Source organism: Rhinopithecus roxellana, chromosome 4 (assembly GCF_007565055.1).
Source record: "Rhinopithecus roxellana isolate Shanxi Qingling chromosome 4, ASM756505v1, whole genome shotgun sequence".
Classification (NCBI taxonomy): domain Eukaryota; kingdom Metazoa; phylum Chordata; class Mammalia; order Primates; family Cercopithecidae; genus Rhinopithecus; species Rhinopithecus roxellana.
Window position 1 is genome coordinate 58,060,176 of NC_044552.1, and position 288,358 is coordinate 58,348,533.

General features: G+C 42.1%; 1 protein-coding gene and 1 non-coding gene across 4 annotated transcripts; one reads left to right on the plus strand and one right to left on the minus strand.

The window, feature by feature from the left end:
* Window positions 1–622: 622 nt before the first annotated feature.
* CLIC5 (chloride intracellular channel 5) lies at window positions 623–178,270 on the plus strand. Of its 3 annotated transcripts, none has more exons than XM_010372542.2 (6): window positions 623–1,153; window positions 124,063–124,172; window positions 129,892–130,017; window positions 137,599–137,705; window positions 163,413–163,594; window positions 173,811–178,270. In XM_010372542.2, the coding sequence occupies exons 1-6, from the start codon at window positions 623–625 to the stop codon at window positions 173,976–173,978; spliced, it is 1,224 nt and encodes a 407-aa protein (XP_010370844.2). In that variant the 3' UTR covers window positions 173,979–178,270. The 3 variants fall into 3 exon arrangements, with proteins under 3 accessions (XP_010370844.2, XP_030784749.1, XP_010370845.1); XM_030928889.1 differs by lacking the exon at window positions 623–1,153 and adding an exon at window positions 59,127–59,225; XM_010372543.2 differs by lacking the exon at window positions 623–1,153 and adding an exon at window positions 64,220–64,989.
* On the minus strand, window positions 61,749–61,855 carry LOC115897100. The gene has a single exon (XR_004057046.1). It is a non-coding gene; the product is annotated as a U6 spliceosomal RNA (small nuclear RNA).
* Window positions 178,271–288,358: the final 110,088 nt, after the last annotated feature.

Below are 288,358 nucleotides of genomic sequence, written 5' to 3' on the forward strand. Positions count from 1 at the left end.
TCTTCTTTTCCTTCTGCTGTTTAATCACCTAGTGGTGTTTCCAGATAAGAAATGTAAATGGAATTCATTACCTAAACAGGGCATGTAATTCATTTATCATAGGGTATCAATAGGCAAAGAATTGTTCTATGTGATAAATTCAGTAGTAAAGAGATGAGAGGCCATTGTGAAGAACTGTAGCTCTCCACTGAATTGCAAGGGTTCTTGAATGTTGTCAACATTTGGAGGCTGTTGGAGGAGGGAGCTCTATTGATGAAAAATGGCTACGTATTCAAAATTTCAGTGCATACCAGGAAGATAATTCAATTCAATCTCTGGCTTACCCAAACAATCTTGGAGTTACTGCCAACAAGGAAATCCCCAGGGTCTAATAAAAATATCTTTAGGAGTGAAGGAGTTAACTGAGTGTGTAAGCTTTATCTTTTGTCCAATGGACTTGTGGTTTGCTTATTAAAGTCTCCAGTAAATGATTGTTAGAGACCTGTCATTGATAGCAGTTGCTAGTTGCTGCCTTTTAAAAGGCCGTTGATTCCTCTGCAAGGTGGTGCAGCATCCTCTGTCCCTTCACTCATTTCAGATCTACTCAGGTCTGCCTGTAAAAGGTTCTTTCAGATCAACAAGCATGAATGACGAAGACTACAGCACCATCTATGACACAATCCAAAATGAGAGGACATATGAGGTTCCAGACCGGCCAGAAGAAAATGAAAGTCCCCATTATGATGATGTCCAGGAGTACTTAAGGCCAGAAAATGATTTATATGCCACTCAGCTGAATGCCTATGAGTATGATTTTGTGTCAGTCTATACCATTAATGGTGAAGAGACCAGCCTGGCCTCTGCCCAGTCAGAAGACAGAGGCTACCTCTTGCCTGATAAGATATACTCTGAGCCAGGTGAGCTCCAGGAGGACAGGGGCATCTCAATGGAAGGGTTATATTCACCAACCCAGGACCAGCAACCCTGCCCAGAAGAGCTCCAGGAGAATGGGAGTGTGATGAAGGAAGACCTGCCTCCTCCTTCAAGCTTCACCATTCAGCATAGTAAAGCCTTCTCTATCAGCAAGTATTCCTCCACCTGCTATTCTGATGCTGAAGGTTTGGAAGAAAAGGAAGGAGCTCGCATGAACCCTGAGATTTGCCTCTTCGTGAAGGTAAGGTCTGCCTCTGACAGGCACACCCTGTGCATGCAGATATTGTGACTGGTGTTTTATTTTGCTCTGAATGACCAGGGAAAGATTCATAATGTCATGGTCCTTGGATCTCGATACATATTCAAGAGCCGGAGTGACTAAATCAGTCATTAGAGTGTACTCAGCTCTTTTCAAAATTAGAGGAATTGGAAGGTGCATTTAAAGCATGTGTTTAATCGTTGACTTTTGCATACCATGAGCAAAGCATGTTGCAAAAGGGTTCACACGAGTGAGCCAAAATTGCTGCCCAAATCCTTGCCATTGTGACTGACATTAAGTACATTTTTCTGTCTAGTTACATTTCCTTTGTCAACATGTTTAAAAGTGAAACCAAAACTTGTGACAGAAAGACCTTCTTGTGTTTCTAAGGTCACAGATTTGTCAGATAGGTGGTCAATAAAGGCTATCACTGTCACTAGCTTGCCCCTTTGGCACCAATATAACTAAAAATCCGTTGAAGTAAAATGATTTCAGTAGTAGTAAGACACTAACTACCAGTGTTAATGTTTAATGCCTCTGATATCTAAACAGAACCTTGGCGATCTTTGTATTAGACAACAAAGTAATAAAGTTATGGTTATAAATATTATCAAAATGTTAAGTGTTTCAGACCTAAACAAATCATCTTTATTAAGTAAGATGGCAGGCCCTTTTTCCCCAACGTCTCCCCCACAATGTTCATATTTATGTGATTTTTAAAAACGTTTTCACATTTATTAGTATAAATATATTAGTAAATGCTACTTTTTCTTGCCAATAAAAATGATTATGAACCTACAAAAACCATAGTCCATACTCATTTCTCTCTCCGTCAGTTCCCAGTAACAGTTCTGATGAAACACACTTTACTCATTTTGCCTTTTGTTGTCTTCTACTTTGTTCTTTTCTCTAATTGTTTTCTGTGTAAATCATGGATCACTTATCCTACTACAAGGTCCTTTTAAAAATAATCTAGTATAGTAGTTGGTTCACACATATGTACCAGACACACATTGCCTTGTACTCCGCTGAGCATTTTGGGGGGAAAGGGCTGTGCAAGACAAGGCCCTTGCTCTTAAATAATGAATAATAGGGTGACAGAGACAGACTTGCACTCAATGCATTCTAATACAATACAGTAAGAGATGAAACAGAGGAGTGAGTGGAGTGTGTGGGTGTTCAGAGAAGGAGTGCCGAGGTGTGTACTGAGTTTGGAGCAGCTCCACGGAGGAGGTGATGTTAGAACAGGTGCATTCAAGCAGTTTTCTGGCCTCCATATCCACATCACCACTGTCACACCGTGCAAACAAACTTTTTTTTTTTTTTTTTTTTTTTTTTTTGTGAGATGGAGTCTCACTCTGTCACCCAGGCTGGAGTGTAATGGCATGATCTCAGCTCTCTGCAACTTCCACCTTCCAGGTTCAAGTGATTCTCCTGCTTCAGCCTCCCAAGTAGATGGGATTACAGGCGTGTGCCACCTGGTCTGGCTAATTTTTGAATTTTTAGTTCAGATGGGGTTTCACCATGTTGGCCAGGCTGGTCTCGAACTCCTGACCTCAAGTGATCTTCCCTTCTCAACCTCCCAAAGTGCTGGGATTACAGACATGAGCCATGGCTCCTGGCCACAGACTTTTTTAAAGTGAGGACTAGATGTATTTTTTTTTTTCTCTCATGACAGAAGCATCCATGCAAACTGCAACAGGCAAAGTGGGTCATCACCATGATCATCATCATTGTCGTCATCACCATGGACCCATCTGACATTATTTCTAAATTTGGCTAAGTGTTTATCTCACTAGAAATTAACCTATGGCTGGTATTGAGCAAAAACAAAAGTAGTAGGAAAAAGAAGTGTTGGTACTTCCTGGCAGTACTGGCAACAGGGAAAATTGATGAACTATAACATGTAATTCCTAAATTACTTAAAATTTCCTAAAGCAAATATTAGATTTAACTCTTTAAGTTTACATTATTTTTAGCATAACTGTGTGAACCGAAAGGCCAGAGAGTGTCCCACTGACCTCAGCTTCTATGCATAAACTCCTTTTTAAGAGTATTCAGTAATAAAACGAGTGGCAGTTATAATCCCTGCTTCCCAGTTCCACACTTGGCCCTATCTTCACTGAAGTTCCTTATCCAATGTTGAATGGAAGTGGAATATACAAAATTGGGTAAAACAGGGCCTTCTCTGCTTGAGTGAAACTATAGGGTCTGAGTGTGACCTCAGGCCTTTTCCTCCTCCCAGCGCTATGGAAGGGATGTTGGTTCCCGGCACTGGAGAAGGCTTTGTGGCTCAACATCTTCCTAGCAGGGCTTATGGCTTTGCAATTCTGGGTGTTCTTCTCCTGGGCTGTTTTAGTGTGGACCACTGGGCTGCATTTATACTTGTATTTGTTTGTGTATGTTTCCACCTGTTCTAGACATGTTGGTGAGAACGTCATGCAGGTTTGTAAGTATATGTTTAACCAACATTTTATTGAGGCTTAATCATTTCAAAGTGTGGACCAATTATTTAATTAAGTAACATGTCATTCATTTATTCATTCAACAGATCTGGTGCCAGGTGTTGGGTTTACACCAATGAAGAAAAAAAAAGTCTCGTCTCCCATGCACTTTTTTTTTTTTTTTTTTTTTTTTGAGATGGAGTTTCACTCTGTCACCCAGGCTGGAGTGCAACTCACTGCAACCTCCGCCTCCCGGGTAGCTTAGATTACAGGCATGTGCCACCACGCCCGGGTAATTTTTGTGTTTTTAGTAGAGACAGATTTTCACTATGCTGTTCAGGATGGTCTCGATCCCCTGACTTCAAGTGATCCACTCGCCTCAGCCTCCCAAAGTGCTGGGATTACAGGCATGAGCCATTGTGCCCGGCCATGTCTCCCGTGCACTTTGCATTGCAGTGAGAGAGACAACTGATAAACAAACAAATAAATACAAAATATGGCTAATGGTGAAAGTGCTGTAAAACAGGATATGGGTGTATTAATTTCTTATTTCTGCTCTAATGAATTACCTAAAACTTAGTGAATTAAAACAATACAAACAATCTCTTACAGTTCTGGGGGTCTGAAGTCTGAAATGAGTCTTCTGGGGCTAAACTCAAGGTGTCAGCAGAGTTGTGTTCCTAGGCTCTGGGGAGAATTTGTTTCTTTCTCTTTTCCATCTTCTAGAAGCAGATCTCATTCCTCGCGCATGGCCCACATCACATCACCTCTTCTCTCCCAGTTTCCATCATCCCATTGCCTTCTTCCGACTCCTTTTGCATTTCTCTTGTAAGGAACTCTGCGATTAGATTAGACCCACAACGATAATCCAGGATAATCTCCTCATTTTAAAATTCTTAGTTTAATCACATTTGCAAGTCCCTTTGTCATACAACATAATCTGCAACTTCTGGGAATTCGGACATGGCCATATTTGGCAGATGGGGAGTGATGGTGAGTAGGGGCGAATCGGTAGTGTGGCTGCAGTGGGTGAGTGAGGGAGACAAGGTGGGAGGAGATGAGGCTGGAGAGGTGCAGAGGCACAGACCATGATCACAGCAGCCCGTAGGGGCCACTGGGGGAAACTCACTCTGAGTAATAGGGGGAGTCATTGGGCAATTTTGGAAGGAATAGTATGGCCACCTTTTTGTAACAGGCTGTAGCTGGGAAGGTTAGACACAGTAGCAGGGAAAACAGTTTAGAGGCAACTGACCAACTTCAGGCAAGAGATGAGGGTGCATTACTACGACAGCAGTGGGGCATTGGGATTGTTTTGAAGAGAAAGCCCAAGCGTTTTGCTGAAGTATTTGATGTGGGTGAAAAGAAAAGTAAAGAGCCATGGTTGACTCTAGAGATTTTAGTGACCTGTGGACCCCTTCTCAGAAATTGTGTGATTGAGAAGCTGATATTCGCTAATGTTTCTGTGTGTATGTATGCCAAAGAGAGAGGAAGGGGTGGTGAGAGATGGAGAAAGAGAAAAGCATTCTAGTATTTTGTTTAATGCAAAGGAAGAAACTATTCTGATAATGGTTATTGCAAACAAAAATGGTACAAATAAACACCATTTGTCCTGTATATAATTTACGTCATTTATTATGGAAGCAGAATACGTTTTAGAGCAGGTTTTGGTTTTTGTTTTTGTCTTGAGACACGGTCTCACTCTGTTGCCCAAGCTGGAGGGCAATGGTGCAGACATGGTTCATTGCCACCTCAATCTCCTGGGCTCAAGCCATTCTCCCATCTCAGCCTCTAGAATAGCTGGGACCACAAGTGTGCACCACCATACCCAGCTATTTTTTTTTTTTTTTTGTAGAGACAGTGTCTTGCCATGTTGCCAGGGCTGTTCTTAAACTCCTGGGCTAAAGTGATTCTTCCACCTAAGGCTCCCAAAATGCTGAAGCCTCTGTGCCCAGCCCCTAGAGCAGATTTTGAAGTCTGGTTGCATGGATTTGAAACCTGGTTTAGCAGATTAATTTCTGTTAAATTATTGAGCTTCTCTCAGCCTCAATTTCCTCATTGATAAAATGGATGTTATGATACCTTCCTCATAGGGTTGTTATAAAGATTAAATAAGATAATGCTTATAAGTTGCTTAGTATAGTATCTGACATATGGTAAATGTCAATATATAGGAGCCTAAATTATTACTTATTGTGATGAATTGGAACCATTCAGGAAATAACGTTTTATTTTAAGCATAGTACTTTGCAGCAAGCATTCAATAAATATCCTATTGGGTTATTCTAACATGAGCAATATAATATTGTAGAAAGAGAAGTGGTCAGGGAATTCTAACACAACTTTGTCAATACTTTTGTATAAAATGTCCCTGAACCCAAGTTTCTTCATCCTTGAAAGGCAACCTTTCCTAACTCTTACAGTCTTAGATTCCAAGGTATATGGCCCCAGCTCCTGGTCAGTGTGTACATGTGTATATGGCACCACCTATTATCCACTCTAGGATACTGCTCAACACTGAGTATGGTCTCTAGATTTGGCTGTGGTTGGAAAAGTTGACGTGAGAACAACACTCCTGTCCACACTCAGCTCATGTGAAGCCTGTCCGTTGGAAAGCTCATGTGAAGCCTGTCCGTTGGAAAGAGCCTATCTCTGATAGAGCATTTATAGGGCCCTCATGCAGGGATGTAAAGGTTGTGCACTGAACAAGTTTAGGGGGCACTATTCACAGAGAATGTAAATGTTGTCCTGCTGAAGTCAGGCAACAGAATAACCCTGGTTAATATTTCTTAGACTCATAGCCCATAATTATTCTAAAGGAATTACTCACTATAATTTGGCTCAGCATAGTAAAGTGCCCCAGATTGTCAGCAATTGCTTTTATTGCCATACCAGAGGTGCCCGTTGTGGTTACAGGGGTCATGGTATTCAAAATGGGGCACTCAGCATAATCCATTCTAATGCTATAATTAGAATTAAAAAGTAATAAGCAGCATTTCTGTTGAACTTTAATCATCTTAAATGTTAATATTTTATATATTTTACAATGATCACAGTGCACTTTTAAGGTAGTGCATATATATATATATACACACATATAATTTGTAAGTGAGTAATTGTGCATCTATTGTGGGTAAATGTTTTATATTGATAGAGATATGCAATTTTTAAACACATTACTGATTTTTAGGCTTTCCTTCCTTTTCTGCTATGATCTGTGGGCCTGGACCTCTTTCCTTGGCCAAGATCTGATGAGAAGAGATCTCCTTACCTCCTAGGTTCTTCCTGGATGTTTTCATAAGCAACACATTTAGTCCATTTGCCTTGGAGGCAAACAAAGCTTTATAATAGCAGGTGAGAAACTTATAAAATCCCCTTGAGGAAATGAGATAAATGAAGCTGGATTGGGATGTTGAGATGTGGCTCAATGGACGTCCCAGGCAGTGGGCTCAGCAGAAGCAAAGACACAGCCAACACTCACATGTGTATGGCGAGGTCTATTTTGTTGGGTGGGTCAGAAGGCCCACATAAGTGAAGAGCAGATGGTGAAATTGAAGAACTAGGAGTGCTGCCTTTCACTGCAAACTAAGGGGCTTGGTTCTTATCCTAAAGCCACCAAGAGTAATAAAATGTTCTGAGGAAGATACCATGAGCAAAACAAGGTTTAGGATAACAAGCAAATTAAAAAGAATTTCCACCTGGCAGCTAGAACAGAACCAAACAGACATCATGCTTTGTTTCAAAGATTAGTTCAAGTATTTAGATGTAAATACATCATGTGTCATTAACACTGTCTATTTTCAACTGATCATCTGGATGTGTCCAAATATTTAAATCTGTGGCTTCATATAAACCAATTTTGGTGGAAAAAGCTAGCTGGTATGATGCTGATTTATATATTATCTATCTGTGTATCCAGCTATTTTATATTTTGTGAGGGTAAGGGGGAGATATCCGGATTCAGCACAAGGTTTTGATTGTTATTTTAGTATAGTTTCCAGTTTAAAAAGTGTGTTTGCGTGGCGTGGGATAGCCTGGCTGGACTTACTTAATTAGAGTGCTAGGAACACAATCAAGGCCCAGTTTTGTTCCAAATTATTTTCTAGGTGCCCATATGAACTGGTTTGCCTTGTGAATCAATGCCATTAATCAAAGAGTCGCAGAATCTTAGCACTGTGCCAAGAATGTGGAAAGTCAGAGGAATGAAGCAACCTTCCTAAGGCTGCCTGCAAATCACTGACAAGCTAGCACACCGGGCTGTCCATCCAGGGGATTTTTCTTTATATCGGCATTCCTAGCCTGGGAATATGTTCATATGTTCATGAATATGCTTTGGGAGGTTGAGGAACATTCTAGAACCCTATGCAAAAATATTTGTGCCAGATGATTTCAGGAGGGTCCATGAACTCTCAGAAATGTTAACTATCACTGTGATGCATTCCACTTTCACTGCCTGCGTACTCACTCCCATGTGGGAGGGGTAGAATATGCTGTGGGGTGACACAAATCTTTTTCTTTACTGTGGAGTCATCCACTTGCTCTAAGCCTTTCAGTGCCTTGAGGAACCATGGGAAGAAACCTTCACGAAAGAATAATAAAGAAGCATCACTAAATAATCATGTGAGAGTTATGTTAACTCTGAAAATGAAAGTGATGTGATACTCTGAAATACATACCCCCAAATTGGGGTCCATATTTTTTCTAAAGAAAGTTTTGCAATTTTTCCACCAAGAGACTGCAAACTCAATGCCAATGCATCCACTGCTAATCCCATCATCCTGGACAGCATCACCAATTGTACACATGAAAACTTCTGAATAACTTGGATTTCTGTTTCTCATTTACTTTCAATAATCCGATTGATTTCACCTCTCAAAATATTCTCTCCTCTTCATCTTGGTCACTAATGATCAGTGTCATCTTGACCACAGCTGTTTAACTGGTCACTCTGTCTCTAGAGTCATCCATCTCCCAAGGACCCCCCACCTAGCCACAAGAATGGTCCACATGTCTGTCTGTCTTTCTTTCTTTCTTTCTTTCTTTCTTTCTTTCTTTCTTTCTTTCTTTCTTTCTTTCTTTCTTTCTTTCTTTCTTTCCTTCCTTCCTTCTTTCTTTCTTTTTTCTTTCTTTCTTTCTTTCCCTCTTTCCCTTTTTCTTTCTTTCTTTCTTTCTTTCTTTCTTTCTTTCTTTCCTTTCTTTCTTTCTTTCTTTCTTTCTTTCTTTCTTTTTCTTTCTTTCTTTCTTTCTTTCTTTCTTTCTTTCTTTCTTTCTTTCTTTCTTTCTTTCTTTCTTTCTTTCTTTCTTTCTTTTGTTTTAAGTTCAGGGGTACATGAACAGGTTTGTTATATAGGTAAATTTGTGTTATGGGGGTTTGTTGTACAGATTATTTCGTCACATCATTATTTTGTTATTTTTCCTGATCCTCTCTCTCCTCCCTCCCTCTATCCTCCGATACGCCCCAGTGTGTGTTGTTCCCCTCTATTTGTCTGTGTGTTCTCATCATTTAGCTCCCGCTTATGAGTGAGAACATGCGGTGTTTGGTTTTCTGTTCCTGCATTAGTTTGCTAAGAATAATGGCCTCCAGCTCTACCCATGTTCCTCTGAAGAACATAATCTCATTCTTTTTTATGACTGCATAGTATATTCCATGGTATATATGTACCACATTTTCTTTATCCAGTCTACCATTGATAGGCATTCAGGTTGATTCCATGTCTTTGCTATTGCGAATAGTCCTGCAAAGAACATACACATCTGTTTGTCTCATAGAACAATTTATATTTCTTTGGGTATATACTCAGTAATGGGATTGCTGGGTAGAATGGCAGTTCTGTTTTTAGGTCTCTGAGGAATCACCACACTGCTTTCCACAATGGTTGAATTAATTTACACTCTGATCAGCAGTGTATAAGTGGCCATTTTTCTCTGCAACTTTGCCAGCACCTTTTTTTTTTTTTTTTTGACTTTTTAGTAATAGCCATTCTGACTGGTATGAGATGGTATTTCATTGTGATTTTGATTTATACTTCTCTAAAAATTAGTGATAAGCCTTTTTTCATATGGTTGTTGGCTGCATGTATGTCTTCTTTTGAAAAGTGTCTGTTCATGTCCTTTGCCCACTTTTTAACTTTTTAAAGTTTCTTTTAGATGCTGGATATTAGACCTTTGTCAGATACATAGTTTGCAAAATTTTTCTCCTCTTCTGTTGGTTGCTTACTCTGTTGATAGTTTCTTTTGCTGTTCAGAAGCTCTTTAGTTTAATTAGATCCCATTTGTTTCAACTGTTTTTGGCATCTTTGTCATGAAATCTTTGCCCGTTTCTATGCCCAGAATGGTATTGCCTGGGTTGTCTTCCAAGGTTTTTATAGCTCTGGGCTTTACGTTTAAGTCTTTAATCTATCTTGAGTTGATTTTTGTATATAATATAAAGAAGGGGTTCCAGTTTCAATCTTCTTCATATGGCTAGACAGTTATCCCAGCACAATTTATTGAATAGGGAGTCCTTTCCCCATTGCTTGTTTTTGTCAGCTTTGTCAAAGATCTGATGATTACAGGTGTGCGGTCTTATTTTGGAGCTCTCTATTCTGTACCATTGGTCAGTGTGTCTGTTTTTGTACCAATACCACGCTAGTTTGGTTACTGTAGCCTTATAGTATAGTTTGAAGTTGGGTAGAGTGATGCCTCCAGCTTTGTTCTTTTTGCTTAGGATTGCCTTGGCTATTTGGGTTCTTTTTTGGTTCCATATGAATTTTAAAATAGTTCTTTTTCTTTTTTTTTTTTTTTTTGTTTCTGTGAAGAATGTCTTTGGTAGTTTGACAGGAATAGCATTGAATCCATAAATTGCTTTGGGCAGTATGGCCGTTTTAATGATATTGATTCTCCCTATACACAAGCATGGAATGTTTTCCCATTTGTTTGTATCCTCTCTGATTTCTTTGAGTAGTGTTTTATAATTCTCATTGTAAAGATTTTTCAACTCCCTGGTTAGCTGTATTCCTAGGTATTTTATTCTTTTGTGGCAATCATGAAAGGGATTACATTCCTGATTTGGTGCTCAGCTTGACTGTTGTTGGTGTATAAGAATACTAGTGATTTTTGTACATTGATTTTATATCCTGAAACTTCACTGAAGTTGTTTACTAGCTTGAGCAGCTTTTGGGCCAAGACTATGGGGTTTTCTAGATATTAAATCATGTCATCTGCAAACAAGGATATTTTAAATTCTTCTATACCTATTTGGATGCCTTTTATTTCTTTCTCTTACCTGATTGTTCTGGCCAGAACTTCCAATACTACGTTGAATAGGAGTGGTGAGAGAGGGCCTTCTTGTCTTGTGCTGGTTTTCAAAAGGTATACTTACAGCTTTTGTTCATTCAGTATGATGTTGGCTGTCGGCTTGTCACAGATGGCTCTTATTATTTTGAGGTATGTTCCTTTGATACCTAGTTTATTGAGAGTTCTTAACATGAAGGGATGCTGAATTTTATCAAAAGCATTTTCTGCATCTATTGAGATAATGATTTTTTTTTTTTGTCTTTAGTTCTGTGTATGTGATGAGTCACATTTATTGATTTGCATATGTTGAACCAACCTTGCATCCCAGGGAAAAAACCTACTTGATTGTGGTGGATAAACTTTTTGATGTGCTGCTGAATTCAGTTTGTAAGTATTTTGTTGAAGATTTTTGCATTGATGTTCATCACAGATACTGGCCTGAAGTTTTCTTTTTTTGTTGTATCTTTGCCAGGTTTTGCTATTAGGATGATGTTGGCCTCATAGAATGAGTAAGGAAGGAGTCCCTCCTCTTCAATTTTTTTGGAATAGCTTTAGTAGAAAAGGTACCAGCTATTCTTTGTACATCCAGTGGGATTCAGCTATGAATCTGTCTGGTCGTGGGTATTTTTTTTTTTTTCTTTTTGGCAGACTATTTATTACAGATTCAATTCCGGAACTCATTATTGGTCTGTTCAGGGATTCAGTCTTGGGAGGATGTATGTATCCAGGAATGTATCAATTTTCTTCTAGATTTTCTCATTTGCATGCATAGAGGGGTTCATCATATTCTCTGATGGTTATTTGTATTCCTGTGGAGTCAGTGATAATATCCCTTTTGTTGTTTCGAATCGTGTTTATTTGGATCTTCTCTCTTACATGTGCTTTTTTAGAGCACATCAGACCATGCCATTCCCCTGCTTCTAGTTATGTAGTAGCTCCCTATTGCCCCAGGAAAAAGGCCAGGATGAAAGGGATGCATAAAAGTTTCTCATGATACATCAGGCTTTTAACTAAGACTTCATTACTTGCCACTCCTCATTCACCCTGTGTCTTAAAAACGTTCACTTGCCTGTACTTCCCTGCACACTTCATGATTCTGGGCCTGTGCTCAAGCTGCCCCCTTTCAATGCTTTTCCTTCCTCTCCTCTCAAATGCAGCCTAGAAGTCACCTCTTCAGGAGGGCTTTCCTTGTCCCTCCAGAAAATGCTGGGCTGTGTCGGCTCTGCACTCCTTCATTGTTCTTATCTTAATGTATTAGTTTGCTAGGACTTCTGCCGTAAAGTATCACAAACTAGATGACTTAAACAACAGAACTTCACTTTCTCACAATACTGGAGGCTAGAAGACCAAGATCAAAGTGTTGGCAGGGTTGGTTTCTTCTGAGTCATCTCTCCATGGCTCGTAGATCACCATCGTCTCTCTATGTCTTCACATGGTATTCCCCCTGTGCATGTCTGTGTCCTAATCTTCTCCTCTTATAAGAACACCAGTCATTTTGGATTAGGGCTTACCCTAATGACCTCATTTTAACTTAATCACCTCTTTAAAGACCCTATCTCTAAATGCAGCCATGTTCTGAGGGTTTAGGATTTCAACATACAAATTTGGGGGTACGTATACAATTCAGCCCATAACATATAATGATATGATTACTTGTTTATGTCTTTATATGTCCCTAGCTATGAACTATTGCCTCCATTCTCATATACTTGGTCCATGGCATACTTAAAATGATGGTCGAATGAAGGAAGGAGGGAGGAAATAAGTTACCCCCAGGAATCTCCAGGGTAATGAGGGAGGAGGAAGCCTTGGGCCAGTAGCTGGCAGCAGTAGTAAGAGTGGTAGTCCAAGCCCTCTGTGTCAGCTTTGTAGGGTTGCTGTAACAAATTACCACAAACACGGTGGTTTAAAACAACAGAAACTTATTCTCTCACAGTTATTGATGTCAGAGTCTAAAGATAGGGTATTGTCAGGGCCACACTCCCTCCGAAGGCTCTAGGGGAGAGTTCTTTCTTGTATTTTTTAGATTCTGTTGGCTTCTGGCAATCTTTGGCTTGTGGTTGCATCACGCCAATCTCTGCCTCCTTCATCACACGGCCTTCTCCCTGGTGTTCCTGTATCTGTTTCCCCTTATCTTCTCTGATAAAGACTTGGGATTGAATATAGGGCCACCTTAATTCAGGATGATTTCATCGCAAGACCCTTAGCTTAAATTACATCTACAAATACCCTTTTTCCAAATAAGGTCACATTTTCAGGTTCCAGGTGGACATAACTTTTTAAGGCCACTCTTCAACCCACTACCCTCCTGAAGGAAGAATGAGTTGGATTGAATGGGAACCCCCAGACATGGGCAACCAGTCTCAGAATCCGTATTTTCCCCTTGATGCAAGGGTCTCTGTAAGAACTTACTGGACTGTTTGTATCTTCATCTCTTTAGTTCTCAGGCATTCATTAGAATGCCTGGCACATTCCTAACATCATCCTGAAGTTGGACAGAAAGCCAATATTCTGAGTGCTTATTTGATCTGTTGAGCTCTAAAGGAACATTGGAGTCAAAGGACTTGAGGATTTGCACAGCAATTGGGGTTAGACACCGCAAGGAGCAGCCTGGGCTAGAGCTAATTCAATGCATCCTTGTTCCTGGGCCTGCCTTTGTGTTTCTGCATTAATATCATTTACTGAACACTGTTTTGTCAACAGACACAGAAGCCAAACTAGACGTGGTGATCAGGAGAAAAGGTGCAGTGTCAACCCTGCAGGAGAGAATATCAGCTGGCCAGGATGTGGCTTCCAATCAGAATATCAAGAGGGAGATAGTGTTAGATTAGTCAGTAGGGGTCATTTCTTTGGACTCCCATTTTTTAAAGGGCAGTTTACCAGACTATCAGCTCCTTGAGGAAGGAATCCTGTTTCTTATCTCTGTAGCTCTGTGTCCTGTGGGGGCACTGAGCTTGTTGCAGTGGGGAAACTCTGTAAATGTTGGTCAAAGTGAACTAAACAGTTACCCCTGAGACCCTCAGCTAGCCTTCATTCACCTAATGGAGTAAAGACCATCCCTTGGAACGAAATTGCAAACTGGATACTCAATTCCCCTGCTGTAAACTTTCCCTATTGCCAACATGATCAAGTTCACCTTTGAGCATCCCATTACGAAGCCTTTGCACGTTCTGCCCCAACAATCTAATGGCTTCTCTAATTCCATCTCCCACCATGCTCCGCCTCACTCACTGTGTCCCAGGAGTGCTGAGCTCTCCACAAATAGGATGCTGTTCTGCTCCATCCAGCTTTGCCCATGCTGATACCTCTGCCTACAGCACCTTCTCCTCTCCTTCATCTGGTCAAATCCTTGTCTTTCTGGACTCATATTCCCTGGAAAGCTGTTTCTGAACCTTCAGGTCATTCTAAGTACTCTCCCTCAGTGTCTGCCTTCATTTTAGCACCTCTTACCTCATTTTACAATTATCTGGTTAAGCATGTATCTCCCCCAGTCTGTTACAAGACTGAAAGCTCCACAAGGAAAGCACTTTCCAGCTACATCTTATTCACCCATGTACCCCCAAAGTTAGCACAAAGTCTGGTGCATAGTCAGGGCTCATAAATATGTATTGATTAAACCAAATTGGTTATGGGGGGGGATAGTTCAGTTTGCTTTTGGAGGGAAAGCTTCTCGGTGTGTTCTGGGAAATTTGGTCAGTATTCAAGCAAAGATCGTCGAGTACCTGCAGCTATTGATACTTGACTTTAGGGTAGAGTGAGGTGAATGGCAAGTCCTGGTGACAAACCAGCTAGTCAGGGAGAAAACAGAGAAGGGAAAATTCACACTCTTAGGCATCCTGTGCTTTTGTAAATGGGAAAAAGGGGAGATAGTGAGCAAAAAATAGAGATGCTCCCACATAGAAACAGGATTTTGACTCAAGTCCTGTTGAGCAGCAGCAGGTTTTGGAACCCAGCTGACATTGTACCCCTGCCCCCGCCCCTTGAACGGGTTGATTATTTGCCTGGTTCTAAGTATGAAAAGTACAAAAGATAGAGTTGCTCCCCAACCATACTCCTTCAAACACCTCATTTCCATTTTCAGAGGCAATCCCTTCTACACATTTCATTAATATGCCCCTTGAGACATTTTATGTGCATTCCAGCAAATATGTGTACAAGTTCGTACATTTGGAATTCTCTCCTTTTTTTCATTTTATTTGACACAAATGCATAATACCATATACCCTAGTATGTACCTTGCTTTATGGGGCCAGCTGTATGGAGATATAATTTACATACATTGAAAGTCCACAATTTTAAGTGCGTATTTGAGGGAGTTTTGACAAATGTGTGCAGTCATGTAACCACCACCACAATCATGATGTGGCACATTCCCATCACCTCAAAAGGCTGTGTCCTACCTTCTTTGCTGTGAGTCCCCTCCCAGACACCTCCTGCCTCCTAGAAGGATCTTTCTATTATGATAGTTTTCTCTTTTAAAACATATTGCATAAATAGACTTAAACTCTGTGTAACCTTGTGTGTGTGCTTTCTTTCATAATGCTTTTGAACTCATCTACGTTGGTACGTATGTCAGCAGTTGGTTCCTTTTTATTACTGAATTGTATTCCATTGTGTGAATGTCTTGTGCTACAATTTTTTTATGCATTCAGCAATTGAGGGCACCTGGATTCTTTTCCAGTTTTTGGCTATTAATATGAGGCTGCTATGAACATTTGTGTATAAGCTTTTGTGTTGATTATGTTTTGTATTTCTCTTGGGCAAATATTTATAAGTGTAATTATTTAGTTATAAGTTTAGTGAATGTTTAACCTTAAAAAAAAAAAAACCTTGCAAATTGTTTTCAAAGTCACTGTCAAAATTTGTATGAGATTTCTAGCTACTGCCTTTCCAGCATTCAGCATTGCCAGTTTTTTAAGTTTGAAGCATACTGATAAATATATCATGGTATTTCACTAAATTGTAGCTTTAATTTTTATTTTTCTGGTAACTAATTAGGCTGAGCATCTTTTCATGTACCTATTAGTCATCCTTTTGTCTTCTTCGGTGAAGCACCTATTCAAATATTTTGCTTATTATTTTAGTATTTGATCTTATTACTAAATTTATTAAATTTTAAAACCTCTTTATATAGTCAAGACAATTTCTTTATACGTGTTTTGCAAATAGTTTATAAATATGGCCTGACTTTTCATTTTCATAACAGTGTCTTTTGAAGAGCAGATGCTTTTTGTTTTGATGAAGCCCATTTATCAATTCTTTAATGCTGTGGTGTGTGTTTTTTGTGTGCTATCTAGGAAATGTTTGTCTAACCCAAGGTCATAAAGATTTTTTTGTTTTCTTCCAGAACTTTTATAGCTCTGGTTCTATTATCCACTTGAAGTTTATTTTGTATGTGGTACAACATATGGATTTATTTTCTTCCCTTTCCTACCTCCCTTCCTCCCTTCCTTCCTTCCTTCCTTCCCTTTAATGTCAAATACATTGATTAATTTTCAAATGTTAAACCAATCTTGTATTTCTGGGCTAAACCCCACTTAGTAATGATTTATTATTATTTTATAGACTTCTAAATTTGACTTGCTACAATTTTGTTGTTGAATTTACTGACAATGTTGTTGATATGTTGTTGATATGTAGAATGTTGTAGATATGTTTCTAGATTTGATTTGCTACAATTTTGCTAAATATTTTTGCATATTCATGAGAAATATTTGGGGGTAGTTTTATTTTAATTTATTCTTCTGGATTTAATATTAGGATAATGCCCACCTAGAATGAGTTGGGAATGTGTTTCCTCTTCTATTTTCTGAAAGAGTTTTTGTGCAAGTGATATTATTTCTTCCCTAATGGTTTGGCACAATTCACTAGTAAAACTATCTTTACCAGAGATTTCTTGGTGGGAAGGTTTTTCCCCTTGCAAATTCAGTGAATTTAATAGATATAGGGATATTCAGGTTACTGCTTTCTTTGTCACTGAGTTTGATAATTTGTTTCCTTCAAATTATTTGCTGTTTAAATTGTTGAATTTATTGTCAATTCTCTCTTCATATTTTCTTCTGCCTTCTTAAATGTATGATGTATGTTTATATGGCAGTTTTAATGTCCTTATATACTAATTTTGATCATTTTAGCCATGTATGTGTTTATATTTATTGATTGATTTTTTTCACGCTTGGTTGTGAGTCGCATTTTCTTAGTTATTTACATACACTAGTAATATATTTTGGCTGCCAGACGTACTGAATGTTATCTTGTTGGATACTGGATTTTGCTGTATTCCTTTAAAAAGTGTCAGGCCTCATTCTGGGATGTAGTTAAGTGACATAGAATGAATTTAATCCTTTTGTGGCTTGTTTTTAAGCTTTCTAGGAGTGTGTCCAGAAACACCTTAGTCTACAGCTCATGTGGTTTCATTACCAAAGCAATGGCCTTCCGAGGACTCTGCCCAATGCCCTATGTACTAGGAAGTCTTTCCACTCTTCCTACTGCGAGCACAAATTATTACTAGCCCTGTGTAAGATCCTGGGATTGTTTCTTTTATGCATCTCTAGTTCTTTCCCCATACTTGAGAGTTTTCTCACATGCACATGCAGATCAGGACTTAGTCAAAGATTTAAGGGGACCCCTCTGCAGATCTCGAGAGTGCTCTCTGAGTTCTCTCTCTGTGTCAGGAACTCCACCTCCTCTGGTATTTAGATCTGTAAATTCTATCTGCCTTGACCTTCCCAAACTCCAAACTCCAAACTTCATTGTCTGCTCAACTCAGAGAGACTGCCAGGCTGTGTTTGGGTCCTGTGTATCCTGTTCCTAATGTCTGAAAACCATCGTTTCATATACTTTGTCTGCTGGTACTGTTGTATTTGTTAAGGGTAAATCTTGTTTCTTTTACTCTGTCAGGCCAGAAGTGGAGGTTGTCGCAATTGACTCTAAGATTTCCATTTATCTTGAGTTGCTTCTCTGTTCTTCTGAAATATTGCCCTTTTGAGTTCAAGAATGAGTTGGAGTTTGGCATGTAGTCATAAAGTTCAACTGGACTAAAATCTAGTTATAATAACATTAATCATTAAAGTGACATTGTGAGATGACAGCTATAGCAACATATTTTGGCCTTCTGACAAAAAGTTCCTTTCTGACCCTTCTTTCCATTCTCTTTAAAGATATGCTGTCTTTTCCAAAGTCTTTATCTTCCACTTTAAGATAAAGATGCAAAATAAAGACTTTGCAAAAGGCAGCATACCATTTTTCAGCAATGAGAAAATAGGGAAACAGATGTCTCAGCCAGTCATTCACTGACACAGTCTAAGTGCAATGTCACCTCATCTTTTAACCTCTTACCATTCAAGCCTCTGATGATTCTATGAATTCCTTTAGAAAACGATAGGAAAATGGAATTTATTGTTGCCAAAATGGAGTCCCGTTCTCCAGCTGCCTTCCATACTCAAACCCAAGTGTTGGGAATCTGTGCATGAATTGTGATGCTTACCTAGGAAAATGTGCTGATCAGCAGCTCTGCTCCTAGATGGATAACACTCCCTCAAAAGTATGAGAGACTCTCCCTGTGCATGAAGCATGTGTTTCAGGCATGGAACCAAGTGATTTGTGCAATCTTGTGAGGACAAAGGTTAGAAAATTGGGCTTGAAGGCATGCCCCACTTTTATGCTTTACAAGCAGTGCCTTTCTGCCTTCCTTCACGAGCCTGGGGGTCAGCAGAAGGGCAGGGCCTGTCAGAGGCCATCAGCCTCCATGCACAGGGTACCATGAACAACAGTAGCATGGCAACAGTTTAAATAAATAAGACAGTACATTGTTTAAGAAACACTGATGTTCCGAGATTTCAGTGGTAACAACCGCAAAGTAAACATGCAAGGTGGTAAGAAATAACTGGCGTGAATGTCTTTTGTTAAAAGTTGGACCACGAGTGCATTTTTTTTACACCCTACTGGAGTATTTTTGTTATATTCTTCTGTGGTGGCAAGAAAGGAAAGAATATGGTGTGAGTAATCTTTAATATTTACAATAGCAACTTTCTATAAACTGGCTTGGTTCTTCTAGAACTACACTATTCAAAACTGGTAGCCATTAGCACATGTGGCTCTTTAAATTTAAATGGATTACAATGAAATAAAATTAGAAACGCAGCTCCTCAGTCACACCAGCCACATCTCAAGTGCTCTATAACTACAAGTGGTTAATGGCCACTGTGTTGGAAAAGGCAGCTTCTGTCATCACAGAACATTCTGTAGGACAGTGCTACTGCAGGGTAATCTGGGTTCAGATCTGGCTTGAAGACCAATCAGTTCTGTAGTCACAGGCTCTTCCCTGGGTCTTTATTCTTGTCTAAATATAAAAGGTGGATTGATGGGATTTAATGAGATAGAAGAGTTTTCATGTCCACAAAATAAAGAAACCACTGGAGAAAAGTATTCACACTGATAAAGAACATCTGTGATACAGGTTCGTATGAATCTACTGGTTTGAAATGATAACTATTTAGGCAAAACAATCAGCCATTACAAATCTCCATGAAGCTGTCAAAATCCAGTGACCACGTCCAGGCCCATTAAGAGTCTCTCTTTGGCCAAGAGAAACCATCAAAGCTGCAGAAACTTTGAGGATTGAGGATGTTGCCCCTCCAGTCTCTAAGGCCAAATGCAGCATTAAGCCTGGAACCAAGACACAGACGTCAGGACCCTGCACTTGACCACCCTTCTCAGTCAAAACAACTTGTCAGCCGGTGTGGTGGCTCACGCTTGTATTCCCAGCACTTTGGGAGGCCAAGGTGGGCAGATCACGAGGTCAGGTGATCGAGACCATCCTGGCCAACATGGTGAAACCCCGTCTCTACTAAAACAAAAACATCAGCTAGGCATGATGGGACATGCCTGTAGTCCCAGCTACTTGGGAGACTGAGGCAGGGGAATTGCTTGAACCTGGGAGGCAGAGGTTGCAGTGAGCTGAGATTGCGCTACTGCACTCCAGCCTGGTGACAGAGCATGACTCCATCTCAAAACAAAACAAAAACAAACAAACAAAACTATAAGGGTGAAGGTTAAGCAATTCTCTTGTGAATGTGTTGAGTTCTTATTCCATAATAAACATTTTATAGCTGCAATAATGAGCCTCTCGACAATTGCCTATTCCTTCCTATGTCTCTCTTTAGTATGTTAAATCAACAGGTTGATAAATCTTTATAGAACCCACAATCTGTACCTAATGTGCAGATACTGCAAGAGATAGGAAAACAGTCCAAGATGAGGGTTCACTTTTCTGTGGGGCTGTGACCAGGTGGTTCAGGAAGAAGCATTCACACCATGAAGGACTTAGGAATTAATGCTAGAGTTCTGGTGGAATCAGGTTCTAGAGAATATAATGCTCAGCACTGAATAAGCACTGAAGGCACGCAGAGATGGAACAGGACTGGATTTTTCAAGGAAGGCTTCATGAAGGAAGCAGGCTTTAAGCTCTGAAAAAAGATGCAGGCACCAGGGTGGCAGGTAGGATCAGGGAAGAGATTCCAGGCCTCAGCAATTACATTGTCCTACCCAATCCTGTGCTGTTTTGAGAGGAGGTTTAGCATAGTGGATCAAAGCATAGACTCTTGAGCAAGAGCGTGTGGGTTCAAATTCTGGTTTTGTCATTTATTAAGTCTGCGATCTTGGGCAATCTAGTTAACCCTTCACTAGATTGCTGTGAGGATTAAATGAGTTTATATATGTAAAATTCTAGGCACAAAATAAGCACCATACAACTATTAGCACCCCCACTCCCACTCCACTCTCTTTTTTGACAGAGTTTATTTTTACTTGTATTTACATTGAGAATCTCCTAAAATTAACCTCAATAATTTTACAATTAATTTCCATAATTGTCAGTTTGATTTCTTTAATTAAAAAATTTAATAAGTAATCACACTGTATTTAGGGCAAAGCAACTTGCATAATCATCCTGGTGGATGCCTCAGCTCTTCTTACCAAAATACTCATGTCATCAGGGCCCTGGACAGGATCTACTTCATCCCTGTATTTGAAACTGAAAGATACTGACTATGTCTCCTAAATTATACCACAGAAGCTATTTGGTTTGGAAAGATGTCTCTCTAGTGTCAGTGTTCTCCCCTCTTTTTAAATTTTTTTTTATTTTTAATTTTTGCTGGGAAAACTACATATCTATATGCCGAAGAATGAAACTAGATCCCTATCTCTCACCATATACAAAAATCAAATCAAAATGGATTAAAGATTGAAATCTAAGACCTCAAACTATGAAACTACTACAAGAAAACATTGAGGAAGATCTCTAGGACACTGGTCTGACCAAACATTTATTGAGCAATACCCCACAAGCTCAGGCAACCTGTATTCTTATGTGAGAGGGGTGAATATTACACTTTCACTTCCTCGCTCCCTCTGGGAGGCAGACAGGCAGCATGGGAAGGGTACGCAGCTCTGAGTGCAACCTGGCTTTAGTCTCAGTGGCTACATGCAATCCGGGCAAAGCTAGGCAGTGTATTAACCTTATGGAGCCTCCTTTTCCTCATCTAAAATATGGGACATTAATACCCACTTCACAGGCTCGTTTGGAACAGTGAAATAGAATTTTCCGACACAATACCTGGCATGTGTTCTGGCATGTGGAGGGAGCTCCCTTGAATGTCCCAACAGATTGAATTTGTTATCACTCTTTCTGAGAAGGAGCCGTATCACTGCTACTCAATTCTTCAGGCTATTTGTACATGAAAGAGGCAAGACTTCCTGCAGTCCAAATTGACTCTGCCTATAGCAACAATACCAGGCTTCCCAAATTTTAAATACAAAACTAAAGCAAAATAATAGGAATAGCATGAATACATGTCTGTTTCAAACCCTAATACATACACTCAAATTCCTAATTTGTGTACAACCATACACAGTGTGGGCTTGGTCTTGACAGTGCTAAGACACGCTACACACTCGTGTGATGATCTCTCTAGAAGGATAGAGGCAAGTGGATCATTCTCCACAAGTGTTTGCATTGGTAAGCGGACTTAGAGGCAGAGAAGAGAATCCACTCTAGTAAGTTTAAGCAGAGAGGGATTTATTACAGGTTTGAGAAACTCACAGGATTTCTAGTTAGGGGTAGACACCAACTAAGCCTAAGTGCTGCACATCCAGGTTGAGCCTGGAGAAACACTCAACCACACTCTGGGATTGTTCTAGAGAAAACCCCACAGCTTCCTGCCAACCTGTGGTCACACATTATACGTTTGTGTGTGTGTGTGTGTGTGTGTGTGTGTGTGTGTGTAATCTGGAACACCTAGACTCTAGCTGCAAGGGAATCTGGGATTTTTTTCTTCCACTGTTCAGCCTTTGTAGTACAAGAAGCCATACCAGGTAGGTTTGGAAAGGTTGTAGTGAGTCCCTCTGCAGTGTCTGTCAGAGAACACAAGTTCACCTCCACTATGAAAGACTTCTCTGGTCCCCAGTCACCCAGATTCAGCAGGTCCCTCCAGATTGTGCCCATGGCACTTTGCACATATTCCAGACATGGTCTCCATTACATTGAGTCAGCTATTTGTTCACACAAAGATTTTCTTTGTTAAACTGAATCATAGAGGAGTGGGAAAGGCACAAGCTTTGAAAGTACAATTGAATTCAAATCTCAAATTTGCTATTTACTAACTCTTTAGCCTTGGAGGAAATTCCTTAATATCTCTGTTTATTAATATCTCTATTTATAGAATGTGGTATGATACCCACCACAGACACTTGTCATGAAGAGTGAAGTGCTTAACTGAATCACTGATGCATTACATGTGCTCAGGAGATGGAAAATTCCCTCTAAATTTTCTTATCATTAAGAGCAAAAGTAATTTTAATTTCATCTTTGTATCTCTCTGCGTAGTTAAAATTCATGTCTGCTTTGTGTCAAATATTCTGCTAGGTACTGAAATTATAAAAATGAACAAGAGTCTTGTAAGTGTTCTTAATATAGGTGGGAAGAGACATATCCACACACACACACACAAACAATGGTTATACAAAGTGATAATGTGTGGAGAAGGAGTGATTGATCTTTCAGGGGCAGGGAGAAAGCCCAGAAAGATTTCACAACTCAACGTGTGAGCTGGGTTGTAAAGGTCATGTAGGAATTTAGGTGGAACAGGGGAGGGGGAAGCTGACCAGGCTGTAGCAGTAATGTGAGGGTATTTGAGATCAATAAGCAGTTCATAAAATAGAGTCAGTAGAACAGGGAGTTAGGAAGAGATGGGCACAGCTGGCTGTCATGAGCTGGGACAAGTTGCTCTACACACCACTAATTGTGTAGGTTATACCACATATGAGGGCACTTGGCTAGTTTGTGGGGGGTGCGGGATGGTTCTGGCATCCAGCCAGGTCAACCCAAAAAAACAGTTGTCTGCAGGGCTGTCTTTTGAAATCAAATTGGCACCCTGCTGTGAAAGGTTTTGTGTGCCAAACTAAGGAGTCTGAATTTTACCTTGTAGGTAATGGGGAGTCATCAAAAGTTAAGCAGAATAGACTTAAGTACATTTGTCCACAAAAGCAACTCTGGTTCAGTGAGAAGGATAGAAGCAAGTTGTATTAGTCTGTTTTCACGCTGCTGATAAACACAAACCTGAGACTGGGAAGAAAAAGAGGTTTAATTGGACTTATAGGTTCACATGACTGGGGAGGACTCAGAGTCATGGTGGGAGGCAAAAGGCACTTCTTACATGGCGGTGGCAAGAGAAAATGAGGAATAAGCAAAAGCGGAAACCCCTGATAAGCCCATCAGACTTTGTGAGACTTATTCACTACCATGAGAATAGCACAGGAAAGACCACTCCTCATGATTGAATTACCTCCCCCTGGGTCCTTCCCACAACACGTGGGAATTCTGTGAGACACAATTCAAGATTTGTGTGGGGACACAGCCAAACCATATCACAGGCAGACCAATTAGTGGGCTCAGATGGACAGAACATAACATCATACCACTGGGGAGAGATGATAAGAGTCTGAATCAACATGAGTAGCAGTGAGAAAATGCAATGAGGATCATTTTGAAAACCATTTAAAAGGTAGAACTTCTGAGACATGCATGGTACCCAGCTGGATGTACAAGACCATGTGGATTGTGACAGTAGAAATTAGGGAGGAGCAGGTTGGTCTTTTGGAGGGTGAGGGGTGTTTTCAACATTTTATTATTCCCTTGAATTATATAAACTGATTTGTGCAGTAGGCAGGAAGGCATATGAGTATGAAATTTAAAAGAGAAACAAGATCAGATATAGAGATCTCATTGACTTGTAGAGATAATAGCTGTAGTCACTGATGTAAACAGGGTTACCCCAAAAGACGTAGAGACCCCCAATAAGGCTTTCATGTACATTGTGCATAGTGGTATGCCAGTAAACGATTAACATTGGTCTCTGTGGTATGGGGGGACTCCTATCTTTAGCATGTACTGATTTCTGTAGTGTGAGTACTCCCACCATAGCTGATTTCAAGCTACCTATATGGCATCACTGAACAGGGAGTCAGAAAGAGATGGGCACAGCTGGCTGTCATGAGCTGGGACAAGCTGCTCAACACACCACTAATTGTGTAGGTTGTATCACATATGAGGGTACCTGGCCAGTTTCTTGGGGGTGCGGTGGTGGTGATGGTTCTGGTATCCAGCCAAGTCAACCCAAGAAGCCAGTTGCCTGCAGGGCTGCTCTGCAAGGAGGGGGAAATTTATTCTACATTATTTGTCCAGAAGGGGAACTTTTTCCCAATTCTGAACCCAGAATTCAAGAGGGCTAAGTGTGGAGCCCTGAGAAACACCAACATTTAAGTAACAGGGAAAGAAGATCCCCCCAAAACAAAACCATACAAGAGAGGTAGGCAGACAGGGCTCATATCTAAGCACTACCCCTTTCTAGTTTGATGATCTTAGTCAAATTACTTTCCTTCTCTGTGCCTCAGTTGTTAACATTTTTTATATTGAGGTAAAAATATACATAACATAAAATTTAACATCTGCACCATTTTTAAGTGTACAGTTCAGTGGCATCAAATGTACTCAGACTGTTATGCTACAATCACTACCATACACCGAGAGAACTCTTGTTTTGCACAACTCAAATGCTGTACCTATTAAACAGTCACTCCCCATTGATCTCTTCCCATAGCCCCAGCCAATAACCATTCTACTTTCTGTCTCTGTATTTGGCTACTCTAGGTACCTCATACAAAGGGCATCATACAGTGAGTTTCACCATGTTTTAAATGAGAAGACAACACCTTCCTTGTAAGTGTTGTAATTCGCAGATGGATTGTGAGGATTCCAGCTGAACATCTCACATCTCACACATGCCTAGCACAGAGAGGCACTCAGTAGAGGACAGCCACCAGCTCCCATGTATGAGAGATGCTGTGCATGATGCTTATGGGAGACATGAGGGGGAATAAGACACTGTTCTTGCCTTCATAGGTCTTCAGCTCAGAAAGATTTTGTATTTACAAGTAACTATTATTAAATCAAAAAGTGAAATTTTTCAAAAGAAAAGTACTGATGGCCTGGCGCAATGGCTTACGCCTGTAATCCCAGCACTTTGGGAGACCAAGGTGGGCAGATCACCTGAGGTCAGGAGTTCGAGACCAGCCTGGCCAACATGGCAAAATCCTGTCTCTACTAAAAGTACAAAAATTAGCCAGTCTTGGTGGTTCACCCCTGTTTTCCCAGCACTTTGGGAGGCCGTGGCAGGCAGATCACCTGAGGTCTAGAGTTCCAAACCAGCCTGGCCAACATAGTGAAACACCATCTCTACTAAAAATAGAAAAATTAACCAGGCATGTTGGTGGGCACCTGTAATTCCAGCTGCTCAGGGGGCTGAGGTGGGAGCATTGCTTGAACCTGGGAGGCAGAGGTTGCAGTGAGCCAAGATGGCACCCCTACACTCCAGCCTGGGTGACAAGGGCGAGACTCCATCTCAAAAAAAAAAAAAAAAGAAAGAAAAGGAAAGAAACAAGAAAGAAAAGAAAAGTACTGACAATGTTCTCTGGGAATTAAAAGATGAGGAGATTATCAATGGCTAAGAAAATCAGAGAAAAGTTTACAGAAAAGGAAACATTTCTTTGAAGGGTTTGGCCTGAATGGTAACAGCAAAAAGGACCCTTTGTGAAGACAGACTGCATATGCCAAGACATTGCACTGGTCATCTCAGGCTGCCATGACAAAGTCACACAGACTGCACGGCTGAAGCAACAGAAACTTATGTTTTCACAGTTCTGGCTAAAAGTTCACCATCAACGTGCCAGCATGATCAGTTTCCGGTGAGGACTTTCCTCCTGGCTTGCAGACAGGAAATGAAAGAGAAAGAGAAAGCTCTCTGGTTCTCTTCTTAAAAGGATAGTAAACCTATTGGATCAGGCTGCCACCCTACGGCCTCATTCAGCCTTAATTACTTCCTTAGAGGCCCCAACTCCAAATATAGTCACAATGGTGGTTAGGGATTCAACATATGAATCTCGTTTCAGGGGTGCGGGTGAGACACAAATAGTCTATAAAAGGCATGGAGGTGGGAAATCACCACTCGTTTATAGGGAACATCAATAATATTATTTGGGTGATGCATAAGGGGGTTGAAAGTGGAGGAGCTGGAGAAATAAAATTGCACCCAGGGATCAGCTTGGATCACAGGAGGCCTTTGAGTAGCAGCTAAGACTTTTAGAGTGTGTTTGGCCTATGGCAGGGAAAACCTGAAGGTTTTAAACAGGGACGTTGCAAGGTCAGAAGTATGCTTTGGGAACATGGTTTTGGCAGTGGTGGGCTTTATAGCCAGTCTTGTTCTTATTGCCTTGCAACAGAGAAAGAAGGCCAAGTGCTGGCAGATTAGATACCTGCCAGAGTCTCCCAACCAGATCTTTCAGGTTGATTTCCTGAATGCCAGTCGGTCCCTCGTTTGACTGGCCGTGAAGGAACACACACTTCTGGGGTACTCCTGTGAAAAATCATTTTGAGGGCAAACGTCCCCAGCCTACCCCCACCCGGAGCTTCCCAAGTATCAATTCCAAAGGAAAACAGGCTTCTTTATTTCAGTCAAAGGTTTTGAATAGGAACTGACCAAATGAATGATCCACTGGCCAAAATAACTTTGGACAGTTTCTTGCTGACTGCTGAGCACACGGCAAAGCTACCTGATCTTGCATTTCATGATATGGTATCTAGTTCTCAGAGGTTGTAAATGGTCAAATCTCAATTAGAGGGCTCTTCAGGGCAACACTGCAGAGTGGAATGCCTCTCCCCAGGGTAAAGTTCTCATCAGCCTCCTTAGGCAATTGGTCCCAGCAGCCACTGCGACAACAACTAAAAATAGGCATAGTATAAAACCTCAGCTCCGAGGAAAGCTGAGAGAAAATAGTTTGCTAAGAAGCACAGACTGTGATAAAGCATTGCCTAGTGTTTTCCAACACATCATGGGACGTGATGAGTTCCCAGAAATCATTAATACCGACCTCAGTGATTAAAGTACATTTACTGGATGGGAGGGAAAGCGACTTTCTAAATTATAAACAACTTCAGAGATCATCTAGCAGCACTATTTAGTACAGGCCTGAGCAATAGGAGGTTATGCACATCACTTCCACCTACATAGTTTCATCCTTTTATTCATTTAGCAAGTGTTAACTGGGCATGGCTCAATTCCTCACTCCATTCTGCTCAAACATCCTCCTCACCATCTAATATAGCACCTCTGTGTTTCTGTTTCCTTATTCTCCTGTTTTCTTTATATCACTGGCATTGTGCTTTATTTTTGGTTATCCATCTGCCCTACCAGCCTGTCACCTAGCTCCAGGGGCAGGACTTTGCCTGTTTGGGTCTGGCATGGAATGATTGTACTGAATGCATTTGTGTGTCAGTCCCTGTCCTCCAGTGTCTCTCCTCTCTCTCTCTCTCTCTGCAACTCCTGTTTGCTGGATGTTGACCCTTCTGTATTTGGCCTCCGTCCCTTGTCATTTCTCTCATATTTTCATTTGCTTTTTTGCTCAATGATCTCAGAGGCTTTCTTTATTTCCAGCTCTTGTATTAAATTTTTCATTTTTAGCAGTTATGTTCCTAATTTTTAATAACTCTGATCTTATTCTCTGATTGTTCCTTTTCCAAAGTTTCCTATACTACATCATAAGGACCGAGTGGCAGGGGAGGCCAAGTCAATCATCCTTCCTTTAGGGTGATCAGGGAATGGATCTCCAGATGCCAGAAGGAGAAAGGCTTTACCCTGGCACCTCCACACCAAGACTGGAAGCTCAAGCTCTCCCCACATCCTCAAATGGCTGCTTGTGGAGGGAACTTTCCACATAGAGGCCAGAGGTAAAAGGCTCCCAGTGCTCTGCACAGAGCTGGGATGTGGGTGTTGGCTGCTGTCTGGCATGGTTGTTCTAGGATAGAATTTCACTGAGTCCCTCCAGTGGAGCCCCATATCATACCTCCCACCCACTGTGGGATGAGCCAACTCCAAGCTGACAGCTTCCCTAGGGTCCTGGCAAAAAACAGGGCCCCCATCTCCTCTGTACCTACATTAGAGTTTATTCTGAGCTATAATATTTTCTGTCTTCTATTATCTCTCAACATCTTCTTACCTACCTTCTCTCTTCCAGAAATTTGTCAACATCCCGTGTCATTGGTGACCCTATTTTATTTTCTTAACTGTTGTGAGATTGTTCCTTTTCATACTTCTCTACTCTTATTTCAGCAGGATCTCAGGAAAATCTGCAGACAGTAATATTTCAATCATTGCGCATGAGCAAAGGGTACTAAATACAGCTTGGGAGCTGGTGAATGTGAAGCGTGTAAACAGGGCTCTTTACTGCAGGGCTCTTCAGCACCTTTAATTCGCAAACAAGAATAGGTACTGCACATCTCAAAGAGGGGGTGTGGTGCGAAGCATTTCTCAATTATTTGACCACAAGAATTTCTTTTTTTTTTTTTTTTTTCAGGGAAATCTCATCATTCTTGTGTTCCAAGAAATATACTATGGAAAATACTATATTAATTTATCAGGGTCATGCTAGCCCTGGGACTGCAAAACACTAGACATTAACAATGTTTGCTGAATGCAGGTGCAAAAGGAGCCTGAGTCAATGGGTCCTAAATACCACTCCCACCCAAGTAACAGATTTACTTTGTGGAGATGATGGTTTAGCTCAGGCACTCAGTGCAGTGGAAAGAGCATCCAGGCTGAATTCAGACTAACATAACAGCTGGGTGGCATTAGACAGATTGAATTATTTGAGCCCCAATTTCCATATCTGTGATATGGGAATAATATCTGCTTTTTTTATTTTATAAGGTAGGTGTGAGCATCCAAAGATAAAATATATGAGATGGCATTTTATAAAACGTAAAGCACTAAACAAATACAAGGAATTATCATTGTTGTGGAACCCAGTTGCCATGTCACAGCAGTGAGAACGTGAAAGGGAAAAGACATTTGAGCATTCTCTAACCATATCAACGTGGCTGGTTGCCCAGTCATCCTAAACTTAGAGATGGCCCCAACTGCAGAATCACAGGGAAAAACACAGAAAAAAAGGAGAGAAACGCTAATCCTCTTATGGATTGCACATAAAGCTAAATCAAGACTTTATCCTCACTTTGCAAGTAAGACTTGAGCTAGAGAAACAAGAGACTCAGCGATCTTTATCTGGAAAAGACCTTAGATATCATTTGAACCAACTTGCTTGTTTTAGACGCATAGAAACTGGCCCAGAGAGGTTAAGTAATTTGCCCCCCATCACACTGAGATAATTGTGCTAGTGAGAAGGTCTCCAAGTTCCTGACCAACATAACTCAACTCAACAAATGTTTATGGAGCGTGGCGTACCACTGCCCCAGGGGCCAGGGTGTACACAAGTGGGAGCCTCAATTTCTATCCTCAAGGAGCTTACAAGTGCAAGAGAGGAAAGAGTGACAGCAAACACTAGAGAAGGCTGATAATTCAAGACTGGGTTGTTCAGTTATATTCTAGGAGTTCAGAGATAGGGGCCACTGTTGATGACTGAGGCAGACAGAAAAATCTTTTTGTAGTTGGTATTCTCCATTTTCAGAAATTTTGACTCACATACAGTGACTCACACCCATAGTTCCTGCTACTCTGGAGGCAGAGGCAGGAGGATTTCTTGAGGCTAGAAGTTTGAGAAATTCTGTCCTTTCACCTCAAAGATTCCTTAGGGAAGAACACACACACACACACACACACACACACACACACACACACACACACACATTTATACCTCAAATACAAAGTTGAAGAACCTGCCATAAATCTCAAGGGTAGTTTCTTGACCTTAAAATCTCCAAGAAAAAAAAGGGGACCAGTAGAGTCCATTCTACCTGAAAAGTATTTGCTGCCACCTAAGCCGTCTCCAAAGTGTCTCAGAGCCCATGATTCCTTTGTGGCAAAGAAGACAAAACACCCGTTTCCCTGGCAACAACTTTTATTTACTATTCAAATAATATCCCTGTGTTTGGAAGGCCAGTTAATCTTTTAGCGTTTTAATTTCTAAAGTTTATAGAGCAGCAAATCGGTTTGGCATCTGTTGGTAACTCTGCCCTAAGATGGGATGATTCAAACTTGGCAACTAGCAGGCACTGTCTCCCATTAGTAGGAGTAATAATGAAGTTATGTGGTTGAACATCTCAGGATGCCAAGTTTATTTTGTGCTTGGACAAATGGTATATTGTGTTGGTTTTCATTTCTTAAAAGATCCTTATAAAAGCCTCCCCTTTTATTTATGTTAGAAAATTCAATTTAACCAAATAAGCAGAACCAGAGTGCAGGGCATCAACAGCGTTGGAGACTGGGTGTACTACGTGCAGGAACTGAACAGAATAACTTTGGTTGCTCTGCATAGGGATGTGGTCCAGGCACTCACAGGGACACGGGGGAACATGAAAAAGGATCAATGGACAACTGAATAAACAGCCCAGTGATATCCATTGGGCTTTAAAATGGTTTGCTGCTGAGGATATATATGGGCAACTGGTGTGATGGGACCTCCTAAGGCCACAGCTTATTTCTTTTTTTTTTTTTTTTTTTTTTGAGACGGAGTCTCGCTCTGTCGCCCAGGCTGGAGTGCAGTGGCCGGATCTCAGCTCACTGCAAGCTCTGCCTCCCGGGTTTATGCCATTCTCCTGCCTCAGCCTCCCGAGTAGCTGGGACTATAGGCGCCCGCCACCTCGCCCAGCTAGTTTTTTTGTATTTTCTAGTAGAGACGGGGTTTCACCATGTTAGCCAGGATGGTCTCAATATCCTGACCTCGTGATCCGCCCGTCTCGGCCTCCCAAAGTGCTGGGATTACAGGCTTGAGCCACCGCGCCCGGCCATCCCACAGAGCACACATTCCTTGAGCTACCCCACACAAAAGAAATGGCTAAAGAAACTTGAGAAACATCCCCTATTTCTCTTCCTGCAGATTCATGGTACACATTAGCCTATAAAAGGAGCAGAGATATCAGTCAAAAAAAACCTTGAATCTTGTTTAACTCAGCATTTCCTATTTTGGAAATAGTTAAGTATAACACACCAAACATTGAAATTGCTATGTCTTGAGCTTTCTGCCTGAGGCTATTTACACAGCCTGTCAAAAGCTGATGACAAAGAAGTGAAAATTTTACTCTATATGACATATCTGTTTTTGCTCCTGAGTTAATTTACCCAACCCAATGTTTTGTTGCTTGTTGATGTTTGTTCTGTCTAGTCCCACAGCCAGGTTGACCGCTCTTGCCTGGATCTGAAGGCTATATTGAAATGGGGACTCATACCTGAGTCTGTTGGTCCCCAAAGCCCATAGTTTTAACTGTGTGTTACTCTGCTTAATACTGCATTTAAATTCCCCTTTGAAGGTAATTCAATGGTTGGGTACTTTCATTGTCTCCTATATCAGTCAACTATTCCTATCTGCTAGAAATGAAAAAAGAAAAGAGAGGAAGGGGAGAAGGGAGATAGGGAGAGGGATTAATTTCTTGTAGAAGCAAGAAAACTTAATCACAGGGATATTTTTGAGCATTTGTAACTTTATCACAAGTTCTTGTTGTTTTCACAACTTCCTGGGAGATGCTATGCTTGGAGGTAAGTTAACAATAATATATAAGTTAAAAATATTATTTAAAGGGTGAAACCTATTCATCTTCCCAGGATAGGGAAAGAATTCCAAAGATGATTATGAAAGAGATAGTCTAGGATTACTCCCTAAATGTTTTCCTGTGGAGCAGCCCCTAAACCTCTCTTCTCAACCTTCATTTGCAAAGCAAAACAGCATTAGTATAATCAGTCCCCTATCTTTTCCAAATCTGCCTTACCCTAAGAGTTGCAGGGGATATTCAAACAGGAGGCCTGGAGAAAGTGCGTTTGAACAGCAAGCTCCTTTGTTTTCCTCCCTTGCCTCTGACCACTCTAGTTTTTAAATTCTCAAATTTGAATTCTCAAATTAAACTTTGTCTGACCTTTAGCATTGCTTGGCAACTCTGAAGAGTCCATTTTCCCTCCTGTGGCCACAGTCTGAACCATGCATTCTGATGCTGAGCCACTGCATGTACCTGACTGACATGATACTGCAGGCTCTTGGACCCCATTCTTCCCCCCGGGAGACAAGTGGCACCTCATGGCATTGCCAACTTCTCACTGGTTAAACTATATTGAATTGTGTCCATTGCCAACCTCAACTCCCTCCCAGGCAAGGAGGAAGACCAGAGCTCTGATCAGGGCTGAGGTTTCAGGAGCCGGACTAGTAATGGAGCTGGGGTTGATCTGGAGGTGAGAGGTGGGGTGACTGCTGGGTGGAGCAAAGCAAGAAGCAGCCAAGGTGAGTTTTGAGAAAAGGAGGCCATTTACCACTGGCAAAGAGACTGGGAAGAAAGATTCCTGTTGTGTGTGAGGCCAAGGAGCAAGCAGAGAGAGCGTTTGAAACTGGGAGGATGGAAAAGAGGCCTGCAAATCTTCCCACCCTAAGACTGGGTAAGGAGCAGAGGCAGCCCTAGAATTTGTAAACCTGAAGCTTATGCGTTCAAGGAGCCCTCCTTCAGAAGCAAAAATGAAATTCCAACTATAAAATATAATATGGGGCCGGGAGCAGTGGCTCATGCCTGTAATCCCCGCAATTTGGGAGGCCAAGGTGGGTGGATCACTTGAGGTCAGGAGTTCGAGACCAACTCGGTCAACATGGCAAAACCCTGTCTCTAGTAAAAATGCAAAACTGAGCCGGGCATGGTGGCATGCGACTGTAATCCCAGCTACTCAGGAGGCTGAGGCTCGAGAATCGCTTGAACCAGGGAGGTAGAGGTTGCAGTGAGCCAAGATTGTGCCACTGTACTCCAGACTAGGGGACAGAGCAAGACTCTATCTAAAAAAAAAAAAAAAAAAAATGGGTAGATATGGAAGTGAGTGTTTATTTAGAATATGAAAAGCAATGAAAACAAATTTGTAAACTTTTAGAAAACAATTATATGCCACAGATATCAAAAAATCCCAAAAAGTAACTTAATATTTTATTACATGCATAATGTATATCTATAATACTGTTTTTTCTCTAATTTTTTTGAAACATACACTTTGAATGCCTCTTCATTTGCCAATGATTTTGTAATATCCTGATCTGTGGGAGAGAAGACAGATAACACAATTCTTCCCCTAGCATGATCAATCAACATTGATTTTTAGTATTGATAGTTGGAATGTAAAACTGCAACTATTTATAGTAGTACTATAGGTTTGTATGCAATACATAAAAGTCTACTTTGGGTGCTTCCCACTGAAAAATATATGGTGCATTTGTTATTGTATATGTTGCATTATTGGGTATATTCCTGACAAGAGAATTTCTGTTTTGACAAGACATTGGTGAAAACTAGATCCTCTGTTTACAATTTTACATATCTGATAACTGGGAGAACTTCCCACAGTCTAGCTTCTAGCTCTATATGTTTCAAATCTCAGTCTTCATATCCTGCATATTTCTGGTGCTGTTGCCATAGGATACATTTATATTGTGACATGACCATCTTTGGGTCATGACCTGGGTGAAGTCAGCACGATTGGCTTCAAGAGTGTTACTGAAGGCCAGTTCTTCACCATGATGGTTAACAATAATATAACTATTACCAGAAATAAGTTAGGACCACACAAATATATCTCACTAAACCCAAACTAAATATATGCCTAATTTAACTTCCCACTTAGTGAAGTACCCAAGATGCCCATGGCAACTCTAATACCATCTGAGGCTAGAGGAAGTGTAACAGAGGGAAAGCTGTAATGAAAAGAGGCATTGGTCTGAAGCAGTTGCAGCTCAAATATCTCATGCTTGCAAATTTTGCAAAAACAAATCATCTTGTGAACACTATGGTAGGTCCCTTCCTGGTCATGGGAAAGGAGCAGTGCAAGTGAGGGGTCTTGGATTTTGAGTTTTCTGATTCTGACAATAAATCATCCTTGAGTTAGGTCAGAGGATTCCAAGCTTCTTCCTATACTAACCAGATAAATGGACACAGATTGTTTCCACCATCATTAGTACTAAATTGTCAAATCAATGATGGTTGAGCCATCTTGGGCACCACACTTTCTCCAGGCATGCAGTGAGGACTGGCCATCTCCGCTGGCCTCTGTGCATGTCTGTTAGGAACAAACACCTCCTGTGTAGTAAGACTTTGCTGACACAGGCTTCTATTTAAGGAGATGACTGTTATTAAAAGAAAGAATGCTAAAACTACTCTAAACAGAAATGGACACAGTTTCAAGTGGGCTTTATCAAAATCATCATGGTATGCACCGAACTGAAAGTAAAAAACAAGTTTCACATGAGTGATGGGGTCTCTTAAGTGACCACACTGAATTGACCATATAGGCTTCTCCAAGTAAAATGTCTAACCTCAGAAAAGGCAGTACCAGGTAGTCTGACGTTAAAGAGAATTTTGACCATTTCCCACTCTCTTCGCACTGTTAGTCAACAGTCACTGGTTGGTTTTGGGAAACGGTATTGACACTTCATTTAGTTTCTTTTTTTTTTCCATGGAGGTGGAATTGATGAGCTTGCCTTGCTGTTGATTTTACTGTGACTAGGGAGGTCTTTAAGTGAGGCAGATAAGATGGCAGCAGAGACTATCAGAGGAGGAGAAAGGAACCTTAGAGATTGTCTTCATTACATAGTGGAGGGAACTAAAGCCCCAAGAGGAGAAGTTCCACATCAGTTAAAAGAAGTGTTACTCAGGGCTAAGTGAGGCAAGATTCTTCTCTGGAATCTAGTCCACTTTGTTTCTGTACTTTCAATCCAAACTAATGCTTCATCAAAGTCCTAGTGGAGAAGATGGTTTGGGTAACTATGGAGTAATTCTGGCACCCTCTCCTCAGCCCCAGCTCCCCAATCCCATACCCAAAGTGATTGCACCTGCCTTGACACAGGTAAGGCAATTGTCAAAACTTGTATTTGAAAAATAATAATACCAAATGCTTACGTTCATTGTGCATTCCTTAGCCAGCGCTTCCAATGGCTGGAACATTTTCAAAATTGCATGAATACTACTTCATAGGAGAGAATAAGATGTGGAAGATAGTTGTATTTTGGTAAATATCAATTAGTAATATGGCATAATTTGTATTTTGTGAGATATAAAAATAAAAATATTTATAATTTATAATAATTTACTAAATTTAAAAAGTAAATATAGTTGTTTAAAGATAAAATTATCTTGAATTTGAATAATGATTAAATAAGTTCCTCTCTGGCTTACTGCTTTCTTATTCAGGCACCTTGTTTGATCAAACAGGGAGCCACAGATACACAGACACTAAGTAAACTTCCATGAATGACCCCAAAATTGTGAGTTTTGACAGGTAAACTATCTTGTTACCTAGAAGGCCAATGGTTTCTTGGCACCCAGCATCATGGAGAATGGGCCAGTGACTCTCTGTCCTCACTCTGTGAGTGTTTCATGAAGTCATATACACTTTGAGTCAATCTAGGGTGAGTCATATTCCCCTGGGCAGGCAGTTCCCACAATGCAAGAGGAAGGAAGGAAAGGAAGCAAGAAAAATAATAACAACTTGGTGTTTATTGTATTAATAAAGTACATTTCAATATGTTGTACCAGGTGGTAAAATTATAGAAGCCAATCTTTTCTGAAAATGCAAGATGCAGTATGTTGGATCAAGTGATCTAAAAAAAAAATGTAATTGTTTTCAAATTTGCTTATCTTCTGACCTCTTGGAACTGCCTATTAAAAGAGGAAGCTAATTCCTCTGGCAAACTTCGTGGAAACTTGACACAGAGTCTTGGGGTGGTATTAAAAATGCAACAGGGCATTTTACTCTCAGAGGAGAGCGGGTGCGGAGGGGGGCTGCGACCCACTCACTGCTCCAGGTCAGCAAGCTGAGAATGATTTATTTATGGCAAGCATGCTAGATGCCAGCCAGTTCTGGGGGAGCTGACTGCCCAAGAATGAAGTCCTCAAACACAGGAGATGAATCTCCTGTAATCTCTGATGACTTACGGGAGAGTTGTGAATTTGGTTCTCATTGTCAGGTGGTTGATCAAGATACATTTTGAATTTGAGCTGCCGTTCTTTCACTTTCTTTGTCTTCAATAGGATATAGTTTAGATTGTAGCTTTCATTAATTGTGTTATAATCCTATGAGTAGCTGAATATGCATTCTTTTACATCTTCAGTCGCTCTATGGCTCCCAAATCATATAAGAAAAATAGATGACTAAACAGTTAGATAATTAAGCTCCCAGAAGCATTTTCATCCAGGCTCCCCTCAAGAAACCTACATTCTTGCCACTGACAAGCGGGTCTGCTCTCCAGATGTGAAGCAAAACATCACCAAATCTCCATTTCCATTTTACCTTTGCCCTGAAGGTTTGTAACAATACTGAAAGCAAAGAACTCAAATCCACAGTGCAAAATTTCCAAATGTATGTGCATTTCTGGACAGGCCTGGTCGGTCTCAAACCAAGTGATGACACAGGTAAAATCTGTCTTTCCAAAGCCACCATTTCCCTCCATTACTTCCTGTTTTTTCCTTTCTTGTTCTCCTGTCTTTGTGTATCCTCTTTGGGCATTGCTCTTGGAAAAGAGTCTGCCAAGTGCAGTGATTCCAGGGAATAAATACTATTTGAGGTGGTTATTTTTATCAAGGTATTTCCTTTTTTATTAGTCAAAAAGCCTAAACTGAAGCAAGGAACCCTTTGTAAAACTTCAAACCCCAACAGATGGCATCTTCCAAGGAAAGAACCTGTGATGTACATTCACAGGTGACTACCACGGAGACCATCATGGGTGACTACTGTGCTAATGGCTACTTTTGAATTTGGGCAGCTCCACAGGTAGATACCAGGCACTATTTTGCTCCCGGCAGTGTAGTTGTTTCTTTTCTCCCACAAGCATATGGAAGCAGGCAATGGGTCTTATCCAACTTCGCCTACCCCACAACACATAGCAGGGGACATTGCACACAGCAGGCTGACTGGCATCCGATGAAACTGTGAACTGAAGGGTGGGTTGTCCCTCCTTGTAACCATGCAATGATAAACTCTGCTGCCCTCTGCAAGTTAGATACAGAGAGCTCCTAGCCATACCTCGGTGTAGTGCACCACCTCCCTCCTCATTTTTCGCATTGGTGAATGGAGACACAGCACAGTGTGTGAGCTGCCCTCAGGAAGTAAATGAAGCACAAGTGAAGGGATATTCCTTTCTTTCCATCTCCACAGTTCAGATTTTGTGTGTGTGTGTTGCCTGAACTGTACTCTGAAATGGCTCCTAACCTTAGCTTCTTCTAACTGCTACAATTACCTTCTGACTTTGAAGCAACTTTCTCTACCTCAATATAAAAAGTAAGCTTAGCACATTAGGAGTTTGCCTTATTTGATTTGGCAGCACAAAAGTTCCAAAATAAGTTGCACTCTTATACCTCCACCACCTCCAGCCTTTCTCTATCTTGACCAGCCCTATCATTTTTCCTATACTTTGCAAGTATTTGAGAACATGGTGGATAAGCAAATGAAGACATTAACCTGGTTTCACAATCTAGTTCCCTTCTTACCAGATGTGTAATTATAGGCCAGCTTCTTAAAACTTCTAATCTTCACTTTTCTCATCTATAAAATAAAAAAAAAGCACATGCTTTATAAGACTCTAGCAAAGAGTAAATGAACCAATGTATACAAAGTACCTAGCACAGTACATGGTACACAGAGGGTGTTCAATAACTGTACACAATTATCAGCACCGTTAGTAGTCTCATAATCACTTTTGCATCTAGTAGCTGCAACCAACTCTGTTGGTGTTAATGCTGCAAAGTCATTAGGAATGATTTATGGGTGGGGCTATGTAGAGTCAGAAGGTAAAAATCCCTGCAAATTATGCACTTCTGAAATATATCTTTGTTTTTCAGTCAGCAACCTTGCTCCTTGGAAACAAAATCACATAAGCAAGAGAGAATGTGCACCCAGAAGCATGCGTCTTAACCCTCCCACATGGTGGACGCTGTGTTTTACCTGTCGAGGGAGTCATGTGGTAGAGCACAGAAGGTCTGAGTGTCTGAGGTCTGAACTCTAGCTTTGTCTCTATTGCCAGTGGTTAGCAGGGTGACCTTGACTAAGTGCCCCATTTCTCTGAGGTTCTGCATCCTCACCTGGCAAATAGGAACCGAGACTCAATACTCTCATGTCATATTGGGCTTGGGTACACGTGATCCATGTTTTGTTTAAACACATAGTCTGTGTTTTGTTGCTGATGTATCTACTTCCCTCCTTTTTTGTTCTTTTGATTTTCTCATTGAGATGGCAAGGCAAGGATGAAAACAAACAGGAAAACAGCACCCTCTAGGGTTTTTCAGAGGCATGACTGTACTGATGATGTGTGACGTGCTGGAGTATGAAGGACACCCGGCTAAGCACCCCGAGTGGCCTCGGTGCCTCCCAAGGCCTGCCTGCCTCACCTCCTAGGTGGGCCATTCAGTGTTGTTTCTATCTTGAAGGCAATTTAAATAAATTTATTTAGAAAAAAGAAAAACTATGCAAAACAAAAACAAAAATCCTACAGAACTTGGGGAAATTATTGAAAAAAAATTAAGTTCAACTTCATGAGCCATTTTCTATTTCAAAGATAAGTTTGTTATTGGATGCAGAAATACAACCTTTGTAATGCTTTTACTGAAATAGTTAAGAAACTGTTCAGAATATTTAAGCAAGACAAGCTTGAGCATTTTATTAATTCAGTATTTTAATTTTAAAAAAGAGTGGTTTTGAAAGTCCATTTTAGTTTGGTTTTGGATTTATTATTCTCCTTCTTGACATGAGACAAAAATCAATAAAAGAGAACATTATTCTCTCCTAGATAACAGAGTCACAGAAATCTAATATTCCCATTATATAGGTAATGAAACTGGTAGTCCGGTGCCTTTGTTTCTTATTGAGAGCTCCTAATGCTTTTTGGTGGAGTAGACATAATAGTGATGGCAGTGACAAGACTCAAAACAAAAAATAATAAACATGAACAAATAATAATAAATATGAACACTGTGTCAGGCACTCTGCCATGTCTTGCCTGGAGCCCCTCATTTAATCTTTGCAACAACCCAACAAGTTAGCTGCTATTGTTATTCCCATTTTACAGTTGATGAAATGTAATCATAGAGAAGTTAGGTAACTGCTCTAAAATTCAAAACTTATCAATACTCGGGGCTTTAGGTATACAACCACAAACCTAACTCACATTCAAGTGAGCAGACATGTAATTACATTGATACCACTGGGCTTTTTATGAGCTCTAATTTTTTGGTTTTGAAATAACAACAACAAAGAAACCCTGTTTTCTTTTGAAACTTCTTCCTAAGCATTGTGAGGATAAAGCGAGGAACGAAGAACTGGGTTGAGCAATAAAAGGTAGGCTGGAAACAGACCCTAAGGAAAGGAGTGGGGAGGTGGCCTGTCTCAATATTAGTTACTTAGGAGCCAGTTATTTGGACTGAGGCATAGTTTGCAATTCAACCATGACCCTGATGAGTTAATGGGACCATTATTTATTTACAAAAGAATAATGGTAGCAATGGTGTTGGTTTTTCTTGCATGCAATGCAAGGTATAGCAGTTAAACTTATTTTGGAAGTATAAAGAAAAAGCTTAATTAATATGAAACCTTTATTAAACTCTGTGCACCTGCAATTATATTTTCTTCTGTTATTTGGTAAAAGCACACAGACGCACACTCTCTGAAAACATAGCTTTGTGTATTCTAACATAGTTTTTTCATATGCATATTTCCTCATATTTCACTTTTAATAGCTACATAATATTATTCCATCACATCTTGAGGTATCGCAATTTCCTTAGTCATTTCCCCATTGCTGAGGCTTTTGTATTGTTCCCAGTTATAAATAACACTGCTATACTATTTGCAGATCATTTTTAATTTGGGGGATTTTTTTATGTGTGTTCCCAAGAGCTTAATTTCTGTGTCAAAGTGTACAACAGATTATATCATTGGGTAGATCGCTTTCTAGAAAGACTAACAAATTGCAAGACCAATAGCATTGCATTTGTAGTATTCTATTTTTCTGATTTATCCACCACAACTGCCACAACTGCTATTTATAATTTTAGCTTTTTAGAAAAACCACAGTACTATCACCATTGTCCCCTGTACCACAACCACTACCATCACCATCTCCTTCATCAACACAAGAAACACCAACACCGTTACTATCATCAGCTACCATCAACATCAACATCACTACCAACAACATTATCATCCACCACTACCATCATCAACTTCACAAACACCACCACCACCCCACCATCAGCATCATTATCACCTTTCTCAATGCAACCTCTACCACATCACCATCATCATTCACCAGCATCACCATCATCAAGCCCACTACCAACAATGCCAGCACCATTACTTTCACCACCACCACTATTACTATGCTCCGCTACCATTGCCACCACCTATACTACTATCTGTACCACCACCAAGCTTCGTCCACCATCATCCCCATCGCCTCCACCAATGCCATCACTATGATCAGCCATTATCACCATTATCAACACTATGAGCAATAAATCCAATACCACCAATAGTGTTGCCTTCAACAACACCAACAAACAACATTGTCATCATATGCCACCATCACCATCACTTTCACCACCACCATTACCAGCACTAGTACCATCATCATAATCTTCCACCACCACTATTGCTGCCTACCATTAATGGGAACATTCAGTATGTGCCAGATACTGTACTGAATGGTTTACTTACATTAATCCTTTCATCCTCACACTAATCCTTTAAGTATAATAGCTATGCTACTGATTAGAAAATGGATGCTGAGAGGTGGGGACCCTGAATCAAAGACACAGCTAAAAAGTGGCAAGACAGGATCTATAGCTACATCTATCTGATTCCAAATCTCATTGTCTGAATTGCCAGGGTTTACAGTTACTTAACTGATATGCTGTGGTGTTTTAAAGGTTTTTTTGTTTACATCTCTTTAGTTGTTATTGAGACTGAACGTTTTTCCATGTGCTGATTTATTGTCTGCATTTCCTTATGTGTATGCCCTCCATTTATTTCCTATGATCTCATTTTTAAGAAAAGCTGAATATTGACCTTATATAATCACATGAATTCTCTGTTCATTTCTTAAGAGTAGAGCTTCCTCTTTAACTTTATAACTTATAATTTTTTAACTTCCTTACAATTCCTTTTGTTTTTATTCCAACATATCTGTTTGATTTCTAATTATATCTTAGCAAATCAGAAATATTTTTTCTTCTTTAATTGGAAATAATATGCTTATTTTATTCTAGTGTTCTTTTTATGTTTATTTTATGATTATTATGTTTATTTTGCTTTGACCAAAATTTATTATAATATTTAATATGAGGAATGAATCCAATGCAGTCTCTGCACCATGACCTGATTGTCCTCTATATTAAATAGTGATCACTTCTTGCCTTTGTATATCTGGTTTTTTTAATGTAGTAAGTTCTTATTATAGTCTAAATTACTTTGGAAATATCTATTGTCTCCCCCCACCTTTTTCCTGCTTTTAACTGAATATCATGATGTTTTGGTAATTGTCACATATTTTAAAATTCAGAAGGTAAATCCTTTACCAATTCCTTTAGAAAAAATAAATTTGGTATATTTTCCTTCTTGTTATTCTGGAAGAATCTTAAAATCAGTGTTTCAGATTTTATAGAATATACTGTGGAGGTTTTATTGTTATTGTAGGAACAGAGAGTTTTGCTGTCTTCAGAATATTTGGCTTTCTATGCATGAATGAGTTATAATTCTTCACTTACATATATTGTATTCTTTTATTCCTATAAGATTGTATCCTTTTAAAATAAGTTTCTTGTTGTGAGCTAAATTATTATATATGCATTTAATGATATTCTTATCTCCATAGTACATAGATGTTACATCATCATAAGTTATTCGTCACCTTAGTATCAGGACACAAGTAATTTTAGTGAATTTGTCTTTTCCCAACTCATCTGTTTTTGCTATAACTACAAAATCTAGGAAGATAAATAGTTCAGATGCTGTAGCAATTTTCTCTGTTACTTTAAAACAATATCTAAATTAGTATAAACTGGGAAATTGTCTGAAAGCCGTAATGTTTCGAAAGGCATGTCCCCAGATGAACCAATCTGGGAAAGAGAGTGCTAGAGAGAATCTCCAGACACATGGGTTTTCATTAATGTAGATTAAGTCTGGCTGAGCCCAGTAGAACTGACTGAATTTTTCTAAAACTGTGACATGAAGTAGGGTTTTTATGCCAGCAAACTTCCCTTTCTTTAAGCTCTCTCCTTTTCTTTTTCTCTCTCATTTCCATTGTTCATGGCTCTTATGTGTTGACTTTAGCAGAGTAACAGTGAAGTATGGTGTAAGCTGGAAAATCATCCCAGAGAAGGGCCTCTGGGAAGTCAACCTAATGCAGGCCTTGGTTGTCCCCTTTCTCCCAAGGACAGAGCACAACTAATGGCATCATGGGACATAAGGACCCACCTGGGTGGGAAGCACCTCTCTGAAAGGCAGGGCCATTCAGTCTGAAGCCTAGATTTTGTAGTTAGAGTTTAACATCCATTCATTTACACAACAAATATTATTGAGCCATGCAGTCTACTAACTGACTGGACAAAACATCTATCTGTGCTTCATGTTTTTTTTCATCTATGAAAGTCAAAGGAGGAAAAAATGAAGGCATAGGATCAAGTGAGCTCCTGGGTCCTTTTTACCTGATAATTAGTACATCTAATACTGAAGAATAGCTACCAGAGGGACTGGGCCAATGAGCTCTACCAGATAATACGCCAGTATTAGTGAGTCCTATGAATACAAAAAGTCCCAATGAGGCCAATCCCAGGCTGTGTCTGAAGGCCCAGGTCTCATTCTCTTTCCCTGAGGCTCATTGTCACTTACCTAATCTTCTCAACATAGTGTGTTATCTTCCACCCACACAGCAAAATATCTTTTGGTGAATCCCTACCTGTAACCAAATACCAGTCCTTCCTGTGATTTTCTAGTTATTCAGCTCCCTTGTACCTTCAGTTAATCAGCAATTAACCAATTCCCTGGTGCACACCCAAGATAGGTAAGGAATGAACATCATCCTTGGGCAAATCATTTAACTTCTCTAATTCATGGTTTCCTTATCAATGAATAGTGCTATTGATACTTAATGGGAATTATTGTCCTCAGCACTAAATGACACTTAATTCAAAATAGGGTGCCCAACACATCAAAAAATTTTACCCATATTATCTTACTTTATACCCAAATAATTCTGTAAGATAATTAGGACAGGTGATATTGCCATTATCTTGGGGCAAAAGGAAATCAGGAAGTTTAAGTGACATGTATCAAGTTTCAAGGTAACTTGGTTCAGCAAACCAAGGAAGTTCTCTGACATTGGTGCCATTCTTTAGGTGGTCCATTCACTTATTTATGTATTCATTCATTTGTTCTTCCATTAATTTATTACTGAGTGCAGTCTATTGGCCCCCTCTCTCAGGGCTTTCCACCCAACAATATAACTGAAGGAATCTGCTCCTTCCAGCTGACTGATCATGCCATTCAGTGGATTGTGACCAAAAGATTATAATTTTGACTTTGGAACCAAATCAAGGTTTGACGCACATATACAAAAGAACTCTTTAGCATGTTGTAAGTAAAGGGGGAAAAATGAATAATTATTTACCGGCCAGAATGATGGTGATTTCCTTCTTATGATGAAGGTCCTTGGATATGCATGAGGGACACAAAAGAAATGACACATGGGATCTGTATGAAAAATATGAAGACCTGAGGTTGAACATGGGTTGTTAAACTAAGGATGAAAAAAATGGGGGAAGGTGTTTTTTTCTTGCTTGTTCTTCTGGAAGAATCTCAAAATTAGTGTTTCAACTTTTATAGACTATATTATGCAGACTTTAATTATTATCTTATTTTAAATTTTTAAGTAAGGAGATAGAGATTTTGGAGGGCAGTGAACAAGACTTTCCTTATTCTTTTCGAAACAAGCTATCATAATTCTTATACTACAAAACATATAAAGTATGGAAACTACGAACCCTTAGGAATCTACCAGCAAAACATTTGATATTCTAAAATGCCACTGAATTCACTCAATAGCTATTCATTATTCCACAAGAACTGAGCGCATTTCTAGCACTATGTATACACTGTGAAGGAATACAAAGAACTGTAAGGTGTGGTCCTATTCTCAAAGACATTGCAGTCTAGGTGGGGAGACAAGACAAGAATGAAAGGAAAACAATAAAACACAATTTGGGATTAAGCAAAAAGGGTAAAATAAATAAACTGCCAAGTAATAAATAGTTGTCAAATGAAACAATAGGAGTGATCCTGAGTTTGAAAAATCATTAAGAGAAGGCCTCCCAGCTAGGTGGGATTTGAGCATTTGAGCACAAGGAAGGTGCAGCGGAGGCCCTTTGGGTGAGGAGGAGTCATTGAAAACCAACTCTGGGCCAGGCACGCTGGCTCACACCTGTAATCCCAGCACTTTGAGAGGCTGAGGCGGGCAGATCACAAGGTCAAGAGATCGAGACCATCCTGGCCAACATGGTGAAACCCCGTCTCTACTAAAAATACAAAAAAAGTTAGCTGGGTGTAGTAGCATGCACCTGTAGTCCCAGCTACTCGGGAGGCTGAGGCAGGAGAATCACTTGAACCCAGGAGGCGGAGGTTGCAGTGAGCTGATAATCGCATCACTGCACTCCAGCCTGGTGACAGAGCGAGACTCCATCTAAAAAAAAAAAAAAAAAAAAAAAAAAACACCAACTCCGGCTGCAACACAGCCCTGGGTCTGCTCAGTGTCCCAGTCAAACTATTGTTCTTTGGAGTGAGTTGAGCAATTGTACAAATCATTAATTATTCAGCCCAAATGACCAAAGTGAGAGCCCAGAGGAGATGCAGACTGTGGGCAGGCTTGATGCGAGTGTCTATTAGATTTTCAGACACAATTCTGCAAGATTCAATATCCAGAGGCAAACAAACCAAAACGATAGTAGAGATGGAGACAGTGATAGGGAAGTTCAGGCAGAGTTATATGTTTAAAAGGAATTGAGGCATCGGACAATAGCCAGGTAGTCATTAAACAACACATTTGTTTAAACATTACGCCCTGAAACAAATGACTCACTTTGTTACTTAGTCACAAAGCTATTTACTGAAAGAAAAATAGTTTTGGCTCTCTTAGCTCCTTTTTTTCCTCTAATATTACTCAGTGACTTGAAAATTTCTGCTATCTTCTAAGAAAGACAATATAAAATAGTGACTATTCAGAGGCAGGAAGCCTGAGTTCCTGGCCTGATTTTGCCGTTGATGCTTTGAAACTTGAGACATGTCACTTAAACTTTCCGATCTCCTTTTTCCCCAAGATGATGGCAGTATCACCTATCCTAATTATCTTACAGAATTATTTGGATATGAAGTAAGATAATACGGGTAAAAATTTTTCATGTGTCAGGCACATATTTTGAATCAGGTGCCATTTAATGCTGAGGACAATAATTCCAATTAAGTATTAGTAGCTCTATTTATCGATAAGGAAACTATGAATTGGAGAAGTGACTTGCCCAAGGCCATACAGCTATTACAATCCCAGTTCTCTGAACCTGAGTAGTCACCCTTCCCTTTAATGCCCAAATTACATAGTTTGAGTCTGTGCCCTGCATGCCTGCTCTAGCCTCTGCCAGCTGGAGGGTCCTTTTGCTATGAGAAGTTTTGAGATATGAAGTTGAAAGAGCACAGTGCATGAGTTGGGATGTTGCCAGTCTGTGTCAAGCTTACATGGAACTGTCCAATGAAGCTAAGGCAGAAAGAGATGGACTGAGGGGATTTGGCAGAGTGCCCAAAGCTTGAGCTGCCACCACCTTCTCCTTTTCTAATTTTTTTTTAAAAGAGACAGGGTCTGGTTCTGTCACCTAAGCTGGAGTGCAATGGTGCAATCATAGCTCACTGCAGCCTTGAACTCCTGGGCTGCTCAAGCAATCCTGCCCCCTCAGCCTCCCAAAGTGCTGATATTACAGGCATGGGCCACAGCACCAGTTTACCTTTCATTCTTAAATATAGTATGTTAAACAACTCAGCCTGAAGCACCGATATTGAGTTTACTTCCCAGCTCAGGGATACCCAGATAGTGGGGTTTGCCTTCCATCTCCAAGATTATAAAGGTTTTCTAATAAGCAGCTTGTCTCCACTTTGGTGCAATTTAGAATTACTTGAGGAGCTTCCAAGATAGTCCTGGTGTCCAGGCCACACGCCAGACCAATGAAATCAGAATATATGGTGATGAGAGGTGGGAATAAATACTTCGGTAGCTCCAACATGAAGCCAAGTTAGAGAACCATTGATTCCATAAAACAAAGAAAGGGTCTCCCCAAGGCAAATTTGAACTTCTGGTATTTTAAGATCCAGACACTGGTAACAGGAAGAAGCTACTCTGGCATCATTTCCAACAGTACCTTTGTGTTTGTTTTGTTTATGTTATACTAACATGTGGTAAGTTCCTGGATTTTACTCTAGGTCTTCTTATTCTAAGACACCATTGTTGCCTTTAAAAAATAATAACCTCTTGTATTGACACAGTATTTTTTGGCCATCTACTCTGCTTACTCTTAAAACCGGTCTCTAGATGTCATTTAAAGGTCAAATGGTGATTTTTAAAAATTGATTCTTATTTAATAGAGATATATTGAATGTTATCAGTCAAGTCAGCACAGGAGAGACAATGCAGGAAAGCCTCTCCCAAATACAAAGATACATCCAGAGATAAATTCCTCTATGAATAGAAACTTAGTTTAACAAAGTGATGTTAATTCCCACACCCTTTGGTGTTTCTTCTGTCTGCTCTGTCCAGGGTCTCTGTGAAGCTCTCAGAACCAGGAAGGGCTGGGCATGTGTGGGCCCATCAGGTGGCAAGGCTATGGAGACCTGCAGAACGGTGTCCAGCCCCCAGACTCTCTTCTCTTCACTTTTGCTGCAATGTCTTCAGTGGGCATAAGCCCGTGGAGCTTATCAAAAGTATAGATCTGGCCGGGTGCGGTGGCTCATGTCTTTAATCCCAGCACTTTGGGAGGCCGAGGTGGGCGGATCATGAGGTCAGGAGATCCAGACCATCCTGGCCAACATGGTGAAACCCCATCTCTACTAAAAATACAAAAATTAGCTGGGCATGGTGGCACGTGCCTGTAGTCCCAGCTACTCAGGAGGCTGAGGCAGGAAAATTGCTTGAACCCGGGAGGCGGAGATTGCAGTCAGCTGAGATCACGCCACAGAACTCCAGCCTGGGCGACAGAGCAAGACTCCATCTCAAAAAAAAAAAAAAAGTGTAGATTTCCAGGCTCTATCCTTAGATTCGATATTTGTGAGAGGAGCTCAGAGAAATCCATTTTAAATAGCTCCATAAGTGATTCCACTATAGATTGTCCTTGGAAACTCTGCTTCCCCTGCTCCCCTCATATGGAAATCAGGCATTTGTGTTATGTAATGTATTCTCTGAGAGCTGCTTTTAAGATGCAGGTGTGACCAGCCCTAAGTTCCTCTGCTTTGGCAGAGGTAAGAATAAGGGCAGGAAGAGGATTTCAATATGTGTTTATGGAAAGAATAAAAAGAGGTTTCTGAATCCAGGGACGAGTCTGTAGATGAGGAAATTCACTTCCCAAAGAGAAACGTGGTTGACTTCACACGGGGGGTTGGGGGCAGCATACATAGCCTGACGGATTCTGTGTGGGTTGGGCAGAGTTCAGCATGCTGGGATGCCTTGGCCTTTCCCCAAAACTTAATTAGAAGTAGCCCCTAACTTCTTGTAAAAAAGGAGAAAGTTGGATGACATAAAAATGCATAAAGTATGTAATCCCAGCACTTTGGGAGGCCGAGACGGGTGGATCACGAGGTCAGGAGATCGAGACTCTCCTGGCTAACACGGTGAAACCCCGTCTCTACTAAAAAAATACAAAAAAACTAGCCGGGCGAGGTGGCGGGCGCCTGTAGTCCCAGTTACTCGGGAGGCTGAGGCAGGAGAATGGCGTAAACCCAGGAGGCGGAGCTTGCAGTGAGCTGAGATCCGGCCACTGCACTCCAGTCTGGGAGACAGAGCAAGACTCCATCTCAAAAAAAAAAAAAAAAAATGCATAAAGTAAAAGCTGAAACGTTCTCCCTCCCCAATCTTACTGTCCTGAAATAACCACTTGATACGGTTTAGATTCGTGTCACCACCCAAATCTCATGAATTGCAATTCCCATTGTTGGAGGAGGAGGCTGATGGGAGGTGATTGGATCATGGGGATGGACTTCTTCCTTTTTGTTCTCATGGTAGTGAGTGAGTTCTCATGAGATCTGGTTGTTTAAAAATGTGTAGCACCTCCCCCCCTCTCTCTTCCTCCTGCTGTAGCTGTGTAAGACGTGCTTCCTTGCTCTTCCACTATGACTGTAAGTTTCCTCAGACCTCCCCAGCCATGCTTCCTGTACAGCCTATGGAACTGTGAGTCAATTAAACCTCTTTTCTTTATAAATTACTCAGTCTCAGATAGTTCTTGATAGCAATCCAAGAATGGACTAATACACCATTATTTACAATTTAGTGTGTAGCCTTCCAGGCTATTTACACACACACAAAGATGAAATGACTATATGCACTCTTTCGTAGTTGGATTTTTTTTCATTTAACAACATATCAAGGGCTTCTTTTCATGTCACTCCATATTTTTTTATGATATCCTTTCTTATATGGATGCACCAAAATGTACCTAATTGATCTCCTACTAAAAGGACATTTACTTTGGTACATACATCCTTTACTCACTGATGAGTTTCCTATCAGTGGACCTCCTGACCATTATAAGGCCCAAATTTGTCTTCAACTTGAATAGATAGTAGGCCCACCAAAAACATTGAACCAATACACACTTCTTACCCACATTCCAGACTTACCCACAATTTTTATTACGAATATTTTAAACATTTTACCAATTGAATAAATGAGAAAATCTCTTCCTGGCGCAACTTCATTTTCTTAGCTTAGTAGCATGCCTTTTCATATATTTATTTATCCCTGCATTCCTTTTTCAATGAACTAAGTGTTCATATCTTTTACCCAGAGTCAAGACTCACCTTGGTGTTTTTATATATTGTATTTTATTATTTTCATTATGGTACCCACTGGCACACAGCAAATAGTCATGTACTGAAGAGAGCATATTCTGCAGAAAGGGCGAGGGGAAAAGGATCCAGCAACTTGCTATTTTAAAAGCACTGTTTATATTATTTAGTACATAAGAACTTTAAGAACTGGAGCAACATCTCATATTCTGCAAAACACAGTGATGGTAATAAAATAGGATCTTAATAAATATTTGTTGAAAAAACAAGTAAATGTAGACAGAGACTGATACAGACATATGTTATGTTCCTGCATCTATGCTAGGTACAGGGAAACAGTACTTAGCACATAAGAAACACCATTTCTTCTTTCTAAAACTTGATGGTTTGTTAGGGCTTCAGATGTGTAAAATGAGAATTTCACTGCAAGAAGTGATGAGTAGAGGGATGATTAGATGTCTCCTGTACTTGAAGATCTTAGTTCTAAAAGGCAACAGATACATAAACAAATAATTTCCACGTAATAGAGCAAGAGTAGAGGTTTGCACAGGGTGCTGTGGGAACATGAGTTTTAAGGACGATGACAACTTTGGTGGATGAGGAAACATGAAGAAATTATTTCAAGCAACATGAGCAAAGGCATGGAGGTTTGGAACAGCAAGGTGTGCATGTAGGAAATCAAGCCATTTTAGGGTTTCCCAGAATCTATAGAGCCTGAAGGCACAGGAGGTCAGGTAGGCTGATGGGAAGAACACAGGGAGGAGGTCCCAACCTAGCACATCATGCTGGAGAGTGCAGTCGATGCAGAGACACCAAAGGATTTTGAGCAAGGGCGGGGAGTGACCTGACACAAATTGTAGATGGCATGCCCTGGCTACCAGGGGAAGGATGGATTTGAGGGATGAAATGGGTAGCCGAGAAAGAGAGAAAGCAAAAGAGCAGTTAGGAAGGTTCTATGTTTATTCAGGAATAAGGTAATGAGGCTGCAGTAATGAGGATGAAGGGTGGAGAGATCTCAGAGTAGATACTTGGTGGCTAATTGGACTTGAGACGATGGAGGGATTAAACAAAAATATGGGCTTGGTTTCTGGTTTTAGTGATAGGATCAATGACAGTGTCACTCACTGGTAAAGAAAATGCAGGATATGGAGAGGATTTGGGGAAGAAGATTGTTAGTGCACTATCTTGGAAATACTAACTTTGAGAAAACTGGGTCACTCAAGGGATGTACTTGGCAGGCATTTATATATAAGTATGAGGCTCTCAAGGAGGTTACAAAGGCTGAAAGTTAAAATTGGAGAAAGAGTGAATTCAGGACACTGGATTTCAAGGCAGGGGCCTTCGTGAGCCTCCCCTATAACTCACTTATAGCCAGGCATAACTCCCAGGGTAACTTCATTTCCCTTTGAGGGCCCATCACAACTGCAGATCTGGAATGAATTCTGGTCTGGACTCTTGAAACCCTTTTAATACCTAATGGAAGCAGGGGAAGCTCAGCAGTGCAGTTCTTTACTGCTGAATGGGAGCGAGCTACTTGTTGATCAGTTGTTAAACTTTCCTTTCCCAGAAAGATGTCAATTCTACAGCCCAAGAGTAGTTTGCTTGTGGTGAAAGGAAAATTGAGGTTCACTGGTGTGGACTGCACTGTCAACGCTAAGGATACACCTGTTTTTTTTTTTTTTTTTTTTTTTTTTTTTTTTTTTTTGTGAGAAGATGGGCTCCCCTAAGCAACAAGATTGGGAAGAGGGCCTCTTTCAGTCCTCACCTTTTGCTATGTCATCATGAATTAGTTTCTTGTTAAACATTTGTCAGTTTCGATGACCCACAGTCAGGTTTTAGGGGAGACAACATATAGGATAAGGCATAAAGGTACATTGGAGAGTCACAGAGGCTAGTCCTGGCTCTTCCACTTTCTAGTTCAGGGAACTTGGGCAAGTCACTTTACTTCTCTGCATCTGTTTTCTGATCTTGTTAAAATGGGGATAATAAGAAAAATATCTATTTTTCTACTTCTCAGGACTGCTGCTATGATAAGATAATAATTTTGAAAGTCCCATGCAAATATTATTATTGTTTGAAGATGTCTGGCTGACAGCCTGCACTTAGGAAGCCTCAGTAAACAGCTGTTGAGTGAACTCTGCCATGAAGAACACTCATTCCCTTGCCTATTTATTCAACAACTGCTTGTTAAGTGTATGCTCTATGTGAGGCACTGTGCTCATTGCTAGGGATATAAAGAAAGAACAGACTCCATGAAAGGCATGGAAGAACCGTAAATGTATATTACTAAGTTAAAGAAGTCAGTCTGAAAAGGTTCATTCTGTAGGATTTCAAATAAATGACATTCTGGGAAAGGGAAACTATGGAGTCAGTAAAAGATCAGTGGTTTGCAGGGGTTAATGGGGATGGGGGAGGAATGAATAGGCAGGGCACAGAGGATATTTAGGGCAGTGAAAATACTCCATAGGATACTATAATGATAGACATATGTCATTATAAATTTGTCCAAAACTATACAATGTATAATACCAAGAGTAAATGTAAACTATCTAATGAAACTATGGACTTTGGGTGATTATGATGTATCTATGTAGGTTTGTCAGTTTTAACAAATGTACCACTCTGGTGATGAATGTTGATAATGCGGGAGGCTGTGCATGTCTGGGGGCAGGGTGTATATGGGAAATCTATACCTTCAGCTCAATTTTGCTGTGAACCAAAACCGTTCTAAAAATAAAGTCTAATATGTATATAGAGAGAAAGAGAATAGAACATATATGCCTTAGAAGCATCTATAACCTATAGCTTACTGGAAGAGAAAGGAATGTAAACATTTTCAAGTACTGATAAATGGGAGGTATAATCATGTGTGCACAGTCTTAGTTAGCTTTTAATATTACAATATTTTATCCCCATTTGTGACCAATGCATGCAGAGGGTCAGTACTGTTCATTGTTTAGACAGGACCCCCTTATTTTTTATTCACTGCAGGCAAATGGCCACCCAGTGGTGAATGACTCCAACCACCTGGGGCTTCCCGAGAAGGGGTAAGTGATGCTGTATGGTCAGCATTCACATGGCCAGGCATGCAGCATCTCTATAACCAGCTGGAAGGGAGCAGAGGAGGCGTTGGTGTTGACCGGTGAACTCAACTAGACCACTTTGGCATGACTGTTTTGCATCCTTCTGCCTTTTAATTTGTTGACTTCCCACAAGGAGCCAGTGCCTATGAGTAAGGCAGAGCTTAGGTCAGCAATTTGACTCTTTGCACCTTAATGTTGGGAGGCTTCAGAAGGGCATTAAGTCTTGTGTCCGTTGATGCAGTGACTTTGTGCTGTGTTGATGGGACATAAATGACTGAGTCTATATTCTGCTTTATTCATCCTGGGACTTGATTTTATGAGAGAGAAAAAATAACAATGATTCAGTTCATGGGGTGACAAAAGAGCAAGGTAAAAAAGAATTAATTTCAGTGTAATGGATTGAACTTCAATGCATTTTTTTATTAAAAAAAAGTATAAAATCACTTAGCTAAAATATCAGCCTTTGGGAGAAGTTTCTCCCATCCTCCGCAAGTCCTGGCCTTCTGTAGTTGCAGCCAGTGAGCAAAACCAAGTGTGAGGAATTTTGAGATACAAAATTTATATTGCAAAGGTGTCCTAGAATAATATTTATCTTTTATACACAGGAGTGCACTGCAAACTTTTGCAAAGTGCATCTAATTGAAGAAATTATGAATAATTACAGAGAAATACAAAAATTGTTTCTTCTGAGTGAGTTTCTGCAAACTCAACGTATATTCATTAGAGCCAACATTATTGGTTATGCTGGAACTCTTTCACTGAATGAAAATTTCTGGGCAGATTTTATCCAGCGATGTATTGAAACCACAAAGGTTGAATAATATGATTACATAGGGAAAGGTGAAAATGTGATCACACAATGTAGACCCCATAGGGATATAACAGGGGAATTCAAGCTTGGACTTCAGCTCCTCCAGCATGAAATGCTTCCCACCTAAGGGCCCTCATACATGCTGTTCCCGTCTCTCTTCCCTTCAGTCTTCAAATGAACAGCTCGTTTTCATCTTTCAGGTCTGGGCTTAAATGTCATCACTTCAGAGAAGCCTTCCCAGTGGACCTCTGTGCAGGAGGCTTCCTTCCCCCCTCACTGTGATTCTCTACCCAGATTTCTTTGTTAGCTTTGATCATAATTTAATATTGTACATCTATTTGTTTGCTTATGTGTTTATTCTGTCTCCCACAATGGATTGCAAGACCTACCAGGCACAGGATGTTCACAACTGTTTTATTCCTTAAGGTATACTCAATGTCTCTAAGAGCACCTGAGATATAAATAGGTGGTCAGTAGATAAATTCATGTGAAAAATGATAATTATGGCATTGCCATCTCAGTGGAATCACAAATGAGACTGCTATCTCATTTGTGAGGCAGTTGGTGCTATCTCATCTGGTTATCTCATCTTCTGGTTATTCAGACTTAGGCAAGGAGCATCTTTTCTCAGTGCTGTTAGCTTTATTTCAATTGTATTTTCCTGAAAGCATATTGTATCTACTTAGCTGGAAATGGGGTGATGGGTGGGAGCACCCCACATGCATTTTGAGCATTATGATCTCATTGTGAGCAAGGCCTGGATTTTACCCATAAATTTATCCCCAGCATTGAGCACAACATCTGGCACAGAACAGTTTCCCAGGAAGTGTTTGTTGAATTTAATGAAATTGAGATATTTGAAGAACTTTCTGCCTCCTCCTTGGAAGAAGAAAATTGAAGCAATTAAAATAATGCTCTCTGATTTTCTGTCAACCAAGTTTTATGGGGGTAGGAGTAATCTTCCTGGCAGATCATAAAAGATTGAACAGTTGAGTAAAGTATATGACAAAAACAGAATCAAAGCTACCTCCCTGAATATAGATTAAAGATAAGTACTTATTACAGTGCTACAGAAGTGAATTTCCTCTGTGTCTGCCTCATTATGACCAGAAAATGTTTCATTTTATTTCTTTGAGATTCTAAATTGGAGAGCGATGTATATACAAGGATGTATATGGAAAGAGAAAAAAGCTTAAATACAGACGTGTTCCTAGAATTCTATGGGGGGACTTTTACATTGCTTCCCTACCTTTAGGATAGATTTTTCTTAAAAATAATAATAATAATTCAGGCTAGACCAACTCTGTTCATCTCCAAGAAAGCACTTGCAATTTTCTCCATAGTATTTAATCCCTTTCAGGAAATAATTTCTTATGTAGCTCAAAGAGCTCGTGCCATGCAAGGGAGAAACTGTGAAATAAAGATGAAGGTGTTATCAGTCCATTCTCATACTGCTATAAAGACATACCTGAGACTGGGTGATTTATAAAGAAAAGAGGTTTAATTCACTCACCATTCCACATGGCTGGGAGGCCTCAGGAAACTTACAATCATGGCAGAAGGCAGAGGGGAAGCAAGGAGTGTCTCACTTGGCGGAAGGAGAGAGAGAGAACAAAGGGGAAAGTGCCACAGACTTAAACCATCAGATCTCATGAGAACTCACTATCATGAGAACAGAAAGGGGGAAATCCATCCTCATGATCCAGTCACCTCCCACCAGGTCCCTCCCCTGACATGTGGTGATTACAATTCAACATGAGATTTGGGTGGGGACACAGAGCCAAACCATGTTAAAGGCCATCCAGCATTCCATTCTTTACCTGGGAGCATTTCTTTTATTGAATGATTCAGCAACTGATCTTCAGCCTTCATTTCCAGGCTGCGCCTTTACTATTTTTATTTCTTTAGTTCACTATTCACTTAAACACATTCATAATAAAATAATACTAACTAGCACTTATTTATTGAGGTCATTATAAGCAGATACTTGGGACTCTGACAACCTGGGATTCAGATCCTCAGCTCTAGTGCTTTCTAGCTTACTGACTAATTTGTGTATATAAGCTTCTTCATCTGCAAAATGAGGTAACAATAGCAGCTCCCGCATACTGAAGTTTGCAGTGAGGGATTAAGTGAGATGCTGCCTCTGAAATGCTTTGCTCAATGCCTGCCTTATACACATTTGGGGAAAAATAACTCTTTTGTTCTTTGTTTATGGGTCAGTCACTGTGTTGGGTGCATTATATCTATTTATAAATAATTTTAATCAAACTACACAAACTTCAGGGAAAGTATAGTTATTTTCGTCTTACAGATAAAGGAACTGAGGCTCTGAGAGGTTGAACAACCAGATTAGAGGGGTAGAAAGTCTTGAATTCAGAATTTTTGGATCTCAGTCTAGTGCTCTTTTTACTGTACTATAATACATTCTCTTTTGAAAAAATCAATTAATGGAGACATTATTTATTATTTTTTAAATTTTATTCTGTACCATGTATGATCACCTTAAATCTACGCATACAGCCTTTCTCTGGAATTCTGTCAATTCCTGAACATATTTTTGCTTTTGTATCTTAGCTCAGGAGACTGTTGTGTTTTTGTGAGGGTTTGGAACTTTAATACTTTTTATTCACCTCAGGATTGGCCTCATTCTTAAAGTGCATCACTGTGTTAATGCCTCATGTCCACCTTCTAATAGCCAGGAGGTCTTTTTTCTATCATATAGACCATCTCTTGCCTACAGCCCCCTATACAGATTCTAACTGATGTGGGTATAAATAAATGTCCAGTTGTAAACATTAGAAAACTCAATTCAAGATTGAGTCAAAAAAGAATTTTACTAACCATTTAGGACAGGAAAATCTAGTGGTATGAAGTTTCAGGCACTAAGACATCCAAGTCAGAACTTGGGCTTCCTCTCTACATATCTTGGCCCTTGTTTGCTCTCTGTTTGCTTTACTCTCAGTCAGGTTCTGTCTTAGTGGTGGTGGGATAGTTCAAAGAGCTCTAGGATCATAGCCTAGTCTGTTTGTAAGTTCAGCAGAAGGAAAAATGGTCTTCTAAATTTCCGAGAAAAGTCCCAGAATTGAATCTCATTGGATTCCAGTTGATCATGTGCCCATTTTGAACCAATCACTGTGACTAGAGGTTGCATTGCTCTAACTGGCCAACATGAGTCACCTGACCATTCTTAAGGCTTTACTTGAACCTAAGGTACTGTGAATGGAGGAAGGTAGATCCCCAAGGAAACTGGGTAACTCAGGGCAAATAGAACTTATTTGTCTATGATTACAACAACTGTTTATTTGCATTTTCAAAGCTTTAATCTGTGGGGTCATGGGTGTTTGCCCAATTCCCTCAAAATATTCTTCATTCTACTCCCACTGATGCAGCTGCTGGCTTCCAAGGTGACCCATGTCCCTCAGCTTGCTTTTCCCCCAACCCTTGCTCTGTTTAATGGTATTCCCTTTTTTGAGTTATTAAAGACCATTACTGGTCAATTAGCAAGATGGACTGTTCGCCAAAAGAAAATCAGATGTGTAGATCAGAGTAATACTGGGTGACAGTTGCGGGTGCATTTTTTTTTGGAATTTTGTTACATGTATTTATCTTGGACTCTGTCCAAGGTTTTTAAAAAGTATTTGTGTAATAGTTGTATTTTTAAGGTGGTCTTGCCAGAGCAAAGTAGGAGCTTGGCCATTAAGTGAGGACAATCACCAGAGCAGTAAATCCTGCCAAAAATGCATGATGATGCAACAGAAGATGACCTCAGATCACTTTTCTCCTGCCCTTTGGCTCCCATAACTTCCGTTTCCTAGGGCTGGGTATTTTTAAATTTTTGTGTGCCATCTCTTGGGCCCTATGTTTCCTTTTTAATTTCACCTCTGAGTGTCTCTTAGTTTAAGCAGAGTAAAGGAGAAATCTGGAATCCCTAACCCTAGCCATTTCTTATCCAAGACTAGTCATTTACTTATTCCACCAATTCAGTAAGCAATTTCTAAATTTCTAGTAGCATCATGACCTTCTCCAACCACATCCTGTGGTTAATAATATGGGTGTTAGCAATGGAGGGAGTCCCAACTCTGTTGTTTATAACTATCCACATGACCTTGGATACATTACTTACCCTTTTTAAGTTTTTGCTTCGTTATTTGTGAGATGGGATTAATAACACTACCTCATAGGATTATTATAGAAATGAAGTGAGCTAATAAGGACTTCAGAGCTCCCAACACATGGTGAGCGCTAAGCAAATGTTAAGTATTATTATTATGACCTAACTCTTTCATATGTTTCAGTTCAAATTAGAATCTTTATAAAAACTCCACACTGTAGTGTCCATTTCACTGATGGAAGGTCAAAATCCCAGTTGGAGGAGGCCGCAAATAGAAGTGCTGGTTATTCATTCATTGATTCCATCAACAATTATTTATTGAACATGTGCACTATATGGGGCATATTTGCCTGCTTATAAGTATATAGCAAGGGACCATTATATCCTGTGGGTCTTGCAAAAGAAACACAAAACTGGATTCCTGTCCTCAAGAAACTTCCACTCCAGTGGAAAAGCCCTAACAATCCAGGAAGGAATAATACAGAAACTAAGACTGCTCATCATCAGAAGGTGGTGTGCACACTGTATGTTCTCAGGGGGTTCTAGAATGAGTATGAGCAGTGTCTGGCACATAGTAGACACCCCCAAAACACTGGTTGAAGGAATGAGTAATGAGTGAATCAGTGGGATGAGTGATGGTTGTTGACAAGGACTCTTGACTTCAGTACAGTTCACTCCCAGGCCTCTGCCTTTGCTAAGCACCAATAGACAGACTGCAGTGAGAGCCAAGATCATTGATCATGTTGGCCATACACAAGGACACCTTAGGTTATAAAGAAATAGAACTACCAACTCACCTCAATCGCCCTCATAGCCCAATCTGTGACCTCATGCAGGTGTGATCCCTCTAGGACTCACCTCCCTTCGTCTACACCCATATGGTCCTCCCACAAAGACATAATGTCTTTCTGAAGCTGTCTTCGAAATCTTCCAGCTTAAACCTCAAGTCCTTGAGATTGTCTGGGAGATTCCCTGCAGAGAATGCAAATTGTTTAATTCCCATGGAAATAGCTGCTACCCTGGGTATAGTGAATGGGTTCAACTGAATACTGCTAGGTACCTGAGAAGCTGGAACTTGTGACTAATAATGTGATTGTACTCTGGCAGTGGGTAAGGTGAGCATTTTCTGAAAAATCTCCCCATAAACATCATCATTATTTTACAGTACATGTCATTTCGTAACACACACACAAATACACTCTCTAAATATGTTTATTTTGTTTTATTTGTTATTTCAATGAACGTTCACTTTATTTTATTGATCAACTTAATTAGAAGCACTACATCTCATAAAATACAAATCTGTTTTACATTTCTGAAATTAATGGTAAGACGAGGTCTGATGTTACAGATTTGAAGCAAAGACTGTGTGGAAAGTGTGTATGGCAATAGAATCTGATGACTTTACCTTTTTGGAAATTATTTAAGCATTTTGATCATTTTTAACATTTGCATACAGAAAATTCACCTTTTTGGTGTGTAGTTATGTATATTTTAACACATACAGAGATGTGTGTAACCACCGACACAAACAGGATGCAAAGCAGTTCCATCAGCTGAAAGCTGCCTCTTTGTAATCAAACCCTCCTCTATCCCCATCCCTGGCAGCCACTGATCTTCTCTCCATCCCTATAATTTTTTTATTTTACAGAATGGCATGTAAATGAAACCATACAGTAAGTAACATTTTGAGACTGTTTTTCTTTTTCGCTTAGTATGGGGCATTTGAAATTTACCTGTGTTTTGCACCAATTAATAGTTCATTCGTTTTTATCACTAAGTGATATACCATTGTATAAATGTTATCACCATTTATTTATTCATTTACCCATTGAGGAACATTTGGGGATGTTTCCAGTTTGGGGCAATTATGAATAATACTTTTGTAAAAACAATGCCAAGGTTTTATGTAAACATAAAGTTTCATTTCTCTTGGATAATACCAAGAGACGGTAAGTGAACCATATAGTAAGTGTACATTTGACTTTGTATGAAAATGCCAAACTGCTGTCCAGAATGACTGTGCAATTTTGCATTCCTACCGTCAATGTATGAGAGTTCCAGTTGCTCTGCATTCTTGCTCACACATGGGGTTGTCATGAATGCACATTTTAACCATTCTAATAGGTATATTGTGGTATCTCTTAATTTGCATTGCTCTACTGAAGAATGTTGAGCATATTTTCATGTGTTTGCCATTGGTAAGTCTTCTAGGATAAAATGTCTGCTCAGATATTTTGCCTGTTTTTTTAGTTGGGTTTTTTTTTTTTTTTTTTTTGAGTTGTAAAAAGTCCTTATAAATCCTGGATACAAGTCCTTTGCTTCCTCCTCTTCCCATTACTGGAAGAGATTGTATGGAATTGGTGTTATTCTTTCTACAATGTTTAGTAGAATTCATTAATGAAGATAGCTGGGACTGTAGTTTTCTTTTCTTGGAGGGCTTTCAACTATGAATTTAATATGTTTAATAAATATAGGACTATTCAGGTTATCTACTTCTCATTGAGTGAATTTTGTTAGTCTGTGTCTTTTATCCATTTTATCTAAAAGGTCTAATTTATGTTCAGAGAGTTGTTTGTAGTACTCCCTTATCTGTTTGTATCTGTGTAGTTTATAGTTGATATCCCATCTTTCATATCTAACATTGATCATGTATCTTCTCTCTCTAGTTTTTTGGTAAATCTAGTGAGAAATTTATCAACTATATTGATCTTTTATAAAAACCAGCCTCTAATATTATTGATCTTCTCTATTGTTTTATTTTTTCTTCAATTTCATTAATTTCTGTTTTTATATTTATCATTTTATTACTTGTGCTTGCTTTGGTTTTAGCTGGCTATTCTTTTTTCTCAATTCTTAAAGTGGAAGCTTAGATTACAGATTTCAGAACTTCATTATTTTCTAAAATAAGTGTTTTATGTATACATTTTCTACTAAGCACTGCTTTAGCTGCATCTCACAAATTTTGATATGTTGTATGCTCATTTGAATTCAATTCAAAATATTTTTAAATAATCCTTGAGACTTCCTTGTTGATCAAGGAATTTCTTAAAGTGTGTTGCTTAATTTCCAAATAACTGGAAGCATTTTGGATATCTTTCTGGATATTAATCTAATTGATTCCGTTATGGTCAGAGAACATACTTCGTATAATTTCATTATCTTAAACATAATGAAGTTTGTTCTGTGACCCAGAATGTGATCTGTTTTGGTAAATGTTCCATGTATACCTGAAAATAGTGTACATTATGTTGTTGTTTGGGTGGGATATTCCATAAATGTTCATAAGGTCAAGGTTTTTGATAGTGTTGTTTAGGTTTTCTATATTCCATATTCTTGTGGATTTTTTGTCTACTTGCGCTATAAATTACTAAAAGAAGAGAATTGAAGTCTCTAACTATAATTCTGTATTTCTCTTTATCCTTTCAATTCCATCAGCCATTGTTTCATCATTATTGAAGCTCTGTTATCAAGTATATACACATTTAAGGTTGTTATATCTTCTTGGTGAGCTGGCTCTTTTGTTATTATTATTATGTAATGTCTCTATTCCTGATAATTTCCTTTTTCTGAAGTCTATTTTTTCTAATAGACTTACATTAAGGTAAGTTTATATATTACTAATAATTATATTAATTTAGAGGCTAGCTTTCTTTTGATTAATCATTTTACGGCAGGGGCTTTCCCATCCTTTTACTTTTAATTTATCAATAACATTGCGTTTGAAGTGAATTCTGTAACAGCATGTAGTTGGGTCTTCTTGTTGCTTTTTTATCCAGTCCAACAATCTTCAGCTTTTAATTTATGTGTTTAGACCATTTATATTTAGCTTAAGTATTGATATGGTTATATTTAGGTATAACATTTTATTACCAGTTTTCTATTCTCTTCCTCTTTTCTGCCTTTCAGTTTATTTGAAAATTTCTTGTCATTCCATTTTAGCTTATCTGTTGGCTTTTTTTTTTTTTACTATACTTTTGTTTTATAATTCATATAGCTGTTTCTTTAGGGATTACAATACACACACCTAGGTTTTCTCAGGCTACTTAGAGTTTACTATATCAACTAAAGTATATATACCTTACAACTATATAAATTCCTTGCCCTTTACCCTTTATGCTGCAGTGGTCATATTATTGAATCTAAATATATTAAAAATGCTCTCAGATATGTTATAGTTTTCACTTTCAGCAGTCATACAAAAATATAAATGTTACACAGTTTTGCATGTCACCCTTTTATTGGGGCCATGCCAATCTTCTCTGTATGGTTTCTATTTTAGAATATGTGCTGCCAAAGTGAGCACTTAATATGTTTTTAGAGTACTTTCCTGGTAAAAATTTGTTCAAAACTTGCACCACATTTGTGAAACTATGGGCTGGAAGTAGACATATAGTGTTTTTCTCTGGACAAAGCTGGAATTGACTCTAACCAATTATTCTTTAACATTAAAGGGTACAAAATAAAGTCCTTTTATCTTGAGCTCTAAGGCATAATATGCAATTGAAAATAGAAAATATGCACAGAAATAGTTTATGGCCAAAGAAGAACTTTTTTTGCAGCATGAAGGTTTATAATATCAAAAGTATAAGTTATCTGCAGGGATGTCCAAATGGGAGATACTTCCTATAAAATGTTCTTGAAAGGAATCTGTCCAATTTTCCAATAGCAGTAGGTATTTGGAGAAGATAAAATGAAAGTTAACTCTGATAGGTTTGAGATTAAGGAAAGGGAAATCATACCACACCTTGTTTAGATCATAGTCAAGGAAATGATCTAAAATACGTGTAACACATTTTTCATTAAAACAAAAAACAAAAACCCTCAAGGCATTTTATGCATATAATTTTGTTTGCTACTACCACGTTGCCATTAAGAGTATTGCCCACACTTCAGTGCAGGGATGTTTTGAGTCTGTGCATCATGCAGTGAAGGCACCAGTCTCCCTCTGTAACCTTGGTCCTTCCCTAAAGTATGTAGTCATTGGCTCAGAATGTACAACTGTGAAGGTGACCGTTTCTCTAAAGGCTTTGGTGATGTAAGCCTGAAACCAAGCAGGAGGAAAGCAATTAAACATCACTTTCATTAAGCTGTAATGTACCAAGAGGGTTGCACATTAGGCTTGGTGACTGCTTTCTTCAGGAAGGAGGAATTTGCAACTAGAGTCTGTGGAGAAACAGCTGCAATAAAGGGTAGTGAGGGCGCCTTTCCCTGTTCTTTGCCTATCAGATGCCTGACCTTTCAGGAAGGTTCAGCTAAAATGCTCCATGAAGCCTTTTCCTCTCCTCACCCCAACCATGGTAAATAGTATCTTTACATGACAGCTTTGTATAGCTCCTTCATCTTCCCAATTCATGTGGCAGCCTTAGTTTTCCTTTCATATAACTATTATTCTGAAAGGGATTTTGATCTCTGTTAAGACCGTTAAAACTATGTCTTCATTTTCTCAAAGCAACTTCCATAGTGTGCACTAAGAAAAGCCGTTTACAGAGCAGTTGAGAGGACACGCTCAAGTCTGTCTGGGTTTAAATCCTGACTTCACCATTTCCTAGCTGAATGACTAGGGGTAAGTTACTTAAATAATTCATGTCTCAGTTTCCCCACTTGTAAAATTGAGATCATTATACTATTTGTAAATATTATACAAGTTCAGACATGTAAAGTGCTCAACATTTTTGCCTAGCACATAATAAGTATTATTACTTATTTTTTATTAAGCAATAAATTTTTTTATAAAGCTATGAAACAAATACATGCTTTTAGAAAGGCAAGACAGAGCACAAACAGGATTAATTAAAGAGAAACCAAAGAAGACAAAGAGAATTCCACCAGATTCTGGTGCAAAAGATTCAGTAACTATTTTTTAAAGAAATGAAGGGTGGGAATGTCTGTTGGTACAACCACTTTAGAAAACCTATGGCAGTGTATACATAAGGAGAGCATTCTCATACACTACAACTCAGCAAGTCCACTCCTAAGTATACATCCAAGAGAAAAGTGTCTGTGAATCCAACCGAAAGATGTTTGATAGAATGTTCATGACAGGATAGTCATGATATAGTCAACTGCACAAATGTCCATCGACAGAAAATGAATAAATAAGTGTGTCAGTGAAAACGGATGATACACAACTACACACAGCACAATGGATGACTCTCACAAACATAGTAATGAGTGAAAGAAGCAGGACACCAACATTCCAGACAAAATGATCCTATGCTGTCACAAGCCAGAATAATGGTTACCCTGGGACAGGGGAGAAGGGAGAAAAGATGTAGAGAAGAGAGAGCAGGAGGAGCTTCAAGGGGTGTTGCTAACATTTTATTCTTCATCTGGCGCTGGTTACATGGGTGGGTTCGATTGTGAAAATTCATTGAGGCATACACCTAAGGTATGTGCATCTTTCCTGTGTTTGCATCCTACTTCACTAAAACAACCAGAAGAGAACAAGAATGAAGTAAGATCAGAAAATAGAGGAAGAAATAGAAAGAAAATGAAGGAAGGGGGAAGAAAAATAAACAAACCCAGAAGGCTGAAAGGCATGAATCCTTTCCTGAGCCGAACCTGACCCGGTTGACTCACCCCTCTGCTCCAGGCGCCACCCCTGCCCTGCCCCTCCCCGGCAACCTACTCTCCTTTTGCTCAGGCCAAGGATGGCAAGTGCCCCTTTTGGTGGGGGTTCTGAGCATCGCTAAGACAGGAAGGGCTTTCCAAGTGGGTAACGCTGGTAGTGGAGTAACTCGAAGAAGCTGACGCTTTATTAAAGAAACAGAAGACTTGAGAGCCGTCTCCTCTCTTCCTTCCCCTTCCCTTTTCCCCTTCCTCTTCCCCTTCCCCTTCTCCGCGACTCTCTCTGCCTCCCCCTCTTTATCAGCCCCCAGGACATGTGGCTTTGCCAGGGCCAGCTCTGTCCCCGCCTCCTGCCCTGCGGGGTCTTGGGGCGGGGGCCGTGGCCCGGCCCAGGCCGGAGCTCCCGGGGTGTCCCCGCCGCGTCCCCGCCCGGCTGACCCCGCCCTGCAGCCGTCGGCTATTTTGGGCGCGTTGGCGGCGGCCGGATCGCTGACAGTCGCGGATCCTGTGACACCTCCGGGCAGCCCGGCACTTGTTGCTCCCAGGACCTGTTGTCATCCCCTTAACCCGGCTTTCACCGTGGCCCCCTGCCTCCTCCCGGCTTCTCTCCTTTTCTTGTAAGCACCTGGGACACTGATCTCTCAGACCCCGCTGCCAGGGCTGGAGAAATAGATGGTTTTATGAAAAATTAAACACCGCCCTGAAGAAGGGCCCCGCTGGGCAGCGGCAGGAGCGCAGAGTGCTGGCCCGGGCGCTGCAGAGGTGGCGCCTCCCCGGCCCGGGACGGTGGCCCCGGGCGCCAACAGCATGACAGACTCGGCGACAGCTAACGGGGACGACAGGGACCCCGAGATCGAGCTCTTCGTGAAGGTAGGTCGGAGTCCAGGCTTCCGCAGCACCTGCCGCACCTGCCGCGTCTCCCGCCGGGCTCACGCACCAGAGCGCGGGGTGCACTGGACTTCGGACCCTCCCAGGAGGGCGGCGCGGAGCCCTGCGCTCCCCCGTGGCCTTTGCGCAGGCCAGCGCCCCGCTGCGAGGCTCCTGGGGGGAATGGAGGAAGGCAGGTTCCGGCAGGTGGCTATCTTCTCGGAGAGTTGACCTGCAGTTTGTCAATCCCCGCCCCGGCCTCCGCTGTCACCGCTGCGAGTCCGAGTCCAGAGCCCTGCCCGGGCGCGATTCGGGCTGGTCCTGAAAGATGTCTCCAGGTGTCGGGATGCAGCAGAAACCTGGCTGGACCCGTGAACCTTTCCTCCAAAATGGGAGGAGGGGAGGGATGGGAGAGAAACGTTATTGACACAATTATCTTTGGCAAAGCGAAAATACATTTCGTAAAATTCCCTTTCTCTCTTTTGCTCAGAGATCCTAAAATAAAAGCCAAGGAGACAAAAGTGTTTCCTTGCTTGGTGACTTGCAAAGCAGAAAACAAGCTCTCCGTTCTCCGACGTTGTTATTTTTGTCATAATCATAATTTTTCAAGGCAGTATCGAGGAAATGTTAGGCGTTTGGTAGTACGGAGAGCCTATCCTTCAACCTGATGCAGACAGGGATGAAGGAGCACAATGCAAATTTAAATGAAGTCGCCTTGCTACCTGGACAGAAACTGCCTAATGTCAGAGCTGCTGTACTTTATTTGCAACCTGTAGGAGGAAGGATGGAGGGGAGGCCGCGGCACCGTTTCCTGGTCCGCCGGTGTAAGGAGAAAGAAACATTTGATCAGCCCTTGGTGCCGACGCTGCAGAAGTAGGGAAACCTGAGGCTGCGGGAGAGTAGCCTCCAGGGCTGAGCAGAAACAGTCGCCAGGACTTGGGGGAGGGGAAGTCGGGGACTGCCTGGGCGCCAAGACCTTTCACAAAGGGGGAAAACTCTCCCAGTGCAAAGTTTCCCGAGAAATATGCAGATCGCTGAGAAGGGAAGAGTCACTGGCGCCTGTCAGGGGCCTCCTGGCAGAATTTAAAAGGCATAAATATTCCCCGGAATTGGGAAAATGTTATTTTGCCCCAAAAACCCTTTCTACAAGCTAATTAAATAGATGTTTGTAGAAAGTATGAGATCTACGTATACCGTGATAACAATCCACGGTCCTTGGTACTTTCTGACTCCTAAAATATATAAAAATGAACTGTGACTTACTTTACACTTGGTACATGATCTGTCTCCATTGTCCCAGGCTACCACAAAGGTGTGTTAAATTTCTTCTGCTGAATTTTACATTCTTCGTGTTTATTTTTCAAACTTACACCTGACATTTAGTGACACTTGCTTTCTTCAGCCTGTTCTCTTCCCACTGTGGTCCCTGTCTGCTCCTTTGGTTTCTGGGACTCCCCCACCCCCGCCCCAGGAAGGATTTCCAGGTCTATTGGCAGACCCAGGTAATAAAGGAGATCATGTCTCATCTGATGCTGGGCAATGTTGGACCCTAGGGCAGCAGGGGGTGTTCTGAACCCCAGTGGCCAGGCCTGGGGCCTAGGGAGTGAACAGGGAGAGCTTTAACAGAGTCTTGCTGCTCTCCTTGAAGAAAGCGATTCTAGGACTTACTCAGATTCCCTGAGAGTAGGGAGTTTCAAGGTGTCAAGTTCCTGAAAGATATTTGAAACACAAATTGGTTCTTTAGAGCCAAAGGAGCCCTTTGCCCCACTCCTAGGTGTGGAGACCAATTCTACCTGCACCTTTGGAATTTTCTTGTTGGCAGTGTTGGAGAGTCTCTCCATTTATATAAAAACCTTACTGCACAATTTGCAGCATTCCCCAAAAAATTCTAAAATGATTGTGTTGTCATTTGTTTTTTCCCTAAAGGAAATCAATCCATGAGAACCAGGCAGGCCTTCATGGCTACCTCAAAAACCAGATTGATGGGGAGATCAAAACATCAGGTATGAAAGTTGTTTTGACCCCTCCCTCAACCTCATTTTTTTTTTTTTTTTTTTTTTTTTTGAGCTTCAGGTTAGCAATTCTCATTTACAAGTAAATGGGACAAATAAAGGCTAGAAATATTGTGAAAGAAAGATGCTGCCCAGGCCTTACTTGAACTGTGTCATTTGAGGGAAGTGATGTCATTGTGGACAGAATCACACTTTTCCAAAGTTTGGAGCTTCTCTGAAGTACATGATTCCCCATAAAAAAAAGGTCTTGTTGACGGTGTCAGGTAACTGAAGCGCTTTCTGCAGGGCGGAGTGGGTTGGTTTCTATGAAGACTTCCAAGCAGGGTGGGTTCCACTCAGTTATAGTCATGACTTGGCCATTTTCAACAACCCCTTGGAAGGACCTCCCAACCTCTTGTTTCCACTGGGTGTACCACTCTAAATCACAGTCACCCAGTGAGTTTCACAAGGACATGTAATTGTCTCCCATGTCAATTGATAGTCCTTATCTCTTACTACTACTGCTGATAACGATGATAAGAATAAGGAAAGATTGCAGCATATTAGGACATAAAAAGTATGTTCAAATACCTTATCTCATTTGATCCTCAGCAACTGTATAAGGTTTGATTCACTCATGTGAGAGATAAAGAAAACGAATAAACTGGATTCACGGGGACCTCATGAGACTCGCTGTCAGAGCACTTGATGAGCTGCAGTTTGCTCTTCTTGTAACAGCCCAGGGAACTAAGAATGATGATTTCCCCTGTTCTGTTGAACAATACATGTGCTCACAGAGAGTAGGTGAAATGCCTAAAGGTAGACAGCAGATAGCATTCAGATCCAGTCATCAAATCTAGCAGTTTAGACTCTGAATTTCTTGCTCTTTTCCTAACACCTTTATGTCAGGCCTAGTACCTTATTTTGCCAAGTTAGGCTTTCAAGTGCCATCATGATGACAATTATTTATGTTATTAATCCATTCCAATGTGTTCGCAGAATGCTTCCAAGGAGACTAACCCATTTCTGCTATGTACTCCAAGTATTCCCTTTCGGGGAACATTCTAACAGTGGCTTTTAAGAGATTATTTCCCCACATTTTTAGTTTCTACAATAAGAAATGTTAGATCACATCAACTCTGATTCTAATGTCCCATAATACCTGTGGATGGGGCAGGGATTTGGAGACACAGTACCTGAGTTCAAGTCTTGCCTCTGCTTCTAATTAGCTAAATGACCCTTAACAAATTATTTAACTTTCAGGAGACTCACTGGTCCCCTCTTAAAACAAGAGCATATTATAAATAAGGAGACCATATAATTTATTGTCCAAACCTAGACGTTTTTGAGAGTGAAAAGGGGACGATATCAATAATTAGGCTGGAGCCACAGGTATAACCCGGGATAGTTTGGGAGCAAATCAGGACATGTGGTCACTCTGGTTATGAATATACTGTCATTGTAGATTTGCTGTGAGGATTACAAGGGAGCATATAGGTGAAAACACGTTGTAAGTTGAAAATTGCTATAAACACACTGACTTGAATAATGTTATGAGTCCCATGGCAGACTGAACCTTTCTGGATGTGCACGTCTCTGATTTGCCTTGGGAAACAAAGGCTTGGCTCCTTCCTCATTTGCAGGGATATTTTGAGAGTAAATGAGATCATACGTAGCTTGGACTTTGATCATAAGGGGAGGACAACAGGCTAGAGATAATGGCAGTGAGTGTGGTTTATTGAAAGAAATAGAGCAAGGAAGTAAAAGCAAAACAGAAAGCAAATTGAAAAGACAAACACAGGATGTGCTGTGTAGGTTAGATCAAGGCATTCCACCCATTTTCATTGCTTCCTCCACTCCCAGTCTCACCCCAGGACCCCAGAAGTGACTATGATACAGGCAAACTCGCCACGAATGTCTCTTGCGCCAGGAACTGAGGTTTCAACAGAAACCAGTGGTTCTCAGCCTTCGCTACCTATTCAAACCATTGAGAGAGATTTTAAAACTTCTGATGGTAATTTGCTCCCCAAGGCGATTACATCAGTGTCTCTGTGCGTAGGACCCTGAAACAGTATTTTCATATCCACTCTCAGGTGACCCCAGTGTGCAGCCCTGGTGGAGAGTCACTGAGTCATAATCAGAGGCATGTCCAATAACAGGCAGCTTCTGCCACCGCTGACATAGGTGGCCTTGCTAATGCTGATTAAATGTCCAGAACTTCTAACAGCCTCAGGGCATCACAGTCAGGAGTGTTGTTGATAGAAATCTAGCATCCAATTGGTGCCCAGTTAACAGATGCTGACAAACTATTAAGCCCTATCCACAGGACTCCAGAACAATCGTGTATAGGGTTGGTCTAGTCAAATAATCATCAGTTCAGCATGCGGGAAATAAAACAGAGTCCTGCTAATTGTCTGATGGAAACGACTAGTTATTTCATTTATTGAGTGGCCCAAAAAGTTCTGAGTGGTGCAGGGTGCAATACAAGTTGTGGTGACTCGTGGTGTGGTCATCTGACGTCTAGAACAGATAGGATGAGATCTTGTGGTGTCGCCTCTAGGTCCCTGAGCTGCTGTGACTGCCTGGTCACCTTGGGCAGCTTGCCTAAGCATGAGCTCACTAGGTTTTTAAAGTTCCCTTCATCATGTTAAGCTACTGTGTTTTTCTTTCCCACTATCTCCAGGTTTTGATCTGTAGTCAATAATGCAATACACAAATTTGTCTGCCCTGCTATGGCAGTGAGTGCTTCTTCTCCTGGTAACATGTCCCTGGAGTGCTAGCCTCAAGGGTTATATGATGCATATCTGAAGTGCATCAAAGCGTGGTGGGAGTGAGAACTGGGTCTGCAGAGGCTGATGCCCACTGCCAGTGGTATCAGCTCCTGCCTCCCTGATGACTTGTGCTGTCTCTTTGGGCGTTTATTGGCCCCCTCCATGCAAGACAAAGTGTCTGTCAATTTAGACAGTCAGTTAGGTCAAAAACTTCTCATTCTTGGTTCCCTTTGAGTTGTCAGCTGCTGGGCCCATGTTAGTAGTGGCAAGAGATGTGGTGGAAGAGTGAGACTTTGGTGTCAGGCTGTGGTTCACCAGTGTGTTGGCCAGGATGGGCTGCTTGACCTCTTTGGACCACAGATTTTGTTTTTTTTTTAACCAGTGCAATGATAATAGCAGCAGCACATCTCTCACGGAGTTGGTGTGCGCATTTCGAGCTGGGTATGGATCTGGGCTATTAGTAAGACTTTCTCTGTAGACTCCATGTAGCCCAATAAGTAAAGGTAAAGCCCTTGGGCCTCCCTCCCTTGATGTTTGCAAGAAGTCAGAGGCTCAGTCCTACCGGTTGAATCTCACATCTCAGAACCAAGATACTTCTTGAAAGAAAATATAAGTTTCCAAAGCAGGTCAGTCAGGTAACTGGAAGATAAATGTTCCCGATTGTTGGAGCTGACCCCTGAGAACACAAGCAGTATGTCTCATTGCTGCAGACCAATGGCAGCTGAAATACAGTGCAGCCATCACTGGATCTGACTGCTTCGGACTGGACCGCTGCTCCACAAGCTGGAGCCCACTAGAGCCCATGTCTGGAGTAATGTGGTTGGCCTGACTGCGGGGTGGGTGCAGATCCCTGACCCATTGGGTTCTTCAAATTGAAGGGAAGTTGATTCCTCCTGTCAGTTGCTCCCTCATCTAAGAAAGCTCCTACATAACTGCTTCCCCAAAGCTCCTGGTAGCCGGGACAGGGTACAGGATCCTCTTTGTTTTCAAGAGGATCCCTGGTTCTCTTTGCAGATTTTCCTACCCCCTCCTCAACAACCTTCCAGCTATGCATAGCCATAGGTGCTCTCATCAAAAATACTCACACACGCACAAATATTATCTCTCAGTATTATGAGGAAAGCGTTGTAGGCTCTCGCTCTCTGGTATCTATTAAAAAGCTATTACCCAGAACACATCCTGAGTTGTATGTGTTGTCAAGACTGGAGGAACTAGAGAGAGTAAGGAAGTAAAGTGGTTAAGCATGAGTTTCCTAAGATGTAGGTCTGTAAAGGGCTCTCTCTACCGAGGGTGTCTTAAATCTAACACTGCTTGTGTTCTGAGGGGTCAGCTCCAACAGTCAGGGGCATTTCTCTTCCAGTTCCCTAAATGACAACCTGCTTTGGAAATGTGTCTTTCCTTTCAAGAAGTATCTTAGTTCTGAGATGTGAAATTCTTTAAGGACAAATAAGATAAATAGCCTACTGTCTGAACTGAAATGAGTTCTTCCTTGTAAAAAGAAATGGAGTTGTTAACTTCTAGAAGTTCTCTCTACCTCTGCTGGCATTGGAAGAGTCTTTGAAACCCCTTTATGGTAGCACTGGAGGTTAACCACGGGTAGGCTAGTGGTTCTCAGCCTTTGAGGCATGAAAGAGTCACTGCACATGCCTTCTTCACTTGTACCTGCCCAGGTCCTGCCTACAGAGATTCAGATTTAGGAGGGTGGGGTGAGGCCCAGGCATCTGTATGCTGGTGATTCTGAAGCTCATCAACGACTAAGAACCACTGGTGCAAACCATAAGTAAATAGGGCTGAACTACTCAGTGGAGCATCAAAAGGACAAAATATGGTCCAGCCCCTACTTGAAACAAGCATTTCACAGGATGGAGGAGGCCGAGACAATATGCTGGTTCACATGAATCACTCCAGATTGACCTCAGATAAACCAGAAAAGGGAGGAAAGTAATGATTTTGACCTTTCTTTTGTAATTTTTCTTTTCTTCCTTTGTATATTTTTTATTATATAGGAGTGACACATAATTTTAAAAGGCAATGCATGAAGGAGATAGTAAGATAAAGAATATAGGGAGTTAGGGGATAAAAGATAATCAATCAATCAATATATGAAAATACTTACAGAGCACCTACTCTGTGCCAGGCTCTGTGAAGGCTGGAGGGGGCTGGGGGAGATCAGAGAAGAAGACGGGCTCCCAGCAGCTCATGAGGGTGCCACTGAGGAGTGCAAGGCAAACAAGCAGCATTGGTACATGAGGGACAGGAATGAAATGAGTCATGCATATGGTGGGACCAGTGTGGCCCAAATGGTGCCTCCAGGCCCAGCTTTGGGTAGGGTGGGACCTGAGTTATGTCTTGAAGAATGATCAGGATTCAGAGGTGACCAAAAGTGAGCAACCACGTCAGGTCCAGCAAAGGTGTGGAGATGAGGATGCTCAGAGCTTATGGCTACGTGGGGTTGGCTGAAGCAAGTGGTGTATGGAAGGAGCAACTGGAAATAGGACAGCAAAAGAGCCAACAACAGCGGAAGGAGGGGGCCTTGAATGGGAGGTAAGTGGTATCTGCTCCCTTGTAAGTAGCGGGGAGTAACTGAAAGTGTCTACACACAATAGGAGATTGATTTGGGTTATTTTTAGAAAGATTCATAGCCGGACTTTGTGCTTTAGTGGGAAGATCAATGAACTCAAAGTATGATGGATACCCTAAAAGTCCTGACTTTACCACTACATAATCTATGCATGTAACAAAATTGCTCATATACCCCAGAAATTTGTGCAAATGAAAAAAAAAAAATACGGAAGAAAGAAGACCTGGATTCCAGGTCTGCCACACACTGGTTGCGTGACTTGCTTTAAGATTAAGTCTATTTTTCCATAAAATGAGATCAACATTCATAAAACCACAGAACTTATTATTTGGAAAAGCTTCTAGAAGTCATCCAGTCTGACCTTCTCTGATGAGATAAGTTCACAATCTTAACATTTTGGGGTACATGTTATGTGGGTTTACGGAAGAGTAGTGAGATAAAATGTGAGCTGCTGCTGTTTTTGCCATTGCTATTAGGGCTGCATTCACTGTGACCATGTTGGAATAAGGAGAGCCCTGAGGCAGAAGTCAGTGAGGAGGCTATCCCAGTGGTCCCATCATGAGGCCACATGAGTCCAAACAAGGGCCGAAAGACAGAGTGTGTTGTGGAATAGAGAAGTGAATACAAAATTAGGTGCATGCCTTGGAAGAAGCCTGTGCAAATACTGTGTATTAAGGGCACCAACACCGAAGACTCAGCAATTTCCTGGTACATTCACCCCTGGATAGATTACTGTCCACATCAAGAACGGTGATATCTTTGATGGGCTTGACCATTACTGTCTAAGATATTGTCAATTGAAGAGTACAGACAAACTGAGCTTTAAGTTTCCTTTTAACTCTGAAAGCCTATATATCCTGTGAGGAAGGGAGTTGCTGTTCATGAAAATCATTTGGATTTGGAATGGTTTAATTTGAAGTACTGGCAGGTCAGTCCCGTGCAGATGTTCCTTAGAATGCTGGAGAATCAGAGCTGAGGATCAGAGGGGGTCAGGACTAGGGATGTTTATCTGAACTTTTGCTCGGAGCTACAGTTGACAGAGGAAGTTCCCCAGAGGAGGGAGCATGGAGAAGAAGTACAGAAATAAGGCCATGCTTTAAGAAATGTCTTTGGGGGCTGGGCACGGTGGCTCACGACGACTGTAATCTCAGCACTTCGGGAGGCTGAGGCGGGCGGATCACGTCAGGAGATCGAGACCATCCTGGCCAACATGGTGAAACACCATCTCTACTAAAATACAAAAAATTAGCCAGGCATGGTGGCACGCACCTATAGTCCCAGCTACTCAGGAGACTGAGGCAGGGGAATCACTTGAACCCGGGAGGTGGAGGTTGCGGAGAGCTGAGTTTGCACCACTGCACTCCAGCCTGGTGACAGAGCAAGACTCTGTCTCAAAAAAAAAAAAAAATAAAAGTTAAAGAAAGAAATGTAATGTCATTTGAGAGGGAGGAATGAGACACATGAGGAGTTAGCCAAGGTGATCAAGCAATAAGAGGTAGGAAATAAATGCAATGTCCTAGGCGAAGGAAGTCATATGAACAATGGCTCAGAAGCAAGACAAGCCCAGATGTGTCCTGGAAAACTCAGAGCTCTGCTTGGTTGTGGTGAAGAGGGTGTGAATGGATATCAGGAAGGCAGATAAAAATATAAGTAAGGGGCCAGGCGCGGTGGCTCATGTCTGCCATCCCAGCATTTTGGGAGGCCGAGGTGTGCGGATCACGAGGTCAAGAGTTTGAGACCAGCCTGGCCAATATGGTGAAACCCCCGTCTCTACTAAAGATACAAAAAAATAAGCTGGGAATGGTGGCACACGCCTGTTTTCCCAACTACTTAGGAGGCTGAGGCAGGAGAATCACTTGAACCAGGGAGGTGGAAGCTGCAGTGGGCCGAGATCACGTCATTGCACTCCAGGCTGGACGACAGGGCAAGACTCTGTGTATGTGAGTGAAAATATATATATATATGGGCTCTGTCCTAATCTGTTTGAGCTGCTATGACAAAATACCATGAACTAGGTAGCTTATAAACAACAGAAATGTATTTCTCACAGTCCTGGAGGCTGGGGAGTATATCAGCACACCAGCAGATTTGGTGTCTGGTGAGGGCCACTATTTGGTTCATAGCTGGCACCTTCTCACTGGGTTCTCACATGGTGAAGGAGGAGAACTCTATTCTCTTCAGCCCCTCATGAGGACACTAATCCCATTTGCGAGGGCTCTGCCCTGGTGACCTAATCACCTCCAAAAGCCCACACCTGCTAATGCCATCACCTTAGAGATGAAATTTTAACATAAGAATTCTGGGGGGACACCAACATTCAGACTCTAACAGATCGTATCATGAAGCATCTCTGACGGCAGCTGGGGGATCCAGACTTTTGTTTATAAAGTGGAAGATTGCTGTGCCCCTACCTGCCTATGGAGCAACCGTAGTTTAAGAAGGAAGTGCTTAATTATCTAAACATGGTGTGCCTGGCCCTGCATCTGAGGAGGCGTGTTTTGGCGTGGGAGGCCTTTGCAGCACGTCTTGGGTTACCCACCGGCTTTGGTGTCGAAGTTTGGTGCTGGTTACCCGACATCCTATATCAACCTCTATGGACCTTGGGTTGATGGTTTCTTTTCCACTTTTGTTTAACATTAATCTATAGTAAGCGGGAAAAGAAACAAGTGTCCGACTGGAGGAGAAATAACACAAAAGGGGAAGGAGGGGAGGATGTGCAATGAATGGAGTCCAACTGGGAACCCATTACCTAGAATAGAGACGAAGTAAACACCATGTCCCAGTTACTCTCTTAAACATTCAATTTGGGAGGTTGTCATGGCAACAGATAGAGGTTTCTTGATCCAGCCCAAGGCTCCTCTCCTGTCAATGTCCACTTCTGCTTCCTAATGCTGTCAGAGTGCATGGGCCCCGTCAACACCGAGGGTGAAGGCGAGGGGCCGTCTCACCTGCCTTTTATTCATTTGCACATTTGCTCTCTGCGGCATTTTATAGTCATAGCATAAAATCTAGAGACAGCAGTGTCTTTGAAATTTGCCCCTGAAACCAAAGGAGCCATATGTCCGTGGCCCTTTGTCACAAATGCCTCAGGTTTTTCTTGTGGAATTGAGGGTTCTGGGCAGGCTCAGGGAGAGGGGAGCTGTGTGGGGAAAGTTATGTGGCCTTTCCTCATTCAGGTACTTTGTGACTATAACAGGGATCTGATCTGTGTGGCAGGATTATTATTATGAAGTCAAATAGGATAAGAAACATGAACTCCTTTTGCAAACTACAGTCTTCACTGTTCATATGTCAGGCACTGTCCTGGTCAGTATAGGCCAACTGCTGAAACAGCAACCTGCCAACTTGTTCACACAGTAGCTCAATGCAGTGTTTGGTGAGTGGCCTCCCTGCACACTGTAGTTCTGCCACCCTACGGGACTGCCAACTCCTCTACTGGGCTCTCTACCCTCAGCCAGCACAGGGAAGATTGAAGTTGGAGGACAGCATGGTAGGTTTGCGTTGTTGAATCACTTCCACCCACTTTCCATAGTCCAGAGCTCAATCCTGTGGCTATTCCTCTGTGTAGGAGAAGCTGGGGAGTGTCATCTAACTGTGTTCCAAGGAGAGAAAGGAAGCAGGTTTGGAGCTAGTCTCTACCATAGAAACTAAGTTATGTATTCTTGTTTCCTATTACAAGCTGGCATCCCACCTGCAGCCTCTCTCACCTCTTGTCCACCATGCTTAATACTGTCCACTTAATCTTCCTAAAGAAGAATCTTCCCCTTTATCACATCTATTCCCCATCTGCTAGATCAACTTCAATGGCTTCCACCTGATATTGAAGCTATTCTTGCATTCCTTTTCCCAACGTTATTTCCCATATTCTGTTAAAATGGTTCCTTCTGTGTGCATACAGTTTTTTGAAGCATTTCTGAGTCTCTTATCCTTTAAGGAAGGAAGATAGTTAATCCTCTCACATACCAGGTGACTTGTCAGGGGCTGCATGATGGGTTCCTCTGTACAAACTTAGAAACATGGAGATCCGGACTCCATACCTGACCACTCTCCACCAGAACAGGGTTTCCCAGTCTTGTACAAGCATAAGAAGCACCTGGGGCATTTTCTAAACTCCAGCCCAAATGTATGAATCAGTGTCTTCAGGGAAGGAGGTCCCAGATATCTGCAATTTAACAAGTGCTGCCAGTGATTCTTGTGCCCAGCCTAGTTAAGGGAACACTGTCCTTAACCTAACCAGGGCCCGTGGGAGTATCCAAAATCCACAAGGGTGAGTCTAACAGTGGAAATTTAAAGCCCTGTGACATTCAAATGTAGGAGAGATTTGGTAGGCAAGTGGTCTTCTGCTGCTTTCAGGTCACTCTGAGATATATCGCACCTCAGTCATTTTATATAGTGACCTTTAGCCTTAGGTTCTGCTCCATGGCCCGTGGAATTATACAAACAGTTGCAGCCTTGTTTACTGTTTTGTTGTTGGTGGTGGTGGTGTTTTTGCAAAGCTACTCATCCCCATCCTCAAAGTATAAGGTTCTTGAAGAGGAGAATGTTGGGAAAGAGATAGTGGGAATGGAAGAGGGCAAAGGGTAGGTGAGACAGAGGAATACTGAAGTGGTTTATGATACAGAAAAACCAGTCTTCAAACTCCAATCCTCTTTGATCCCATGAGTGGTGTCTCTGCATTTTCAGAAGTCAGAGAATCAGTTTGGAAACTGAATAACAGCAACAGTGGCTAACTGCTATTCTGAACACCTTAGTTACACCGATTCCTTGAATTCCATGGTCTTGGTACTATTCCCAATTTACAGATGAGGAAGCTGAAGGTCAGACTGAGTCCCCTCTGGATAAATGCACAGAGCTAGAACATTGTAGAACCTGGCTTCAAACTTCATCCCCTGGCATCAGAATCTGTGCTCTTTCCTGCCTCATTTTACCCAGCCCCTTGTAGCTTAATAAGGAGAAATTGCTGCACTAAATCAGAAGGCATTTTTCCAATGGTGAGTAAGAGTGAGATGACCAAGGTTTTGCCTTTCTTTAATTCTCCACAGATGGCAATGAATAGTCCAAGGTCAAGGTCAGATTCCAACACTTAAGCAAGCAGGGCAATTACCAGATAGGGTGAGTCAGAGCTGCCTAAAGACCCACCTGTTCTAGAGTCTCCTTCCCACTTCTCTGCCATAGTGACATGAACTCCCATTCTTTGATCAACGCCTTTGGATTAAGGAATGTTTCTTAGAGGTCCTTTAAACAATATACATATGCTACTCATAGTGGGCTACCTATGGATGCAGTAGCCCCAGCTGACACATTAGCTGGGATTACTTTATCAGGTCATTAGGCAGAAGGAAGAGGACCAGAAGGAAGCAGGTAAGAGAGATCAGGAGTATCGCATGCCACTGAGAAAAAAAAGTGTACCCATTGTGCATTGTGGGGGTGGCCACCAAGAGCAGATTTTGTCCCCTGGCCAGTTTGCCCAAGAGGTGGCATTGGCCCAAGTGCGTCAGTCGGGATTCTAGAGTAAGCTTTGAAAATCATCTTTGAAAGGATGAAGCCCTTGACTTGAGAGAAATCTTATGTCTATTCCAGTCGACTCTTCTTCCATTACTAAGACCTAGACTCATTTACAGATATGTATGGCAGAGTCCCACAATAAAAAAAAAAAAAAAAAAAAAAAAAAAAAAAATTACAGACTATTCGCCAGGCACTATAAAGGTGAGATATAGCAATAAATCTAAAAAATTTTATAATATTGTCCATGGAATTCGGTGGATTCCATCAAGTCCTCGCAGGATTCTAGCAGCTTCATTCCTTCTCAAGGCCCAGACAAGTTAGGCTGTTGTAGTACCACATAGACTGAAAGCAGGGGTGAGAATAAAGCTGCTGCTGAGTTGAGTTTACTCCTTGGCGGGGGAGGGGCGGAGTGTCCAGCCTCACTGCTAGGACTCTCCGAGTCATTCTGAGACACCTGGCATGCTCAAGGGTAGCAGGATCAGGGAAGGATTATAATAGATACAATTTGTAGAGCATCTCTCTTCCATGCACCAGACATCATGGTGACACTCTGTTTAATCTAGTATCCCTACTCCTTTAGATATATTGTGATTGTTTTACATGCAAAATCTGGCTTCTGAAAGGTTAGGTGTTTTGCTCAGGGTCCCATGGAAAGTGGCAGAGTTGGGGTTCAAAGCCAGGTCTGACTAACTCCAAAACCCTTTAATGTATGTTCATAATTAAAGACAATAATAACAAAGTCAAGGTGCTTGAAATGCACTTTCCCATGTGGCAACTGTTTACTGAAGTCTACCAGGTGCCAGGCCCTGGGTCTTGTGGGGGAAGTCAGTTGGGCCCTGGCAGACCTTGCAGCCTGGGGGTCTGGGAAAGTGGCAGCCACTGGGCATTTGGAAGGACTGTAAGGGGAGGGCAAGAATGAGGCTACGGGAGCTCTAAGCCAAGGGACATGGTATCAGGAAGACACTGAGCAGAGTTTGGCAGCACAGGCAGGGAAGAAGTTGGGGTTCAATTCAAGTGTGCAACATGAGGGGAGAGGCCCAGCTAAGCTCAGACAGAGAAAGGGGATAAAGCCATCCACCTCTTCTCTCTCTCCCATAGATCTGTTGCCAGGTCAGATTCCAGAGCAGGTGATAGAGGAACACCAGGCTCTCCACCCTGGCAAGACCCCAAGACCTTCTCTTGGTACCCACCTCCCCCAGGAGAGTAAGGACACTGCTGGAGAAAAACCATGGACTATCTCTTTTGGTTCCTCTCCCAGTTTAGGTCACCCTAAAGATTGATAAGAGGCTTATCTAGGCCTAACTCTCCTCAGAAAAAATTTTCCATCTGTGTGCCAATAATTGCTCTAACTAGGGCGAGGCACCTTTCATTCCAGAGTGGGAGAAAAATGCCTCTCTAAGGGAATGGCTTGTTGGTGAACACTGTGGAGTGAAGGAATACCCAGGCTTTATTTCAAAGAGTGGTTATCAGATGCACCTAGTTGATGAGAGGTTTGTGACATGGGGGATGGTCAATGAAGAGCTGGAAAAAGAGACCCTGTGATATGGTTTGGCTCTGTGTCCCCTCCCAAATCTCACCTCGAATTGTAATAATCCCCATGTGTCAAGGGAGAGATCCAGTGGGAGGTAATTGAATCTTGGGGGTGGTTTCCCCCATGCTGTTCTCGTGATAGTAATTGAGTCTCACAAGTCTGATGGTTTTATAAGCATCTGGCGTTTCTCCTGCTGTCACTCATACTCTCTCCTGCTGCCCTGTGAAGAGGTGTCTTCTGCCATGATTGAAAGTTTCCTGAGATCTCCCCAGCCATGCAGAACAGTGAGTCAATTAAACCTCTTTTCTTTGTAAATTACCCAGTCTTGGGTATTTCTTCATAGCAGCATGAGAACGAACCAATACACCGGGGATGGAAGACAAAGACAATCTGTGTCATGGCTCTGCTCCTTGGGATTGGTACTGACTTCCCATCAGCTGGGTTCAGATGAACAGGTGTTAACAACTGAAAACGGTTGATCCTGAAGTCACAAATCAGATGGATCCTCCCCTCATGGTGGCTGTCTCCTTCAAAGGAGCATGTGCACCATCTTATTATTACACAGACATACACAGTATGTGTGTGTATTATGTATATACAGTTAACCTCCAAACAACATAGGAGTTAGGGACACCAACCCCTCCATACAAGTTGAAAATCCATGCATAACTTTTGACTTCCTAAAATCTTGACTACTAATAGCCTACTACTGATGGGAAGCCTTACTGATAACATGAATGAGCAACACACATTTTGTAGGTTGTATGCATTATATATGGTATTCTTACAATACAGTAAGGGGATAAACAAAAATGTTATTAAGAAAACCATAAGGAAGAGAAAATAGATTTACTATTCATTAAATGGAAGTGGGTTATCATAAGTCTTCATCCTCCTCATCTTCACATTGAGTAGGCTGAGGAGGAGGAGGAGGAGGAGGAAGAGAAGGGGTTGGCCTTATTCTCTCAGGGGTGACAGAGGTGGAAGATTCACTTATACTTATCCATGTATAAGTGGGTCTGTGCAGTTCAAACTTGTGTTTTGCAAGAGTCAACTGTATACACACACATATAATATACAGGATACACATATACATTTTATGTATATATATAATATGCATTCATATAATTCATATTATATGAATACACTTTTCTCCTGAGATTTGAGTTCCAAAACTGAAATAGCCACATCCACATAGTATTTGGCACACACTATGTACCCAGCAAATGATATTGCTGTGTAAATCCATACCCATCTTTGCATTTATTTTATATTCACCAATTGTCAAGTAACAGAGCATTACCGTGGAGTTCAGGAAACTTGATTTTTGGTTCTGCTTTCTGCCATTCTGTTATTTTCGACTGGCAGCTTGGGTTTCTTCATCTCTAAAATAAAAGGATTGGATAAAATGATACCCGAGGTCCCTTTCAGCTCTAAAAGTTGATTCTTTGATTCTCCTGTGTACCTCACTGTGTAAGGTCCCATGGGAGGTTCCAAAAAGACTCTGCTCTCAGGGAGTTTACAGTATACTTGGTGAAGGGCCTTGGAGCTCCCGTAGCCTAGGTTGAGGTCAGCAAATGTTCTCTGTAAAGAGTCACAGGGTGAATGTCTTAGACCTTAAAGGCTATACAGTCTCTGTTGCAGCTACCCAACTATGCCATTGTAGTATAAAAGCAGCTGTAGACAATATGTAAACAAATGGACATACCTGTGTTCTAGTAACACCTCATCTACAAAAACAGGTGTGGGTTGACCCCTGACCTAGGTACCCCACTAAGAAGGAGTTGAACTGAATGTGGCATGATGCCTGGAGCTGTGGGTTTGGCCTTTGCTGTAAATGGTGATTAGGTTGGAGGAGCTGCCTTCAGTGAGAGTTGCCATATTCACCTGTCACTGTCCATTCCATGAAGCACTGAGATCTGGCAACCTCGGGGCTGAGTTGTAAAATGAAACACTCTGAATTACTTGGAGAACATTCTGATGTGAATCCAGGTTTTTAATATTCCTATCCTGCATGTGTTGAAATATTCACAGGGGCTGAGGCTTAGGACTTTGTTGCCAGGTCCATAGAAAGGTTTCTGTGGTTGCAGACCCAAGTCCTCATGTGGGAGATCTGGATGAAGGCAGAACTCATTCCCTGATTCTACCACTATGCCTTCTCTCACTTCCCCTGCACTTGGGGTGCTATTCTGACAAAACATTCCCTTAATATTTATTGCTTAGCCTCCTGGCTCCTGCCAAGCCACGTGCTGCTGACACATGCTGCTCCTCTGAGCAGCATCCTAACATCTGTGTGCTAGGACATAGCCACCTGCCTATGGGAAGGTAGCTAGTCTTCCCTAGTGGGAACTCACAGCAGGTCTTCCCAGGATGACACCATGTGAAAAATATAATGATTAGCTCATTTCCAAACCAATTTTGCACACCAGGTGAGACAGCCAAGCCACTCAAATAGGAAAGCCATTCTGTGAGGCCCCAGACAACCACTCCCAAGGACAGATTACCTGAAAAAGGAGAATACTGTCTTATGAGGTCACGCATTCCTAATGGTAAACACTCGGGGCAGTTTCTGCTCTTGACTCCCCTACACCCTTGATCAAGACACTTGGCCTCTCTGGGGAATTTTTCAACCATGAAACAGATGGAACCACATTCCTGGGCCTGCTGGGTCCTGGCCTTAATTCAGATTGTATAAACTCATGGAATCTACTTATAGTCTCTGGCTTTGGTTAAGTTACTTTGGTTAACTTTCACATTAGCCACTTTCATTGTGTGTGTGTGCGTGCCTAACTTCCTCATGTTCCAGGCCTTTTTCCATAGTCACAAATGCCACGATCTGGCAGGAAATTGGTTCTTTCTTATGCCAACAAGTAATAATAAAGGGCACTTTTGCCCACTATTCATATGTTTGTATTTGGGGAGTATTTTTTAATGGATTTTGTTGCTGACGTATGTAGTAGACGTTTGTCCTACTTCATTGCTACCCGGTGCCATTTGAACATGCTTCTTAGGCTCAGCATCTTCAAGGCAGAAGCCAAGAACTGGCTTTCTAACCCCATTTCTCTTTTGCTTAATTTAGCTAAAGTGTGAGTTCTGTGGTTTGCAACAAAGAGCCCAGATCATTATTTCTTTTCTTTTCTTTCTTTTTTTTAGTTCTGGGGTACATGTGCAGGATGTGCAGGTTTGTTACATAGGTAAACCTGTGCCATGGTGGTTTGCTGCACCTATCAACCCATCACCTGGGTATGAAGCCCAGCATGTGTTAGCTATTTTCCCTAATGCTCTCCCTCCGCCTACCCCAGCCCCCAACAGGCCCCAGTGTGTGTGTGTTGTTCCCCTTCCTGTGTCCATGTGTTCTCATTGTTCAGCTCCCACTTATAAGTGAGAACACATGGTGTTTGGTTTTCTGTTTCTGTGTTAGTTTGCTGAGGATAATGACTTTGAGCTTCCATGTACCTGCAAAGGACTTCATCTCATTCCTTTTTATGGCTGCATAGTATTCCATGGTGTATATGTACCACATTTTCTTTATCCAGTCTCAGATTATTATTTCTTTAGAAAAAAAATTATAAATGGAATTTTCTTTTGAGTCTTATAGATCCTATGATATTAATTGTAATACCTAATTTGAGGGCATCTAAATGTCTCATTAGGATATTTAGCACCAAAGATTTATTTTACAACTTCAGTAAATTATTTAGGATGCTTGTAATAGAGAAAACAGAAATGTCAATCCAGTATTGTAGGTAGGGCTTATATGAACACAGAATCATCTGGGTTGCTGGGCCAGCCTTGGGAGGCCTGTGTAAAGCAGATCACACTGTGAATTCTTTCTCCTCCCTCTCCATCCTCTCTTCTGTTACCCAAGTGAAGGCTTCTCACTGAGTGAAATCAAGTTATAAAAATTTCTGAAAGCCTCCTTCAAGGGAAAAGAACAGTAGTAATAACAGCTAACATTGACTAAATGCTTACTATGAGTGTTCTAATAGCTTTATGTGAATTTATCATTTAATCCCCACAACTCTATGTATTAAATACTATTATTAGGATTGTATAGATGAGGAAACTGAGGCACTAATGATTAAGTGGCTTGTTGAAGGCCACACAGCTTATACATGTTCCCAACCTATCATCTCTCCTAAAGAGTGACCAAAGGGGCCAATGTGGTCTGCCTGGTGTCTGGGGGTGAAGGAACAGTGTTCCCTGGCTACCTTGAGTTTTGTTTTTTTAAAATTCTTTCTTTAATTTCTTTCTTCCCATCCCTTTTCCTGAATACTATAGTAGGCTTGAATATTGAGAATATACTAACAGAACCTGTTCACTATACATGTCCCAAATTTATATGAAAATTTAAAAAGGAAAAGGGCTGATATATATATCATTATAGTTCTAATGTATATGATATATAATGTATATAATATACATAATATATTATATATATATTAGTTCCCTTTAATTATTTTCTGGTGAGAGAGTGAATGGGTGAGGGCAAGAGCAGACCTAATTGTGACCAAGTGTCGAGGATAGGAAGTGTGAAGGAAGCTTCAGCAGTGGTTGGAGGGAGGTCGAAGGTGTAGGCGCTGGGCACCCTCTGTGGGTCCATGGACACTATGCCCAGTTAACTTCCTTTACTTGCCCAGATTTATCTGCTTCTGTCACCACTCTTGAGACATGGCGTTGGGTAATACATGGCCAATTTTTTTTTAATTTTTATTTTTTACTTTAAGTCCCAGATACATGTGCAGAATGTGCAGGTTTGTTCCATAGGTATACGTATGCCATGGTGGTTTGCTGCAACTACTGACCCATCCTCTGAGTTCCCTCCCCTCACCCCTCACCCCGCAACAGGCCCTGGTGTGCGTTGTTCCCCTCCCTGTGTCCATGTGATCTCATTGCTCAGCTCCCACTTATGAGTGAGAACGTGCAGTGTTTGGTTTTCTGTTCCTGTGTTAGTTTGCTGAGGACAATGGCTTTCAGCTTCATCCATGTCCCTGCAAAAGACGCGATCTCATTCATTTTTATGACTGCATGGTATTCCATGGTGTATATGTACCACATTTTCTTTATCCAGTCTATCATCGATAGGCAAATAAATGCCCAGTTTAATACTCATGTCATTCACTACTTGAGTAACAACATGTAAGACAGTTAACTGTTATCCTTACCCTCAGCCTGTTGAATTCCCATTTGATCAGGCTTCACTGGAGATGTGGTCTTGGTGGGGATATCTGCTGACCATGAGCCCTGCCTTTAGTCAACCACATGGAGAAATGATTTGACTTATTTGTGTCAATCTCAAGAAAAAAGCTGAGGGTTGATTTTAAGATTTTAAGTGGAGAAGCCAACTTTAGCTTAACACATCAAAGAACTTTCTTAAAATAAAACTTTCCCAACAGAGCAATGGGATATCTTGAGAAAGGTGGTGAGTTTCCCATAAACGGATGTATTTTTTTTTTTTTTTTTTTTTTTTTTTTTTTTTTTTTGAGACGGAGTCTTGCTCTCTCGCCCAGGCTGGAGTGCAGTGGCCGGATCTCAGCTCACTGCAAGCTCCGCCCCCCCCCGGGTTAACACCGTTCTCCTGCCTCAGCCTCCTGAGTAGCTTGGACTACAGGCGCTCGCCACCTCGCCCGGCTAGTTTTTTTGTATTTTTTTTTTTTTTAGTAGAGACGGGGTTTCACCGTGTTAGCCAGGATGGTCTCGATCTCCTGACCTCGTGATCCGCCCGTCTCGGCCTCCCAAAGTGCTGGGATTACAGGCTTGAGCCACCGCGCCCGGCCAAACGGATGTATTTTAACAGAGGCTGAATGATTTCCACAGGGCTTGCTATAGAAAATATTCATGTATTTGGGCCCAACACATAGTACTGGGCACGTAGTAAGTGTACATTAACCAATAGCAATTGTTAGCAAGTTTGTTCCCACTCTAGTGGCCCGTGTTTTTACCTTCTCCTTAGTTTACAGTTTTATTTTAAAAGGAAAAGTGAAAGTGGTCAGTACCTCTGTTATGTGAAAGTTTGTCAGGGTTAGAAATGTGATTGAACGATGCTGTGCTTTTGTAGTGCTACAGTTACTCAGAGTAGCAAGAGAGGGATTTTCTCTCCTGTGTCCTGTAGTTGATATAACTCACACAAATTTGAGGTCCTCAGATATTTATCTGGTTTATGTTGTAACAAAATTGAATTGAAGATGTTTGAAAGCAGATGCATTGATCTTTACTTCCACATTCTCTACAAGTCTTTGTATAAAGCTAAGCATTTTGGCCGGGCCTGGTGGCTCACGCCTGTAATCCCAGCACTTTGGGAGGCCGAGACGGGCGGATCACGAGCTCAGGAGATGGAGACCATCCTGGCTAACACGGTGAAACCCCGTCTCTACTAAAAATATACAAAAAAAAAAAACTAGCCGGGCGAGGTGGTGGGCACCTGTAGTCCCAGCTACTCGGGAAGCTGAGGCAGGAGAATGGCGGGAACCCGGGAGACGGAGCTTGCAGTGAGCTGAGATCCGGCCACTGCACTCCAGCCTGGGCAACAGAGTGAGACTCCATCTCAAAAAAAAAAAAAAGCTAAGCATTTGGAGTTGCAAATGAGATTTTCAGAGTTTGATTGATTGTTGAATAAAGTCTTGCCCACCATGGTGATCATATTTATAAAATATTAAACATGCTAATGGTTCCCTTTTGTCCAAAATGTATTTTGCTCAGTTACTTTAAAATAGATGTAAGAACTTCATAGTTTGCAGTGGCAATGTAGACATTAGAATTTCAGACATTTTCCTTTTATGAACAATTAGATGTTTTCTTCTCATATGGCCTTATAAAATCTCCCCCATCTCTGAAGATTTGGAAACCAGGTCATTCTCAGTGAGCTTCAGGACTAACTGGAGTTTTCCGGTTTTCTAATTGCTAGCATCTGTTTCCTACAAGAATCACTGGACCAGAACTGCTCTTTTGGTTATTGATGGGAAACCTCTCCTCAAATATCTCAAAATGCTTTTCAGACCTCTGCCCAGTTAGCTTGTGTGTGTGTGTCTGTGTGTATGTGCACACACAGGCACACATATGCACAGATACACAGATGCACATATAGACCATGTATTCTCAAGGCAGAGGGGTAATTATCACCCCAAAGGGAATAGAATTGGTTTATATGGGGCAAAAATTACACTCCTTTTATATATAAAGCATAAATATATACATATAGCCCTTAAATAGATATACAGTGTATCTGTGGTATTACGTCTATATAAAGGGTAATTAAGGAAACGTGTTTACAAAGGTTCCTTGAGGGAGGTGATAATGAAAATAGGGTTGAGAAACACTGACTTACAGCAGATATGCTGACATGTAAATACACAGGCATTTCTGCATTCACATACACGCCACCCATGCATATGATGCGTATGTATCTGTTAGGCATAAACACACACTATGTAGGTTTACCCAGGGAATTGGATTGGTAGTGGGGCAGGACTGAATTCTGTGGTCCTTCTAAAATTCTCTTCAATAAAGAATCTCTCCATGAAGGATTTGTTTTCACTTTCAGGTCCCCCACTGAAATTTTTTTTTTTTTTTTAATAAACTGTCATTCTCGTTTTGACTTGCAGGCACTCTAATTAACATCACACAGCGTTCAAACACAGAGAGTACACATTCGCTGTCATTCTCTGGAAAAGTTGCCTGTTAGAAATGAGCTGGGTCAACAATTCATTTCACTAGACATCTGTTGAGTATCTCCTATGTGTGGGGCATCACAGTGTATCCCACAGGATGTGGAGAAATGGAGGACGAGGCCCCCAAGGCAGAGTCTGATTTAGAGGTGGACTTTATCGGTGTGAGCAGCTGATACCACTGAGAGTGGGGAAGGGGCTTGCCTCACAGCCTCTGGAACTCTTGATAAAACTTTCTCTTCTATCACTGCCCTTTATCAACCTTATTCTGATGCCCATCTTTCCTCTTGTTAATTATTTTTGCTATGATCATAAATTGTTTTGATTTTCAGTGCCCCTAAAACCTTTTAGGAAGTAGACGGTATACACAAATCCACAACATAACAATTAAAGTCTGACTTTTTAAAAATCTCGTTACAGATTCACACAGTTTCACCCAATAGCTGTGTTTGACAAGGCTGTCAAGTATCAGTGTTGAGTTCCTCACATTCTGTCTCATTAACCTCTCTTTCCACTGCTCACACATACCCACTCCCAGATGTGTCTGAAGAAGTTTTCTTTTCCTTCCCTCATCTCTACATTCATCAGTTCTGTAGATGGGACATGAGTAAACCCCATCTTCCTCCAGTACAAGCCTGTCTTTAGGAAATGATTTCTGGAAATAGTGGTGTATTAGTTTGCTATTGCTGTGTAACAACTTACCACAAATTTAGCGGTTTAAAACAAATACCTTTCTTATCTCACAGTTTCTATGGGTCAGGAATCTGACAATGGCTTAGCTAGGTCCTTTGCTCTGTATCTCAGAGGCTATAGTCAAGGTGTCAGCTAGGACTGCATCCTTGTCTGTAGTTCTGAGTCTTCTTCCAAGCTCTGGTGGGTGTTGGTAGGATTCAGTTTCTTGCAGTTGTAGGATTGAGGCCCTCAGCCCCTAGAGGCCACCTACAGTACAGTGCCACCTGGCCCTCTTCACAGGAAATTCACATGATAGTAGCTTACCTTTTTAGGGCGAGCAAGAATCTCTTTTCTAGCAGCTTTCACCCAGTAAGGCCACCCAGGATAGCTCTCTTTTGCTTAATTCAAAAGCAACTGATTTAAGGTCTTGATTACATCTGCAGAAAATCTTTCCTTTACTATATTCTGTTGGCTAGAAACAAGCCATAGATCCTATTCACACTCGAAGGGATTATATACAAGGCATGGATGCCAGAAGGCAAGGGGATCTGCGGATAACTTTAGGGTCTGTCTGCTGCGGGTGGCTTGAGCTAATGTTCCTCCACCCACACCCATATAATATAAAGGTTATCATTATATTGCAAACACAAGTTTTATTTTGACTTTTCTGGATGCTCATCAACTTTGTTTAATCTTCCTAAACTTAGATTAAGAGCACATTTCTGATCTTGGACTTGGCATCAGTATATTTTCTGAGGCAAGGTGAACACCCTTACTATGTAACAGGGGTTTTCAGAAGAATTCACCCATACTGTAGTGTGAACATTATTATTTAAATTTTCGCTATGAAGAAACTCACCTGCTGGCAGGCTCAAAGAGCTTGTGTGACACTACACATTTATGGTTAATGGGAGTGAGATGTGAAACCCACCATCCTTCTATCACACTTGGGCACTTGTTGGCCAACTCAAGTGGTTTTCTAAAACAAAAAGGAAAAAAAAAACAGTAAAAGTTGAGATGGAGGATTCTTTGTTTCATTTAGGCAGTTATATTTTTAGCTGTCCCTAACTCGCCGACCTATTGCTGGAATGGAAACTAGTGACTTAAACATGAATGGAAACCACTTTAAAAAGTAATAGCAGGGCACTGGTGCTGCCTACAGTGAAACAGGGTGAGGCATTCCAATGAGTGCAAAAAGTCTAGCCTTGTTTTATTTGAGCTTAACAATACCTTTCATTTGTAAAACACACAGTAGCCCAGAAAGAATATTTGAATAATAATATAATTTAATTGTCCTAACAGGTCTGTTCACATGACCCAACTTTCCAGATGAGGAGAAGAGTTGCAGGGAGAAACTCCATGTCTTCCCCAAGGTTGCCTGGTTCAGAGGAAAAGCAGGGTCTTGTGCATAGGGATTCACTTCCAAGCTCCTATTCTACACTTCTCTCTCAAGAACAAAGAGGCATATATGGATGGAGATGTCGCTGGAGAGAGTGCATGGATTTGCGATGAATCCAATTATAGATATACAGAAACACCCAGAGTTTACCCGTTATGTTGCAAACACAAGGTTTATTTTGACTTTTCTGGATGCTCATCAACTTTGTTTAATCGTCCTAAACTTAGATAGACCCAGAGTTTAGCCATCAATGTCCTGATGCTGAAGTTCCTCACATCGCTAGCCCAGGGCTGGTATTTCCGCTATTGCCTCCCATTGTAAAGCGCAGATATGACTTTCCCTGCAACTCTGTCCATTGGGGAATTTTGGTATCTTTAATGGGATGCCTACCTTGCTCCAGCTAATTTCTGACAAATTTTAATATACCCTATTTGCAAAACAGAACCACTGCAGAGATTGCTATAAAGAGCAAGGTGGGACTTTCTCATTTGACCATTCAAATTAAACCATATTACCTGACTTATATGCTTGTTAACGTCATGAGTACGATGTTGTGAAGGCAGCACTAGAGATACTGGTCAAACAGTAATATTAGGCACAGAAAAGTGGTGAATCTAGAAAACTACTTCTGTTGATCTACATTTCAATTTGGGGATTTTTCTTAATGTTTTTACCACAATTTCAAAGCAATTCTGAATTTTCCTAGCCAAAATGATATCACCTTTTTTTACAGAGATCATATCAGGAATTAGAATATTTATAGAGCTATACAGCTTCCACAGGATGCTGAGGCTAATTGTTGGAGAAGCTGGAAAAGGGTGTCTCAGGTCTTAGTGATGACAATCAGGAAAGGAGACGATGTTCTCCTAAAACACCACCTGGAAAGCATCAGTGGGGTGGGGAGAGTACTCAGTGTCAGAGTCAGTCCTGTTATGTGTCTCTTCCTCCTCCCAACATTTTGACAAGAGTGAAACAAGGTTCAAATGGATGTCAAATGCAGCCTAGATGGGCAGATGGAAACCCACACATTAGCACTTCCAGGCTGCAGAGCAGTTCTAGCCATGGGGGCAGGAGAGTCATGCTGCTGCCTGGGAAGGGGAGAGCCTTGGACCCTCGGTACTGACCCTCTGTACTCAGAACCCAGGCCTCATAGACTGAGACTGGCCTTTAGCTTTCTCCTCAGACATTCCCCCTCTGCCAGTGGCTGCAGCTGCACTGAGCCTGCCAGAGGTCAGAGTTTGGCGGGAACCCCGTTTGTCTTGACCTGGAAAGGATCTGCCCTCCTGTGCTCACACTATAAGCTGGGCCAGCACCACAAAGCACAAGGGAGGAACTTGAGAAGTCGGCAGTAGCCTTTCTTCTCAAAATGCTTATGGTGTGATTTCATACTCTTTCTAATTTTAATCTAAACGTAACCTTTGAAGGCAATTTAATAGAACCCTGCTAAAACAAGGATAATAGTTAAGCATGGCATGAATCTCCTCACGTTTTTTAATGACAAGTAGCCACAGGGATTCATGCTTTGGAAAGGTGGCTGGATCAGATGATTCCTAGAGCCCCTTGTGATGATTAATTCATTTGAACTTGACTGGGCCATGGGAGGCCCAGATAGTTGATCAAACATCCTGAATGTATCTGTGAGTTTAACATTTGAATTAGTGGACTGAGAAAAATAGATTGCCCTCCCTAACATGGCTGAGACTTAATCAGTTGAAACCTGACTTGGCAGAGTCATGGGGGCAGAACCACCACCCCAGCAGGGTAAGAAGGTGGGACATCAAACTAAAAAGGACTATTCTCAGACCTTAAGATGTAATAAATAAAATTTGCCTTGCTAGGTTTTGGACTTGCTTGGAACCCATCACCCCTCTCTTCTCTGTGATTTCTACTTTTTGTAATGTTTATCCTATGCCTATCCCAACATTACACTTTGGAAGCATATAATTTGTCTGATTTCACAGGTTTGCAGCTGGGAAGGAATTTTGCCTCAGGAATAGTTCACACCTCAGGTCTCACCCTTACCTGATGTAGATGATATTTAGATGGGACTTTGGACTTCAGACTTTAGAATTGGCACTGGAATGAGTTAAGACTTTTAGGGCTGTTGGGGTGGAATAAATGCATATTTCATGTGAGAAGGACATGAATTTGGGGAGGGGCAGGGACAGAATGCTATCAACTAAATTGTGCTCACCAATTCATATGTTGAAATCCTAATCCTCAATGTGACTGTATTTGGAGATAGTGCTTTTAGGAAATAATTAAGGTTAAATGAAGTCATACGAGTGTAGTCCTAATCCAATAGAGTTGGGGGATTTATAAGAAGAGGAAGAGAGACATTCTCTTTCTCTCTTCTCTCTCTCTCTCTCTCTCTCTCTCTCTCTCTCTCCCCCTTTCCCTCTCTCTACCAAGTGAGGACAGAGCTGGTAGGCAGCCATCTGCACACCAGGAAGAAGACCCCTATAGCAATCAAATTAGTCGGCATCTTGATCTTGGATTTCCCAGCTTCCAGAACTGTGAAAAAGAATTTTGTTGTTGTTGTTTAAGCCACCCAATCTGCAGGATTTTGTTATGGCAGCCTGAATAGGCTAAGACTTTAGCGTTGTGATTATAACAACAACACAAAATGTATCTTATATTTCCCTCACAGGTCAACCCTGACTGTCAGTTAACAAATCAATAAACATTTTCTGGATTTCATCTGTCTGCAAGGCACTATAGAGAATATAGACGTGTGAACAACATGTTTCTTTCTCCAATGGAGACCACAGTTTAGCAGAAGAGATAGAGCTTGAGTGTGTACACCAACAGGAATCTAACTTTAAAGGGCAACAGAAGATAGTGCTGAATGTTGAGTTCAGAAGGAGGGGCCATAACTTCTGGCAGGACAACTATCAGGAAAGGTTTTGTAGAGTGAGAAGTGATGTTAATAAACATCTCTAGGAAGCAGACATTTTGCAGAGCTTCCCACATACCAACTAAGTTAATGGGGTCAAATGCTTGGGTTAAGTCCACAGTGCTACTTATGTTGCTATTCTCAGCATCTTCCAGTGGCTGCCAATGAAAGAGTATCAGGTCTCCAGTTCCATGGGCAACACAAGAGACACACTGACTTTCAAGTGGACACACTGCCACTGATACATGTGAGTAGTTCATGGAAAATGACTCAGGTTAATGCTGTCCTGGAATTGTGTACAAACAATATGATCCCAGGGTCTTCTGTCCCTGCACAAGACTCCTTTATGTTGGGCAAGGTCACATTTACTGCCTCTTTATAATCGAAGCAATTAAGTGACCCCACAAGTGATTTAGCTACTAGTTGCTGTACTTGTGGAATGCAGTGGAGATTGTATCCTTACCAGGTTCTCCACCCAGTGAATGAGCGCAGAGGAAATCTCAGCTCTGGAAACCAAAAAGGACTTCATAATTTAATTGAGCCCAGTTGTTTTCAAGTGTTTCCTGGTGGCAAGGAATTCTTTTTTATGTCAACTAAGTCATGTGTGGAGCCTTACTATAGAAAAAAAGATTAAAGAAGGCCTTCTCTGGCTTATCCTGGCTGTGTCCTTCTTGACCCCAAAGTGGCCCTTAAGGCACCTTCACAAAAAGCTGGAGCAGACATTTCTACCCTTTCTATTTGCAGAAATCACTACCCTCTTAGGCTACAATGTCCTTTCATCAGAATGAATGCATGGCAGGATTTTTACCTGCCTGCAGTCACACAGCTAATCAGAGGCCAAGCTGGGAGCAGAACCTGGGTTTCCTGACCCCTATCCTAGTGCTCCTCACCATCTGGGTAGCCTTATTCAATGGTACCAAGGATTCTGACCAACCCGCATTCTTGTTACACCAAAGAATCCAGTGATGCTGGGGAAATCAATGATGGTGTGTCAGGATCTCAGGGTATGAGCAGGGTTAAAGGCACTGTGCTAGTCTGTTCTCATGCTGCTAATAAAGACATACCCAAGACTGAGTAATTTATAAAGGAAACGGGTGTAATTGACTCACACAGTTCCACATGGCTGGGGAGGCCTCACAATCACGGTGGAAGGTGAATGAGGAGCAAGGTCATATCTTACATGGTGGCAGGCAAGACATAACTTATGCAGGGGAACTCCCCTCTATAAAACTATCAGATCTCCTGAGACTTATTCACTAACATGGGAAAGACCTGCCCCCATGATTCAATTACCTCCCACTGGGTCCTTCCCATGACATGTGGGAATTATGAGCACTACAATTCAAGATGAGATTTGGTTGGATACACAGCCAACCTCCATCAGGCACCAAGAGATAATTGAGGCCTATACATGGGAGAACAACTACAAGGACCCTTTACTTAGATCTGACCCTTTACCCAAAGAGAGTCACTGGAAGGAGGATGACCTTTGGAAAAGGGATGCAGTCAACCTAGAGTGGCCTGGTAGGGATGGGGCCAAGGCAATAAATACCCAACTTCACATGCATTAGGACTTCTGATCCTAATGCAGCCAGAGGGCAGGGAGCCCCTTGATGCTATTCCCACTGCTGGCCTCCAGGCCCCAAGCAGAGTGGTGAGGCTAGAGAGTAGAGAGCAGATCTGGAGGGACACACAGGCATTTCCAACCCAGCTGCTAAGAAAGGAGTCACTTCACTGTTGTACTGCGTAGAGCTTATTGAAACAGTGTTTTAGGGATGAGCCTGCTTTTTACAGAAAGGTACCTATGGGAGGAAATTAGCAAGGAGGTCAAATACACATATTTCCTGCTCTGCTGTACTAACTGGCATAGCAACTTCTAGATTCTTCCCTGAAAATTGGAAAATGTGAGATTAAACCCTGAAGGTAGAGTGAATTGCTTCATGATGTGCTCTCTGTTATCTCTCAGACCACCTCTTACCACTCCCTACCTCACTGCCCAAGTGACAACCACACTGAGGGGCCACCCTCCCAGAGGGGCCAGGCTCTTTCTCCTCTCCCACAGGTTTCCCTCTCTATGTGGATGTTCCTTATCCTCTTTCCCAGGGCTTAGCTTCTGGAGGCCTTTTCAGGCCCTCCCTCCGGCATGACCAAGCTAATTTCGGTGTCTCTCTTGGGTGTTTCCCTTTCTCCCATGTACTTTGTCACTGCTCAGATTCCGTTGCCTTACAAGAGTATAAGAGTGTGCCGAATGTTCTGTGTCTTCCCCGTGAGGCAGCAATGAGGTCAAGGATGGCAGTTACTGACATTGTTTCCCTGGTATTAAGACAGTGCCAGCCATAGAGCTGCTCAATGGATGTCTTTGGAGGGAAAGAAATATTTCTTGAGCCCCAGTTGTCTCATCTTTGAAAAGAAAGAAAGCATCGTGGAAACCTCAATGAATTCTTCATGAGTGATTTTGAATGGAGGGCTGTAAACAAAGCTACTCGCTGAATGACTTATGTTTTTCCTTTAAAGTCCACCATCAGAACTCTATTTTGTGGGCAACTAGCCCCAGCGAAGTCAAGAAGACCATGAAAGAAGCCTTGCCCTGCAGTGAGCCAGGGGAGAGCATCCTGGTGACCTGTCATTTGCAAACGTCTGTATGTTGTTTCACAGTTTATGAAGCACACGTACTACGTTACCTAGGACCTCAAAACAAAACCGTGGGGGTGGGGCACTTAGTACAAGTGTCATTCTCCTTTTACTGGTAGAGAAGACCTGAAGCACCCAAAGTCAAGTGTCCTGTCCCAAAGTCACACAGCCAGGTAGAAGTCAATGTCAGGCTGGGCTCTGGAGCTCCTGCCATGTGTCTTTTCCACCCCCAGCATGGTGAGTCCAGGGATAGCACAGGTGACAGCACTGGCATTGTGGAACTGAAGACAGCAGACTCCCAGGCCAGGGGGCCTGGAAAGTACTCGAGAATTATTTCTACACACCCCTCTCATCTTGAGAACAAGGTACAAATGCACTGATGGCTCCTCTAATGTTTTATTTGTCTTTTAATCCCAAGTACTTTTTTAAATCTCTAGGGGAAAACCAATTCAATTTTTGTCCTGGTTTTCTCTTTCCTTTACTATGTTCCACTAAGTGCTTTCCCACACTCTCTTTGATGCTTTTCTTGAAGGGCCCAGCTTCTATTCATCTCTGTGATGATGTTTTCATTCAAAAAAATAGTTTTTCTGAGGCCCTACTGTGTACTGGACATTGTTCTTAGTGCTGGGACTACAACAGTGAACAAAAGAGATATAGTTCCTGACTGAAGGAGTCTTGTGTTCTAGTGGATGAGACAGAGAAGATATAAAGAAATGAGTCGAGTAATTTCAGGTGATAAAAAGTGCTATTAAGGAAATAACTGGAGGACTAATTTAAATGGGAGAAGGGTATAAAAGACTTATCTGAGAAAGGCATTATATTTTAGGCCCTAAGGCAGGTTCTTAGCCCTTATCAGGTGAGGAAATATTTAGTGAGTGAATGGGTGTATGCATACATTTGAATGAATGAATGAATGAAGGGTTGTCTATATTCTCTCTTTACACAGGCATTCCCCCAACCTACCTTGTGCTACCTGTTGCCTACATGCCGGCCAGTCCATACCTAACTCTTCTATGTGTCTCCTCAGAGGTCCCATGCATCTGTAACTCCTAAGGCCATGATATGCAGGAGCAGGGTAGCCAGAGCGGAGCTATAAGGAATGCCACATTCACTCTTCCAGCCGATTGTTACAAAACTATTCTCAATGGTGTGTCCTGTGCCAAGCACTCCTCTTCCTGTCCTGAAGGCTGTATATTAACATCACTCACCCAACCCCAACCCCCACTAGATAGTATAGGGACACTACTCGTTTGATGACACTTTGGTGACTCTGTGCATGACAGCACACACCCTGTCCTAGAATGTATGCATTTTTATGGCTTCCTAGTAAGAATGCTAACAAAGTCCTCCCTGGCATTCCTCTCACCCTCCCTCCCTCCCTTTGCTGATGCATGAAATTTAGATCGGGTGAGGTCAGGCTGTGAAAAAGTCCCTGTGTAGAGGTCTGAGGATTTAACAGATTTGTTGAGCATTATGGGCTCTCACTGAATGTATGTTACAAGGAAGCCCAGGTCCTTTATTTTATTGGCATTTCATTTTCTTCCATTTCCCTGACCTTGCAGGCTTTTCCCTGTGCAGCTCATAAAAGTAGGCAACCAGGCTCAGTAATGCACCTTGTGCTTGAATCGTTTCTCACCTTTTACCAAGACTTATTCCATTTCTGGATTTATCATTATTCTTTTCAGCTCTTACAAACTCCAAATGCATGTCATATAGACTGATTCCCAGACAAGAGATAAAAGTGTCAGTCAGTAATAAAAGCGAATCATTGACTTCTTAAATGTCCCTTATTAAAACCACTCATCTATGCAGCCATGCAATCTGAGACAAACAGAGTTGACCCAAGTCTTTATCTCCATGTGTAAAATGTCTCATGAGTTGCAGAGTCACATACCACATAATAACGTTTCAGCCAACGATGGACCCCATAGAAGACGGTGTCCCATAAAATTACAATACTGTATTTTTATTATGCGTTTTCTATATTCAGATACACAAACGCTTACCTTTGTGTTACAGTAGCCTACAGTGCTCAATAGAGCAACATGCTGCACAGGTTTATAGCCTAGGAACAATAGACTACACTGTATAACCTAGGTGCATAGTAGGCTGGAACTATCTAGGTTTGTGTAAGTATACCATATGATGTTCACTCAATGACAAAATCACCTAATGATCCCTTTCTCAGAATGCATCCCTATTATTAAGCAATTCATGACTGTATAAAAAATTTATATCATGAATTCATCCACTGAAAGGACTGGAAACGCCTTAGAGATGGACAAACTCGATTCCTGAAGATGCTGAGTCCCAAGCAGGAGCAGCAAGGACATGCCCCTAGAGACCCAAACTGATAAGATGGAGTCAGCACCAGAATCACAGCCACTGCATGGTTAGGTGTCCAGAGTTTGTTCACCTTTCTAACCTACAGGTTCCATAGCTACCTCTTCTTACACAGAAACCTTCCCCTAAAGCTGGGCTCCCTCACATTTACCGTTTCTCACATTGGTTTTGCCATCTTCCAACGTTCTGAGATCAAAACCTCAGTGTCATCCTTGACTGTCCCCTGTATTTCTTTCTTCTTTTCTTTTTTTTTGAGATGGAATCTCCTGCTATCACCCAGGCTGGAGTGCAATGGCACAATCTCGGCTCACTGCAACCTCTGCCTCCTGGGTTCAAGAGATTCTCCTGCCTCAGCCTCCCAAGTAGCTGGGATTACAGGCACCTGCCATCGTGCCTGGCTAATTTTTTGTATTTTTGTAGAGATGGGGTCTCACCATGTTGGCCAGGCTGATCTCGAACTCCTGACCTCAGGTGATCCACCCTCCTTGGCCTCCCAAAATGCGGGGATTATAGGCATGAACCTCTGCGCCTGGCCTGTCCCCTGTATTTTATCAGACATAGAGTCTTCCTCCAGAGTGGTTCCCTTGGTAGATGGCCACCAAAATCCAACAGCAATATGAAAGTGCAGGGTTTTCCTCCCACCTAGGCCAGCCACCCACAGAGGTGGTAACTAAGGGAGTCCACGTTGTATCTTTTTGAGGATCAACTGCTTACAGAAAAGGAATGTAATATCCATTATGGTCTTTGACAACTATATAATCAGATTTGCCCACTGCTTAAACTCCCTGGTTGCAAATCACAAGCCTTGAGAAACTACATTACTTTTTCAGGTATATTTAGAAGCTAATTGTTTAATTTTCTTGGAACTTACATATTACTTACTTCTGGCTCCTTAGTTAGTTTGTAAAAAGTTCAGGATGTTTCACAATTTCAGAAATTATATACTGTAAGAAGATACTACTCATCTAATAAGTAAATGTGTATAAAATGAAATAGCAGTAAGACAGAAAATAAGGCCAGCTGCAGTGGCTCGCACCTGTAATTCCAGCACTTTGGGAGGCTGAGGTGGGCAGATTGCTTGAGCTCAGGATTTCAAGATCAGCCTAGGAAACATGGAAAAACCACATCTCTACAAGAGATACAAAAATCAGCCAGACCTGGTGGGGCATACTTGTAGTCCTAGCTACTCAGGAGGCTGAGGTGGGCAGATCGCTTGAGCCCTGGAGATTGGGGCTGCAGTGAGCCGAGATCACACCACTGCGCTCCAGCCTGGGCTACATAGAGAGACCATGTCTCAAAACAAAACAAAACGGAACAGAAAATGAAAATAAGCACTAAATGAACCTGTGAAAAGGGTCAATGCATGCTTCAAATAATGATCTTTGAGCTTCTTAGAAGGCAAGGAGGGGGAAAAAAAACACAGTGAGTTATAGAATTCTCTTTTTGAGAGTGAAAGAAGACAATTTCTTGGAGAAGCTAAAATTCCCTGTCATTGAATTACTTCAAAAAGTATTTTTTTCTATTTATAAAAGTAATTAGATAACTTTTGATAATGTTTTGGTTTCTTTCCTAGTTTTTTTTTTAATTATTGGAATCATAACAACCTATACATTTTGCAGCATGCTCTATTCGCAACATGTTATCAGTAGCATTTTCCCTTAACATTAAGTATTCTTTTCTTTGTGGCGATAAATTCTAAAGCCATCTCTCTCCTTTTTCGACTTTTATTTTTGTTTTGGGGGTACACGTGCTGGTTTGCTACATGGGTAAATTCCACATCGCTGAGGTTTGGTATGTAAATGATCACCGTCACCTAGGTAGTGAGCGTAGTACCCAATAGGTAGGTTTCCAGTGCTCAGCCCCACTCCCATTCTGCCCCCTCTAGTAGTCCCTAGTGTCTATTGTTCTCATCTTCACGGCCATATGTATTCAATGATTGGTTCTCACTTATAAGTAAAGAACATGCAGTATTTGGTTTTATATTCCTGCCTTTATTTGCTATCTGAAACAGTATGGTACTGGCATAAAAACAGACACATAGACCAATGAAACAGGATAAGGAACCCAGAAATAAAGCCCCACACCTAAGGCCAGATCTTCAACAAGGCTGACAATAACAAGCAATGGAGAAAGAACTACCCGTTCGATAAATGGTGCTGGGATAACAAGCTGGCCATATGCAGAAGATTGAAACTCAATCCCTACTTTCACCATATACAAATATTAACTCAAGATGGATTAAAGACTTAACTGTTAGACCTAAAACTATAAAATTCCTACAAGAAAACCTAGGAAATACCATTCTAGACATCAACCTTGGCAAAAAGAAAAAAAAGTGTCTAAGTCCCCAAAAGCAATTGCAACAGAAATAAAAAATTGATAAGTGGAACCTGGTTAAACTAAAAAAGTCTGCACGGCAAAAGAAACTATCAACAGAGAGAGTAAACAGACAATCCTATAGAATGGGAGAAAATATTTGAATACTATGATGCATTTCACAACGGTCTAATACCTAAAATCTGTAAGGCCATTTCTCACGTGGTGGTTTATAAGTAGTGTGTGGCGATCACTCAAAAATATAATGAACAATGCCATCAACATTTTTAAATAGAAAATGCAGTAGAAATTTTTGGTGATTGTTTCATCTAGTGACTGTAAAAACTGAGGCCAGGGCATTAAAATGTGATTCATGGAGAATGATTTTTCACAGGTGCTAATCTTATGCAGTAGGAATATCTAATCTTGTCAGACCAATGTGATTCAGGACAAGGAAGAAGGCTGGAAGAGTGGGTGGAGCCCACATAGCCTTAGTGGACCTTTCCTAAATGTCACTTCTCAGAGACAGGCTCTTAATTCAAAGCTGCTTTAAGGTTTTGAGTTACCAGGGAATCTATTCAGCTAGTTCAGTCTTTAAGATATTGAACAATGCCTTAGCGAATGAGGAAAGAATGTGACTTGCTTAGAGGGTCTCTTGTCTATTCAAAGAGGTACTTTGGACTGGAAAAAAGGGAGGAAATGCTCCTTCCCCTGAACTCTGAAGATTGGTCTTCAGTCAGCACATATAATACATGTGTCCTGGGTCCTCATGGCACTGTGAGATATGAAGGGAAGATTCTTATTCTAACATTACGAATAAGGAAAACAAAGCTCAGAGGAGGTAAATGACTTGTCCAAGGTTATGTCTCAGTTAATAATGGAACCAGAGCTCCACTTAGTGTTGTCTAACCTGACCCGTAGCTGTTGTGTATCCCACCCTGTTGTGCATTTCTTTCAAACCCTTTCTGTTGAGCCCCTTTGGAAGGCTGATCCACAACTCTCTCATAATTATTATTATTATTTTTTTTGAGATGGAGTTTTGCTCTTGTTGCCCAGGTTGGAGTGCAATGGTGTGATCTTGGCTTACTGCAACCTCTGCCTCCTGAGTTCAAAACATTCTCCTATCTCAGCCTCCCATGTAGCTGGGATTACAGGCATGTGCCACCATGCCTGGCTAATTTTTGTATTTTTAGTAGAAATGGGGGTTCACTATGTGGGTCAGCTGGATTCGAACTCTTGACCTCAGGTGATCCACCCACCTCAGCCTCCCAAAATGCTGGGATTGCAAACATGAGCCACTGTGCCTGGCCTCATAATTATTTTCAATCCCAACTTCTAGCACAGTTTTTCTTCAAGTGTGGACCCTACACCAGAAGCCTCAGCATTACCTGGAAAAGTGTTAGAAATGCAAATTCTTGGGCCCCACCCTGGACCTACTGTGTTTCAACAAGGCTTTCAAATGGTTCTGATGTGTGCTAACATTGGAGAACCACTGTTCTGGAAGTTCTCAACAAATATTGTTGAATACTTCCTAGAATCCCCATAGACTTTCATTGAAATATATAAAATATTTAAGAATTCCTACATATATTTTTATTGGAATGCTTACGTTGCCTGCTCAGGAATCACTCATTGTTAGCCATCCCTAGTCAGAGAGAAGAGTATTTTATCACACAATGATGAGGAAGCCCAACACTACGTTCTTGGATGTGGAAAGCACTGAGGGAAAAAAAGGCACCATGTGCAGAGGCAATATGATGGATGGGTCAGACCAGGTACAAGATCATAATGTAGTGCTGTTTATTGAGCACTTATTTTGCACCACAAACTATCCCTAAATGCTTTACATGGACAATCTCTTTTAATTCTCACCACAACTTTTTAAGTACCACATCATATTTCTACTTTACTGATGAGCAAACTGAAGCCAGGAAACTTTCCCAAGATTACAACCCTAGTAAGTGGCAAAGTCTAGTCAGACCCAAAGCCCAGGAGCTTCCCTGCTATTGTCTTTTGTCGTCTTGCTCTGTTGCTTCCAGAGGGGAGCCCCACCACTGCAGCAAGCGACAGGGAAAGACACTGAGTGGAGACCCAATGGGCATCCCTTGCACCTAGAACAAACAGCACCCTATGCATTTTTGATGTTTAGTATTTGCCAAGTAAATGAATGAAATGAACTATACACAACATAATTCTAATAGAAGTAGTCTGAAGAGGCTTTCCAGAGAAGGTGGGGTCTGAGTTAGTATTTGAAAGTAGAGACAGATAATGCTGTCCAAAAGAGAGAAATGACATGAACAAAAGTGCAGACATAGCCAATCCGAGCCTAGTCAGAAGAGGTGGGCAAGCAGTTTGTGTAGAGGGGAGGGGAGGCAGGGGAAGAGGCCTTGAAAGGGGAGCATTTATAACCCTGGAAAAAGAAATTAAGGGTCCCTGAGAGGCAGCTCAAGGAGTTTGGATTTTATTATTAGTGCAAAGTCTTTGGAGGGTTCTGAGTATGGGCTCAAAAGGGCCAAAGAAATAATTTAGGATATTTTATTGTACGCATTTATTATTTTTAATTTACAAACGATGGAGGGAAGTTAGCTGGGCTCCGGATCTGGGAGGTTTGTTGAAATAGCAACTAGAAGATCATCTTTCAAAAAAAGTCACATACTATTTTTATTCCTTACAATTTGAATGTAGCAAGAATAATTACAATATGCTTGTCATTAAAGTTTGCACTGGAATTTGATAAAAAGAGGTTTATGGTTCACTATAAACAGCCTAAAGTAGTGACATAGGGAAAAGGATGTAAAATACAAAAGGCCACAAAATCAAAAATAAAGAATGAAAAAGTTAACATAGTCCTTGTTATATAAGGATGAAATAAAAATAATCACCCAATCTGTTTTTTTAAAATACATATTTATTGCAAATATGTATTATAAATCATCTGTATAGTTTAATCACATCTTTCTTGCAAAAGACAAAGCCCTGAAAGGAAATAATTTCCTCTTTTGATATATGGGCAGATCTGTATGAACTACATTACTCATTTAGCAATGAAAAGTCAAGCCAAACATGGGAAGACAATATGCACATTGCATACGTACAGCACACACGTAACGTCCAGCCCTGGAAAGAATCAACAATATCCCTTTGTAGTTGTTAGTGTTATTTTCCCGATAAGCTGCCTTTTGTCTATTCTAGTTAATGTTAGGAAACCTTGTTGGTCTATGCCATTACAATGTCCATCACCCATTTGAACATTTAGACAGAGTCTGGAGTGATTATTAATACTGAGAATCACTACATTTGATCCAGTGAAGGATAAAGTTGTAGTACGATGAACCGAAAGTACTAAGAAGAGGTTATTTGACATTTTTAATTGCTTTGAATTGAATAAACTCTGTCTGTGCATAGGCATTGTATGAATGAGTTTGCCATTGACAAAAATAGCAATTACATTTGCACCAACTTTTATTAAGTGTAAGCCTCTATGTTTAACCATGCCTTCAAATTCTTTTCTGAAAGTAGAAATGCACATACATAGAGTGAACAACTCATCCCAGTTTGCCAGGGACCTTCCCAGTTTTAAACCCTGAAAGTCCTGGAATCCCCCCGCCTCCAGTCCTAGGCAACCTGGGATGGTTACTCACCCTACACATTTAACAAAGAAATAAACAAGCAGACAAAAACCAAATCTACCAAGGAATTAATAAAAATGAAAGGACACTTTTCCAGTGTCCCACCCAGTAGTGAACACTGCTTCTCAAGACATGAGAAACATATTGTTGAGTCTTCTATTTACCATTTATTCCATTCTGCCCTACATATAATATAATTATTATATTAACCTTCATCTCTCCATAGGTGACTGAAAGCTATAATCACTTCCACTGGTCAGAGCTCTTCTATGCACATGGTCTCGTTTGACCCTTGCTATCACTCTGAGTGATAGGAAGGTGTCAGAGACCCAGAGATGAGCAGCCCCCACTTCTTAGGGGAGCAACAGGACAGGAATCCAGGATTTCTGATTCCAAGCCTGGTGGTTTCTTTCCACCACTGATCATTTACATTCCCTTTATGACATTCAGGCCCTGATCCTTTACCTATATAACATAGAGAAATAGGCTATTTATAATTTACAACATAAATTAAACCAAAGACTTTAAGCACGTTTTAATTACATTGTATACCTTTCAAGTGAAGGTGATGAATGGTACTGTACCCCTTTTTCATAGTAAGAGAAATGAAGGCTCCAACTAACTTGGCTCAGGATGTACAGCAGTTGCAGCTTAGAGATTGACAGGTAACATATTGTCTTGTTCTTTGTAATCTGAAATACTTGGATTTAAAGCACCTTTCAAGATTTTTTTTTGAGATTAGCAACACAACTGTATACATATACATATATATTTAAAAGAAATGTCTATATTGATAGAGACCTAGACAGAAACAAACACTTGCCTGCCCCAGTGAGAATCTGAGGGCAACACTGGTTCCTGGCACACTGGACTGGGGATGCCATCTATATGTGTGTTGGACAGTCCCTGTTGACCAAAGTTAAAATCCGCATTTTAACTTTGACAGAAATACTTTTGTTTCACTTTCATATTGAATGACAGGAGCCACATGGGTATCACTTTAGGATCTGGTTATTTCTTGGCACCTAAGTTACTTTCTATTTCATTGAAAGTCTTTCTTTCATCTTTATTTGCCATTCTCCTGTATCTACTACATGGCAGGCCAGTGGGCTTGAATTTGCTGGGTCTCCAGTCCCCAGGTCAGGACTGGAGAGGAGCTGTCCCCTGTGTGTGCCTCACCAAAGCTGCATCCTGCTCACTCTCCAGTTCTAAATCGGAGCCTTTGGAGGCAAAAGTAAAGGGACTCAAGGGCACATCAGAGGGGTTTTCCCCTTCATGTATTCTTTCCTTTTTTGTCACCTCCCTTTTAGTTTATTTGTTTTAAAATTGAAAATACAAGATGACTGTGACAACTCAAACCTTAAAGAAATATATGTCTACAATCCTTTATCTGTAATCCTGAAATTTAAAAAGCTCTGAAAACTGTAAGTTCTTTCATAAGTTTGTGGAAATTCACTTGGAGGCAAAACTGCCTTGAACTTTAGAGATTATTAGTAGTCTCTCTTTACCCTGCTTAGTGCTACAGAGATATGATTATATGAGACTTGATTACAGCAGTGTGGCGTCCTAGAGCCTGCAGGGGGTGGGGATGGGGTTACATGTATATCCACACATGTTACCTTTCTACATTCCAAAATACCTTGAATTTTGAAACATATCTGTTCCCAAGGGTTTGAAATATTTCTTTGCTTGAAACCACATAAAGAAAATATGAAGACTCTTCTTTCACACACCCCTTGAATGCACCCACCTGAAGAAACTGATGTTATCAGTATCAGGTCCTGCCCTCAACTCCTCTCTCTTTATGGCACACTCTCTCTCTCTCTCTCTCTCTCTCTCTCTCCATATATATATATATATGTATAAAATAGTAAACACTGCTTCCCAAGACGTGAAAAACATATTGTTGGGTCTGCTATTTACCATTTATTTCATTCTGCCCTATATATAATATAATTGTTATATTAACCTTCATCTCTCCATAGGTGCCTGGAAGCTATAATCACATAATCACTTCCACTGGTCAGATCCCTTCTATGCACTTGGTCTCTTTTGACCCTTGTTGTCACTCTGAGTGATAGGCAGAGAAGGTATCAGAGGCCCAGAGATGACCAGCTCCCACTCCTCAGGGGAGCATCAGGACAGGAACCCAGGATTTCTGATTACCAGCCTGGTGGTTTTATATATAAAACCATATATATCCTCTCTCTCTCTCACACACACACAATCATAAACACATACAGGGTTTTGTTTTTAAGTACAAAAAAGGATCACGCTGTTCATATTACTTTTTCACTTGCCTTTTTCTCCTACTGTGACACTCCCTCTAGAATAATACATAAGAATCCAACTCATGCTTTTTAATAGCTGCATACTATTCTATCATATGGTTGTATCACACTGAAATCAACTATTCTGCTTTTTATTTTTATTTTATTTGATTTGATTTTTGAGATGGAGTCTCGCTCTGTCGCCAGGTTGGAGTACAGTGGCACCATCTTGGCTCACTGCAAGCTCCGCCTCCTGGGTTCAAGCAATTCTCCTGCCTCAGCCTCCCAAGTAGCTGGGACTACAGGCACATGCCACCACCCCCAGCTACTTTTTGTATTTTTAGTAGAGATCAGGTTTAACCATGTTGTCCAGGATGGTCTCGATCCCTTGATCCCATGGGTGATCCGCCCACCTCAGCCTCCCAAAGTACTGGGATTACAGGCATGAGTCACTGTGCCTGGCCACCTATTCTGCTATTGATGAACATGTTTTCATAGTATTTTGCTTTTGAGGATCAAGTACTAGTGATTGTATTGTAAAAGGAATATATATCTACAGGATTTAGTTCATTTTATATATATTAGTATGTTGGTTGGCAAAAACAAACAAACAAAAAACACCCACAAAACACTTTTCTCTCTGCTATACAAATAGAAAGCCTGAGACAACGGGTGTTTATTTTAAACAATGAAAAGAAGGAGTTAGCTGCAAGCCAGTTATTTATCCTGCAACAGGGAGGCTTTCTAAGAACTAGACGTTGCACACAGGTAGACTGCTAAGCCACTGAACTGCTCAGTCATGGTCATCAGGAGCTCTCAGGACAGTACCTTCAAAGAGCCCAGTATACTAACCCAGACATGTCGTGTTTCCATAACTTAACGCCTGGAGGGAGGGTCCGACATCTGACTGGTCCCCCAGGCAAAGAGGCAGGTAACTTCAGGGGGTGCAGGATGGGGCCTGTTGGAGATGAGCATGCTCAGTGACTCTAGGTTCAGTTGGCTTCTAACAGACAAGCCAAGTCATGGAATTTCAATAAATAATTTAACCTCAGCTCCAGTTCCAGCTTCAGTGTTCACTTTCAGCACCTGGCTGCCATTGTTATTTGCAAGCTGGCTCCTCCTTTGCATGAGGTATGGAAATTTGGCTGAGATTCACCGACATTTTTAGAACCAGTAGGGCCAGATTACTATGAACAAGAGTGGAGTTTTGTTTTTGTTTTTCCTAACCAGGAATTATGTGAAATCTGGATGAGCAATGATGCACTTTTTAAATGAAAAAGAAAAGCTGACTATCACTGACCCAATGCATCGATTATAAAGGTCTTCTGATTGTTGCGGTATGAGGTCTTTATCTTGCAAAAGTTCTGAAGACCAGCCTTCTCAAATACTAAGAGGCATAAATCACCTAGAGGTCTTACTGAAAATGCAGGTTCTGATTCAGTAAGTACGGGGAGGGCCTGAGAATCTGCATTTCTAATGAGCTACCAGAGGATGCCGATGCTACTGGTCAGTGGACCTACTTTGAGCAACAAGGCTGTAGACAACCCAGAATTTCCTCCTAACAAGAAAACTATTCCTTTAGGGCCATTTCTGAGAGTTCCAGGGGAGAGAGAAAAAGCTCTTAATGAGACTTGATAGAGAGATAAACTTATGGGGGGCCGTAAAGCTGTAGGACATTGTGTTCTAGCTGGAATTTCAATCCACTAATGAAGAAGACTGGATATGGCAGTGGTAGGTTCCATTATTGTACATCATCCTTTCAGAGCATCTTTGATCCTCATAGAGAACTCGTGAAGCAGGTGGGCAGCTGTTACTATTCCCAATTACAGAGATGGAGACAGCTTTGAGGCCAATTCAAGCTATCTTTGTTTTTTAAATTATTTTCTGGGTGAAAAGATAGAGAGAAGACATGTCTTGCTCAAAGCTAGTCACATAATTGCAAGTGCTACAGAGTAAAAGTCCTTGATACCCATGCTTTACTTATGTTAAATTTGTTTCTAAGCCTTGTTTCTATTCCCGCCTTTGGTATGTCTCTGAGGTACTGGTCTTTGCATGCAGGCTACATTTTGAACAACTAGAGTAAATGTCTCTGGCCCTGAACTGTATCATAGGACTGAGAAGAGAAAAGTAAAACAGGATCTGTTTTACAACTTAGTAGAAAAACTCATGTTACAGAAAGGTTCATAAGAGCTAACTAGGAGGACATAGGGCAAAATTATGCTTCTCATTTTAATTTTGTTCATATCTTTTAATTCTTCAGTAGGCCTCTTCTCTGTGTATAAGAGTCAGCAGAATTGCATCTAAGGTTGACTTTATAAATAAAATATGTCATCATCAAATAATGCTTACATTCTGTCCTACTAATCCTAGTTGAGACCTCAGAATTTTCTATATTATGTTTCCAGCAGCCTCCTTCAATAATTGGAAGATGAAGCACAAGTTGCAATGCTTCTTTGACATTCCTGAGCCTCCAACAAAAAACAATTTGAAGTGGCTGATCCTAAACATTAGATAGGATCTGGAAGGCTATCTGTTATTAATGCTTGAAGTTCATCACGTAACATCATGTGTTCTAAACATAGTCCAACAATAGCAGGCTTCCTTCCTTAGATAGGTCTTGTACGTAAAGGAAAGGTTGGGACTTTGGCTTATCCTGGCTTAAGATGGTAGAAATAGTTTGGTGGACGTTGGGGTGGAGATGAGATGACCATAGTAAAGTTTTTTAAAAACATGTACAACACCCTGTTTGGCACCTTCAAACTAAATAAGATACAAGTGACATGCTCTGTTGATTGTCAACGATTACATATACTTCTACTCTAGACCTATGGATGGAACAATTTCTGCTAGAACTGGAGATGCATTTTCACATATTCTATATACAAGATGGCTGATTTGAGGAATCCACTCTGTGGATAGTGGTATTAGAATGTGGCACCCAAAATATAGTTCTTTTTGTGCTTGTGAATTTGAATGTCCCGAGAACATCATACCAAATTCTAGGACTTACAGAAAGGATCCAGTAGAGGAAAAGAACAATTTCTGTACCTCATTTATTTAGGAGTCCACCAATGGGGCAGTTTTGTATTTTTATAATGGCCACTTTCAGGTTTTTTTCTCCTAGACATAAAGTGGAGAATTTACATTAGAGCTTTTCATAAGCAGGGGTCACCTCTGACTCATTTGTGCCCAATGAACAAGTGAGCATAATGAGAATCAGAGAATTCAGATGTAGGCATTATCTAGGTGTCCCTTCATTTCATAGGTAAGGGTGCAGAATGCCAGACTGAGACAGTGACTTGCTCAAGGGCACATTCATCTTGCAGAACAACTGGGACCGGTATGCAGGTCGTCTGACTTCCACTGGTCAGGCAGAAAAGCAGAGTGGGCAATCTGTCTCTTGTAAATGCAAAGGAATTTGTGAAAGAAAATATGGTAGGGCTTGGAAACATTCCCTTTTTGAAAATAACCACTGACTCCTTCATTTCAGGTTGTGGCTTCCTGGGTGAGGGCCTGGACTATTGTGTGTGTGTGGTATAATTACTGGGTAGGTTTATGTTTTTATGGGAGTACAATAAAGAGAACATTTCCTGCCTTGCTCTGCCATTTAAAAAAGATTTTCATTTCCCCTTTTGGCCTGGGGATTACAAAAGACAGACTCCTTTCCAATTACAGCTCAGCCTGAGCTTGAACATGTAACTCAGCCAGCAGCAAGTTCAAACTGATTTTTTTCAAGGCTGAGAAAACGAAATTGGGTCTTCTTGACACAAAAACTGGCTTGGTTTTGTCTGTAACTGTGAGGCTGTTTTCAAAGCTCCCTTCTAAAGCAGAAGATGTAATCATCCAGGACTAACTACAGTCTTCACTGTAAGTTCTATAGGAGCTCAAAAGAAATCAGTTGGGTGGGCCCACGTGACAGAGGCACTTGGCTGGGAGAAACATTTCCCTATTGCATGGTGGCAGAGGACTTTCTCCAGACCTGTGACCTTTGTTTGCTGGTTGGGGGTGAGGAGAGGGAGGAAGGAGGAATTGGCCCAGAGGGCAGAGGGACCTTGAAGATGGCAGATGCACTGAGTGCTTTCTGCCAGGCACTGTGCCCCCACTTTACTTGTGTTATCTCTCCTAATCCTCCCAATCACCCTAGGCCAGAGAAGAAGGAACATAGTGAGAAGAGACAGCTATACAGCTTCCCTTCTATCCTTCCCGCAGGAGCTCAGGAGCTCCTGCAGAGCTGCAGTAGGAGTGTGGCTTGTTGTCTTTACCCTGAGTAAATCCTCCACAATTAAAACAAAGCAAAACAAACAAACAAACAAAAAACACACACATTGATGTGAATCCATATCCTTCAATAACCAGGCAGGATTTTTCTTCCTCTGTCTTCAGCTGCTTACTCTTTTAAGGGAATAAAATGAAAGATAAGCAAGGGTTAGCAGGAAAGTCTTTCTGAAGATGACTTTCCAAAAGATTCAGTTCTGTTTCTCCTACCTTCCATGATTATGTCTAAATTACATAAGTTCATGATTTTGACTGAGATTTCAGCCATCTCTATTCAATAGCAAACTCCATCCCTACCAATGGTCTATGTGGCCTTGGAAAAGTCATCTGAAGTCTTTGGACCTCAGCTGCCCTAGTCTGAAGGAGTTGGATAGAGCAGGAGGGGGTGGAGGGCGGAGACATGGGGTGGGGACAGCCTTCCAAAAAGGGTGCTTCTTCAACTGCTTTTTAAGGTAAGGTGCTGAGCATACTATTGAAAGATGCTACAGGAAAGTTGTGAGAAGGCAGAGCCCAGAAGCAGCTAGCAAAGGTGGTCACAGGTTGTTTATCCTTTGTGGCCTGATTTTCCTTGCAATCTACAGTGCTGGCCCCTCCCCTGCAGACCCAGCAGCCTGTGTTTTCAGGATAGAATGCTAGTCCACAAGCTTTTTCATCCTCTCAGCAAACATTTATTCAGCCCTGTGCTGTGAGCCACGCATGGTGCTGGGAGAGAGGACTGTAGTGGCTTGTGGAGTCTCTATTCCGCCATTGGAATTTTTAGGTGCAAATAAAAGATTTAGTGATTTTCACCTTCTCCTAGCCACGTTTTAGGAACAGAGTGTCTTTCAAGACCATCCTTTCTAATGTATCCACTTTAAAAATAACAAGGTTAAGGCCCAGAGAGGGAAAATTACTTGCCCTAGATCACACAACTCTTTGTGTCAAAACTAGGTCTGGAACGCAGGACTCTTAATCTTCTGCTTTTTATTACATTGCCCCATATTGCTTAAAGGGCTACCCAGGGAATTCAGTTCACCAGGGAACATCTTGCCTCTCCAAACATTCTTGCTAACAAAGATCTTACTGCACAAGTATAGGAAGATGTCACTATTGCAAATTCATAGCACTCATATTAACAGCAAAGCTAAAACATTGCTACCGTCACCCACCTCCAACTAATTAAAAAAGAATGTGTTGTTGTTTTTGAAGTCTTGCCCTTCCAACCAACCTTGAAGTAATTTTAAATAGAGAATTTTAAATGAAAATTAAGGCAGTTTTGTGATAAAGAGTGCCTGCCTTTTGGTCTGGGGCACTCGTTGTGTGAGCTAGTCTTTCAAAGCTGCAGAAGTAATAAGTTGGCAGGATCTCACATAGGAGATAATAGATAAAAACCTACATGTCTGGTTTCAGGACCTCCAGGAAGCTATTGTTGCCCTTCTTCCTTCTTTCCCAGCTCTTTAATCACTTTCTGGCAGACACCTGCGACCCCACTATTGAAGCTTCATCTCCTTGCTTACATCTGGGTCATGATAAATAAAAGTACCCCAGGAGGAATAAGTGCTTAGCAGTTATTAACAATTCATACTTAAATGCGAATGCTTTCAGAGTTGGCATTGAGAGATACAAGTGGGGAGAGGCATGCTGGCCAAGGGCGGCTGAGGGGTTTAGAGACATATGATGGTGGAAATAGCAGATCAGGAAGACACAGAGACCCCCGGAAGGTGAACATTTGACTGCCTTGTGGCTTTGCCTGTGACTGGGCTGGGGTCCTCAGAATGGAGGAAGAAAGGGAACTAGAGAATTCCTGCATGGGTTTTCCTGACAGAGCATGAACAAGATCTGCTTGAAATTCCTTGCACACCCGCTGATATGGTTTGAATGTGTGCTCCCGCCAAATCTCGTGTTGAAATGTGATTCACAATGTTGGAGGCAGGGCCTGGTGGGAGGTGTTTGGGTCATGTGGTTCGTTCCCTCCTGAATGACTTTGTGCCCTCCCCATAGTAATGAGTGAGTTCTCACTCTGTTAGTTCACAGGAGAGCTGTGGTTAAAAGGATGCTGGTTCCTCCTCTCTCTCTCTCTCTCTCTCTCTCTCTCTCTCTCTCTCTCGCTCCTGATTTTGCCATGGAAAGTGCCTGCTCCCATTTTGCTTTCCACTGTGATCATAAGCTTCCTGAGGCCCTAACCAGAAGCTGAGCAAATGCTGGCATGACACTTGTACAGCCTGCAGGACCATCAGCCAATTAAACCTCTTTTCAATATAAATTACCCAGTCTCAGGTATTTCTTTACAGTAATGCAAAAACAGCCTAATACACCTGCATTGTGCAATCCAGCCTCCAGGCATGTGCTTATGCCATCACTTCTGCCTGGATGGCCTTACCTACCACTTTGCATGAATAAACTCTCTTACCTTTGAGGCTCATACTAGGCATTGTTGCTGCCCCAAATCCTTCCCTGAATCCTTAGGTGGGCTCCTTCCTGTCCCCACTTCACCCATGCTCTACCACTACTGCACTTCAGTGGTGACCTGGCCATCATCTCTTTACCTTTTGCTGCCTTTGTTGTGTGACAGCTTCTCAAGAGAGGGACTATGTCTCATTCATCACCACATCACTACATCCCTAGTCTCTGGAACCAAGCAGGGTCTTGGTGAAGACGCATATCTGGCTGTGTGGATCCACCCTGCCCAAGTGTCCAAGTGCCTGCATATGGTTGAGAGTGGAGATAAAGGCTGCTGGTACTCCACATAGCCAAGAAAGCCCAAAACAGGACCTCATGAGGAACCTGCATTTTTTTAAAAGGCACACTTTTCACCATGGGTGACTAGAGGAAGGTGGCTGGAGAGAACAAATGTGATTGGGTATATACGGCCTGTGGTTGCCCACATGAGAACTTGAGCCCAGTGGCTAGGGTTTCTATACTCAGTCACAGCACTCTGTCACCCTCAGGGAAGACCCCCCTGGCAGAACTGAAGAGTTCTATGTGAAGATGCAACCATAAAAATATTAGCTGGCACGTGAAGTTCTTGGCGTTGTTTATGGCTGCATTGACTTGAGGTTCTCCAGGTGTCTTGATCCAAAATGGGCTCTCCCTTCCCTGAACAACTCAAAACGGTGCACTTCTTTCAGGGCCTGTGAAGGGATGGAAGGTAAAGAAGAACAGCATAGAAACGGAGTGGGAAGTAGGAGTGGGGCCAGGATGTGAAGGAGTTTCCAGTTTAGATAAGGAAAAAGGAAACAAAAAGAGGAGGGAGAAACAATGTCCAAGTGCTACGGTCGGTGCTTGGTCCAGCCCGTCACACACGTCCCGAGCCCAGAGACTGATTCTGCATGTCTACAGTGGGGTCGGGGAGCTCATTTGTTTCTTTGTTTGTTTAACAAGCTCCTTTGGTGATTCTACTGGACATCTCCCACTGTGGGCACCACCAGATCAGAAGTTGTCAGTCCTGACTGAACATTAGAATCACCTCGAGAACTTTGAGGGAAAAGAATTCTGATGTCTGAGCCCTACCCCCAGACTAATTAAATCAGAATATCTGACAGTGGGGTCTGGGCATTCCAGTTTTTAAAATGCTTAGTTGAGTGGAATTTTCAAGCTCTAAAAATATACTTTGTTGACATATTATAAACTAGTAATTTTGCAAAAACTTTTTGCATAAGTTCTCAGATATACATGACCTAATTAATAAACCTCAGGACTCAGATTTCATTTTAGTGTCATAAGCTTTTAATTTGTTATATTTGAGTGTGGGATTTGTGAGTGATTATTGAAACCAACAGAGAGCTAGGATGACAGATTTTGGGATGTCTCTAAAGTCTTTCCAGACCAGCTTATCCTATTAAGAGGCTATATTCAAAACTCAACATTCAGACAACCAGAACAGAAGGGCAAATGAGTAATAATTGAGGAATCTCAGCTATCTCAGGATCCCACACACCAACCTTTGTAGGAGTAGGAGAGCTCAATGTCAAGATATCCTTGTTTGGTATGAGGATTATAGGAATTGCAGGGTTATTCCTTAAATGTAGGGGGAATGGATTCATGATCAAGAGCTGCCATTAATTTTCATAGTATCTTGGATAACAAATAAAAAAAGTGTCAAGGGAGGAAAGCAAAATTTTGACAGTGGCCTCATTAAGTGGAAAACATATTTCCTCTATTAGGATAGGGATTCTCCAAGGAAGGCTTAAGTGAGGAGACCTCTTCTTCAAATTAAACAAATGTGGAAAGGAGTTGTGTTTATTTGAGGCTATAGATTTGTATCGCTCTTTGGTTTCCTGTGTTTTGGTACATTTCTGAGGTGGAAGAATTCCAGCTTTCAGCTTTCCTGATCCAAGCATTGAGAGCCATAATCAGGCCTAAAGAATAGGATGACAGTACCTTAAATAGCTGTGAAAATGTTTCCGGATGTTGAGAGAACACAAAGGCTTCCAATAAACTTCAATAGAAAACTTCCAGGAATCTATCCCAGACCTGATCCCTCAGCTTCAACCATCTATATTCCTTGGGTTCCAGCCCTTCTCATCTTTGACTCTTGAACGACTTGAAAAAGGTGTCTGGTTGGAGGGTGTTGCTTTTCACAGAAATTCAATGGTCTTGTAAAGAACATACATGCGTGTATCTATCATTGTACCAACAGTTAACCAAACATGAGTTACTTTTCCCTCTTTCCCTTCATAGTAAATGCATGACTGACCTAGTTTAGGAACACTCTCCTCTGGTCAATGAACTGTAGCTGTAGTTCTTCCTGTATTTGCTTTCTTTGTTGAATTTATTGCTTCATACACAAAACCCTAAACACTAGGTACTATTGAAGTTTTGTGCCATCAAAGAGAGGTCTATTGACTCTTTACCAAGGCATAGCATTTCATAAACAGAGTGTTTAACAAGCTCTTCCTAAACGTTGTTCTTCTGTGGCCATAATGACAATAATCATAAATGTATAAAGTAAATACTATATGTTTTATACATATTGTTATCCATTAAATAGCAACTCTGCCACCAATTTGAAGATAAGGGGCCTGAGGCTAAGTGTGTAGGTGAGTTGCCTGCTGAGTAACAAACCAGCCCAAAACTTAGTGGTTTTAAACAATGACAACACTTATTTTGCTCACAAACCTGCAGTTTGGCCAGGACTTGGTGAGAATGGCTAATTTTACTTCAGTAGATGTCACTTGGGACAAGTCAAAACCTGGGGGCTGCAATAATCTGAAATTACATTCATTCTCTTGTCTGGTTGTTGAGGCAACCTGTCATCTGAAGACTTAGCTGAGACTATTAGCTGGAACACTACAGAGAACCTCTTCATGTGCTCTGGGTTTCCTCACAACATGGTGGCTAGGTTCCAGGGGCAAGCATACCAAAAGATACAGAGAGAGAGAGATAGGCAGAAGCTGTATCACTCTCTATTACCTAATCTCCAAAGTCACACATTGTGTCACTTCTGCCATATTCCATTCACGCAGGCAGCCACAAAGGCCTGCCCTATTTTAAGAAGAAGGGAAATGTGGACTCCACCTCTAGCTGGGGCTGTAGAAAGGTTATGAAGGGCATACAGGATTGGAAATAGTGCTGCAGACATTTTTTCTGCTGGTTGGTGTCAAGGGAGGAATTTGAACCCAGGTCTGAATGGGTCTGTACAATGCCCCTAACACTGTACCACAGTGTTCTGTGAAGTTGAGGACTGAAATCTGCCTCTATTGCAATGGAATTTAGCTGTTAAATATTACACCTGGGCTAGTGAGCAGAAACAGCCAAACTTGGAGGCAGAGAGTGTGGACTCTGGGCTTTCCCAAGGCACGGTGCAGGTTTATAATATTAACATATGAGAGCCATTCTGCCTTCCCAAGATTGGTGGAATCACTTGAAGACATACCAAGGCCATCAAACTTATATTTCTTGAGTACTTACAAGTTTCTGAGAGTAGATAAATAAATCACTGAGTCACATTCATGCTAATGGAGCATAGCAACTAGATTACTGGAAGGGCAGACCATTTAGTTTTGAAAAATAGTAATAACAAGGCATATTGTCTGACTTATAAGAAAACCTCAAGTATCTAGTAACTGGTGAGATATTTAATTGAAATGAGGCAAATTCTAGAATAACATATGACATTGGAATGAGATAGGCTAGGAGGTGGAACCAACAAGGAGACTTGAGCCAGGCAAGCCCTACAGCCTTTCAACATTTTCCCTTGTTTTCTTTCCTTCTCTGACTCTCCTTTCTACTTTTTTTTAAAGCTTAGGGTAAGTAGCACGTTTATAGGCCTAGAAGCCAGAGTTATTGCTAACTTGGGAAGGACAATCATGTTTTCAAGAGTAGGTAAGTTCTCCAAAGAGCACCAAGCATGGAGGGGAAGAGTGGTGAGCTGAGAGGGCAAATACCAGAAAGAGGAGGATGTCAGCAAGAAGAATAAGGAAGAATAAGGGGGCCACAGGCAGGGCCAGTGCATAACGTGCAGTGCCTACCGCCAAATGAAAATGAGGGACCTAGGCTCCAAAATTATTAAGAATTTCAGGATAGCAAGAGTAGAGCATTAAACCAAGTGTGGGGTCCCATTATTCAACTGCACAGACTGCCTGCCTGTAAAGTCGGCCCCTGCCTCCTAAGAGGCACCAAGTGGCAAGGGAGGCTGCAGATGGCTGAGCTTTAAGAAGAAAGGATAATCAAAAGTTTTAGCTACAAGACAAATATCAGGTAGGATGAAGACACAAAGGAAAAAGTACTGATTAACCCAGAAAGAGATTAAAAGACAATTTCAGAAGTTGTTAAACAGAAGCAGGGCTGGCAAGAGGTGTAAAAGAAACCCATTCATTTATTCAAATAGTGGGACATGAAAGAATAGGAAAGAAGCCATGTGGGAGTACAAAGAAGGGGCTGGGAGAAGGGGCAGTGGTGTTGAGTTGGAAAGGGCAGTTCTTTCTTAGAGAGTGTGTGAAGCACGGGAGGGTGAACATACACTCAGTGGCGGATGGACATAAAGCTCAAGGCAGGCTAAAGGACAGACACCCCAACAGGCCACGAACACAGTGGCATTGTGCAACATACCAAGTTGTAGGCGGCCTTGGGCCCAAAGCCACCATCAGACCAGGCTAGTTATACATCAAAGGCACCACTGAACCCTGCTCACTTAGAGATGTAAACCAAGGAGCCTGGTTTACTCCTAGTAAGTCTGGAGCTTACTACAAGTTCTTTTGGAAGGGGACATGTACACAACTATGTTCAATTGTTTACAAAACCATCTGGTGAGCTAAGGTGCAGATGACAGATACTGAATTAAAGATTACCTGAATCAAGTAAAATGTTTATGCCAGGTGTAATGGTTAACTTTATGCATCAACTTGGCTGGGCCATAGTGCCCAGATATTGACCAGACATTATTCTGGATGCTTCTGTGAAGGTGCTTTTTTTTTTTTTTTTTTTTTGATGACATTAATATTTAAATTGGTGGATTGTGAGTAAAGCAGATTGCCCTCTATAGTGTGGGTGGGCCTCATAGAGAAAAAGACTGACCCCCTCCTCTGAAGAAGAGGGAATGCTGCCAGCAGACAATCTTCGGACTCGAACTGCGGCTCTTCCCTGGGGTTTCAGCCTGCTAGCCTACCCTGCAGATTCTGAACACACCAAGCCTCCAGAACTGTGTGAGCCTGTTCCTTAAAATAAATCTCTCCATCTTCACACTCCAACTGGTATGTATTTGTATTTATATACATATACATATATGTAATGTTATTATAATGTATTCTATAAAATAAGGTGTGTATATGTTTCTCCATATATAGTAGATATAACAGGATATGTGTGTGTGTGTATATATGTACATACATGTGAGTGTGTATATATATATAAATACACATGCACACACACACACACACACATATACATATTGTGCTGGTTCCATCTCTGGAGAACTCTGACCAGCATACCTAGAATTCTTCATACCACAATGTACAGGTAATGGTCTACACAGAGCTGATTCAGCCCATATGTTAAACTTTAGATAAATGTTGAGGATCTCTGTAGCCTCAAATGTATACCTGTTACCTGTTTCTTGAATGAAAAATGCCTGGGTGACCCCAGTGAATTAGGCCTTTTGTGGCTTCTGTGAAAGGGAATGTTGATTTCTTCAAGAGCAGACCTCTCTATTCTCATGTGGACCACGTACCACCAAGTCCCATCCCTGCTAATTGAAGTCTTACCAACCAAATTGTTGGAAGGATAGACCATTTGGTGTTAAAAAAAAAAAAAAAAAATAGTCACAACTAGAAATGTTGTCTGACTTACACTAACTAATTAAAAAATGGACAGCTGGAAATATTATGAAGAAAGCTTCTTTGTCTAAACAGTTTAGATGAGTTATTATGTTTAAAGAAAGTCCTCGTCATGTGGCCTTTGCCACTTTGCCACTCTTTTCTGAAGGACAACAGCCAACGTGGTCTGCTCAAAGCTGGAAGTCAAGAATTAGAGAGACCTGATTCTGCTATGGGAACCGGTTGTGCTACCATGGGCAACTCATTCAACCTTTCTGGGCCTATTTCTCTACCAGTAAAAAGAAAGAGCTGGAGTATAGCATTCCTGAGGTCAGATACAGCCCTACTGTTGTATAATTTTTATCTGTACACTTAACAAAATTATTTAATCACTTGAGTCCTCAGGGACAAGTTTCATGGGCTACAGCAACAAAAAGTGGGAATGTGACGTAAATGGTGACTTAATTATCTTTCTTGAGAAAACTGAGGTTTCCTTCCTAATACTTCATCCAGGACTTGACCTTGCCAGGTTTTTAAAGAAGTCAAAGGTCATAAAAATCTTACATTTTGAAATAACAGACATTTAAGCATCTGATGTAGTCTTGGTCCAATCAGGAGTGAGAAACTACATGGTAGGTTAAACAGGAGAAATTCAACATGAAGTATTACGTAAGATAAAAGAGTAACCATGACATATAAGGAAACTCTCTATGGTACCCTAGGGCTGTGGGAGAGGAGCCAGGGAAGGACAAACTTAGAAGCTGTTTGGAACCTGGCACAGAAGTTCACTGGTTTGGTCAGGCCAGAGCTGGTCTGGAGCTGCTGAGCAAACAATAGGCCATTCCCCAGAGTTCAGGCAGGGAACAAGCAATCGGCATCGGTACAGCGTGCAGCAGGATCCAGGTGTCAGTGGAGAAGAAGGCCTTCAGGACGCGTGGGGCTTGCAAAGGAAGTGACCAAGCTATGTGGACACCCTGGCCATAGGCCAGCTGGATACAGGATTAATGGGGGCTTTGGTTTCTGTGTCAAGAGTGCTGGAAAGGTTATTACCAGGCTGAAGCTACGAGGTGCCAGGTGGGTTGCATGCTGAGCCTATAGCTGGGGTGGCTCCACTGCGTGCTGTCACAGCTACATCGTCCACCCCCAGCCCACACCATAGTCAGCAAGAAAGCCTCTTCCTCCTGCAGTGCCCCTCTAGTTCTCCCTGGTAAGAAAGCCTAACTTTGTGCTCACTTTAAAGGAGAAATGTTTAAAGAAATTCCCCGTTCTCACAGAGCATATATTCAAGGGTGCATTGCAGCTGAAAGGCAATAAATTGGTAACTGACACATCTATCAAGCTTCAATGTCATCTGGTCACTTTCTACAATTCCTTCTTGGATCCTCTCTGAATGATTCCTCCCACTTCAGGACTTGGGTACCCTCGAGTGACTTTTGGCCAGTTATCAGTTTCCCCTTCATTATCTGTAGACCAAGAATTACATACCTGGTGTGTCCATGGAATGTCTTAAAACAATGGTTCTCCAATGTTGTTCATAGAGTTCTGGGGTCCCTCAAAGTCTTTCAGGGGTTTTAAGAGGTCACAACTATTTTTAGAGTTATATCAAGATGGTACGCTTCTCTCTCTGGGATTGGCATTTCGTGGGTAAATTTACTGGTGTTTCAGCACAAACCCAAGCAGTGATATAAGTGGTACTAGCCAGTCATGTATGTGCAGAAAAAAAAAAAAACAAAAACAAAAAACAGCGTCAATTATGAATGTCCTTGATGAAGCATTAAAAATTATATAATGTTTTTAAATCTCAATTTTTGCATACATGTCTTCTAAACATTCTGGTTGACGAAATGGGAAACGCACATAAGCTCTTTGGCTGCATTCCAAAGTCTGATGGTTGTGAAAGGAAAAGCACTTGTATGATTGAGTTGCCAGCTGAACCAGCTGCCTCCCTCACAAAGCAGTTTTTACTTGAAAAGGCAACTGGCTGACACACCGTGCTTACTCAGACTTAGTATTTGTCAGTATTTGCTTCAGCCTGGGAGGCAGAAGTTGCAATGAGCTGAGATCGCGCCGCTGCACTCCAGCCTGGATGACAGAGCAAGACTCTGTTTCAAAAACAACAACAACAACAACAAAAGCCCCATATACCCCAACTAAATACCAAGAGATTAAATGTGGAAGCCAGCTTCTATTAAGCCAGATGTTAAAGATTTTGTAAAAGTATAAAACATTGCCACTTTTACTAAATTTCTTGTATTTTTAGAAAATATAGTTATTTTATGTTTATGTTAATAGACACATTAATTATAGCATTTTTATAAATATTTAAATGTTTTTCAGCTTTAACTTACAACACAGTAAATATCAATAACTATCATCCACATAAACAAAACCTTTCTGGGATCGTCAACAATCTTTAAAAGCATAAAAGAGTTCTAAGACTACAATGTTTGAGAACCACATCTTAAACAAATCTCCATTTTCCACTTGAATTTACAAAATTGCAGGAAGTTATAGGTGCAATTGTTGAGGCCAAGAGGAGATAATTTACCTAAGGTCATTCACATGGTGAAGTAGAGGCAGAGATGGGTCTAGAACCACAGTCTCCGGCTAGTGTGCTACATAACTCAGGCTAGCCATGTATGTATGTATGTAGTATGCATGCATGTATTTTAGGATGCCTTTCAGAATGCCAGTGAGATAATTTTGAGATCCTCAAGCCACAAAAAGGGAGGGACATCACCCTCCCCTCAATATGCATCCTTTTAAATAGGCACTGAATATGAAGTAAGTTTCAGGTGCCTGTGCTTGTTGCTGCTGAAGACAAACAAAATAAAACATCAACTATGTTTTGAGGGAGCCAAGCTCATAATATGTGGAGAGAGATATGAAAGGCAATATATAATAGCATATAATATGAAGTATCAAGCATATAACATATGAAGTACAATCATACAGCCTATATAATTACATTATGCTACTAGTACTGGTATCATCATATGGAATATTATATGTGGTATGATATTTTATAATAGGTTGTTATATACACTGTAGAGAACAGAAAGTACTTTGGGATTATAGCTGGCAATTGTGTTCAAAGCAGAATCTTGACCTTGGGAAGTTTGCCATTAGCAGTTTATATATATATCTATATATATAATTGTCTTTTTGACGCTTCCCTTATTGCATTAGTTTCCAAGAAATTGCTATACACAGTATAGCTGAAAGCAGCAGAAATCGATTCTCTTACAGTTCTGGAGGCCAGAAGTTCAAAATCAAGGTGTGGGCAGGGCCAGGCTCTCTGCAGAGACTCCAATGAAGAATCCTTCCTTGTCTCTTCTAGCTTTTGGTGTCTGCCACCAATCCTTGGCGTTCGTTGGCTTGTAGATACATCACTCCAATCACTGCCTTCATCTTCACATGACTTTGTCCTCTGCATGTCTGTGCCCAAAGTTCCCTCCTTTTGTAAGGACACCAGTCATGTTTAGAGCCCATTCTAATCCAATATGACCTCATCTTAAAGTTGATTCCACCTGCAAAGACCCTGTTTCCCAGTAAGTTCCCATACACACATTCCAGGGGGACATGAATTTGGGGGAATATGATTCCACCTGGGACACTGCTTTTGTGCCAGTCCCTGGCCCCCAGTGCTCAAAATCTCTCTGGAACAAAGTCCACCTGGATTTTCCCTCACACTTTTCAGGATGTGGAGTCCAGCTGAACCTCACCTGGTTCTTCTCTGTTGATGTTTCAGATGGTTGTCACAGCTCATCACATATAACCCATGAGTTTAACAAACTATTTCTTAGGGTCACAAGGCTGTTGGGGTTTGAGGGGGAATAGAGGAAGCTGAAAGAGGGACACCCAGAGAGTGGAAGTAAATGGTAGCATCCTCGCATATTTCTATTGGCCTTTAACAATTTTTGTTTACTAAACCTAGAATCATAGTTTAATACAAGATTAATAAGACATAATGAAAATGTAGGGAGCCATGAAGGACACCATGCCCTAAGCTCCAGGCATAGCTGATTGCACATGGACCAGAGGATGTCCATAAAATTCAACACCAGCCCTCCCATCACCGGGGGAGGACCTGTCACCTGGCTGGACCCTCAGGCTGGCTCCAGGAATGGCAGCTCAGAGCACAGAATCTCTAGCCAGACCACCTTGGTTCATCCTGGCTTCACCACGATGATAACCTTAGGCCTCCATTTCACATTTGTAAGAGCTGAAAATATCCCTCTTTACAGGCTTCTCATGAGAAATAAACAAGTTAATAATATAGGTAAATCCTTTAGAACAATGCCTGACAATATAGACATAAGTTATTATTAATATTACTATTATTATATGAATTTTTTATGTAGTTGAGAAATCCACTATTTTGCTAGTTCCTCCTTCAATTCCCTTACCCTCCCACCACCACCACCAGAGGAAAACAGATAACAGTATATGGATCTGGCTTCCGTTTTTATTTTTGCTTTTTTTTTCAATTCTCCTCTTGTTACTTCCACCATTCCTGGCCCTGGGGGAATTCTTCCTGTGTCGGGATGTCTTACAGGACCCAGAACCTGGTACCTGTCAAGTGCTTCTTGAGAAGTTCCTAGGGAACTTACATCATAAACTCAAGTTAGCACCAAGCTATTATTAAATTGGTAGCCACCTGTCTGAGCATGTTTTATTGGTAACTTTAGCTCCGCGGGCAGGTGTAGCGCCCACACTGTGCTCTCCCACCTTTCCCATTTTATATAAGAGTCCGTGCTCTCTCAAGACTCAGGGGTGGGTCTGTTTCCAGCACTGGGGAAAAGTGAGAACTGTATAGGGAGTGGGGCTTTTGGTGTAGTTAAGAGGAAGGTAAAATAACTGTAATTTCATAGCAATTACATACAGCGAACACCGTCAAAGGTTCCAGTTTTCCATTATAAACCTGAGCCCCTGCTGGGAGCAACTTGCAAGGCAGAAAAAAGCACATAATGAGGTTCTAATGTATGAAAGAAGGCATCACTGCCTCCCCATCTGAATGCTGCAGCAAAGCAAACCTCAAGGGGGAAAACTGTGTTGAGCTTTGGGAATGCATTTGTTTTCTCCCTTTCTTTTGAAAAAACAAAAACAAAAACAAAAACAAAACCTCAGTAAGCCCCCATTCCTGGATGTTGGTTGGATTGTTTACAGCTTTGCACGAGTCTTCAGTACCCAGGCCCACACATGCCCTCCCTGTCAGTGGAATCCCCTGCCAGGCCACCTGCAGGGGCCTTGGTTTCCAGGGCAGCCAACATCAGAGTCTGGAGCAAATGAGTTATTTCTTCTTCTAAGTACTATGTTGGCAGCCAATAAACCACCCAATGGAAATGAATTCTACAGAGACCAATTCCCCAACCTTTTTTGTTTGTTCATAGGTTTGCTTGAAATTAATTCTTTCTGAAATTCATGGATCTGCAGCCCACTCAGAAGTGCAGTAAAGATAGACTTGTTTTTCAGACCTAAAAATGCCTATTATTTTGAGGAAGGGAAATGAAATGACAGAAGCGCAGAACACCCAATAATAATGCTGTTATTTTTACATGGGTTCCTGTCTTATCCCCAAGCCCACCCTACAGAAGGCCATAAGCTCCTTAGAGGAATTCAGTTTTGAATCTCCTGGGCAATTTTCTCTAGTGCCTTGCACATAACTGATAGGCAATATGTATTTGTTGAGTAAAAGTATAATTTAACAAATGAATGGTTTATTGACAGTGAAGGCCAAGTACTAGCCAGAACTAAGTGGTGTATTGATTAAAACCTTGAGCTTCCTGATTAGCCTCCATATAGGGAGATGGGATCAAAGTCTGAGATATTTATATTCATGACATCCGTGTGGTGTGAACCAAGGACCAAGGGGTGGGGGAGGGCAAACTACAGAGGAACATATTTTGGCTAGGTAGCTGAAGGAAAGCATTTCTAACTGTTAGAGCAATCCTCAGAATGAACTGCTTTGAGTTATATTAATACAAATGACTGGTCAGTGGAGATATTCAAGCAGAAACTAGATGATTACTTGGGGGTGTAGAAGTTGGCATTCCAATATCATTTGTGTCAGACTTAGTGATGTTGCAGGTCTATTTTTACCGCAAGATGCCAGGGTTCTATGATTTCATAAAGTTATGATTCTGCATTTCAGTTCAGCAAGTATTTATTGAGCCCTTACATGGTGCCAGGCATTGTCCTGCATGGACATTAAGAAGACAAAGATGAATAATATCAGGCTACTGCCCTTTGAAGTTGCTGGGACATGGTTTTAGTAAGGTCTCCTCAGACCTGCATTTGGGTGTTACAATCTTATGTTCCCTGTGCTAATTGCACCTGCCCACTCAGGACACTGGTTCTCTTCTTTCCAGGCTGGAATCGATGGGGAAAGCATTGGCAACTGTCCATTCTCTCAGCGCCTCTTCATGATCCTCTGGCTGAAAGGAGTCGTGTTCAATGTCACCACTGTGGATCTGAAAAGGTAAAGTACATTGCATAAATGAGGAGTATGTTTAGCTGCAGGAACAGAGAACCTTCCATGAAGGAGGGCAAAAGCCTCCCTTGGCTCCCAGCAGCCCCTTGCTCACACTTCATTGTCCAGAACTGTGTCTCAGAGTCCAGTCTTAGCTACAAGAGAGTCTGCAAAGGCAAGTATTTCACTTGGTGCCACGCACTTCACTGACCTGATTAGCAAGTTTCCATTAGCAAAGAAGAAGGAAGGAATGGACACTGGCATTGCAACTAAGTGTCCAGTGCACAGATGGGCACAGACATCTAAAAATACAGGATTAGTCATTTCAGTAGTACTAAAGCCATCATCCGTGGGACTCTAGTAGGACTTCAGGTGTGAGAGTCTGAGTCTTCAGAGAGTTGTGATCCAGACCCTTTCCCATGCTATGTTCCCAGCTTTAGACGTCCTCAGTGTGACAGCTCTAGATTACAGGCTTGGGTGGAAAGTAGCTACTGTTCTGTTTTAGAGTGCAGTTTAATGACTTACAAACACCAGGAGCCACACTCTTTTCACTCCTACAGAATGTATTCTGTTTTCTGTCTTTCACCTGTTGTTTAAATGTGGAACAGCTCGAGGCTCACCCCATGAGTGTTCATCTTCTGCCTCTACCTTCATCCCTGGTGAGCTTGACCTATTCTCCTTGTCATCTTTATATGAATTATTCTACACCCAGAGTCCTGCTATCATCTAGATATTTTCACTTGGATGTTCTGTTATCATATATGTCTAACATTGTATACATCAATTTGTATCCTTTTCCTTTGAGTTGAGCTCTTCCTGAACTCCTTTTTTCTTCTATTTTCTTTTTCTTTTTATTTATTTATTTATTGAGACAGAGTCTCACTCTGTCACCCAGGCTGGAGTGCAGTGGTGCGATCTCAGCTCACTGCAAATTCTGCCTCCTGGGTTTAAGCAATTCTCTGCCTCAGCCTCCCGAGTAGCTGGGATTACAGGCGCGTGCCACCACGCCAGGCTAATTTTTGTATTTTTAGTAGAGACAGGGTTTCACCATCTTGGCTAGGCTGGTCTTGAACTCTTGACCTTGTGATCCACCCACCTCTGCCTCCCAAAGTGCTGGGATTACAGGCATGGGCCACTGTGCCTGGCCTTTTTCTTCTATTTTCTAGGCACTAAACACTTCCTGCTCCTTTCTATTGCTGCCTTCATTGTTGATCAGTAGCCGAGTCTAGAGCATTCTCCTACTGCACTCTCTCTTCCTCCAAACTCTCTTTTTCATTCTCAAAGCCTACAACTGGTTCAAGTCTCACCACTGCCACCCTGATAGTCTCATTGTTCTTCAAACTGGTCTTCCAGGTTCACACATTCTCTCTCTCTTTTCCTCTCTGTCTGACCCATCCTTTATGTGATTCTAAGGTTATTCTTCCTAAAATAATGCTTTCATCAGGCCACTTTCATGCACAGGAAACCTTTGATGTTTCCCACTGTCCATGGACTTGATGCATCCAAAGCCCCGATCTGTCTTTTCCTTCATTCTTCCCAACACTCTTTCCCAACACTTCTCACTGTGACCTGTCTACTCTGTCAGGCTGGTCTGCCTTCTGCTGTTCTTCTTCATTCGAGCCTCCATCCCTTGGCTGAGCTGCATCCTCTGTCTAAAACAGGCCCTCTCTTCCTTCTTGTCCCTGGCCCCAGGCTCAGCTTTAGCCCCACCCCCTCTGTGAGGCTGTCTCATACCCATCCCCCCACACTCACAGTCACACCTATCAACCCAACCTCCCTCCAGAATCACCAGCACCTGTTGTCTATGTTGCCTTGTGTCGTTATTCAGTGTTTCATCAAGTTATGAGGTTTGTACCCCTAATGCTTTACAACTGGTGAGAGCTTTCTCATTAAATAATAATAATAATAATAATAATATATAATCCTGTGAAGGAGGTCTTACTACTCTGTGTTATTTGAGAAATAACTGAGACAGATATATTTAAATGATGTGTCCAAGATGTCAACTAGAAATTAGAGGGGCTAAAAACTCCATCTGCTTGGTTCAAAAACTATGCTCTCCATAATCCATCAGTTACGAAGTTTGTTTCATCTTTCAAATGAGACCTTAAGTCCCTCAAGGACAGACTGGGATCGGGTTTTAAGTTTCTTTGTATCCTCCATAGCAACTAGCTTTTCACAGGTCCTCAACTACTATCTGTCAAATAAATGAACTTGCATCCACTATGCAATTAGTGTCTGCGATAACTAAAGAGAGTAGCAGACTTCTGAAAGAGCAGCTTCCTTCAGTGGAGAACTGGAAGTGTTTGGATTGCCATGTGTGAGAGAGGACTTGTATGTCTGCTGGAGAAGAGAGTGGGAGAGGGAATTACCTCTGCCTGTGTGCTTCAGATGGTTTGGTTCCTCCTTCACATGAACACACCTGGTCCAGCCAACACCCCTTTGACGTAGGCCAGGCAAGTAGCACCACTCCATTTTTACAGATAAGAAAACTTTCTTACTGTCCCCCCCACCCACCAACACACACAGTAATTTCTAAGAAAACTGATTTATTTTCCCGGTACCACCCTTTAGTGACTGAATAATCTTGAACTTTTCAGAGCCTTGGTTTCCTCACCTGTACAATGGAGACAGTGTGTTTTTAATCAATAGGATTATGGTGAGGATTTATCGAGGCAGGCCATGTAAAACATCTGCTATCAGTCCTGTACCTGACTCATAGCAAGAACTCCATGTGTGTTGACTATTCTTAGAATTATCACTGGGTTCCTGGAGCTGGCAATCCAGTAAGGAAAAGAAGACCAATACTCATTACATAGTTCATAAATCATACCTAGCAATATATCATCCAATGCTAATGATATAGTCTCAACTATAAATGCTGAAGCAGAGTCAACAAAGACAGAGGGCTGCAACTCTAGCTACGCATCCATGGCCACAGGCAGTACTTTCCAAGGGCGTCTGACTCCAGTGGCCATGATTCTCTAGAGTCCCAGGAAAAAACCCACTGCCACCACCACAACACATTTCTGTATCTTTAAGCCACAGAGAGGTGACTGAGAGCACACATGTTGCTGCCTTGTGTCAGCTCTAAAAACCAGGAGCAAATAAAGAATGTCCTTTCATTGTCTAAAATAAGGGGCATGCACAAAGTAAACAAAGGGACTAAGTAAATTAGATTTTAAAAATACTTTCCGTCTCAATTGTCTGAGTTCCAAGTGCCTCAGAATGCAGCTGGAGATTGTGTTTGGGGAGGGACATGGGAGTAGCACAGTAATTGAAATTCTTCTCTTCCCCTCCCAAACTGATTACGCCAGGAATTTGTTTCATTACAGACTCCTCTACCCCCACTGTTTACTTTTTTTACAGTTTCTGCGTTTAATGTTTTCCACTCCCGACTCCCACAGGAAATGTGGCATTCTCAGAGAGAGCATGTGGGGTGAATCCGATGTTCCAGCTCTGTCTTGGAAGTCGCCATCATTTTCTCTCCTCTTCCCTACATTATTTTAGTATAAGCCTCCCCTTTCCCATTTTCCCCAATCTGCCAACCCTTCTTCCCCCTCACTTTGCTCCATTCTTGCTCTTGCATTCTGACCAGCTGGCACAGACACAGAAGCACACTCCTGGATATTAACAGGACCTAGCCGTGTCAAACACAAGGCCACTTTCCTTTCCACTGCACTTGGCCTTCCTGCAGGTAGTCAGTGTGCTCCCCAGTGCACGCCAGAAACACCAGTTAGCACTGCTGTGGGCTAAGTGCAGAAAATTCAATTAATTGCTCAGTTAATTAATTGTTCATTCATTCGATTGGGGCTGCGTTCCAGAATTTCACCCACTTCTCCATCATCTAGGACTTTCTTTCAGGATAATTTAGGACTTTTGGGTCTCCTCTTTCCCAGCGGGGAGAAATGCGCTGTTGCTTTGGTTATCTTGGATTTCTTTAAGTGTCTGACCCAGAAACCAACAGGCACACCAAAGAGCTGTCTGTCTTCTTAGGGACCAAATTTGCTGCCTATTACATATATATGTATATGTTGCCTAAAAGATCCTACCAGGCCCAGCAAAGTTTGCTATAAAAAGAAATAACTTTCACAAACCAAGTGTTCTGTTTGAATCCAATCACAAAGCAGAAGTTGCATTTACTTAGAAAATAAATTTTTAACTTAAGATAGCATTTAAGTAACCCCATAATTTTTAAAAAATAGGCACAATTTCTGACTCCTAGGAGATTTTTGATTTATGTATGTTGAACAGAATTTTTAAATATTTAAAGAAAATAACTTCTTTCTAGTAAACCTAGAACCATCATAAGTCATATTTTGAGAACAGTAGATGCTTGAATTAAGGTAGATTAAGGTGGAGCACGAGTACTGTAGCAGTGGAGTTGCCTGCTGGTCCTCCCCACATTCAACTGAAAGCCGAGAAAGCCTTCATAACTGGATTGAAGTTTTTACCAATGTCAGACCAACATTTGAGCTCTAATTTTGCAACTACAATCACTCATTTTTAAATTTAAAATGTGTGAGATTTTGTTGTTGTTGTTTTGAGACTGAGTCTCACGCTGTCCCCCAGGCTGGACTACAGTGGTGACATCAATGGCTCACAACTGCCTCGAACTCCTGGGGTCAAGCAATCTTCCTGCTTCAGTCTCTCAAGTAGCCGAAACTGCAAGCACATGCCTCCATGCCCAGCTAATTTTTGTTTTTTTTTGTAAAGATGGGGTCTCGTTATGTTGCCCAGGCTGGTCTCAAACTCCTGGGCTCAAGCGATCCTCCCACCTCAGCCTCCCAAAGTGGTGGGATCACAGGCATGAGCCACTGTAGCTGTCTCAAAAATGCATGCTTTGTTCATGTAGCCATTAAAAATATGTATCTACTGAGGGCCTTCTATATGCCAGGCATGGTTCTGGGTCTTTTCCCTCATGGAGCTTGAATCGTAAGGCTTTCTCTCAGGTATTTTCTTACTCACCAATACTCCCCAGTAGGAGGTTCTTGGTTCAGAATCCTTGGTAATAGCCTACCTGGTGTTTGTGGAGGAATAATCTTAGCAATAAGAAGACGTTTGAAAACATCTTCATTTAATAGCTTTGTTTTCAATCTAATAGTTTGTTTATTTTCCTGGCTACCCAAAGGCCATATCTGGGGCTGTTTATAGGTCAAAAAAAGTATTTTGTTGAGTGTGACAAAAGGCTGACCAATGTTAGACATTAGTTATTAGATATTAAAATATAAGTTACACACAATAGAAGCATCTAACTTGAACAAATGGCCCAAACTCCCAATTTTTTTGTATCTGGAGATATTTGTTAGGAGAAAAGTATGATCTAATTCATTAATTTTTGAAGTATGGAATCATGTATAGCACATTTTTGTTAGGCAGATTAGTAAAAGAGTTTTTAAAAGCAAAACTCCACCTCTCCCCTGGGTAATTAAAGCTTGGATCTGACTTAGTCACCTGGATTCTCTCCACTTTTTCAATAGCACTCAATTCCTTCATCTTGACTTGTTGCTCTCTTGCTGACTGCACTGGACACACTTCTTGTGTGTGGATACCACATTCTTTCAGAACTTTCTCCAACCTCCCCTGCCCTACACTGCACACCATAAATCTATTTCCCCTGACAGGCATGTTAGATAGTAAGGGCATCTAAGTTACAATCAATCTTAGGTTTCCCAGAACAGGAAGCACCCTGCTGTAAGCCAACACCTGAATCTTGCTCTCTCCACAGAAAGCCAGCCGACCTGCACAACCTAGCCCCTGGCACGCACCCGCCCTTCCTGACCTTCAACGGGGAAGTGAAGACAGATGTCAATAAGATTGAGGAGTTCCTGGAGGAGACCTTGACCCCTGAAAAGTAAGGATCTGTTTCTTTCTGGAGCTGTTGAATGGGAAGGGTTCATGCTGGATCTATAAAGGCCTGGTGTTAACTTTGAGCAGATGCGTTTCCAAAGGAACCTCACCAGTCCAGAGAACAGGACTCTCTCTTCAAAGAGAGAGCCTAGGACCCCCAAAGGGCTGCCAACCTCAAAACCACTCCATGAAATCCACTCAAGAGTAGATATGGCCTATGAACAAGAGTCAGTCACTCCCAACTACACAGAGTGATTTTAGGAACCCTAGGATACCACGCCTACCTCATCCCAGTATGTCCCCTTCTCTCCAGCTCACTTTGCTTGGAAGACCTCGAAGTGAGGGCAAAGTTTCCTTCATTTCAGCACCAGAGCTGAAAGGCTGACAGAATGAAAATAAGTCAGGAAAGGGTAACCCAGTGACTTAAAACAACATCCAGGGTCTTAAATCTGACCAAATCTCATCTGACTCCACAGTTAAACAGATGAAAAAACTAACTAAAAGCAGCTCCTCTTCTGCAAACAGGTTTGGGGAGAGTATAGACCAGAGAGCTAGAAGTTCTTGTTGGGTGACACGTTGCTACTGATGGAAAAGAGCAGTAAAAAGGAGACAGATGGCTTCTAAAATTTACTCAAGCTAGACTTGTTCATTACAGAATACTGTTATCAAGGATTAAAACAATCACAATTTTTGAAAAAACTGGAAAAATAATATTACATATAGAGTGAGGCATGAACTTTATCCTGTAGGGTATTATCCTGCAGGGTATCCTGAGAGGGATTAAGCACAGGAGGTGGGGAGTCCGTTATAAGACCTACTTTAGAGGTTGAGGGAAGTCGGCATCCTAGAGGACCATGAAGCTGGAGATAAAGAAATTAATTCCGGGGACTCTCCAGGCAGGACAGAATGAAGGGCTGAGCCAAGACAGGGCAGGAAAATCGAAGGAGAGGAGTAGGAAGGGTTCAGGACATACTGAGTAAGTAAAGTAAATGGGATTTGACTACTAAAAACCACTATTCTTCATTTATTTTAAAGTTTTATTTATTCATCAATACTTTTATAGCCTTTGTTTTGTGTCAGGCACTATTCACAGCACTTAGCTAATATGATTCATTTCATCCTTCTAGCGTCTTAGGTACTATCATTTCACAGTCAGGACAGGGTGAGAGTAAGTCACTTACCCAAGGTCGCACATCTAGTGAATTGCTGTTAAAAAATTAAAACTCCCAGTCATGCTCCAATTAAGCCTTAAACAGTCATACATTCTTCCTTAAAAATATTCTTTGTCATCCATATTCAGACAGTTTATTTGCACACTGAGAGTGGAAAGCCACCTCAAGCCCATTGGAAGCAGCTGAGTATACACTTTAAATAAGTGTATTAATTAAATCAATAGGGCAGCCCCACGTAGACACACACATCTCTGAACAGGACACCAGCCAGCCACTTCACTGGAAGTGCCCTGGGGGAGCCCAGACTCCATCCCCGTCCCCGGGACTCAACCTCATGGCTAGCACTGGTTTGAAATCCCACATGAAAAAATATGCTCTTTTCAATAACCAGAATTTAGACTTTGCCTGGGAGACTCATAGAGGCAAGTTCATGACGCAGTTAACATTTTCCCTTTTAGAAGTAACACTGGCACTCAGGAGTGGGGGCTTCCATCATGATCATTAGGAAGTGGAAAGTGGAAGCAATGAGGAGCAGAGGGCCCCATTTGGTCTTTTGCCAAGCAGTGGATGGAGGGGTGAGGGGCTCGGGTACAACCCTAGTCTGCCAGTGATGTGCTGTGACCTCTTGAGCCAGTCCCTTCACCTCTTGAACCAGTCTCTTCTCTGCTCTCGGCCTCAGTTCCCTTCTCTGTGACAGGATGCCTCCCAGAGCCCTTCTTGCTCTCTGATTCTTCACATGCCCTTTAGCCAGGTTCCCTCCTTCACCACCACACCTCCCCCAGTACAACTGTGCCTTTCCTGGGCTGCTTCTCTAACTCAGGGGTCTCCAATCTGCAACCACAGTGGGACCACAAAGTGGGCAGAGATCACTGGAGTCGTATGCCCCATGTGTCCTTGAACATTATTCCAGAGGGGAGTCATCATCTGACTTCATCATCATTTCATCAGATTCTAAGTTTCCGTGATCCAAATAGAACCTGGCAGGGCTGGATGCAGACCCTCCCTCCAGTCTCTCCTCTCCACCTACCTTCCCTGTCCTGAGCTCTGTTCCCACTGGTCCAGATCCTTCTCTGCACTGCAGTTGTGTATAGGAGGTTTTATGAAGTGCATTCCTGCCATGTTAGTGACCTAATAATCCAGTACACTCAGGTAGCCAAACCCTCGAAGCTGTTAAAATGCATATCTCCAGAAGGCTACCAAGGTGGGAGTGCTAAGGGTGAGGCCATCAAGTATTCCAGAGCGCCCCAGGAGTATACCTTAGATGCCTCTGCACTCATCAGACTGAGGCAGGTGCCATAATCACCTCCCAGTAAATGTTACCAAGCCAGTGCCTCAGCCCCATCGAGACCTGCTGGTCTGTCCACAACAAACCACCAGCCTCACCAGCTTCCCAAGCGACCCAGGCTGGGAGGTGGAGTGGCTGGAAGGTTGTAAGGCCTCTGGAGCAGGGCAGCCTGGCCTTCTGGTTCTCTAGGGGGCAGCAAAACCCTCATAACTATTCACCAAGCGCTGGTCGGCCATGTGTTTCTCATCATACCACTATTTGTAAAAGCTGCCAAAAGCCAACACATTATGGGAGGCTTTTTCCCCTTAGCTTTATTTTTTAAAGGAGAAAACCACATACAAACACTCCAACCATTTTTTTCAAATCACATTTGATCCCAGGGAGCATTTGGTGTCAAAATGAGGAATCCAGGAAGTCTCAAGTTGTTTCTAAATGAGACTAACATCCATCCCTCTCCTTAGACTGACCCAGTGAACACTCGACAAGGAAGTGTTGTGATTAATGCTGGGATTACTGTTGAGACATTCTGGCCCTTGCCTTTCATCTCCATGGACCGGCCGAAGTTTCTAGGATTCAGCACTCAGAGTCAGGAGCCCTGCCTCTGGCAACCTGTCTACCAGTGTTTGTCGTATGACCTTGGGCCCTCTCAGACCCTCCTTGCCTTCTCATCTCTAAAACGAGGGGGTGAAACTACATAGTCTCCAGAATGCCTTTTGTTGCATGTTCCACGATTCCATGAGTTTCTCAAAGTACTCTTGCAGAGCTGGTTACTGTCTCAAATAATCTTACTACATAGATGCTGTAACAAAAATTCAGGAGGGTAAACTGATATAGTCTAGTTACACAGTATGTCATTTAGTCAGTCATCTAGCAAGAATGATTTAAGTATCAACAGGGTTCAGAACACTGACAGAATTGGAAGACAACTTGAATTCATTATTTTAAAAAACGTATAGCGATAACTCATCACCAGTGAAAAACAAGAATGTTCTGACCTTCTGGGAGGTAGAGAAACAGCCTCCAGACCTCCCACAGGATGGCATGGTAGCTGGGGACAGGAGGTTTAGAGTCAGAGTGACTCAGGTTCAAATCCATACCACTAGGGTTGTGCTAGGCTGCACTAACAAATCAACCATAAAATTCCAATGGCTTAACAGAACACAGGTTTATTTCTCACTTGAGCAAATTCTCAGAGGGTAGTGTGGCCCTGTTCCATCCTGTAGTTTTTGGAATACATGCCCTCCAAGGCTCCTTCAGCAGGGAGAGAGAGAAGAAAGATCTCCCAAAGGGTTTTGCAGGGCCAGGGCTGAAAAAAAAAATGTCATGGTGACATTACTTTCCCTCCTATCACATTGGCCGGAATCCACACACAATGCTAACTTAGGTGCTTAGGTGAGAGAGCAGCTGGGAAATAGAATTACATGGCTATTTAATGACTATGCATTATTCATTCATCGGGCAAATGACCTGAAATCTCTAGAATCTTTAATTCTCATATCTATAAAACAAGAACCATACTATTGATCTTATAGGGCTACTGTAGAAAATACTACTACTGAGCATAGTGCCTGATATGAAGTAAGAGCTCATTAAACGGTAGCTCAAAGAGAAAGAGCGGTCAGTGCCTGTTTTGGGTCTGTCTCCCAGGTGCAATTGTACAGACAATTGGTGACCTTAGGTCTTAAAACCCCAGATCCTAAGGGATATCTTTTAATGAATAAGCCAGGCCTCTTTCACCTCCAGGGATATTTTGCTTACACAGCAGACATGAGTAAAGCACACAGTCAAGGCTTAGAAGAGTCAGACGCATTAACCTCTTTCTCGCCTGAGGGTTTGGTGAACTAAGGAAGTGGGAACAAGGGAGAAGGGAGAGAAAGAGGAAGTCCTTCCACTTTTCAGCTCCTTAGAAAAAGGAGGGAAAACACTCAAGCTGCCATCAGCAAGGCCATTCCATCAGGATCATCTTTCTTTTTCTCCAGTGTATCTATCCCCAACACCAGTCTCAGGGCCTGGTCCTCAGTAGGTGTTTCATGCACATTGGTTTAATTGCATGGCGGGTATCCTTTTGTTTAGTGTCTTGGTTGGCTGCGACTAGTCAGTGAGAAATCAGCTGAAACTCTAAACCAGTTAGGGCACTTACCATCTGCAATGGTTTTCTCTTCCTTTTTGCTACTATTTTCTACTTTTGAATTTTTTTTTTTTTTGGTGAGAAGCCAACTGTTTTACTTCCCAGAATGAAAGTTAAGTGCATGCATCTGAAATAAGATATCTTAAAAACAGGTTGGAGAGAAATTTTCGTCATTTAGATCAGGAGTCAGTAGCTTTATCTGTGAAAGGTCAGATAGTCCTGTGTTTTTGGCTTTGTGTGCTCTTCAGTGTCTGTCATAATTCCACAGTGACACGGGGCAAGAAGCCATAAACTAGTATGGAAGTGAATGGGCATGGCTGTTTCCATAATATTTTACTTATGAACACTGAAATTTGAATTTCATATTATTGTCACATATCACAAAACAGTATCCTCCTTTTGATTTGTTTCAAGCATTTAAAAATGTAAAAACCATTGTTAGCTTGAGAACCACAGACAAATAGGGATCATGGGTCACAGTTTGCTGACTCCTGAGTTAGAAAACTTTATCATCTCTTTGATTATCATCAGATCACATCAAATGTTATTTCAAAGCTGTTTCTGTGAATGAAACACTCTTCCCTAGCCTTTTAGAGAAACAAAATCTTCTTTGTAGTCCACTTCTTTGTGTATTTAAAACATGCCATAAATATGGAGGTAAAATGAATGCACTTATCCTATACAGTATCCTCCCTCAGTGTAGTTACTGAAATTTGTGAGATTGACATCTTAGAGACGCGTTTCCCACAAGAACAAAGCTCAAATGGAACACTGCACTATACAGAAAAGTCCCAACGAGTTCTAGTGCTTGGGAAACAGGATGACACCACCATAGCCCCCTGAATACACAATCCTCTGTCATCATCTTGGATTTGGTACTACATATCCCTATTTGACCCACGCTGATTGTGAAGAAATGATCAGATGACTGAAAGCTTGACCAATTGATGAGATACAGCAAAACAAAGCAAGAAACCCAAACCAAGCTACCCACTGAGGTGCATTTTCTAGGCCTTTCTGTCTACATTATCAAGGAGAAACGAAGAACACTTGGCATTTGTTAATGGTAATTTAAGTTTATCGATTCTAATAGCATGCTGAATTCTATGTGAGATGGCCGAAATAGGATGAGATGCCACTAAATTCCCACGTCTTGGCAGATTATCTAGTATCCTGCAGGAAGCCCTGCTGTGTGCCCCCAGCCACAGCAGATGAATGTGATGATTCTCAGTATACCCAGGAAGACATATGTGGAGCATCGGTGCAGAGCGCCCCCTTCTGGTAGATGGAGACAGCTCCTCCAGGATGCGTAGCTCAGCCTTTAGGGCTCTGGGGCTTTGAGAATCAACGTTATGGGAAGCCACACAACGTGGAATTCCACGTTATGGGAAGCCACACAACGTGGAATTTAAAACCTAGTCTTCCACAGTGAAACTGCCTGGGTTGGGATCCTGGCTCTGCCAGGCAGCCATGTGACCTCAGGCAAATTGCTTAACCTCTCTATGCCACCGTTTCCTTGTGTGGGAAGTTAGGCTAATAACAGTACCAATAGAGTTGTTCTGAGGAGCATATGGTGAATTTGTGTAAAGGGATTAGAACAGTGCATGCCGCACAGTAGGTGCTCAATGCAAATTACCTTTCACTGTTTCCAGAGAAGCAGTGGAGGGGGAAGGACACTGCTGCAGGGCCAGGAAACCAGGTTCTCATCGTCCCTCCACCGTTTATTAGCCATCAACATTTATCTTCTCAGGTATCCAGTTCCCTTCTGTGTAAAAGGAGGACAATAATGCCTTCCTTATCTGCCTCACAGCAGAGAGTTGGACTCTTCCAATGGCAGTATCTCTGAAATTACACAGCCACATAACATGGCCCCAAAAGGAGTCCTAGCTCATGGGCCAGTTGAGGAACAGAAAAGCATTCAAGAACAACAAATATTTTTTTAAATCTTGTTTGGTTCACACTATCAAAAACATCAAAACAGACAAAAAGGATTTTGCTTTTTAAACATAAAACAATCCAACAGCCCGCAGTCAAAAACTATTCACCCAGAGATCACAAAGGTGCATATTAATTGAAAATAATGATAACCTGGCAACTGTCCCCCATCTCTTCCCACCCCTACATGGCCATACCCATAAAATGCTTGTGAAATAATATTTACTTGAGTTGATTTTCTCACTTTGATGGGGCTAATGAGTCCAAGCCCTGGGTTCCCACATGAGCAAGTTTACCTCCTTCAGTCTCAAGGCCAATCATCCTAACTCCAGCCTGCCTCTTGTATTATTCTGGCTTCAAAATGAAAGGCTCTGGGGGAGGGGGGGGGCGGTGAGGGGGGGCGGCAAGGGCTGGATCATTGCAAATCTATCTCCAAATAAAATAAAATAAAATAAAACAATTGAAAACACATGTCCTTTGTTGGAGCTTGGTAGTTTCTGCATCTTATTACTGCACGCAAATAATAAGCATGTGAAGGACATGTCAGAGGAGGACTGTGGGTATTCTTCCTTTGGAGAAGTGGTTTAGTGCTAACATACCTGGCATCTCCTTGCTCCCAGAATCAGCTCTGTGTAGCTAGGATTATAATCACAGTACTAGCAATAGATGGCTATTTTAGTGGGTAGGGGAAGTGTTGAGAACCCTACCTGATAGAGAGGCAAGCTCAGCAGGAACTTTGGTTGGGCCCTCTCACTGGCACATCACTGTTGGTGGTCCCAATAAAAGGGCACACATCCTAAGCCCCCTGAGTGGTATTCTGGTTCTTTACCTAGCAGACTGTGTCACCCTAGGCAGATCTCAGCACCTCTCTGGCCTCTGGTTTCTTCCATGGATGACCTAAGGCTGAGAATGCCCACCCTCCCTATAAGATGAGGATAAAGACCCCCAAAACATTTTGTAGATGCAGCTGGAAAGGGAGGTATTACTCATTGTGATAGGGATAGGCTCGCCCTTAAAGGAGCTCCAAGTCTACTGATTCACAGAACACTGCATCCTCCATTTCAGGTACCCCAAACTGGCTGCAAAACACCGGGAATCCAACACAGCGGGCATTGACATCTTTTCCAAGTTCTCTGCCTACATCAAAAACACCAAGCAGCAGAACAATGCCGGTGAGTGACTCCCTTCCACCAAGAACCCCGGCAGTGTCTGTTTGCTGCCCAAGGCATCTTCAGTTTGCCCGTGGGTATGTCAAATACTTGGGCCAGAGAAGCATCTGGAACCAATACTGCTTATTATTTGCCCCCACTTCCCCCCCACCACCATCTAGTCCCCCTTGACACAGGGGAGGCGGTGGTGGATCCTGCTGCCTGGCTGGTGCAAGAGGAAAGGCCAGGGGCTTTACTGCCAACCTGGAGAGAGGAACACAGTTTGTGCTCTGAGCCTGCCTTATTGCACAGCATAGTGCACTGCACAGGACAGTCCTAACTGCCCATTGTCCCAAGTTCACAACCCTGCCTGTGATCACATTAGAAAAACATATTCCCTCTTCCTTCTGGTCCCTGCAAGATTTCTCCAGGGATTTTTCCAGAGGCCAAGAGAGAGGCAGCACAGTCACTACTGTGGCAAATGCGGAAGGCAGGCCTGAGCTGTGTTCTCCCCTTCTGCAGGACAGTGGGCCCTGGAAAGCCACTCCTCAAAGCCTGTCCCATCCTACATTGGGCCCTTCATTTCTGGCATTGGCTGCAGAATTCAGAACTTGGTTCTCTTGCAGGGCCTTCTGAAAGGGAGCTGAGTTCCCTCCAATTAAGTTCACAGCACTTGCAGTCCTTCATTTGTCATTGCCCTTTAAGAATTACCTAAAGCCACTTGCATGGAACCGTCCAATTAAGCAAGCATAACACTTGAAGAATGCTGTTAGGCCCATGAGGAACAGACTGGCCACTGCAGTGCCAACCTGGGGGGCTTAGATTTTTATCCTATGGGCAATGGCAGCCATTCCCTTGCCCTCAGAATGGGATGACAAGACATCCTCACAGGCTGGATGACTGGAGTCCAGCACAAAGCCAAGCAGTGTAAGTGCTCCATGAATCTTTGTGAATGAATGAGTGACTGATGCACAATGGACCAAAACAAGGGAATAGATGCTAGATGCCCCAGAAGCTCCAAGGAGAATAGCATCTCTTTGGATCAAGGTGACCAGCATATGCAGCCATGCATGGTCAAAGAGATGAAATGTTGGCAGGAACAGAGTTGGTGTAGTGGGAAGTAAATAATTTAGGAAGTTACTGAGGACCTGGATTGTGACAAGTGCAAAACTCGATTCTGGAGGTCCAAAGAAGAAACAAACACTTCCTCAGTCTTCAGTGCCTGGCAGGTACAGAAGGAAAGGCTTCAAGTCAGTTTGATCCAAGAGAGTCTGGAGAGCCGATTAACCGCAGGTAAAAGAACAAAATTATTTCTGCCGAAGGTATTCAGAACCGGAAGCATTTACCATGGGGGTAAATGCATGAGACTCCTTTTCTGGGAGTTTCAACTGGGTCATAAAGATTAAGAAAGAAGCAGTCGGCTGAGATAATTGAGTGGAAGATGTGGGGAAGTTGAGAAAAAGTCAGGGACAGAGACTGGAAAAAGTGACTGAAGCCTGCAGTGCCAGCGTGGAGGGCTTGGTTCTCTGTCTTGTGGGCAATGGCACCCATTAGAGGTGTGTGTAGAGAAACTAGAAAGAGAAACTTTCCAGAAACTTCTGGAAATAAGAAGAAGCCTGTGTAAAACACTTTCAATCTACTTGGTGCTCTTGCTTCATTGCTGCTTGGACCCTGTAGTGTGCTGAGTAGTACTCCCCCAGAATTCACGTCCAGCCTGGGCAACACAGCAAGACCCTGTCTTAAAAAAAACAAACTTGTTTTCAATTAGCTGGGCAAGGTGATGTATGACTGTAGTCCCAGCTACTCAGGAAACCAAAACAAGAGGATTGCTTGAACCGAGGAGGTCAAGGCTGCAGTGAGCTATGATCATGCCACTGCATTCCAACCTGGGTGAAAGAGCAGGGTCCTGTCTCTAAAAAAAATGTTTTTTAATGTATGTCCACCTGGGATCTCAGAAGGTAACCTCACTTGGAAATAGGGTCTTTGCAACTATAATTAGTTAAGGATTTGGCGATGAGATCATCTTGGATTTAGTGTAGTCCCCAAACCCAATGACTGCTGTTCTTAAAAGAATAGGAGAGGGGCCAGGTGTGGTGGCTCTCGCCTGTCATCCCAGTACTGTAGGAGACCAAGACGGGTGGATCACCTGAGGTCAGGACTTTGAGACCTCCGTCTCCACTAAAAATACAAAAATTAGCCAGACGTGGTGGCACATGCCTGTAGTCCCAGCTTCTTGGGAGGCTGAGGCAGGAGAATGACTTGAACCCAGGAGGCAGAGGTTGCGATGAGCTGAGATCACACTGCTGTCCTCCAGCCTGGGCAACAGAACGAGACTCTGCCTCAAAAAAAAAAAAAAAAAAAGAAAAAGAAAAAAAAAAAGAGGAGAGGAGAGGATAGAGACATGCAGGGGAGAAGGTCATGTGAAGACAGTCAGAGACTGGGGTGATGCTGTCACAAGCCAGGAACTCTTAGCTTTCCAGAAGCTGGAAGAGGCAAGGAAAGACACCTGCTAACACCTTGATTTTGGAACTGTAAGGGGAAAAGTCTCTGTTGTGTTAAGCCACCCAACTTGTGGTACTTTGTCGTAGCAGTCCTAGGAAATGAATATGGCCCCTCAGAGCCATTGTGAGAAAGAACAGTCATTGCTGCTTTCCCAGCTGAGAACGCAGAACCAAACAAGAGGACCCATGACTTGTCTGCCCCCAAGGCAGAGCTGGCTCTCGAACCCTCATTTTCAGACGCCACACCCAGCATCCTTTCCTCTTGGCCACAAATATCTTCTTTCATACTTGTCAAAGTGCCCTCAGAAAGATTATCTTATTTGAGCCTTCCAGGTTTTTAAAATTATAAATGGTATTTACATATTATCCATATTTACAGTTCTCCTATTCCCAAGGCCAAAGCCAGTTTCCACCAAATGCCGCATATCCATTTCTTATAAACTCAGTACTCTCCAATTTTCATTGTTTCCCCTTCTTCTGTTTCACCCTGTTTTCTTCTGTAATGAGACTTGCCCTTGTGACTCCTGCTTCCCCTAACTCATTTGCACATTTCAAAGCTCCAGCATTGCTGCTTTCCCAAAGAGCCTGTCCCCAGATGTGCTATTCCACCTTCTGTTTAACAAGACACCACACATTCCTTCCCTAGAACTATAACTTGCCCACGCCCCTCCCTTCCTCTTTACTTGTCCTTCCTCCCACCCAATATCCCCCAGTTGTGGTCCACTGGGTCCAAAATTCTTAGACTTAGCAAGCCAGAGGTCAAGGCTCCCGTAGGGCTTGCCCTCCTGTAGAGAGCAACACGGCTCCTACGCTACGGTCCCAGAGCCCCACAGCCCCTGACCCGGGAGAGGGTCCCTCCCCTTTCTGTTCTGTGTGAGCTCTGTGGCTGTGGCCGCTCCCCAAAAGCATCAGCATTGAGGCCCAGGCCTCCTTCCATATGCCGCCCTACACTACTTTGCCATTTTGTTTCCCCTCTGGATCTTCAGCGCTGCACCTAGTTCTCCAACTTTCTTTCTTTAAAGGGTTTCTCTTGTGTTTTCATTTACTTTATCTTGAGCAGAGCCCTCCCTCCCCTCCACCTGGTCACTAATGCCCCAGCCCCTATACACACACTGACCCAGGTCATGATCCTTCTCTGCCCTCTCAACATGAAAACAAGAGAAAAACCAACACCGTTACATGGTTCTCCATGGTGGGTCATCTCTCCACTCCTGTGGTGACTACAGGAACCACCAAGTAAAATTTCCCTGTTGTTCCCCAAAGCCTCATAAGTTCCCAGCTACCACATCCATGGGAGCCATCCCGGCAGTACTGGAGTAATGGAGAGAATCATCCATTAGTCTGTACAGTCAGTCATTCATTGATTCATTCAAAAAACTGCAAGTTATACAAAGTGTCTACAAGTCCGAGCTAATATTTAAAGGGCACTGCTTATGTGCCAGGTACTGTGCTAGGTTCTGGAGTTGCCAAGGCAATGAGACAAAGTCATTGCCCTCCATGAACCTAACAATCTACAGGGGGCTGTAAAACATGGAAACATGCAATTCCTGGCCTGGGATTGAATCCCAGCACTTTTAACTGCACAACTTTACCCAAGAGACTTACTTTCTCTGAGCCTCTGGCTCTGCATCTGTAAAATGGACTTTATATTCAGATTCCTTATCTGCCAATTAAGGCAAAATAATATCACCAAGGTTTGTAATGCAGGTTCATCTATTTTATAACTCAGTGCGTGTAAAACCCTTAGTGCAGAGCCTGGCCTAGTAACTGTTAAATTTGATTATTCTGATTATTGCTATTAGCACAAAAATAGGACCAGGATGAATAATGGCATCAGAAACTGCTGCTTCAGCTCTTGCTTCCCCTTCAGTGAGCTCTTCCAGATCTCCCACCCATTCAGTCTATTTTCTACTTTTTAGACTTTGTTGGTGCATGGTCCTCCTCTCCAAAGTGTCATCAAGGAGCGTCAGCAGCCTGGCCCGACTCTCATACCTCAGCAGCCTTGCATTTTTTTTGTTCCCCGAGTGATGATTCTGTGCTCCGTGTTGAGGACTATCACTGTACTTGCCTCTCCTCTGTAATTTCTAAATCTGGGTCCCTTTGGTCTGCAGTAACCAGATTCTACCTCCATGCCCCCTCCTCTCACTCTTTCCAAACCTGCTCTTTACTTCACTTAAATGTAGCCTGGATTTTCTCATGACTGGGTGGTAAGACCCCACATTAAGTCAGGTGCTACTTGGGGAAGTTGCTTCGTTTTCTTGTGCCTTAAGATCTCTCACCCCCACCCCTTGTTTTGGGGAGAAGGATAAGGACTGTGTTTCTAAACATGCCATTTTTCCCATGCAGAGAGGCAGGCGACTCTGAGTGGCTCAACTTGCAGACTCTAAAGCCGACTGCTTTAGAGTTCAGACACCAGCTTTGCCTCTTGTCCTTGTAACATGGGGCAGGTTACTTCAACTCTGTAATGCCTCAGTTTCCTCATCTGTGAAATGGGGGTAATAACTGTGCATACCTCATAAGTGTGCTTGGAATAATGCCCACCACCATGTTCAAAGTCAGCTGCTGGGGCCGGGCACGGTGGCTTACCCCTGTAATCCCAGCACTTTGGGAGGCCGAGGTGGGTGGATCATCTGAGGTCAGGAGTTCGAGACCAGCCTGACCAATAAGGCGAAACCCTGTCTCTACTAAAAATACAAAAATTAGTCGGGTGTGATGACAAGCACCTGTAATCCCAGCTACTCAGGAGGCCTAGGGAGGAGAATCACTTGAATCTGGGAAGCGGAGGTTGCAGTGAGCCGAGATCGCGTCACTGCACTCCAGCTTGGGCAACAAGAGTGAAAATCCTTGTTTTTGGTGCCAATGTCGTATTCTCATGTGCTTTTGCCCCTTTCTTTGTAGCTGGAGAGGAAGCAGGCATGCCTATGCCTGTAGCCTAAGACAATAATTCAGTATTTCTCCTGCTGTATTCACGCCGACCACCTTCCATCCATCATTCTTTTGCACAGCCCACTTCCATGGGACTGCCTTTCCCCTAGTGAGAGATCTAAAAAGCCCCAAGTGCAATGGTATCTAATCTGTATCACATGCAGTCTCAAGGCTTAAGCTCTCTCAGGCCTCTCAGGCGACCTGCACTAAATGGTGTTTTGCCCAATCTGGATGATTTTAGTCTTTCAAGGCTTCCTATGAATTCCCCCTTTTCTTCCCCCTTCAAGTCCACTTTTCTCTCTTGTTTCCACCTCTGTATTCCTCTGTCTTGGGAGGCCTTCTTTCTATTTTAAAATTTATACTCCACTTGTTTCAGAAAGGCTTTATAGTTACTCACAGGGATGTATAAAGCATGTCAAACCAACAAAGGCCAGGAGGAGGTGAGAAAGAAAAACAAGGAGACTACCAAAAAATGGAGCCCTGGGTGAGTTAAAACAGTCGGGGCAGCCCCGGGGCCTTCGTGCACCACACAGAAGGTAGACCACAAAGTTGGCTCTAAACTTGTGAGCAGACAAAGCAAAACAGGGCCCCCGGTCAGCTGCAGCTCGGTCCTCCTAGAAGATAAAAACAAACCAGCCTCCCAGAAGAATAACAAATATTCCTGCTGTGAGCCGCAGGCACGGGAGGAGCTGTGGTTTCCATTTTCTTTGGTTCTCCCCTCCTGTGACTTCTCTTTCAGGCTGCTGTAGACTCCAGGCCCTGCTGCATTTCTGCTGCTCTGACTCCTCTCCATCTTCCCCCACCTGTGGGCTGTGCTCCTCCCCATCTCACAACCCCTGTGTTCTCTCTTCACCTGAAACTCACTTTCTTCCTTTCTCTCCATCTTCTCTGGAAGACTCAGGAGACCTCCCTGCAGCTTCAGACGTGTGTCACCAACCTCCCTGCTCCTCTCTGTCCACCCAGGACATGGGACACAAAACAGCCCATCTGGGCTTATCTATTTTCATCAAGACGAATGGGGTCCTGCACTAAGTATGCAAAACTGCACCCCTTTCACTCGAAAGGTTGCACCTAGTTCTCTTTTTATGGAAGACTGAGATGTCCTAACATACTCTTCCTAAAATACTTGTCCTAATAAGGTGCTTCTAACTTCCTAAAGAAAGCCCTAAAAATCTTCCTTGGTATCTGTGATGTGCTGGGCACAGTGCTGTGTGTTCAGGGTACAAGGACCATGCTCAGATTGCATTGCCCTTCATTAGTTGTAACTGCAGTGGCCATGTTTTCCAAACTGAAAATCAGATGCCTAACAAATTGCCTTCATTGAAAATAATCAAATTATAAGAAATTGGTACTGTCCCAGGAAATCCAGGACACATGTTCCCAAATGAAAAGCACCTGGTTAGGGTTAAGCCCTCTGCTTCTCCTTTCTCTCTCCAATCCAAGCTCAAACCTGGTTACCAGAGGGCGAGGGAGTGTACCTTAGTTCCCACCACCTCCTGGTTCCCAATTTGTGGCTGGAACAAAAAAGTAGCCATTAGCCACACAGGTCCCTGAGCAGTCTTGGTTCTGTTTCCAAATAAAGGCCAAGGTTTCCACCTCCCTAAGGCTCACGTCAGAGGCTCCTCTTCCTGGAACCTGGAAATGGGCATTGTGCTCCCTGGGCTTATTCTGGAAAAATTGATTGTCCCTGCTACATAGAATGGAAGAAGACTCTCGGGTTATTCTAGGAACCTCAGTGAACTTATCTCAGAATTCAGATGATCATTCTCACTGAATGGGAACGTGATTGAAGGAGTACATTGTGGTTCTTATTAACACAATATCAATGACTGCCATCCTGCCTCACTCGTTTCCCTTCCTCATCTCCTAGAGCCCTCATAAAAGGCAGCAGGGGCGAGCCAGCCACAGCTGCATTCCTCGCTATTTCCTTGTGTTCGTGTTCCATTCAGGCCTGAATCTTCAAATTGCTCCAGTCTTCTCCTTCTAAGAAGTGCCACCTGCAGTGGGTCATGCTCCTGGCTAATGCTGCTAGAAAAAGAACTCATCTGTATCACTGGCAGTCTTTCTTTTCTTTCCAGGTTCTCATGGTTTCTCATGGTTTATGTCCTCAACAACCCATCCCTGTCCTCCCATCATGTAGACTGCCTGGTGTGACCACACCAACAGGCTGATTCCTGCAGCCTGCTCTGGTCCTGCCTACCTGGGAGTCACAGTGCCTCCTCCCCTTCACTCCCTTTTAATAAAATCTTAAGACTCTTAAAGTAAACATATTAAACAAGATCATCCTCATTCGGTGTATAGAAAATGTAGGCTTGCACACTTCAGCTCAACATTAGGAAGTTTACGGTTAGGCCGGGCATGGTGGTTCACGCCTGTAATCCCAGCACTTTGGGAGGCCGAGGCAGGCAGATCATGAGGTCAGGAGTTTGAGACCATCCTGTCCAACATGGTGAAACCCCGTCTCTACTAAAAATACAAAAATTAGCTGGCTGGGGTGGCACATGCCTGTAATCCCATCTACTTGGGAGGCTGAGGCAGGAAAATCGCTTGAACCAGGGAGTCAGAGGGTACAGTGAACCGAGATGGTGCCACTGCACTCCAGCCTGGTGACAGAATGAGGCTCTAACAAAAAAAAAAAAAAAAAGAAAGAAAGAAAGTTTACAATTAAATCTGTAGAATGGACTGCCAGCGAAAGAACTGAGCATCCCATCAACAGAAAGGACCAAAAAGAGGCTGGATCTTTGGAGGTAGGAACTGCCTAATCTAAGGTGCCATTGACTGTACGACACTATTATTTTAAACACTGGCTGGGCGCAGTGGCACACACCTGTAATCCCAACACTTTGGGAAGCCAAGGTGGGCAGATCACTTGAGGTCAGGAGTTTGAGATCAGCCTGGCCAACATGGCAAAACCCAGTCTCTATTAAAACTACAAAAAAACTAGCCAAGCATGGTGGTGCACACTTGTAATTCCAGCTACTTGGGAGGCTGAGGCAGGAGAACCGCTTAAACCCGGGAGGCAGAGGTCACAGTGAGCCAAGATCATGCCACTGCTCTCCAGCCTGGGCGACAGAGCAAGATTCCATCTCAAAAACAAACATACAACAAAACCTCTAAGAAACAACAACAAAAAATGCTATCACTTAAACAAAGTGTTTTCACTTAACCTCTCATATTTTGATTGTAAGACATTGCCTGATTTCACAGATGCTAAAGAGTGAAAAAAAAATGTGCACCTTAGACTTGATGAGATGTATTAGTGGACTTTCACAGTCCTTTCCAGATCTAACCTTTTATTACTTCCTTAACGCTATTCAGTGATATATCAGACCCTCCTTTTGCTTGACCTTGAGCTACCCTGTTGGAAAAAAAGTGAATCAAGTTCAACATTGCTTCTAAATTGCTCTGGGATAGCTGTACTAGCTCCATCTCCAGTAAATAGCAACTCTGCTTCTCTGTCCCTCTTGCCTGGAAACAGGTAGCACTTCCTAGTAAGTCAGGCTTTGGCAAGCTTTCTCTGTAAAGGGTCAGAGAGTAAGTAGTTTAGGCTTTGCAAGCTACACAGCCTCTACCAGACTCTGCTCAATTCTGCTGCAGGAATCATAAAGCAGCCACAGATAATATGTAAGCAAATAAATAGGACTGTGCTCCAACAAAACATCATTAATGGACACTGAAATTTGAATTTCACATCATTCTCACATCATGAAATATTATTCTTCTTTTGATTTTTTTCCAACCATGCAAAAATGTAAAAAACAAAACAATTCTTAGCTTGAGGGCAGCATGAAAGTAGGCAGTGAACTGGATTTAGTCCTTGGATTGTAATTTGCTGACCTCAGTCTTAGGCAGTCCGTGGCAACCTCCTTAGGCAGTCCGTGGCAACAGAACGTGGCAAGTTCTGTTAATTTCAGTATGCCTCAGCCTCCTCAACGGTAATATGGAGATTGTAATAGCACCCTCTCTTGTAGATTTGTCATGTTAATTAGATGAATTAATGCATATAAATCACTTAGGACAGTTCCTGGCACACAGTAGGCACCAATGTGTGATAGCTATTGCTGCTGCTGCTGTTGCTGCTGCTGCTATTAATTTCACAATGCTTCCCCCCTACCCCCATATCTAGTGTCCACCCTTTGGACTGGGCAACCCAGCTTTCCCTGTAATGTGGAAGCATGTGCTGCCCTCTTCTGGCAGGCAGAGGAATCGTCGCCAGAGCCAGCTGATATGATTCATTCAAGGCCTGTGGATTTGCAAGGGTCTTCCTATACAAGGATTCAGTTTTAGCTAAGCCAGAGCTTAGAGGGTTCAGACAAGGCTAGGTCTTCTTCAAGGCTCAAAGTCACCTTCCACTATCTGTCTCCCGCATCAAGGGAAGGGCATGTCCACCAGGCCTGACAGATCTCCCGGAGGTCCCTGGCAGCCCTTCCCAATGACAACTGCCCCCAAATGTTTCTTTCTCCCTTTCCTCTCCCCATTCTACAACCTCCAGTCTTTACATTTATGAACTTCCTTGACCTAAAATAAAAAAGTGCTTGAAAGGATTCAGAGCGGCCTGGGAGGGCTGTTAGCCTAGAACTAACAAGCCCCTTATTATCAAAGGCCCTGTGCTTTCCCCTAAAGCATCATGAAAGCCACTGCTGCTTCGGGGTAGGTGGGGAGGAGGGTGGGGGGCAGTGAGGTGGGGCATTTTTTTCCAGATTCCCAGGATGTGGTGAGCCACGTTTAAAAGAGAGTGTGTATATTTATTATTCCAAGCCACTTCAATCACAAGGCGCTTCATGCCTTCTCCCCTTCCTCCCTCCCAGCCCCCAGCCCCCCGTGTTACAGTGGCCCTGTCTGGAGGGCCTGGCCATCCAGGGGATGGGTGCGGCATCCCCTTCTCATTCTGCCTTGTGCTCTGCCACGGGTCTGATGAGAAAGCTAAGGCTACGTGTAAAAGCAGCAGGAATGTGAAACCTAATTACCCCGTAGCGTGCTCAGAAACAGAGTCACTTAGGTGGCCCTGGGCTCCATGTCTACTGTGTTGGAAACACAGAGCAGTTCTTTTGGAGGACAGTTGGGTCCCAGGAAGACCTCCACAGAGGCCTGGGAGCCCCACGGTGGGCTGTTATCAGGCCATCTCGATGAAGGCTCCTGGGTGGTCAGGCCGACCTCCACAGCAGTGCGGATAACATGTGACCGTCTCGCCACTTCCTCATAAAGCAGCCATTGCTGTCTCCTTTCAAAAACGCCTCTGGTCACAAAGGGACCCTTCAGGCTGCCTTCCTTGGCAACCCCTGTGTGCAAATAGCCAACTAGGGGTATTTTGTTTGTTGGTTTGTTGGGTTAAAGTTTTGCTTTGACTAGCATTCTTGCAAGGAAAAACAAATAGCCTAGGCTCGGTGGGACCCACCTCGGAGGTCTGGTGGGCTCTGCATTTGCATGTCCTCATCTCCTCCCTCAAGGAGGGTCCTTGAGGCTGAGGGCAGGAGGGAGGGGAGGGGGCAAATGCTTTCTCTGGCCCCTCCCATGAGCTGCCCCAGGGATTCCCCCAGAGGGTCTTTGATTTGGTTCATTATTAGGTGGATGCTTGCAATTTATAATTTAACAAATCTTGCTCCTGAAACGAATCCTTGGGCAGTTGTAAGGAAGGCGGTTGGTGGCGGTGTGGCCTGTTGAATGGGGCAGGCATGGGGAGGAGGGGGTGGGGACAGCTGAGCCCTGCATGGGTGGGCGCATTCATTAGTGGAATTTTGCTGTGTGGGCTCCCCGACTGGAGTAGAGCGGCGACCACCAACACCATTCCATGTGGTGGAATTTCCCGCTGTCTAACCAGAATGAGTTCTCCTGGCCTGGCCTGGATGCAGATCAAGACCTGGGGAATAAAGGAACATTAAACAACCGATTTGCACATGAGTTAAATGCTCTTTCACCTCTTCTTACCGTTACCTCATCCTATGCAACCGACACCTCTTGTCTTTGTGCAGTCTACATATAGGAACCAAATACGTTTCTCAATCTCTCTCTCTCTCTCTCCACACACACACACACACACACACACACACACACACACATACACACACACACACACTTATGCACTTCGTGTGTGTTCTGATGTTCCCATGTACTGGCAAGGCCATCACATACCTCCTTAGACAGGCTCATTTCAATTAATCTGAAAAAAAGTGCTTACATGCAAAATTATATTCGTGATGGGACACAATGTAAGTCTCATAACTTTACCACTAAGCACAGGATATGCAGACCACAGAATACAGTAGTGTGTCCATGGGTGTGTGTGTCTACATTTCATAGTGTGTGTGTGTAGGTTGAAAGTATCATAGTTCTAGCAAAAGCTTCAGCATTTCTCGGCTTTGAAACATCTTTTGCTACCAACTAGTGTTGCAAAGACATAAGAATTAAAACCAGAGATTAAATCTAGCCTGGTATTCTGACTTTATCAGCAGTTTAGAGAGGATAATTTGTTGGGGAAAAGTTGCTACATGGAAGTTTGCCTTTAAAACCCCAGGCTTTCTTTCAAATCTCGCTCCAGAGCCATCTTGCAGGAAGACACTCCACCCCACCTCAAGCTTGTTTCCAGGCTGAGCCGGAGTAGCCTCATGAGCTAAAGACAAGCACAGACTTAAGGCTTAAGCATAAAGCAGCACTTCTTTTCATTCCTCTTGTTAGCCAGACCATTTTCTACCTTGCACATACATTTGAATCCCCTGTGAGTTTTAGGGGAAGAATAACCCCATAGGTCCTTAGTTGGAAGGGACCCCTGTAACAAAAGACAGATTAACAAGAGAAAAACAAGCAGAATTTTATTAACACATGTATTTCCTATAATGAGGAGTTTTCCAAGAGATGGCTTTGAATTCTAGTTTCACAGCATCTTCATCAAAGGACAGTAAATTTTCAGAGATGTGACAAGGGAAAAAAACTTTGAGTCTCTAGGGGCAGCAACTTGGGGGGATAGCAAATGAATAGCAGATAAAGGCCAGTTAGCAAAGCTTGTTCAGTGTAGATTCCTGCAGAGCCATCTCCAGGAGCATAAGGGTCTTAAGTTGTTTTCAGTGGTTCTCCCTGGTAGAAGTGGGGAGGCAAGATACGTTTTGTCTTTGTAAATCTATGTCCTGCTTTTAGACAAATAGATGGAGGGCAGAGAGCTTTACTGTCTCTGTTTCTTCTGAATTGTCTTCATCTCAACAATCTTTCCTATTTTGGGGGTGGCATATCATCCTGGTTTCCCACAGGGTCTTGTTATGAAGCAGATATTTAGGCAGTGGATCTGGGGCGAGGCCTGAGAGCTCCCAGGCGATTCTGACACTGCTGGTCCAGAGCTGTGCTGTGAGAAGCACGGTTCTGAGCAGCTCTCTCTGTGAGGAAGTGTGCTGAGTGTGCCTCCTTCATCATTGTCACCCCCAGACCCCAGCTCAGCATCTGCCCAGGGCAGATGCTCCATCATTATTTGTTAAATGAGTGAAAAAAAGTATCCCACACACCCCAACATGCCTCTACCGTGTCTATGCCTTTGCCTAGGAGATGATGACGGGGTCTCATCAGAGCCACAGGCAAGTCCTCCAGCCACTTCCTGTCCCGGCTGTGGAACCTCACCTTTTAAATCTGTCCCCATGTTGCAGACTCCCCTATGCTCTGACTGTATTTATTTAAAATTTCCCAGTCCCCCTTTAAATCCTATGATGTTCTGTGACTAGCATTGTCTTTGACCTGAGAACATACAATGATTTTGTAGCCTCCGTTATATGATATCAAGCTTCATGGTGAATAATCTCACTTACAACCAATCAACAAAGGAGTGCAAAAAACTGAGCAGCTCTCCTCAGTAGGATGGCCAGTGTGCTGGTGGGCTTTGCAGAAGTGGAATTTTTCTTTTCACCATTATTTTTATAACCGCATTCAAGGGAAATTCTATTTGGTGTTAAAGGTGATACTTTACCAAGAGTCAAAAGAGAAAACACAGAAGGCTAATTTCTAGTGTTTTTTCAGCTAGAAGTCAGATAAATGTCAAATTATTTTTCTAAGACCCCTGGTGGACAAAGCATTTAATAATCTGGATAAAGGTAAATAAAATATGTTTCTCTGGCCGGGCGCAGTGGCTCATACCTATAATCCCAGCACTTTGGGGGGCTGAGGCGGGCAGATCACAAGGTCAGGAGATGGAGACTATCCTGGCTAACACAGTGAAACCCTGTCTCTATTAAAAATACAACAACAACAACAAAAATCAGCCGGGTGTGGTGGTGGGCACCTGTAGTCCCAGCTACTCGGGAGGCTGAGGCAGGAGAATGGCGTGAACCCAGGAGGTGGAGCTTGCAGTAAGCCGAGATCGCGCCACTGCACTCCAGCCTGGGTGATGGAGCGAGACTCTGTCTCAAAAAATAAAAAAATAAAATAAATAAATAAATATATATGTGTGTGTGTGTGTATATGTGTGTGTGTATATACATGTGTGTGTGTGTGTGTGTATATGTGTGTGTATATATATGTTTCTCTGTGTGCATGTCTAGAACCTCTTCCCTTCCTGAACATTCTGGGGAGGGGAGGGTTGAGTCACGTGATTTCTCAGACCTCCTGCACTCAGCTCAAACTCTGATGGTCTCATGCCCACTGATGTTTGCCGTGATAGTTATCCCTGTTCTGTCTCCATTGTGGGGACCCCAAAGATGAGTTTTACTCAACATTTTGCCCAGGTCTGAAACTGCCTCAGTTCTACCTGAGTCATTTGGCAGAGAGGTTGGTGCTAACCTATGCTTCTCTCTTGGCTCTGATAACAAAGTGGCTAGGACTCTGTGGGAGGGCATCTCAGGCCAAACTAATCAAATCCCTTCATCCATTCTCAAAAGACCAAGGGCTACTATTAAACAAAGAAAGGGAACCATTGTTCCTCTACAGAGTTAAAGCTTGTTACATCAGTATATAGACATAGAATTGCATGATTTTAGGGTCCTTCGTCTTTCCTCACACCCCACTGAATAGCTTATTCTTTCAACAAATACTTATTCAGTACCAGACGCTGTGCAAGGTGCTAGAATAAAAGTGGAATAATGAGGTTGGGCACAGTGACTCATGCCTGTAATCCCAGCACTTTGGGAGGCTGAGGTAGGTGGATCACGAGGTCAGGAATTCGGGACCAACCTGGCCAATATGGTGAAACCCCATCTCTACTAAAAATACAAAAATCAGCTGGGCATGGTGGCGCGTGCCTATAGTCCAAGCTACTTGGGAGGCTGAGGCAGAAAAATTGCTTGAACCGGGGAGGCAGAGGTTGCAGTGAGCTGAGATTACACCACCGCATTCCAGCCTGGGTGACAGAGAGAGACTCTATCTAAAAAAAAAAAAAAAAAAAAAAAAAAAAAGGAATAATGAAATATTGCCATATTGGCAATACCTATGTATTTTGGCAAATGTTGTGTTTGGCTGTTTGTAATAGAAGCTTGACTACAGTGGCTAAAGCAAATATGTATTTTATTAGCAAAACCTATCTAGCGTTTTACTATGAGCCATGCCCTGTTCTAAACACTCTTGATAAATGTTTACTTCTTAAGAGGAATTTGCTTTTCTCACATAACAAGAAGTCCAGAGAGGAGAGAGTTCCAGGCAAATGTAGTTTCTGAAAGAAGTCGAAAATTGAGCTGCTGCTTAGAGCTCCTGATTCTCCATCTTTAGTGTGTGATCTTCATTCTTATTTCACAGGATAGCTGCTCCACCTCCAAATATCACATCCACATTCCAGACAATGCCAGCTGCATCTATCTTATTTTTTTCAGAAGCCCATTGATTAATTTCCACCAATATCTCATTAGCCAGAACTTGTTTATTTGGCCTTCTATAGCTGAAATTCTGAAATTCTGGGAATCTATGAAGATAAGTATTTTTGATAGGGCACATTGCTACCCTGAAAAAAAAAAACTATATATATGTATATATATGGGCTCTGTTTTCTACTAGTAACAAAGAAAAGGAGACTGAACTCTTGTATATTCGATTCTTGTATATTCACTTTCAAGTTAAGATAATTTTTTTTCTCTCTCTGGTGAAAATACCTGTCCTAGCCATTACCAAAAAGGACACACTATTTTAAATTCTGCTTTGGTGTTGGAAAAATCTGTCATTTACCCCCTACTAGATTTCAGGAAACAGAAGTGCAAAATTGCACATTTAATTTGCTACACACTTCAAACTTTAGAAGATACAAGACTCGTGTAGTAAAGGCAACTCAAACATCCAGTGGGGAACTTCTCCCCACAAACCGTGTTTTTTGTGGGGGCAAGTTAGGGTGTCCAAGGAACTGCTCTGAGCAAGGGAGAGGGAGGTCCAGGTGTACATGTAGCATATCTGGGGAATTCTGTGTAAGCATCAGTCACCCCCAATCTTTAAGGTTGCCCCATTTCACATCTGTGATGATGAAGGCTTTTGGCTGGGGGACTGTGGTTCTGGCTATAGAGTCAGAATGAAAGGAACAGCTGAATATCCCTGTTCGTGTCAGCATTTCAGGGCAGAGGATGAGTCAAGCACGATGTTTACTGAGCAGAGACAGAGGCAAGAGCCACTTTTTTCTTGCAGCTCTAAGAATTTTTTGTTGCTTTTTTGGTATGCTTTGTTTCTCATACATCAGCATCATCATGCATTGCACATACACGTTGCACATAACAACTGCTTACAGGCTTACAGCATGCCAGGCACTGTACTGAGCCCCTTGCAGGTGATGACTCAGTTATTGCTCCCAGCAACCCTCTAAGGTATGCCATGTTATGATCTCCACTTTGCAGAGAAGGAAACAAGCACAGGTTAAGCAACCTGTCCAGGCTAGTCTGTGTCAGAGCCGGGACCCCAGGCCAGGCAGCTGGCCCCATGATCTGTGCTCTTGACTTGCATATATTGACATTTAATATAATCCACTATTTAATATGTATGTGGTGCTGAATTAAACAAGAGTGTGTCATTTAGGAAATGGTGACCAAATCAGTTCACAATCCCATGAATAATCAATGAGCGACTACCATGTGTATTTCCTTAAATATACTCAACAATTCCCACCTTCCCCATCAGAGTCCTCACCCAGCAATCCATGTGGGGAAAGGGGCACAAAGTTGGCCCACAGTGGGCACTGAATAGATGCCTATTTAACAAATGAAAGAATGGGCAACTGGAAGAGAATTTGTAGGATATTCGCAGAATCACCAAATCCAGTAATTATTTCAATCTAGCATTGCAGTGGCAGAGAGGCAGTTTTTAAGTTTGTGAATGGCTCTTATATAAAAGATGTGGATCTTTGAGGATGAAACAAGACAAAATGTGGTGAACGTACTTCAGTCTATGTGTTTTGGGGGAGGGAGAATTGAGAAAGTCTCTAGGTCTAAATGCTGGAACAGATGATAAAGTTAGAATCTCTCTTAACCAGCTCATTCAAAGTGTGTGAGCATCAGCATTAAACCTAATCTATGGCCTGATACTTAAAAATAACCTGTTATAAAGTAACCATTAAAAAACTCACAAATTTCAGCCTGATCCATTTGGCCACATAAACTACAATCAGCATTAATAACTTCAGTCAACATTTATGCCGTACTTTCTATTAGCACAGGGGGTTTTATAATCATTTATGAGTTTCTGGAAAGTCTAATAGAAAACACACGTACGTGTTCTCTATGGAAAATGCATAATAGGTTTTTGGGGAGTTTTTTGTTTGTTTGTTTGCTCAAGGATAGGCCAGAAGGTGTCGCCACTGTCCCATGGCTGAAGTCTGGGCCGGGTTCCCGAATCAGAACTTCTCCCCTGATCGCTTCTGAGATCGCTGGCTCTGCAGCTTCCTCCCGCATTCAGAGTCAGTCTCTCTCTCTCTCTCTCTCTCTCTCTCTCTCTCTCTCTCTCTCTCTCTCTCTCTCTCTCTCCCCCCACTCTCCCCGTTGATAAATAAACATTCAGGCAGCTTGTATGCTACAGATGACTACACAAAAGGAAACTTAATTCGAAGACCTAAGTGATAATCTTTCTATACTGTGGCTTTTAAGAGGTTTAGAAAATTATTTGGATCTGGAATCCATACCTCTCTTCATACTTTAAGAAAATATTATATTAAAGGCATGCTGAAGTTGTCCCAAATGTTTACCATGCTGGTGTTTTAAACACAGCCAAATACTGGCCAAAGTGTCTTGCCTTTAAAAGAAATATGCATTTTGTCATTGTACTAATACTTCTGAACATACGCCAAATATAAGGGTGATTTGTGGAGCTGTATTAAATAAAAAGATGCTTCTTTATATGAATCCCCTATAGAGCTTGGGGAAGCTGCTATATGGAGAATCTGTGTCTTCCTTAAGAAAGTTTCTGAATGCCTTGGAAATATATCAGAAAACACCCCATTCTCCCCACCACAGAGGAGGGTGGGCAACCAGCAGTGTCCCATATCCCAACCCACCATAGTTGTAAGACTTAAACCCTACCTTTCAAATAAAGAATCATTTACTGGCCTCTTACTGGAAAGAACTATAGGAGCTTGTCATTTAATTCATCTTCTCCTCTGAGGCTGAAATTCTTTCTAGAACAAACAAATAATACCCATGGCACCACGTGCTGCACACTCTCTGTAGCCCGGCTGACGCCACGCGAGGGAACAGTGGGGAATCTGTTGAAGTTGCCATTGCGTTTTGCTTTCTCATAAACCGCTGTTTGTCTTTCTGCCTTTCCTGTTTTGAGTAGTGCCTTGAAACAGAGGCCTGGGAATTGCCTCCCCCATGTGAGCCCCTGGGTCGTTCACAGCCAAGGCCAATTTGACAACATCCTCCTCTCTGGCTATGAGGCCAAGTCCAGTGTTCTTGGTCCGGTGCCAAAGGTGGACATGAACTCTCTAAACTGTCAAACTGAGAAAATCTGACACACCCATGTGGCCTGGAGAAAGCAAAGCCAAACCCAAAGAGATGCTTCCAGGCAACTTTAGATCCCTAATGTGTTAGCAAAGGCAAGAGCGAGCTTCATTCTGCGAGCACTCCAGGATTCTCCTTGGACCTAGAACATTCTAGGATGTACAGATAAGCTTCACTTCAGACATTGAACTTCTACCTTGAGCTGACCTCTTCTCTCATCTTTCACTCGATGTCTTCTTCCCCTTCATCCTGTCATAAACCCAAGTTCTACAGCTGTAATAATAATAATAATAGTTAACTTTAATCAAGTCCCAGTCTGCACCAGACACTAGATGATGTGAACCTGTGAACAAGCATAACTGAGGATTCAAACCCAAATCTCTTACAGCAGAGTGAATATGCCACTCTGCTACTGTGTTTGTTATCAGAAGCCATGGCTCCCTGATATACTCGACCCAGACTCTCTGTTTCTTCCTTGATGATACCAGTGACATGCAAACATAGCCAGAGGGGCCCAGGCATAGCAGAGAGTGCCATCAGACCTGACAGAAAGCCCCCTTCCAATCTTCTAAAACCTTGCTGCCATTTCTGACTCCATGTGGTCTAAGAACCTGGTGTAGACATTGTTTAAAAGTCAAAGGGACTTGAAGATCAGCCCCCACTTACCTGCCATGTGTCCTAGAAAGGTCACTGTGGATGAGAAAACCCCAGTTTCCACCTGCTTTATAATTTTGCCTTTGTGTGGTCATTCATACTCATATAACCTAACTGTAACTGGGACACTGTTCTCTCTCTTTAAGGACTTCGGCAACTGAGAAAAAAGCTACATGACTCATTTCCAAAACCTGAAAGATGAATGCAGATCTTTAAGTAAAGTTTTCTGGTGGGAGAGGGGATTGATTACACTGCCCACCACAAAGCTGAACATCCTCAAAATCCCCTTAGAACACCTTTGTCTCTTCTCAAAATTGAGCTCATTATAGCAGCATCTACATTTCTGCCTGCTTGGCCTGCACCTGCCCTTTTCCTCACCCTCCCAATCCTCCTGGGTCCTGCTGCGGCTCCTACATCCCCACTTGCTTCTGGATCTTTGGGCCTAGTCCGTCTGACCTCTCTCAGTTTCTCTTCCTCTTGTCCTAGCTGCCTGTGGAAAGAAAGGCTTCTTCTTACAATAGATGAGTGTGTGGTGATATTCTTCTTATTTTTTTTGTTTGTTTGTTTCCATCACGTTACCATTCATGTTTTAAACTATCAAATGTCAACAAGCGTGGCTATCTTTGTGTTTTCGCTTCAAAAATATGTGATGGCCAGAGAAATCTCCACCATGGTCTTCCTCAAACCACTGCGGTACTTTTTTTGCACCCTTTGGTTATATCAACATGATCTCAAATGAGAAGATGAAAAGTTAAAACTTCCTTCAGTGCTCCAGGTATTTCTCAATATCTAGATATTTCTTTCTTCCTAGGAAAAATCCAAATGGATTTCTCACTTTTTGACCAGATGTCTTGCTGTCACACAGCCCCTGTGACAGCATTGGCCCCTAGTACAGGCAGAGTTGAAAAATGATGTGATGGGTCATAGTTGCCCCTCTACTCAGAGAAAACGCCTTCTAGACCCAATCACGGTCGCTGAAAGTACTAAGAATTATATCTGAAATCAAGCATTGGTAGCAGAACACAAGTATGTTACCAAATTAGCTGGAAGGTAAGGCGTGGGGAAGTCATGATGGAGCCCCATCCTCTTCTATCAGGGGAATGAGAAAAGTTTGCAGCACCTGTCAGGCCACGTGAATACCCAAGGAGTGATGGGACAGTCCTTGGTACCCAGAATTGGCCTTGCAGAGTGGAAGGAGTTTACGTTTTAGAAAATAACAGCCCTGTGCTTAAATCCTGGGTTTTGCACCTAAATTATAATAGGGCTAATAGATTAAACATATTTTTCTCTCTGCCACTCTGAGTACGTGATTCTAATCTGCCCTAGGCATTCATTGACCTCAGAGAGATTAGGATTTCTGTAGAAGGAATTCTAAGAGAGAAAAGGGAATTCAATATTCAGCTTCTGATCTTCAAAATAGCATTTTCAACAAGACAGTAGACTTTTACCCAACGTATTTTTTTAAGATGTTCTAAACTCTTTTATTTCTCAGTTTTTACCCATCAAAAACCCTGCCTGGAGGCCTCTACTCACAGAGTAGAAGCAGTCGTACTGGCTATGCAGCGAGGCCACAAGACTTTCTGCTCTATGATTGATGGGCTATTTGACCTAGGAAAACTAAAAAAAAAGCCCACCCTTCCTGGCACAGGGGAGTTGGGGATGAAGAAGAAGGGAGAGGCAGGGGGGGCAGGGAACTAGAGCATATTACAAGCTCCATGTGGTGCTTTGCTTGGGTGTCCTTCCGGATTGTGGAGGGAGGCAAGCAGCCCACCTGTAACCCCCACTCAGCATCCTCATGGTTACTCTGGAAGGAAGCAAACAGAAGAAATGCAGAACCTGTATTTGCTTTCCAAAGTCTTCCACCCATAGATTCCAGAACCCCCATCTCCCCAGTGCTGTGAGGTCACAGGAGCCTAGTCCCCCACTCCCAGCCCCACTGACTCAAGAAGGAGAGCAAGCAGGGGCAGGTTCTCTGAGAAACTGAGGATTTCAATGCAAAAGAGACAGAATTCTCTAGAAGGACTATTTAGATTATTACATCAGACTAGGTTATCATCCAAAATGGATGAAATTAAAGTTGCTGTTGTTTTCCCACCACCCAGAGATTAGGAGCTTGTAAGGAAGACCATAACAGTTGAAAACAAAACAAGGCACATTTCCATTGTACATCCCGGGAGTAGTTTAAATGGCTTAAGGATCAGCTATGTGTGTGTTTGCATATGCGTATGTGCCCTGGGTAAGTCTAAGACTCAGTTTCTTCATCTGTTGGATGAGGATGAATAATATTTCCCATCTCAATAGCCTTGTTGTGTGTTTAAATGGTAGTTGCATAAACATCCCTGGCTCACTGCAGGGATTCAGTGAGTGTATTTCCTTGCTGGTGCTAAGGTACCGGACTAGGGCAATAAAAGGAACAAGATAGGGCAGAGGGTACTTGGCCCAGGCCAGTGCCCAATAGCCACAACCTCTTTCTCCATGGAGAGTTGAACAGACACCCATCCAATCTGCAGACAACAGTCACAGGTGGGTTCCTGGTTTTTATTTTGCTGCAACACACATACAAGAGAAAATCCACATATGAGAAGTTGAGCATGCAGCCACCTGGGCCCACAGAGCTGTTCTCGTTCTTTCAAAGACGACCTTTGATATCTGCTCCTCTCCATGTGCATTTTGAGCCCTAGGGGTCTGCTTTGCCTTATGCTCATCAGGACCTGTGCTGCACTGAGCCTGCCAGCAAACCAGGGCTGAGCTGTGCTTGCAAGAACTTGTTGGAGGCTGGGTTAGAGTCTTGGCTCCCCAGTCCCCATTCAGCCTCCATGCCCTGGTAAGAATATATTATTTTCTTAGCTCAAATTGCTGTTTCCAAGTCATTATTTCTCTACAACGAGAAAACAATATTGGGTCTTATGTAATATCAACCTCAATGAATCTGGAAGTGATCATGGAATGGGTGGATTTTTTTCCTCCTTAAAAAAGAGAAAAATAAATCTAAGATTGTTTGCATATGGCTGAGAATATTTATGAACTATTCCCCTTGTTTCCTCGTCACATATTTTACCCAGTGCATTTGTGTGTGGTACAGAATAAATCTTTATGGAGAGCAGAGGTGGAGAGGGGAAGAAAGCAGTTAAAACACTGGGTATCTATCAAGTCCCTGGGATGTTAGTGATCCTGAGTCTTGGGTGCCCCAACCCTAGGCTCACTTGCTGTAGTCGGAGGGATACCCCATCTAGCTGCTCAGAGTAATTATTTAGAGTGAGGGTTTCAAATACAAACACAAGGAATTAACATCATTTTGTTGCTCTAGTTTCTTTCACATCCCCCTTGTTCCTACCAGAGCAGAAAGTTCAACACAAATAGTTTCATGACCCGAGTACCATCAGCCAAGAGAGATCATTAAATTCTATGGATGGCAGATTGAGCCAGGGTCAGAGGAATGAGTTGGCAGGTAGGAGGAAAAGAACTGGCAGAGAGTATAGTGGGTGCTGCCATTTGCTATCTAATAATATGGCAGTGTTTTAGCACACAGCCATGTTGGGTCTATTTTGCTCTGGGTGAGCCTTTCAACATAGCTTGTCACCAAGGAGCATCCCAAGGGAGTATAAGGAATAAGGCTTTGGCTGTATACTAAATAAGTAAGGGAAACAAATCTCCAGGCTATTGGTTTTCCTCTCCAGAGAGGTGGCCACAAATCTGGGGCTTCTTAAAATCACCCATTCTCCACTGCAGCTTGAAATATTCAGGAATATATTGACCAAGAATATGGAGCAAGGAACAGAGAACAGGAGCAGCCCACATTTGGTAAGGCAATAGCAACAACTACCACTAATTGATGTCCTCGTATGGGCCAGGCACTGTATTACGTGCTTTCCCTGAATTATCTGAGTTAATCCCAGCAGTGGTCTTAACAGGGTGAAGGATCCTTAGTCCCATTACTGAGACGAGAAAGCAGAAGCTCAGTGAAGTAGAGAAACTTGCCCAAGGTCACATGTAAGTGCCAGGATCAACGACATTTGTGGGATTTATGAGGCCTTAAGGCAATACAATAAGGACCAACATGGAATTCTTGAAATCAGATCCAAGGGCTTGGAAGGGACCCAGGAAAGTAAGAGACCTTGAAGCTGAAGGCTCAGCAGCTTCCCAGTGAATCCATCCTGAGCAGCCTTGAGCTTTAAACACAGGTTAGCCCCAGGCCAAGCAGTCCTTTCCCTGCTGCCTTGTCTCCTCTTGCTCTACCACGGTTGCCACCAACTACAGCCTTCACATTCCTGGTCAAAAATACACAAATCCAAATTAGGAGACTGATCCACAGAGGGTGCCTTCCAGAATGTGCTGACTTGGAAAGCTCCATGGAATGTCGCAGTTGCGACATAAATCAACAATGATTCCTGCCACTGGACTTGATGCCTTCCATCTCAAGGAATAACCGGAGGGATATACAGAACTATCTTCCCAAGGAACTTCAATCACTGCTCTAGGCTTTTCACCAAATTTCATGATATTTCCCAGACCTGGTGACATGGGTACAGACTTGTGCCGCAGCCCACTCAGGTCTCCAGGACCATTTGAGATTAGAACCTGCAATGTCTCATCTGCTATCGTGTGACTCTTTCCCTCAGAGGGTATTTATTGGTCAAAGTTTCACAGGCCCAGTATTTGATTCTTCCTTTCTTCATTAAAATCAAGATTTTGCCATAATCTCCATAAATGAAAGGGGTAGAGGGTTTTGAGCAAGCAAACAAATAAATCACAAGTGCTTTGGGAAGAAAAGCATAATAAGCATTTTCTAGTACCCACCCTCTGCCATTGCCTTTGTATAGCCTTGCAATCCCATCACAGTCTAGACAATTACTAAGGAATATACTGCATTTTCCCAGCCCTGCTTAGTCTATTCTCCCAAACTGGAAACACAAAGCAGATGATGAAGTAGTTCAAATGCCACACCAGGGAGAAGAAAGTATTGAGAAACTATGCCCAGCCTCCAGGCAGTTTTCAAACATTCCAGTAAGTGTTCAATTGATTTATGTTGGGTTGGTGTCATTCCATTGTCTCGAACAAAAGGCCTTCTATGAAAAGACAAAAAGTGGGTTATGAGAGGAGTGGCTAACAAGGCATATTTGGGAAAACCTGAACAAGAGTACAGCCCTCTTGGCTTTGCCTCCAGAAGGCAGTGTCCCCCTTGTGTCTACTGGAATGAACAGCAGGATTGAATTCCATTATCTCAGTGTCAGACTCTAAACCAGAGTCTGGAAAAACAGCTGCTGGGGATGGGGCTGATGACACAGGTGCAATGACTGATGCCCTGGTCAGCCATTTCCTCCATGTTTTTCCTTTGAGCTCAAGTAGAAAGTTTCTATGGTAGTGTTCTCTGATTAGAATGGACTATGAGATTCTGGGCAAAATGATTTTCAGTGATGATGGCTTCCCACAGTTGTTCTTTTGGGTATTTTGTCTGCTTGGGTGTCTAAACAAATTATGTGACAGATAATTATTTGGGCAAGACTGTAAAAGCCTTCTCCCACGTTATCTTCCTTTGGGTGTTCATTCTTTGAGTCACAACCATGACAGCTTTCTGTGCAGCTGGGGACTGCACATTTCTGGTGGAGTCCTTCCATTTGAGACAGCAGTGATTTTTAGAACAAGCTTCCCTAGAGTAAACCCAAATATTCTTCCCTGATACTCATCACTTCTCTGGGGGTGACATCAAAAAGGGCTGTTCTTTTCCCTCTGTCATGTCCCCCTGAAGGCTTTGTCCCCAACTCTTCTTGGGTTGGGTTAGCTATAGTTAATACTTCCACAAAATCTGATGCGTATCTCTGTCCTGGAACTTCTAGATAGTTTTTATTTACCTAGGTAATAGCCTTTTCGTCCTAAAAATGTAATATGTAGGTTGATGTGGAATATTAGCAAATTATAGATAACCAAAACTTTTACAAAAATGGCTAGTATTGGCCGGGCGCGGTGGCTTACATCTGTAATCCCAGCACTTTGGGAGGCCGAGGCAGGCCGATCGTGAGGTCAGGAGATCGAGACCATCCTGGTCAACATGGTGAAACTCTGTCTCTACTAAAAATACAAAAATTAGCTGAATGTGGTGGCTCGTGCCTGTAATCCCAGCTACTCGGGAGGCTGAGGCAGGAGAATCTTTTGAACCAGGGAGTCGGAGGTTGCAGTGAGCCCAGATCACACCACTGCACTCCAGCCTAGTGACACAGTGAGACTCTGTCTGAAAAATAAATAAATAAATAAATAAACAAACAAATAAACAAATAAATTGGCTAGTATTATTGCACCTACTGCAACCTCTGCCTCCCATATTCAAGAGATTCTCCTGCCTCAGCCTCCCTAGTACCTGGGACTACAGGCCCATGCACCATGCCCAGCTAATTCTTGTATTTTTAACAGAAACAGAGTTTCACCATGTTGGCCAGGGTGGTTTCGATCTCTTGACCTCATGATCTGCCCACCTCGGTCTCCCAAAGTGCTGGGGTTGCAGGTATGAGCCACCACGCCCAGCCTGTATTTCTGTATTTCTGTATGTTTTTCAAAGCAAAGGATTAGCTAATGTTTATTGTTTGGTTAGGGTTTGCCTTTTCAGGCTATTTAGTACACTTCTACTGCATTGTGTGAATGGTTTCCAGGTATTCTGCAGTGTGTGGGGAGTGGGCAATGTGATGAGGGGGACAGGATTCTAGATGAGCTACTCCACTCTGAAGACCCTATGACTGTATCCACTGGCAAGTAGTTTGAACAAAGGCCCTTCTTTTACTCTTCCATGCCAGCCCTTGAGAGAGGCCTAACCAAGGCTCTAAAGAAATTGGATGACTACCTGAACACCCCTCTACCGGAGGAGATTGACGCCAACACTTGTGGGGAAGACAAGGGGTCCCGGCGCAAGTTCCTGGATGGGGATGAGCTGACCCTGGCTGACTGCAATCTGTTGCCCAAGCTCCATGTGGTCAAGGTAAGAGAGCTCTACCCACAGAGGCCTGCAAGATCCAGCTCCTTCTTAGGCCCAGGTCACCTGTGTGGATGAGTCAAGGACAGTACCACCTGTTGGTCAAGAGCGTGGACCCTGAAGTCAGGTAATAAGGACCCAAGGTCACCCTCTGCTGCTTGATGGCTGTGTGGCCTCTTTGATCTTCAGTTTTCATCTATAAAAATAGGCATATATTGCTTACTTCAAGGATTGGTGGAAGAGTATATACAGCGTGAAAGTGCTTGGCATATTGTAGGGGTTTAATATGTGTAATAGTCGCAATCATCATTGTTGTATACAGTCATATCACTCCAAAGGCCTCTTCCTCATAGGATTTCCCTGGCCACACCCCTACAGCTCTATTAAATGTGCCCTCATATGCATTTTTTCTTTGTGCCCAGACCCACCTTCTCACTTCCTCCAGCAGCTTCCTGAGGTGAGCCCACATCATTTTCCTCATCTATCAAATGAAGAGGTGGAGGTTGCAAGAGGTGATGTCACTTTCTTGCTATCATTGCACTTACTAACCATCTGCAACATGTAGTGTAATCCTCTCCTATACAACAAATCCTGGGAATCTGAGAGTTGGAAAGGACATTTAGAGGTCATCCAGAACAATCTCCCACTTCAACCTGTACCACTTTCTGCTGTTTCTTTGACAAGCTTCTGTGAAGCTGTGACTGCAGCTTCTGAGAATGAGGAGTCCTCTGACTAATGAGCCAGCCCTACCATGTTAGATAGCTCTGATTATTAAATCATTTGTTCTCTACAATGAGCCCAAGCATGCCTCCCTGCTATCCGTTTGTTCTCTAGAGCAACACAGAACAGCTCTGCTTGCCTTCACCTCATTTGAAGACAATAGTTGTATCCCCCTAAGCTCTGTAAATGAGCACGTCTTCCTCCATCCTTTCCTGACGCTCATCAGCCTAGTATCAGATAGCCATACTGTGCTCTACTTTTACACACGCATATTTCTCACTGTCTCAGCCAGACAGCAAGCTCTGTGAGGATAAGACCTTTTCAAAATGTGATGGTGGGCACATGGTGACCCTTTAATAAATACTCATTGATTGATCATGTGATCACCTGGTGTATGTCTTTATGATACCCAGTTTATTTCTATGCTTCACTGAGAAGACTCAGATTCAATCATTTGTCAGCTGGGTATATGCCTATTATTTTTCAGCTCAAGTCCTGAGACAGAAATGCTATCTCCTCTCCAACCAGAGCATGTACCAGCTTGAGTTGAAATCACTCAGTTGTGTGTACGCTGGTGTTTCCATAGGCCTTAGTCAGAGCTGAAGACTAAGAGGGAATCATGCATAAAAATGGATTGGGCAAATACAACCTATTTAGACAAAAACATTTTGGATTTGGGGCCAAGCCAATAGTCACTTGGAGGTGCAGTCAATCTATGTCTCTTTGAAGTTATTAACTACTGCACGCCCCACCCATCATCCTTTATTCTTCTCCTCCTTAGGAACAAGTACCTTTGAAAGGGATGATATAATTCCAGCTCAGTCACACTGTGTCAGAGTGATACAACGCAAAGATCAAGAGACCCGAGTTCCAGTCCTGTATCTTGCTGCCAACTAGCAGCATGAGCTAGGGCACATCATCTAATCTTTTTGGAATTCATTTTTCTTGTGCCTAGGAGAACAGAAGTGGATACTATTCCTTCTTGCCTTCTTTTCCTTTCTTCCTTCCCTCTTTCTTTCCTTTTCTCTTGCTCAAACATGTATTCACTTCCACTCAAAAACCATTTGTTGAACAAGACAAACAAATGGATCTCCCAAGCCTTGGGCTTCATCCTGTGATTTCCTTAATTCCCACCAGTCTTAAATGACTCAGTGAAGCCCTGTCCTTGGAGAAAGTTCAGTGGGTGGTTCACCCAGAGAAGCTGGAGATCAAAAAGAAGATGGCCAATGAGAGAATAAAGGCCAACCCTTGGCCCCTATCTTTTTGGATTTCTGCTGATCCAGCTTATCAGATCCCAGAAACCTGGCAAACCTCTGAAGTGCACAAAGAGCAAAGGGGAAGCCAAGTCAGGCCTCCAGTTTGGCTTCAGATGCCAAAACTTAATCTAGGCTGTGGGAGCTAACTGTTTTCATATGATAGAGCAAATTCAGAACATGAGCATGGAAGTCCCTGCGAACGTCAGAGCTCTGTGTGCATCCTCACCCCCTTGCTGCTTTCATGCTCACTCTCCTCTTGCCTGGCTCACTTTCAGGTTTTTCTCCATCCCTGGAAGTGGAGTTGCTCTGGCCCAGGCTCCCCATGAGAGTTTGGCTTGAACATTCATTGTCTGGCCCCCTCCTAGTTCTCATCTCCCAAAGTCAAGCCAATGTGTGAAGAAATGACCAGTTCAGCAGCCAAGGCCCAGGGTGCACAGGTCTTGGTTGGGAGGGGCATCTGCAGGCCTTTCCTTGCCCACTGGGATCCTTGCCTAGCATAGTGATGATGTTCAGTCCCGGAGACAAACAGGAAGGGGAACATCAACATCAATATAAATACATATTTATAAATTGCGTTTCTGCTGTATTGAAGCTAATATTCTGCCCTTTAAAATCCTGAAAATATAATTTCAGTGTGAAATGACTTGAGGTTACTCTATGAATCAGTGTGTCATTGTGAAAAATAGTTTTGGATCCCTTTACCTTATTGTAGACCTTTTTCATCCACTCTGGCAAATTCCAGCCAGTTCCCTTGGTCAGGCCACCACTCCTGCATGAATTTGCTCTTAGCCAAGACAGTCTCTTCTCAAAGGAACTTGGCCCAACCCAAGGGATCACCATCTTTCACTGAACAAAAAGACTGGGGAGATATCGTGGTGGCATCTCTCACTGTGAGAGTTTTATCAAAGGACTCGGACTTCATCACCCTTGCTTGTAGTTACCTAAGCCAGACAGAACAGTGTGGGGGTGGCTTCTTTGGTGCCCACACCATACCAGTTATTTTAACAGAGAGAATTTAAAGAAGTACTATGTACTAAAGAATTGGAAAGGCAAAATATACTAGGAGGTTCTACCTTCAAGAGGCAGCTACGACTCCTAGGGCACGAGGAACAAAGGGAAGAGGTTGGAATTATTAAAACTTACAAACTTCGAGGCTCTGTAGATGAGGGACCCTGCAGAGCTGCATGTGGGTGAAAGTGCTGTTCAGCTGGTGCCAGGGTCCAAGCTCAGGTTGGCTGGGATCCAGCCTCTAAAGCAGAGTCTCTGCTGTGTGCTGGCCTCTCTGCGTGGGTATGATGAAGCTGATCCTGTGAGTATTGACAAAAAAGCAAACTGGATTCAGCTGCTGCTCCCAGAAATAAATGGAGACTCTGACAGAAAGAGGAAGCTGAAAAGCAACGGCTTCTCCCTCCCATCTCCTCCTCCAACCTTGCTGGCTTTCTCCAGTAACTCCTCTTGGCAGAACCTAACAGGATTCACTGGCAAAGAAGAGATGTGATCTGCTCAGTCCCAGCCCCAGTATCACAAATAAAGCAAAGAGTAGGTTTGGAGATAAGCAACAATAGATTAATGACTGGCTCATGAGGGATTCTGAGTAGACCCATTGCTTTATCAGCTACGTAGGGCTGAGTAGCAAAGTAGAAAGAACTGTGGATTATAAAGCAAGGACTGTAATAAATATGAACGGTAACTCAATAGATATTGGTTAAATTAATTAATTTATCATGTAACAGTAAGCCACATAATCTCTTGTAGCTTCAGTTTGCTCATTGCTAGGGATCTTCAGTGCTTTCAAATTATTTTATTACACATGACACTAGAGGACCTTTTCTGATGTACAGATAACTTAAGATTGTAAAGACTAAATACAACCGTTTATTGAATCCCAACCTATTTAATCCCCCTTTGTCTTACTTTTCTCATCTGTAAATGGGAATATAATAGACTCTTCCTTATAGGATTATTTAGAGATTTAAGTACCTTGCAAAGTACTTAAAGCAGTCCCTGGAACAGAGCACACAGTGAGTAAATGTTTGTTATTATCATTCCTCTGATCAACATCATTATTGAGACTATCAAGGAGTGCAGAAGTGAAGAAGCTGCAATTGCTATCCTTACACTTCCCACAAGCTAGAGAAAAAAAAGGGTACTGAAACAGTAATTATGATTCAGAATAGATTATAGCTCAGTGTTATAATATAAGTTCAACACTGGTCTAGAAGCATAGAGGGGAAAAAAATGTTCCCAAATGTCCGTGAACATGTCTGCAACAGTGAGTTTTTCATCCATCAAGTCATCATCATCCTTCACTTCAGCACAACTTTCTAGGAAACTCTGCATATTACCAGCATCGAAATGAAGATGAAAGTCCAGAGTGGCTGATCTGGGGCTTCTCTGAGTGGGAGGATCCCAGGGTCAATGGTCTAGGGCCCTCTTTGAAAAAGAAAGCAAGGTAGAGAGGTGGATGTACAGATACAAGAAATCCAGAGAACACCTGTAAGATACTCTACAAATGAACTTCACCAAGGCATATAGTCACCAAACTGTACAAGGTCTGTGCCAAAGAAAAAAGTCTTAAAGGCAGCTAGAGGAAAAGATAAAAACACATACAAATGGAACCCCATCAGGCTAACAGCAGACTTCTTGGCAGAAATCTTGCAAGCCAGGAGAGATTGAGGGCCTATTTTCAGCATTTTTAAAGAAAGAACTTCCAACCAAGAGCTTCATATGCCACCAAACTAAGCTTTGTAAACAAAGGAGAAATAAAATCTTTTCCAGACAAGCAAGTGCTAAGGGAATTTATTACCATTAGACCATACTTACAAGAGATCCTTAAGGGACTTCTAAACGTGGAAACAAAAGAATGATACCTGCTACCACAAAAACACACTTGTATATAGCCCACAGACCGTATAAAGCAACCACACAATAGAAACTATAAAGCAACCAGTTAACAGCTTCATGAAAAGATCAATACCTCACATATCAATATTAACCTTGAATGTAAATGATCGAAGTGCCCCACTTGAAAGGCATAGAGTGGCAATTTGGATAAAAAGTAAGAGCCACTCATCTGCTGTCTTCAAGAGACCCATCTCATATGTAACAACATCCATACGCTCAAAGTAAAGGGCTGAAGAAAGATTTTTACACAAATGGAACACAAAAAAGAGCAGGGGTCACTACTCTTATATCAGGTAAAACATACCATAAACCAACAATAGTGAAAAAAAAAAGAACAAAGAAGGGCATTATCCTAATAATAAAGGGGTGACTACAACAAGAAGACTTAACCATTCTAAATATATACACACCCAACATTGGAGCACCCAGGTTCACAAAGCAAGTACTTCTAGACCTATGAAAAGACTTAGACAGCAACAACACACAATAATAATGGGGGACTTCAACAACTCACTAACAACATTAGCTCATCGAGGCAGAAAACTAACAAATATATTCTGGACTTAAATTTAACACTTGACCAATTGGACATAATAGACATCTACAAAATACTCCACCCATTGACCACAGAATATACATTCCTCTCATCTGCACACAGAACATACTCCAAGATCAACCACATGCTCAACCATAAAGCAAATCTCAATACATTCAAAAAAATAGAAATTATACCAATCATACTCTTGGACCACAGTGGAACAAAAACAGAAATCAACACCAAGAAGATGTCTCAAAACCACACAAACACATGAAATTAAACAACTCACTCCTGAATTATTTTTGGGTAAACAAAAAAATTACAGCAAAAGTAAAAACATTCTTTGAAATAAATGAAAACAAAGACACAACATACCAAAATCTCCGGGATGTAGCAAAAGCAACATTACAAGGAAAGTTTATAGCACTAAATGCCTACCTCAAAAAGTTAGAAAGATCTCAAATTAACAGTGTAACATCACACCTAGAGGAACTAGAAAAACAAGAACAAACTAATCTCAAAGCTAGTAGAATAAAAGAAATAACTAAAATCAGAGCAGAACTGAATGAAATTGAGACCCCAAAATTCTTACAAAGAATCAGTGAAACCAAAAGTGGGTTTTTTTGAAAGGATAAACAAGATTAATAAACCACCAGCTAGATTAACCAAAAAAAGAGAGAAAATCCAAACAAGCACAATCAGAAAGGACAAAGAAGACACTACAACTGATCTCATAGAAATACAGAAGATCCTTAAAGACTATTATGAACACCTTATGCACACAAAGTAGAAAATCTAGAGGAAATGGATAAATTCCTAGAAATACACTTTTCATTTGCCTTGAAAACTGGAACAAGACAAGGATGCCCACTCTCACCACTCCTATTCAACATAGTAGTGGAAGTCCTTGCCAGAGCAATCAGGCAAGAGAAAGAAATAAAAGACATGCAAATAGGAAAAGAAGTCAAATTATCTCTCTTTACTGATGATATGATTCTATTCCTCAAAAACCCTAACGACTTCACCAGAAGGCTTCTGGAACTGGTAAACAACTTCAGTAAAGTCTCAGTATAAAAAGTCAATGTGACTGGGCACAGTGGCTCATGCCTGTAATCCCAGCACTTTGGGAGGCTGAGGCAGGTGGATCACCTGAGGTTGGGAGTTCAAGACCAGCCTGACCAACATGGAGAAACCCTGTCTCTACTAAAAATACAAAATTAGCCGGGCATGGTGGTGCATGCCTGTAATCCCAGCTACTCGGGAGGCTGAGGTAGGAGAATCGCTTGAACCCGGGAGGCAGAGGTTGCAGTGAGCCGAGATCGCACCATTGTACTCCAGCCTGGGCAATAAGAGCAAAACTCCGTCTCAAAAAAAAAAAAAAAAAGATCAATGTACACAAATCGGCAGCAGCATTTCTGTATGCCAACAACATTAAAGTTGAGAGCCAAATCAAGAACATAATCCCATTTATAAATAGCTGCAAAATTATAATACAATACAATACAGTACAATACCTCGGATTACATCTAACCAGGGAGTTAAAAAAATCTCTACAAGGAGAGCTATGAAACACTACTGAAGGAAATCACAGCTAACACAAACAAATGGAGAAACATTCTATGCTCATAAATTGGTAGAATTAATATTAGTAAAATGGCCATACTGTCCAAAGCAATGTGCAGATTCAATGCCGTTCCTACCAAGCTACCAACGTCATTTTTCACATAACTAGAAAAAAACTATTCTAAAAATTCATGTGGAACTAAAAATGAGCCTGAATCGCCAAAGCAACCAAAAGCAAAAAAAAAAAAAAAAAAAAAAAAAAAAGCTGGAGGTGTCACATTACCTGACTTCAAACTGCACTATAAGGCTACAGTAACCAAAACAACATGGTACTGGTACGAAAACAGACACATAGATGAATGGAACAGAACAGAGAACCCAGAAATAAAGTCACACACCTACAGCCATCTCATCTTCAACAAAATTGACAAAAATAAGCAATGGGGAAAGGACTTCCTATTCAATAAATGGTTTTGGAATAGCTGACTAACCATATGCAGAAGAATGAAACTGGACCCCTACTTTTCATCATATATAAAAAGTAACTCAATATGGATTGAAGATTTACCTAAGCAAGAATCCTAGAAGAAAACCAGGAAACATTCTGTACATCAGTTTTGGGAAGTAATTCATGATGAAGTTATCAAAAGCAATTGCAACAAAAATAAAAATTAACAAGTAGGACCTAATTATACTAAAGAGCTTCTGCACATAGAAACTATGAACAGAGTTAACAGTTAACCCACAGAATGGGAGGAAATATTTGCAACCTATGCATCTGACAAAGGTCTAATATCCAGAATCTATAAGGAACTTAAACAATTGAATAAGCAAAAACCAAATAATACCATTAAAAAATGGGCAAAAGACATGAACAGACACTTCTCAAAAACAGACATAATAAGTGGCCAACAAACATTTTTTAAAAAGCTCAGTATCACCAATCACTGGAGAAATGCAAATTAAAAGCACAATGAGACACACCCCTCACACCAGTCAGGATGGTTATTGTTAAAAAGTCAAAAAGCAAGAGATGTTGGTTAGTCTGTGGAGAAAAGGGAACACTTATACAGTGTTGGTGGGAATGTAAATTAGTTCAGTCACTGTGGAAAGCAGTTTGGAGATTTCTCAAAGAACTAAAAACAGAGCTATCATTCGACCCAGCAATCCCATTACTGGTTATATATCCAAAGGAAAATAAATTGTTTTACCAAAGAAACTCCCACATGCGTTCATATGTTTATCACATCACTCTTCACAATAGCAAAGACATGAAATCAACCTGGGTGCCCATCAACAGTGGGCTGAATAAACAAAACGTGGTACATATACATGGTGGAATACTACATAGCCATATAAAGAAACAAAGTTATGTCCTATGCAGCAACATGGATGCAGTTGGAGGCCATTATCCTAAGCAAACTAATGCAAGAACAGGAAACATGAAACTACATGTTCTTACTTATAAGTAAGAGATAAACAATAGGTACTCATGGACATAAAGATGGCAACAATAGACACTGGGGACTACTTGGCGGGAGGGATGGAGGGGGCAAGTGTAGAAAAACTATGCTCATTACTTGGGTGACAGGATCAATCATACCCCTAAACCTCAGCATCATGCATTATACCCAAATAACAAACTTGCGCATGTACCCCCTTGTATCCCCTAAAAAAGAAAACAGGGAAGGAAGGAAGAGAAGGAGAGAGAGAGAAAGAGAGAGAAAGGGAGGGAGGGAGGAAGGAAGGAAAGAAGGAAGGAAGGAAGAAAGGAAGGAAGGAAGAAAGGAAGGAAGGAAGAAAGGAAGGAAGGAAGAAAGGAAGGAAGGGAGGGAGGAAGGGAGGGAGGGAGGGAAGAGAGGGAGGGAAGGGATCCAGAAGTGATACTACTCTCCTGTTACCCCTACCCTAGCCTAGCCTGGAAGAGCTAGAGGAGGACCAGTTAATGTGCAGGTCCTAGTGCACAGTGAAAACAGGGGGGCCCTGTTTAAAAATTACTAAGAATTTCCACATATTGACCCAAGAGCATTAAACCAAGAGCAGGGCTCTTCTGGGTGCAAGGTGAGACCACACAGGTCACAAGTCACAGGTCCATGAAGCTGCCACAGCTAGACAGACCTCATTAAAGAAACCATCCTGCTCCCCCCATTAAGAAAATGCATGCAAATGGATACAAGCTAGGTCACAGTGAATTATAATAATACTTGAGGTTTATTGAGTATTTAGTATGTGCCAGACACTCCTCTAAGCATATGATGTGTATTAACTAATCTATTACCCCAAAGTAGGTTTTATTATCACATCCATTTTAGAGGTAAAGAAATGGGAGCTCAGAGAGGTTACGTAACCTGTCCAGTGTCACACAACTGCTAAGTGGAGCCATGATTGCAAATCCAGTCATTTGGGATCCAGAGCCCATGCTTTTAATCACTATGCTCCTGTTTCTCTCAAAGCAAATACCATTTCTCCAGAACTCTCCAGTCCACATCCCCTCCGAGTGTGGCAAACCAGGGCGAGAACAGAAATCAGTATTTGCTTACTCTTATGTCATAGTCTAAACCTACATATACATTCCAATATCTAATTTGCTTTTCATGGTTTTTTTTTCCCTTCTATAAATGAGGATGCCTGTGTAAAACAAAGTAAATAAGAGAAAAAAGAAAAGAAAATGTGCTGGTAATTATATCAATCAGACGTAACCACTGGTAATATATAGGTATATAGACATCTAGCCATCATATATGTTTCTCCAAATGCATTATACTTGAACTTTAAGTGTAATAGTCTATCTTGAAGAGTTTTCCAGATCACTAGATTTTCTCAGCAGCATCATTTTTAATGTCCCTCCACTATGCCATTTTATTTGTGTAAGACAACGTATGTATTCACATATTGTTGGACATTGGTGCTGTCTGTGCACCATTTTTGTTACTCAAAATAGTTCTGGGATCATAATTGTGTAGCTAAATCTTTGTATCTATCCATGATTATTTCTTGAGAAAAAAATCCTAGAATTTGAAACACTAGGTCAAAGGGCAAATTATATTTACTTAAGAAATTAAATTAAAACAAAACAAAAAGAAGACAGCACTGCCACCTTGCATTTCAAACATATCGCTGATGGCCCGTGGTGATGCTCAGAGGTTTCCTGCAGTGCACACACACTGGGACAGCCTCTAACACTTTCTAATGATTTGTTTCATGCCTTCATACCATCTCTGTCCTGCCATCTCTGTTTTAGATTGTGGCCAAGAAATACCGCAACTATGATATCCCAGCTGAGATGACAGGCCTGTGGCGGTACCTCAAGAATGCCTATGCCCGTGATGAGTTCACTAACACCTGTGCAGCTGACAGTGAGATCGAGTTGGCCTATGCTGATGTCGCCAAACGCCTCAGCCGATCCTGAGCACAGCCATTTTGCCCCATCCCCACCGCAGAAGGACACCGCAGAACCACTCCCCTAAGACTCCAGCTTCATAGACTCCTCTTTCTCACTGCCTTGAGGCACACTTTTTGTAATCAAGCCTCATCCTTGCTGGTATTATGGGAACTCCAGCTTGCTCTCTTTCATGAAAGTCAGCACCATCCCTGGCCTCCTCACATAGGAATCTAGCAGAAATGATAGACACAGTCCACCTCTTGGCCTGCCAGCCTGATCTGGGCTCAGCATGTTTGGGGTCAGTCAGTGTTGGAGAGCCCACATATGGGATTGCTACTGGCTTCTTCTGCCAATATCAAAATACGTTCTCAGATGCTTTAGAAACGTGCAACACCAGCTCCTTTTCCACCCTCCTCTCCGTCCATACCTACAAGGCCAAGGACAAATGCCAACTTCATCCTTCTTAGAAAGAGATCTATTACCCACAGAGAGAGTGAATGGAGGAGGACCGAGCTGGCTGTGGACTTGGGTGTCTGGTAGACACAGCTTCAGTCTTACTACTTCTGACACCGGTTATTGGGCACTAAAGGCCAGACTGGAAAGTCACTTGAGACACAGTCTCAGTTTGTTGCAGTGCCAGAAATGCTGTGCTGCTGCTGCTGCGCACCTGGCCCATGCAGTCCCTGGCTTCCATGCTGTCCAGGTCCTGCCAGAAAAGGAAATTGGCATGCAATTCTAAACTGCAGTGACTGGGATGGGAGGGGAGGGGAGCAGTGTTGATGCCAAAAGGCCCACAGGGTCTACCAGCCATGGGGTTTGCTTGCTTAGGAGTAGTTGTTTCAGTGGTGATTACAGGCCTGGGTTTGACTATGCTTACCAGTGAGTGGTTTTTGAGCTATGAGAAAGTGGATGGGAGTGGGAGGAGGAGGGATGGGTGAAGACAAAAGAGTTCTTTATGACTCTTGATGTTCCCTGGTAAACTTTTAAAAAGGCCTTCTCTCATGATCTAAGTCTTGGACTGGTGGCGTCATGTAACTGCTAACCGTACAGTAAAAACCCAAGAACGGGCCAAAAACGTCTTCCCGGTTTCTCCAAGCTGCTTCTGGAATGCAGGTCTGTTGGCTGGGTGCTCTCCAGCAGTTGCTCCTGCCTGATTCGGCTGTAGCCTATAATGGATAAGAGCCACATTTAGGAGGTGGTCTGATCATGGAACACCTTAGGAAGAAAGTCCATGAGCCTTTCTGACTAGAAAACCATGTGGTTTGAACTTGAAGAAAAATATAGACCCATCTGGGTTAATTTTCCTACAATTAGACTTAACTGCCAGATTAAAAAAAAGAAAAAAATTTTAAGCTAATATTTCACTCTTTTGTCATTCTCCTTGAGTTTCATCTCCTAAAAAGCTTACCCAGCCCGAGCTTGGGGACCTGCGCAGAGGAAACTAAGAAAAATGCTCTCATCAACTCCCTCTCCCAGTGAATGCCCAGTGAGAAAATCCATTTGCCACAGGCCCTTACCTTCAACAATCCCCCTTCTATGGTGTTCGCTGGGAAAGGGTGAGGCTCCCAAGTGCCGGAAAGCCCCTGGACTTGGCTCATTTCTCAGCAAGGGCAGGACAGCACGGGTCCTTTCCATAGAAACATCAACAAATTCTAACCCAAGCAATCCCTGGACCTACCTGCCTCCAGGGATCTCTGAAGAAAAAAGGTGACCCATTGATCAAATCAGAGGAGAGGAAGCAGGAGGCCTCCTAGAGCCCACTGAGGAAGAGGAACTTTCTCAGTAGGACACTTTATAAGCCTGAGAAAGCTTTGAAAAGACAGAATGAGTTGATTCATTTCCACCTCTAAAGGAACCTTTCCAGGTCCCCCTGGAAACTGTGCCCTGGAGATGTTTAACAAGGAGAACTGGTGAGGAAACAGTCCTTTTTTACTGTAGGGAAAAGCCCCAAACTAGCCTCCTGGGGAATGAGGGCTGGAATGATCCCGAAGGCCTTTTAATTAGTGTGAAATCCTGCTGTACTCAGAAATCCTTCCCCGAATTTACAGCACAGGCAAGATGACCTAAGAGGCAGTTTACTTCCCTGAGACCCACAGTTGGGCTGTTCTGGAAACACATCTGTGAATCATAGCCAATTGCCACAGAGAAAACAGAACCAAGCATCCGGTGAGGCGACTCCACCCCAGAGAAGGCTGCAGAATTCCAAGGACTCGGATTGGATGTTCAGAATTCAGCAACTGGCAAGTCCTTAAGAACAAACAGGCCAAACCAAATCAATATTGCTGTTTCTAGATGTCCCTTCTTGTGGTTGAGTTAGTTTTACAGAGATAAATATATTAAGGCAAGGAGGTGGGGATGTTATATGATCAATTATAGCCATTTAAAAGAGAGGGAGGAGTTACAGAAGGAAGGCACTTCTGGGTCCTTAATTCAGAAATATCTTCATATTTCACCACTGGTTTGTCATATAACAAAAGTGATTGTGGACTAAGAGTTATGGTGTCTTATGACTAGATTTATTATGGTATATTAAAGTAACAATACTACACAGCACTTTTGGGGGTGGGGGAAGCAGGGTAGTGGGAGACGAAGAGAGAAGCAAGAGTTAAACTCAGAATAACTGAGTTGAATTCACCGTCTATTCAGCACTGCCTGCTTCTGAGGTTGGCCCAGAGAGAAGGTATTGAGTAAGAGCTTAACAACTATAAAAAGTAAGCTGGATAAGTAAAATCATGATGGATCCAGAGCACAGCTTCTTCAGCTCCTGATAAAGAAAGTCAAATGCTTGATAAATTCAGTCACAAATGTGAGCATGGCTATATTCTTTTAAACAAGAGGTAGAGTGACCTAGCACTAAGCAAATGAGCTGAAATGCCGGAAATACAGTCCATCAGCTTATTGGCCACATGATCCCAAACTAGTTTTAGCTTGGGAAATGGGCCTGTCCTCAGCGTCACCTTCTTGTGCTGGTGGGGCCAGCGAAGTCTTGATCTTATCAGAAAAAGGCCACACCAAGAGTGAGGTTTCCCGGGCTGCCTTTTCAGGCCCTCGTCAAATGAAACAACAGAAGCTCTTCACAGTTCTGTGCCCCATGGCCACTCCACAGACAATACCAAGCATCTTGAATTGTCATAAGATGGGTCATGCCTGAAATAGATCTTGACCATATGAGATTCCCAGAAATCAGCAAGGCCTGGACAAATAGAATTAAGAGGGAGGCAGAGGCAAGAATGTGCAGATCGACCTTATAAAGAGTTTAGCATCACTGTGAGAGACTGTGTCTAAAATTAAACTGATCTAGAAGCAGCAGGTAGGTATTTGGTAAGTACTTCTGTGACTTGTCTCAATGCCCACTGGCCAGGGGTCATCTCAACTGCACAGTGAATCAAGATGCTGGTGTCATCCTCCTTGGAAAGAGGAAATGTTAATTCATGGTTAAAACTAAGTACAATGATTCCCAAGGGATCACTTTCTTATTTTTTTAAATGACATTAAGGAGAATCTTTAAAAAAGCATCAGAGGAAGACGGGTGCATGTGAAGCACCCTGATTCTGATGTTATGAGAACTTAAGTGAACAGGACCCACTGCACACAGCCCCATTGTCTTCTATCCATTTCTCTTTATCATTCAAAGCAAGCAACATGTGCCCTCCTCGTGAACACACATTCTTCTCCTTTGTCAGTATGTGTCTCCCAGCTTAGTGTCAGGATACTTTTGATTCATAATTATGTATGATCCAATGAGTACATAATTTCATTTAATGTTATTTAAAGAAATAGATCCAATTCCTCTCTTGCAACCAAAAATAAATAAAATACATTGCCTCAATATAAGGTTTGGGTTATTCTGTGTTTCTATAGAGGCAATCTGTTTTTGGTAAAATGTACTTTTAAGGATCCAGTCATCTAAAGTATTTTATGTAGAGTTAGAGATTTCACAATATTGACTATACACATATTTAAAATATAAAATATCCAACTGATGTTTGAATTTGTCTTACTTTCCTGACCACCTCGTTGTTCCATTTTATAAGGTGGGGAATTAACTAGCTTAACAAAAGTTGCTTAGCTTTTGTAAAACAGCAAGTGTTTCATTTTACAAAGACACTCCAAATGATAGTTACTTGATTTTCTCGAGACCTTTAACTGTGGTGATGAAATAACAGGACTTGCTTTCAAGCCTGAATAAATGTAAAATGCCTTTTAATGAAGATACAGCTGAGTGTTTTCCTCATGAATCTGAACCAATTACAAATTTGTGTTCCAGTCTTGATTGGTATTGACTGATTCAAATAAAGTTGGTTTATTTTCACATATTACAAAAGTGGTCATCTAACTTCTTATTTGAGGTGGGGATTTCCTATGCTGTTTTAGAAGACAAGTATGAAGTACCTTTTTTTTCCCACATAAAGGTTAATTTATTTTCCCGTTATAAAGGAAAATGTTTACTCTTTTTAAAAATCAAAAGCATGCCTGAATAATTTTTATATTTTAGTAGAGATAAGGTTTCACCATGTTGGCCAGGCTGATCTCGAACTCCTGACCTCAAGTGATCTGACTGTAATCCCAGCTACTTTGGAAGCTGAGGCAGGAGAATTGCTTGAACCTGGGAGATGGAGTTTGCAGTGAGCCGAGATCACACCACTGCACTCCAGCCTGAGTGACAGCAACAGAGCAAGACTCCCTCTCAAACAAAACAAAACAAAAAAATCAAAAGCAAATGGAAAGGAGTAAGAAGAAAAGGAAAAGCATAAAGTTTGTGAACCAGCCATCCTAAAACCATTTTTTTTTTTTGCAAGGCTAAATAAACATTCCTTCATAATACTTGGGCTAGGTAAAAAATTATACTGATGCCCTTTCAGTGTTTCATATTTCCCATCTGCATCGTCATCCATAGAGGTAGATCAACAGTGACAGTCCAGGTATGATTTAAAGAATTCCTTAAAATATCATTCTTCTTGTGCCCAGAGCTCTCTGTTGGCTCTCAGTGGCTTGTGTAGCCCTGTCAGCATTCCTGGGCTGAAATCCCTACTCTCAACACCACATCACTGACTCTGGGTTCAGGTTCCCAGAGTCCTTAGTAAGCTTTGCCTGAAGCCAAAGTGACGTCTGATGAAGACTTCTGTGAGCATTCACATTGCTAAAGGGTACAAAGTTCTCGGCTGTCTCTTGTGTCCTCTAGACTCAGTCATAACAGCACTTCATTACCTTGGAATAGATGAAACAGCAGACCCAGGGGTGGATCCTGATGGGAGGGGTAGCCTGATGGGGGGGGCTCAAGGCAGGTGCAGCAGATACAGCGGGTGGTCACCCCACCATCCCAACTCCCATCTTCCACAGGCAGAGCTCTGATTGGGTCAGGAGTCCACCACCTCCCTCCTCCGTACTCCCCCACACTACTCAGATGACTGAAGCAAGGGTGATTTCATCCCCAGTTCCAAGGGTAAAGCACAAATGATCTGGGCCATCCTGCTGGCTGTAGTTGGTTTCAAAGTGGGCTCCTGACCAAGTTCCGCCCAGTATTGTGAAGGGAGATTTGCTCAGGAGCTTCTGAGAAAGATCCCCTTGTTCTTAAGAAAGTGACTCCTTAAGTCACTGCTTCTGGATGTGGGTATGAGGCCTGGAAGTGCTGCTGTCCTCTGGGGACCCTGAGAGGGTAGCAGCCTCAGGGCAAAGGCAACATACTACAAAACACAGCAATAGACAGAGACAGAACCTGGGTCCTTGATTTGACCACAGAGTTGCTAAATCAACAAACCCTGAAACTGGTCCTAACTCTGGATTTCCTGTTCTGTAATTCATTCCAGATTGTTTGAAGGTGATTTTCTTTTCCCCCACGAGTGACCCAAGGCATTCTAAGTGGTATATTAGCCAAGTTAGTTGTGGTGGTTATTTTTTTAATAGCCAGTTAGATCATCAGACTGCTCACCCAGGAGGCGTCCCAGGCTTCCACTGTGTGAACACAGGGCATCTGCTCTCCAGGCTGACCAAGAGCTGGGAGCATGGGAGACATCATCTCTCTGTGTCTTGGTTTCCTTAACGGTGCTATGAAGAAACCAAGGGGCACAGGATGGCAGTGACTGTGTCTAGCATTGAGGAAGACTAAGTCCTATTCCAGACAAGATTCCAGAGAAGTAACGTTGGAAATGAGAGTATCTCATTACACTCAAAGGTGTTGTGACCTACGCTTCTTTTATTTATTTCTTTTATTTTTATGTCTAGCAGCTAACCTACCCGGAGCCCCCTGTAAGTTTTACCTTGTGGGAAAAGGCATGGAGTATAAGACTGGAGAGGTAGGAAGCTCAGGATTGAAAACAAAGAAATGAGAATTTGACTCCTAGGTCCATCATTAAACTGATATGTGACCTTGAGCAAGGCTCCTTTCTGGGCCTCAGTTTCCTGAAGGGAGTTACGAAGTCTCCTTGGCTATGAGATTATACAGTTTCTGATGAAGAGTACTTTTTGGTAATAAAGGATTATTTTAAGTGGAATGACATTTCAACCAATTGGAACATTCAATCTATTGGGAGGTCTCTCTGTGGTCTTCTTTAATGGAAAGAAGCCAATAATCAGAAAATACACAGCCATCAGGTATTTGTCTATGTGAGCTTCTTCTTTTAAAGTAAATTTCAGAGTATGACTTGGAGTCAATTTACATTATATGGGTCTCCTTTCTACCTAGATTCACTGAAATCGACATCCATGTGCAATAAACATGACTCTGAGGCCCTGCAATTGGGTTCATTCAGCTGCATTTATTTATGCAAAAAGTAAAGCATAGCCAAAATTTGGGAAGATTTTTAATTTAAAAAAGTGGAGATGAGAAAAGCAAGTTTCAATGTAATCCTCCTTTAACTAGAATATCTCAATGCCCCACTCTTATTTCCAAATTCATATAGGCCTTGGAGTCTAGACTGCTAAGATGCATAATACAAATGCCATAATAGAGACCAGTGTAGAACCCAGTACTATTCCATCTGTGGAGCAGTGCTTGGTTTCACACCATTTTCAGTCTGTCTAGAATTGTTTCCTGTGTGTTAGTCACTGTTACCACCCTGTCCCCAATTAAAAACTAAGCTCCTTTAAGAGATAGAGTGCAGGTTACTCAATTTTTGTGCTGTGTCTCACCTTGTCTAGCACTCAGCAAATATTAGATGCTCAAAAGTATTTATTAGTGGTTGACTGGAGAGATCATGAGACACTATTGCAGACTTCTGGGTTCACCTTGGATCTCACTCTTCATTTCCTTCTAGTCCCTGACACCCACGGTACCATAATTCTGAAAATAGAGTAAAAACTGGAGAGCTAAGGAGAGAAATAGGTGTCTGTGTTAGTTAAATATGCTTCCAAGGTGCTTCTGAAGAATGAATCCTTCTAAAATAGTGTGTACAGCATTTGTCTGTCTGGCTAAAAAAATCAAAAGCTACCTAAGCTCATTTTATCACATGGTTCTGATGAGTTAATAATTTAGTCAGTTGTCCAAATTAGCCACAGAATTGTGCCTAGATTAGGTGTTATATTTAGAAACAGGTTAGAAGCTTTGAGGTGAGGGTGATTCTGGATGCCATAGTCCTAGAATTATCTAGCTAAATAAGGTTTAAACAAATGCATCTTTTTTCTGCATATAGGTTCATCAGGGAAAATTTTGAAAATACAGATAAGAAATAAAAAATAAATAAATTATACTGGTAATCCTTCTGCCCATAGATAACCACCTTTAATTTGTAAATAATTATTTTCCCAGACTTTTTCTAGTGAGATATAAATATAAATATGAATACTGTTTTTTAACAAAACGAGAGCTAATATTGAGAACTGAACCTAATATACCTTCCTGTCCCCGTGATAAACAATTCTGGGGCAAATATGTTTTTCTGTTTCTATGCCAAACAATACTAGGACCAGACAAAACAAACAACTTGCTACTTTCTCCAGGAAATATTTGCTTACTTATCAAGACCTACAGCTTGTTCAATAACAACTGTTCAAGACCTCACCTTACAGTGCCCATTGATTCAAAGCTTTTACATTATAAACTTTGCCCAATTCCAGCCCATTTTCTGACTTTCAAGACCCACCTTAAAATCATTTGGCCCTAAATGGCCCTAAGACCCTGTAAATATCGTTCCCTTCTGATGTGCTACTAAGACTCTGTCAAGGAGGTGTTCTTCTGTGTTAAAATAAATCTGATAAACTTAGCTTTTCTTGGTCAACAAGTTTTTCTAGCAGTCTTTTTTGAGAATTATCATTAGCCAACACTCTACACACTTTTGTTAATGGGATTTTTTCTCATGCATACATCGTGAATATCTTTCCATGCCCTTTTTCATCTATAACATCATTCTTGTGTACTACAATACATTTAACCAGTTCCTTATTATTTGGCCCTTAGGGTCACTCTAATTTTTTACTCTTATAATTGATGCTATAATGGAGTACCAATAAGCTGGCTTCCTCATTATGTCTATTTTTCCCTTAGAATAGATTTCTGGAGGTGGAATTGCTAAGTCAAAGGCACATCTATTGTAAGGCTCTTGAGATAGATTGCTAAATTTACCTCCAGATTGTTCCAAGTTACTCTCTCACCAGCAGAATACAAGTGCTTATTTTCTCACATCATCATCAGTATTGAGATGTGTTATTTTTCAATTCCACTAAAATGGATAAGTGAAATACACCTCATAGTTGTCTCTTTATTTAATCATGTGTTGAAGATCTTTCCCAAGGACACAATTCCACTTTCTTTACTATCGTTAGGTTCTCTCTTTCTCAGACAGAAGTGTGCTAGTTTCCTCCCCTGTAACTTAGCTACATGTCCATGAGACTGCCACACCATGGGATGAGTTGAGTATGAACTGGTTCTCACGGCAGTTGTTGCTCCCTTTAGGCATATTTTGAAGTAGACGTTAAAACATAGGTTCTTTCTTTAACTAAAACATAAGAAAATTAGAAAAAGAAAAAATTTTTTTTTAGTCCACATAAGGATTACCATTTTAGGTCAAACCCAGTGTATACCCCCCCAATATAGTCTCAAGGGTACTAGGAGCATATTATGGAAAGGGGTGTATATGTGTTGTGGGGGTAGGGAGTTCTCTCTGACTTACAGCTTTGGAAACATTAGTATTGGACTTGTGAAGAGCTATTTTCTACCAATAAATTTCACCAGAAATTCTCACAATTCATTGAGCTCTTGGCCTTCAGCATAAGTTCGATCAGGCTGCCATTAGGGAAGATGAGTGTGGATGAGAAGAGAAACCTGGAGAGCTGGCAGGCCCTGCCCTGGGGTTTGTGGAAGTGTGATATAGGAAAGTGAAGCAAGAGAACCTGAAATCAGAGTCTATATTTCTAGAAAAATGGTCTGCAAAGTACTGTGGCCTCGAAAGTAAGACCCAAGAGACAGGCAGATCTTCAGTTTTAAATCCTAAATTAATTAATGGTGTAGGAGACTTTACATTCACCTGGAACCACAGGACTTTTGGAAAATATTGGTCTTCAATCTTTCTTCTTGCACCCACGTTCTTATGTATCACACAGTTCTGCCTCTTATCACATTGACAGTGATTCTCAAAGGAATTCTTAAAAAAAAAATAAAAAACAGGATGGCACTAAATATTTGGCCCTTGATTTATCAAGTTGCCATATAACATGAAAACAAAAACTAGGAGAAAGGTGGTGAATGTGAAAGAGCATGAGACTCTCGCTGAACCACAACATAATAAAGATGACAACAGGGCCAAGTTCAACATCCAAAAGAGACATGGAGCCCAAAAGCTAGTGTGTGGTTATTTAATTCTAGAAAAGGGAACTGTATAAGGGTGTTGAGGAAGATAATGAAAGGAGCAGTTAAAATGTAAACTGCCCACTGGAGACTATTTTAAAATGCTTTTTTGGCGTACCTTGCAAGGAGCTCCAAAGTCAATAATAAAAGCTCCTATAAATGCATCAAGGCAGAAAGCCAACTAGATAATCAGTAAGACCACTTGACCTAGAGCTGCACTGAAAACTCTGTGTAGCTCTAAAATGGAAAGAATATGGAAAGGCAGTTATTTTTCCTTTAACTCTGTAAAGATGAAGAAAGACAACATGGACATTTTAACTCACTATTTTGAAAGACATTGTTCATAAATATGGATTCAAACATATGCCTAATGCACTGAAGGCAAAAATTGACAACAGGAGGCATCCTGAGAGTGAAGCCACCAGATAAAACACATGGTTGCATCATGGAAATAAGCTCCCCTAAGAGGGGCAGTGAAATGCCTCCATACAGGCAAGAACAAAGCCCAGACTGCACCCACAGGATCATAAATTCTGAACTATCAGTTGTGGCTCATTCTTTGAGATACTGGTCTGAGACTGAGTCCAAAAAGACCAGCCAAACACTGGGCTTCCTCTAGAACATTCTTGGCCATGACACAAAACACTTCACCTCTCCCGGTGCAAAGCCAAGGTGTGGTCACTCCTTTCTGCAGTTCCAACTGCCGTATCACAAGTTGTGTTAAAGGTGGTCCTCATATGGTAAGTAGTACATACTTATATTATCTCACATTCTTACAACATTCCTGTACCATATCTATTTCCTTATTTACAGATACAGTCTGAGGCCCACAACAGTTGCTTATGTTCATAAGCAATAAGAGCTAGGATTTTGGCCGGGCGCGGTGGCTCAAGCCTGTAATCCCAGCACTTTGGGAGGCCGAGACGGGCGGATCACGAGGTCAGGAGATCGAGACCATCCTGGCTAACATGGTGAAACCCCGTCTCTACTAAAAAATACAAAAAACTAGCCAGGCGCGGTGGCGGGCGCCTGTAGTCCCAGCTACTCGGGAGGCTGAGGCAGGAGAATGGCGTGAATCCGGGAGGCGGAGCTTGCAGTGAGCTGAAATCCGGCCACTGCACTCCAGCCTGGGCGACAGAGCGAGACTCCTTCTCAAAAAAAAAAAAAAAAAAAAAAAAAAGAGCTAGGATTTCAACCCAAAGACTGCCATCAAGTTTCATAGGTGAGGAAAATAGACTGCAACAAACAATAGTTTTCCTCAGTCAGGAAGGCAGAGATGTGATATGATCAAACAGAAAGTCGTGAAAAACTTTGTGAGTTGATCTCCAGATATAATGTAAACCAGGTAGCACACAGTATGGGAAACCCTGTAGTAGCTAAAATTAAAAACAAAAATTGCTTCGCAATGTATCTTGGAGACAGTTCTTCATAAGTACATATAGTTTTCTCAGTTGTTTGTTTTACAGGTGTATAATCTGCATTGTACAGTTGTACATTTATTTATTTATATTTTTAATTCAAAAAGGAAAACACACACACACAGTAAAAGTCATGCAATTCAAAAGTCATTGCAATGAAAAGAAGGCAACTCTCCTACCCTAAATATTCTCACCCCCCTTCCCAGAGCTCATCACTGTTAACAATTTATTTCATTTGCTCCCAGAAAATTGCCATGCGTATATACACACTTCCACATGCATCATATGCCACACATACATTCTTTTTTTTTTTTTTTTTTGAGACAAGTCTCGCTCTGTCGCCAGACTGGAGTGCAGTGGCACGATCTCAGCTCACTGCAACCTCTGCCTCCTGGGTTCAAGCGATTCCCTTGCCTCAGCCTCCCAAGTAGCTGGGACTACAGGCGTACGCCACCACGCCTGGTTAATTTTTGTAATTTTGGTAGAGATGGGGTTTCACCATGTTGGCCTGGATGGTCTTGATCTCTTGACCTCATAATCCACCTGCCTTGGCCTCTCAAAGTGTTGGAATTACCAGCGTGAGCCACTGCACCCGGTCCACACATTCTTTGAAAATAAGAATACAGGACATGTTGGTGGATGTATATGCATACATCTTATTTATTTTATAAAAAATAGAAGCAGAATGTGTTTTGTATGTTCTTTTTGGTCATTTCTTTTTTTGTCTTATTTTATTTTTAATTGACAAATAGTAATTATATGTACTGATGGAATACAATGTTATGTTTTGATACATGTGTAAATTGTGGAATGATCAAATCAGGCTAACTTGTGTATCCATCACCTCAAATATTAATCATTGATTTGTGGTGAAAATGCTTAAAATCCTCTTTTTTCAGCTATTTTGAAACATACATTATTATTAACTATAATTGTTGTGTTGTGCAATAGATTGCCAGCACTTATTCCTTCTATTTATCTGTAACCTTGAACCTGTTAATCAATGTCTCCACCTTCCCTGTCCACCCACTCCTCATTCCCCCAGTGTCTGGTAACCACCATTCTACTCTATACTTCTGAGCTGTTAAGATTCCACACATGAGTGAGACCTATGCGGTATTTGTCCTTCTGTGCCTGGCTTATTTCACTTAACATAATGTCCTCTAGACTAATTCATTTGTCACAAATGACACCATTTCCTGTTTTGTTTTGTTTTAAGGCTGAGTGGTATTCCATTGTGTCTATATACTACATCTTTTAAATCCATTCATTCGTCGATTCGGGTCACTTAGGTTGTTTCCATATCTTGGCTATTGTGAATGCTGCAATGAACATGGGAGTGCAGACATCTCTGCAGCACACTGATTTCAGTTCCTTTGGGTATATACACAGTAGTGGGATGGCTAGATCATATAGTCATTCTATTTTTAGTTTTCGGAGGAACCACTATATTGTTTCTAAAAATGGCTGTGCTAATTTACAATACCACCAACAGTGTATAAGGTCCCTTTGCTCCACATCCTCATCTTTGTTATCTTTCATCTTTTTGATAAAAGGTCTGATGTGATAGCTCATTGTGATTTGAATTTTCATTTTTTTCTGATAATTAGAGATGTTGAGCATTTTTTCATTTATCTGTTGGCCATTGGTATGTCTTCTTTTGAGAAATGAAAGCAAAACATAGACAAATGGAGTTGCATCAAACTGAAAAGCTTCTGCTCAGCAAATGAAACAATAAAGTGAAGACACAAACCACAGTTTAGGGGAAAATATTTGCAAATTATACATTGGATAAAGGACTAATATCCAAAACACACAAAGGAACTCAGACTACTCAGTAACAATAAACTAATCTTATTAAAAATGGGCAAAGAACTTGAATAGACATTTCTCAAAAAAGCACAATGTTTTTTGTATTTTTTTTACTTTAATGTGTATTGGAGACCTTCCATATTAATATACGTTTCACATTCTTTGCAACATCTATATGTGTTTCAATCTATGAATGCAACCTAACTCACTTAACTGGTCTACTTTTAATAGATATTTAAGTCATTTCCAGTCGTTTGCTGTTGAAATAATGCTGCAGCAAACATCCTTGCAGGTGTCTTTGAACACAATTAAGAAAACATCTGTAGGCTAGGTTCCTAGCCTAGAGGTATGATTGTCAGATCCCAGGGACATACATTTAATTAACTATTATTTTTATTTTTTTATTTTAAATAGGAAATGCATTTGCATGACTCAAAAATTAAAATGCTAGAACACAGTAAACATTGGAAATTGTCACACTCTTCCTTGTCCCTGATCATCATACTTCCTTCACCCTATCTAAACTAAGACTTTATTTGTGTCTTGTACTTTTTCCAGATTGTTCTGTATTCAGATGCAAGAAAATGCAAGTATATATACTTACTGCCCCACCTTCTTACCCGAAAGCACATATACATTGTTCTATATCTTACATTTTCCACTTAATGTGTCCTGGAGATCTGGCTATGGACTGAATGTGTTCCCCAAAAATTTATATGCTGAAACCTAATCTCCAGTGTGGTGATATTAGGAGGTGGTGCCTTTAGAAGATGATTCAGTCATGAGGGTAGAGCCCTCAGGAATGGGATTAATGCCCGTATAAGAAAAGACATGAAAGAAGTGTTCTCTCTGCCCTCCACCGTGTGAGGATACAAGGAGATAATAGCTGTCTGCAAACCAGGAATAATTTCCCCCTGCCCTCAGACATCAGATCTGCTAGCACCTTCATCTTGGACTTTCCTGCCTCCAGAACTGTGAAAAATAGACTTCCATTGTTCATAAGCCTTCCAGCTGATGACATTTTGTTATAGCAGCCCTAACAGACTGACAGATCTTTCATTATAAGTATATAGGGATCACCCCCCATTCCTTTTTACAACTGCATGCTACTCCATAGTGTAGATGTTCCTCAACTCGATTAGTCCCCTTCTGATGGACACTAAAGCCATTTTCAAATTTTTGCTACTACAGAAAATGCTGTAATGAATAAATATGTACATACCTCATTTTATACTCATATAAATAGATGTCATGCTACCACTTATAAAAAATTAAGGGAACACAGAATTATATATCCGTGTTGGCTAGCAAATATATAATAATTCATCAGAAGTATAAACAAAGACCTAATAATAACATTCCTTGCTGGAAAGGATGGGAACTTACAGAAAAGGAACAAAGTAGGAAGTTCTCTGTATATCTTTTTACATGTTTTTATTATTTGAGTCATGTAAATATGCTACAGTACTATATAACTACTTTGAAAATTATGTAATATGTATCAAAATATGTTTATGATAGATTTAGATACACTCACAAGGGATCCTTTTCAAAAATAGGCTGTTTAAGGCATCTTTAGGCTTTTGAAGCAAAATTATAACTGGCCATGTGCTTCTCTTCTAAACTCATCCCGTAGTTCCTTACCTGACTTGTAGCATAATTGTAAGCATCAATTTTCATGAATTTTTTCCCCAGGTGGTTAGTTGATCATTGCTAGCATTATCTCTCTTTCCCTGAAACTCTAGGAACACTAGAAATAGTTACCAGATTCTTTTTACAGAAGTAAATTAAGAAATGTAGTTAATAGAAAATGCCCCACATCCCACATCTATCCAACATTAGGTAAAAAGATGACCTATGGCTATGAAGAATTCCTGGGCAGCCTTGGTTTACAGTACCCCACTCATTTGGCCCATGTGTGAAATTTAAATACACAGTGCTTTGTGCTTCAAGCCTCACAGGAAATCCCTCCCACCCCAGGGAAAGGGCGGGCTGTAAAGCTGCTCTCACTTCAGTCCTCTTCTGTGTACTGCTGCTTCTGTGAACACGCAACATTCTCCCATTACTTGGACCTTCCAGAAATTTTAGGGTCGTACACTATATTCTGAAGCTGCTTTGTTCATTTTTCTTTTAACTATGCTGTCTCTTCAACAAGCCATCCTAGAATTGCCAGGAGATGTTTGAAAATTTAGTCAATTCACATTCATTGATTTTTCTTCCTCCTTTTTTTCTCTTTCTCTTCTAAGAGCCCTTCTTGTGACAATTAGGTCCCCAGAGGCTTCCCTGTCCTTAGGCTTACAGCCCTCTTCTATAGTTGTATTACGATTTTATTACATGTGAGTGTATTATACATTATGTTACATCATACTAGATTATCTCTTTTTAGAATTAGAGCCAAAAAATTAAAAAGCCATTGTCTCTTTTAAGGGTGAACGCTAAGCTGAGGTGACAGTAGATCAAAACTGCCATCGCCTTCCATGTATTCATGCGACAAATCAGGGATGGTGACTTTGTTTTTTCACATATCCACATTACAGGTTGAATTGTGTCCCCCAAAAAACTATGTTTGAGATGTAAAGCCCAGAACTTGCATATGGAAACAGGGTTTTTGCAGAAGTCATTAGGCTAAAATGAGGTCTCATATGGGATTAGGGCTCACCTTAATCCAGTATGACTGGTGTCTTTACAAGAGGATAAAAATTTGGATGTAGACACAGAGGGAAGACAGCCATGTGAAGACAGAGGCAGAAATCGAAGTGCTGCTACAAGCCGAGGAAAACCTGGGGCTACCAGAAGCGGGAAGAGACAAGGATTCTCCCCTACAGGCACTGGAAAGCATAGCCCAACCAACACCTTGATTTTGTACTTCTAGCCTCTAGAACTGCAAGAGAATAAATAGAATAAATTGTTTTTTCCAAGCCACTCAGATTGTGGTACTTGTTGCAGTAGCCACAGGAAACTAATATACCATGCATTTGTTCATTTCTAAAAATGTCTGGCATGTGCCCCTTCTCTGACCTGTTTCCACATATTCCAGACAAAATGGAATGTCATCTAAGTATCATCAGAGAGGCTGTCTGCCGCATCAAAGGTGGGATTTTAGCATTCTGTGTCCTGCAGCCTGAGACCAAGTGACTGGTTCATGCCCCCTCCCTGGCATCATCTAGAAACTTTCCAGATCCTCTGCACTAAGTGGACACAAGTAGCATCCCAGGAATGCTCAGGAGATCAGAAGCCTAGCTCCCTATCATTGTTTTGCACACAATCCTCCACATTCCCAGCACTTCCCAATCCTGTGTTGCCCTGGCTACATGCATTTGGAAAACGTTTTCCTTTGCTCCTTGGGCTCATCAAACAAGGAGGCAAACACATCAGCTTTGGCCACCCCCAAAAGCCTTTGAGTTCTCCAGAGACTAAAGGCAGAAGAGACCCATTTTCAAAGCCATTTGTCTGAAGAGCAACTGAAGGACTTACTTATTTGGCAGATTCTTCCTTCAGATTTCCTTTCAGGTGATCATGGATTTGGCATTGGAGCACTTGGCTAATCCTCAAAAAGCACAAATCAAATGCCCCGTTCTCCTGCCCCATAATTACATTACCCACTTACTCCCCATGAGCTGGTGATAAAAGGAAATTTACCAAATAGGTGCTTAACAGATGGCCTTAAAATGTTTAAATTGCCACTTGAAGGAGGCTGATGAAAGGGGTGTGCACAGGTGTGACTTAGGCGGATGAGACCTGCTGTACTTGTGCAGGGTGGGGCCACTCAGAGCGAGCACACCCAACGGTGGAGGATTAGGCACCTCTGTGCTTCACCTTTGGCTACCAATTCAGATGCTGAGGCAAAGCCTGGGCCAGTGTCAGGACTGGGGCTGCACCTTGGGGAGTTGTACAAGATTTCTGATCCATTGCACCATGTGGTATCTTCTACCACCTGCCCTGGGACCACCGACAAACCCATTTCATGATGTATTCTGAAGTGACCCAAATAAGCCTCCTTCTTGGTAGAAGACTCCTCCTTCTGGTAACCTTAGAATGGGGAAAGGTTGAGCTCATTTGGAGTTTCATCTTTCAGTTACTGCTCTAGCCAATTGGTCCCACCCTTTAGCATCCATTTTCAGTTACTTTCTGCTTTCATCCGTGGAAATTCACTAAAGAAGTTCCTGTGCAGTATCAGTTTCTCTGGATGGGGAGGTCTGCTTCCTCGTGGAGCTCATATTTTGATTCTGCTCTCAGGACTTGGAGGGTCTCCCATCCTTTTTAGGCCATCTCCACATTTTAAGCCTCCTGCTGTGGAATCACATTTACTTTTTCTCTGAACTTCTTGAATTGCATGTTCCTAAAGTCTACTGCAGACATCCTAAAAAGCCCAGTGTTCCCTTAGCATTTGGGAGCTCCAGAATGAGAGGGCCACTTTCTCCCAAGGTCTCTATGACTTTGTTTCACCAACCAGCCTTTCCTTTTGGCTGAAGTGAGATTCAGAAGATGTCCAGAGAATTGATGTTCCTCATCTTTCCATCTTTTCTCTGTCAGATTTGTATCCGCAATGGGAAAGCATTGTCCACACATTTCCCCTATTGAGGGGAGGTGGCTGATAATTGCCCACTCTTTCAATTTGACCTATTTTAAAAAATATTCTTAATAACAATCTTCTGTTGACATTATGAGCATAACACAACTAAAATATTTAGGAGAGGTATTTAGTATGGGCTGCTATAATAAGGTACCATCGACTGGGCGGCTTATAAACAACAGAAATTTATTTCTTACAGTTCTGGAAGCTGGAAGTTCAAGATGAGCGTGCCAGCATGGCTGGGTTCTGCTGATAACTTCTTCCAGGTAGTGGAGGGCTGACTTCTCACTGTATCCACACATGGTAGAAAGAGGGCGAGAAAGCTCTGTGAGATCGCTTTTGAAAGGGTCCTAATCTCATTCAGGAGAGCTCCTCTCAAAGGCCCCACTTCCTAATACCATCACATTGTACTTTGGATTTCAACATATGAGTTTGGGGCACATAAACATTCAGTCAATTGCAGGAGGGCAATCTTTGGATTAGGTAGTAGGCAGTGGTAGGGTGGGGAGTCTCTCAGTTAGATCTCTCAACTGAATTGTCTTTTTTTTTTGGCCCTTGATGAAAAAGTTGTGATTTTTAAAAAAACCTATTTCCTGAAGCATACGGCAAGTGTTATGGACTCTACTCTTGACAGTTGACCACATTTTGTTCGGTTACAAATCATTATTAACTTCCAGAGAGATGAAAGACTTGGGGGTACCAGACCCCCAATATCCCCTCTCTCCCCAAAATTGTGTTGTCATCGTTCAGCCTTGAATCCAGTTCCCCACATGGGAGGCCACATGGTCTTCCTCAGTTATTGGGCATTGGAATCCACACGTATTAGAAAAAGCAGTCTTACCTGCCATGACCAGTAACTGCCCAATCTCAGTGCTTCACCAAATAAGATTAATTTCTCACTCAGGACACAGCCCAGCTTCCATGACTGAATTCTGAGTGGCTCATGGTTACTGCTGCATTCTCCTTTGCCAGAGACTCCATTTCTCAGCCTTCTTTGCACTAGGGTGGCCATGTGACCCAGTTCCAGCCAATGAGAGAGGCGAGGCTGTGGGGCTGCCCAGGAGAATTGTCTTTCCTAATCAATGGAAAGAACATGTTCCGCTGCCCCCTTCTTCCAAGTCCTGCTAGGGATGCTGGTGTCAGCATGCAGTACTTTTTCCCTAGACCGTTTCAGTAACTCTAAACTGTCTCCTGCATCCAGTTTCTCCTCTTCTACTCTTGTCTCTACATTCCTGCCAATCATCTTATAAAAACACCTGTAAACAAGGCTGCTTCTCCTGCCTGTGGGACACCTCTAGATGCCTATGCTTAAGGATGAGGCATACCATCCATGAGAAATATGCCAAGTTCTATGGCTGCCTTCTCACCTCTGTGAGGTGGCAAACAGAGGATGGGAAGCCAACACATTGAGGAATAGCCAAGTAGAGGGATGGAAGGAGCCCAGGTCCCTGGAGGCATCGCTGAGCTTCTGAACCAGTCCCAGACCCTCTCATTATGTACCTCCAGACTCCTTATTATGGAAGATAATTAAATCTCTTATTGTTGTCGTTACTTGCTGAAATAAACCCTTCATGGTCTGGTCCCAACCTGACTCGTCAGCCTCAGTTTCCTCTCTTCATCACAACATATCTTGCCCACCAGCCACTATAAGCTACTTCAACATTCTCATGCTTCTTTGTCTTTATTCATGCTCCTCTCACTGCCTAGGATGCTCTCCTTCTGCTTCTGTTTCAGGCACATATATATTTATACCCCTGCTTCAAGGTTCTGATGGTTCTTCCTACAAGAAGCCTCCATGGATTTCCTCCAGGCATGTTTAGTCTCCTTGTGGCACTGTATTTCTACCTGTGTGACAAGCCAGGTACACAGTTTACTGTGGCTATTTGTTTACACCCTGGTCTTCTCCATAGTTAGGAGCCACTTGAGGTCATGGGGCAGTGTTTTGCTTTTTTCTGAGTGCCAGGCAACCAGCACAGTAGACTATAGGTTCTTAGCAAATGTGCCTTGATTGAACAATAGATAAAGCCTTTCCCGTCAGTGATGACACTGCCTGCCCATGCCAGGAGCCCATCACTCTGTGAGCATAGCTCCTGCCCTTCTCTTAGCCTTCCATCCTCCCATGCTCTACTTCCGCCTTGTCTAATGAATTCCTAGACTGTTAGAGTTGGAAGAGACCTTAGAGTTTTCCTAAGGTTTATTATAGGAATGGCTAGTGAGTAAAATGAAGGATTCCAGGAATAAATATATTTGGGAAACAGTACATTAAATAAAATTTAAACAAGCCCTTCACCATAGAACTTCTCAGAGCCCATTATATGCTGACATGTGGTGGGAATCTCTGAAAAAAGGCAAATGGCAGGTAACATTTCTCAATACTCCACCCCCACCCCCCCCAACTATGGAACTCGTTCCTGGGGAATATGTTGTAGGACACTGATCTGAAACAAGCCCTTTGTTCTACAGGTAAGAATTTACTTTCCTGCATCCCAGAGCCAAGCTGGTAATGGGGCCACCTGCCCACCAGCTTGGAATCTCCATCCCACTCTGTGGCTCCATCTTGATCTGCTCCACCACTTTCTGGCCACACCACTAATTTAGCACTTTGCATGGTTGGTCATGTATGCACTTATGTCTAGAGCTAAATTATAACTTTCTAAAAGGGAGGGGTCTTTTCAACCCTCTGCTAGTCTTCTCGCTGTCCATAGTCAGGCATGTGGTCAATGATATACTCTGACTAAAGAATGAACAGTACATGAATGAATGAGAGAGTTAAACATTTACCACATTATTTTGGAAAGTGATCACATCTCTTCGGGGACTAGAACAGATACACTATTAATTTTTGTACCACTAAATAGGAAAATGTGTTCCATCACCTCACCACAGTATTTCTTATCATCGATTATAAGGAGCATTCTAATTTTAAGGGTGCTAAAACAAAAATGCATGCATATCTTACTATAAATGAGTTACAGGAAAGAAATTTACTTGAAGCAAAACTCAGTTCCACAGATCTTCTCATTCCACTGGGAACTTATTTCAAAATTGTCCAAATCCTCAGAGTGGGAAAAGAGTGGGAAGGAAGAAAGGCTTGGAGTCACAGGGTTAAAGAAGAACAGCTAAGGAAGTTCTGCCAAGGGCCACAGTTGTGAGTGCCTTGAGGTTTTCAAGGGTGGTGGCCATTGCCATTGGGCAGCCTCCAGCTGAAACCCAACAGGCAGGGCACACAAATGGCATCAATTAATCTGAGATTGGTAATGACATGTTTGTTTTGGATTGAAGGAATGCCATTGTGGCTTCCATGCAGTGATTGGGTTCCTGTGGATAAAGGGTGGGGAGATGTGTATCCTGGACACAGTCATTCCATGGCCCTTGGGAGCCATCCAAGATGGTTCCAGGGTGTTTTTGGTAATTGGGAGTCTCTGGTAAAAGCATTTTCTCCAGGAACTTCAAAGAAAAGTCGCAAGCGTGCATTGTGATCCTGTGAGGCTAACACTCACCTGTGGATGGCCATGGGGCATTTCCAATGAGCCCTGCCTGGCTTATTGGAAGGAACTATAACGCTGTAGAGTTGATACACACATCTCCACATCAGTTTTTTGTTTTGTTTTGTTTTGTTTTGTTTTAAAAAAAGGAAAAGCTTCTTTCTCTGACTATGTAAACACTGGGGCTAAGGGGAAGTCATTTCCCCATTTCCAGAATACAGTCCAAGTTCATGAGTTCGACATTTCAAACCAGACCCATGCCCTTGGTGGTCAGGTTGGTTTTCCTTTGGCCAAACACAACCTTCTGCACTTGAAGAGGGCAGCCTGGGGTGGAAGGGCACTTACAGGGCTTATTTAAAAGGGCACCAAAGTCTTCTGGGAGAGAAAATAGCTCTTTCCAGAGAGATTTTCATGATTAAGTGCAAATGAATCTGAAACACATGGATCAAATTTCCCTAAAATTACACACAGTTTTAAAAATTAAGGGGGTAAAGGGAATGATTTTTCTGGTAACCCCAAAACATATGAAGAGACACACTTAATGCAAACAAAAATAAACCAAACAATCGTGTCTGGAGCCTTCTATTGGTACAGAACTCAGCTGAGCTCTGTCTTTTCTTGGTGAGTAAGACTGAGGCCCTCCCCTCTTATCACCTAACAGGGAGAATCTGCCGCCAGAAGGCCTTCTCCAGCTGAGATGCACTGCCATTTTTAAGAGGGAGGCAGGGCAGCCAGGGAGAAAAGCCCATTTTCTGTCGGTTAAGCCTCTCCATTAGTTACCTTTACCTTTATGAATGCTGTTAAGATTTGGGCTTTAACATACATAACTTTAAATCAGTAATATCCTTCATGCTTGCATGATTTGTTGGCTCCATATGTAACCTCTTGGCCCATTCAATTGGCTCCAACTCAAATCCTGTTGTTTCTTTACTTTTAGCTTTCTTTTTGTTGAAAACAAAGGGGCATGGAGGAGAGGAAGAAGCAAGCAGAAGAAATGGGGAGAAGCTGGAGAAAGAAGAAAAAAATGGGATTCTTTCTACTGAAAATTCTAAATGTGGAACTCATTGTCTGGACTGGCTTTAAGGCAGAAAAAAAAAAACCCCTAAGAGTTTAAATATTTGTTGAAGTCTGGATTTCTCCCTGCACCCGTCCCCCCATTCCCTCTAGTAAAATTAAAGCTGAAGCTAGCAGTTCACGTCTAGCTCTTGAAATGTCACCGGCAACACTGCTATTATTCTGATTTTCTGGGCAACGCCCGTCGGTTCCCTGCTGCAGTTCAATTAAACTAACTCTGCCTCTCGCAGATCTGACCTGACAGCTGCATTGAATTTGGGTTCATTGGGTGATTTATCGGGCTGGGTGATGTACAGCCACATGATTTAGGAGTGCAAAAAAACTCTGGAATGCACCAAAAAAGCAATATATGCATTATTATTAATAATAATAATAAAGATAAATGTCAGCCCCAAGTGACTCTGGTGGCCCTCGCCACTCCATTTAACATTTTAACGGTGGCATGTGGCCCCTGCATGGCACTTGGTTCTGTCTGGTGCCTTCAAGGAGGCTAAGAAAAGGTTATTTGTCAAATGCTGGGTCAGAGTAAAGGGGGGATATTTTCAAAGCTCTGGGTCAGACCAGCCCAGCTGCATTCCTGTCCCTGTCATTGAACAAGCTGAACTTTGTCACATTATTAAGCTGTCAGCAACGCCAGGGCGTTGTTTAGATTTCTGGTGGGAACTCCTCACACATGCTCCGGGACTCCATGGGGATTTTATCAACACCATTGTAAAACATGCACAAATGAGCTGTGCTGCAATTGCCCTGGGAAGACCGGCTCATTCGGCCTCATCAGGCAGGAATGGAAATACCAGAGCCGGGCTCTTGTGCCACCCACAGGCAGCCTCCCTGGTGCCCTCTGCAAACACCCACCACACAGCAGGTCTCTTGCTCTTCACACGACTTCTCCCTGGGTGTTGATGACTGAGAGTTCTGCCTTGGCCCCAGCCAGATTGGAAGCTGAGCATCCTGGAGTTCAGATTCATGTGGTGCTGAAGTGGCCCAATGAGACTGTAGTTGAAGTCCAACTTTAGCCCTTCAGCTTCCCTGTTTATCCCTCTTTCCTCCCTCAGTTCAGTTCATCCCTCACCCTTGAGATCCCGATGTTCTCATATTGTTAGTCTTCCAGGCTGGGAGCTGGGAAAGCTTCAGATACAAATTAGAGAAGTTGAATCCTCAAGAATTATGGGGTGTACCTTCTGCGTAAGAAAGGTCTGCAGTCAAAGGAAACTGAAAGCGAAAGCCATGCTTCAAATTTTAGCTATCAACAACAAGACTCCAGGGAAGGGACTCAAGACTGGGGGCCATCCAGCAGCCTTCAAATCATGCCACTGCTGTCAGTACACACTTTACCTCTGCATGGAACTTCCTGAGTGTGGGGAAAGGGGCATGGGCAAAACATGAGTTTTGATGGTAATGGAGATGCCTGCCATGTAGCTCCAGGGCTCTCAGGTCTAGTTCCCACCATGGACAGCCCATACCAGAAGGGAAGAAGCAGCCTTCAGGACAGCCTGGGATCAGCTGGAATCTGTTCAAACATCAGGCTAGCTCTGAGCACCATGGGGGAAAAACCAACTATGTCCCCTACTGGCTGTGTGACCTTGGGCCACAACCATCTGTGCAATGGATATATAACAGTAGCATGTGTTTTGTAGGCTGAAATGAGGACCAATCAAGATAATGCAAATAACAATGCTACGTATACTCCTAAACATAATAAGCAGTCAATACATTGTAACTATTGTTAGTCCCATCACAAGTCAGTTGATCTACTGATCTTCTTTTCTCTGACATCAGAGAAGTGAATATGGCAGGAGAAGAAACAACCTCCTCAGACCGGACCACACAGACAATCACTTTCCAAATAAGGACCTATCCTAATCTTGAGACATCTTGGAGGGATACCAATCACACAAGCATCCTTAGAAACTACTTTTAGGGTCCCCTTCACCCACTAAAAAATTATCAGGGTTAAGAAAACAAACAGATGGATGGAAGAATAAACATATGAAATATATGCCTGAATGAATAGGGAGATAGTATGTGTGATGTACCTGTATTTATATTCTAAATGTAATCTATGTATATATGTGTATGCATATGGATATATGCACATAGATGATGAATGGCTGAAATATATAGCATGTATCTCGTGTATCTTAACACGTATATGTTTATCTGTTTACGTGTATGAAAACGTTTGTATAAAGAGAGATGTCAGATGGATGGACGATGGATGGATGGATAGAGAGAGACCTGTCCCAGATGATTGTTGTCATTTGGAGTGTTACAACTCCGGGCATTCCTTGGCACCCCTAGCTCTTTCTACTTTGGTGTGCTGCTGCTCCAGGTTTTGGGTCTGGCTCTGCCACCAAACCAGCTGTGTGAACTTGAGAAACTCACTCGACCCTCCGGACACAAAGGAAGGTCCATTGATGACTCAGTCCTTCTCTAACTTACATGATTCTTTTTCAACTTGCATGATCAAAAACAGAGCAAAGGAGTCAGAGCCGCCGTTCAGAATCCACAGGCCACATGGGCTGAAACAACGTAGGCAGTGACACTTACACAAATGAGCAACCCACACCTAAATAGAAACACATGGCCGCTTACCCTCCCCATTCCAGTGCACACAAACATGTGGGTGGTCTCCACAGGGAAGTGGAAAGGAACATGTACCTGCTCAAAGGATTTTTTCCACATAAGAAGAGCCCCACATCTTTCTCCAGACCTCCCACTGCCAACAATTTGGTCCATCACCCTGCAAAGAACTCCTCAGAGAGGGGAAACTTCTCCTAATAAGGCCCCTTGTTACCACCCCTGGGGAGCTGGCTAACAACCTCATTAATTCGGGTCCATCATGACCTTTGGACAGATGCTCTGGGCACATCAGGTAGAAGCCACAAACCTCTCCTGGGACACACAAAGCATTAAATTTCCCCTCCTTCAGTGTATTTGGTGATAGATATTGTTAATAACTATCACAGATGCTACCATGTTTATTAACAAGCAAAGCCAGTGAAAGGCAAATGGTCATCCCTGAGACTGAGCCACCAAGATTCTGAGACAAGTCACCAACATGTCATGGCTCTGAATTGGGATTTACATTGAGGAGACCCCAGCTACACCCTGGTTCTGCCATCAGAACCACTTCCACTCACTGCACTGCCTTCTCAATTACAGAATGAGAATTATGATGATTGCACTGCCCTGCCTCCTCCTCAAAAGGGCTCTGGTGATTAAGAGCAATAAATGCAACTGAAGTTTTTAATAGTACCTATTTCCAAGAGGATTAAATAAAACAATACACATAAAGTTCTTGATACAGAGGCTGGTGTTCAGTAAGAACTCATAATCATTTGCTATTATTATTGTCAATATATCTATCTTCTAGACATAGCTAGTGCTGGATGCTGAGCTGGACACCATAAAATATTATTTTATTGGTTCTCACAACCTGAAGGGGGAGATGTTATTTTGCATTTTACAGATGAAGAAACTAAGGTGCAAGAAGATAATTTCTTCCAGATCAGGGCTGGAACTCGTGTCCATGCTCTCTAACTCCAAAGCTGGTGCTTTTTCATTTCTAACTAGATGAAATAATGTGTGTGGAAGTACAATCCTGTTCATAACTCTTATTATTGTTATTATTGTTATTTCACTAAAGACCCTGGTTTCCTAAGATACTCTCTATTAGTTAGGATATGTGTGGCTGCATGCAACAGAATGCTCAACTGCCAGTGGCCCAGGTGATAAAGGCATTACATTATTTTACATAAAAACAAGAACAGGGCAGGTACAGTGACTCACACCTGTAATCTCAGCACTTTGGGAGGCCAAGGTGGGTGGATCACAAGGTCAAGAGATCGAGACCATCCTAGCCAACATGGTGAAACCCCATCTCTACCCAAAATACAAAAATTAACCAGCTGTGGTGGCATACACCTGTAGTCCCAGCTACTAAGGAGGCTGAGGTAGGAGAATCACTTGAACCTGGGAGGCAGAGGTTGCAGTGACCCAAGTTCGTGCCACTACCAGCCTGGGCAACAGAGTGAGACTCCATCTCAAAAAAAAAAACAAAAAAAACAAAAAAAACAAAAAACAAGAACAGAAGGAGGTGGTTCTAGGACTGGATCAGTAGCTCTATGAATTCAGGTATTTGAGTTAGCATTTCCATGATTCTCTGACTTTCCCCTCATGGCTGCAAGATGGCTGCCAAAGGCCTACATATCATGTCTTCACACCACAGTATTCTAAGAAGTAAGGCAGGGGTCAGAAGTGCTTTACCTCTGGCATCTCTGTCTTAGTCCATTTTTGCTGCAGCAACAGAATACCTGTGAATGGGTGCTTTACAATGAGTAGAAATTTATTTCTCATAATTCTGGAAACTGGGAAGTCCAAGATCAAGGGGCCAACATCTTACAGGGCCTTCTTGATGCATCATCTCACAGTGAAAGGCAAGAGGGTGAGAGAGAGAGAGAGAAAAAAGGAGGGGGCTAAACTTGCCTTTTATAACAAACCCAATCTCACTCATGAGGATGGAGACATCATGGCCTAATCACCTTTTACAGGTCCTACCTCTTAATACTGTTATAATGGCAATTAAATTTCAACATGAGTTTTGGAGTCAGACATTCAAGACACGACAATTTCTTTTTTTTAATTATGGACAAAAATCTTTTTTGGAGGCCTCTAGCAGTGTTCTACTTATATCTTACTGGCTGAATTGAGTCACATACTTATCCCTAGGCCAATCATCAGCAAAAGGGAAGAGAGTACCTCTAATTGAACTAGAACAACCATGGGACAACAAGAATATTGGAGTTCTCCTTAGCAAGGGGGAAGGGGAGAAGGCTATTGGATAGTCAACAATTCCTCTACATGGCATTCAGGCCCCCACTCCTCTGCCACCCCATAGCCCACTGCAGTCCCACACTCCACTGCTCATCGGCTGGACCACACTCTGGCCAGCCAGTCTCCTCATCACTTGACCCCTGTGTCACACTCAGGCTCCCTTCTCTGTCCTCCTGTTGGTATTCCCTCTGTTTATAGTATCTTTCTCTTTACGCCTTTGGCCAATGACAATTCTATTCCACAATAAAGCTCAGTCACAACTTGTCTTCCCCGATAAGTGCAGTCCACACTGATATCACTTTTTATAAACTCAGGAACACTCATAGTTTGAAGGAGAGGTGGTCTAGCACTGTAGTTAAAAGCATGGACTCTAGAGCCACCCTGCTGGCATTTTAGTCCTGCGTATACTACCACACATGTGATGTTGAAAAAGTCACTTGGTCTTTCTGGGCCTCTGTTTCCTCATCTGTAAAGTAGAATTAACAATGGCACCTCCCTCACAGGACTGTTGTAAGGGCCAAAGGGGTTAATATAAAATAACTTTCGAGTGGTGTCTGACCACTGTCTGTGAATTCTCTTTTTACTAGTAAACTATCCCTTTCCCTATTTAATTTCCAGGACTAAAGGAGAATATCTAGATTACTCAATTTTTATGGCACTTATACAAATTGAGGTCTACAGAGGTTAATTTTTCTGACTTTTCCAATGTCATAAGCATGCAATGACATTCTGTTGGCAGATCATTGAAATATAGACACTTGGTGCTCTTGGGAAAACTTTGTACAAAGTTTCAGAACCTCTGGACCAGGGTGTGTGAAAGCCTGGGACTTCACTACCACCATCAGCACCCCCTGGCAACTTATTAAAAATGATCTTTCATGGACCTTGTTTTAGATCCTCTGAATTAAGTGGTAAGGCTCAAATCTGTTATTTGAACAAACCTCCCAGATGATTGGTGAAGCAAAGATTGATACCCACTGCTGGAGCTGGTGATGGGGTACCCACTGTTGCCATTTCCTTCAGACATAAGGATCAGGTACAGAATCCCTAGGACAGGGAGACAGACATCTCTAAGGACCAAAGCAGACCTCTGTGGAGACATGAATGTAGGCTTAGACAGGGGGCACAGGGTAAAAGGTTCTCTTGGCGCTAGTTCGGTCACCATCAGAGTTCTTTAGGATTTTAGAGACTGGGGAGTTTGGCCAATGCTATGAATTTCCTTGAAGGATTCGTGTTGAGGAATGAGACAAGATGGAAAGGTGCCACTTTCTCAAGACCCAGACTATCGTTCAACTCAATTTTGGTCATTTTTCCCCAGAGTTAATTCTGTTTGAAATGTCATTTGGGAAGCCTGGACAACTTGGATGACAAATGAGATAAGAGATCTTGTTATTAGTCTTCTATTGTGTAATAAATCACCACAAACTTAGCAGCTTCAAACAACACAATTATCTCATAGCTTCTGTGGCGAGGACTCTGAGGGAAGTTCAGCTGGATCCTCTGCTCCAAAATCTCACAAGGCTGCGCTCATGCTACAGGTGAGGGCTCATCTAAAGGTTTGACCAGGGAAGTATCTGCTTCCAAGCTCACAAGGTTGTTAGCAGCATTCAATTTTTATAAGTGGTCAGATTGAAGACCTCAGGTCCTTGTTGGCTATTAGCTGAAAACTGCTCTCCAATCCTTGCCATATGGACCCCTCTAACATGGCAATTTGCCTCATCAAAGCCTGCACAGAAGCAACCTACCAGGAAGTGACAATCATTTGTAACCTAATCAATACTGCTGTGTTCTATTGATTAGAAGCAAATTACTCAAGGAAAAGGGATTATCCAAAGCCATGAATATCAGGACATGGGTATCACTGGGAACCATCTTTGAGACTGCTTACCATAACCCCCATATTGAAAAATTTCCCTCTCACCTGAAGGGGTTGAAGCCATTGAAAAGAATTGTCAAGGATGCAAAGACATCACATGGGCAGGGTTATATTAATTCATGTATATCATCTCTCAAATCATTTTATTACATTAGCTAGTCATCTCAATATTTATTCATGAAATGTTATTGATAACTGACCAGAGTGAGTATTTCCAGGGATACAAGATGAGTAAAAAGGGGACTGCCCCCAAGATGCTTTTAGTCCTAAAGGAGAGAGAAATTACTGTTGCTGTTAAATTTCTATTCCCAAAATTCTTACTGTGAACTACTTCTGGAAACTAAAGCACAGGATCTCCTAAAGGCTACTAGTAAATGCAACTATATTATCCCAGGAGAGAGAACTCAAATGATATATACATTTTAGCAAGATTTGGCTGCTAGTCACAGAACAGGTGTAAATGGAAGCCCAAACTCAGTCACGGTGGCAGACTGGTGGGGGCAATACTGTCCAGCCCTTGGAGGGCAACACAAGGGATGCCCCCTGTGAGGAGGGAGGAGGCATGGTAGAGGATGCTGGGAGGGCATAGGACAAAGGGACATTCTTCAACAACTGTCCTGTCTCGGGTGGACTCAAGTTTCAGCCAACAAAAATTTGGCTAAAAAAGGTGTTTGATAAAACATGGAATCCTTTAGCCAACATTCATTACCTCCAAACATTGTTAATGCAAAATGAAGTAACAAAAATAGGGTCGTGAGTTGCTTTTATGCATCTAACAAATATTTATTGACTGTCTACTCTGTGCAAAGTGTGTGGGCACTGTACTTACTGCTGTGCAACTTCTTGAGGAACCAAAAGCAGGATAACACCAGACCTGCCTTGTAATACATTGGGAGAATCATTCTACAGTTCACACGGGAACCCTGCCAAGGAAGACAAAATATGGCCCTAATCCTCCTTTCATGGAGCTCTCCATGAAGGAACAATGAGAGAAGCCAGCCTAACATTTATAAAGCGGGAGCCTCAAGTGAAAACTGCTTCTTGGAAAGACAGCAAGAAGGGAGGGGCCCAGAGGTTTGGAAACAGCACTTGATAACAAGGCTGAAGGGGCTGCTCCTTATGGGAATTCTAACATGTTCACCGAACTCATTGGTGTGGGAGAGACTGAGATTCAGAGATGAGCAGACCATCTACTTGAGAAACAGAATGATGTTTGCCTCCCAGCACCAACCCTAGCGCAGGGACAGGACCCCAGGCTCCCCTGGGCTAGGGAGGTGGGAGGGAGTGTCTTTAGCTGAGCCTCCTAAGCATAGCCAACCACTTTGTCTTCTCCAAAAACACACGCTGGAAGAAGAGAGGAGAGAATGTTTGCACTGACCTACCTAATTATTGTTACATTTGAAGCACCTACATTTCCTTATTAACACTACAGTTTTTTCGTTGCTCAGAAATTCTAGTCAAAACCACACCCTCACAAACAAATCTACCCTGTCACTCCCTTAGAAGAAAAAAGTACCCAGGACTGCATTTGATAAACAGTCTTCACATGATGAGTACACTGTGCTTCAAAGTGTCCATCATCAACACGGTATAAGTAGCTGTCATTCTTGTGCCTAGAATGTTTTATGCTAGCCACTTAAATTCATCATAAGAAACTTGGTGTTTTACCATTAAATGATAATAGAATAGCATGCAAAAGCAGCCATATCGATTATTCTGGGAGCTAAAGGGGCAAAACTTCAGAATGAGGAGCCTCAGCTAACATGTGGGACTGGGCCAGCTGAGTCTCTGGGAATGCATGGGCCAGAGCTAACCACTTCTCCTCCTCCTTCCGGTCCCTCCAGGAATTGCAACTCACCTCAAAGACCCCCTGAAAATAGTCACCCCATCACCTGCCCCCTGTATTTTCCCTTATGGCTGTACCTGAGGGAGTTTGGTTCAGTCAGATCAAAAGTGCTGATTTTGGCCAATAATCAACAAGAATTATTAACCCAAGCTACATGCCCAACACTGCACTAGAAAGGAAGACCTAGTCTTTACCTGTGTAGGGTAACTTTAACTTAGAGACTTGTATAAGACTGTGCCCATGATTTTCCTTTATCTTTTAGTTTCTATTCCTACTTTAGTATTTGTGATCTTTACACTGCCAGAGAACAAAGACATACGTAACACACGTCCCAATTCACTATGTTGAGTTTACATAAAATTGTGGTTTGTGTTCTTTCACATTTATTTCCTTTTTTTTTTTTTTTTTTTTTTTCTGAGACGGAGTCTCGCTCTGTCACCCAAGCTGGAGTGCAGTGGCACGATCTTGGCTCACCGCAACCTCTGCATCCCGCGTTCAAGCGATTCTCCTGCCTCAGCCTCCTGAGTAGCTGGGATTACAGGTGCTCACCACCATGACTGGCTAATTTTTGTATTTTTAGTAGAAACAAGGTTTCACTATGTTGATCAGGCTGGTCTCGAACTCCTGACTTCGTGATCTTGGCCTCCCAAAGTAGCGTTCTTTCACATTTCTAACATTTACCCCATCACCACCAAAAATAGTTTTTCTTTCAGAATATGAGGACACTACATTAAGAATTGCCAGGGTGGCATGTGATGATATGAGTACTGGGAAGAGAGGGTGGGTGAGGACAGAGAAAGGGTACACGCCTACTTTATGTCGCCCCTGCCGCCGTGAGGCTATACTTATCACCTAGACAAAGACTACCAGATTTGTAGAAAAGTTAGAAAAGGAGGAAATACTGAATTTTAGAATAAGAAGCAACTTGGAAATCCTATGCTACATTTCATTCATCTCAAAAACCAAACAAGGGTACATAATTTGCCTAGCTCGCAACCAACAAGGAGTAAAGCTAGAACACAACATCAGGTATGTCTTGCTCCCAAGCGTGGCTTCTTTCTCCATGCTGGGCTGTCCCTGGGAATCAGACATTCACATCATGGCAGGACTCAAACATCAAACACACTTGTTGTCAGGTCTTCTGCAATGGTTATTTTGTGCTTGAGTATATATCATCTCTGTCTTATCCTCCAGTGGATTATGTGTCCTGACCTCTGGGGCGTCTCTCTCTGGTGTCCCTTCATGTGCCCAGCCATCTCCTGGGCCCTAGTAAACAGACACATGTTGAGTTGCTTTCAACTTTAGTGGTAGGGTGCTCACTCATCTTTCTGTTGTAACTTTCCCTATAGTAAACTTTTAACAACTTCTTATAGACATACACAGAGAGAAAGAGAGAGAGAGGGAGAAACTAACAATAGTTAACAATAAGAATCTGAATCTAAGGAACTGTGACTATTTTAAAAGCAGGGAATATATTTTAACTCATGAAGCAGAGCTGATCTGGAAATAATCTGGCTTCGATATGCCTCTAGTATAACCCTTCGAATATAAGAACTCACTATCTCTAATTTCTTTTGTTGCAATTTTCCAATAAAATCTGGCCGTGGCCCAAGTTCTCAGAGGACTAATAGGGATAAGAATGTCCCTGATTTTCCTTCAAAATGAGAAATCATTTCAACGTGAGGAGTCCAGCCGCAACTGGCACAATCCCCAAGGGTCTCTGGATTTCAGGAGAGGGACCTGGGCCTCTCTCTGGCCATCCCAGCAGGCTCCCAGACTTATAATTATTCAGTCAGCAGCCCAGAATTGTGGCCTACTTAGTTTTCTCTAAAAGCACTTAAGGACAGTTTAATGAAAGGAAAGAGCGGCACAGAAAGGGGAAAAATGCTTTTTTTAGGAACTGAACAAAATATCATGTTTTCTTCTCTCTCTCTCTTTTTTTCCCTTTTTGCAATATTTCTCCTCAGAGAAAATTATAGTCTTTAGGGCCAGCAATGTGCTGTGTATGTTTTGCTTATTACAGTGGTTAAAACGAGAACCATGGGTGATGGAGTATCATTATAGCATTCCTGATATCCCTGATATATTTGTGCAAACATAGTTGTGGGCAATGCATGGACAACGATGAGCCCGTGTTGTCTGGAGAAGTTTCTCCTCGTCTCTGTTTATTTGCACAGCCTCTTGCTTTACTCTGGAATCCTCCATTTGTATTCCTTTTTACAGTTTTTGCCTCTTTAGACTACATTTTTCTTTAGTGTATCTTCTTTTCCACCTCCCTCAAGCAGCGTTGAAATGTTTCCATGCCAAACAATTTGCAAAGGAAATGGTTCAAGTTAGAAATTGAGTAAAATGGCGGCTGTAACCACAACGGTGAATTTCTAATCGTTACCACTTTATTCCCTTTGGTTTGTGTCTGTGTCTCTCGCTATTTTCTGTTTCTGTCAGTAGGAGCCCAGGAAGAAACCCCCTTCTCCTATACAGGGGGCCAGAGAGTCAAAAAAATAAAAAATAAAATCACAATACCGTTGAATAGCAACGCTGGATAGCACTGAGCCAAATGCTTTGAGACATAAAGGAACAGCACCCTCCATTCCATTCCATGCTCTAAAATTGCTTGAAATGTACTGAAAAGAAAGACATGAAATATTAATAAGGACAGGCAGGTTAGGGGACACGGAAATTCAGAGAAAAGGGGTCTCTGAGGGCTGGAGAATTCTAGGAGAGTCCCATGGAGGATTGGAGCCCTGAAGGATGAATGGGGCCTTGGGAAAGCAGAGAGGTAGGAGAAACACTTTTTCAAGAAGAAGGAGCAGGGAGACTGTGATGACTGCTCAGCCAGGTCACCAGGGTTCTCAATGACGTGCTCAACACTGGGAGGCTCACTGGACTCTCCATGAGAGAGCTTCCTAGATAGGCACGACTCCTACTCTACAGAGATTCATGTGCCCACTTTGCTGGCCTCTGGTGCTAACGATGCATATTTTATGAGTTTGAGCCCTCTTCTTAACATTTTATTTCTGCTTGAACTCTCATTAGATTCTGTTTGCAGATAACAAAAACTCTAGGATTCTAACAAAAGTTAGATTCTCTTCCCAGAAAAATTAACATAAATACAAAGTTATGCTTATAATTTTAGGAACCCTCCTGATGTCCCCTCATGAAGCCCAGGTTTAAATGCCTTGACTCAACTGTCCTTGAAGACAGAGACTGATTTTTATTCATCTTAGTAGCCCAATGCCCCAAACACAGTAATTGGTCAATAAAGATTGAGTGGATGATATAAGAATGAATTCTGTCTCTCTCACTTTTTGGCCCCCAGGGACTTCCCTCAGTTGGCCTGCCTTAGGCCACAAGTCCACATTACCTACAGATCCCAGGTGCCCATGTGGAAGACTCTCATGGGACCTACTCAGATCTGTGGTTTCTGCTCCTATCCTTGTGAATTCTGATAATTTATGTTGCCTTGACATCTATTTCTGCCGTTTCACTTTCTCATACGAGAAACGGGTCTCGGTCACCTTGACGCAGTTTCCAGTTCAACAGAGCACCCAAATGGCTCAAGAACTCAGAGGCTTCTCTCCAGCCCTGCAGATGGAGTTCCCCACTTTCCCACCCTTCCTTTAAAGAGAGCATTCCGGCATTTGCCTTCTAACTTGAATGACCCACACCCTACTCCTTTATCTACGCTGCTAGTTGCAGAGCTCTCTTCTCTCTCCCTGCCTGACTCTTCACTTCTGCCTTGAATGGCCCAGGGATGGAGCATCTGCCCTGCAGACTCATTGTACCCTCCCTGTCCAGATCTGTAAGTGAAAGCCTTTGAACCTGTTTCCCATTGTCATGGTGGACTGAATTTGTGCTTTCCACCTGGAGAACCAGGGACTGCTCCAGGCTAGTTTTCCACCCCTCACCCCCCACCAGCCCCTGCCAGAATGTCTTGTGGAGGGGAACAAAAGAAGGGGTTCCTAGCACCAGAGTGATGGTCAGGCAGGCACGAACTGGACACAACTCAGACAAGAGCCATGAGGGCATCTGCCAGTATAAACAAGGCTCCCATGTGAGGGACCCTTTGATCTGGGGCAGGACAAATAGGCGTTGGGCTCTCCACTAAGTAAAAGAAACATCCCGTGAAAGGCACACTGTAAATACTATATCCAGCTCTACCTCATTTCCCATTAGGGCAGGGCTGCTAGCCACTCTGTCACTCTGGTACTGGAACCCCAAATTAGCTGGGGGCTCTCAAAACACCTAAAACTTGTCCTTTCTGTGAATCCACATTCTCATTGTTATTTGACCATCTTGCATCTCATCTCCCAAGAGTTGAACTGTCTGGCATCTATGATGGTAGCCAACCAGCTAAAGAAACCCGTGTCAACATGTGGAAAGAAGAGAAACAGACAAGGCTTTCATTCCTCTCATTTCTTTTCTAGATAAACCACATGCATCTTCATGGGTGCTCTCTGAAAGCACTGCCTCGATCTTATGTTCTAACCACAAAGGGTCTCCTGTGAGGAGTATTGACACCTACTGGAATGAGATGCGTGTCCTGGGGAGGCAGGAGATGAAGATGCTCTGTGCCAGGAGGAAGCTTGTAGCACCTCTTTGGTCATACTCCATGTTTTAAAAAGTTATCTGAAAGGTGAAAAAAGCACAGTTCCCTTTCACAGTTATTCTAGAGCATTGTCTAACGAGCCTTCTGAGGAGCTGTTTGATTCTGTCCTGGAGATATATGTTTTTAATGTATTCAGTATTGATCAAGAGCCCAAATTCTGTAAAGTTAGATGCTAATCTGTAGAAGGCTGATAGGCTGTATGACAATTGTATCTGGTAGTAATGCAATCAATTTCTGTCTGTTAGAAAAGGTAACCCCAAAGGTTACTGTTTTATTGTCTTATAGTACATTAACTAGTTTTACAGTTAAAGTTTTTAATCTTACTTCAGTAATTTTTCTTTCATTGGCTATCTACACTGCCATTTTTGTATTCTCTTTTAAAATAGTTTTAGCATCCTGCAGAATCCCTGATTAATAAGTTCAACAAATGTTTGACTCGTCCTCACTCTATACTTGTAAAGAAATTTTTATTTTAATTTCTTGAAAACTATCAACTACATTTCAGCTATGGGCAGAAGCCAGTGTCAGAGGTCTTTTAACACCCAGGGTGCTGTAGACAAGCATCTCGCAGACTCTAATGTGTACATGAGTCACCTGGAACTTGTTATAATGCAGATTCTGATTTGCTAGTTCTGGGGTGGGGCACTTCTCATAAGCCTCCAGGTAAGGCCAACTCTGCCGTCAATGGACAACACTTTAGTGAATCTGTAGGATGCAAACTGTCTTCACAAACCCCCAGGAATCTGTGTCTCTTCCCTATCCCCCACCTCTCTACAGTCACAGCAGAATCCAAACAATCCTGACTTCTAAAGAACTGGGCCTGTGGATAACTTCTGGGCACTGTGGGGGTGGTTTAAGTGTGTGTAGAGGGGTGTGGGTAAGAAGGTGGGGCAACATAAAGGAAATGAAGTGATTCATGCTCAACTGCGATTGCCTGAGCATTAAATTCAATCATTGGGAAACCCAATCTCCCCACTGCAAAGGGAAACATCCAACTTGGAGTGCTGCTCTCCAAGCAATACAGCCTCCACCCTCTCCTGATGGGACCCACCCAGGCTCTTCACCAAGGACCCCTCCAGAGCTGTCAAGTGCATGGGTAGTTCTCAGACTTTGTGTTTTCTATGGCTGTTGAGCTCTTTGCACCTCCTTTGGGAAGAGCAGAGGTAGGTCCCCTTTGTTTTTAGTGGGCACATTTCAACACTTTGGTGGCTGACTCTGCTCTGCTGTGTGCTTTCTTATGTCATGGTGCACTAGTGTTTTAAATCCTTTACATTTCTTGGAAACAGAGATCTCAGAGACTCCAAGAAACACACAATTTGTGTAGTTCACTCCAAAATGGAGTGGCATGCATTCCCAGGGAGGGCTGAGAGCTCTGGTCCTGGCTGTCAACAGCCAGTTCATGGAGTGGGCTGCAGTGAGAAGAAAGAGAAGGGGGGGGGAGAGAGAGAGAGAGAGAGAGAGAGAGAGAAGGAAGGAAAGAAAGAGGGAGGGAGAGACGGAGGAAGGGAGGAAGGAAGGAAGGGAGGGAGGGAGGGAGGGAGGGAGGGAGGAAGGTAGGAAAGGAAGGAAGGAAGGAAGAGGAGGGAGGAAGAGAGGAGGGAGGAAGAGAGGAGGGAGGAAGAGAGGGGGAAGTGAGTGGAAAAGAAAGACAGAAAGAAGAAAGAAACGCAAGAAATGAAAGAAACACTCAAGAAAAAAAAAAAAAAAACAGCAGAACAGAAGACGAAGAAAGAGAAGAAAAGAAAAAATCTACTAAGTCTCAGAAAAACGCTCCACTCACCCCCCTTGCCCCCTCCCCCCGCCCGAAAGAGAAAAGCAACGCTCAAGAGATGACAGACCGCCGCACGCAAGCCCTGCTCCAAAGCCGCCCACAAGCCCGAAGACTCCCCCCCCCCCCTCAACACCCCGAACCCCACGACCAGCCCCCTACCCGCACCTCCGCCCCACCCCGCCCGGCCTGCCCCGTACCCCGCCTCCTTCAGGTCAGGGCCTTCTCCCCGCCGGCCTAGTCATTGCCCGCGTAATTCTGGAAGTAACAGAGAGAAGGAAGGAGGGAGGGCCAGAGAGAGGGAGAGAATTGTTGATAGATCCTGATTTAGTCTTTTATTCTGAAAGTATATTCTGCCTTTTGGAAGGTGATGTTTAATGTCTTCACTGAAATGATATTGGCTGTATGTATCAAGTGTTTGCTTTGTTTTCATTTTTGTTTTTGTGTCCTATTCTTGTTCAGTAAAATAAAAAGTTGGCAATCACATGTTCATCCTCCAATTTTAGGGAAAATTTTTCTAATCTGGAAAGCCACACACCCAAGAACCACCGACCCTGGGCTCTCAGGCTACAGAAGACATAGCCCCGAGTAATTTAGTCCCCTCTTCCAGCTGTCTGGAAAGCCAGCACTTTATTCTGCAGTATAGAAGCAGGTAACTTTCTACCAATCACCTCCCTGGTCCTCTTCTGCTCTTCTTCTCCTCCCATCACAATTCTGCCTAGAGGGAAGAAACCTTGATGAAACAGGTAACAAAGCCTCTTCTGCAGTCTTTTAATGCAAAGTCTGAAGACTGAGAAGGAGCTGGAGTTTGAAGGCCTGGGATTGAGTCTTGGTTTTGCCACTTGAAAACTGCATGCACTTTTATAAGTGCTGTAATCTTTTTGAAGCTGAAAATCTTTCAGAGTTGCCAAGATAATAAAATCAGAAACATACATAAAGAGCTCTGTAAAACATAATGTCAAAGAGCTGTGAAAATATAATCTATTGTTACAAACCCCTCCATCCCTCCACATGTCTACATGCACATGAAACGCTGTTGAGTGGAGAGCTAAGGTTTCTGGTTCACTTGTACCCACTCTTGGTGTGGGGACAGTCAAATGATCTTAGAGACAAGCAAACTGATTTTTCAATTATTTATTAGATTTCATTCATCTGGGGTCTGTTGGATCATCAAGAGCCATCCAGGTAACTGGAATGTGGTCAGTAACCCCTGTTTTAAAGAAACTGAGGCAGAGAAAAAAAGTGTAGCTAACTCAGTAAGTTAACAGTTTCTCGAATGTTCTGACATAATCTCATTTAATGACAAAAGAAAACTGAGTGCTAATGTTCCCAATCACACATGATACACAAAGGTTTGAAAGATAAGTTATAGCCCAAAGTCACACCATCAGCAAGTGGCCAGTGATCCCAGTTTAGGCTGATTCAGAGGCCCTGCTATTTACCCTATACTATCCTCAGGCCATCTGAGAATCAACACTGAGCCCTTACTCACTTGTCATGGGGGAAATTCTTGGATAGAGTACTCAAGCCTCAAATTGCACCCCATTCTACCGTTTATCAGAAGTGTAATTCTAGACATGTCCCTTCTGATAGGTTCTGTACAATTCATAGAAGAAATATAAAATTTCTAATCATTTCCATGAAAGCAATTAAAAGCAAACACACAAAAAAACAAAGAAACAGAATAAAAAATTCAAGGCTGGGCATGGTGGCTCACCCCTATAACCCCTGCACTTTGGGAGGCCAAGGTGGGTGGATCACCTGAGGTCAGGAGTTCAAGACCAGCCTGGCTAACACGGTGAAACCCCATCTCTACTAAAAATTCAAAAATTAGCCAGGCATGGTGGCGGGCACCTGTAATTCCAGCTACTCGAGAGGCTGAGACAGGAGAATCACTTGAACCCAAGAAGCGCAGGTTGCAGTGAGCCATTGGCTACAGCCTGGGCGACGAGTGAAATTCCGGCAAAAAAAAAAAAAAAAGCAAACACAAATAAGTTATAATCAGTAGACTTCTCTACTGAACTCATTATTAGCCAGAACTTACTATTGCTTTAAATTAAATGTCAATGATCATTTAATCATTTACCAGTGCTACTTTTCTTGGTAGGACTGGTAAACAAAATTTCTTATACCGAAAGGGTTAAATAAAATATTTTTATACTATTTACACTGAACATTATCTAACTTGTTAGGCTAATATTGGACATTATCTCATCAGTGTATGTTAGACGTAACATATGCATCTGTTACCGATGCTAAACATCTAACTGGGGGACTGGAAATATAATATAATAAAGAGAATGTATACAGGAGGAAAATTGAACTCCAAAATACTTTAAATTACAACATGATCCTTTCCACTTTATTTAATCAAGTCCTTTCTTATAGCTCAGTTAAAACGAGAGAGAAGAGAAAGGAGAGAGGGAAAGTAATACTAAAATTTATTCCTAATTTTAACTCTGAAGTATACAATAATCATAGTGATTTGATGAAATAGTTTGAAGTTTCCAAAACGAAAAAAAATAATAATAGTTTTGTGTTTCTTCTGCAAGACTTCTCTTCAAAAAGACAAATACAGAAACTTTACCTTAATCATTTTAATATTCTGACCTAGGAAAATTAGGATGTTGGTAATGTGAACGTGTATGCTGTAGAAATGGATGTGGGTCACAGGTGGTGGGTATGAATGACAAGGGTCAGTACCAGAAGGTTCACTGGAGCTCTCAAAAACTTAAAGAACAAATTAGATTAACTTAATATTAATATTTCAGTCACATCTAGTGAAGTGACTCATGCTTGGACTCAAAAAGCCACGTCTGCTCCATATGTTAGTCTATGATTGACTTACAGATGGGAGAAAGAAACAGAAAATAAAATCTGTGCACTTAAAAACTCCTTGACGTTGTTTATCTCACAAGTCATTTCTCTTTTCTCCTTTAAAACCCTCCTGCTCCAAAGTTACCAAAAGATGGTGAGAGCCAGCAATGACTGCCTCACATGATAGCAATGGAAGCCACACACCCTCTCCATGAGGATGTTCCTGTCCTCAACACAGGGAACTTTCAACTCAAGGGAGATCTACCAGAACAGGAGCCAGCCAACTATCTCTGTTTTTCTCAATAATGTTATGTTGGAATATAGCTACACTACTTGTTTATGCATTCTCTAGGGCTGCTTTTGCAATACAAAGGTAGAGGTGAGTGATTGCAATTGAGACCATGTGGCCACAAAGCATGAAATATTTGCTCTCTGATCCTTTACAGAAAAGGATCCTTTGCTTGCTCCTGAACTAGGAAAAGCTCCAGATTTGGAGCACTAAGATTGGCATTTTATAAACTCCAAAGCTCTAGTTCTCAACCCTGCTGTCACTCTTGCACATCTGAGGGAAAAACACATATTTTCATCAGTAATTCTGTCTTACCCCTTAGTAGAGAGGCTCCCAGCATGCACATACATGAGCAAAGAATTTCTTACGAAGCTAGTGAAACGTAAGCTTCAGGGTCACTCACATGCACAAGGCCTTGGGAAGGGCCCATGTGAGGTATTCATATAGTTACCTGTTTTTGAATCATTTGAAAAAGTAAGATCTGGAGACTGTTGTCTCTTTCCATTCCAGTTTTTCTCCAATGAGTCTTTTCCATATGTTGGGTAGTGCTAGGATGCCCTTGGGAATTTCGAGGAGCCAACTAAACAGAATTTGAGATGGGGAATTGGGGGTATTTGTAGCTTGGGTGTAGTGGGATGTAGAGAAATAGACAGAGAGAAAGACATTTCACAGTCTCTTCTTTTATGGTTACATTACTGCTAGTACCTCCCAAGATAAGAATGACTTGTGGGAATATTTCCATTGCCCACCATGCTGACCCTTTGGTGTTACGATGCAAAAGTGCAGGCTTAGTGGTCTTAGTGCTATGTGAACATGTTCTGGGATACCCATTGCTCAAAAATGCATGGTAGTGGAGGAGAAACAGGTTTGGAAATGTGTAAATCCAGAAGCTAGTCTGTGGAAAATTCTTCCAAGCCCTTAAGTTCATGTATGAAAGAAACTTGATAGATTTTCCCAAATCTGACAACAGTCTTAAAATGTTGAATGACACTGTTAATGCAAGTTGTGATGCTGAAAGAAACTTTTCTACCAATGATTGTAAAAGTCTCAATCAATGATGCTAAGGTAAAGATCAAATTATCTTTCCATAGAAAACATTACAATATTGTTATTGTATGAAGACATAGTCAGAGTATTCAGTCAACAAATGTAGGATAACTAGTACTATAGAGTGTGTCAAACTGCTAATTAATAAAAATAATATGTTGGTGTCTGGATTTTGTGGTCAGCTTTTTAAAACTCCTGATTTCTTGTGATTTTATTTTTATTCTAAAAAAAGTATCATAATTATGTATCCTTTTTTCATAAATAGTGCCCTCCAAGTCATGTAAGCTTTAGACCCACAAAACCTATACTACTTACATACTTGCACACACTGGGCTCTTTCTTAGTCTTTTTTTTTTTTTTTTTTTTTTTTTTTTTTTTTTTTTTTTAATGCTGGCCATCATAACCCACAATATGGATGCTGTGGCCCAGTAGTGGAGGGATTCATAGCTGAAAAACAGCCTTAAAGATCTATACAATGAATTGGCAATGTAAGTGAATCCATTACTAAATGGATCTTGTCTCACTCCAAGCTACCTTGCTACCTGGTAGATTGAAAGAACACGCATCTCAGAACTAGGTTGATCTGGGTCTGAACTTGGACATAGTATTGAAGTTTCCCAAGCCTGGGTTTCTGCAGCTGTAAAACAAGGAAAATTGAACCAACTTCATAGGGTTGTTGTGAGGGTGAAATGTGAGGACCTGGGACCTCTGTTCAAGGCAGAGTCCAGAACCTTCGTACAGCAGGTCTCAGATACCGGCCATTCCCTTCTTCATCATGTGTGTCTCCTGGGAGCCACCAGCGGCTCATGCACAGAGAACACAGCTGGCAAAGAGACATTCAGAGGAAAGCCTCTGTAATTAATGTCATATTCACTCAATTTCAAGTCTAGACAATATTTTTCTAAAACAATTGCTTTTGAGGGCCAATAATGAAAACAGAACAATGTCAATCATCAGAACTCAGAAAGAGAAGGATAAATATTGCCTGACAGGTCCATTCTAACTTTGATCTGAAATTCTGCATTCTTCTGGGAGACTTGTAATAAATGATTTCCACACTTCTCCATGGCTGTTGGTCCTTGCTGTCCACCGCCCTGTACTTTAGAAACAAAAGACAGGAGTGCCAGGAGAAGATAGCCTTAAAACTTTCCTTTAAAGGATTCAGTAACTGGGGTAGCAGATGTCAATTGCCCTCCAGATATCACTGTCCTAGATATAGAGTGAGCTGAGTACTCTGAAAGCTATGGGCAGCCCCAAATCTTGGACGCAGAGTACATCCCCAATCAGCATTCCAGGGGTCTGAATTTCCCATCCTTATGCTACTTGAGGTTGATCCTAAGGGTGGCCACCTGCTACCCTGGGGCAGCTGAGAAGAAAGTGAAAGAGAATTGCAATTTTTCCTGGTATTGGGTCTGCTGAAGGGGGTCTCTACTCTTTCTCATCTCACCTCTACTGTCACACCATCCTCATTCTTCCTCACTAGTTAAAGGCAGAGATTAGGGAAGGCACTGGCCACAGTCACCCAAGTATCATGACTTGCACAGGGTAACATTTTGATGGAACTCTATGCAAATGGCACCCCTGGAAATGGGCACAGCTGTAGTCCAGGTGCTGTGGCGTCTGGCAAGTCTATATCATGCTGTTCCAGGGTGATGCTCCATCTCTGCCGCATAATATGTAAAATGTTAAATCTCCTGTCCAGAGAAGTTTCTTCCCATCTCCCTCTATAGAGAGACTGTGACTGGAAACAGGGCAAAACACAGAGAGGCTGACAAGAGGAAAAAGATAAAAAGAAAACCAGAGGGAGACAGAATGATGAAGCAGCAGCTTTTGTTACAGCCCCAGGGAATAAACCAATAGCTTCTTAGTAAACAGAATTCAGCAAAGAAGTTGGCAGATGTTCCCATGAACACAGGGCACGGCACGGGGATAGAACACCCGACGCTCAGACTCCATCAGATCCTGGCGTTTTGTCACCCAAAGAAGCTTCCCTGGTCAACAGGGATCCTGGAGTCATTTGTATCTGCCCCACTACCCCAGATTCCCACAGTGGAATGAGGAAAGTCCTCCTGGGATCCAACAGGAAAATATGCATTCTCCCCTCCTTCCTGGTTCAGAAGCTAGCGATACTTAGGAGACAGCCCGAAAGCACAGCTCAACCCAAAGCAGCACGCCATCTGGCATGTTCACTCACCAGGCACCCAGCAACCCATTTGAAAGTCCCCTTCCATCCTCCAAACGTAAGTCTTCCTCCTGCAATTTCCCCAACCCAGTCAAAAATCCCTTTCTCTGTTGAGAGTAGTCTCAGCTAGGTACAAAGGGAAATCTAATGTAACTAAATCTTACTCAAATGTGAAAGACTGATGATCTTTTTCAACTCTCCCAGGAGATTTACGTTGTAAAACGCAACAAGATAAAAGCAAGGAAAGCAAGAACCATGATGAATCTCCATTGGGTAGGGTTCCAGGTAGGGTGACAAAGGGAAGGAAAACCTTCTGGAAGGGTAGAAGAGTTTGGAAGGCTGAGCTGGTCTCCCAGAGCTCCTTAAATCCCATCATGAGGGCACCTGCTTACTCTATCTATTCATGTTGCTTCTGCTTCCAGGAAGTCACACCTCTCCAAATAGAAGAAACCCGACTCACCTGTTTTCTGCCATAATATTTAATAAGAGTCAGGTGCTATAAGGCAGGGGTTCTCAAAGTGTGAGCCGCAGGCCAGGAGCATCAGTAACATCCCAAAATGTGTTAGAGAGGCAAATTTCCAGGGCCCCTCCATAGACCTACTGAATCAGAAACTCTGGGGATGGGACCCAGAAATCTGTTTCAACAAGCTCTCCAGGGAATGTTGATGGACAATAAAGATTGAGAACTGTCTATATAGGGCATGATGATCTGGGAGCCTTCCTCTTCCACTAGCTTGAGCAACTCAGTTCACCTCTGTGAACCTCAGTTTCCGCAAATATAAAATAATATGACTGAATTTGTTCAGTGGTCTATGGAAAATGGGTTTCATCAGATGCTTCGTGAAAAAATTATTTTATTATCAAGTAATCCCGGGAAATCCCTTCTTAGACATCCATAATACATCTTAGCCTATTAAAGACTCCCCAAATCCAACCATAAATAAAGAAACTTGTTTAACTGTATTTAGCCCTGTGCTTGCCAGACACTTTCGAGTATGAATTCTTTTTCTTAATCACATCCATTAACATCTGGAACAGAAGGGTTTAGGTGATTGCCAGGGCCTCTCCCTCTCCCAGCTGTAGCATCCGGCAGGTCTATGTCGTGCTGTTCAAGGATGATGCTCCATGTCTGCTGCATCATATATAAAATCAGCTCTGAGGAGCATCTCAGTTCACATAGAGCAGCCTGTGCCCTATACCGGAGTTTATCCGCATGGTGATTTATGCACATTCACTGATTTTGTTAGTGTTACATACAATCCTACCCTTCCCTGCCACCTAGAGAAAAACCACAAGACAGAGGAGAGCATTAAACAGTTCCAGGGGAAGAGGTGAGAGGAACGAGGAATAGGAGAGGTGAGGAAGTCATCCTGGGAGTGGGGGTGGGTTATCAGGACTGAATAGCCATGTCCAGCCCAGGGCAAAATTAAGCCTATGACAGCCTTCACCTATCTGCAGGACTGTTGGTATCACTTCACAGTTTCTTGTTTCTTAACCCCTGCCTTTCTTAGAGCAGAGAAAATGAGTCACAGGCACGGAACATCCTGATCTCTGAAAGCAGATGATGCCAATTATCATAAACATTATTAATAATCTTTATAATATTCTGCAATTTACAGAGTATTTCAGCATATATTCTTTCCTAATCTTTGCAACAACAAGGCTTTGAAGTAGAAATTACTTTTATCCTTATTTTGCAAATAAGAAAACAGAGTCTCAGTTGCGATTTTTTTTCAGTCCCACTGAACTGGGATTCTACCCCTGGCTTCTCCAGTCATTAGTTGCACAGCCACAGGCGAGAAATCCAGCCTTTGTGCCATAGCTTCTAATAGCCTGTAATTGAGGATAACTGGATTGAATACCAAGGTTCTTCTACCACAAAGGCACATATCTACTCTTGTAAATCAATTTCCATCTGAACGCACTCCTTGGTTTGTGCAATGTTGAATTAACTCCATGCCTGCCCATTGCATTCCTGACCACAGGCAGTACACCCACTTTGTAGTAATAGGAATATGGTTTCTAGACTTGATTAAACCCGATTGAACCCAATCCCTCACACTAGTTGTGTGATTTGGGGTTTCGTGAGATTAATCGTGTAAAGTGTTTAGCACAGGGCATAGTAAGTTCTCCCTAAGTGTCAGCTACACATCCATCATTGGAAGAAGACAAATCTTAGCTGAATTCAGGTGCTGGGAAAGATAGCAAGCACTAAAGTGATGAAAAGTCCCTGACTATGCCAAGACCAGGAGACAGGTAACGCAAAGAACATTGAATATGAGACTGAAGACTTTGGTTGAAATCTTCACTTTGCTGCTTAATCCCAGGTGGCCTTGCACAAACAACTAAAATGTTTGCTTTTCTCTTCTGCTTCTTGGGGGTTGTAATGCCTGACTTGCCTTCTATACAAGACTATTTGAAGGTTAGACAGGCCAGGCATGACCGCTTGTAACAGACACTGTTGACTGCCTACATAAAAGTCATTTACTCCAACTTCTTAATAATAAACAAACCTCAATTTTATTCAGGTATCTACCTCTTCCACATGGTCACGAACCCTAGAGGTGTGTTCTGGTTAGTGTAAGCTCATAATGGTGGCTCCATCCCCTCTGCTAGTGGCTGGTAGAAAGAAAGGCCTGTAATGCAATTCTGACCACTGAGATGTGAGGGGAAGTCTTTGAGGAGTTGGACAAAAGGTTTCGTTTCTTTTACGAGGAGGCATAAAAGGAAGTGGTGTCTTCTTCCCCTGGTCACAATCATATCTAGATGACCATACTGGTCCTGTTGCTGCAGACATTTTGCTACCATGTGGGGACATGCTTGAGCATAATGCCACCTCTCTGAGGATGGCAGAGCAGAGAGATGGAAAGAACCTGGGTCTTCAATAATATCGTTGAGCCACTTAATTAACCATCCCTGAATGTGCTGTATCTGGAACTGCCACATGAAATAGTAAATGTATTCTTTGCTAAAGGCAGTGAAGTCAGGATATTGTGTTGCTTGCCACTGAGAGCATCCTAATACACACACTGCTGTGTGTTCTGCTGCTGTAAAGTACCGGCACATAATACATATGTGACACACGTGTAGTTACACATAAACTATTATTTGTATTGAATGCTCCAAACTCACTCCTTAAGTGGGAGGATATTAACAAATTGCCAAGAAAAGTCAGAGTGAGTTGTAGCACTCGGGTAACAAGGCACAGATCAGTGATGGGGATGGAATCAAGGTATAACATGAGGAGGCCTAACTGAGCTTCACAGTTTATTTTCCTTTAATGATATTTAGAACTATACCTCCCTCATTTTTTGTGTGTTTAACAAATGATGAATGTACCAAAGAAATTAAATATATATATTATAGATATGTTATGTATGTATATGTGTTATATATGGTAAATATACATATGTGTATATTATATGTTATATATGCGCATGTCATATATGTTATATGTGTATACATATACAACATAATATGTGCTATATATGCTATATATAGCATATATGTGTGTTGTATATGTGTGCACATGCATATGTATATATACAGACATGCACATAAGGAACATATAAGGAGAAAATTCTGCCACTTTACCAAATCACGTGTATTCTCCTTTGCCCTCAGGATTTCCAAAGCTCACTCACATCTATTGTGCATCAGAACATGGGCAAACCAACTGCGTGAAATAATTTGGAAGTCACAAGTCCACTGTGTCTATTTTTTTTAAGTGAAATAGAGAGATGCTGGCTGAACGAAGTGTTCCATTTTCTAAATAGAATGCTTTATTTGGCCAGGCCAGATATGACCTAATGATGAAGATTCAATTGCATCTGAAAGGAAGATAAATTAAAATATAAGTTGTAAAAGTGCATATTCTTACTAAACTGAACATGGGAGAGGATTTTCTCTTCTAATAGCTGTCCACTCTTACTGTTCTCTCTGGTTTGACAGAAAATGGTAAATGTCTTTGAAATTATTTAAAATGTTGTGGGATTGTGTTTGTTCTAAATTTTGGATTGGGAAGGCAGACAACTGTTCCTGGTAGGGAATCAGGATAATGTCACATCTTGACTGGACTTGTGACTCCCAGTAATGGGAGAGCATATGCTTGTTCCTGGCATATAGTAAGTGTCCAACAGATATGTTTTAAAGAACTGAAGCCCAATATTCTGTTTATCCTAGGCAAAAGGCCCTGAGCATCACTGAAATGTGGCAATTTCATGTTATATGGAGATATTTGAGAGGTAAAGTGTAATAAATTAGTAGAATAATGTTGTATTCACTGGCAAAACCTATGCTTTTTCAAAAACGTATGACAATGATAATTGATGTCCATGATGAGCTCCTGGATTCACGACCTCTAAGTACCTTAACTGGAAGCATTATTATAAAAAGCATGGGACTGGGAGTCTACTGAACTGGGATTCTACCCCTGCTTTCCCCACTCACTAGTTTCATGGCCACGGCAAGAAATTCAACCTTTACGCCATGCCATAGCTTGTTTATTGGCCAAGTGAGTGATGATGATAGTGCCTACCTTATAATGTGGTTGTGAGGAGTGATGGGCATAATGCATGGAAAATACTTGCCAAGTTCCCTGGCATATTAATTCTTGTTAAAATCACCTAAAATGTCATAAATAAATAAATACACACATACATATATACACTCATACATATATACATACATACATACATAAAGTGGGCCACAGCTTTTGAATCTAGTCTATGACACTATTTAACCTAGTTCTGTATGACCAGTTCATGGATGATACACACATGGGAACTCAGCTAACCAGATTCTCTGATAACTAGAGTACATGTCTATTATTGTACTTATCTTATTGTATCATCATTATCAGTCTGCAGATTTCTCTATGGCTAGAAAGTGAAGATCACAGTGGTATGAACGCTATTCATCATTTTTCTCTTCAATACAAATCTCAGCATTTGGCACATAGTAAGCACTTAATAAACATTGTACTCGTAAAACGAGTCAGTGAGTGAGTAAGTGAATTTTGCCTTGGGCCAGACCTGTTTTCTATAAAATATTAAATGATTGACAGGGAATCCATTGGCAGTTACTAAGATAAATCAAGATGAAGCCACTACAGAGAACCCTCTCTGGAGGCTAAAAACTATAGGCTCCCATTGCTGGATCTGCTGCCAGATGAAAACCACATTGTGTGGCAATTTACATTGTGTTCCTCCAACATCAAGAGATTCAAGACAGCCTGGCTCCTGCCATCTTATGAACAATTCTGCCCCAACACACTGGCTACTGTTCTCTCTATTGAATTGCAACTTTTTCTTTGGGATATCGATAAACAGCTGCAGAGTCAAATTAGTACTGTTTACTGTCAAATTATGATGGAAACTGATCCTTTCTGTTCTCTGTTTATAGCGCCTGTACTGCTTGTCCCAAACCTCCAGAGTAACTAAATGCGAGTGGACGGCTTCTGACGGTGGATGCTATCCCAGATCAAACAGAAGGCAGATTTTGTTTGTCTTCTAAAATAAACTATCTTTTCAGGTTCATGGGCTCAGAATAACAACTATCACATTTCGCCAGCTGTTTTTTATTCCTTTGCTAATTTTACAGCTTGGTCTTTCAGAAGGAGGGCTCTGTCTTTGTTCCATTCCTATGGTGCTGGTTCAGTGCCAGGGGAACAGAATATTCATAGAAGTTTAGGAAGCCAAGAGAAAGATGAGAGTATGTTTGTGATTTGGATGCATGGATAACAGTGTTCTAAAGACTCATCATGAAATAAACAGTGTTTATTGTCAAAACCTAAATTCTGTAGCAATCTCTAAATAGTAGAGTTTTTAAAATCCTGGTTCTATTACCTAACATTTGTTTTCCTTCCAAGCTCTTCACCATTTGCATATTCAATAAGCAGACCTTCAAAGTGTTCCTCTAAGTTCTTTTTTTAAAAGATTGAACAAGACAAAGATAAGTAGCCTGTCACTTAGAAATCATTTGCAGATTGACATGATTTCACCAGTCATTACTTTGGGGACATGCATATGCAACTTGTTTTAAAACCAGTCAAATACATTGCCCTTCTGCTTGTACTTTTGTATCTTGTTCATCAGCCTGTTGTGAAGAAGAATCTTGCAAATTGCCTCACTGGAATCCAGGCACTCTACTTCGGTTACATTTTCTGGATGAGTCAAACTACTCTCACAACAAAGAGCGTAATATTGTGCTGTCATGAACAGGTTTCAGGGAACCCGTGCTGGCTCTTGGTAATTACTGGAACTTTCTTTATTGCTTGCAAACCAACTTTTCAACAGCTTGATCTAGAATCTCACCCCAGGACCCTATCACATTGATTGTTCTGCAGTTAGCAACTATCTTTTTACCCTTTTCAAAAATAGGATCAATAATTTGCCAAATTCATCTAATACTCATCCTGAAAAAGTGAATTTACATGCACCATATAATTTAATCTTCATGATGATTTTATAAGGCAAGTACTATACCTCCACTTTATAAAAAAAAAAAAAAAAAGAAACCAGCACCCAGAGGAGTTAGGTCCTACAGCAAGAGTTGGAAACCTGTTTTCCATTCCTAGTCTCAACTCTCCTGCCATTCCCGCTATCCTGGCTTCTAAGTCATCTCTCATGTGACCCCACCCTTGCATTTCAAATTTCCACTCTTCTTCCATTTGAAGTTCCAGCCAAATTAAGCTACTACTGAACTTAAACATGTCTGGTACCATCCTGCTTCCATGACCATGCCCTACCCTTTACCACATAGCTAGGTTTCAGCTAAAATATCATAACTTCCACACATCCTTCTCACATGAACACACACATACATACACAAGCAGAGCCGTTACTATGGCTGCCCAGTTGTTTGACCCTGAATAGAAACAGCCCCTTACTGGGAGGGCCTTGGGCCTTTTGATCTTTGAAACAAATGAGATCAATCTGAGGAAAGAACTTGGGGGAACCCAGGGGCTGGGGCAGAATATCTAGGAATACCAGGCTCAGCAGACACAGCCCTTCAAATACCCTGCATTGCCTTCCTTCTCTCATTGGTGCTATACCTGGGAGCACAGACTCTTTCACATTCCTGAAAGTAGGGAAGAAAATGTCAAATCTGCACAATCCTCGGCAGGGTGGGAGCCCCTAGAACCCTTGCTGTTAACATGTGTACTTATAGTTTCCTCAATCTGTGAGATGCTGGAGCTTCTTGTCCAATCCACCATTCATTCCATCATGTCTTCAATAAGAAAATATTAACCATCTACCATAGAAAAACACGAAGGAGAGTAAAAAGATGAATAAGAAATGGTTCCTAAGCTCTAGTTTATAACTTGGTGTGAAAGATAACCTCAAAGATCACGAATCAAAGCAATAGTACATAAAGGTCCTATCAAGCATACAAAAACAAAACAAAACACTTTCAAAGTTCAGAAGAAAGGAAGTTCTTTCTATTTCTGTTTTTTTGGGGTTTTTTTTGTTGTTGTTGTTGTTTTGTTGTTGTTGTTGTTGTTGTTGTTTTGAGACAGAGTCTCGCTTTGTTGCCCAGGCTGGAGTGCAGTGGCGCAATCTCGGCTCACTGCAAGCTCTGCCTCCCAGGTTCACACCATTCTCCTGCCTCAGTCTCCTGAGTAGCTGGGACTACAGGTGCCTGCCACCACGCCCGGCTAATTTTTTTTTTTTTTTTTGTATTTTTAGTAGAAACGGGGTTTCACCGTGTTAGCCAGGATGGTCTCCATCTCCTGACCTTGTGATCTGCCCGCCTTGGCCTCTCAGAGTGCTGGGATTACAGGCGTGAGCCACCGCGCCCAGCCCTGTCTAATGGTTTTAGAGGCAAGCTAGAAATGGAAGAATGGGAAGGATTTTAGAAATAAAGATGGTTGCAGGGACAGATCATGAAGGTGGAGGTTGCAAGAGGCGTTCAGGCAATGACAAGTGGATCTTGGCTACAGCACAGGCTCCATGCAGATCACGGGGACTAGTAAGGGGAAGACTGAAGACAATTGCAAGCACCAGGCAGATGAATTTGCATTCTTCTGGAAAGGTGATGGAGAGCCATTGAAGGCTTGTGAGCAGGCGGGTGACATGATCAACACTATGTTTAGGAAAGCTAATCTGGTCATCACATGAAATGCAACGATGTGGAAAGAGCTACATGTATAGCTTATACGTCACATGCTCTGACTTCATTCTCGTTGCAAATCCTTCTGAAACATCCTCTGAATCTTCTCACCTCCCCTTGTTTACTTACATTCACCACAAAATATAAGAAAGCCTAGAGTGGAATCCCAACATCTTTTTTTTTCTTTTTTTTTTTTTTTTTTCTTTCTTTCTTTTAAAAGAACAATATATCTGTGCTTGTTCTGGTTATTTAAAAACGGCTATGGTTGAGTCAGACACACTTTTAAAAGGTGGAAGGAACTTCAAACTGAGGGCTTGGATCTGGTATAGCACAAAGTTCATTCTCATTATCATCATCACCACCTCTAGCAACTACTGAGGACTCACTTTCCACTAGATATTAACTATAAACTCATTTAAGCTTCATAAGACTATAAGCTAGAGGGAGGTGGCTGACTTTTCCACTTGATCAACACAACATTTTGCTTCTAGATTCTTTTTGGTGTATGCATAGTCCAGGCACAGAATAGAATTTCCAACCTGCATCCTGGAAACCAGCTTAGGGCTCAAGCTGGGTATAATCTGGTGTTCTGGTTTGACTTTATCTTTGGATCTGATGAGTATTGAGATCTGGATTTCTTTCTTTCATTCTTTAAATATTTCTTGAGCATCTGCTATGTGCCCAGAATTTGGAGAACAAGACAGACATGTTTCTTGCTCTTATGGATGGTTTTTCTTGGAATGCCAGAAGGAAGAAATATTTACCCCCCCAACTCATGATAACAAGAACACCTGGTTATAAGACTTGATTCAAATGCTAATTATTCTGAAACCTTAGCCAAGCCTTTAAACCTCCCAGAGCCTTAGTTTCCTTGTGGTTAGAAAGATAGAAGTCACCTGGAGGATATCAGCCTCTATCAGAGACTACGATTTTCAGAGTTTCAAAAAGTGAACTCATGCTGTAGTCAGATGCCTTTCCCATCCCCCTGCCTCAGCCTTTCTGCTTTCCAGGGCTGGAAGGCTCAGGCTTCAGAGGAGCATACTTATCACACTGCAAGCCTCCCCACTGGTGCTAATTGGGGTCATTCTTATGTGGGCACGTCCACATCCCCAGAGGGCCGGATAGGTCCTGCCTGGCTGTTTGCTCAGTGTCACTCTGAATCAAAGCCTGCTCCATTTAAACTTGACATTGTTTCTCTGTTTACTTTACCTAATGAGCAAATCATTTACTCCATAAAAAGCACATTTTGGAGATGGGGTGGGATTCAGGAAAGGCAGATGTTGGTCCTTCTTCCTAACCTGGTCTATGAGCTGAATTACTCAGTGAGAGGTGATGTCATTCCCTGAGACACGTGCCAGAGACCTGGGAATAAATAAAGCTGCTGTTCTTCTCTCATTGGAAGAGGTCATGCTGATGGAGTTGTGCAGGATTCCTCCGAGAAGGGAACCCAGGAACTTGATATCAATCTCATTATATAAAGACACCACAGAGTCTCTTTGAATGTAGGACTCTGTTGACCCACGGTGTGCCATTCAATTGGAAACAGGATTGAGTAAGACAGCTGCAAATCACAAAGCATTTAAGCCATTCATTTTCACCCTCCCCTACTTGCTCCAATATGAACATGCAACTTACTTTGTTCAATGACATTTGGCAGCCACCAACCTCAAAGCCATTTTTATTTTTATTTTTCATCTCTGGTTTCAGCCATGCACCCAGAAGGTTATCTTTTCCCCTTTTTCTGCAATTAAAAAGTTTCATTAAAAAAACAAGAAGTTGATAAGAAGATAACTTCTTACACTAGAAAGCAGAGGGAAAAGTATGAAGTATGCAAAGAAGTTACTTAACACCTTGGGCCGGTCAATATGTTCTCTAAGCCTTAGTCTGTCCATTTAGAGAATGCGAACAAGAGCTGAGAAGACTTGAACAAAATATCATGGATAAAACCATAACGCTCTTCCCTTCACAGATTTATTCATTCATTCAATCAGTGAGTGCCTACTCTATTCATCACAGGAATAACTTTTAATTCTCTCGAAAATAGGAGAATGCACACCTAGCTACCAAACCTATTAAAATATACTTGAAAATGTGTTCCCGTAACTCAGTGTTTAATAATCATATCCTCTGAGTAGCCCTTTTCTGTCTCCCTCACCCTCCACCCACTAGTACAAACTTCAGTGCGGAGAAAAATATCTTCTCTCAATGGCCCCACCTCAACTCTGTTCTCTACAAATCTTTTATTGAGTTCAGGGAATCAGATAGAGAAAATATGTCTTGAGAAAAAACACACATGAAAAAGAATAGATGGCCTTTGATTGATTTAGCTCCCAGTTAAAAACCCAAAGGACATCAGTTTATTCAATCCCACAAATGCCTAGCAAGGATCTATTAGACATTCTGCTATGCAGTGTGGTAGCTCAGGAAGAGTTGGGTTCTAGTCCTCCTTCTACCACTAATTGGCTCCATGACACTGGCCAGCTCCACTGCCTCTCTAGGCCTCCTCCTCTATCAAGGGGGCCTGGAATGAGTGGCCACTAATGACCCTTCCAGCACTAACATTTTATGATGCTAATGAGCACAGGGGAAAGAAACGGAAAACCAGCTCCTGCAAAAATGGAATTACTTTGCCATTTCTGTTCTTTATTTGATCACAATTACTGAAATTATGTAGAACATATTTCTATGTTGAGTCTAATTACAGAATTTTCTAATTTTATTTTTTGTTGTTCCCATTTGAATCCAGCTTGTTTTTGTTCATTTTCTTGGGTGGAAACTTTTTAGCACTGAGTGCGTTTTTATGAGTGCCTTTAAAAGGGAGATTTAGATGTAGTTCCTCTGCCTTGGTATGGAGTTCTCTGAAATTTACAGGAGAAAAAAATATCCAGTCACTTTGAATTTAGGTCAAACCAAATTTTAATATCCAAAGAATTTAATCAGAAGGCTGGAGTCTACATTACTGCTTTAAGATACCAGATTTGGCATGTGTTCTATTTTGTTATGAAGGACCTTACCCATCACAAGGCTAATGCAGTATATATTAGTATTCAAGATCTCAGGAAATCTCATTCTGGTTTAAATTTAACTCTATGTACTCTAGTATTTGTTAAGTAGAGAACTCCCTGCTTCATATGTAATCTCATAGATCACATCAGATTTATTTCCCTAGTTTAGGGTGATTCAGGAGTTACCAAATGGTTCAAAACACTCCAAAGCAAATGTGATAACATCTCATGAATTCAGATATCATTAATTTAGGGTTTATATATCTTGAGGGTGCATAGGCAAATAGTAGTGTAAATGACTTTTAAGGAAGGTTGAATGTTCTTAAGAAGACATTGTTTTAAGTGCAGTAACAATATCTTTAGCATTAAAGAAGGTGCTAAATACAAATGATCCTAAATTAATCTCCAAAGTTGATAAAGTAGCCCCTCTTTGCACAACATATATTTAGCCATTATTTGGGACACCATTTATAATTAAAATTATTTTTGAAACATTTTACAATTCTAGCTTTTTTCCCTTTGGAGTGTATCGGTGCCTCAATTTAATAGAAATTTATAATATTGCTGCTATATAGTATACCACATTGAAAATAGAACGTTTGATCACATTTGATCACGGTGCAAAATTTGTTTTATGTGACTCACCGAGGGTAATGATGAAAACCCTTGTGATGACAAGAATATTTGAGATGAGTTTGGGTAAACACAGAAGGAAAACACGTTGTGAAAAGATTGATCCAATTACCTTATTACCAGGCAAGTAAGGCCCAGAAAGGCAAACTGATTTGTCTAAAGTTCTGCAGTTCAGCATGAAGTGAAGCAGGAACAAGAAAGCATGACTTTTGACTCTTAGTTCAGGCTTTTCCACTACCCTGGTCTCCACTCTACAGAAGGGGCTGACTTCCGTAAAGTAGAGACCAGGGTAGTGGAAAAGGGTCCCTCCAGGCCCATCTTGCATTTCTATAAATGATCTTACACTGACCCAGTATCTTAACTTCACACACCCCCTGAATCTCTAGTTTAAGGTACACTGAGAGCCCGCCTACAAAATTACTCAGTTTCCTTCAAAATCAGGTACTCGGCTGCCTCTAACTCGTTTGTGTTCCAAACCATCTGACTCAGTGGTAGCCTCATCTAGACCCAATTACAGTAGGGGGTGGGGGATATATATATCCTGCCATATTACTTAGCCTGACCCTTCGGCCTGTTTCCACCTCCTGCTCGCTGGTGAACCAAGAGAAAGTGGTTATTTTAGGGAAAATGCACTGGGAGGCCACCAAAGCAACCTGGATAGCCTTCAAGTTGAGCTCAAGAGCCGCAGGCCACAGTAACCTGATTCTTGAAATATTCACCACTGATCCTGGAAGCTGTTTTCTTTCTGGTTTGTGATTTTCAATAGGATTCCAAACAACCAAAGGGGGATAGAGTCGGGGGGATGAAGAACAAGCAAAGAGAGAAAAATCCCTAACCTTCCAAAACCAGACATTTATCACAGTCATTCACACAATGACCTCAAGGGAGGTCACTGCTACTTTAGAGCTGGTGACAGTGCTGTGGTGAGCACCAAAAAGCATTTTTGGCCTAACAAACCAATTAGCTGATGATCATATCAACTTCCTTGTTCCTTCCTAAATTTCTTAAACATGTGTTTCTTGGAATCCGCCTCTTTTGCCACATAAACCCAAGTGACAAATCATCACCCCCGAAGAGCCAATGCCCCACAACAAACCACCAGCATCTGTTGCAACTGCCAGATGACAGGAGCCAGCGATAAGCCAGACTACCAAATTTGGTAAAAAGAAAAAAAAAAATAGAAAAGAAAAGAAAAAAGCTGTTTGTGCTGGCTAAGTAGTATATTCCAAAGTGCAACGATGGCATTGGCTTATTTGCAAAATGTTTTGAGATCTGTTACAGTTAGGAAGCTTGGCGAGAGAGAGGACTGTCATCAGGGACAGGCTGGCTGGCTCTCAGGGAAGCAGTAGCTTGACAAAATTACCACAGTCCACATGCTGGTCCTCAGCTTGGCAGGTCCAGCAGTTAGAGTTAGTCTGCACTTATCCGGAGAAGAAAGATCAGTTTCTTGTGGACTGGTATTTGATAGCCAAACATCTAGTGGGTTGATATATAAACCAGAGACTAGTCTATTAAGTAACAGTAGAGCTGACATCTTCAGGAGCCAGTGTGTCCCTTCTTCCCTCCCGTACCTATTTAAAATGCTCTTCCTCAGACACCTGGGAAACCATCCTAGGAATCCGAAGGTGGCTAGCCAGACAGCCTTGATTCAACAAAGGCAGGAAGATGGCCCTAAAAGACCTTTCACCCCAGCCAAAATGCCTCTTTCATGAACAGGCCTAGATGACACCTGCATGTTTCTGTCTTTCTATAATTCCAAGCTGCCTGCCTCCCTTGTGTTCTCTTTCGTAAAGCCCCTGGAACTGGTAAGTGGTAGAGCCTGTATTTGAAGCCGTCTCTGTCTCTCTTAAAAGGCTGTGTACTCAGCCACTTCAAAGATGTCCTTGGTATTTTCAGAGAGTCTGAATCTCCTCCGTTGCTTTGGTTATTTATTTTTTAATGGAGAAAGTGAAGGGTGGGACTATTGTTAGCCATGGAAGAGAGAAGGGAAGAGATAGGACAGAATAAGGTCTGTGCCCATTTAGAAACACGGCTCTGTTACTAAACAAGAATCTTGTTCGACACCTTTGTCTCCCTCAATTCTAGAAAGACAGGCCCAGAAACTTCACCTGGTTGCGTAAGTCTACATAGCCATGGTTTACAAGGATGAGAGCAAAGTGTCTCTAATCCCCTTGAGTTGATGACATTTGAAACCTCTCTGCACATAACAAGATGCTGATAGATTAACTGCAATGCTGGAGAGGACGGAGAATCTCAAGACCAGTTTTTTTTTGGTTGTGTTTTTGTTTTTGTTTTTTCTGTTAAAACAACAAAAATCACAACAACAATGAAAAAAGTCTACCTTTTTGGGGTTAATCTTTCTAAAATGCTTTAATTGATTCTCTCTCTGAGTAATCAAAGTCCAAGAAACATGACTGAGCCTTTCTTAGATTATTGAATATATGAATGATCACTATATAATATTATAGCTGTAGCTAGAGTTGCTATAAGATTGTTCCAAACCCTGGGTTTTTTTCCCCTGTCCCCTTTCCCTAATGCAAACCTTTTTTTGTGTGTGACTTTTCCTTAAAGTTAAGGTGAGTTAAATTCTAGCTATGTGACAATTATGAGTAGTTAAGCTCTCTTTAATTAGAATTTTGCAAGCACAAGGTCATAGAAAATAATAATTTATAGCTTGGGGTACTGTAGTGATCATATAATCCAACAACCTCATTTCATAAATGAAGAAATGAACACCAAGACAAAAGTGATTTACTTCTGTAAATTTACTTCACTCAATCAATTAGTAGCAGAGTAAATATGTAAATCACATCCAACTACAGGTTTTTTTTTTGTTTGTTTTTTGTTTTTTTTTTACCCAGTGGGAATGAAATTAACAAATGACCTGGAAAACTGTCCCATTGATAGGGAGGAAGGACATGGGCATGTCCTCATGGCCTTCTACGTCTGTATGAAGACCTCAAATGCTAGGAGGTTTCAAATACCACGAACTCAAAAGAGATTAGAGACACCTTTACCTACAAAACCATGGCTTTGAGGCCTTAGGAAACAAGGTGAAGTTTTTGGGAGCCTCTTTCTAGAATTGAGGGAAACAAAGATGTTGGACAAGATCCTTGTTTAGTAACAGAGCCTTGCCTATTCTGAGCACAGCTTGAGACCCTCTGTAGAGAGAACGGGGAGCAATGGAGGAAAAGATTCAACCTCACTGGTGGTCAGAGCTCTAGGAGTGAGGCTGGGCACAGAGCAATGACTGAGACAGAGGGAAATTGGTCTCAGGATCTCTTCTGGGGCTGGGCTGTGAAGCAAGGTTTGAGGCATCACAGCTAAAAGAATTAGTGAATATTAAGAAGATCCAAGGAGAAAAAGCCCAAAAGATGTCCAGAGATGACGGGTTGTAGGAAGAGGAAGCCTTCCAAGGGCTGCCTGAAGATGAGCTCATGGTGGATGTCAGGATGTCTGTTCTGCAGAGTCTGACAGGTGGACGGGGAAGCCCTAGCTTGAGTTACCGCCTCCCATTCTTCCCATTCCAACCCTTCTTCCCCCACCCCACCCCATCAGATTCAGCAGGACCTCCCTCCTTCAAGAAATAGTTTTAATCAGGCATGGGAAGAATTTTCCACGCACAGCTTCTGGTTCCACCCATTTATTCTGTCTTCCTTCTCCTCCATTGCTCTCATACTCCCCATGCCAGGTGCCCTAGGGCATGGTGAAAAAGATGACCTTTGTCCTGCATCTTTGTACCACAATAAGGGACAAGTCCACCTAGTGGCTAGTAGGAGTATCCCTGCCATTACTGCCCCAGGACAGCAATCCCATTACTGGGTATATACCCAAAGGATTATAAATCATTCTACTATAAGGATACATGCACACGTATGTTTATTGCAGCACTATTCACAATAGCAAAGACTTGGAACCAACCCAAATGCCCATCAAAGAAAATGTGACACATATACACCATGGAATGCTAAGTAGCCATAAAAAAGGATGAGTTGTTATCCTTTGCAGGGACATGGATGAAGATGGAAACCATCATTCTCAGCAAACTAACACAGGAACAGAAAACCTGCATGTTCTCACTCATAAGTGAGAGTTGAACTATGAGAACACATGGACACAGAGAGGGGAATATCACACACTGGGGACTGTCAGAAGGTGGGGGACTAGGGAAGAGATAGCATTAGGAGAAATACCTAAAGTAGATGATGGGTTGATGGGTGCAGCAGACCACCATGGCATGTGTATAACTATGTAACAAACCTGCACGTTCTACCCATGTATCCCAGAACTTAAAGTATAATAAAAATAAAAAAATAAAAAACACATACATAGAAATGATGACAAACAAGCCTAACATACCCCAAGAAACCTGAACTCATGTATGCCCAACTCTATTGCCCTTTAGCCAGATCCACAAAATGCCCAAGGCTGCTTCAAGATCACCTAACTGGAAGGAAGGTGTGATGGAGGAAAGGTCAGGAGAAAAAGTGATCTTAACTGGTTGGGTTAAAATGGCTTACTTTTCCAGATTTTACAAAGACACATGAGCAGTAAGGCCCCTCCTGTGCAAGGGGTGAGGGCAGGGGGAGTGAGGGGGAGATTCGAAAGCTTCAGTCTCATCAGCTTCACAGTAAATCCAGGCCTTAAATCTGGAAATGGCAAACCCATTGATAAAGCTGAATACGTGCTCCCCCGCTCCTCAGCAGGCTGGGTCACCTGACATCTGCACCATGGAGCAGACCTTCTTAAGTTTGTAGCCAGAGGTTGGCAGTGGGGGTGGTCCCAGATAATCCTTAAAATGAATCCATATGTGGCTGGATTTGTCTGACGAAGTGGAGGAGGGTGAGGAACCAAGACCAGCAAATGTCTACATCCAGGGGTTGATTAGCATCGTTGGGGAGGAAAGGAAAGAGTCTCATGTCGGTGTGGGAAGCTGAGAGAGGAGGGAGGAAAGTGTGGTGTTGCATACACATGTTCACACACACACACACACACACATACAAATGCATACACACACACATACCAACTAATTTCAAACTCAAGTCTGATACTGTGGAGACGGGCTACAATGTGAAGCCAGAGCATAGGATTTCTAAAGGACCTAGTAAGTCATGGGCACTCACGTCTTCACCCAGTCGAGCTCCAGCAGGCTAAGTGTGTGACAAAGTGGGGTAGTGGCCCTTCCATGTCTGAACAGAACACAGCATGGCTCTGGCAGGGTGAAGGCTGGCAGCAGTCAGAGGACATGGCCCTGAACATAAACCATGGTATTTCTGCAGGAGGTGCTGGAGCAGGGGCAGGGAGAGGCAGCCCAGGAGGTCGTGCAGGCAGAAGACATCACTGGGGGGCCAGAGTGACAGAGGACACCACACAGTGACTGCAACTGGCACAGATGACACATCTTTCCAGGACTCCCAAAACAGCTGGTGGGGCTCTACGGAGGACCGAGGCCTTGTGTGAAGAGATGGGAAAACGTAGTGAAGACCCTATTGTTGCCATCGAGGCCAGAGAGCTCCAAGGTTCATTTCATGGACATCAGCATCTCAGCCTGCTTTGTAAGAACCCCATCTGAGCCGTATTATTGATCTGAGTTTGAAGGCTAAAGAAGGATATGATAACCTTCTCCAGACCCAACGTTTACGGGTGAAAGAGTCAGATTAGAATGAGATTCTACTTATTCATGCATTCCTTCACTCATTAAATGTTTATTGAGCTTCCACTACGTGCCGGGTTCTGCTGTGGGTGACACAGAGAGTTCCAGCTGTTAGACTGCCGAGGGAATCAGCAATCGCCGAGTAAGGAATTGGATTGCTCCATCTCACTTGCTCTGCTGTGTAAGCTGTGGCAGGAGGCAGCACCACTTAATGGTAAAGATTCTACACTCTGGAGCCAAACTGACTGAGATTTAAACTCATTGTCCCCCCTTACCAGCTATGAGAACTTAGGGGATCCACTTAGGCTTGCTGAGCCTCTGGTGTTGTGGTCCTTACCTGTAAAATGGGAATATAACAAGACGTACTTCTTGGGTAAGCATGAGGATTAGAATGTAGAATCCACATAAGTGTTTAGCACCATTCCTGGTGCACACAAGGGCTTGGTAAGTGGGAGCTATTCATACCCTATTCACATTATCATTCTCCCATGCTCCCCATTTGGAAGTTATACTGCAGTGCAGAGCTGTGAGCCAGACCAGCACATATATGATTGAAGGAAAGAAGGCACAGCCTTCAGCAAGCATCAGCAGGAGACAGTGCTGTGGCCTCAGTGGTACCACAGCCTGTTGACAGCAGCTATGGGGATGTGGCAACCAGCTCCTGCATGGTAGAGAAGGAAACTGACAAATGCCATGAAGGAGCTAGAGAGCTGCACACATGAGCAGGCAGATAACACCTTCTGGAGACTGGAGGAGGGGGCTTTTGGAGGATGGTTTGGGGTTCCTGTGGACACAGGTGGGGCCAGAACTGAGAGCTGAACTTTGTTGGCTTGTGTTTCTCCCTCCATGTTGGAGGCTGGGAAACTGTTGACTATCACAGAAGTACTCTCCTCTTATCAGTCCTGGGTAAGGAGGTGGCACTGACCTGGTCCTGAAGAATGAATGGGAGTTTGTCAGGTAAGACACCAAACTGTCTAGGGAGCCACCACAGTCCCGCAAGGGAAGGAGGAGGGAAGGGAATGGGAATGAAGTTGGAAAGTTAAATTGGAGCCAAATTGGGAAAAGCCTCCTATGCCAAACTCTACTCAATTTTGCAGGTTTTGGGGGGGCCACTAGAATTTTATAAGCCAGAAATGGAAAGCAGATAGAGCAGTCAGGTATGCATCTTATTAAGGGTTCCCTATGGCAGTGTGGAAGGTGGACTGTGTACATGTGAGGGGTAGGAGTTAGGGTGTGAGCAGTAATCAGAAAAAAAGTCAAAGTTGTCAACACTTTTGTGTACTGAGTGCTGCCAGCTGGCACACGAGGATGTGGTTTTTTTCTCTCTCTGCAGGTTTGCTAACCTCCTTTCTTTCTCCTCCTGCAGGGAGCTCCTGGTTCCTCTGATTCCTCCTTCTAAGAACACATAGACCAGACTGGTGTCTAGGCTTTCTAGAAGTCCAGAACAGGGTCACCCTTGAAATAGCTATGTCTCAGAGAATAAAAAGTCATTCAAACTAACTAGAAGACAAGAACCATTCATTACCAAGAACCGTTCTAATACCCTAGATATCAGAGTCAGCCTAGATATGAGCACCTGGACCTAAGCCATGTGTATATGGGTAGAATGAGTAAGACACACTGACCTGAGAACCTGAGAAGTGTTCCTCTCTGCCCAAGTTGGTTCTCTTTATCAAAATGATTTTTCAATTGGGAGAGAAAGAAGAAGAAACTACAACCTGGGCTCTTTGACTCTTGCTTTTTATATGACCAAAAGTGTCACAAAGACATGGGGCAGTGAGCTGGGAGATGAATGCTTTTTGTTGGATGCACAGACCCTGAAGCTTCCCCATGTCTGGCTCTGTAAAGCCTGCACCCCCAGCCAGTCCCAATCCACAGTCCCTCTGCCTCCTCGCTGAGCCAGGCCATACCATGCTCCTTCTTGCTTCCCACCTTGCCCAACACCCTCAGCCATACCCAAAATACCCTTCTTCATCTGTCCTCCTCATCCCATCCATCCCTCAGGTCTGGATCACTCTTTACATCTTCCATTGGTTTCTCCTAATCAGGCCAGTCCTTACCAAAAATAACAACAGCAGTAAGGACAGTCATCCATGCTGAGCCCCGCCAGCTAGACACTGAGAGTGCTTCGCTCAGCCGTGCACTCATTCAACACACTGTCAGGATGCCTACCAGGGGTGTGGCTGTGCACAGAACAGAAGGTCCCTGACTTCGTGGCATTCTACAGTGCTTCCTGTCCTCACAGGGGCCCTGGAAGCAGGCTGCCCTGTTCTCATTCTGGACACAAAATTTAGGAGCAGCAGGCCAGAGGACCATCTTCAGCGCTGTACTGCTAGCGGCAGAACAACCTTTAGATGCTGATCAGTGTGACACACACTGCCAAACACTAAGACCCAGAACCATCCCCTACTGTGTGTGCAGCTAGCATCATGTCAGACCTGAAGCACCTCCCATATTTCCTTATTTTTTGGTGTGGGATGGATTTAGCTCCTTAACTGAGGCCGTTTAAGGCTGGGCCCGATCTTGGGTGTCATTATTTCCTGTAACACCTAGAGCCATGCTGAGTCTAAAATACTTGGAGAGAGAGGCAAGGCAAGCCTTATCTGGCTTCCAAACTCCTGTTTGTTTTTACCCATAAATTCAGCCACAGAGGGAGGGCCAGGGGATCTCCTGGATACTGCAGAATCTGCAGGCTGCCCTGCTTGTCTCCAGCCCCCACTGTCTTCTAACCCTTTAAAGCCCATCTAACACAGTGGGGTCACGGCGAGTTCAGTTGCTACCCAGAATCTTCTAAGGGTGCTATGTAACCATGCATGTATTCTAAACATAGTGTGGCATTCTTTTGTCTTCTCTCAAGTAAATAATGAATAACAAGTCAATCATATAGCATCGATCTTGTGCCAGGCATTGCTCTAAGACAGGGGTTTTCAGTTGGGTAGCATCAACATCACCTGCAGGCCTGTTAGAAACACCAACTAAAGGGCGTTCTCTGGGGCCCTGCAATCTATGTTTTCACCAGCCCTCCAGGTGATTCTGTGAGCACCAAAGTTGAGAACCCACTGCTCTAAAAGCCTTTCATGTATTAACTTGTTTCATTCTCACTCCAACCCTATGAAGTAGGTTCTCATGTGAAATCATATTAATACTTTGTAGCTGGGGGAACTAAAGTACAGAAGTTTGTCCACTGCTCAAACCAGGATTCAAATCCGGACAGATGTACTTCAAATCCCCCAGTGGGGGCAAGAGGGCTTAACCTCAGGGAGTCTGGGGACCTCACATTGCATCTCTCACACCACTGGAAAAATATCTAGAGACAAGGAGCTGATGGGCACACGACAGGCCTCTGGGAGTTTAGTTGGGCAAGGACATGCCCGGCTTCCCGGAGGTCATGTGAGTCTATGAACCGTGGTTGACTTCAAGGCAGGAAAGAACAATTTGACTAAGTGTCTGAAGCTGGTGCTGTGGAAAGAATAAAGCACTTTTCAAATCTTCCTCTGTCAATCCCAGGTTGTTTGATAATGTGCTCCGCTCAGGATCTGACACAGTGATGGGAGTTCGATAGGATGCCGCCAGAGCCCCTGCCACAGAAAATGTGGGTTTATCTCAGACCAGAGGCCTCAGTTGTCCCATCACTGTAGAGCTTTTTAATTTAAAGGAAAGTGGCTGAGAGGGCAGAAAGAGCATCCGGGAAACACCACCACAATGCTCTCAGGTTCAGCTGGGATTCTCCATCTGGGGTCCTTGGGGTGGAGCTGAGGATGGCCACCGTGAAATGGTAACACATTCCTGCGGCTGATACCATGCAATTTCCTTTAAATGTATGCTTAAAGATTTTACTAGCTTTGCGGATTGGAGTAGAGAAGAGGAGAGAAGAGGCAGGGAGATTAAAAAAAGAAAAAAACAAAGACAAATAATAAAGATATGAAACTGATTGTGGTAAACTAAGCAGAGCAGGTAAAGAGCTTTCATTTTCCTTCTTCTGTGCTGGTCCATCTCTTCTCTAAGGAAAGGGAATTAACATTGCTGAGAACCTACAATGTGCTGGGTGCTCCCCATATACCCCCTTGCTCAGTTGACACTACCACCTCCAAGGCACGTATTATCACTGTACCTAATTTGCAGAAGATAGAAGAAACAAAACTAGTTCTCAAATGTCTTTCTGCTTATTGCCAACCCAACACTTTCAGCTACATCACGTTATCCTGAAGGTGTCTTGATTCTTTTGGCTGCAAAACAAGTCCCTAGATATAACAATAGAGGATACTTTTAAAATGTATGAAATGCCTCTTTCATTCTTCCCTTGTCCCTGCACCTCATTCCTATACTCTGTTCTCTGTTCTGTGTTCTCATCTCATTGACACGTGGACTTGTCAAATTAGTCAGTCCAGATGGGAATATTCATTTATTTATAAGGAAATGAAATGGCATTGTTTGTTTGGGGTAGGGAGAGGGAAGGATGCAAGGGCAGATTCTCTGGCCCCGTCAAAAACTCACCATAATGGTCAACTCTTACCTAAACCATGAGGTCATATATTCATTCACTGAAGGAATAGTTATGAATTTTAAAATTTTTGAAATAAATCCTGAAGTTCAACATGGCAGATTAGGCCTACTTTTACCTCTCCGTCCTCCTCAATCCCATTGAAATAACAATACATAAATGCAAAAGTATAAATTCATAACCAGCATGAAAGCTTCCAGCTGCAATCCAGAAAATTTTACAAATACCTGGACCAAAAGAAGATGGGATCATATCGACAGATAAAGCTGAGTGGAAAAATGTACATCCCAGAACCACATGCAGGGGGAGAACTGGCCTGGAGGTGGAGCCGCCCTTCCCAGCAAAGCCCTGCAGAGGCTCCCGGATCAGAGCCTTGGGGCCACGAGCAGGGATGGACTGCAGGGAGATTAATGAAAGGCCTTTCTGAGTTTTATAACTCCCCGCCCTCCTCCTCAGAGAGCAACCGGCAGCCATCACATTGGTCTGTGTAAAAAAAAAAAAAAAAAAAAAAAAAAAGAGTATCCGTTTGGTCTTGGCTTTGGGAACATTCTTCCCCTCAATGTTCCCTGTTCAATGATATGGATTTGGTCAAACTACTTGGTTCTGCAGCATATAAAATTTTCATAACCAGAATACTTCACATTCATGTATTGCTTTTCTGTTTTCCGAATTAGCCTACAGACAAAACTTGGGAGACCTAGAATATAAATTGTATGCACCAGAAGTAAAGGCAGAAGGAAATGTTACAGCTCAGAAAAGGGAGGTTGGAAGGTGGTGAGGGCTGGGGAGTGCGGGTGTGCTGTTGTTGGAGATTCCAGCGCTTGCCTGTGTCAGGACGGTTCCAGGCCTGGCGAGGTGTGGAGGAACCAAACAGATGTTCTCAGCCCTAGCAGCGCGTCCATTCCCATCACAAGCCAATAGATTCCTCCTAACAGTTAACAAATCCCAAAGTGAAGATTTAAGTAGGTTGTTTAATACCTATAAAAGTAGCCACAAGAATGAATGGGGATAATATCAGTGTGTACAAAAATCCATGGAAGATATGAGACAGTGCATATGTGCTAAAAAATCCGTGTCATAGTAGGGGGGCGTGGATACAGTTTAAATAGGACTATTTCAAGAAATAGATTATAAAGGAATTATCTAAGGTTGTGGTGGGAATTACCAGAATTAAAAAGACATGGCTAAGGAGTTACATCCCGGCCATGAGCTCAGAGCTGGGGCAGAGAGACGTACTCTCCAACAGCCCTTGACATTTCTTGTTCATGTGTATGCATTACTGTTATAAATAAATTAAATGATTAAAAAGCAACTTCACCTACCCCAGGAGGAATGCAAGGTAGATATTATCATTCTCATTCTCATTTTACACGTGAAGAAATAGGAGGCCAGGTGCGGTGGCTCACACCTGTAATCCCAGCACTTTGGGAGGCCGAGGTGGGTGAATCACCTGAGGTCGGGAGTTCGAGACCAACCTGACCAACATGGAGAAACCCCGTTCCTACTAAAAATACAAAATTAGCTGGGCGTGGTGGCAGGCACCTGCAATGCCAGCAATTCAAGAGGCTGAGGCAGGAGAATCACTTGAACCCGGGAAATGGAGGTTGCGATGAGCCGAGATCATACCATTGCACTCCAGCCTGGGCAACAAAAGCAAAACTCCATCTCACAAAAAAAAAAAAAGAAAAGAAAAGAAAAGAAAAGAAAAAGAAAGAGCGGGCGGAGCAAGATGGCCGAATAGGAACAGCTCCAGTCTCCAACTCCCAGCGCGAGCGACACACAAGACCGGTGATTTCTGCATTTTCAACTGAGGTACTGGGGTCATCTCACTAGGGAGTGCCAGACAATCGGTGCTGGTCAGCTGCTGCAGCCTGACCAGCGAGAGCTGAAGCAGGGTGAGGCATCGCCTCACCTGGGAAGCGCAGGGGGAAGGGAATCCCTTTTCCTAGCCAGGGGAACTGAGACACACAACACCTGGAAAATTGGGTAACTCCCACCCCAATACCGCGCTTTAAACAAACGGGCACACCAGAAGAATATATCCCTCACCAGGCCAGGAGGGTCCCACGCCCATGGAGCCTCCCTCATTGCTAACGCAGCAGTCTGCGGCGATCTAACCGCAAGGCAGCAGCGAGGTTGGGGGAGGGGCGCCCGCCATTGCTGAGGCTTAAGTAGGTAAACAAAGCCTCTGGGAAGCTCGAACTGGGTGGAGCTCACAGCAGCTCAAGGAAACCTGCCTGTCTCTATAGACTCCACCTCTGGGGGCAGGGCTCAGCTAAAAAAACAACAGGGGAAGCAGCAGAGGCCTGAGCAGACGCGAACGACTCTGTCTGACAGCTTTGAAGAGAGCAGTGGATCTCCCAACACGGAGGTTGAGATCTGAGAACTGACAGACTGCCTGCTCAAGTGGGTCACTGACCCCTGAGTAGCCTAACTGGGAGACATCCCCCACTAGGGGCAGTCTGACACCCCACACCTCACAGGGTGGAGTACACCCGTGAGAGGAAGCTTCCAAAGTAAGAATCAGACAGGTACATTCGCTGTTCAGCAATATTCTATATTCTGCAACCTCTGCTGCTGATACCCAGGCAAACAGGGTCTGGAGTGGACCTCAAGCAATCTCCAACAGACCTATGGCTGAGGGTCCTGACTGTCAGAAGGAAAACTATCAAACAGGAAGGACACCTATACCAAAACCCCATCAGTACGTCACCATCATCAAAGACCAGAGACAGATAAAACCACAAAGATGGGGAAAAAGCAGGGCAGAAAAGCTGGAAATTCAAAAAATAAGAGCGCATCTCCCCCTGCAAAGGAGCGCAGCCCATCGCCAGCAACGGATCAAAGCTGGTCAGAGAATGACTTTGACGAGATGAGAGAAGAAGGCTTCAGTCCATCAAACTTCTCAGAGCTAAAGGAGGAATTACGTACCCAGCGCAAAGAAACTAAAAATCTTGAAAAAAGAGTGGAAGAATTGACAGCTAGACTAATTAATGCAGAGAAGGTCATAAACGAAATGACAGAGATGAAAACCATGACACGAGAAATACGTGACAAATGCACAAGCTTCAGTAACCGACTCGATCAACTGGAAGAAAGAGTATCAGCGATTGAGGATCAAATGAATGAAATGAAGCGAGAAGAGAAACCAAAAGAAAAAAGAAGAAAAAGAAATGAACAAAGCCTGCAAGAAGTATGGGATTATGTAAAAAGACCAAATCTACGTCTGATTGGGGTGCCTGAAAGTGAGGGGGAAAATGGAACCAAGTTGGAAAACACTCTTCAGGATATCATCCAGGAGAACTTCCCCAACCTAGTAGGGCAGGCCAACATTCAAATTCAGGAAATACAGAGAACGCCACAAAGATACTCCTCCAGAAGAGCAACTCCAAGACACATAATTACCAGATTCACCAAAGTTGAAATGAAGGAAAAAATCTTAAGGGCAGCCAGAGAGAAAGGTCGGGTTACCCACAAAGGGAAGCCCATCAGACTAACAGCAGATCTCTCGGCAGAAACTCTACAAGCCAGAAGAGAGTGGGGGCCAATATTCAATGTTCTTAAAGAAAAGAATTTTAAACCCAGAATTTCATATCCAGCCAAACTAAGTTTTATAAGTGAAGGAGAAATAAAATCCTTTACAGATAAGCAAATGCTTAGAGATTTTGTCACCACCAGGCCTGCCTTACAAGAGACCCTGAAGGAAGCCCTAAACATGGAAAGGAACAACCAGTACCAGCCATTGCAAAAACATGCCAAAATGTAAAGACCATCGAGGCTAGGAAGAAACTGCATCAACTAATGAGCAAAATAACCAGTTAATATCATAATGGCAGGATCAAGTTCACACATAACAATATTAACCTTAAATGTAAATGGACTAAATGCTCCAATTAAAAGACACAGACTGGCAAACTGGATAAAGAGTCAAGACCCATCAGTCTGCTGTATTCAGGAGACCCATCTCACATGCAGAGACATACATAGGCTCAAAATAAAGGGATGGAGGAAGATCTACCAAGCAAATGGAGAACAAAAAAAAGCAGGGGTTGCAATCCTAGTCTCTGATAAAACAGACTTTAAACCATCAAAGATCAAAAGAGACAAAGAAGGCCATTACATAATGGTAAAGGGATCAATTCAACAGGAAGAGCTAACTCTCCTAAATATATATGCACCCAATACAGGAGCACCCAGATTCATAAAGCAAGTCCTTAGAGACTTACAAAGAGACTTAGACTCCCATACAATAATAATGGGAGACTTCAACACTCCACTGTCAACATTAGACAGATCAACGAGACAGAAAGTTAACAAGGATATCCAGGAATTGAACTCATCTCTGCACCAAGCAGACCTAATAGACATCTATAGAACTCTCCACCCCAAATCAACAGAATATACATTCTTCTCAGCACCACATCACACTTATTCCAAAATTGACCACATAATTGGAAGTAAAGCACTCCTCAGCAAATGTACAAAAACAGAAATTATAACAAACTGTCTCTCAGAGCACAGTGCAATCAAACTAGAACTCAGGACTAAGAAACTCAATCAAAACCACTCAACTACATGGAAACTGAATAACCTGCTCCTGAATGACTACTGGGTACATAATGAAATGAAGGCAGAAATAAAGATGTTCTTTGAAACCAATGAGAACAAAGATACAACATACCAGAATCTCTGGGACACATTTAAAGCAGTGTATAGAGGGAAATTTATAGCACTAAATGCCCACAAGAGAAAGCAGGAAAGATCTAAAATTGACACTCTAACATCACAATTAAAAGAACTAGAGAGGCAAGAGCAAACACATTCAAAAGCTAGCAGAAGGCAAGAAATAACTAAGATCAGAGCAGAACTGAAGGAGATAGAGACACAAAAAACCCTCCAAAAAATCAATGAATCCAGGAGTTGGTTTTTTGAAAAGATCAACAAAATTGACAGACCGCTAGCAAGACTAATAAAGAAGAAAAGAGAGAGGAATCAAATAGACGCAATAAAAAATGATAAAGGGGATATCACCACCGACCCCACAGAAATACAAACTACCATCAGAGAATACTATAAACACCTCTACACAAACCAACTAGAAAATCTAGAAGAAATGGATAATTTCCTGGACACTTACACTCTCCCAAGACTAAACCAGGAAGAAGTTGAATCCCTGAATAGACCAATAGCAGGCTCTGAAATTGAGGCAACAATTAATAGCCTACCCACCAAAAAAAGTCCAGGACCAGATGGATTCACAGCTGAATTCTACCAGAGGTACAAGGAGGAGCTGGTACCATTCCTTCTGAAACTATTCCAATCAATAGAAAAAGAGGGAATCCTCCCTAACTCATTTTATGAGGCCAACATCATCCTGATACCAAAGCCTGGCAGAGACACAACAAAAAAAGAGAATTTTAGACCAATATCCCTGATGAACATCGATGCAAAAATCCTCAATAAAATACTGGCAAACCGGATTCAGCAGCACATCAAAAAGCTTATCCACCATGATCAAGTGGGCTTCATCCCTGGGATGCAAGGCTGGTTCAACATTCGCAAATCAATAAACATAATCCAGCATATAAACAGAACCAAAGACAAGAACCACATGATTATCTCAATAGATGCAGAAAAGGCTTTTGACAAAATTCAACAGCCCTTCATGCTAAAAACACTCAATAAATTCGGTATTGATGGAACGTACCTCAAAATAATAAGAGCTATTTATGACAAACCCACAGCTAATATCATACTGAATGGGCAAAAACTGGAAAAATTCCCTTTGAAAACTGGTACAAGACAGGGATGCCCTCTCTCACCACTCCTATTCAACATAGTGTTGGAAGTTCTGGCTAGGGCAATCAGGCAAGAGAAAGAAATCAAGGGTATTCAGTTAGGAAAAGAAGAAATCAAATTGTCCCTGTTTGCAGATGACATGATTGTATATTTAGAAAACCCCATCGTCTCAGCCCAAAATCTCCTTAAGCTGATAAGCAACTTCAGCAAAGTCTCAGGATACTACATTAATGTGCAAAAATCACAAGCATTCTCATACACCAGTAACAGACAAGCAGAGAGCCAAATCAGGAATGAACTTCCATTCACAATTGCTTCAAAGAGAATAAAATACCTAGGAATCCAACTTACAAGGGATGTAAAGGACCTCTTCAAGGAGAACTACAAACCACTGCTCAGTGAAATCAAAGAGGACACAAACAAATGGAAGAACATACCATGCTCATGGAAAGGAAGAATCAATATCGTGAAAATGGCCATACTGCCCAAGGTTATTTATAGATTCAATGCCATCCCCATCAAGCTACCAATGAGTTTCTTCACAGAATTGGAAAAAACTGCTTTAAAGTTCATATGGAACCAAAAAAGAGCCCGCATTGCCAAGACAATCCTGAGTCAAAAGGACAAAGCTGGAGGCGTCATGCTACCTGACTTCAAACTATACTACAAGGCTACAGTAACCAAAACAGCATGGTACTGGTACCAAAACAGAGCTATAGACCAATGGAACAAAACAGAGTCCTCAGAAATAATACCACACATCTACAGCCATCTGATCTTTGACAAACCTGAGAGAAACAAGAAATGGGGAAAGGATTCCCTATTTAATAAATGGTGCTGGGAAAATTGGCTAGCCATAAGTAGAAAGCTGAAACTGGATCCTTTCCTTACTCCTTATACGAAGATTAATTCAAGATGGATTAGAGACTTAAATGTTAGACCTAATACCATAAAAACCCTAGAAGAAAATCTAGGTAGTACCATTCAGGACATAGGCATGGGCAAGGACTTCATGTCTAAAACACCAAAAGCAATGGCAGCAAAAGCCAAAATTGACAAATGAGATCTAATTAAACTAAAGAGCTTCTGCACAGCAAAAGAAACTACCATCAGAGTGAACAGGCAACCTACAGAATGGGAGAACATTTTTGCAATCTACTCATCTGACAAAGGGCTAATATCCAGAATCTACAAAGAACTCAAACAAATATACAAGAAAAAAACAAACAACCCCATCAAAAAGTGGGGAAAGGATATGAACAGACATTTCTCAAAAGAAGACATTCATAGAGCCAACAGACACATGAAAAAATGCTCATCATCACTCGCCATCAGAGAAATGCAAATCAAAACCACAATGAGATACCATCTCACACCAGTTAGAATGGCAATCATTAAAAAATCAGGAAACAACAGTTGTTGGAGAGGATGTGGAGAAATAGGAACACTTTTACACTCTTGGTGGGAATGTAAACTAGTTCAACCATTATGGAAAACAGTATGGCAATTCCTCAAGGATCTAGAACTAGATGTACCATATGACCCAGCCATCCCAATACTGGGTATATACCCAAAGGATTATAAATTATTCTACTACAAAGACACATGCACACATATGTTTATTGCAGCACTATTCACAATAGCAAAGACTTGGAATCAACCCAAATGTCCATCTGTGACAGACTGGATTAAGAAAATGTGGCACATATACACCATGGAATACTATGCAGCCATAAAAAAGGATGAGTTTGCGTCCTTTGTAGGGACATGGATGCAGCTGGAAACCATCATTCTTAGCAAACTATCACAAGAAGAGAAAACCAAACACCGCATGTTCTCACTCATAGGTAGGAACTGAACAATGAGATCACTTGGACTCGGGAAGGGGAACATCACACACTGGGGCCTATCATGGGGAGCGGGGTAGGGGGAGGGATTGCATTGGGGAGTTATACATGATATAAATGATGAATTGATGGGTGCTGACGAGTTGATGGGTGCAGCACACCAGCATGGCACAAATATACATATGTAACAAACCTGCACAGTTATGCACATGTACCCTAGAACTTAAAGTATAATAAAAAAAAATAAAAGAAAAGAAAAGAAAGGAAAAGAAAAGAAAAAGAAAGAAAGAAATAGTAGCCAGCCCTTTTGTGTGATTAGAAACCAAGTCTCATGATCATTGGCTTCAAATTCTGCCTGCACAACCCAAAACCTTCTGCTTTTGGATGCAGACTGACTAGGGTTGGAATGCTCAAGTGACTGCTGTGAACTTTGAGAAGCTGACTGTTCATCTTTGAAAATAGGGAGAATACAACTACTATCCCTCCCTGGGTTATGCTAATCACCTAGCACAGGGCCTGGTACAAAACAGGCCCTCAAAAATGTCAGTTTCAGCCAGGCGTAGTGGCTCACGCCTGTAATTCCAGCACATTGAGAAGCCAAGGTGGCTTGAGCCCAGGAGCTCGAGACCAGCCTGGACAACATGGAGAAACCCCATCTCTACTAAAAATAGAAAAATTAGCTGGGCATAGTGGCACATGCCTGTAGTCCCAGCTACTTGGGAGGCTGAAGTGGGTGGACGGTTTGAGTCTGGACAGTCAAGGCTGCAGTGAACAGAGATCTTGCTACTGCATTCCAGACTGGGAAACAGTGAGACCCTGTCTCAAACAAACAAACAAACAAACAAAAAACCTGTCAGTTTCCTGTATGTTTATTTTTAAACCCAGCCAAAATTTGTAACATTAATATCATTTCTTGATCAGGTCGTCTTTCTTCTCATTTCATGTGATGTATCACGAATTCTGACTAAATTGAAAACAGTTCATTCTTGGCCGTATCAAAGGATTTGTCACAACTTAGCAAGGTAGAAAATGTCAGGTTTAAAACACATGGCAGGAAGATGTGATTTCATGGACATACACAATCAATGGTCCAAGTAGGTGAGTGTTTGTGGTTGTGGGGTGAGGGGTAGTGAGAAGGGTTTTACTTTCAGTCTCCTGAATACCTCTTTCCCACTCACCACACTGAAAGGTCACCCTTTTTTGCACCTGGAAGAATTGTGAATCTCCCTGGTTCTCTGTGAAAAAGTCTAAGAGTCCCCAGGCACACCCACCAGGAAGCAGCAGCTGTCCAGCTTAGAGAACAGTATCCTGGGACTAGACCACTGGAGAATGACTTGGGCACAGATAGGGGAGGAGAAAGAGGGAGGAAAGCAGAGAAGCACTGAAGGAGAAGGCACCAGGGACAATTCCCCCAGCTCCACAGGTTTCTTCTGCTTGTTATAACCCGTGAGAAGCAGAACCTCCTCCCAAAGACACTGCATCATTAGCATCCAAGAGCTCACACTGGATCAAGTACACAGTATATGCTAGGTAGGCACTGTACTAATGCTTCACAGGCATTCGCACATTTCATCTTCACAACAATCCCATCAGGTTGTCACTATTATTCTTTCCATTTTACAGATTAAGAAACTGAGACACAGAGAGGCTAAGTGTCATATCCAAGTCACACAGCTGTGTGATAGAGCTTGGAAATGAGCCCAAGTAGCTTGACTCCAATGTCAAACTCTGCACCACCGCATTAGAAACACACTCCCCATGCAGAAACACACACACACACACACACACACACACACACAGAGACACACACTCGGGGAGGCCTCTCAGGGAACTCCTGCTTTCACAGACTGTTAGGTGCCAAGTTCTGCTTTTTAGAGCCAGTGAGATAAGGAGAACTTGCTCTATTTCGTGTAAGAAAGCTTATCTGTTACTAACATAGTAGATTTATCCTCTGTCAATCCAGAAGAAAGAACCAGACCTGAAAGTTGGTGCTTGTAGTAAGAAGACAGTAGCTCAACATAAACAATATGAAAAGAAGGGCTGCTCTGATAGGTAATGAGCTCCTAGTCAGTGGACGTGTTTTTGGTTTGGCAGCAGCAGTCTAGGAATGAGCAGATGGTCTATATCCTGGGGACAAGATTGGAAGAGATGAGAACCAAAGCCCCTCCCAGCCCAGGCAGTCAATCTGAACACACTTCTCCAGACCTGCTGTTGCAAAGCAGTGTGCCGGATCAACAGGAGATGTATGATAAATAAAACCCGACCCAGCCTCTCAAGAGTTTACAATGTGATTCTCAGATTTTCCAATATCATCTTCATAGAGTTCCTGGAGGAATTTAATAAAGAACAGTGAAGATTCATTCCTTTCATCTCCTAAGGGTAAGTCCGTTCTGACCTGCCCAATAACCCTTTCTCTTCTCTGTCTGCTTCCGGAGAGCACTATGAGGAGTCAGTCTTATTTAAAAAAAAAAAAAAAAAGTAAGAAAGAAAAAAAGAAAGACACATGTATGATATGTTCTACATCTTTGCCTCTGAAGAGGAAATGCTCTGTGTTACTGTAAATAATAATTTGCAGGTCAGTCAAGGTTGTTAAATGCCCCTGATGCCTTTTCTCACTTCCCTCCAGACTCTCATAATTACTATTGCTCTGAACCCAGCGGGCAAGATGCACATTTCTCTGTCCAGGAAATGACAGCAGCAGTGTGGTACCCTCTTCTCACTTCGGGGAAAGACTGTGTATCTGCATATTGAGCCTGTCCAGAGTTCATGTCAGAGCCAGGTATGTGCCTGCCTGGAAATAGCCGCATGGAAATGCAGCAAGTGGTTGCCCAAAAGACCTGAGGCTGCAGATCATAGCCCCTGGGTTCTAGAGCTGGCTCTACCACTAGCTGTGTGACCTCAGACAAGTCACAAAATCTTCTGGGACTCTGTTTCTTCATCCATAAAGCCAAGAACACAGCCCTTACCATGACTGATAAATACTAATACATAATGAGAACTTATTCATTTATTCAATATCTCATTCAAACACATATGAATCATCACTAAGGACCAGGCACTGTTGTAGTCCCGGGGGGTACAGTAGTAAACAAACCAGCGAAAGTCTCCCTCTCCGTGGAGTTCCACTGGGAGAAGCAGATAAAGAAATGAATAAACAAAACATATGGGATTTCTAAGGGCTTTGGCAAAAACAAAGCCTAGAAGGGGAAGGAGGAGTGCTGAGGAGAAAAAAGGGGTACCCTAAGAGGGTGCCATTGAGATATAGACTCAAAGGAAGTAAGAAGGTGAGCTGAGAGATCACTGGGGAAAGAGCATTCCAGGTAGTGGAGTAGCCAGTGCAAAGGCCCTGAGGCCAGAATGGCTGAAGCAGAGCGACTGGGAGGGATGCAGACTGGATTAGGAAGGATGTGGAACTGAATAGGGTAGGCCTTCAAGGCTTTGGACTTCTCTGAGACAGAAGCCACTGGAGAGTGTTGAGCAGAGCAGTGACATAATCTTCCTGGGGTTTTAAAAGAATCTCTTCAGCTTCTGTGTTTAAAAAAAAAGAGAATCAAATAACGTATTTCCCAAGGTGTTTTGAAAAACACAAAAGTACAACATGAAAATGAAGCACAGTAAAAACTCAGTCCTCCAAGCCCCTCAGGGAAAAAGTGGTCCTGGAGACCAGGTGTGGTAGATTAAATACAGCTGCAACTTCATTGCCACTTTCCCCACTAAGAGCTCAAGTTTATTTCCCCTCCCTTCACCTGGTTTGTCCTGCAGCTGCTTATCAAATATGGCCAGAGTATTGCTGTGCCAAATCCAGGCCCAGCCTTTTAGAGGACTGGCAGTTTCCTGTCTCTTCTGCTTGGAATTCTCACTCTTGGGACTGCCCTTCTCAGAACCCAGCTGCTATCCATGGAGAGGCCATGTGCAGGCACTCTGGGGGCAGCCCCAGGAGGGCTCCCAGACAACAGCCACCATCAACCAACAGCCATGTGAGCAAACGCTCTCAAGATGTTCCAGTTCAATTAAGTCCCCAGATGACTTTAGCCCCAGCCGACATTCTTTGGGGCAGAAGAACCTCCCAGCTGAGCCCATTTAACCCACAGCATCATGAGACAGTAAAATATTTGTTGTTATAAGCCACTATATTTTGGAGTGCTTTGTTATGCAGCAATAGATAACTAAAACTGCAGTTTTCTAGAGTTCAGAGTCTACCCAGTAAGGTATCAAAACTTGAAAAGGAAAAATGTTAACTATAATAAATGGAAAACTTTCTAAAACAGAATATACATCTTACTTCCTTCCTAAACAGAGTTTGCCCACATTGATTAATCTTTTCTTGGTGATTCAAATGTATCCATGTGAACATCATCATGTGTTTGTCTTGTTTTTAATGATGCAAAGATTTCCTAAGGGTCTATTGAAATAATTGGGGTTTTTTTCCTTATACTAAATGGCCCTGCACCTGTTTTCTTCCTTAGGTATTTTTAAAATGATTCCTCCTCCTTCATTTTTCTGTTTGTGCCTGTTTATGTCAGCTTCTCCTCATGCCTTTTCTAATTTGTCATATACGTTTTGAGTGGAAGAAACTTCTTAGAGTAATTTGAAAAGTATGAATAAACAGGCTTAGAGAAAGGGCCTGATTCTACAAAAGGGCATGACTTTATGTTTGGGGATTTTGTGACAGCAGTTTTGCTTATAATCTGGTTCCTCCCAATATTCCGTATGAATAGGGCTGCTGGATGACTGAGTGTAGGATGGCGGAGAAGTTTTTGTTATTCCTGTAAATGTGTTTAGATACTAGTTCATAGAATCACAGAGCTGCAAGAAACCTTCCAGAGATGTTTAAATTCCATTCCCTCAATTTATGGATGAGACCCACAATATTTGTTTGACTTGCACAAACTGAAAGAATTAATAGTAGAAGCAGGATTAGAGCGCAGGCCTCTGCCTCACAAGGCAGTGTTCTCCCACCAGGTCCTTCTGAGCACAATTTGTCCTGTGATCTGTAAATCCCGAGTGAGGCGAGGAAGCCCAAGAAGTACATTCCTATGAGAGCTCATGAAGCATAGGAGAAAGCTCTGCTGAGCTGTGCCACTTACCAGCCACATGATATTGGGCAAGTTGCTTGGGCTCTCTCAGCCTAATTTGTTCAGGATAGTGAGTCCCAATATTCAGATTGTTATGAAAAATAAATAATACATGCCAAGTATGAAGCGTGGTGTCTGGCACTCAATTATTATTCATTTGATGATTGTCATTTTTCTGTTGTGCCTTTTATTAGCCTTAGTCCCTTAGAGCAGACAAAGTGTGAGGCTCCTTGGATTAGAGACTATACTAGCCTCTCCTTCTCCCCATAACCTTAACTACTTGATAGGAATAGTCCACTCCCTAAACCATTCCTTCTGTGGGTGGCATTGCAAAGGTTGCCTGGTGAAGGGTTCCACTAAGATATGCATAACTTGCAGAGGTGAAAGAGGAGCTGTTGGGAGAGCTCAGCCCAAAGAGAATCCAGGTTAGCTGATTCGTGTTTTGTTGTTGTTGTTGTTGTTGTTATTTCAGACGGAGTCTCGCTCTGTCACCCAGGCTGGAGTGCAGTGGCGTGATCTTGGCTCACTGCAACCTCTGCCTCACGGGTTCAAGCGATTCTCCTGCCTCAGTCTCCCGAGTAGGTGGGACTACAGGCATTTGCCACCATGCCCAGCTAATTTTTTCTATTTTTAGTAGAGACAGGGTTTCACCATGTTGGCCAGGCTGGCCTCGAACTCCTGACCTCAAGTGATCCACCCATCTCAGCCTCCCAAAGTGCTGAGATTACAGGCATGAGCATCGTGTCTGGCCTGATTCATGTTTTGGGGTCCTACTGCTGGATTAGGTCTTGCCCTGGGATGGAGAAGAATGGTGGATTGCCAGAGAGCGAATGTTGAAGAAGGGACACAATGAGACGCCAGCAAAGAGATGCAAATGCCTCCCTTCCTGCACTCCTCCTCCCACTGTCAGTGCTCTGAAGACTGTGAGGCCTCCAATACTTGTTTTGGAGTGATTTTAGTCAGTGCTCAGAGGAAAGGGGTGGGGGAGAAGAAGGCCAGTAAATCAATAACAGATCTTTCTTTCCATCAGCTGGTTTAAAGTATTGAGCCAATGTCAACCAATCTAGAATTTCTAAGTTGTAAATTTAAAAATTGAATAGTAAGATTTTTATCTGAGCTGCTTCGTGAAAGCCACTATTCAGAGTCCGGTTTATCACACTCCTCACGTAGTCTGAGCTAAGGTCTGGGGTCATGCCAGTCTAGGGAATTCAGTGAGAACGTTTTCATTTCTACCTGGCTCAGGCTGTGGGGCTTGGATATGGCACTTCTACTGGATCTTTGTGATTCTCCTCCAACTTGTTTCCCTCAACAGATTTCCTGCACTGTGAACTAATCATGCAGAAATATTCAGAGCAATGAAGGACACTGCAGGGCCCTGAACAACCTCATTGTCCAGGATTAAAGAGTCAGTTGGCATATCACATATTCAGCACTATACTAGACACTGTGGAAAATAACAATGATGTCAGCACCAACAATAATAGTAATGACAATGTTTGTCGAGCACCTACTGTATGCCAGGGACTCAACTAGATACTTTTCCTAGATTATTTCTGAGTCTTCGAAAAATTGGATAAAGTGATTTTCATTCCCTCTGTTTTATACACAAATAAATGAAGACTCAAAGAAGTTAGATAAGTTGCCCAAAGTTCTACAAGTAGAGAGAATAAGGAACTATATATGATACTTTCCTTGTCCTTGAAGAGTTTTAGAAAACACCATCTGTCATCTGATATCCAAGAATATTCTCTTGCTTCTAGTCTCACATCAACATTCATCCAGTCAATACGTTTTTATATAGTGCTTAGTATGTGTATCTGCAAACACCACCTTGACAACAGAGAGAAAATACACAGAATAATTATTCACTCAACTCTGGGGAATGTAATGAAAGGTCAGAAACCAAAGTCAGTGTGGGCTGGAGAAGCAGGGGAAGGTTTTATGGAGGAGTGGGACTTGGATTGGGTCTTGAAGGATAAAAAAATTATTCAAAGAGCATTCCTGGCCAGGGAAACAGGATAGGTAATGGCACTGGGGCATGGATAAGCATGACCAGGGGAAGTACATTGGGAGGACACAGAAATGGCATAAGCGGAAGAATGAAGCTATTCGGATGCCCTGGGAGACTGGATAAGAGGATGGCATTCATCTAGGAATTTATTTGGGCTATTGCAAATGATAATCCAACGCTTCAAGTTTCTTATTATCTGAAGATATGGAGTACATTTAAAAGTAAATGATGAATGAAAACAAACCATATTATTTTGAGGTAACATTTAAATTGCTAACTCTTCTATAAGAGAAGCAGTCTACCAAGTTAAGGAGTGGTTAGGAAGATTAGGAAAGTGTTTCTGTCCCTCACTGAGAATTAAACTTTTTGTTTTTTTGAGACGGAGTCTCGCTCTGTCGCCCAGCCTGGAGTGCAGTGGCGTGATCTGGCTCACTGCAAGCTCCACCTCTCGGGTTCACGCTATTCTCCTGCCTCCGCCTCCCAAGTAGCTGGAACTACAGGCACCCGCCACCTCGCCCGGCTAATTTTTTTTTTTGTATTTTTAGTAGAGATGGGGTTTGACCATGTTAGCCTGGATGGTCTTAATCTCCTGACCCCGTGATCCGCCCGCCTCAGCCTCTCAAAATGCTGGGATTACAGGCATGAGCCACCGCACCCAGTTGAGAATTAAACTTTGTCCTCCAAAGATTCGTGTGTGTGTGTGTGTGTGTGTGTGTGTGTGTGTGTGTATTTGTTCTGACAATACCCCAGAAAACTAGAAAAATAAGAAAGTGTAACTCCTCCTCACCCTTATGTAAAAGGCTCAATGGGGACCACATTTATTGCGCCCATACCCCTCATGGATTAGTCTAAAGGTCTTGGAAGGTCAAAGACTACCATGGCTGCTATCCTACTTTCCCCCAGTAACCTCCCAAGAGGGCAGATGATTCCACATTGAATAAATCCAATTTAGGGGAAAACTCCTGTCGGGAAAAGGGTGGATCCTATGGTAAGAGAAGTTTCTATAGGTGGAGTGGCTTTCTCAAAAATGTAGAAATTTACACAACAGAAGTAAAAAGAAGAAAGTACTCTTGAAAAGAGGCAGTGATTTAAGGACAAAGACAGAGGAGCAAGATTGCAAACTGGGAACACCTTCAAGGGAACTCTTCTAGGATGATTTAACTTCTTAGGTATCCGTGCTCTCAGAAAATTAGATACAGGTTGAAATTGTTTTCTTTTGTGGCAGAGACTGTTAGCTGTCCACCTTGTGCTTCCCTTCCATCATACAAATTTCCCTCTGGCAAATGACTGCTCAACCAGGTGTCTCATTTCCAAGCTCCTCTACATCTAAGTGGGGCAATGTAGAGTGTCATGTGGAGTCTTCTAAGGCCCCGACTGCCCTGGGCATGAAAAGGTCTTTTTCCTTCAAATCCTCCCTTGCTTCTTCACAGGAGATCTATTCAAAATAATATTTCAAACAGCAGGATAATAATAACTTATACCAAAATTAATAACTTATAACTTGTTCACATGTATGATCTCATATGATACCACACATCCTATAATGTGGCCACGGTATCACCTACTATTGTCCCCATTTTAGAAAGGAGGAAACTGAGATTCACGTCTTATCAAAATCTGGCAAGTGGTAGAGCCGTAAGAAGCTAACGTGGCTCTGTATAGATGCTCCCTAAAAGAGAGTTGGTGAGTCTTTCCCAGGGAAATTGCTGTGCTTTGCTCCATGTCACTGCCACTGTCACAGACACCCAGCTTCACCGCCTTCCATCCAGTTGCTCCCGTTAGACATTTCTACCATTTTCACACCCAAAGAGGCAAAAGACAAAGAAGGAGTCCTTAATTCCAGTGGTTTAATGTTGAACCTCAAAATGATCATTGAAAATGTAGAAAACAGTCTATGGCCATACCACCCTGAACGTGCCCGATCTCATCTGATCTCGAAAGCTAAGCAGGGCTGGGCCTGGTTAGTACTTGGATGGAAAAATGTAGAAAACAGTTCAGACTAAAGTCAAAATGTTGTGGCAGTGAGCTAAATCTCTTAACATAGGAATCTTTGCTCATGTTAGTCGACCAGCTCTAAAATATAGAGGCACAGGGTTCCGTTGCCTCTAACATTACATTTATTCAGTCAATTGATAGATGGGTTTAGAGCAGTGTCTCTTGATCTTTTTATTATTAGACTCCTCTAAGAAGTCTTTTTAGATATTTTCCCCCAATCTCCCCATGAAAATTTAATGACATAGATATACTACATATTTATTTATGTACTATGGCCCTTTGAAGGGTCACAAACCATTTTCACATCCCCACTCCCTGAATTAATTTGCATCCCTTAGGGGCATTGTCAACTCCTCTCCTGCACAGTGTAGAGCATTTGCTTTAGTAAGGGATATAAAGTGAGGAAACTGACCAGACCCTTGCCCTCAAGAGCATACACTCCAGCATGAAGTGGGCTTTGTCTTACATCATCAACAACCGTAGGAAAGGAGAGAAGCCAGAGGCCCTGGGTTAATTTCTGTGTAAACCACCACAGGTGATTTTAAAACCCTTCTCAATCCAGGAGTTTAGTAGCATTAGATTGGGTTTCAGTTCTAAGCCATCATCAGTGGAGGCTCTACATATAGAAAAATTGGCAAAGACCTGCGGTCTGTGTGGAAATACGGTTGGGAGGCATTCACCACACATTTATGGCATGAAGAATAATTTTTGCTATTAAAAAACTGTTTATAATGAAACACAAGACAGAATGGAACAAATTCCTCCAAAAAATGAAAAATGTTTTTTTTTCAATCACTTCTATTGAAAAACCATTCAGCAGGATTTAAATAGCCAGTCCTACTCAAGATAATGTTTCAGTTTCTCTAACAAGGGAAAGAATTTGAAGCTGAAAAGCCAACTGCTACTTCATTACTTTAATGAAAATCCCCTCGAATGCTATGATCTACTCAATCCTAGGCTCACAGGTTGAGTCACAGAGAAGTAGCACATTCTGAGAAAGGGACTGAGTGGGGAGTAATTCCATTCCACGTTAGCACCTTAGAGCAGTGCTACTTCAGTGCTTCTGGTGGGCGTGAGGGAGAAAATTAAACATGAGCCACACTCCTTCATTCAGCAAGTATTTATTAAGTGCTACTATGTGCAGGCACCATGTGAGGTGTTTAACAACAACAAAAAGAAGCCCTTTAGGGAAAGATTTAGGACTTCTCTAGCATCCAGAGCAAGCCTAGCCTAGTACTTTACACTTGGGAGATTCTAAATATATTATTGGAAGATTCCTACATGAAAGCAGGAGCCTTGGGTCCTAGATGTACCTCTGGGTTTAGCTGTGTGGCCCTTTGTCAGTTACCTAATGTCTCTTGGACATGATCTATTCATCTGAAAAATTAGGGCACTATTCTAGATAGAGGTTCTCAACTATGGCTGTCACCCAGGGTACTTCAAGGAAATACTGATGCTTGGGGCCCTCCCACCTAAGACCTACTGACTCAGACTCTCTGGAGGCGGAGCTGGAGGGTAGGTATTTTTTAAAAGCTCTCTCAGCTGTACCTCCTTTGATAAAACTAAAGATAAAACCCTAGATAGAGGCACATCTGAAAACAAGATGGCAGCTCTGACTTCCTGACCACTCGGGCAATTCTCAAAGTAAGAGAAACAGGGCAAGATTTGCCTCCAGTACTTCCCGTTTTAGCGTATTTATGCTTTTCTTCCTCCTTTCCCCCATTACCATCTGTTTCCTGATTCCCTTTCTCTCCTGACCCATTTGCTATGGCTTAGCACTTAATATACTTTTCTTCCTCTTTTGGCAACACGTATGGTAGCATTCATTTGCCGCTAAAAAAGAATTCCTCTCCAGAGTTCCTACTCTCAGGAAAGAAGACGTATAACAGTAAAACGAAAGGCTCGATAACACTGATAACATCATCACAAGCTTCAGGCAAAATAGGTTGGGACACTTAGAAATGTCAGGAGCCATGCTGAAATCAAACCATGTAGAATACTACCTTCTCTGGCTATGTGTAAGCATCATATGCACTTGACCCCTAGTGGAAAATTAGACAAAAATTCTCCGAGATTTAACCTAAAATGCTAAAAAAAAAAATGTGGAATGGATTGAGAAGTCTTCTGGTCAAAAACTGCCACCCAATGTTCAGACACCCAGGCCCATCAGATAATTTTACTTGATATTTTCCAATTTGTGGATATGCCTCTTTTAAAAAATAGAAATTCCATTAAATTAAAATACCAGTTAAATTATTTCCATACATTGAAAACCCCATGTGCCTCTATAAAGTCCAGTTGTTTTAATTACCTGAAGACACAGATGCAGATTTCTAACTTATATACACAAGAACTTATATTCTTGAACATAGAAGGTATTCAACTAATGTTCCCTTCCCTTTCTTAAGAAAGAAGTATATTTTGGATTGTTAAAGTAAACACAGGACGTTTTTCTTCAATGACTTTCTTTCAGCCCCCCCAAACCAAAAACACTTCAAGGGGAGAAAAGGATTCCTACTTAACTTTAGTTTTCTATCACCAAGCAGTGTTTGTCACTGCAGTGAATGGAAGAATTAATGAATGAATGACTCCCTCAGGGAAGACTTCATAATTTTTTTGTTGTATAAACCATCCTTCCTTCTTATTCCCAAACATATTTTTTTCCCACCACAAGAAGACTTGTACTACTTCAAGATTAAGTAACCCTATGGTCATACCTAAATGCCAACCACACTATCTGCACTGTGCCATCCTCCCTGCCCTTCTTAGGTACCCATGAAGCTGTCACCCATGGTGATGGTGTGGCAGCCTATGGTATCAACATAAAGAGCTTTCTACTTTGGGCATCCTATCTGGCCACATGAAAGTTCTCTGTAGTCTCAGCTGAGATAAGGTTAGTAATTCACTTCAAACTCATTCACAAATTGTTTTTTACTTTTATTCTGAAATAATTATATATTCGCAGTAAGTTGTAGAAATATACAGAGGTCCCACACATTCTTCACCAAATTTCCTCCAATTCACCAAACTAGTGTGCAGTTGGCAGAATAACTTTCGCTTAGTATATTTATGTGAAGGAATGGGAAACAGGATGAACAACCATCCTGGTTTGCCCAGAACTGAGGAGGCTCCCAGAATATGGGACTTTCAGTGTTAAAACTGAAAAGGTTCCAGGCAAACTGGAAAGAGAAGGTCATACAAGCACCATGGAAACATCCATATAAACTTGCTTAGCAAGCCATATTTGCTAGGGATAGAGCTCCATTGCTCTTTCTGGGCCTCCTCTAAAACTTGCTTCCAGTGGTCTCACTGTACTTCTATCTATTTAATGTCTCCTTCTGTTTGTAGGCCCTCTCCCCTCAATACCTGGATCTGTCTTCCCCCTAGAGCCCTGTTTTAGAATTATGCTCTCATGCTTTCCTGAGCCCCTCTTTGGCTACCAAAATTTGCATTTGTCCCAGTGCAGTGAAAATAGCCCCAGACCGGGCAGAAGTGACAAAGGTTCTCATCTCTCTCCTACCACCAGTTGACTGAGTGACTTTGTGCAAACCATCTTTTAGCTCTGGACTTGACTCAAAAAATAAGGATACTGGTCTAAAACAAGCTTTCTTACCGTCGGCACTACTGACATTTGTGACCCAATAATTATTTGCTGTGGGAGCTGTCGTGTGTGTTGTTTGTACAATGTGTTAGCAGCATCCTTGATTTCTGCCCACTAGATGCCAGGATCATCCTTAAGTTGTGACAACCAAACATGTCCCCAGACATTATCGAATATCACCTGTGGGGTGAAATACCCCTGGTTGAGGACTGGTCTACAATATTTTTCGTCACTTCCAGTGCTAAAAACATTTGATTAAATCAATCCCAAGTAGATTACGCATGATTAATAGTTTCCCCTCAGCTTCCCAAGAATATTTGCATTTTCCAAATAGTATCTATTTGGAAAAAAGTCTAGAAGAATCTTCAGCAAAATATTAAAAGCAGCCCTTTCTATGGTGGGGTCACAGAGGTTTAAATGTTCTTTCATTCCTCCTTCTCCTCCTCTTCATTTTTTGGTTTAATATCTACATGATTAATCCATTACTTGGGTTCTTTTTTTTAATGGATGTTTAAAATTCAAATGAAATCAGTTTGCGCTATTCAAACACAGCACTAGGAAGCATGAGTTTAAACAGAAGAGATTACAGTGAAAACAGGGCCTTACAAAGTCACATCATTTTGAGCTATTTAGACCTTTTCATATCGTTGTATTTATTATATACTATGAAATTCTTATGACATATTTACCCAAATCAGATTGTTTCAGCAAACAAATGAGTTTTGAAAATACCTTTCCTACTAAAAGCAACCCATTTCAGGGCACCTCAGCTGGAATTAACCAAACCTCATCACCTCTCACCTCCCAGAAACAATCACCCTAAGGAGGAATCAGACTCTGGCACTCAGCCTGTCTGGCTGAGAGAGAAGAGAGTCTTAGGGCATGAATTCTTGGAAAAACCTAAAAGCACCTTCAAAACCTTGCGAATTATTCACTGCATACAACATGCTAAATTTTGATTGAACCACATGAAATTGTCAATAGTTGACTGTTTCTAACCTACAAAAATTTAGATTTCATATGATTTCCCCTAGTAACATTCAGTAATGGTCAAATAGGTTAAGAAACCCAACCATCCATTGCAGTTATCCTGCCAGGTGCTTTGACATAGGAAGTTGGTGGAAAGGTAGAGAGAAGCGTATGGAGCCAAGTCTTGCAGGTCTCGTGGTCTGACTTGACCCATGATGTCACCAAGAGGAAAAGGCTAAAAATAGTGGCTCTGCCCTGTGCAATGTGCAAGCTCTTGAAGGAAGGAACTAGGTGCTATCATTCAGCTCTGTGTGTCTCACTCTGTGCTTCTCACACTGCTTTATGCACAGCAAGGACCTAAGTGTTACTGTTTAATGGTTATGGGAGTAGGAACATCTAAAGCATATTGCATAATAAAATGATTTATTCTAACCTTCATTCATAGATTTCTTCTTCAAAAGTGTATCTTTTTCCTTGAATTTGCAAAGAAGAATGCTACACAATGTGGTTGGTTCAATAATTTGCATCCCAGCTCTCACACAATTTCTAGACTACACAAATTGGACCTGAAGAAGTGGTTTCAACGCTAGAATCCAAGCAAGACACGGTTCCATGTGAATGGCTTTACCATTGAAATAAGTGAACTGGGGAAGCGCCTTTGAAGTTATGTTCATGACCCCAATTCCTCTGACAAATTACAAGGTACTGTTAAAGTGAAGAAAAAAGTCTCATTGGAAGGGAAAAATATGTTCACTTCATTAATGATTAAATCTTATGCTTAGCAACTTCTTTTTGTACTCTCAAAAACCATGAATTTGGTCCTATTGTCAAAGCTACACATTAGCAGTAAAATCTCCACAAATACTTCTATCTTCTGAAGTCAAAATCGAAGCCACGAAGGAGGCAAATTCTAAATTTTTTGGATTATTTTTGGGGTGCATTTTCCCTTTTATAGCATTTATGACTTATGAACAAAATTGACTTGAATCAGGCCTTCCCACTGGTGGAAAGCCAATTAGAGTCATTCCAAATGACCAAAGCTATTAGCTTTGACTTGAGCTCAATAGAACAAATAAGTCATTTTTCAAGGGTGTCTTAGGCCATTCTGTTTATGGTTTAACAAAACCATAAACTGGGTAGCTTACAAACAGCAGAAATTGATTTTTCGTGGTCCTGGAGGCTGGGAAGTTCAAGATCAAGGTACTAGCAGATTTGGGGTTTGAGGTCCAACTATCAGGTTCATCAATGGCACCTTCTCCATGTGTTCTCACATGGTGGAAGGGGCAAGCAAGCTCTCGGGGGTCTCTTTTATAAGGGCACTAATCTCATTCATGAGGGCTCCATCATTATGACCGAGTCACCTTTCAAAGGCCGCATATCCTATTACCACCACCCTGGGGATTAGAATTTCAATGTGTGAATTTTGGGAGATACAAACATTCAGACTACAGCAAAGGGGAGGCTGGTCTTCCATTTTCTGTAAGAATTTCACCAAAATGCTCAAAGTCTGAAAATCTAACATGTTTTGATTATTTTCTTGTTTTGCCCTGACATTTGCATTGTTAATTGCTTCTTCAAACATGGTTGACTGGCTTTAAGTGACTGCCAGAATTTGAGCAGGACCATTCATGAGAGGCACAACCACATGCCAGCATGTGGTCCTGCTTCCCGGAACCTCCTGACTCTCATAGTTAGCATGATGGAAAAACCTCTAGCTGGAGCTCGGTTCCATCCTCTCTTCCTAAGAGAGCATGGCCTACCTAGCTTACTTTTTAAAATTTCTCTTTAGGTAGCCAAGATCTCCAGAGAAAAAGAAGACTACTGGGGGCAGTAGGAGGGTCAGGACAGAGCAAAGGTCAACAGAGCTCACAGCCCACCTTTCTGCCTCCTATGTCACCTAGGGCCAGTCACTCTCCTCCTGACCTCATCTACCAATCATAGAAACTACATTAGATAGCCTGAAGTTGTTTTAAATTTTAATTATGTGTAATTCAATGGCCAGTTATGAAAAAAGTATGCCTCTTTTTTTTTCTGCTCTCCCTTCTTCCCTTCTCTCTCTCCCTCCCTCTTCTCTATACCTCTCTGTCTTCCCCTTTCTCCTCCCACCCTCCCCCTCCTCACTGCCCCTCCTCTTGTCATCGATGCCGTATCACATCCATCCCATTCTCTGCTCTACTTCTCTCTCACCCTCTCTTCTCCGCCCTCTCTCTCCCCTCTCTCTTCTCCTCTCGCTCTCTCTCTCGTCGCGCTCCTCATCTCTCCCTCTCTCTCTCCTGGCAAATGTTTCCCAGCAGCCAAAAAGAAGTCATTACCAGAAGCACCGCAGCTAAACAGAGGGAAATGTTTAGGTAAGCATTATAATGGGTATGGAAATAAAGAGACCACAATTCAAAGTGTAAGTCATCATAGATGAGAATGCACATGTTTGGGGCTAGTTTTATGAGAAATGAATGGGATGATGCTGCGCTGGCGAATCCCTGGGCTTGTGTTTTCTTAATGCCCGGAGTGATTTATTTTCTGGTAAACAGTTTTGCTCAAGTAGGGCATCCAATTACTACAAACCTTGTTTGGTATAAAAACTAACTGCATAGAAAAATATTGCCCTAGCAAGGTTTAACTGGTTGTTAATCCAAACATGTGGCAGAGCCCGAATTCCAGGGCTCAAAATATCCTCCCGATTCTCAGCAGCATCCGAACGTCCAGAGATCATAATCATCACTCTCAATGAGGCGTGACTCAGAGGTAGCGTATGGAAAGAGGACATTTCCAGAAAAACCATGGTATGGAAACCAAGCCTGCTGAGAGAGGCAAGACCTCGCTTAGGTAAAAGTTCTGCTCTGCTCCTTTGAAGTGTGAGGTTGGGCTGCTTGGGGAGAATGTTAAGAAAGATGAAAAAAACTACTAAAATCCTCCTTTCCACACAAATCTCTTCACATACAGCTCTGTTCCCTGGGATGTTTCATCACCTTAAGAAATATATTTAAAACAGACTTAGTAAGAGTATCCTTTTATAAGTAAAGCAAAGTACTAGACTTTTATTTTTCACACACAAAAAAATTTTAATTGCCTCCTTCAAATTCTCAGGGTTTACCTCTAGCATCCATAAGACCTAATTGTCATACTTAAGATATTTTGCTTTCAAGCAAAAAAAAAGCTTGAAATAACTTAAGAGAGAAAGAAAAAGAAAAGAAAAGGAAAGAAAGAGGGGGAGAGAGAGAGGAAGAAATCTGCTCATCAAGAAAATTTAGCTTTGTGTCAAAAATATGTCTCAAAATGAGAAAGGCAGGATATAAGTTTAATATCCAAATCTTCCCATTTCCCACCTCTTTTTCCATGGGGTTTCCTGCTGTGCTAATAGTTTTCAGTTGTCTCTAGGAGGTGTCCGGTGACCATGTATTCTGAGTACTGCAAATGCATACTTTGCCTGCATGTCCTGGAGGATTTGTTTAAAATACTTTTCCTATTTCAAGGTGGCAGTTGGCAGTCAGAAAGATCCTAAACGACTTTGGAGCCATTTGAGTCGAAAGGAACGTGAAGTGTCAGCTTACCCCAGCACACAGACGCAGCGGCCCTGCCACAGGGCAGCAGGCTCCTGGCTCTGCACATTGGATTCCCTGCCACAGGCAATACACTCAACTCAAAGAATCATGGCGCACCAGGAGACTTGGCCTACAGAATCATTGGCCCCGCCATCCCTCTGCTGGCTAGCAGGCAGATAACAAAACCATCCCGCCACATTGATTCATGCAGATCACATTAATTTAAGAATTCCAAAGATGGGGATTTCATAATCCTTCTTGGTTGTTCATTCCAGTCTCGCAACCCTATCAAACAAGACCTTCTTCATCTCTCACCCTAATCTCCCCTGATGCAATTCTAGCCTCTCAGTTTTTTTCTGTCTTCACTAGAAATGAAAAACAGATGGACACCATCTTCTGCATAATAACCCGCCATAAACTGGGAGACCATTATTAAATCAACCGATCAACCGGGTCCTTGTCTTCTCCAGGTTAAACGACGCCAATGCCTTCAGCTTTCCCTCATAGTTGCTGGTTTCTAACTCATTATTTTCATGACTCTGTGTCACTCAAATTGTAGAGGCATGAACTCAAAATTTTATGAGGATTTGACTAATACTAACTAAATGCGTGTGTGTGTGAGTTTGTGTATGTTCGTGTAGGAGGGACGTTTAGCTCACAGTTCCAACAAGTTAATTTTTTTTAACTTTTTTCTTTGTGACGGATATCAAAAAGAGTTTATATAACATACAAGCACAGTTTAAAAATAAATAAATAAATAAAATGACAGCGCATGCACCCACTGTAACTTATTTTTTCTATTAAAACTGACCTTGTGTTGATTTTGCTTTATTTGAGAGGAGGTGGAAGGTGATTACGTTTTAAATCACATTTACATTTGGATTTCACTGATTAGATTTTAAACCAATGATACTTTTTAAACTCTTACACACATGTTTGTTATAGCCTCCTTCAAATCTGACAAAATTTAGCCGAGGCATCAAAATTTTATAAGCCAGCCCATTCTAAAAAGTCCCAAACTACATCAAAAAGTCTTTAAAAGGGGGAATGTTTCCAAGGAGCCAAGTTTTATTAAGAGTCGTGTTCTCTATTATTAAAATATTCATGTCTGAGCTAAAACAATGTTTTCATCAGGAAATGTCAGGAAACAGGCCATTTAATCATGTTTCTCTCAGATGATATTTGATGGTATCATTCCCATCATTCAGACAAACTGCCAAGAAGCAGATGTGCCTGGGATCCAGGCGAGCTAGAGATTCAAACCTCCCTGGAGTTATTGTCATGAATTTTCTACTTCTTATCAGTCCAAAAGACACCACTTCATGAAAACATCTGAAATTAGTAGCACTAACCAATCACCTTCATTTTGTAGGTTTTAGGGAAAAATACGTTAATGAGATGCCATTATATCATTGGTCCATAGCTTACCATTTATAGTCCATCTGAATTTCTGCTTGAGTCAAAAGCCAAAGAGCTTCCTGGAGATAAAGCCACAACTTTCAGTTCAAAGATTTGCAAGTGCTTGTTCTGAAGAGTCTGATATTCCTATGTCTCTCATCACAGAGGGCCTATCCCATGCCTAATTGCAGAAAAGGCCTCAGTTTACCTTCTTGGCTGTACTTCTTCCAGAGCTCTTGGTTGCCAACTTCTCATGTTGGAGAAAAGAATTGGAAGTAAAAGCTATGCTGCAACCCTCCCTGTGTCTATTTTTTTTTTTTCTCTAGCAGAATGAGGTTATTTCTTGCTTGTTTTTGTTTTGTTTTGATTTTGTTTTTCCATTTAACCTCCCCTGCCTGCTGATTCACTCTTGTGGCTGAGACTGCACCTAATTTGCTTTGTGTTTACAGGTGCTTCTCTCGGGACTTGATCAAGGCCTGTGACTTGGTAACAAACTTATTTTTGTTTCTTTCAAGATTCCAGACCCAAACATTGAAACCGTTTTTGAACACAGACCTCAGCTGGCTTCATCACACATTCCCAGGAAGCTGTGCCCTGTTTGCTTCCTGAATCCAGTCCCTTTATCCAATACCCACCCTTTCCCTTGGCTTCTGGGGAAATATTTTAAAAACCATCTCCATGCTTCCTGAGAACATATAAAGACTATTTGTTTCCATTTTTTTTCCTAGCTAATGCCTACATTTTATTCTTATTCCCATTGCTAACATTGAGAAAAACACTCAGGATTTTCTTTTTTCCCTCCTAGGTAACAACTTCCCTGTGGACAGTTCCTGCAAGGGTTTCACTCCACCTGTCAGAACCAATGCCAGATGACTTCCCATCTTTATAGTGCTCCAGGGTTAGAAACAGGGCTGGACCTACCAGCAGACTCAGTACAAGATCCAAGGTAGGGTTGAGTTGGGCTACCTATCCTGGAAAAGAAAACTTTGTCTACTAGGGCCATCTGCCTGACACCATCCTGGAGTTTCAGGCTGGCCTTTTAAGAGGGAAAGGGGTGAAAAAGAGAAAAAATAATATAACAAAACTGATCTCAGCACTACCCATGGAGTCATTAATGTGGTTTCTAGCAAACTGCTCATAAAATTCATACCAGCAACTAATTGCTACCATGTTCTTCCTCATATATTCCCATATTAAATTTGAAAGAAAGAAAGAAAAGCCCTTTCAAAGTCATATTAATCCATGCACAGCAGTGGAATGCATGATCTAAAGTGAGCCTTTCGTATCACCACAGTTATGTGGGCTAGCTGTCAAATGGTGGATTTCATGTCACTTACAATACAATGAACAATGCCTTTGCGAGCCGCTGGCTCTGCCTGGGCCCAGCTCCCTTTACCCCGGCAGCACTAACCAGCACAGAGTGCCATGTGAGTGCACACATGTGAATGTCAGTGTATCAGCCTCCAAGCCGTCTCCAGGGAAGTCAAGCACAATCTTGGCATATATCTTTCTGCCTCCATCCCATATACACATTGGCTCACAAGTCCGCAGAGGAAGAGTTGTGGCCAGTGGCCAAACTCCAGCTGCTGCCTTACGCTCCATGAAGATATTTCACTACATAAAGCCATGCAATGTGCTAACACCAGGCTTCCCTCAGGAAAGCTCTTGTAAGGACTTACGGAACCACAGACTCAACAAGTTTATCATACTTTTTGAAACTCTTTCTAGTAGAAGGCGTCTTTTGGAATTAATTATTCCAAGCATTCATCTAAACTGGGCTGCTCCTCAGCTGGTCTGAGCTTATGTGAATACATTGGTTGCTTATGCTCACCTTCTGCTTTGATTGGACGGGTCATTGAAAGCATGCTGATTGGGTGTGGCACCCATTCCATTTGATCTTCGCATCCCTTCTGATTGTCCAAATCAGTGCCAAATCGATTGTTGCACATTGTTAAAATGTATTAAATGCAATAAGTCTAGTCAAGAAACCAATATGTTCAAACAACATATCAGAACAGCTGCGTAACAACTAGTCAAAGATATACTGGGGTCTGCAATGAGCAGTTAATCTCAGAAGGTCCTGCTGCAGTATGAAAATTTGACTCTCTCCCGGGTATATCAGGGATGTCATTGCAGAATCACTACAGATTACTGTTTCTTTTCTCCATCCACCCTGAGGGTTAAGCAGGTAAGCTACAAAGAACTGATGTAGGTCTTTCTAGTGGAGAAAGATAGCATACAGCATCTTACTGGAGGTACTATAACTCTTTCTCTTGCCTCAGCCTCATGCCCTGTAGGAACTGAACACCCTTCATTAACACCTCAGACCCACTGTAGCCCCGAGCCAGCCCAAGCCAGGCAGTAAATTAGAAATCCTATCTCAATCAATAGGCATGTTTGGAGTTAGTTTGGATCATCATACAAGCTGATGGCTCATAGGAATTAGGTGAGCATTATGTGTCCACCAATTCACTAACCTTAGCCCCCTCTTCGCAATCATTGCTACTCCATATCCCATTATTTCCATGGGGGTGAATGCCCTGCTCTGAACCACAGCCCACTGACGCAGGTCTAAACCCTAACAGTGTTACTGATACCCTCACCTCTAGAAACAGTTCAAGGCTTCTCTTCTCTAGGTGGCTTCTTCAATCCCCTCACTCTCTGTCTGCTTCCAAGAGGAAAAGTTCTGAAATCATAGAGTCTCAGGACAGAGTTCAATCTCAGTCGTAGGCGGTGAAACTTTGGATGGGAGGAGATTAAATGGGCATGAACATGGCCAATTTCTCTTTCTCTGGGGTTCTTTTTGTGTGCATCCTCATGTCAGAGTGATATGTCAAAGTGTCCTGACTTTAGTCTAGGTCTTGGATTAGAGGAGAAATATGGGGTCCTTACAGTTCATACATGGCCCAGCCCACTGCCATAGCGAAGACTATGGGTAACTATGGCCAGAACCTGAGTTAGAAATAAAGCATCTTCCCCTTGCCCCTCTCCCTTAGGAACCTGTAGCAATGATAAGCAACTGGTTGAGTATTAGAAATTCATGATTTTGAAAAACACAACATTCTATCCCAGCCTATTAACATAGCCTAGGTTCAGGAGTCTATTCACTGTATGCCTCCTTACTGGCTCGGGTTTTGCTGCTAACAGACAAAAGTGCCTAGACACACAGGCACCCACCACCCAGACGAAGAATATGCCTCCGCCCAGATCCTTTTGTTGCGGAGTTTCAGCCACCATGTTGGTATCTAGGATGTTTTCATCAACACACATTCAATCTCAGTTCGGCCACGTCACTATGACACTTAATCAGCCCTCCTCCTTGGGGGCCAGTCCTAGAGTTAGCTTTCTACATCCTGACATTCCCCTCTTTTCTACTGCCCTATCTTGGAGGCTTCAGATTGTCTTACAGCCATGATAATAGAAGTGCTGGGTGTATGGACAAAAGTGGAATTGGCTTGAAGTAATTTGAGACCTTTCTATCCATTTGAAACCAAAGAATTGCAGAGGAGACAGATAATATAATGTCCCAAGTCTGTTGGAAATGTGTACATTTTGGCCAAGACAAATACAAATCTCAAGACATTCCGTTCCTTACTACAAGGCAATAGTCTTCTGCTTTCAGTCTCCTCCCCTAATGACATTAGAACTATCCACATCAGAAGGTGAGAGAAAGAGGCACAGGGAGCGGTATATTAGCAGACGACATGGGATAAACTTGGCAATATTTGGGTCTTCTTGTGAGTGCTTGATGTCTTGTTAAGCATCACCATAAGGCCTATCTGGCTTGATGTTTGGGTTCCATTCCTACCTACAGGTAAATCCTAGCCACACTGATCCTACTTTTGACTAAGAGAATAACACAAAATATCCTAAGACATTAAGGGGATAACCCTACTAATAGATAAAGAAAGCAGAACAGCTGACACGTTGCTGGATGCAGAAAGGCAGGGGACTAAAATGCAGCCAAATCCTTGAGTAGCTTTGCTTCCACTCCCAGGATGTTTAGTGGGGAGCCCTAAGTATTCCTTCATTCAACAGAAGTCAAGCAACATCTCTACCTGCTTTAATAAAAATAATCACTCAGTTGAATAAACCCGTATTTTTGCACAGGAAGCTCTCAGGGGAATATTTAAGAGATACGTACAAAAGATGAACATTCAATCAAACATGAAAATACAAGTTTGGCTTAACAGTAAGGAGAGTGTCAAGGAGGGCAATATCCTCCCTGACAGGGTGACCCGCCATTCCAGTTTGCCTGGGACTGAGGGGACTCTTGGGGCATGGAACTTTCAGTGCTATAACTGGGAGAATCAAAAAAAAAAAAAAAAAAAAAGAACCGTTGGTCACCTTGGTCCACACTGAGTGAGGCTAGTGACAATGTAAGAGTTAAAGGAGGGTGTTTTTTGGAAGGATGGGACCAACAATCTGAGAGGGGTCTGGGACTGGTGTCGATGATGTACATTTGGAGGATGACATCATGAAAGCAGAGCTCTCCAACTCCGGCTTTGCTTCTGTCTTGTCTGGAAAGAACAGTGATCTTCAGGCCAACAAGAGCAATATAAAAATTGGTGAAGGATCTCCCAGAGGTGAAGAGGGATGTGCAGCCAGGATGAGCTGATCCAGCTGCCCAAAATGAAATCAAGAGTCCTGGCCCAGAAACTTAACCTGAGAGAAATAGCAATAGAAACTACCAAACCCTTGTAGACAGTCTTCACAAAAGGGGCCCTAAACTTGAGTGTGCTCGATGTCTTCCTGGGAAGTTTCTTGGGAATGCAGATTCCAGGGCCCCTCCTTCAGATAGGCTTATTTGATGGGTCCAAAGGAAGGGGTGTGAATTTTTAATAAACGCTCCAGGCGATTCTCTTAAAAGTGGACTTTTAATGGACCACTCTTGAGAAACACTTGAAGAATATTGGTGAAAAACTGATTGATAAACACCTATTTGTTGGTGGACAAACAAAAAAGACTAGAAATTTAAGAGAGAGAGAGAAAATATATACATATGTGTGTGTGTGTGTGTATATATACTTGTGTGCGCCATTTTAATTTTCAAATAAGAAATTTCTAAGGTGGATTTCTCAAAATACAGCCTTCTGAGCTACTTGCCAGTTCCTATCAGATGCAAGGCATGGCCTTTCACAGCTAGGACAATATGATTATCAGTGGCAAAGCCTGGTCTGTTGATGCCCAGTCTCTCTAAGAGATTTTTCCTCTGAACACACCTAAGCGCTATTCTGAGCTATCTGTTTATTTGTTTAAAGTTGATGCCTTTACCCAAAAGAATGAGCCTGAAGATAAAAATCAAAGATGCCTTGGCAAACTGAAGCATAATATAGATATACATATCACTTGGGTGTATTTTTGGTCATCAGTGGGCTAGACAGCTGCAAGCATGCAAATCAGAGCCCTAGAAGCCACACTGTTAAAAATGCCTCAGCTGGCACCTCCCCACCTCCCAGGCAGCCCACATTCTAATAATGGCATTTCCTTCCTATCTGGTTGCTAATTCTCTGAGATGCAAACAAAGAAGAAATGAGAAAAAGAAGTGACCTGCCAACTAGCTCCACAGAAAAATTCCTCCCAGATTTAAGATTTTTATCTCTTGTTAACTTTGGTTTCTGAAATAATAACTAACATGTGCATAGCACTTTATTCTTTAACAAGGTTCTTTCATGTATATTATTATCTCATTTTATCCTCCCATCAGTCCCATAAAGTAGATAAGGCAAATGATTTAATGATACTGGGGCCCTACAGGCTGAGATGCAGGCAGAGCTCAGATGATCAGAACTGGGACTCGAACTCGGTGTCCTGATCACAAATCCGAAACCAGTCCTTTGAGCCAGACAATCATCTCTTTAAATCCTCTGTGGAAAAGAGGGCAGTGCAAAGTACTTAATAAGCTAATTAGTCCATTAAATAAATGGCTCAGACAGTTGTGGCTGCTCTTCTGATCACCGTTATATTTGTGTTTGCTTTTCCTCAAAATTAACTTCATTATGTCTCTGAGTTGGCGGATGCCAACACGTATCCACAGGGAATTACATTTCTGCGCTGGAAGGAAGCTCCCTCTTGGATGTCTTGCAAGATCCATCAAGGAACCTGATGGAAATTGAGCCTGTCATTAATGAGACAGGGCAATTTGGCGCAGAGAAAACAAACCCCTAAAATGACTGTGTCAGCAACCCCCTTGCACTCCTCGCTGAAACAGAGTAGGAACCAGTTCCCAGAGGGCAGGGGCCATGTAGTCAAACACTCTGCCATGGTGCCTAGCGCAGTGTCACAGGCAGAGTGGGTGTCCAGAAGCATTTGTGGTATGAATGACTCAGGATGACCACACGCTGTGTGAGACAGAGGTGGAGGGAACAAAGCTGGAGAGCAATAAATCAGGGTCTGAGGGTTCTCATCCCAGCTCCAGTCTGACATAAAGCAATTTTCTCTTCTTTCTCATAGGTAAAGCCTCTAGCGAAGATGTGGACAAACTAACCATCTTATTATTGGAAAATCTATACAAAATCCACCAGAGGAGTTTAGGCACTTAAACCAAAGTGGCTTGACAAGAGAGGGGGAAGTAGCCCAAATTCAAAACTGAGAACACTAACCAGGAGAAACATCAGTTTCATTCGCTTGCCTTTGTAAAATGATCCTCCTCGCTAACCTGAGGTTGACTGTATGCTTAAGGGTTAAATGTATTACCAGCTGGCAAATGACCTTCTTGAGAGAGAAAGGGGAAGCAAGAGAGGCCAATGCCTCAGAAGTAACTAGTTTAATAAAAATAATCTCCCCCTCACTTTTCTGACACCACCGGGCAGTCACACCATCCTGGCTCAGGTCACCAGATGCAGCTCCGTGAAGTCAGAGGAAATTATAGAAATCCATCATGGCTGAGTTTTCTGACCTGGTTATTACTCGCTGCTTTTTATCTTCCAAACAGTCCCTAAATTTAATTGCCTTGTTGTAATGGATTAACCTCTGAGGTCCACAGTAGCATTTATATTGTGTTCAAAGGGAAGGTTGAGGGTTCTGAGCCAGTGTGGGGAGTATGCTTTTATCAGACAAAAGCTGTCCTTGCTTAGTTCTGGGTAATTCCAGTAAACACTTGTCTGTGAAAGTCACATGAATGTCTAGGCAAAAAGAAACACAAAGAGACTCTAATTTGATCTGAAGGAATCAATGTACCTTCTCCAAGCTGATTTCAATATGGAGGAGAAGCAAGCGATGGCCACAGGGACTGTGACTCTGCAAATAAGTACTAAAAGCACCAGTTTTAGAGGAGGGACAGATGTGGATCTTTGGTTTCTCCTGTGTCATACATCTCTCTACTTCTTCTAGATCATTCTCATCAGAAAACAAGCAGCCCCTCCTGTCTCCCATCTACTAAAAGGACCTCTTGACCTATATTCCCATTTCTTTGCTATTCCTTAAAATAAGTTCTTTAAAAATATTAGCTATGCAGGCAATCTGTCACTTTCCTTCCGTTCTACCTATCATTCTCATGATACTACACTATCATTCTCATGATAGCGAATGGGTCTCAAGAGATCTGATGGTTTTTAAAATGGGAGTTTCTCTGCGGAAGTTCTCTTTGCCTGCTGCCATCCATGTAAGATGTGACTTGCTCCTCCTTGCCTTCCACCACGATTGTGAGGCCTCCCTAGCCATGTGAAACTGTAAGTCCAATTAAACCTCTTTCTTTTGTAAATTGCCTAGTCTCAGGTATGTCTGTATCAGCAGTGTGATCCAACACTACCTGTCTTATGAGTCTTTCCACTATAACGTGGCAGGTAGAAAGACAGTAGGTAAGATGGAAGGGCAACAAGCAAAAGGGAGTTTACGGTGGGACTGCTGTTAGACTTTCTGGCCAATATGTGAAGGAGGCTTCTGCCAAACAGAAATGACCACAGACAGCAATTACTGGCTGAAAGGAAGCTTTAATAAAATTGATGCAGCTTGTATATCCCCAAAACAAGCAACAGAACACTCAGTAGGGATTTTAACTTGTAGTCCCTTTCTTTGAGCCCTGAAAATACACATGACAATTAAGAATACATAGATCAAATAATAATCATGACTTGCATTCACTAAGGCTCTTATGCTAGCTGGGCACCCTGCTGTCAATATCCTGTTCAATCCTTCCACAACCGTGTGAGGTAGGTTTTCTGTTACTATTCCCACTTTATAGAAGAGAAAACTGAATATTACACTAAAGCTCACACAGGTAGAAAGCTGAGATTTGAACCCAGGTGTGTTCCCTCCCTGGGGCTATAAAATTTCCTGTAAAAAAGACGTCTTGGGCAAGATCTGATTGGGTTCTAACTCAGGAAGTTAAGCAAAGTTCATTACTTTGGGAGAAGTCCTCTTAGAGGAGCTGGAAATCATGTTCAGTCTTAGTGTATGTGTTGGAATAGGAAAGACAAACAATCAAGAGGACATGGAGCAGATATGCCTGTACTGAGTGCACAGCCTATGGACATGAATGGTAGGGGACACATTTGGAAAGAATGGGAGGCTGCAGTGGCCACAACACAGTGTACATATCCTGCCTTCCCTCCTTCCTTCATCCAATCATTCATTCCACAGATGTTCATACAATACCTCCTGTGTAGCACAGTCCTGGCAGCTTGGGGAATATGAGAGACAACCAAGGAGACATAGTCCCTGCCCACACATGGCTAGAGCCAAGTGGAAGAAACAGATATTAACAAATAAGCACAGATAAATGCCTTGTTTCTTTGATCTAAGACATTATCAATTGTAAGAAACACGACTTCATCACAGGCACACATAGTTTGTAAGATGCAGCCAAGGTTGGAAGCTTTAAACGATTGAGAAACAGATGTAGATATAGCATATAATTGTATAATTGTGAGAAGTGCTATGAAGAAAAAGTACAAAGCACTATAGGAGATGCTAATGGGGTGTGGGAAGGATTAATTTAGGCTGCAGGAATCATAGAACCCCTCTTGAAGGGAGTGAAGGATGCTGGAAGAGTAAGGCGGTTGAAGAAAGTGGCTATCATATGTGCAGTCCCTCAGGCAGGACTCATACCGGAGATGCAAGGATGTGAAGGGCCAGTGTGGTTCCAGGAGGGCCAGTGTGTGTGTGTGTCAGTGGGGGCAGTGCCAACAGAGTGTAGCCGTGGCCAACAGCTTCAACATGCGGGCTCTTGCAGGTTACATTAAAGACTCTGGGTTTTATTCTAAGTCCATGGAGAACCATCAGGGGTTTTAAAGCAGGAGAGTAACATGGTCCAATTCTTGTTTTTAAAGGTCGCTCTGGCTACAATATGAAGAGCAGATTGTGGGAGCAATAGCAGAGATTAGTTAAGAGACACTAGCAGTAGTCCAGGAAGAAAGGATGGACTCTTCTTTAGGGCGTGGAGAGAAGCTGATGGATTTGAGACACATTTTGGAGGTATAATTGAGAATACTTGGTGATACTTATATACAGAAGAGGGTGTAAGAATTAAGGATAAACTGTCTGGTTTCTGACATGAGAACTTGAGTGAATGGGGATAACCTTTCCTGAGATGAAAAAGAACAAACTTTGGAGGAGAAGCCTACAACTTCTTTTTGGACATAAGTTTGGAATGTTTAAGAGAGTCCTAAATAAATAGTCAATTTGGCACTTAGATGTGAGTCAACTCGGCATTTAGACATGAGTGTGGAGTGCAGAAGAGAGGTCTGGGTATCTCCATGTCTGCAGTTGGTGTCTAGATTGGGAGTTTTCAGCATAAATGATGTTTAAACTAAGAGGTTGTCTAAGGAAAGCACATATTGTGAGAAAAAGACCAGGGTGAAAGCTTAAGGTGCCCCAGCATTTAGAGGTGGTGTGAAAGATGTAAGTCCGACAAAAGGGATGAGCAGAAATGGCCAGAGAGAGCAGGGGAGCCAGGCACCCGAGGTGAAGGCCAAGAGAAGAGAGTTTTAAGAAGCAGGGAGTGATCAGTGATGTCAAACACTGCAGAGATGGTCAGGAAAGATGTACCCTTTGGATTTTGCACTGAAGAGACCATGCATCACTTTAGCAATAGCAGGTTTTGGCTTGCGGTGAGGAGAATACAGACTAAGATGGGCTAATGAGGAAGCGGAGGCAGACTGTGTAGGCAGTGCTTTCAGGAAGCTTGGCTAATGACGGTATATGGGAGAGGGTGGAAACTAGTGAGGGTGATGAGGTCAAGGGAGGATTTAGTTTGCTTTTGTTTGGAGAGCCATTTGCCCAAGTGGGAAGCTAACACTATGATCCACACAAGAATGGTGGGTTGAAGATACAGGAAACAAATGACAACATTAGAAGGGTAACATTCCTGAGCCCCTAGGGAATGTTGCATCTACAGCACAATGCAAGCCATATATGTAATTTTAAATATCTTGGTAAATATGTTAGCAAAAGTAAAAACAAAGGAGTGAAATTAATTTCAATAACATATTATGCTCCACACAAAATATTCAAAATATTACCCTTTCAGCATGTAATCAACATAATAAATTATGAATGAGACATTTTACATTCATTTTTATCCTATTTTACACTTACAGCATATTTCCACTCAGATTGGATACATTTCAAGTGCTCAGTAGCCACATGTAGCCGCTGGCTACTATACTGGACAGCCCAGGTCTAGAGCACAGGTAGAGGCATTGACCTCTGATGAAGTAAACAACATTTTCTCCCTTGAAAGATAGAAAGGAACAGCTGCAGGAAGGTTTGAAGATCTGGTGGTAGGTGAATGAAGGATATTGGGAGGAATGTTCAAGACCATTCAGTACAACTACCAGGACATTACTTAATCTTTCCATCAATATACTTCTGCTCCCTTGAAATTCCCTTTTACTTCCATACTACTTTGAGAAGTCACCGGGCTTCTTGAGTGATACAAGGTAGGCATATTTTATGTTGGAAAGTCTCCCATAATATCTTTTAAAAATCCCCTTTTAAGCACCATAAGGGCTATTTTTATACATCATCTTCTCATACCTTTGGAAAGACAAAGCATTTTTCACTGGCAAAGCAAGTGTAAGTTCTCGGTCCTAAGCCCAGTCTTGCCATTAACACTTCACTGTGCTGGGCAGTTCCCTTCATAGGGACTGATGGTCTGAGCAACAAGCATAAGAAAGATAAAGAGACCCTGCTAGGTATCTAAATGGCCACATGCATCATCAATAATGATAAGAACAACAATGACAATGATACTCACAGGCCCGGCCACATCCTCTTGGTGCTGGCAGTTGATGCCCCCTCAAATCTATGTTTCACTCATCTAAGGATCAGCAAAACCCCAAGTGTGAGTCTGCCTAGGCCTTTTCCTCCTCTCCCTTCAAACCCACATGTATCTTGAGGTAAATCTAATCCACATGTTTCTGATTCATTTACACTTAACTCATCAAAATGTTGTTTTCTAACAGCTATTTGATGGCCAAAAACTCTTTCTTAAAGCTCCTTTCTTACAAATAGGATGTTGTGGTTTGCCAAGAGAAAAAGAATAAAACTGGTCCCCAAAAGGTTTGAATCTGACTCAAAACTAAGAAATCTTGAAGTTTGGACCAAATTGGGCCAGAAGCTTTCTCATTATTCCTCATAACCTTTCTCCCCCAGGTGATTTTCAACTCTCAGTTCAGTGATAGACAGAGTAACAATGCTTAGGCCAGGCAGGGTGCTGGTCCAGGATTGCGTTTGACACTGGTCACATTCGCAAGGGACATTTTTCAGTCAATTCACTTTTCCTCCCTTGAAATTCCCTTTACCTCCGCGGTTTACAGTGGGCCTCTTGTCCACTAAATGGCAGCTCCTTTACTCACCCCAGGGCGCTTTCTGCATACACAAACTGCTCCCCTCGGGTGGGGCTATTCATGGTACTTGGAACCATACTTCTTTCTTCATTTCCTCTTCTCAATGAAAGCTCTGTGTCAAAGGTTTCAGGAAAACAAAAATCCCAGAGCATGAAGAATTTCATGGCCCTGCAAAGAAACAGAAAATACGTTAGGTCAGATGTTAGGCTGATAAACTCACCAACTCCCTTTAACTTAAGACTTTAATTAAAATGACCCTCGTAAGGGAGATTAAAAAATAAACACTAATTTATGGTTTCTCTCTGGAAGCCTGTAAAATCTACATGAAAACACTACTTCTGGTTTATTGTAGCTTCCTAAGGCACCCTGTCCAGATGGATTTTATTGCTGCCATTTGGAATTAAGACAAATCGTCAGCAGCCCTCACAGGCATAGATACTCTGATCTTCCTCCATGTTTGTTTCTCTTTGGGCAGCTTCCAGACATGGGCCACTGGACGCATGTTACACTAGCAAGATGAGTTTATGAGGTCTCTCTGCTGTAGGAGCAAACTGTGTAGTCTGGCAGTAGTAACTAGGACACAATAAATGTCCAAAAATTATGTGTTGAATTAATCTGTATCAAAAAAACTCAGTGGGTCTATGGATCTAGCAGAATAGAGAAGAACCATATTCATAGTTTGCAAAGCAAGGGAAGAAATGAAAAGTGTGGTGGAATAAGGAGAAATGCAGAGAGAAGGTAACTAGTAAAGTCATTTTGTAAACAACTCCAACCATTGCCTCTCTTCCCAGCGAGCAATGAATGACAATTTCTAGAAAGTTTTACCAAGGTGACAACGGATAAGACAAGATAAGCCGGATTTTGTGATGTATACCAATCTAGAGCTATTTTGTTATACCTTCCTGGAGCAATGGCAGAAGCCCACACTTTGGTGCATAGAAATGGAGTTTTCGCTACTAGGAAGAAAATAGGATAATGGAAGAAATAAGGCACAATCTTTGGACTGGGAAGGAGCATTTTCCTGTTTCTCTCAGGCCAGTAGTTCACTGGGCCCAGACGCTAAGACATGGATATCCTGGATTCATTCCAGTAGTGAGGATGAGCTGTCCCTGGGAAAGTGGCAGGAGCCAGAAGCAACAGCAATGTAGAGAGGTGGCCAGTTTCTGGGCAGCCAGGATGTAGGGCAGCAGCTGTGATGCCCTATAACTCAAGCAGTGAGGCCCAGTACAGTACCAATCATCTGGTGTCCCAGTGCCAGTAGGAAGGTCAAGAGCAATCAGCCCTGCCTGTGCACTTGAGGTGAGCAGTGCCTCACTCTGAGGCTGGAGTCAAGTCATCACCAGTCAACACCCCCATGAGACAGCAGAGAGGCAATATCAGATTATTCCATACTCAGCCAGAAGCAAGATCAGAAGATGGAACCCGAGGGTTTGTTCTAGTCACAGCCTTCCACAAAACTCTCAGAGCATCTGAGTGGCATTTTGGAGATGGTTCTGTCCAGAAAGTCTGCAGGCATGAACTCATGTTCTCACAATCTTGGACTTTACGAAAGCAGAACTTGGTTCCCTAGAAAGTCTTGGAACATATATAGGTGACATGAATAATGCCATGCTTAGGAGCCCCAGCCAACTATTTAGTTCCCTTATCTAAGACTGGCACTTTAGGATTCCCCCACATTTGACACCACCTGTCATCTTCTGCCATCACATAGAATCTTTTCCTGATGTAAAAGGATCAGAAATGAAGGTTAATTTGTATTTTTTTAATGTAAAGAAGAAGGCAAAGCTTGTGTACCTTGAGTTATACTCCTTGATATCCACAGATTTTCCAACCTGGTGATGTCTCCCTTTGGGATGCTCCTCTCATGTATCTGGTAGACCCCTGGCCCCCTATTTTCTGTCCGCTCTTCATGAAGAGTGGTTAAGCTCCCCAACCTCTTCCTGTACTCTTTGGGATAGGGAATCTTCCCACATCCCATTCAAAAACATGTTCAAAATAGTCGCTTGCTGCTCACCAACTAATGGATATGACAGAAAAATGTATATATACATCATTTGTCATTTCTGCCCCCACCATGTCTCCTGAAAGGAGTGAATTCTGGAAACTAGAAGATCTTTTTAATAAGCTGAGCTCCACATTATGGTTCTCAAAATAATGGGCTTGCACATGTTGATGGCAATGTGATGAAAGACGTTTTCCAAATGCCTTTCACCAGGACTCACAATATGAAATACATTTTGCACTATAGTCCCCCACCAACACACACTATTTTAATTTCATTTTTTAAAATTTATTTCATTTTTTAGAAACGGCAGTGTCACCCACTAAATTGATTTCACAACTCACTATTGGTTTATGATCCAGTTTGGAAATATGGTAGATTTGGGCAGGGGTCTGTGTGGGTGTGTGTGTGCATGTGTGTGTTTGTGTGTCTGTGTGTGAGAGAGATTGTGTGTGTGTGTGTGTGTGTGTGTGTGTGAGAGAGAGAGAGAGAGAGAGAGAGAGAGATGGGAGAAAGAGATACAGAAGTGGGTCGGGAAGGGTCAGGAGAAAGGAAGGAAAAGTCTATAGCCTACGGGTAACTTTGGAGTAGATGGTACATGTTTTTAATGAGACTTTTATTAGTCTCCCCCTCTTGATTTCCAGTAAAACCTACATTCCTCAGTGATGCTCAATGGAATGGATTAGCCTGGGGGACAAGGTGTATAACAAAGAGCTATGCCTGATTCAAGGTTGGCAGGGAATGAAACGAGAGGCCGCCCAGGAGAGCAGAAGTGTGTGGACTGTGTATGTTAAATGGTCAACTATCCACATTTCACAGAATTCCATGCACTGGGAAGTCAGCAGAATTTAGAGAATGGTAGGTGAGTGTTATGGAAAGAGGGGAGGCTGGGAAACCAGGAGGACTGGATCTTAATCTAGGGTGGCCTCTAAGAAGTCACTTTGCCATGTGAGCCTCATCATCACCCAGAAAAATTGAAGAATTCTAAGATTTGTAAGATCCTGTCTGCCTCTTTCAATGATTCCTACATTGTGTTCTTTATCCTTAAAAGCACACTTTGGCAGCACATACGCCTTATCTTTTAGTTATTTACGGTCACTGAGATCTCCTTCTTATAGACCAAATAAAGTGTCATTGTTTACCTCCTTTGAATTTTATACCAAGTTAAGGCTCAGTCTTTGGAACATCTCCTCTGACACTTCCATACATGATATTCTTGTCTGCTTGCCACAGATGCACATACCCTCATGTATATGCATGTGAACACACAAACACAGACTGTGGATGTACTGGGTATTTGGCTGGGGGCACTGTGGGTGCACTGGTCATCTAGTTGTGAGGACTGTGGATGAACCGGTCATCTAGTAGGGGAGACTATGGATGCACTGGTCATCTGGTTGGGGGCACTGTGGACGCACTGGTCGTATGGTTGGGGAGACTGTGGATGCACTGGTCATATGGTTGAGGGAGCTGTTCAGGGCCTGGTCATCTGGTTGGGGGACTGTGGATGCACTGGTCATCTGATTGGGGAACTATGGATGCACTGATCATCTGGATAGGGAGACTGAGGATGAACTGGTCATCTGGCTGGGGAGACTGTGGATACACTGGTCACCTGGTTGGGGAACTGTGAATGCACTGGTCATCTGATTGGGAAACTGTGAATGCACTGGTCATCTGGTTGAGGAACTGTGGATGCACTGGTCATCTGGTTGAGGGGAGTGTGGATGCACTGGTCATCTGGTTTGGGAAACTGTGGATGCACTGGTCATCTGGTTGAGGGGAGTGTGGATGCACTGGTCATCTTGTTTGGGAAACTGTGAATGCACTGGTCATCTGGTTGAGGGGAGTGTGAATGCACTGGTCATCTTATTTGGGAAACTGTGAATGCACTGGTCATCTGATTGGGAAACTGTGAATGCACTGGTCATCTGGTTGAGGAACTGTGGATGCACTGGTCATCTGGTTTAGGGGAGTGTGGATGCACTGGTCATCTTATTTGGGAAACTGTGAATGCACTGGTCATCTGCTTGAGGGGACTGTGGATGAAGTGGTCATCTGGTTTGTGGTACTGTGGATTCAGTAGTCATCTGGCTGGGGGACTGTGGATGCAATGGTCATCTGGTTTGTGGTACTGTGGCTTCACTGGTCATCTGGCTGGGGGACTGTGGATGCAATAGTCATCTGGTTTGTGGTACTGTGGATTCACTGGTCATCTGGTTGGGGAACTGTGGATGCACTGATCATCTGGTTTGTGGCACTGTGGATTCACTCGTCATCTGGTTGGGAAGACTGTGAATGCACTGGTCATTTGGTTGAGGGGACTGTGGATGTGCTGGTCATCTGGTTTGTCCCTCCATGTCCCTCTCCACCTGATCTCTGTCCTGAGGCTGATGCCAGTGTATACCCCACCAGTAGTCTCCTGGGTCTCCTGCTGCCCACTGGGTTAGTGGAGAGCCCTGATGGGGTTAGGAGAAAACAAGGATGAATTCTGGGTATTTTTCTTGCTACTTATTCTAGGTATCCTGGAAATTTATTCTCCCACTTCCTTCCCTGTGAGGCTGCCCTGAGCTGCTATGTCTCTCACTCTTCTTCTCAGAACTCTCTTCCTTCTGGTTCTGGCAATGTCTTCTCTTTGCTCCCCCACCCCAGCCTGGCAGTGGAAATGACTCAGTGGAAATGCTGCTTCCAGCCCTTGTTCCTGCCCCCTCCTTTGTCGCTCCTCTGGATGCCCCCTGCATTTGTATAGCAAATAAGCTCTCACAGCATTTGGACAATTCTAATTGCAGGGCACCATCTGACCCTGTTGACACCTTATACAGTGTACGAGTCATAAAAGATCTCTACACTTCATCCTTGGAAGCTGGTGACAAAAAGAAGTTAATGAGATTTTAGTTGCTTTAGAAGCCAGTAGTTACAAATTTTTAAAAATACATGTTTTATGAGAGATAAAATTTTTCTGTTTTTAATAATATTAATAAATATGGATTAGGAAAATTAAATAAAGATAAAATTGGTGATAAAGGTATTAGAGAAAATATCAGTTCTTGAAATGGCACAAAAGCTTGAATCATAAATTGATCAATAAACTCATGAATTTGATAAATGTTTATCTCCCTTATGGTCATATAAGTCACATAATCAGGGCACTATGTTGAGCCTCTTCTCTGTTAAAAAATATACTGTGTATATATTATATATACATACATATATTACATATGTGCATACATAAAAGCCCACCCACAATGAGGAAATACAGTGATTTATGCTGTATATCTGTTTACACGATATATCATTTTATTTGGCTAAGAGTATTAAAGAAAGAACAAGTATTGAACATTTCATTGATTACAGGCATATGTAATTTAAATCATATATTGGAATAGTGATGATTCCATAGTTTATTTCTCAAAAGTTGTGTGACTATCTTGAATATCTCAGGGGAAAAAAGTATCTTAAGTTAAGTTCATTAAAAAATACAGAAAACTCTGAATACTGAATGTGCAGTCAGATTGTGAAAAGCATATGGCCAGGGCCCTCTGTTCACCTCTTCATTTCTTAAAAGAATTGTTCACAGCACTTAGCTCAGAGTTGTGCACCTAATAGATAACTGAAGTATGGACCTGACTGTTGATCAAGTTACATTAAGCCAAGTTAAGACCTTACTATAATTCTTTCATGTCCACACACACACACACACACACACACACATCTGCAGTCAGATTAATGCTTCATTTATCTGACATTATTTTTGTACATTTCCCAAGTAAATAAAGCTCATCCACTTAAAGTTACATTTCTTTAATTGGGATCACAAAACTTTCTAAAAGAAAATACACACTACTCTACCTTCTTAAACAGAAAATTCCCAACATGGTGTAGACTGTAAACAGTGACTCATGATGGTTCCAATTATGAGCATCACTCATTTTACTGGGCCCTCACATTCTGTTGAGAATCGTTTAGAGATCGTCAGGCTATTTATTATTTTTAAGCTGCTTTCTAAGCAGCAGAGGCAGTGAGGCCTCTCCCCTTCCTAACAGCACCTTACATCTGCTGACAACTTTTGTCCCCAGAAAAAAACTGACATTTGGTCTCTGAAGAAAATATGTTTTCTGCCTGGGAAGGATCCAGGTATAGGATTGAGCCTGAGTATTGAAACAAATCTTTTAGTAACTGTAGCCATCACCCTGATTAGATTCTTAGGGAACCAAAAAGGCAGCTCCACCCAGGAGTAAATACACTGAAGGACAATATCCCAGACTATAGCCCTCCTTATTTTGTCCCTCTAGGGTTCTCCTGGCTGCTCCATGCCCTTGCACCCTATAGAGAGGCCCGTGCCCTGCCCACTTAATCAGAGCACACAGTCTGCTCCCCTATTTATGGGAGAGGTTTGTTGGGTGAACAACCTTGTTGTACAAAAAACAAAGGAACCTTATAACCAAAAGATCATCTCCTGTTGAAGAAAAGCTGATTCCATAAAAGGATTGGATGAATAAAGACATCAGTTGTAATTCAGAGAATAGAAGTGGTATTTTTAAAAAGTATAATTAGTATCCACAGAGAGTTTTAAGAAGATAACGCATTCAGAAACCTGGAACAGGCTAACTACAAAAAAAGAGAAGCATTCAAAGAACAAGAAAGAATACTTGGAAACTTTAAAAATAACAATTTTCAAAATAAAACAGCCATATCAACAATAAAACAAAAGTGCCTAAAGATGAGGGTAGTGGTCTGCAATCTACAACGAAGCAAACCACTCATAATGTAGAGCAATAAGACAATGAAATGAAAACTGGGATAGGAAAGTTAGGAGACAAAGAGGAGAAATCTACCAGATCCAGTATATGTTCAATAAAAGTTTTAGAAGGAGGGAACAGAGACAAGGGAGGGGAGAAAACAATCAAAGAAAGGAGGAATAAACTTTCCCTAGGTTGAGGAGCAGTAAGAATCTACAGATTGGAAGGGGTTTGTAAGATCTCAACAAAATGCTGGAAAAGATTCCACCCTGGGGATAGGAAACCTTACAGTATTTTTAAAAATAAAAAGAAAACCTTAAAGATTTCTAAGAGAAAAAGTCTTTATATGGGAACTTGAATCAGACTAACATCAGACTACTTGTTGCTAACAGTAGATGCTAGAAGTCAGTTAAGTAATGCAAATATACACATTTGGAGAGAAGCAAGGGACCCAGAAAATGCACCTGTGTATCATGCAAGGAAGCTGGAGGAAGACACCGCTAGCTATTTGCCCAATGTAACTATTACCTTCTTTTCCTAACAGAACCCCAGTTTCTTGGGGCAGGGTGGTGGGTAACCAATGTATCCAGCTAGAATTATTTACATCACCAGGCTCTCTTGAAGCTAAGAGTGGGCACATAACCCAGTTGTGGCCAGTAAGTGTAAGCAGAAGTTGAGCTTGAATTGAAACTTTCTGGATGCCTTTTTCAAAAACTCAAACTTTCTATCCTGACTGTTTCATGCCTTTGCCCTTTTCCCACCTCTGTTTTAGAATGTGGACTTGATGACTAGAGGCGCACACTACCTTGTGAGTAAAAAGACCGAAGCCTACATTGTAAGGAAGCTAATAGAAAAGGATGGAGAGAGCCTGCATCCCTGATGAAAAGCAAAAATCATGAAAGTATTAAAAGACTGTAATCCCAGCACTTTGGGAGGCCAAGGCTGGAAGATCATGAGGTCACAAGGTCGAGACCATCCTGGCTAACATGGTGAAACCCCGTCTCTACTAAAAATACAAAAAATTACCCGGGTGTGGTGGCGGGCACCTGTAGTCCCAGCTACTCGGGAGGCTGAGGCAGGAGAATGGCGTGAATCCTGAAGGCAGAGCTTGCAGTGAGCCGAGATCATGCCACTGCACTCCACTCTGGGGAACAGAGTGAGACTCCGTCTCAAAAAAAAAAAAAAAAAGAAAAGAAAAGAAAAAGTATTAAAAGAAAGGTGGGGAGATTTTAAAAATAACTTTAGAGGAAAAAAGACTATTATAAGTATGACACAAATTCAGAAGCCATAAATAGATTTAAGGAAAATTGTAAATTTCTGTATCAGAGAAAATAACCCCACAGATAGTCAAATAATTACTGATGAAATGGAAAGAACATAATTGTAACTCCTATCATAAAAAGCTAATTTGCTCAACGTATAGTGAGATCCCTAATAATTGCTACAGAAAAAAAAAAAAAAAAAGACTGAATTAGAAAAATAGGCTCAGTGGCTCACGCCTGTAATCCCAGCTCTCACTTGAGCCCAGGAGTTTGAAACCAGCCTAGATAACACAGTGACACCCTGTCTCTACAAAAAATACAAAAAAAAAAAAAAAAAAAAAAATAGCAAAAGATAGAACATAAGAATCTTTCTTTGCCTAGCCCTAGATCCTGAAGATGTGCTTCTGTGTTTTATAAATGTTTTATAATTTTATGTCTTATATTTAAGGCCACTAGCCATTTTGAGTTAGTTTTTGTGTGAGATATGAGATTTAGATCAACGTTCTTTTTTATTGGAGTGGGTGTTATGGGTGCCCAATTGCTCAAGCACTATTTATTGAAAAGGCTATCCTTCCTCCAGGAAATTGCTTCTGCACTTTCATCAAAAATCTGTTAGGCATATTTGTGTGAGTCTATTTATGGGTTCTCTTACTGCGTTCTGCTGATGTATGTGTTTATCATGCCATCAATACCACACAGTCTGGATTACTGTAACTATAATATAAATCTTTAAATCAGGTAGATTGATTCTTTACCACTTATTCCTTTTTATTTTTTTAAGATGGAGTCTCACTCTGTCGCCCAGGCTGGAGTACAGTGGCATAATCTTGGCTCACTTCAGCCTCTGCCTTCAGGGTTCAAATGATTCTCCTGCCTCAGTCTCCCAAGTAGTTAAGATTACAGGCACCTGCCACCACGCCCAGCTAATTTTAAACATTTTTAGTAGAGATGGGGTTTCACTATATGTTGGCCAGCTGGTCTCAAACTCCTGACCTCATGATCTGCCCGCCTCAGCCTCCCAAAGTGCTGGGATTACAGACGTGACCACCGTGCCTGGCCCTTCACCACTTATTCTCATTTTTCAAAATTGTTTTAGCATTCTAGAGGGTTTTTTTTTTTTTTTTGCCTTTTCATATATATTTTAGAATAATTTTGCTTATATTTACAATGAATATCTTGCTGGGATGTGGTAAGGAATTGAGCTAAACCTGTATATCAATTTGGGGAGAACTGACATCTTTACTCTGTGTTTCTACAATTCATAAACACAGTATGTTTCTCCATTCATTTAGATTGTCTTTAATTTCTTACATTACCATTTTACACTTTTCAACATACAAGTCTTGAACATGTTTTGTTAGGTTTCCACTTAAGTATTTTATCTAGTTTGAGCACTTATAAATAGTATTGTATTTTGCTGTCCATGTGCTGTTTGTTAGTATATAGAAATACAACTGATTTTTACATGCTTATCTTACATTTTGTAATCTTGCTGAAATCATTTATTAGTTCTAGGAGTTTTGCTTATAGATTCCTTAGGATTTTCTATGTAAACAATCATATCATCTACAAATAGGAACAGTTTATTACTTCTTTTCTAATCTACAAGCCCTTAATTTTGTTGTTCTGCCTTATCCTTCAGCATCATATTGAATAAGAGAAGTAAAAGTTGGCATCCTTGCCTGTTTCCAATTGTAGGAGGAAAGTATTCAATCTACCACCTTTAAGTGTAATGGCAGAGGTAGGTTTTTGCAGATCATCTTTATTAAGTTAGGAAAGTTGCCTTTATCCCTATTTTTCTAAGAGTTTTTCATGAATGGGTGCTGAATTATGTCAAATGCTTTTTCTGGATAATTGATATGATCCTACGATTTTTTTTCCTTTAGCCTGTTTATATAATGGATTACACTGATTAACTTTCAAATATTGAAACAGCCTTGCATCCCTAGAAGATACAAAAATCAAGGATTATTCATGTAAACTGGTTGTGGTATCTTTGCACCATCCTTTCTCCGACCTCACCACAGTTCCTCATCTGCTGGAAAGGTTACGAATGCTGGCTGTGGTGGACACTAATTCAGGCAAGGACCGCCAGGCCATGGAGCTGGCATGTGTCAGTCATGTGGCAGTCAGTGTTTCAAGCAAGGAAGTGCCATGGATGCATCAGGCCCAGGGGAGAAGTAAGATGTGCCCTCCATGCCAAGCTTGCTACCTGCAGTGCCCAGTGAGGCACCAGCCTTCAGCTGGCCAACAATTCCTACTAGAGAACAATGTGGCTGGTTTATTCTAACTATGCCTATAACCATGCAAAGCGGGAAGGAAGAATGTATCCAGCTATTATTGGAATGTAGTACTCATGCATGGAAACTCTCATGTTTGCTTACTTTGCCTTGTTACACTCTGAGAACTCATTCTGCATTTTTATTTGTGTGAAATACATTCTCTTCAACAAATCACAGACTTTGCCACATTTATCCAGTGCTAAGTCATAAAAATACCCACAGACCTTGAATATTGCTAACAGGTTAGGATAATGTGTCCGTGGGAGATGAAACTTGGAAGCAGTTCGTTCTAGCCCAAATAATATATAACACTTAAGCAACCTGGAAAAAAACACAGGCATTATCTGGTGTGCGAAAGATCCTTCTCTGAATCTAGGACCTCTAGAGAAGCCAGAAAACAGAGGCAAATCTCCGTTCAGAAGCAGAGACCATGTGTAAATCTAATTCTCCCACATTAGTCATCAATAAAGGAATGTATACATGTCTAAGAGAGTGGAAAAACATTGTTCAGCATTTTAAACTGAAAGGGCTCCATGTTCTATGTTTTTCCCCTAATTAGTGTTTCTTAAACTGTTTTCATTATGTCTAACTCTAAATAGCCTTTTTAGACACGTATTTCCTAATTGTCTCCTTGTCTTCTCCAAGAAATTTGAGTACCATAGATATACTGTATATATTGTTGGGTGAAGTTGAGCTTTGAAGAGCCACAAACCAGTGTAATATCTAATTCCCTCCCCAGTCAATCTTAGCCCCTTAGGAGCAATACTGCCCTGTTGAGAATGCAT

What these genes read in the sequence shown, in the direction of transcription:
- CLIC5 (XM_010372542.2), top strand. Translation starts at nt 623, where the DNA reads ATGAATGACGAAGACTACAGCACCATCTATGACACAATCCAAAATGAG. An exon ending in AGATTTGCCTCTTCGTGAAG is followed by an intron (nt 1,154 to 124,062) that starts GTAAGGTCTGCC and finishes TCTTCTTTCCAG; the next exon opens with GCTGGAATCGATGGGGAAAG. An exon ending in CCAAGCTCCATGTGGTCAAG is followed by an intron (nt 163,595 to 173,810) that starts GTAAGAGAGCTC and finishes TCTCTGTTTTAG; the next exon opens with ATTGTGGCCAAGAAATACCG.